This window comes from Podarcis melisellensis (genome assembly GCF_964234715.1).
Source record: "Podarcis melisellensis genome assembly, chromosome: 11".
NCBI lineage: Eukaryota > Metazoa > Chordata > Lepidosauria > Squamata > Lacertidae > Podarcis > Podarcis melisellensis.
This window is the reverse complement of record NC_138543.1, coordinates 47,064,081-47,271,306: the sequence shown is the minus strand read 5'-3', so window position 1 is coordinate 47,271,306 and position 207,226 is coordinate 47,064,081. Positions and strand designations below refer to the sequence as shown.

General features: G+C 44.1%; 5 protein-coding genes and 1 long non-coding RNA gene across 6 annotated transcripts; 2 read left to right on the top strand and 4 right to left on the bottom strand.

Moving 5' to 3' along the window:
• Positions 1 to 3,511: 3,511 nt before the first annotated feature.
• ADAMTS12 (ADAM metallopeptidase with thrombospondin type 1 motif 12) lies at positions 3,512 to 117,345 on the bottom strand. Its single transcript, XM_081929550.1, has 24 exons — positions 117,113 to 117,345; positions 113,918 to 114,279; positions 84,629 to 84,800; positions 65,925 to 66,121; positions 63,014 to 63,097; positions 61,690 to 61,814; positions 54,081 to 54,230; positions 51,581 to 51,724; positions 48,998 to 49,142; positions 44,353 to 44,445; positions 42,527 to 42,672; positions 41,005 to 41,174; positions 36,039 to 36,172; positions 28,470 to 28,590; positions 25,612 to 25,856; positions 24,159 to 24,300; positions 22,658 to 22,784; positions 17,542 to 17,752; positions 13,242 to 14,348; positions 11,738 to 11,890; positions 9,704 to 9,877; positions 7,466 to 7,619; positions 4,599 to 4,984; positions 3,512 to 4,422 (listed from the first exon to the last, which is right to left on the bottom strand). The coding sequence occupies exons 1-23, from the start codon at positions 117,237 to 117,239 to the stop codon at positions 4,824 to 4,826; spliced, it is 4,644 nt and encodes a 1,547-aa protein (XP_081785676.1). The 5' UTR covers positions 117,240 to 117,345; the 3' UTR covers positions 3,512 to 4,422; positions 4,599 to 4,823.
• Positions 91,817 to 100,272, top strand: LOC309380270. Its single transcript, XR_014172790.1, has 3 exons — positions 91,817 to 91,903; positions 93,630 to 93,699; positions 100,193 to 100,272. It is a non-coding gene; the product is annotated as an uncharacterized lncRNA (long non-coding RNA).
• Positions 117,346 to 138,468: 21,123 nt separating the features above from the next.
• RXFP3 (relaxin family peptide receptor 3) lies at positions 138,469 to 141,127 on the top strand. The gene has a single exon (XM_081930266.1). The coding sequence runs from the start codon at positions 139,338 to 139,340 to the stop codon at positions 140,700 to 140,702; it is 1,365 nt and encodes a 454-aa protein (XP_081786392.1). The 5' UTR covers positions 138,469 to 139,337; the 3' UTR covers positions 140,703 to 141,127.
• A 9,191-nt stretch (positions 141,128 to 150,318) lies between these two features.
• On the bottom strand, positions 150,319 to 170,952 carry SLC45A2 (solute carrier family 45 member 2). The gene is made up of 7 exons (XM_081929802.1): positions 170,412 to 170,952; positions 167,227 to 167,403; positions 162,517 to 162,836; positions 157,874 to 158,017; positions 155,774 to 155,897; positions 154,193 to 154,401; positions 150,319 to 150,575 (listed from the first exon to the last, which is right to left on the bottom strand). Exons 1-7 carry the CDS (start codon positions 170,857 to 170,859, stop codon positions 150,345 to 150,347), a joined length of 1,653 nt encoding a protein of 550 aa, XP_081785928.1. The 5' UTR covers positions 170,860 to 170,952; the 3' UTR covers positions 150,319 to 150,344.
• Positions 170,953 to 172,730: 1,778 nt separating this feature from the next.
• Positions 172,731 to 184,954, bottom strand: AMACR (alpha-methylacyl-CoA racemase). Its single transcript, XM_081929936.1, has 5 exons — positions 184,585 to 184,954; positions 183,174 to 183,317; positions 181,545 to 181,705; positions 177,663 to 177,849; positions 172,731 to 174,236 (listed from the first exon to the last, which is right to left on the bottom strand). Exons 1-5 carry the CDS (start codon positions 184,832 to 184,834, stop codon positions 173,827 to 173,829), a joined length of 1,152 nt encoding a protein of 383 aa, XP_081786062.1. The 5' UTR covers positions 184,835 to 184,954; the 3' UTR covers positions 172,731 to 173,826.
• Positions 184,955 to 186,495: 1,541 nt separating this feature from the next.
• C1QTNF3 (C1q and TNF related 3) lies at positions 186,496 to 198,841 on the bottom strand. Its single transcript, XM_081930098.1, has 6 exons — positions 198,065 to 198,841; positions 194,197 to 194,305; positions 191,742 to 191,896; positions 189,907 to 190,029; positions 189,299 to 189,417; positions 186,496 to 188,565 (listed from the first exon to the last, which is right to left on the bottom strand). The coding sequence occupies exons 1-6, from the start codon at positions 198,377 to 198,379 to the stop codon at positions 188,406 to 188,408; spliced, it is 981 nt and encodes a 326-aa protein (XP_081786224.1). The 5' UTR covers positions 198,380 to 198,841; the 3' UTR covers positions 186,496 to 188,405.
• Positions 198,842 to 207,226: the final 8,385 nt, after the last annotated feature.

Genomic DNA, 207,226 nt, shown 5'->3' with positions numbered 1-207,226 from the left:
TTATGAAAAGTGGAGGTGGATGGATGTTTAGAGATGATTCCTGGAGAATAGAGTGAGGGGGTTGAGCCTGACTAGGTGTTGTTTGTTGTTGCTGCTGCTGCTTTTAAATAAAAACACTGGCCACATCCACACCCTACATTGAAAGCTCCATGATGCCACTTAAACAGCCATGGCTTCCACCAAAGAACTCTGGGTGCCGTAGCTTGTTAAGGGTTCCGAGAGTTGCTAGGAGACTCCCTATTCCCCTCCCAGAGCTACAATATCCAGAATTCCATGTGAAGAGGGATTCATGGTTAAACAACTTTGGGAATCAGATAAAACAGGATGGCAAGGGAAGGGTTAGGTCCAGTGCCGGATTTACGTACAAGCTAAACAAGCTATAGCTTAGGGCCCCACTCTCTTGGGGCCCCCCAAAAAATTTAAAGGAAAACAAAACGATGTACATTTCCAAAATATAAGATAAAAAACAAATAAAACCTACATACAGCAACAGTGTTTGGTGTTGTGTAGGCTCCTATGATGTAAGTAATGGGCCCCGCCTGCTAGCCTACTCCCTAAAATATCACTGGTTTGCTCATTTCTATATATAGGGTGCCTGCATTCTGCATGGACTGGTTGCAAGGCAACATGTGCAGATGGCTTTAGATACCTATTAGGTCCATAAATTACCATGTAGCATATATTCAACACAAAAAACAGCGACAATTTGTTGTTGACAAAGGACAGCTGGACATATAAAGGGCCACATTACCTTCAATAGCTTAGGGCCTCATCAAACCTACATCTGGCCCTGGTTAGGTCCTCCCTTCCCCTTTCAAAACACCTTTCCTCCAGCAGGAAAAGGTGCCACGGGGCATCAGGTCTGTAAGTGCAATGTAACAGGCCATTTGCCCATAAGGAAAGATGCTGAGAGGGACCCAATGGGATGCTTGCTTGAGCAAAACATCCTCTTCCAATAGACAGATTTGTCCTAGCCTTGCACTTTGCAAGGGGAGAGAATGAACAATCCTCAATTGGAAAGCAAGGGCGGATAATAATAACAGTTAACATTGCCAGCTGCACCTAAACAATATACCATTTCGAGAAACACCAATTGTTCCTTTTTTGTTCAGCCTGGTGAAGAAGTTCACTCCAGGCAAACGCAGCAGGCTGGATAGTCCGTGTTTATGCTATTGATTCTGCGCACAATAAAAATAGCAGAAGCACTTTGAAGCTCCTTGCAGCGTTCAACGCCCATGAAGTCTTAGAATGGCACACAGCCTGGTAGATAGTGCCGGTCGGCACTCCTGGTGCATGTGAACACCAAGGACGTGGGGATATGTGGCTTTGAGGTCCTGGAGGACAATTTTAGGTTGCTTGGTAGGTTGCTGAGAGCCAGGACCTCCAAGGTAGCATTGTTGGGAAATCTTCCAGTTCCACACTAGACAGGAAAAGCTTTGTACATGCATAGAAAAGAGGATGGTGCCGGGAGGAGAAGTTTAAATTTGTTAGGCACTCACTGAGGAACACTTTGGACATCTGTACAGCTGTCTCTTTTAAAAATCATCTTTTTTTGTCATGGCTGTATTTGCTGCTTTAAAAAAAGCCAAAAAACATTGGCTTACCTTACAGGGTTCTTGGCAGCTAGGCAACACATGCTTTGAACCCTTGAAAGTATTGCATGCCAGACCAGTGGCTGGCAGAACCAGGAGGAAGAGGAACAAGGTGTGTGTGTGTGTGTATGTGTAAATGCAGAATGGGGAGAGGCAGTGGCATAGTGTGGGGGGTGCAGGGGGTGCTGGCCGCACCGGGCGCAACATCTGGGGGTTAGGGGGCGCAAATCCACGGGTTAGGGGCGCAAATCCACGGGTTAGGGGGCACAAATTACTTGCCTTGCCCTGGGTGCTGACAACCCACGCTACGCCACTGGGGAGAGGATGATCCCCAGTGGGTTAGAATCATAGAATCATAGAACTGTAGAAGAAGCTTCATCTAGTCCAACTCATTGCAATTCAGGGATCTCAAATTGTGGGGGCCTGTTGCCAAGGGGAAGAGAATCAGGAAGGGGAGAGGCAGGTACCTGTTCATTCCCTGCCCATGCCTTTCTGTTCAGTGATTTCGCTCAGTGTTTCAGCTCAGTTATTCCACTCAGTGAGTGTCAAAATCTGGCTGTGCTCTGATGTCCGTCCGATCCCACCTTCGATGCCAGTATTAAATAGTGGGTGGACATAGCAGACGACACAGAGATTTCTCCAAGTAGTTCTTTATAAGCTGGAACTGAACTCAACAGCAAACAGCTCAGCCGGCCTGCTTTTATAGGCAGCCGGCTGTCAATATTTTAACAACAATCCAGGGTTTCCCGCCTTAATTAACTGATGTGGACCTGGGTGAAAACTATATACAGTGGTACCTCAGGTTACATACGCTTCAGGTTACAGACTCCGCTCACCCAGAAATATTACCTCAGGTTAAGAACTTTGCTTCAGAATGAGAACAGAAATCATGCGGTGGCAGCAGCAGGAGGCCCCATTCGCTAAAATGGTGCTTCAGGTTAAGAACAGTTTCAGGATAAGAACGGACCTCCGGAACGAATTAAGTACTTAACCCGAGGTATCACTGTACATGATACCCCTGGTGGCCAAGGTGAGAATTTCAATACAGTGGTAATGGGGCCTCCTGGTGCTGCTGCACCGCTACTGCACGATTTCTGTTCTCATCCTGAAGCAAAGTTCTTAACCCGAGGTAATATTTCTGGGTTAGTGGAGTCCGTAACCTGAAGCGTATATAACCTGAAGCGTATGTAACCCGAGGTACCACTGTACACAACAGCCCCCTCTCATCCCACCAGTCCCACCAGCTCCTTCCAAGGAGGACGAAGTGTAAGAGAATCTCTGTGTACTGAGAGGAAAGGAGGGTTGAGAACCCCACAGGGGGAAGGGCGATTCTCAGAGGTGCATCTCCTTGATCCACACAGGCAGCAGAAGGGACAGCAATTGGGAAGGCTGAGAGAGCTCCTGAGAGAACGCCCCTCCCTCAGCCCCCTTGGTATTTAGGGCTGAGACAGACAGAGAGGCACAAGGTCAAGGTCAGTTCAACTTTCCTAAAATTAGAGCATAGCTTGGCATTCAAGTTAGTAGAAGACCTTGCATTTTGCAGCAAAGAACCAAGGCTTAGCTATGTGTATTGTCCAAAGTGCCTTGAGGTGCTAAGGTACCAAAGTTTTATCTTGTTAAAAATGATTGGGAAAAGCCTCACTATCTGCCACTCGATTCCTGGAGGACAGGACACTACATAAATGTGAAATATTATTATACAGATAGCTTTAGGGAACCGGGTCTTCTCAACGCAGGAATGCACAAGGGCTCAACTCCAGCGGCTGGCATCCATGCCACTTTCTGCACAGGGCAGTCTTCACATGACGGTGTCATTTGAAGTGGCCATCTATCTGCATCTTGTTTGAGCACATCTAACCTCAGTCTCACGCACACAGATGCCCTTTCGTGCAGAAACCCAATTACAGCTCTTGCCAGCATCAAAGAAGCAGATATACTTTTTATTCTCACGAGGGGGTTATAAAACATTCTGTACTTTACAAACTGAAGCCGCTTTAGAAAAATACATCACGTAACTCTCAAAAAAGCAATATGGCAGGCATTGCACAGCAACGCCTTGCCCAAAGGATAAGTTCCAGAGCAGGTGTAGATTTAGAAATACATCGTTCAGCCCATTCTACAGAAGTTTTTAGGCACCATGCAAGTTTTAGCACCGTGGTGGTATAATAGCACCATATTTAAAGACCAAAACAAAAATTGCTCAAGTCCCTTAGAGGTATATGTGTCGATTAAGCTGCTGTACAGGTAACAAGAACATGACAAACCTCACCCTGGACAGGATTTCCAATGATCTCCAGGTAAGGCAGGTTTGTTTTGATGCCTTTATTTTCCAAACTTCCCTTTGAGGCTTAATCTCCCCACATGGAACTCCAGAATTAACAAGGTGGCAATTTATGGAAAAATAACTGGGTTCATAGGTGTTCTGTGAGCAAGATTATGATGACAACTCTTTAGCATCTTGGGGCACTTCCAGCATAGCACCAAAAGCATTTTTGGTGTGTTTTTTTAAAGAGAGGTGGGAAAAGCAGAGGGAAGGAGGCTGGAAAGAGGGAAATAAACATGGAAGGTGAAAAGCATATAATTCAGAACAGACAGTACAATAAGTGAACCCGACGTTGCAAATCAGGACAAAGGGTTCAGGCGATCTTTGGATTTGGAGACGGTTCAAATCCACTGCATTATAGCTCCATGGCGGGAGTGGCAGTGTAGCTCTCTAGCAGGAGTGGGGAGGCTGTGGCCCTTCAGGCAGTTGTGGCTCATCTGCTGGGGCAGAGTTGCAGTGCTAGCATCCTGTTGCCTGCACAGCTCTGCCCTCTTTGCTGCCATGTCCCTCTCCCACTCAGTGGCGTAGCGTGGGTTGTCAGCACCCGGGGCAAGGCAAGTAATTTGCACCCCCTAACCCATGGATTTGCGCCCCTTAACCCGTGGATTTGCACCCCCTATCCCTAATCCCCAGATGTTGCGCTCGGTGCGGCCGGCCTCCCCTGCACCCCCACGCTACGCCACTGCTCCCACTTGGTAAGCCACAGCGCCACCACTGCTGGGAAGCTAGCATTGCAGCTCCACCCCACTAGGTTTTGGCTTTTCAGCTTTGGACTACAACTCCCATCAGTCCTGACCTTTGGCCATGCCAACGGCCTCTGGGATGCTACAGCTTCCCTATCCCCTGTTGGATCACGTTCTTCGGTTTCACATTCTGATTTAGCAGTCCTAGTTCTCAGTCATGCAGTTTCAGGCATGGGTCGCTTTTCGAGGTCCTGTTGCGTTAGCATCCCCGGGTATCTTGCAAGTGGCGCAGCACTGATTCCTCACCGATAGCATGGAACATTTCCCAAGATTCCTCACTCTCTCGCAGAAATTCGCCGACACTCTGTCCTTGCCGCAAGGCAAACCTGTAGTGAAGAAACACACCCACACACATTCGTAAAAGGAAACAGCAGTAGCTTTTGGTGCCTACAGAGTTAGGATAACACTATAGGACATCAGAGAGAGGCAGAAGGAAAGAAATTGACAGCACAACCATATGTTTGCTTGCTTGGAAGTAAGCCTCATAGTGTTCACTGGGGCTTCTTGTCCTAGGAAGTGTGCTTAGGGTTGCAGTCTAAGTGTGCTGTTAATTACTGAAAGCACTGGTGGTGAACTTGTGACACTCTATTATTTTTATTTTTTATTGAATTTATATACCGCCCTATACACAGGGGTCTCAGGGCAGTTCACAGAATAAAATCAAGATATAATACCACAAAGTACCTAATAAAAAGAAAAACAGCAACCCAATACCCCCTCCCCCCAAAAAACACATTTTAAAAGGGCATAGGATGTAAATCGGAACAACCAAAGGCCTGGTTAAAGAGGAATGTTTTGTCTGGCACCTAAAGGTGTATAATGAAGGCTCCAGGCGAACTTCCCTGGGGAGATCATTCCACAGATGGGGAGCCACTGCAGAGAAGGCCTGTTCTCATGTTGTCACCCTCCAAACCTCTCTAGAGGTTGTCAGACTCCCATCAGCTCCAGCTAGCACGGCAACAGTTAGGGATGAAGGGATCTGTCATCCAACGTTATTTGGAGAGTTCCAGGCTCCCCATCCCTGCCCTGACCAAAGTTTTAGTCACTGACTATAGTGATTGGGTGGGTCGGGGCTGTAGCTCAGTGGCTGTTGTTTAGTTGTTTAGTCGTGTCCGACTCTTCACGACCCCATGGACCAGAGCTCAGTGGTAGAGCATCTGTTTTGCACAGTTTTGCACACAGAACATCCTAAGTTCAATCCTTGGCTCACCTGTTGCCCCTCTCTTTCCAGGCATAGGTTTGCACTTTAAAGCTCCATGTCCAAGTGCGCTCTCTCTCTCTCTCTCTCTCTCTCTCTCTCTCTCTCTCTCTCTCTGTGTGTGTGTGTGTGTGTGTGCCCCTGAGCTTTCCCTATGGCAACCTGCTCTTTACTGCTCATTCGGAAAGCACATCAATTCATGTTCTTAGTGGATTGCTGTTTGCTCCAATTCAGCTTTAAAGAGTGGATTTTTGTGGGGGAAGCTCTGGAAGGGATGGGGGAAGGATGTGTGGTGTTTTACCAATGTTCACATGTGTTCTACGGGGGGGGGGGACAGGACGAAGCACCCCACCCCCCACAGAATTGTGACACAATTATATGTACTATAGAACCAAACGTGCTTCTTTTTGTAGATTTTACTTTGGTAAGGCATTGCATAAGGAAAAAGAAACAAGAGCCTTAGTCATCAGATGTAGAAAAATGAGGGAGATCAACATATGGACTTATGTATATCCCACATATCTAAAAATACAATAAGTATGGCGCATATATCAGCATTATCTGAGCATTCGTGCATACCATATGTCTATACAAAAATGAGCAATATTTTCCAGAAAGTCATTGTAGAGTTTTTCCCTTCTGCATGTTTGCCCTGATCCAGCTCTAGGAAGCTGCCTCTCACTGATCCTACCTCTACCTCTAGCCTTATCTAAACCGGGGTTTCTCAAACTTGGCTCTCCAGCTATTGTTGGACTACAATTCCCACCATCCCTGACCACTGGTCCTGCAACTAGGGATGATGGCAGCTGTAGTCCAACAATAGCCGGGGACCCCAGTTTGGGAAACCCTGGTCTAAACTGTCCGGCGGTGACTCCAGGGTTTCAGCCAGGAGTCTTTCTCAGCCCTACTGGAAGAAAACAGGGATTGAACCACGGACCTTCTGCATAAAGATCATGTTTTCTGCCGCTCAGCTAAGGCACGCTTCTCCTGGAAGACTTGCATTCCTGTCTGACTAGTTGTATCAGATGGTGGATAGAAGATTCACAGTCATGTTATGCATGCATCCACTGAAAGCATTGGGCTGCAGACAGATAACATTTCCACCCAGTCAAATGTGCTGATGAATACCTGATTCATGCCTGCAGTTTTTTTATCCAGAAAACCATGCATCTGAAGAATCCTGCTTTGGTTCATGAACTGTGATGATCATGCTTTCTAGTCTAATCATGTCTGCATTGTTCGAGCCCCTTAATAGCCAGGTTCAGGAGCATCATTCCACAGCTCTAATTATTATTCCTCATTAGTCTGCAGTATGACCCTAAGAGCCGTGTCAGTGCCACAATAGAGCAATGGCAGGCATTTAAATTTCAAATCAGTTTTGGTCCGGAGACAAGGGGACAGCCCTTCTGCACCCTTCTGAACCTCTCTTGGGAATTGAAACTAATATACGGTCGACGTGCACCTAGCTATTGTTCAGTGGTGTTGACCCAAGTCTTAAGATGTGGTCCTCGAGATATTTGTCAGCTAAACAGGGACTGAGCAAATGAAGCAGCAGCTGGTTGTGCGGAAGGCGGCTCCTTTGTATTTGTTGCTGTTGAGAGACACCCACCTCTGCTACCAACGCATTCTCGAAGGTTGCATTTCCGAGAACCCACAGGCTTGGACTTCTGCTCACAGTGGCTCTGGGCATGAGCGGTGTTGTCTTCCACGTTGACACACTTCACCACTCTTTGCTGAATGCCTCCTCCGCATGAAACAGTACACTGGAAGACATTTTGCATTACTGTGGTGGTTGTTATTTTACCATGAGGTCCCAGGGGTTGCAAACAATAAATGTACCGTTGTTATTTTATTTGTTCAATTTATATTTATCAAAAGATCCCCGGGCAGTGTACATCTTTAAGAACACATCTTATGGAGAGGACTTCCAGTTTTTATATCAGGATCATATTTCCAAAACTCCCTGCTTAGGAAATGCCTTTAGGGCTCAACAACACTGAGAATATCCTTGCTGAGAATGCAGTTAAAAATTTTAAATGGCAGTTTCGGAATTCCAAACTTGGAACTATATCATTATGCTTATTTACTGTCATGTATTAAATACTGGAAACTCACTGTTGATAATAATTTTCTGATGTGGGCACCTTAGAATATTGCCTATACAGCAGCTTTGGTGGGCTGGTCAATACTAGGATCAAAATACTTGAAATCTCAGGTGACTCTAGAAACAACTAAGTCAGTTAGGAAGATATGGAACATATTGTCTAATAAAAATAAACTTGACCCATACTCGCATGCCAAAGTCACCTTGTAGGGAAATCCTATACTGTATTAAAAATTACTGAAAGGATGGTAATATGGAAAAACTGGATGGGAGCACCTGTTTTGACTCTGGACCAACTGAAAGATGAGGAAGATGAGTTTTACAGATATACTGTTTTAAGACAAAAATATCATCTATCAGATGGGGCCCAGTGGCAGTTATGCAACCTTAAAATATCAATGACTTCCCTTCTTCTCTTTCTGTGGTTCATTTTACATAGCATAAATCCCTGCAGCTTTTATATAAACTAAACCATTCAGTAATCCATTATTACTTCCATCAAAACTTATTTATACTGTTGAATTTATCTTAATGCTGCCAGCGTTTTCAAGCGTACAAAATTTCCCACCATATATTCAATAAACATATTCCAATCTTCTTTAAATGAATGTTCTTCTTGTTCTCTTGTTCTACATGTTAGATCTGCAAACTGTGCATATTCCAGCAGTTTAAGTTGCCTACAAAAAATACTGGCATGCAAAAAGAAATTACTGGCCTGCTAAGAGGTTAGTTGTCTGCATTTCTGCATTGGATGTGGTGGAAGGAAGGCGCCTTCTTCATTTGGGAGGGGGGGAAGCTTGCAGGGGAGGGGCAAAATGATGCATCATGCCCCATTCACGGTCATGATCATTTCTTTCTCAGTGTTGGGGTATGAAGTTGTGCATGCTAAATTTCTCTTTTCAAACAGTACAGGCCCTTTTTCATCCGGCCAGCCTTCCAAATCTGGCCGGCTCTTTTCATCTCTCCTGCCTCGTATATAAGCATGGTGGTTTTAAAAGGTTGGTGGCAATACCACTGGTGCCACGCAGGCCTGGGGTTGATGGGTTGTTGAGCTGTTGGGGGTGGCAGCTCTGGAAAACTCAAGCTGTGGCTCAGGCAGCTATAGGTCAAAAATGAGCTGGCTGCCCCAAGAGGAACTGAAGAGCTATTTGGTGATAGCTGTGCACTTTCTGCTGAGATTAAATGCACATAATGTTGCGGCACATCACAGTGGTGGCCCTTGTTGTTGTTGTTTAGTCATGTCTGACTCTTCCTGACCCCATGGACCACACCAGGCACTCCTGTCTTCCACTGCCTCCTGCAGTTTGGTCAAACTCATGCTGGTAGCTTCGAAAACACTATCCAACCATCTCGTCCTCTGTCGTCCCCTTCTCCTTGTGCCCTCCATCTTTCCCAACACCAGGGTCTTTTCCAGGGAGTCTTCTCTTCTCATGATGTGGCCAAAGTATTGGAACCTCAGCTTCAGGATCTGTCCTTCCAGTGAGCACTCAGGGCTGATTTCCTTAAGAATGGATACATTTGATCTTCTTGCAGTCCATGGGACTCTCAAGAGTCTCCTCCAGCACTATAATTCAAAAGCATCAATTCTTCGGCGATCAGCCTTCTTTATGATCCAGCTCTCACTTCCATACATCACTACTGGGAAAACCATAGCTTTAACTCTACGGACCTTTGTTGGCAAGGTGGTGGCCCTAATTAGCAGTTAATAATTCAGCCTAATAGCTTGCCGTAGAGGCAACCTACCTCCTTCCAGGGCTCCGCCCGCCACTCATAGCAGGGCTCTACGTTACAGCTGACGTTCAGCTGTGGCTTGCGTCCTGCAAACTGGCAGTGAAACGGCCTCAGGGTTCTGTTGCTACGAACATCAAGGCAAAGGACACTGCGGGTCTTGAAACCGCCTCCGCAGCTGGAGGAGCACTGAAGAAAAAAGGACAAGAAGGAGATGGTCTCTGCAGTGTCAGAGAGTCCTGGCAGGGATCTGCAGGCAACTGCACTACAGGCCTAGTGTGATGGAGGACGTGCAGGGAAACATAGGTCCAAATCCAGTAGCAATTGTTCTGCTTTCCTGGTTTCCCAATGTTGTGGTCACTGCTGCTTACCAACAGGGTGAGGTAGCAGGGAGGGCAGCGCAGTGCTGGCACAATGGTGGGCACATCTCAATAACAGGCAGTGTTAGGAAGCCAGGTAAGCAGTACAGCCCTTCCAGGAGAAATATTCAAAATCCCTAATTGGCATGAAGTTGCATGACGTTCCCCAAGTGAACTTGGGCCGGTTACCATCTCGCAGGCTGCTTCCGGACAGGCAGCTTCTAGCAATATCCAGCCATTGCTCTTCTACTGTAAGCTAATAGGGAATCTGCAATGGGTTTCCCACACTATCAGGAGTAAAGTAAAAGATAAAGGACCCCTGGACCATTAAGTCCAGTCAAAGACGACTATGGGGTTGCTGTGCTCATCTCGCTTTCAGGCCAAGGGAGCCGGCGTTTGTCTGCAGACAGCTTTCCGGGTTATGTGGCCAGCGTGACTAAACCGCTTCTGGCACAATGGGACACTGTGACGGAAACCAGAGCACACAGAAACGTTGTTTACGTTCCCGCCGCAGTGGTACCTATTTATCTACTTGCACCGGCGATAATAAATGTCAATAAAATAAAACAATAAACGTCCATAAAAATGGCAAAAGTACTGTATTTTTTCATCTATAAGACACCCCCACGTATAGGATGACCTCTATTTTTTGAGCCCCAAATTAAGAAATGAATATTTTAAACATGCTGTATATAAGACGACCCCCAATTTTAAACTTTAAAAAATTGGGGGGGAAACATAGTCTTATACACAGAAAAATACGGTAGTTTCTTTCCCCAATAGGTTTTATCTTAAACAACTCCAGATGCAATAGACTACGATTGCAGTAGTCATTGTATCACCACCCTGTTCATTGTTTTATTATTTCATATGAAAGGCAACTTCCTCTAAAAAATGTTTTGGGCGATATCTCTCTTCCCGTTGGAATTTTATCCAGCCCCCACCTCTGTGAGACTGAAAAAGGAAAATATGATACGGGGCCCAAAACTTAGATCAAGGACCAAGGAAGGGAAGCTTTTCAGTCCTTTCAACAACACTGATCCTGCCTCAGAAAGTAGACTACCAAAGTTTCCACACTTAATATTCCTGGCTTGTCATAATCAGATAGTGCCTTGGACCAGCTTCCTGGAATAATAATAATAAGCAATGTTTTATGATGAGAAAAACAGCTGCAATTTGAATAATCAAGAAAATGGTATTTTATATATATATATATATATATTTGGCTCATTTTATATATATATATATATATATATATATTGCTCATAAGAAAGTGAGTCCATTTAAAAATAATTGGTATGATGGGGGCTGCTGTTACAGAAAAGCATCTTTATCAAAATTGGATTCATGATTCTGACCTGCAATCTTTTTTGATTAAGCCTCCCTTTCCACTTTCTTCCTTAATGATATAAGCATCAGGCACATTGGCCCCGAAAAGCTGGGATTTGTCTGGGATAAAGGAAGGCTGCAATATGGATTTGCACAAAATTACTTGCCGGTTTTTGTTAATGCTTTTAGCAAAGAGCACCATGCAACCAGGAACTTTTCAGCAATTTTGGTTCTCTGAATTCGAGTCGGACAGTTTGCCACCTTGAAGCCCCTTCCAGTTCTAAAAGCCAGATTAGCTAACATCATAATAATTTTCAAAGACCCTGGAAACTGGAAAGACTCCTTTCCAAAGCACCATTACTTTGCTCCAGTCCTCTGCTTTCCACTGGGCACAAGGGCGCACGTAACACCTCCTTGCTGGATCAGGCTTTCTCAGGTGCCGGCAATCAGATTCATTCTTGGTGCTGCATTCCACCACTCTCCAAAAAGCCCCTACACCACACGTGGTGGAGCACTGCAAAAACAAAACAGGAATAAAGGGCTTTTGAGACTTGATGTTTTTAATCGCATTGCTAAGATGCAAATCTAGCAAAATAAAAAAATTCCTTCCAGTAGCACCTTGGAGACCAACTAAGTTTGTTATTGGTATGAGCTTTCGTGTACATGCACACTTCTTCAGATACACTAGAGCAGACCAGGGACATGGGTGGCGCTGTGGGTTAAACCACGGAGCCTAGGACTTGCTGATCAGAAGGTCAGCGGTTCGAATCCCCACGATGGGGTGAGCTCCCGTTGCTCGCTCCCTGCTCCTGCCAACCTAGCAGTTTGAAAGCACGTCAAAGTGCAAGTAGATAAATAGGTACCACTCCAGTGGGAAGGTAAAAGGCGTTTCCGTGTGCTGCTCTGGTTTGCCAGAAGCGGCTTAGTCACGCTGGCCACAAGATCCGGAAGCTGAACGCCAGCTCCCTCGGCCAATAAAGCGAGATGAGCGCCCCAACCCCAGAGTCGGCCACGACTGGACCTAATGGTCAGGGGTCCCTTTACCTTTACCTTTAGAGCACAGCTACCTACCTGTAACTATGCAAATCTAGCACTTCATCTGCAGCCCAGGAAAGCAGAGAGTAAATGGGGAAAGAAGCTCATTTCACCGCACACTCCAGCTGCTTCTGGCATATACCACAAAATAAAATACATAACTAAAAGCTGGCAGCCAAAGAATTGGCTGGCTGGTGCAAACAGTCAATATGAGAAAAATTGCAGGCGAGCGATCATAGCTCCCATCAAGCATGGCCAATGGCTAAGTATCATGGGAGTTGTAGTTCAGCAACATCAGAAGGGGAAAGGTTTCCCCACACCTGAAGCAGAGCAACTCATTTATGTCTTGGGATTTAATTGCTACTGTGTGAAACCACGGCCTCCTCACATTTCTATCAGTTCAACCACATCTTGAATGAATGATAAAATGGGCCTGCAGAAGCCCAAATGATAATGATGATGATGACAGTAATAGAAATAATAATAATTTATTATTTATACCCCACCCATCTGGCTGGGTTTCTCCAGCCACTCTGGGTGGCTTCCAACAAAATATTAAAAATACAATAAAACACCAAACATTAAAAACTTCCCTAAACAGGGCTGCCTTCAGATGTCTTCTAAAAGTCAGATAGTTGATTATTTCCTTGACATCTGATGGGAGGGCGTTCCACAGGGAGGGTGCCACTACCGAGAAGGCCCTCTGCCTTTAAAGGCTGGTTTATAGACACTGTGCAAAGATAATTGCTTTCATTAGGAATGGAGCTGAAATAATGATAAAGGCGGCAGCGAAGTGACTATAGTCAACAGGATGAAATCTCAAGGCTCACCTCACTCCAGTTCCCCACCGACCAGGAGGCATCATTGGGTGAGTTCCTGGACTCCATTGGATGTTCTGGCTCAGAGTCATTCAACAAAATTCTCTTGGAAGCTTCATCCCAGGTCTTTGGCATGTCAGTATCCTGCAGAAATGGACCTTCTGTGGCATAAGTGGGTGCCTCATCCACAGAGGATGTTGGCTTTGTTCTATCTGCAGACTTGTCTCTTGAAGTATCACTTAACACCGCTGGTTGTACTGTGACAGGATCCAATGTTGTATTTGCAGGTGTATTTATTTGAACAATAAGGCCTCCGAGACCTATCGTTGGCATGGAAATTCCTACCTCTGCTACCGGAGTAACAGAAATGTGTCTAAAACTGTCTGCATGATAATCTGTCGGCAAGTTGCTTGATGTATTACCATCAGTGATGGTAGTAGGAGAACTTTTCATTGGCCATTTTCTCTGGGATTTATTTTTTGTTTCTCCATCTGTACCATTAGACACTGTACTAGATTCTTCCATTAAATACGTGGGGGATACAGCCGAAGACTTGGGATTAGTGGTGAAGGAATCCCTGTTTATAAAGCCAATGTCTGAATAATTGTATGGTATTATGGGGGATATGTTCCCCACATTTGTAGAATTCAAAACACCTGAATTATTTGTAACAGGCCCGAAAGTACTATTTTGCAGTAAGCTGCCATCACTAAATACATAGGAATAATTTTTAGGAATGTCTGACCCACTGGAATTACTTTGCAATATTTTTACATCCAAATTTTCTTTTTGGGAAGAGTTTGCAATGCTTAAGGATGTAGGCATCAAAGTAACATTTCTGGGCTCAAGTCCTTTTGTTGTGGTATGGATTCTTGGGCTTGGTTTGGTAGTTGGCCAGTTGACCCCAGGACCTTTTCTGGGATCTGTTCCAGTTCTCCTGATTATCTTTCCACCATGCAGTTTGAAATTAGGTATCAGCAATCTTCTGGAGTATGGACACTGCTGGAGGCCACACAGAGCTTTAGAATGGGGCCTCTTTGAAACATCACATGGTTCTCCATTGTTCTTGGTACAGGTGACGCTACGTGTCCGTATACCTCCACCACAGGTCACCGTACACTGCAAAATAAATAACATTTCTTCAGATATCTCACCCAATTGTACACTTGCATACATGCATACTTGCACAGACCCAGCCAGTCCTGACACCCGTAAGCAGAGTTCAGTGGCTTTATTTGGTCTTGTGTCTACAACCCTTTGAGAAAGTGCCACCATTTTGGACCAGAGAAAGACTATGCTTGACCTTTAGAGAGAGTAACAATCGAAGAGACTTTTTGTGTGGCAAGAAGAATGAAGGAACTTAAGATGCCTGGGATTGAAGAATAATCTTTATTTACATAATTGGTAGATGAAGAACTGGAAGTCCTCCTTATTTCTATCTTCTATCTTTATTCTTGTTCATACTTGATTTGATTTCTAGCTTCCCCCTCTTCTGTTAACTCTACATATACTCACGTTTTGTTCTGTTTTTTGATGTCCTCTTCTCAGTTAATGAGGTTCCACACAGAAGGTAATGGACAGATGATGAAGGACCCTTTGTGAGAGGCAGGGAAAGGAAGATCTCCCAGGGTAGGAGGCTGGGAGAAGAAAGGGAAAGCTGCCCAGTGAGAGCTGGCAAGGTCCACCACCTTTTGTGGGGTGCAAGGGTTAAGATTGTTGTGGTTCTGGACAGTCAAGAGTTAACACTCCAGGAAGCTTTCTGATTCACTGGGTGCATTGCCCACATGACCCGGGCATTTTCCTTTGATCTGTGCTCTGTGGGGGCTGAGCTCTCTCTGGAGAGCAGTCTGTCTGAGAATGTGAGCAAGGTAGTTTCGTTTTTTGTTAGAGGCAGAAAGCTGCAAGTATGCAGCTAGATTCTGTAGGCTTTCTTTTCTGTTTGTTATGCTTCTAAATAAAGAGGGATAGAATAGCAGCACTGGTGTCGAACTGAGTTATTGAAGACACCACAAAGACACAGACAAGCCATTTTACGCTGCGTGTGAACTCTGCTATTATCCAGCAACTGAGAAGAGTGGCAGCGTGTGGAAGTGTGTGGGCACCATTGGAGTTTGTCGGAGTGGCAATAAATCAAATTTATTGCAGGGCTGTTGCAGCAGACTCAGTGGGTCAAAGGATTTACGACCCACAAACTTTAACAAAGATGCACCTTGGATAGAGGACTTTGTTACTTTTTATTCTTCCGCTTTTTCTGTGTTGTCTTTCTTGTGTGTTTGTTATACAGTCATACCTCATGTTACGTTTGCTTCATGTTACGTTTTTTCAGCATGCGTCCCGCGGCAATCCGAAAGTACCGGAAAGGATTACTTCTGGGTTTCGCTGCTCACACATGCACAGTAGTGCTAAATCACGCTTCGCACATGCGCACAAGCACCAAATCACGCTGTGCACCTGCGCAGATATGGCACTTCAGGTTGCGGGCTTTTCATGTTGTGAACAGGCCTCCAGAACGGATCCCATTCGCAACCAGAGGTACCACTGTACGTATTATGTTTTTTCTCACCCCCCCTTTTTATTTAGATTAGTTTGGCTTTTATTTTATTGCATGTTGAAAAGTTTCAATAAAATAAATTTAAAAAGAGAGAAAAAGTGCCACAGTCTCAGACAGCTCCACATGCGGACCGCACTAAGCTTGTGAATAAGCCATTATCTGTCTTTTCATTAGCCACATTGAAAAACAAAACATTGCACAATGAAGCAGGATTTTAACTTGCCCAGCAATCCCTATAAACTTTGGTGTCCATTTTGCTATCTTGTCTATGCTGCTCAATAAAGAAGTTGGAGCATAAAGAAGGCTGGACTATAAAGAAGGCTGATCGCCGAAGAATTGATGCTTTTGAATTCTGGTGCTGGGGGAGACTCTTGAGAGTCCCATGGACTGCAAGAAGATCAAACCTATCCATTCTGAAGGAAATCAGCCCTGAGTACTCACTGGAAGGACAGATCGTGAAGCTGAGGCTCCAATACTTTGGCCACCTCATGAGAAGAGAAGACTCCCTGGAAAAGACCCTGATGCTGGGAAAGATGGAGGGCACGAGGAGAAGGGGATAACAGAGGACGAGATGGTTGGACCGTGTTCTCGAAGCTACCAGCATGAGTTTGACCAAACTGCGGGAGGCAGTGGAAGACAGGAGTGCCTGGCGTGCTCTGGTCCATGGGGTCACGAAGAGTCGGACACAACTAAACGACTAAACAACAAAACAACAACTATGCTGCTCGGGGGGGGGGGGCAGGTTGCACTACTTTTTAGCAGGCACAAACTGTCGCTTCATATGCAGACCTGCTCCACAGACAACTGGGACACAGCTCTGTTGAAAGCAGAGTACAGTAATTCATACAGGCTTTATGCTTCATCAACAAAATTAGCTGAAATCAAACCCATGTTTACGGTAATTCAGTTTACAGTAGCGTCACGTTTTCATTTGTACAGAAAGCAGAGGGAGTTGATGGGGCATACAAAATGGGCAACAGAGGAATTTTGGTACACATATCCAATCTCATCCTTCAGTTAATTCTTTGCAGGAGGGCGGGAGAAAACAGCTTGAAGGAACTGAGGGCAGAAGCAACACACCTGCTATGCACCTGCTAATAACTAATCACAGCAGAATCAAACCCAGATTTTGCAATGATGGGAGCCTGCAAAACCTGACATTCCACAGTCAAGGGGAAGTAAATGGTTCTTATAACCACAGAGTTTTAATTTTACGTACTTATTTATTTATTCTATAGGGCAGGAGGCAACAGAAAGTTTTCCATTAACCATGACTTCCAAGACTTTCTGTGAGTCCGTTCGGAAAGTTACATCTCATCTTAATGAGTCAAAATAATGAACAAGCCTTTTACTCACCACACCCACTTTGTTGGTTTAACAGCAGTTTTCCCATTTCCTCCAAACTGGGAAATTGCAGCTAGCTGCTTTGGAACAAACCAAGATATCAAATCAGCTTCAAAACATGGTGTAATATCTTGGATTGTTCCAGAAAGGATAACCACAGTTTCCTGGTTTAGAGAAAATGGGAAACAATGGTTAATGGAAGACTTTGTGGCTTGTTTGTTCATCCTGCTGTACAAGGGCAAATAGGTCTTTTCATAGGCCATGAGAATGGTCTGGAAGGCACACGATGCATTCCTTTTGCTGAAGCTGCGCCAAGAATGAGGCATCGCTGGGATATGTACGCTGCTCTGAGCTCTTTAAGAAAAGACCGAGGTCTGAGCATGTAACACATACAACTACAGTGTGTTGTGAACATACCTCAGTCCAATTGCTTACTGTCCAGTCTGATGGGCACAGGACATCTCTGTTACATGAAAGGTAAGTCTTTGGTTTCAGCAGATGTTTGCACTTCTCAACAGGCAAAGCTTGCTCATCCAATCCCACTGTCTGGATGCAAAGGACGGTCCGTTTCTTCTCTCCTGCTGGGCCACAGGAGGTTGAACACTTCTGCCATTCTCCTGCCCACCATCTTCAGAGCAAAACAAAAAGAATTGGGGAACATCAAAAAGAGCATGCAGGCTAAACCAGAGAAGGAACGTTAGGAATACAAAGGAAACTTTGAGAAGAGTATATCCCTTAAATGTTACGTTCCAGGCTTGCAACTTTTCCTCCTCTGTGTTATGGGAAACTGCATCAAGGCAAACTCTTATCAGCTCAGCACAAATTGGGATTGCTCAGCAGAAGTAAAGGCAACCCCAATTTGTGCAGGATCACAATTGCACACATATCGGTCACACCTAAAACATTAGTTGCCTGTATTTCATTATTGTCTATCATACACATAGCCTATTTTATTTGTGATGTCCTATCGTGTTCACGATGGGACGTGGTGGCGCTGTGGGTTAAACCTAGGACTTGCCGATCAGAAGGATGGATGGTTGCTATTCAGAATGGAGGTTGTATGCCTCCTCTAACACATTCTGAAAATGGCATGCAAAGCACAACCCAGTGTGTGTGTTTGCACCAATTTGCTAGTGCAAGACTTCAGCACTACTTCAGTTAGCAAGTCAGGCTACAGTCCTCATCCTATATGACAGAAGAGCTGCTTTGAAGAGGACCTGGTGTCTGATTAATTGGGAGCAGGTGCCCAGTTATCTTTTCTGTTTCTGTGCTTCTATTTAAAAAAAAAACCTTCAGAGAAAAGAAAACCAATGTTTAGAAACTTATGTATTAACAAACTCTCTGTCTCACTTGGACAAACAATTTCTGAATGATGGACAGCTGGCGATGGGAAACAAAACGTGGTCCTTTGCATACTTGTTTAATTACTGTAGTCTACACTTTTGACATTTTCTAGGAAGCCTACATAATCCTCCCCATATATTAACTTGGAGCTGGTAAGCCCTTTAATCCCCACTGACTGCGCATCTGCCGTTGCCAATTACATGTCCAGAGGATAGGAGTAGCACTGCTGGAAAACAGTGGCAGTACTGACCTTCGTCTGAAATCTTAGATTTTCACTTATTTGTTCAAAAGCAAACACCTTTGGGAAATTACATATTGATCGCCCCAGCCCACAGCATTGCTAAATATCAATGCACAGCAAAGGAGAAGTAGTAGTTTCTTAATAAATTGATCAAAAAGGACAGAGGCGTCTTAGATTATGTTTTCTGTCAAGCAATCAGGGACACTGGAGAATGCCATTAGAAATGGAAACAGGAGTGGAAATTACCACAATTTCTGTGTTCATCACAGATCAGGAAAGGAAATCAGATTAATAATAGTAGTAGTAGTAAAGGTAAAGGTACCCCGGACTGTTAGGTCCAGTCGCGGATGACTCTGGGGTTGCGGTGCTCATCTCGCTCTATAGGCCAAGGGAGCTGGTGTTTGTCCGCAGACAGCTTCCAGGTCATGTGGCCAGCATGACTAAGCCGCTTCTGGCAAACCAGAGCAGTGCACGGAAACGCTGTTTACTTTCCCGCCATAGCGTTACCTATTTAGCTACTTGCACTTTGACGTGCTTTCGAACTGCTAGGTTGGCAGGAGCAGGGACCGAGCAACGGGAGCTCACCCTGTTGCGGGGATTCAAACCGCCGACCTTCTGATCAGCAAGCCCTAGGCTCTGTGTAGTAGTAGTAGTAGTAGTAGTAATAATAATAATAATAGCAGCAGCAGTATTTGCTATTGTTGGGGGATTTTTAGTCTGTGAATAGTATGTATATAATTACATTACTTTCTTAGTGGGGATAGATGGCAGGAAAGCTCACTGCCTGTTCCATAGGGGTGTCCCCTTAAGGTATATTGGGAAGTGATGCTTCATGTCCAGCTTGGGGGCTGAAGGGTTACAGGACCCCCTGCCACTGGAGTCTGATGGAAGTGGTTTGTTCCATGCGGGACGCCTATGGTCAACCGCAACTGTCTATCAACCAGCAGGTAGGTTGGTTGATTATGGATACATGCCCAATGCCTACGCCAAACCTATTTTGTCTGTAATCCATATGGCTGTGACCCAATTTGAACCCAACGCATCTCTCCTGGGATTCATTTGCTGCCTGTGCATCCCACCATGGGCCCACAAATGTTATACTTCACATCCCAAAGGGAACCAGTGAAAGGGAACTGTGTTGCCACACAAGCCCCATTCACTGAAAATTGAGGGTCAAAAGATCCAGTGGGCTGAGACTTAAGAATGAATCTGATTTAATTTAGTGGGGCTTACTTCTGAGCAAACATGTAGTTTCCTTGGTGACTCTAGCACTCTTTTTAATCTAACCACAAAATTCCTCTGAGCCTCTGGCTTACGCTCAGATATTAAGAGAGGCCATTAGTTATCGGATCGGATTATGCTGTCAGCTGGCTTCCCAGTAATTAGACCTGAGGAATCATTGCATTGTGTGGTTCAGATACGTTACAAAATTATTTCTATGGGGTGTCAAAGACATCGCCCTGCTGAGATGTTACTGCTTATTATTGTCAGCACCCATATATCTCGGGAGAAAATGGAAGCGTGTGCCATTGAGGGTAAAGTCAAGCCATTGGAGAGTTACAGCAACTGCTGTAGAGACCAGTACAGGAGAGACATGTTTTATTGCAGCTGAGGGAGATGAAGGTGTCTGGTTTTGCTGGTACAGATGCAGCGGTGAGTTTTTTCTCTCTACGCTCCTTCCAGCGGTCATTTCTCTTCTGGTCACACTGGTATGCACAACTACTAAGGAGGCATGAAAAGTGGCAATTTCCCTAACTGATGACCAGCGTTTCAACAGTAAAATCAGTGGGATATGTCATATAATCAATTGCTGACAGATGCAAAGCAAGGTTAGTTAGGAGGAATGTTCTCAGCTAGAGAAGCCACTTCTGGGACCAACATTATGCCAAAGTTCAAAACATGCTACCTGCTAGCATGGTTAAATGTTGATTTCTTGGGTGATCTCCAAACCAATAGATTTCAGGTAAAGGTAAAGGTAAAGCGACCCCTGACCATTAGGTCCAGTCGTGACTGACTCTGGGGTTGCGGCGCTCATCTCGCTTTATTGGCCAAGAGAGCCGGCGTACAGCTTCCAGGTCATGTGGCCAGCATGACTAAGCCGCCTCTGGCTAACCAGAGCAGCGCACGGAAACGCCATTTACCTTCCCGCCAGAGCGGCACCTATTTATCTACTTGCACTTTGACGTTCTTTCGAACTGCTAGGGTGGCAGGAGCAGGGACCGAGCAACAGGAGCTCACCCTGTTGCGGGGATTCAAACCGCCGACCTTCTGATCATCAAGTCCTAGGCTCTGTGCTTTAACCCACACACAGCACCACCCGCGTCCCAATGCCACCTGCTAGCATGGTTAAATGTTGATTTCTTGGGTGATCCCCAAACCAATAGATTTCAGGTAGCAATCCTATATTCACTGACCATTGAATTCAGTGGGGTTTGTGAAATGATGCTAAATGCGCCTTTGCTCTTGCAGCTTTTGTTTCATAATTGCTAATAGCAGGGGGCAAGGAGAGGAATTCTCATTTGCACCCACTCATGGAAACCTCCTCTGAGCTCCAGGAGGAAAGTGTTCATTTTGGTTGCAGCTGAGGCTGATAGCACACTGAGACTAAAAGTAGTGATGGAGGTGTGATTTTCATCAAGACCACAGCAGGGGAAGGAGGAGAGTGTTGTTGTTTTAAAGTCCCCATGCACCATTATCCCAATTAAAGTCCCCCCATACCTCCTATGGGCATTTAAAAAGCAAAAGGCAACAGCAAACCACATATTTAGTGTCCCTTCTAATATGGCCCACATTTAGGTAGGTTCGTCACATCAGTCAAGCATTTAAAACAGCTGTCATGCATCTCAGGAGTTGGCCTTTTTGTAAACTCACATATGCCATATCTTTTCTGGAATCGTTATATATTATTGCTATCAAGATGCACACCAAAATGGAAATCTGTGGCATGACTCAATTTGCCTATCACACCCTTCAATGTTCAAACATGCTGTAAATAACAGAGCAGGCGGAGAGGGTTTGTCGAGTGACCAGTGTTGTCAAAACTGCCCATCACTGTGCACTGAAAGACCTTTCCCCCCCTTTACTGTGTTTCCTAAGGGAAAGGGGACCATAGATGCTTCTCTCCTCAGCGAAATAATAATAATAATAATAATAATAATAATAATAATAATAATAATAATAATAATAATAATAATAATAATTTATTTATACCCCGCCCATCTGGCTGAGTTTCCCCAGCCACTCTGGGCGGCTCCCAATTGAGTGTTAAAAACACATCACAGCTTCCCCAAACACAACCTGTTAACCTCTCAGCTGGCTGACGACACCTCTCCTGTCCAGGCTAGTGAGATAGGTCAGGTGTAAGTCAACAGATGTTTCCTTGTAGACACCTGGGGAATTGTGACAGAAAATGGATAATACCAAGCACTTAAATGGTGCCTTTTCTGAGTGTTCACTGACAGCTGCTCCTTAAGGCAGGGTGCATTGCAGAAATGGAACGGGAGCTGAGAGATGGTGGTTTGCTTTACAGCAGAGGCGGGGACCTGTAAGCATCCAGGCATGGTTGGGCTCCAACTTCCATCACCCCACAAGTTAGTATGGCCAATGGTCAGGAATGATGGAGCCCAGTCTCTGGAGAGCCATATGTTCTTCCATCCCTGCCTTAGAGCAGGCCTGTCGCTGAAATGAAATTGGGACAGAGGATGCTGGTTGACGCATTGTTCTCTTATTCACTATGCTATCAGTTTAATGTCATTCATTTCTGAAGCTGTTTTATTAGTTCTTTTTAAAATGTGTCCTTTCTTCTATCATCTGTCTACTTACCATAATGTTGTTTGGCCTACATTTCTTCTGACAGACTGCTGTTCATTGCCATCATTACCCGTGAGTATATTCCCCTAAATCACACACACACACACACACACACACACACACACACACACACACTACCTTGGTGGACAGTCCCTTTCCATGCATTTCTTTTGTTTCCCACTGGGCTGTGTTTCGAGATCACAAAACAGGTTTTTCACCACACCTCTCCCTTTTCTCACACAGTGGGCCGTCTGCTGTTGGAAACCTACGAGAAAGGAAGGAGACACGTGCTGCATTCAGAGGCAATACCTGGATTCGAAGAGAAGAGCCATCACAGAATTTTAGAGCTGGGTTGCTGGTCATCCAGTCTGGCCCCTTTGCTCACTGCGGGATCTACAATGCAGGATGCGACCGCAGCATCTCCAACAGCCTCGGGCTGTTCTCTGATCTGTTCCATGACCCTCAGAAACACCAAGCAATGCCCAATTTTCAGTGTACTCATGAAGCAGGCAAGCAGCTAATCATTTATTCATTAATTTATCTGAGAGCAGAAAACCACAACTTGTCTTAATCAGCTGTGCAACCTAACATGACATTAAGCGATTTCCTTTAGGGTAGTTAAGCAATTATCTTTACGAAATGACTAGGAAGTGGGGGTGAGTACCATGCCTAGGATCTAGCAAGATTAGTGCAGTGGTACATCAATAAAATGGAGCTGAACAGCTCAGGAATTGCAGATCTGAACGATGGCCGCATCCACAGCCCATCCCATCCCGGAACATTTTGACAAATTTGGACATTTGCTACATAGCCTACAGAAGCCTGAAAATCTTAGGTTCAGGGTGTCATTTTTCCTTCTTCCCAAAGTCTCTTCATTTTTAACTATACAACAGACAGAAATTCAACAGGGGGAGCTTTCTAAAGCACCGTGTCAGGAAAAGATGTCCTGGTAGAATTTTGTCCCATCCTGCACAGAGCCTCTGTCAATAAAAAAAGAAGATGTCAACTCTAATGCAGTGCTCACTTCTATCTATCACAGGGGTGGGGAACTGATGGCACTCAGATGTTGTTGGATTTCAACTACAATCAGCATGCATGAGTAATGGTCAGGGATGATGGGAACTGTAGTCCAACATCTGGAAAGGTCTTAAAAATATGGTTTTGGGTGTGAGGAATTGTCGCCGGACAACATTTGGCTTGGTTTGATGAAGAGGCACGTAAACAGCTTTTGGAAAACCAAATAATTTTAATTTTACCCTTTGAAAATGTTAGACAATGCTAAATGGCTGGATGGATGGCTAAATACAAGTACTTGGTAATTATTTTTAATGATTTCTCTGTAATTTTATACACATTTTCCTTACCAAGCCAAACTAAATTAGGTATATTAATTTAACCAAGATGCCTTTTGAATTCCTAAGTCATGTGACAACTAGTTAGCACTCTTTTTTTCTGGAATTTGAAAGTTGAAAAATTCAGCATGTCCCAGGGCACATGGCTCAAAGTAAGCGTTAATAAAACTCAGAAGTTTGCCAGCTTCTGAGGAACCCATTTGTTCCTTGATGAAACACGCTGTTAAGATAATTAACGCCAAAGCAGCCAGCAGAGAGAGGAAGACGGCAGCACTAATGTTGTTTACCTCTCCCACAAGTCACACTGCAACTTGTCCAGCTTCCATATCGCCAAAAATACTCTGGCTCTTCAACATCATTCTCAGAGCTCCAGCCTTTACGGACAGTATACTCATATTTCACTCCAGGGTTATTTTCCTGAAAAAGGAGCTGAGAAGAAACAACTGTCAGTTTTGGTCACAAAATGGTTCCAAGCAAGAAAGCTTAGGTATGTTCTAAAGCACCTTCCAGGTGTTGCTAGAATGCATCTGCCATCATACCTGACTAGGGATGGAAGAAGGCATCATTTTTCGCCATGGACTGGCTGGATGCAGAGGAGTGGCGGGAGGTACCAGCCACGGAAACCCCAAGGGAAGCCTTCAGGGAAGAGGAAAGAAGGCTCTGCACCAGAGGGTTGGGGATGGCATGACAATGAGTGGTCAGAGGGAGAAGGAACAGACTGAGAGGAGGTGATGGCAGCAGGAGAGGTGGCAGGCTTTAATGAACAGGAAGAGGCTGTGGCCGAGAACAGTTCAGACACTGACTCCAGAGGCTGAGGGGAGGGTGGCCAAGAGGCAGAGTGGAGACAGGCTGCTGAAGAAACCAGGGAATCTCCCCCTCCTGCTGTGACCAGCTCCCTTTTCCCCTGGTCTCCTAGAACTCATGGAGAAATGAAATGAGCAAAGCAGAGGGTGGTTGAGTGCAGACGCCGTCTGAGACTGCGTGGGAAAGACCGTGGAGAAGAGGAATCCTAGCAAGAAAAGCTAATGATATTCTAGGCTGCATCAACAGAAAGAAGTCTAGTGCCCAGATCAAGGGAAGTAATAGTATCGCTCTATTCTGTGCTGTGGGTTAAACCACAGAGCCTAGGACTTGCCAATCAGAAGGTCAGCGGTTCGAAACCCCACGACGGGGTGAGCTCGGTCCCTGCTCCTGCCAACCTAGCAGTTCGAAAGCACGTCCAAGTGCAAGTAGATAAATAGGTAATAAATTAATAAATAGGTAATAAATTATCTCCAGTGGGAAGGTAAACGGCGTTTCCATGCGCTGCTCTGGTTCACCAGAAGCAGCTTAGTCATGCTGGCCACATGACCTGGAAGCTGTACGTCGGCTCCCTCGGCCAATAAAGCGAGATGAGCACGCAACCCCAGAGTCGGCCACGACTGGACCTAATGGTCAGGGGTCCCTTTATCTTTTTATTCTGCCTTGATCGGACCACACATGGAGTAGTGTGTCCAATTCTGGGCACCACAATTTAAGAAGGATGTTGGCAAGCTGGAGTGTGTGCAGAGGAGGGCAAGATGATCAAGGGTCTGGAAATCAAGCCTTAGAATTTCTCCTCCCTCCCTGACCCCTGCTGGCTGGGGCTAATGAGCACAGGGGTCCAACAACGTTTAGAGGGCACAGATTCGGAAAAGCCACCCTGTCCAAACCTCCCAGCAATTTCCCAAAGCTACTTGCACATATGACAAGTTCCCCTACCTGTAGCCACAACGATTCATTTGTGGGTCCAGCGGCAGTGAGGTTTTCCAGGTCGCCCTTTCTTCCATACTGAAATATCGTTCCTGCCACTTTGTAGTCTCCATTCCATTGGATAATAAATCCTCCATTTAGGTAATACTTTCCCGGGTCCTCACTCCGTAGCGCAAGGAAATTCCCAGCTTCTGCCACTTCCAGCACCTTGATGTTCCTTGCACCTTTTGGAATTAGGCCAATATCAACATACCCTATGGGGGAAGAAGCAACATTCACCAGTTTTAACAACAGAATATTAATGCACTGTGCCTAGGTCACATCTATGGCATATAGTTAGAGCACATTTAACACACATTGCAAGTTTTCACCCAAAATCCTGGGAACTATTGTTTATCCCTCACAGAGCCACAATTAGCAGCACAGTTAACGAATTACGGTTTTATTCCAAATTACTGCCCTTGGACAAATCTGATGTGAACATTCCATAACAGCACATTAATCACACATGTCCTATTGAGTTTGGTAGGTCTGGTTCCCAGGTACGCAGCTAGAGGTTTGCAGCATAATTGGGTACTTCTTATCTTGCCTAGTCAGGTTTAATATTTTGAACAAATTATTGCTGAAAAGGCCTCCGAAACAATTGAGTCTAATTTTTCTGCTATCACTTGATTTTTTTTTAAAATGTCTTGGTTGATTAATTGCATGAATATCTGTTAATTACTTAATTAAAGCAGCATAAATTTAATCCCACCCACTTTCATTTCCTCCCCCCTCCCTTCCAAGTGCCCCCCCACCTGTCCCCGGCAATCTCTTGCTTGAGATGATGAGCTTCTGGGTATCGACCAGCTAATTTTCTTTTCTGCAAAGCAATGCACTTTTCAGGTGGTTTTTTTATAAATAATGCATGAGTATGAAATCTGCATATGAATGAAGAAAATAGTTCTGAAGGAAAAGACACTCTGCGGTGTGTGTGTGTGTGTGTGTGTGTGTGTGTGTTGGAGGTCTAGAAATGCAACCATGTTGTATTGGGCCCATCCTGAAAGTGGAATTCCTGTGTGAATTCCCCTTCCTCCCAACTCCTTCCTCTGCGTGGCCCCAGGCACTGGCAACCCATGCTACACCACTGATGACCACTACCCAGCTACTGCTGCTACCCCAGAACATTGTGGGAAATAGCTACCTCAGCCAGATCCACTTCACTGCCTCCGCAAGTTGGCTCCTGTCTGTGTCTCACTCCCCATACCAGCCTAGTGTTGAAGTGAGAATCAGTTGCCATTCCTGTACATGAAAGGGCAAGGGCATCTTGTCCTTTGCCTGAGCTGGCAAAATGTCTTGGCTCAGCACTGTTAATCATGGGCTGTACCAGAGGGATTAACTAGGCACAGCTTTTTCGAAACGTTTCTCAATTCCTTCATCCAAGTTATTTATAAAGACGTTGAACAACAATGGACCCAGAACAGAACTCTGCGGCACCCAACTTGTCCAGGATGATGAGGAACCATTAAGTGAGCACTCGTTGGTTTGGGTCAGTCAACCAGCTATAAGAGTTTTTTGCCCAGCCTACATTTTACCAGCATCACCGCAAGAATATCATGGTGCACTTTGTCGAAAGCCTTAGTGAACTCAAGATACACTGTGTCCTCAGCAGAAAACCTTCGCTGCAGGATTCAGTTGATTAGAAAGTAGAGAAGAAGGTGCTCCTCCAGCAGTTTTTTTAAAATGAAAGGATTATCAAAGAGCAGCAGATGTCCTAAATTTTGCAGGCAGCTTTAGATCAATGATTTATCTCCGTTATTACCTTATTATGACATTCCGACAGAATAGCCTTTCAGACCTACATTTGCAATGGGTGGGAGCCTGCACACATACGTTTGGCTCAGAGGTTTATCTTCAATATGGCCAAGGTCTTTAAAGCCTAAGTACAGCCTCTGACTGTGATCGCAACATGGATTCACACAGCAAGGCTGGATCTGCAGAACTTTAAAGCTGCCAGAAACTCACAGATAAAACAAGGTGTCCAACATGATAAAATTGAAATCATTAACATTCGGCTCTCCTTTCCATGTAACCACAGGCAAGAATAAAAGTCTAACATAATCTGAGAAAATTAAACAAAAAGATAGAGATATGCTTCTGGTTTGACGAAAAGCTTTTCCCTATTGCGCCACTTCTCAAAGGTTTCTGCTCTCTCTCTCTCTTCTCCTGCTCCAAGGTCTTGAAAGGAAAAAAAACAACCCTGAAAGTTTTTGTAAAGATACAAAAGAAACTTTTCACAAGGTAAAAAAATTAATAAAACATGGTATTGTAGAGATGAAGAGATTAATCGTGGCATTAGCTATTGCGGACTAGCGTCTACTTCTCAAAATAGTCCGCCAATGCTTATGCCACAATAAATCCGCTTGCAACCCAGTCCAAGGAACACAGGAAGAGGCCTTAATACTAAGTCACAGACTGCTGAGAATTAAGGCACAAGGGGGTGAATTTTCAGGTGAATGGGTATAAGATAGCAGCTTGAGCCTGGTGCCAAAGGCTGCAATTTTCCCTGTAATAGATTGTCATGGCTACCCCTCTGGAAATTGTACCTACGTGCTCAAAGAGGCTGAGTCATGCAGTCCAGTCCTTTGCAACCTAGCAATCATATTTATCGCCCTATTGATCCAAGTGGATTCAATACACCCTCCTTAATAAAGGAGATATTGCATTCAGTATTGCTTCACATTCCCCAATTCCTTCCACAGGTTCGTTTTCTCTCCTTTGGTGACAGAGTGTTAGTGTCTCAGTGTATGTTTTGTCAGCAAGCATCATTGCTCATTGAAATTGCTGCAGAAAAACACTGTGTGGGGGGGGGGGAAGGCATTATTTACCTGCTCCTTCACTTTGGTTGAAGGCTATCTTCACAGTCTGACAAGAGGATCCATCTCCCAGGCAAACTCCACATTGATCTTCTGTGGCATTGGAATCCATCTCATAATCACAACCGATGGTCTGAAGGAAGACATGGGTTTTTTTTTTTCAGAATATAGGTTGCATTCATTACGGGATCAGCACTAACCAATCAGCAAATGCCTGCCAGAGACTATTTTGCTATTTGCATCATTCTGCAGCTCCCATGTCTTAAGGTGTGTCCATGTGAAGGGTATTTTCTGAAGGTCAAAGCCAATTTGAAACATCTTTGGAGTCCAGCTGACCTTCCCAGGCTGCAGAGCAACAAGGCTTCAGTTATAAGGGAAGAAGCCCATTAGTCTAACCTTGACTCCCTCCAGTTTTACTCAAAACATGGCTTCACCTGTAGCCATCTAAAGACAGTAACTCAGGAAGAAATTACACATTATCATGGTCATCTGATTTGCATTTCAGTGCAATATTTTTCTTCCGCATATAGCTGACATGCAGTGGGTGCTGCTGCTCTGGATTGGGACCTTAGCCTGAGGAGAGGAGGGAGGTGTTAGCTCTGGTTGCTCAAAAAGGGTATTGTGCATTGGGAAAAGATTCAGGAGGTAAAGGTAAAGGGACCCCTGACCATTAGGTCCAGTCGTGACCGACTCTGGGGTTGGGGCACTCATCTTGCTTTATTGGCCGAGGGAGCTGGCATACAGCTTCCGGGTCATGTGGCCAGCATGACTAAGCCGCTTCTGGCAAACCAGAGCAGTGCACGGAAATGCCGTTTACCTTCCTGCCGGAGTGGTACCTATTTATCTACTTGCACTTTGACGTGCTTTCGATCTGCTAGGTTGGCAGGAGCAGGGACCGAGCAACAGGAGCTCACCCCGTTGCTGGGATTCAAACCGCCGACCTTCTGATCGGCAAGTCCTAGGCTCTGTGGATTAACCCACAGCTCCACCTGCGTCCCAAAGGATTTAGCAGAGGGTAACCCAAATGATCAAGATGCTGGAGCAACACCTCTAAAAGGATGGGTTGCAGCATTTGGGGCTTTTAAGTCTAGAGAAAAGGCAAAGAAGAGGTGACATGACAGTGTGCAAAATTATGCATATGATGGACAAAAGTCAGAACACTAGAGTTCGTGGACATCCAAAGAAGCTGAATGTTGGAAGATTCAGAACATGCAAAAGAAAGTCCTTCTTCACACAGCAGATAGTTAAACTAAGGAACTTGCTCCTACAGGAGGCAGTGGTGGCTTTAAAAGAAGATTAGACCAGTGTTTCCCAACCGGTGTTCCGCGGCACACTAGTGTGCCGCGAGAGGTTGCCTGGTGTGCCGTGGGAGGGAGGCGGGCGAGTCGGGCGGCACACGCGGGGCGGCGAGCGAGCTCCCTCCCACATCCCATCGCCGGCTCTGCACCAGGCGGTAGAGCTCGGCGAAGTCGCCACGCTGGAAGGCCAGCAGCGCGCGCGCCTTGGCCAGGCTCTCGCCTGCCTGCGCCTCCAGGCACGGCGCCTCGGCATCAGGCGGCAGCGAGCCCAGGAAGCGGCCCAGCCGGCCGGGGTCGCCCGCCTGCAGCAGCGCCTCGCACACGCACGAGACCTGCTCCGCCGAGAAGCGCGGCGACTGCGGAGGATCGGGCGCGGCGGAGGCCAGCCCCGCGCTTGGAGAGGACGCAGCAGCTGTCGCCAAACCCGATCCTCCTCCTCCTGCTCCGCCGCCGTCCTCTGGCTCTCGGCCGGGAGGAGCCTGCGGCGACGGGGCGGGCGCATAGGCGCCGACACCATGGGGCCTGAGGGGGCCTGAGCCCCCTCAAAAATTTTATTGGGGGGGCTCTGCCCCCAATAATTAAAAAAATTATCGCGCGCCTTGGCTCCCTCGTCGCGCGCCTTGGCTCCCGCGGCCGGCGAGGGGAGCCCGGGCCGCGCGCAGCAGCTGCCGCCGCCGCCGCCTCTCCTGGGGGCGCCGCCTCCCCGGGCGGGAACGCTGCGGGTGCGCGAGGGAGGAGGGCGGCCCCCGGGGGCTGGGAGAGCCGGGCTGCCGTGGCCGAGAGGGCTGCTCTGCCGGGCGCCGCTGACATAATTTAAGAAAATTATCGCGCGCCTTGGCTCCCTCGTCGCGCGCCTTGGCTCCCGCGGGCGGCGAGGGGAGCCTGGGCCGCGCGCGGCTGCTGCTGCCGCCGCCGTTTGTGGTCATGGCGGAGCTGCCGCCTAGGGAGGAGGGGAGAGGGGGCTGGCGGGGGGGGCAGGCGGTGAAGGGGGCTTGGCTGCCCCTTGCAGGCTCAGGTGTGCACAGGTGGGTCCCTGGCCACCTGCATCTCTGTGTGTTGATCAACTGGAGGGGGGAAGGCAGGTAGAATTTGCAGCCTCTCAGGCCAGGAAGGGGGAAAGATTTGGGGTCTGGTGAATGTCTGGTGCGGTTCTTGTGACGCTCTGGCCATCCTGGGGTGTCCCCGGAGAAGAACTCAGAAAGGCCTGTGGGAAAGATCTGAGCCCTAAACTGGCTTTTCTGGTTCCTGGAGGGAGGCGAGAGCTGAGCTGCCGGTTCTTAGGAATGTCCTCCTCTCTCTCTCTCTCTCTCTCTCTCTCTCTCTCTGGCTCTTCCCGCCCAGGGCTTGTGGGCATCTGCTCTGAGAGGAAGATGGAGGTGACTTCACTTAAAGGTCATGGAATCATAGAGGTGGAAGGAACCCAAAGGTCATCCAGTCCAACCCCCAGCAATTCAGGACTCACAGCTAAAGCATCCCTGGCAGATGCCCCCCCCGACCTCTCCCTAAAAGCCCCTTCCCCTGTCTGACTGCTCTCACCACCAGAAAGGCCTTCCTAATGTTTTGTGGGAATCTCCTTTCTTGTTTCCTTATATTTTATTGAGAGTATTACAAGGAGTTAAATTGGCGGGGGGGGGGGAGGGGGAATAAAAAGGTTACACACACTAAAAATAAATAGAAGCAGAGTAAACGAGCAATAACAAAATAGCAATGGAATATAATTAAGCCTACAGAGCTATATATGCAAATGGATCTACTTATTCTTTCCCTTGAAGATACATTGATTCGTTTGTTACTGTGGTTTCGATCAATACTTTCCAAAGATCTTTACATTTGTCCATGCATGATCTTTGTCTGAAAGCTCATGGGTTGCAGGAGTTGTCATAGGAGGTTATATTTTTGACCTTCCAACTGTTATGGAAATTACAGGGGGGGCACATATTTAAAGTTGTTAAATGTTGCAAATATTATGCCTGAATGTACCCTTTCAACTTGACAGCTCAGGGAAGTTACCTAGATAAAATCCTGTAACACAATGTATCAGCCTTAATCATTTTGCAGATGTTAAGGGGGGGGGGGCAGAGCCTGCAGCCACCATCCCTTTCCAGTGGGGAGGGGGCAGAGGAAAGACAGGAAGCTTTTCCCTGCAGAGTTAGACCCCTTGGCTGCGTGGCCCTCGGGTCCCTTCAAACTCCTGGGCGTTTTGCTGGTGGGGGGCTGCGTGGGGGCCTGGGCGATGTCAGAAGAGGAAGCTTGCAGGCCTGGTTGTCTGTTGGGGGCAGCCGGGGGGCTCGGCGGGGCCCGCGGGGAAGGGGGCCATGTTCGCGGCGCGCGGGATCGCGGCCCCCCTCGCCCGCCTCCGGCCCGCTCCCCTCCCCCTGCACGCTGCCCTAGCCGTGCGGGTCTCCTCCCCCTGCGCCGCCGTCCCCTTTCCACATCCTAGGAGCCGCGGTCCGCCTACCGCCCCCGGGCTGCGGCGCGGCTCCCAGCCCGGGCTGGCCTCCGCCTCCTGGGACGCGCGCCCACCCCCGCGGCCCCCCAAACTTCGGAGCAACTGAATGCTTTCCCATGTAGAACAGTCCCTGCAAATAAAAACCTAGCATATTTGGAAGAGGGATGCTAGCCTAACCATTACCTTCTATGCTGTTACTATTTTTTTTATTTTTTTTTACATAAGTAAAAAGTGACCTTTCCCCATCTGGCATGGTGGTGTGCCTCGAGATTTTTTTCATGAAACAAGTGTGCCTTTGCCCAAAAAAGGTTGGGAAACACTGGATTAGACCATGGAATATAGGGCTATCCGTGGCTGCCAACCATGATGGCCAGTGCTTTTTTTCTGGGGGGACGCAGTGTTGATATTTTCACCCCCTCCTATCGCAAGAATCTCCTGATCTGATGTTTTGAGAACGGAGGGGAAGGAAACTGCTCTTCTACTCTTCCGCTCCTGCCTGACTCTGTGTGTGGAGAGAGTCTTATCTATGTAGTGACTAGTTGGCTGAGTGGGAGCTGTAACACTCAGGCAAGCCAGTAGTTCTTTAGTTTGTAGTATCTATTAGAAATAAAAGGAGTTATGCTTCACAGCTAGCTTCTGCGGTATTTATCCTCTGCTGAGTCTGGTGCTCATAATGCACAGTTGTGAGTCCAGTGCACTGAGACCTGTTTTCCAGGATTGGAAGGTCTCTGAAAGTGTTCCAGTCGCCTAGCCCAGTTGGGGCAGAACCAGTTATTGAGCCCAGTCACTGACATCGGTTGAAAGGTGTACTGACACATAGGGGTACGCATACCCCTAAACAATTTGCGAATCTAAGTTTGGCCTCACTGAGGGGCAGTATTTCTATATGAGTAGGAAACTGAGAGTACCCCCTAAACATTTTTTTTAGAAAAAAGCACTGATGATGACTATGTTCTCCCTCCACTGTTGGAGGCAGTAAGCTTCTGGATATTATACATATGCCCATACAGTTTTGATAATTTGCGTCTAAATACCAGTGGCTTGAGACTTCAGAGGGAGAGAGTGCTCTGGCACTCAGACCTTGGTTGCAAGCTTCCTGCAGTCCACTGGTTGGTCACTGGGAAAACTAGATAGGCCACTGGCCTGATTCAGCAGGGGGATTCTGGTGTCATTTCCCCTCATTAGAATGGAACTCCTTAAGGCTGCTTTCCCATCTCACCACCAGGGTCCAGATATGGACCCCCCTAACCCCTGTGAAAGAAAAATATTGCATTCAGGAGCGAAACATGTGACAAACACATGACATCTAGTTTGGCCCTGAAGCAACCATCACAAAAGGTAAAGAGGATTTCCTCCCTTCTCAACTTTAACTTATAACAACTGTGTTTTTCTGCCCCAGCTACCTGGATAATGTGAGGGGGTGCAAAAAGAGCCATAAAGAGAAGAAAAGAAAAAGGATGGTAAACTACTGCTCTATGCTATCTCTCCGTATCTCCACCTGTATTCTGAATGCGTTTTCATTTCCAGCTGTAACATTTCCATATCTGTACATCTTGATGCTATCAAACTGCATTTGTGGCAGGTTGAATGACTATCAGTAGGGAACACGTTTATCGTTCCTTTTGACACTTGACAAAACGTCCTTTTGTTCCCTGGAGCTCAGCAACTGGCCCTGCCCATTAAAACGCTGATACTTCTTAATCACCAGTTCTGCAGCAGACACCAAAGGGCAATTTTTATGGACCTCAAAGACACTTGTATAACTACTTGCAATTTCTTAATCAGCTGGCATTGTGTGAGGCAGCCAACAGACGCCATCTTGGAAGACCCTTAAATATATGTGAAAATTAAGAACCACCCTGTGGAACTATAAAAAGGTAAAAGTAAAGGGATCCCTGACCATTAGGTCCAGTCGTGACCGACTCTGGGGTTGGGGCACTCATCTCGCTTTATTGGCCGAGGGAGCCAGCATACAGCTTCCGGGTCATGTGGCCAGCATGACTAAGCCGCTTCTGGCGAACCAGAGCAGCGCACAGAAATGCCGTTTACCTTCCCGCCAGACTGGTACCTATTTATCTACTTGCACTTTGACATGCTTTCGAACTGCTAGGTTGGCAGGAGCAGGGACCGAGCAACGGAAGCTCACCCCGTCATGGGGATTCGAACCACCAACCTTCTGATCGGCAAGTCCTAGGCTCTGTGGTTTAACCCACAGCACCACCCGCATCCCTGTGGAACTATAAATATGGCCAAATTCATGCACACATACTCACAAATCCTTGTTATGGGCTTGTGTGTCCCAAGTGTTTCCATGTGCTTAACAATGCCCCTGATACTGTTGGCTGGCAAACACAAGTGGTTCGTATTTATTGACTAACCGGTTCTTGTAAGAACATAGAACGAGCCTGTTGGATCAAGCCAATGACCCTCTGGTGCAGTATTCTGTTCTCACAGTGGGCAGCCAGATATGTGTGGGAAACCAGGACCAGAGCACAAGAGCATTCTAACTTCCTATGGCTTCCAGCAACTGTTATTCAGAAGCATGACTTTCTCTGACCGTGGAGGCAGAGCGTAGATATCATGTCTAGCAGCCAATGTTAGTGTTATCCTCCATTAATTTGCCTGACCCTCTTTTAAAGCCATCCAGTTTAACTTGGATTAATAGTTTATGTGGCTTATTGACTCAGCGAAATATCAAATTCATTTATTTCAAGGGATCTTGAGCAAGCTGCTATTGAAATTCTATTAGAACAAAAACGCTTTTGGCTTCTTGAACATTTTCCAAAGCACAACGCCCCAGAACGGTGCCAAACAGCACAAAATTAGTGTTGCCCTATGAAGAGCCTTCCAAAGAGATGTGTCAGGGCATCTTCACTGGGGGGGAAAACAGATTGGAACCTTTTCTTCTTGTGACTTGGAGCAGTCATCATCTGCAGCGATGAGTGAATCTTCAAAGGTCATAGTGGCTCAGCAGTGACAATTGATAAAAAGACTCGCTTAGCTGGGCCATTATCAAAGCTGTTGCCTGGGATCATATGAGAATAGCTCTTTTCATGCCCAGCCTAGGAATATTTTGTAACTACCGTTGCTGAAGGCCAATTTCCACCAAATCTAGCCCCTGATGGATTTCCGGGATAAGGAAAAGAGGACTGACCATGCGGTGCTGTTACTGCTCAAGGCAGTTTACACTGAAAACTTGCACACAGACCCAACTGTTTATTACAGTAGTGGTTATTTCTCAAATTCCTGACTAACAGGAAACACATCAATATCATGTTCTCTCGACTTAGCCTTTTGGCTGAGTGGATATTTGTCCTCCTGTTGTGTTGCTGTGCACTGCTGTTTTGTGGTGCCATTTTGTTATGTTGTTATTGGTTGCTTTGTGGTGTTATTTTATTATTTTAATACAAAATTGTACTTGCTTTAATTGTGGCATCTTTGTAACCCACTCTGGGAACATTTGGGGAAGGGCTGGCTATATGTACAAATAGTAAACAAACAAGTAATCTGGGATACGCAGGGTAAACTAATGTAATGCTGCCTTTGTAGATCATTTGGAAACCCCAGTTAATTCAGAATGCACCCCAATATCAACCCCATATCCATAAAACCTCAACCCCTTCCCCATTCTAACCAGCCCCAAACTCCTAGGCCCTCACTGATCTTCTTGCCAACCCTCAAAACAGGGAATATGAGTTTTGAGGATATCTCTTGTTAAAATGATCCCAAACGTAAAGAACAGCACAGGGATTTAAGACTATGACCCTGATGGCCTTTGAGGCCTGAAAATCTGTAGTCCCATGAAGTGTTCAAAGAAGGAAACATACCCAATACCTTACACATGCCATTAACACAGACGTCTCTGCTGTTGTTTCCTTCAAAGCAAGGCGTACCGTCAATGACAGCGTCAAGCATTTTCTCTGAAAAGTGGTTGTTCGTTGGACGGCATTGTAGCTCACAAGGATTAGCTGAAGGGAAACCCCCAAAGTTATATCAGTTACTATAGACACACACGACTGCAAGGTTGTGCAAGTATAAAATGAAAAGTAAAAAGTAAGTAGCTTGGCAACAGGTGACAGTAAGACACTGCCTCCCATTAAGAGACACTTGCGGCAGAAATCTGAGAGCAGCACATTCTAGAGGGATCATTGCTACAATCATCCTGCATGGGGCAGAACACTTGGTTTGCATGCAGAAGGTCGCAAGTTCAATCCCAGGCACATCAAGTGTCATGGACTGGCTTGATGCAGAGGAGTGGTGGAGGCACCAGTGGGGAATCCCCAGGGCGAAAATGCTCAGAGCCTGGGGGTTGGTGGTAAGATGATGTCAAGTACGGGAGTTCCCCTCTCCCTCCTGGTAGCTCACTGATAAGAATGAACAAGTATCTGGTTGATTTTGTTAGCAGCGTCCCCTACTCTTGTGTATGACTTTGGTAGAGACACATGCCTGACTGGCATGCTCTCTCCCTCCTGGTCGATCGTTCGGGAGCTTCAAAAGCTTTCTCCAACCCAAACATCACAGCGACTGATGCCTTGGAGACATCAGCACACTTAGGGATCCACAGAGTATTCGCAGTTTGCATAACAGAACTCAGTAGCTCAGCATTTTGGCTAATCTACATTTATTTACATATAATACACTTGGAGCATTCTGCTTTAGCTCCTTCAACTTTCTCAGCAGACAGCAAAGAGAGAAAGAACAAAGGACAATAATCCCACTTCACGGAACATAGTAATACCAAAACATCCTGTCTCTGTCACTTTCCACACTGTGGAATGAAAACATACCCCGTCATGTGATAGACAACAATCCCATGACTGCAGACACGGGGAATGTATCTCCAACAGATTTATAGTCTTGTTATTACAGTATCATGTTGCGAATACAGTTCAGCATCTCTCTGCAAGGATTGGAGTGGCTCACTCTGATTCCCCCCTCCACTTCTGCAGCAAGAAGCACGCCGATGGGAAGTCCCTCCCCTCTTGCTTCTCCTTTGTTCTCTGACACACTCATACTGTTAGAATTCCTGCTCCGTGATTGCAGTCATGGGATTGTTGTCTTTCACATGATGTTGTATGTTTTGATTCCACAGAGTGGGAAGTGCCGGAGACAGGGTGTTTGTTTTACTGTGTGCCATGAAGTGGGACTATTGTCCTTTGTTCTTTCTCTTTGCTGTCTGATGCTAGAGAGAGAGAGAGTGAGCCATGTTGCAGTGCTTCGTGTGTGTTTATATGTAAATAAAGTAGATTAGCCAAAATGCTGAGTTGCTGAGTTCTGTTACGCAAACTACAAGCACTCTGTGGATCCCTAAGTGTGCCGATGCCTGTTGGGCTGAAGAAAGCTTTTGAAGCTCCTGAACAAACGACCAGAAGGGAAAGAACATGCCAGTCAGGCATTTGTCTCTACCAGGGTCCTACTCGAGTGTAGGACGAGCTCCTGACACATACTTCCTAGTTTGGGGGAAGGAGGGAGCCCCCTCCCCTATTCTCGATTGATGTATCGCCTGGCTGCCTCCCTCCCTCCTGTTGCTTAGCTACTATCTCAAAGCTGGGCAGTTCCCGTCTCAATTGTACAATCTCGGAATCTGCATTTCTCTCTGCTGCGTGGGACTCTGAAAATGGGGGGGGGATATCCCCCCTCCTCTTCTGTTAGAAGCTGATCTTCCTGCCATTGCATACCCCCTCTTCTGATTCAGACCAGCCCCATACTGATTACAATGTGTGGTCAGATGGAGAAGAGGGAGGAGGAGGTGTCAGAAGCAGAAAAAGTGACAGGGCTTCGTGAGCAGGAAGAGGATGTGTCAGAGGGCAGTCCAGACTCAGAGGGAGGTCAGGAGGCAGGGTGGAGGCTGGCTGCTGAAGAATCCAGGGACCCTCCCCCTCCTGCTGCAACCAGCTCCCCTCTCCACTGGTCTCCCAGAACATACAGAGGTATGAAGAAGGCGCAGCAAAGAGAAACAAGACGATGGAGCCTTAGTCTGCTGGGGAAGGAACAGGGGAAGGATCCTTAGAGAAGTGGCAACTGCCTCATTGGGGCAAGACCTACTGGGAAGGGTTGCCATGTTCACTAGGCTCGCACTGCCTTAGTTTCTTTGAATAAAGAATTAACTTCACTGACACTAGTTTTTTTTTAATTGCTGTTCTATTTCTGACTCCAGCTACTGACTTTGGGGTAGGGCTGGGAGAGAACCCTGCCTCTGGAGAGTCACTGCCAGGGCTCACCCATGCTTACCTTTGCTCCACATTTCTAGGAACAGATCTGAGCTTTCCAGGTCTCTGTGTGAGTGCTTTTCTTTTTGCCCTGGCACTTTCCCTGAGAAAACCTGCTCTTTACTGCTGAATCAGAGCAAATGGCAACCCACAGAAAACCTGAATTGCTGTTTGTTTTGATTCGGTGTTGAAGAGCAGGTTTTCCTGGGGAAAGCAGTGGGGCAAAAGAGAAAAGAGAAGAGAAGAAAGTGCTCGGCTACAGGAAGAAATTGTGGATAGGTAAAGTGCAGACCTGTGTGGGGCAAAAGGTAAGTTTGGATGAGCCCCGTGCCAGCCACTTTAGATAAAGAAGGCATTGTGCCAGCTCCCAAAATGGCCATAAGAGCTTGCCATATTTACAGATTTCTGTAAACGCCTTCAGAAACGATATCCTCCTGTTCATTCCCAGCAGTGTACTTATTAAATGAAAATGTGTGGCATTTATAATGCGTATGAGGTTTATTTTTGCGGCAATCAAACATAGAAAAGAAAGTGGTGGGAGGACAATTACTGATGGGAGCAGACTAAACAATTAAAAAACTGCTGGCTGTTTTCCCCGCTTTGAAGAGCAGCGGTGGAAATCACTGAAGAGAGCAGGAAACAAACTAGACTTTTTTGTGTCAACGGGCTGGGCGTGTTTTAGATCAGCCTCAACACTAGTCAATAGACAATTATATGGATTTGGCATGCTGGTATTATGCCCTTGCTTCCTTCAGGAATTGCAGAGAAGGTTACCTGGTACTCCAGGCTTTGACTGGGCTTAGCTTTAATTGTCATGATAATTATCTTTAATTGTCATGATAATTATCTTTAATCATCATGATAATTAGCTTTAATTATCATTCTTTAAACATTGCACATATTTGAATGAATCAACACCTGCAAATGCGCAATGCTTCAACATTCCTCCTGTGAAAGTAGCAAACTTTCAGCTACAAGAACTTCCTCCAAAAAATACTTTTCCCCCCAGTTTCCCCGCAAGGCATTAAATATTTATTTTTTTAAGAAGGGGAGTCTAGGCCTGTAATATAAAATTGTGGGACATTTCTTCTCTGATAAGTAAGTAGTTTTTAAAGTGTTAGCAGTTGCAATACAGAAGTTAGAGCAGCATGACAATATGTGTAATGTAATTAAATCCAGCAATTTCTTGCGCTATCCAGTGCTAGTACAAAGTGAAGCTAATCACTTAATCAGACATTTAAATGTTGGGATGTATGCAAAGTATTCAGTGATCATAGGGCAGGGGTGATCAACCTTTTTTTAGGTGTGTGGACACATTTGGAATTTTGAGTGACTGCTGCAGGCACTATCAACAAGATGCTTGGATCTCAGAATTAACAGAGTAATAGTTTCCCTCTCTTTCTGGCTTCAGAGAACCTTTTCAATTTACTTATTTGCTAAGACAGCATCTTAAAAAGCAGAGACATCAGCTTGCCAACAAAGGTCCGCATAGTTAAAGCTATGGTTTTCCCAGTAGTGATGTATGGAAGTGAGAGCTGGACCATAAAGAAGGCCGATCGCCAAAGAATTGATGCATTTGAATCATGGTGCTGGAGGAGACTCTTGAGTGTCCCATGGACTGCAAGAAGATCAAACCTATCCATTCTTAAGGAAATCAGCCCTTTGTGCTCACTGGAAGGACAGATCGTGAAGCTGAGGCTCCAATACTTTGGCCACATCATGAGAAGACTCCCTGGAAAAGACCCTGATGTTGGGAAAGATGGAGGGCAGAAGGAGAAGGGCACGACAGAGGACGGGATGGTTGGATAGTGTTCTCGAAGCTACCAGCATGAGTTTGACCAAACTGCGGGAGGCAGTGGAAGACAGAAGTGCCTGGCGTGCTCTGGTCCATGGAGTCATGAAGGGTCGGACATGACTAAACGACTAAACAACAACAAAAGGAACGCATGCAAATTCACTGTGGAACCCTGGTGCTTTGCAGAGTACTCTGGAATAAATTCTGGGATGCAGACACTAATAGTGCTTTCAGTGTATAGTGTGGACTTGAGAGACAATACTAATCTCTTTTCATTTAAATGGTGATCTAATGCTACACAGATGCAGATAGCAAGTCTTCCTTATCTGTGCAGATCAGAACCAGATTAACAACTCTTAACAGCAGGAGTCCGAAGAACTCTGTGCAGTTCCCCATTGTGTATCAAACGAAAGAAAAATTAGGCATTGGAACTCTAAGGAAAGAAACAACTACCTGACTTTTAGAAGACATCTCAAGGCAGCCCTGTATAGGGAAGTTTTTAACATTTGACGTTTTACTATCAAAATCCAAATGTTTTACGGTCAAAATCCAAATGTAAAAGCACCAGATGGCATGAAAAATTCATTATCAATAATGAGTATTAAAAAATTATTTTTTTCATTTATTTCCAAAAATTTTGCAGACCGCTTTTTACCACAGGTTTTCACTACACACACTACAATCTGCAAAGCAACCTGTCAATCAAAATAATACAGCGCTTAAAACAAAAGTGAAACCCGCAGGGAAAAAGCAAAAGTTCAATAAACAGGAGTCGTGCAACTTATTTTAACCTTACCTGTGTTGTACACCGGAATCCATGTGTAGAACTTATTTTTGTAGGCAACCGTATCAAATTCACTGCACTGCATTTGACGAAAGTTTGGTGAGGCTCTGGGGCACAGCTTGATGTTACACATGCGATAGCGCTTCCTCTCCCCTGTGCAGTACTTCCCTCCAAACTGTGGCCTGGAAGTGACAAAAGGGGTTTCGAAAACAAGAATTTATTTATTACATTTGTTATGTACTGAAGTTCTCACCCTGGGCCAGCAGGGGGGTACTGTAGATAGTTATGCAAATGAAGGATCAAAAGTGACGTTCAGTGATTGGATAGTTTGTATGCAAATGAAGGATCAAAAGTGACGTTCAGTGATTGGCTAGTTACAGAAAATGGTTACTGCTGCATTCTAGTGGAGCTCTATATAAGCACGCTGACTGAGCTCCTCAGTTCAGTTCTGTTCCAGCTTACAAATCAAGAGCTGCTTTGGAAGAATCGTTGTGTCATCGGATATGTTCGCCCACAACTTAACAACATTTATACCCTGCCTTTCCTTCAAGCAGCTCACAGCGGCATTTGTAGGTTCCCTCCCCATATTTAATCTTCATAACAACCCTGTGAGGTAGATTAAGCTAAGAGGGTTAGTAATGCTGTGTGTGGATCTAAACCTGGGCCTTCCATGTCCGAGTCTGACACTCTAACCCAGGGATGGTAAACCTAGGGCCTTCCAGAAACATTTTCAGAAAAGCCACACATGCCCAAAGTAGATCGTCTTGCAATGTTTGAAGTCTGCCAACCCTTGCAGTAAGAGCTGGACCCTAAAGAAGGCTGATTGCCGAAGAATTGATGCTTTTGAATTATGGTGCTGGAGGAGACTCTTGAGAGTCCCATGGACTGCAAGAAGATCAAACCTCTCCATTCTTAAGGAAATCAGCCCTGAGTGTTCACTGGAAGGACAGATCGTGAAGCTGAGGCTCCAATACTTTGGCCACCTCATGAGAAGAGAAGACTCCCTGGAAAAGACCCTGATGTTGGGAAAGATGGAGGGCACAAGGAGAAGGGGACGACAGAGGACGAGATGGTTGGACAGTGTTCTCGAAGCTACCAGCATAAGTTTGACCAAACTGCGAGAGGCAGTGGAAGACAGGAGTGCCTGGCTTGCTCTGGTCCATGGGGTCACGAAGAGTCGGACACAACTAAACATTTAAACAACAACAACAACAACAACCCTTGCTTTAGATATAATAATAATAATTTTAATATTTTTTTTTATTTATACCCCACTCATCCAGCTGTGTTTTCCCAGCCACTCTTGGCGGCTGCCAACAGAATAAAAACAGAATAAAACACCACACATTAAAAACTTCCCTAAACAGGGCTGCCTTCCGATGTCTTCTAAAAGTCAGTTTATTTCCTTGACATCTGATGGGAGGGCATTCCACAGGGTGGGCGCCACTACTGAGAAGGCCCTACATCCAAGCTGTTTAGGTTTCAAGATTTTGAAACATTGAACGTTAAGCAAAGCGCCAGGCATGAGACTTACTCTGGGCTAGTGCACTGTCTCTCCGCAGTCTGGATTCCCGCCCCACAGGTCCGTGTGCAGTGCGACCATGATGACCACGAACCCCATGCACCGTTCACTGCTTCGGGGCTCTTGCCTACGGTTATGCATTCACCCGTAAAGCACCACTTAACAAGAAAGCAGCAAACACAATGGGTCAAGAAAAAAACCCCAAACACACTATTGACACTGCAACACATTTCTTTCATAGTAGCTTGCTGGAGACTGGTGGAGACGAGAGAGATCACCTTCCTGCTTTTGTGACTTTCAGTTGACATTGTAGACCTTTCTAAGCCAGGGCCAGCTGCATATATGAAGCAAGAGAATCTCTTAAGTCTAGACTTTTACTTTTCTTTTCTGCAAAGCCAGCACAGAGGGGCCCAATTCAGACTGAGGCTGGGTGCAGGGGAAAAGGGTTTAGCTCTGTGCCTCACTACCAAATCCCCAATTTAAATCGCCCTGCCAGAGCTGTTTTGAATTGCACAGGGAACTTGCATTGTGCTTCTAAGTCTCCCCCTCCACAGTTAATAGCGGCTTTGGGGGTGGTGAGTGGAGATTTGCACTTGGGAATTGGCACAAGAGCAAAAGGTTAAACCCTTCCCCTGTGTAGAGGGCTTACCTGTCAACTTTACAAAGAACAGTCCTCTGTCTGGAGAAGTCTTGTATGTGAAATGTTGTCTAGTCCAAATTGGGTTAAAGGAAGTGGGAGCTCATAAAAAGTTCACCCCACAATATCAGACTCAGACAGAATCACCTAGTTATAGTCTTCCTTACTATGGTGGGATGTATTCTATTTCTATTTAAATTACAGCAATTATGTCCAAGTTTGAACTTATACTATACATGTACTTTATTAGCACAAGAAAATTTCATTAAAAAATGAAAAATCCGGAGGTCTTTGATGTCACATGTACCTTCTTCAGACGTTTTCATCAGGCAAAATGGTGTTAAAGACTTTTGCAAAACAAAACAAAATCACATAGTCCTACAGTTCAGGGTAAGACAGAAGTTGCCCCATTTAAAAAAAAATAGTATGCATGTCTTACACAAATTATTATTATTATTAACATTTACATGTACAATGAAAACATAACTAGATCCTGAGAATACTCTGCCACAGTTTAATCCAGGTTTGAGCAAACCACCATTTGCTGGGTTTCAGTGCAACAGCAAACTGTGTTTCTGGTTTGGTGTTATGTCTGAATCACTCCATAGAAATGACATGTCATCAGTCCCGAGCCATAAGCCTGCTTAGAGACACTGAGCAGGCTTGGGTATTCTGAAGAAGCAGGGAGCTTGTTAAGGTAATGAGTCCGTGAATTGGGGAAGGTGATGGGAGCTGCAAATCAAGCACCTGGAAAAACAGGACACATTTCAGAATAATGAACTATCCCAACTACTGGGATGTTGCTTGGTTAGAGACTCAGCTCTGCTTTGCTCAGAGGAAGGTCATCTAGCTGTCAGTGAAATGGAGAAACTCCAAAAGTATATCTTTCATTTGATCTGCGGGAGCTAGGCATGCAAACTCCCTGAAGCTGAAGGAGCTGGCATTGATTTGAAAAGAAGGCAATTTCCTTGCCTTCCAGATTGGGGATATAAATGCAGTTGTAAGATGATAACTTAATGAAAAAACCATCTGATATAGTTAGCTTTTCAGAGTGAAAGGCAACAATATGAATGGGACCGAATGCAAAATGGAGCAAATGAAAGATGTTTTATAAGGATGACACTTTGTTTTGCATTGTGCTCTTGCAGCATAAAGAAAGTCGGGTACCAAAGTCATAATTTCCCATCCTTGTGACAGATACCTTATTTTCACCGCATCTCGTTCCATCTGCCGCAGCATCCAGTTTCGACCGGCAGGAACCTTTCACAAAGCACCACAATGTCTGGCAAATATTCTGCAACGACAACCTCAAATGTTGTAAAGAAAAAACAATTGAGACTTTAGGGAATTGTGGGGTTTTTGGTTTTTTTGAGAGGGCTATTTCAGCTTGGGTTGTCTTTAAGAGGCTTGATTTCATGCTTGCAGGAGTAGCCAATGTGGTGCTCTCCAGATGTTGTGGATGGCAACTCCTATCTGCCCCAGCAAGCATCACCAATAGCCAAGGATGATGGGAGTTGTATGTAGTCCACAACATCTGGAGGACACCAGGCTGGCTACGGCAAGTGGGAAGGATTGAGGAAAATATTGAGATCCAGTGGAATAACCTTGAGTGAGGTTTTACTTACTCATCAACTACCTAACTAAATTCTGCAGAATGCAGCTGAATTTTAACTTCATTATTACCTAGCCTTAGGCTCTCAACCCTCGTTGTCGATCATGCTTCCTAAATCAGTAAAATTATTACTTAAACCGTAGCACTTTACCCTACTCCCAGTAGTCAAAACTCAGCAGTTAGTTCTAGTCATGGAAGACAGGAAATGGCTAAACCTCATTTCCTGTCAAGCACCAGCTACTCTCCCCTGGAACATTGGGGAACCACTTGCATTTCATTGGTATTGAAGGAGAAAGCAAACCTTTCTTGCCCAATTAACCCTCTCAAAAACGAGATGGGATGAGTCAGGAGCCAGTATTAGTGCCCATTAGTTTTTTTGGGAAATGAAAAAAAAGTATCATTTTTGTGAAAGTTAACCAAGAATATGAATTTCCACATTTGGTAGTTTTTGGAGCTGTGAGCTGACACTGCTCTCAACTACTCTTTGTATAAAAAGCACAGTTACGCCAATGGAACTCATGTCTGTTGGGAATGAGGTAAACAGCAAAGAGCTAAAGGACTTATTTTTCTGAAAGGTGTATGTATCGTCAAGGGCTTACAACTACATGATTCTTTCCCTCCTTCCCCCTATGGTATTATGAGTTGTATATTTTTCTTTACCGTAAGTCACTTGGAGACATTCAGGTGACAAGTGACTAATAAATTTAATAAACAACAACAACAATAACTCATCCACTATGCACACAATGCCAGTAAAGGAAATTATTTGCTTTAAAACGTAGGAAATGCAATGGTAGAATAAGAATAAAGAGCAAAAGGAAGCATACAGTATAAGCAGAGTTTTTCAAATTTTCTACCCTCAGGGCATACAGTACTTTTCACACTGACCCATTTGCCACGATGACTCATTCGAGCATCTGCCATGAAACTCACATCCTCTGCACATTGCAGGGGATTCTGGGACTTTGGAGATATGGGAATGCATAAGTTAGACATGTCTATAGTTGGGTTCGCCCCTCCCCCCACGACGCACACTAGAAGCTTTACTGTTTTCCACTTGCTGGTGTGCAGTTTTAATTCACTGCCAGATATTCCTGGAAGCCGAAGAACAGAAATGCAAAACAGATCACGCAGGGGGTCCTTGTCAGATAAATCAATATAGAAAGGGCTCAAAGAGCGTTTGAAAACCAATATTCTAAAGCAACTTTTCTATGCAAGTGATGTTCGTAGACCAGTAAGACAAATACGGAAACATAGACAGAAAAACCCAACTGCACATTGAAGTCTGCCCTCCTAAGTCACAGCTGAAATCCACTGTGACTCTGCAAGGAGCTCCTGTTGGGAGCCATTCTGCAAAGAAACAGTAAAGATGTTTGTACCTTTAAGAACTGTTTCTGTGAGCTTTGGGTACAGCTGGTCATGACTACAAAAGCAAGAAAAGTTGCAGTTTGAACTTTGCCTGCAAGGAAAAACACCCACAAGCTTTGTTGTTTGTTGTTTTGTAATAAAACCTTTATTTGATTTGGTTTTACACCGGTCTTGTGGTGTCATAGCTTCTGTCATCTTCCTCAGTCTTCCACCCCGCTTATGAACAAGGCCAATGCTCCTCTGTACTGTGAGGACGACTAGCAATCAAGGTTCATTGTTAGTGTACAAAGCCCTAAACAACTTGGGATTGTGTTATCTCAGGGACTGCTTTACCCCGTATGTTCCTGCCTGATCACTTCCTAGTGATATCAGGCAAATGCCAACTGGGTTAAGCTTTAGTCACTCACTTAAGGCTTTTTTCCATTTGTACCCTGAAGTGTGACCCTAGCTGCATGCACTATTTATATTGTTTTCATGCCAAATGTAGTTTTATGTTGTACACTGCTCTGACTTCTTTAAAAAAAAGTTAAGCAGTGTATAAACTAGTGTAATAAATAATGATCCATTTCATTTCAGTTTTCGTTATGGGGCATTCATGTTCCTTTTGCTGTCCATTCACTGCATTCAGTTTGGCCCCAGTGCTCATGAGTTTCCCACCTCCCCTCCATTTCATTTTCCTGGTGGTCGCCATTTTCTTTCCCAGATACCCGGAAGCTCTCCCACTCTGGAACGTTCTTGGAGAGCAGGGATGGCAGCCACTACAAGAAACCTTGGTCCCCAAAGAATGCCCTGGGTCAACACACCATTCAGGGCATCTGGGGAAAGAAAAAGATTGAAGTCAGCCGCACTTCCGCGGGGAAAATGAGACCATTTGGTTCAATTCTTCATTTGTTACAGAATTAATGTGTGCCTCTAACAGTGACAAAGTCATTAGACAATTTGAAGAATATACTTTTCACAGTAAGGAGGAGGCAGACAATTTCACCACAATTGGGGCTCAGCTTTGGTAAAGAGTCGACCCCACAGGTCTGCTATGTATATAACCCAACAATTTATCAAGCCTTGAAGAGTCTGGTAAATCGTGTGTCACTCAAATGATGTCATACATGTGGGCATTGATTGAAAGCCCACCTGCCCCACTGCACTTTATCTGACTCAAGATTGTACAAATATAAAAAAACCTCATGCTGGCAGCAATCTTTGTAACCTATGTGGGCATGGGGAATGGGGTGGGAGGAATTACACATATAACTGCAGGCGTCTTTTATGTTTCCACTGCAGGCACATGCATGACAGGATGAGAAAACCATGCGTCAGTTTTACAACACCCCCCAGTTAAGTATTTTCATATCTGCAACAGAAGCATCATTGGCTGTAGAATTACTCCTCCCCTTCCCTCTCAGCTGAGCACATATCTTTCTAGGATTGTACCTGCTGTGCCTTGTGGGTTTAGTAACCATGGAGAAAGCCTGGTAGATGATTTCCTCTAGAATTTTGCTGATCTGACTTCACTGCCAGTTATAACCATCTGACAGATTGCATGTTGCTGTGAGTCTATATCAAATGCGTACACAGTACAAATCTAGTCCCACGATTGAGCTACAGAGACCAAACTTAGGACTAGTTTTGCCTGGGTGGGTTTCCCTTTGGTCTACTGTGCAAGAGAAAGTAAGACTTCTATTAAATGCCCTGTCACTGTCTAAGAGTCTGGCATTTTAAGAGCAAGAGCTCTCACAATCAATGGGAGACAAATACACCCCCCTACATGGTGAAATAGAAAACATAAAGTGCTAGGGCATTGCCTGAAGACACATGGCACAACTCTAATGAAGCAGAGCAGGATGAGGTTTGGTCAAGTGCCTGTGGAAGACCACCTACAAACCCCTGGATGTGTCAGTGCTCAATTCCAGCATGAAGGGAAGGTGGGATATATATGGAATAAAAATAAACAGAGGAAATGGTCCTCTTTCCATTCCATGAAAACAGTGGTGAGGAACCTGTGGCACCTGTCCTAATTTCATGTGGCCCTCTGGATGCTTAGGTCCTGCACTTGCCCTCCAGACCACCTTGTTTGGGAATCACTTCCTCTTCTATTGTGTGTGCGGGAGAGAGAAAGAAAGAAAGAGAGAGAGAGAGAGAGAGAGAGAGAGAGAGAGAGAGAGAGAGAGAGAGAGAGAGATATGAGCAGGAAAAAGAGACAGGGAGTGAGAGATACATGAGGTGGGACTAAGAGAGACAGAGTGCTATGCAATCCTTCAAAGCTAAAAACGCTTTTGTCTCTGGCCCCACTCATTGCCAGCATGTCAACAACAACAACAGGCTCAACCCTGCTACACTGAAGAGACCTAGAAAGCTGCTAGAACCAGTGACATCGTGGGCACCATCAAACAATGGAGATGGTGAATAGAGATGCAACCCAAAAAAAGAACGCATGGTGAGCTTCTTTTTAAGCATCCTTCTATCTGTAGTATACCGGCGAATTGAATTGTGTCTCCCCCTTACAGGTGATTAAGTATAATGGTTTAATTGTACATGGACATGGAAATAACTCTGTATATGCCTGTATGTGTATTGCTAACTGGGAAACACCATTGAAGCATTGTAAAGCTCTCTGAGTGCCTAACGGATTGATAATTAACTGAGAATGCAGCTGCTACACTGTCAAAAGGTGTTTAACTTTAGATCACACGAGTAAGGTATTCAGTTGCAAATCCTATTGCTACAAGCTGCACAATATTTATATCTGCAATACAGGTTGTTGTCACAACCTCCTTCCTCCTCCATTTATCAATTAGGTTCAGATGATTAATGTTGCCATCTTGAAATAAAATGTGGGGTGTTGGGAGAGAATCAACACTGAACTTACATCCACTTGATCGCAGAATGTTGCATTGGGTCCATATTGCAACTGGCATTGGTGGTGCACATCATAAATCACTCCAGGTGCAATGAAAGGGGGCTTTAGATCTTTCTTCTTGGGTACATCATCCAGGCAGAAGCCCCATCCTCGGCTAAATATGAGGTGTGAGATTAAGTATTAGCATTTGTGGAGGTTTTTAAAAACAACAACAATACTGACACCTGCTTCTCATGGTGTGGCAATTGTGGTGAAGCAGCATCTCCTTCACCTCTCCCTTACCCCAGTGGTGGAAGGATGGGTAAACGGGAAAGTGAGTTGAGAGGACTCCCCGCAGACAAGACTGCCAGTGCTGGCTATATTAGGATATTTTCACAGAAGCACTATGTGCAACTGTGTGTAGGAGGCGAAAATACTGTCCTATTCATTGCTGTTCAAGACACCAGCTTGATCACAGTATCCTGTTTTGCTCGCTAAATTTCCAGGAAGAACATGATAAGCTAAACCGCTAACAAGATGATTCAGAAAAATGACGGCAATCAATAGTTTGAGATGAATGGCATATAAAAAAAGAAAGCTGAAGAATATGGGCATATTTTAGCTTGGAGAAAAGGCGATTGGCAGTCTTCATATACCCAGGGAAGAACAAAATGCTGTAAGAAACCTAAGATGGCTGCTGAAAATAGCATCTCCGTATCAAGTTATCCCTCCTCCACTCAAGATTCCATGCAGAGGGACCACAGATCTGTAGTTCCCATGCAGAAGATGAATGTTAGGTCACCATAATCTCCAGTTACACAGTAGAAACAGATGGGTGGGAGTAGAGACACCTGCCTGACACCGCAGTTACTGCTGCTTATCTGGGTGGGGCTAGGGTGGGATACTGGCGAAGCTGGAGCCATGAGGTTGCACCAGTGGAACTGCCACCGCCAATCTTATGCTCCTGGCAGTGTAGATGCACACAAGCCCCAGCTTCCCTGCTCCAGGGCAATGGGGATGTCACAAATGTTGTTTTTCCTTTGGAACCTTTTCTATACATCTTTGAAATACACTAAGATAAAACGGGCTTCCTTGTGTTGCTTTTGCCTTGCATGCTCCCCCAGTAATAATGCATTTAGCAATAAGAAACATTAATGTTACCCCAGGATTCTAACAGAATTTACTTCCAAAGATTTATTATTTTTCTTTATTTTAGAGCTCTGCAAGTACAGGAGCCCATCAGTTAATGGTTTGTTACAGATTTTGGGGGTGTCATATCTTTACCTCATTATTAGGAAGACTCTGAATAAACTTTCTAACTTCATCCTCTGAAACTGGGGGGCTATGTGGTGGCTGGTATCTTTGATCAGGAAAAATTGCTGGTAAACACCTGATCACTGAACCCTCACCAGAATAATTGTATACAGTGGTACCTCGGGTTACATACACTTCAGGTTACATAAGCTTCAGGTTACAGACTCTGCTAACCCAGAAATAGTAACTTGGGTTAAGAACTTTGCTTCAGGATGGGAATAGAAATCATGCTCCGGCGGCGCAGCAACAGCGGGAGGCCCCATTAGCTAGAGTGGTGCTTCAGGTTAAGAACAGTTTCAGGTTAAGAACAGACCTCCAGAACGAATTAAGTACTTAACCAGAGGTACCACTGTATATGGTTAAAATGCTCTTCCCACTATTTCTGGGCATTTTGGCTAATAACAAGTATGGTGTCCAAAGATCCATCTTCATCTGTCAGCAAGTCCTTTACTGCAGGGGGTTGGACTAGATGACCCCTGAGGTATCTTCCAACTCTACAATTCTATGATTCTATAATCTACATCAATTTACCAGTGTAATCAATTGGGGCACCTAGTCAGAAGGTAACCTAGCTCCAGTTATCCCTTGTGCTTGCTTTGCAATCAGCGGTTGTGCTTATGGTGCTTGTCAGATGTCACAATAAACTATGGAAGCAAGGTACAGTGAGTCTCAGGTTGCTGTGCTCTCCTCTCCTTCTCCAGTAGAGCAATGAGGAGGAGTTTGGAAGCTTCTCGCTTCCCCTTTCCATTAACAACAGCTTGTCATGCTATTTGATCCCAAGGCTTACCACAGCTTGTTGTTCTCATGCTAAACTATGGTCTAGCATGATGCCCAAACTCACCCAGTGTAATGGAGTTTAAAAAATAGCTATGGTATAGCATGATGCCCAAACTCACCCAATGTAATGGAGTTAAAAAAAAAATAGCTGCAATACAGTGGTGCCTCGCAAGACGAAATTAATCCGTTCCGCGAGTCTCTTCGTCTTGCGGTTTTTTTGTCTTGCGAAGCACGGCTATTAGCGGCTTAGCGGGTATTAACGGCTTAGCGGCTTAGCGGCTTTAAGAAAAAGGAAACAAACTTGCAAGAACTCGCAAGACATTTCGTCTTGCGAAGCAAGCCCATAGGGAAATTCGTCTTGCGGAACGCCTCAAAAAACGGAAAACTCTTTCGTCTTGCGCGTTTTTCGTCTTGCGAGGCATTCATCTTGTGAGGTACTACTGTATCCTCAAAGGCAATGGCGATAAGGATTTTGTTTAATGCCTTCCATTTCCCTGTAGCAAAACTGTCATATTGACTCACTCTAGGAAGCGTGTGACATATTCCTTGCTGCACCTGGACCAGGTGAGAGGACTGGGGTCGTACTGCAGCTGCCGGGACATAATGTATGGTCTCCTTCCCACTGGCTCACAGTCATTTTCCTTTCCATCGTGCTGAATACCAAAACTGGGAGAGAAACAAATCCAGGTGCAAGATACTGTCAGGGAAGCTTCAAAAAACCAGAATATCTTATCTACAAATAACCTCAAGTACTGCAGAAAATATGTTGGGGAATTGCTTCTGGTTATCAGGTAGTGTAAAGTCTGTTATCTGACTGGCCTGGGCGAAGGTTCATAGCAGAATATTCCAAAAGATGAACAGCGCTGTGAAAGAAGCCAGCATTTTTATGCTATATTTCTGTGCATGCTGAAAAGTTGGTTTCATTAAGACCTGCCTTCCAGTCACCAACTGTGGGTGACATCTAGCCAAAATAAAAGTGGCTAGGATTTGGGGTGAAAGGCACCAATAGGGTGAGCCCGGGACATTTGTCTCACCTCCCCCACTGCTCCCATTAGCTACACTGCAAAATCCGGGGGCTCCAATAAGCCCTGGCAATGTCATAGACATATAATTTTGCTGACTGACAAATGACAAATGTGTCACGTTCCTCCAGGGGTTCATCTCGTGCAATGGGCAATCTTCCTCCTCTGTAGGGGCACCCCACCTTTGTCGCTGTTCCAGCATAGTCCACTTAGATCCATCAAGAAATTCCACATTTAGTCCTGTAGCTCGGAGGATGTTTAGGTGGGCCTCAAATTGCTGCACCTTTCACTTTCAGCAAGGCAACCAGTTTACACTTGCCACAGGTGTACTGCTGCACGTTCTCCAGCAGGAAAACAGAGGTGTTTTTCAGGTCACTGCAGCAGCTCCCTCACCTTCCATGTCTCTTGGTCCTGCACGCTGTGAGAAAGTCTTCTGGGCTTCCCCTCAAACTCTCCCACTAAATGCCCTTGCAAATGTCCCTCTTTACAAGTCCTGGTTACTAGCTCCTGGTCACGAGCTCCCAGAAGCTGCAATCAGCTAAGTATAACTGCTGCTGGCTGCTAACATATCTGTCCCCTAACAGATGAGAATTGGCAGGGGGCTTAAAAGGAATGGCCAAGGAGCTGTCACTGCTGCTCCAAAACATCTACCACTTTGCCTAATGGTAGGTGTTATGTACTGAGTTGAATAGGATCCAAAATGCAGCTGTCTGATTGGTCCTAGAACAATAGGATCCAAAATGCAGCAGTCTGATTGGTCCTAGAACAATAGGATTCAGAATGCAGCAGTCTGATTGGTCCTAGAACAATGCAGCAGTATGATTGGTCCGCAGGAGCCACCCAATCCAGTTCCAGATGGAATTGAATCCACAACCTGATTGGCCTACAGGAGAATCCCGGAATTAGCCAATCATGTGCAGCCCATTGTGTAAATAATGTATATAAAGCAGATACTGTGGGGGAACTTCCATTCCTCCTCACCACTATGAGCTGAATAAAGAGCATGAAATCCACTCTCGACTCCGAGTATATTTCAGTAGGGCTGGCCCTGGTCATAGAGGATGTCAAAAGAGACATCTCTTGGGTTATGCACAGCCACAGGAAACTCAAGAATGATTCCGTATGTAGCCCAGCATACATGCCCAGCATTGCAGGGAATCTTGGGATGAAGCTATCCAACTGCATAGTGCTTTACTGGCACACCTGAAATAAGATTGCCCAAGAGCCTGTTTGGGTTGCTTGTGCAATTGGGCCAGACGTGGATGCCAACCATTGTGGTGACATCCCTCTGCCATCATGGCAAAGGTGGGAAGCCTGCGGCCCTCCAGAGGTTGTTATTGGATTTCAACTCCTATCAGCCCCAGTCAGAGAAAAATGCCCACAAATGCCTTAGTGCCAAAGATAAATATTCACTCAGTTGATGCTGAAAGAAGTTCAAAGTTAGGTTGGAAGTGAATGCAATTATTGGCTGTTAATTTTTGTTTGTTCTTGCTTGCATCTGTACTTGATTTTTTTAAAGTGCATGAATAGAACAGTGCAAGCAACAAATTGCTTATCAATGCTAACAGTTCCATTTCTATGAAGGTATTTTCTAAATCACAAACAGAACATGCAGACATTAGAATGATTCAAGAAACACAAAGAAAAGTTCATCCAAGCATCTTCTGGAAGATTTAAAGCTAGGCAGGTCACTAGCTTTTTTTTTACTTTGAAAGATATACAAAAGTATTGAAGTGTTGGCCAAATCGCACAGGTAGAAGTAAAACATTTTTCTGGCGAAATGTTTATTTTATCAACATAAAAATCTCGAAACATATATGAGTGCCTGCCTTTAGGTTTCTGCTATTCGTATTGACTCATTATCCTGACCTTAGACCTCCTTGCTACAACCATCACAAAGTTCTGATACTTCATCCTCAGAATGTAAGAGCTTTCGAAGCTATTTCAGTTCTGGTTAATCATGTGACTTGACACCCGCTAGACTCCCAGAGTTTTCATACCTGTGTCCAAGTTCATGTGCAACTGTGAATGCCAAAGGCAGACCAGAGTCTTCATTGATGTTGCAGCTGCGATGAGGCTGGCACATTCCAGAGAGATGGGACAAGCCTAAGGTTTCGCATGGGCGATTCATGCCAGCACAGATGTCCTTCCTGAGAGCAAAGCAAAATATGTGAAATAAAAAGAACTTTGTAGCATGATCCTGTGTATGCTCAGTCTTGGAAGCAGGGATGGGTGAATCTGAATGTTTGAGTTCCTCATCTCTCCACTGTTCCGTTCATTTCTCCACATCGGTTTGTGAATATTTTTTAAAGCCCTCATAAAAACTCATCAACATTTTGTGCAACTTTTCCCTTAATGGATGCATTTGTCAGGCAATCTACCCTTCTATAATGCAATTGTCTATGTTATTTTCACTAACATATGCATTCTTACAAAGCGGGTGGCACCGTGGGCTAAACCACAGAGCCTAGGGCTTGCTGATCAGAAGGTCAGAGGTTCGAATCCCCTAGGGCTTCGAACCTAGGGCTTGCTGATCAGAAGGTCAGAGGTTCGAATCCCCGCGGCGGGGTGAGCTCCCGTTGCTCGGTCCCTGCTCCTGCCAACCTAGCAGTTCGAAAGCACGTCAAAGTGCAAGTAGATAAATAGGTACTGCTCTGGCGGGAAGGTAAACAGTGTTTCTGTGCACTGCTCTGGTTTGCCAGAAGCAGCTTAGTCATGCTGGCCACATGGCCCGGAAGCTGTACGCCGGCTCCCTCAGCCAATAAAGCGAGATGAGCGCTGCAACCCCAGAGTCGGTCACAACTGGACCTAATGGTCAGGGGTCCCTTTACCCTTTACCTATGCATTCTTACACACACTTCCCCCTAGCACAAGTACGTAGTACTTGACAGGAGAACTGCAATACAAAATCTGGAGAAGTGCAGACTTTGAAGAACGGTTGTGCTCAGTTCTCATAATGTTTTAGAAATGCAAGCTGAACTGAATTCTTCCCCCATCCCTGCTCGGATGTAAGTTGCACTGTTTTCAGACCCTGAGAAGCAATAAACACTGATGAAGACTGCACAAGAAAGCTTATTACACATCCGAAGCAGAAATATTGTCTCATCTTAAGGGGAGTAACAGACTCCCCTTGCCCATTAAACACATTGCAACAGAGCAAAGCCTGAAACCCCTCTCCCAATGTCCCTTAAACACACACACACACTTCTCTGCCACCAACTCTGTCCTTTCTTCCTGCAAGGCTAGAAAGGCACATAGATTGTTTCTGGGCAAACTTTCATTGAGCATTCATCCTGATTTTTTTGCACAAAGTTGACTATCAATTTGAATATTCATTCTGAGTTGTTTGCAGAGAGGTTATACCAAGCAATTATCCCACACTTTTCAGCACATTTTCCTGTCACTTTGTGTTTGTGCTAAGCTGTGCAAGAGCGCCACATCAGCTTTAACTGTGCAACCTGAATTTGCCAGTATGCGACCGAATCCCTCCCACGAAACTTCAACATAGATCAAGAGCTTTTGTTAGAATACACAAAGCGACATTTCCCCCTCAGTCCTGTCTGACTGTGACCCAGGAAAAGATGATTGCTTCCTTTTTACAATTCTTGTAAGCTATTTCCAGAGGCCAATAATGTGCTACAAAAGACCATCCTTTGTATACTGTATTTTTTGCTCTATAAGACTCACTCCTAAAAAGTAAGGGGAAATGTGTGTGCGTCTTATGGAGCGAATGCAGGCTGCGCAGCTATCACAGAAGCCAGAACAGCAAGAGGGTTTGCTGCTTTCACCTCTTGCTGTTCTGGCTTCTGAGATTCAGAATATATTTTTTTTCTTGTTTTCCTCCTCCAAAAACTAGGTGTGTTTTGTGGTCTGGTGCGTCTTATAGAGCGAAAAATACGGTATATGAAATCTGAGAAAGCCCAACACCCCCATTGATTGATGACATGAAGAAGGATGCTTTGGTTTTGCATGTTATGTCACTGAAATTGATTTTAGGTTCTATATCAAGCATATCAAGCTAGTTGGACAACTTTGCCATTCTTTCATTTATCATGCAACTTCCTATTTATCCATTCACTTATCTAAAGCCTTAAACTCAAAAGCCTGAAGTTGACTTCTGGTTTCTTCCATGTTTGCTAAAGAATGATAAAGAAAGCCATTTGTGTGCACAAATGAACCCAGAACATATAACTGAGTGTATAACTGAGTATATTAAATATACAAATGAAACTAAAACAGCATGGGTGGTCACATATATTCAACATGCAATGAACAAACTCTAAACCAGGGACTCAGCTATACAGCTGCAAATAAAATGTTTTAAGCGTGTTTTAAGTGCAATATACAATGTGATACTAGATAGTCAATGGTGAGCCTTATGGAAAATTCAATGTATTTTTAAAAACGCTTTTTAAAAAAAGCATTTTCAGAATGGTTTTTACATGTGTGTAGATTCCACCCAGGGTTTCCCAAACTTGGGTCTCCAGCAGTTTTTGGACTACAACTCCCATCATCCCTAGCTAGCAGGACCAGTGGTCAGGGATGATGGACATTGTAGTCCAAAAGCTGCTGGAGACCCAGGTTTGGAAACATTGGGTTGGGAACCTGTCTCATTCCAGATGTTGCTGGACTCCAACTTCCATCATTTCTGACCACTGGCTATGCTGACTGGGGATGATGCCCAACAACATCTGGAATGATACAGGTTTCCCATCCCTGATTTAAACACACTTTCTCCTTCTCTTTCTGTGTTTGTTCAAGCTACTTATGTTCCTCCGGCTAGTGCAGTATGTGGTCCAGTTTGATCTTTCTTTTAATTCTGAGCACTGCCACTTTTTACCATAAATTGTGTTCAGATGCTGAATCATAATTCTCTAAATGAGGAATGTGAGCAGCACATGGCACTGTCTAAAAAGTAAAATTAAAACCCGGGCAAACAAGGTCACAGATTTCTGATCATTATGGCAGTATTCACAAGCATGCAATTATCGTTAACGAGCGCTGTTCTTGGGAAAGCAATGAAGGGCTTGCGATTTTTAGCAAGCAGACAATAGCGGTAAGGACCAAAAATATTTGCTTTTGTGTTTTGTTCTGTTTGGAAAGGGCTTTGTGTGTTTCCAAAAGTGTTTGTGCTTCGTTCTGTTTAGTTTCGCTCATAAAAATGCTTCTGAGTACAATTTAGCGTGATTAGCATTATGAGTAGTTTATTACATGAGCAGTTAATTAGAATAAATGGGAATGTTGGGCTTGAATGAAAGCATCAGCATTGTGATTGTACTAGTCAGTGGCTTTAAAAGTGTGTGCTTAGATGGATATAAGGATGGATACCTCAAAAGTCAAGGTTCGAGGACAGAAATCTGGCTGAGTCTGGAATAACCTGGGTGGGGTACAAATAAAAAATAAAATAAAATAAGGATGGCGGTAGGGCGAGGCTGAGGGTGAACAGCTTGCAAAAGGTGAGTTCATAGCAGAGGCAAGATTTACTGGAGGGACCTTTCAGGAGTGAACATGGATCAACAAGATAACAACATAATCCTCCTTGACAGCATCCCAATCAATATGGCTAATTTGACTCCAACCCCGCCCCCAAACAAAACTCACGGCAACCAACCAAATGCAACCAACTAGGCTCCCCAATCTCTCGCACCGCCAATGAAAATAAATAAATGAACAGATAAAGAACCTATCCACGTGATACCGTCACAAAAAATTCTCTGCATATGCACTATGCAAAAGAAGGAAATGTCTCTATCCCCCTTCTCTTCCCCCCACCTCCCACACCACAACCTCACAATGCCTATAATAGCAGAGTCTCAAACCAGATGGAACTGACCTATAGAAAGGACTCTATGAACTGAAAACAGAGACACTACAGTGGTACCTCAGGTTACATATGCTTCAGGTTACAGACTCCGCTAACCCAGAAATAGTGCTTCAGGTTAAGAACTTTGCTTCAGGATGAGAACAGAAATCGTGCTCTGGCGGCACGGCAGCAGTGGGAGGCCCCATTAGCTAAAGTGGTGCTTCAGGTTAAGAACAGTTTCAGGTTAAGAACAGACCTCCGGAACAAATTAAGTTCTTAACCCGAGGTACCATTGTATGTCTACCTTTGTTAGGCATGAAAAACGGTTTTAAAAATAGGGGCTTTTTTCAATACACAGATGAGTCTCTTATTCATTACGCTGCACCAGCTTTCAGATTCAGGGTCCAGTTAAGCAACAGGACACAGGGGCAGTTATATGAGGCGTTGCTAACTGATGATGTCACTAGGCAAGGAAAGGTATCATTTGCGTTTACAACAAGCACCAAAATGTCTTGGATCAGACTTATTAACTGTGGGCCTGAGGCAGTTAATTCCTTTCTACAGAAGAAATTATTTTTCCATGTAAAATGCCCCCACATCAATTTTGCACTCAAATGAGAACAGCCTATTTTCTCCCTCCACTGTCGGAGGCAGTATGCTTCTGAATATGTACCAGTTGCTGGAAACTACAGGAGAGTCCTGCTTGCAGGCTTCTCAAAGGCACCTGGTTGGCCACTGTGAGAAAGCGTGTTCTCCTTCATGGAGAGCACGTGTTGTGGTGGGGGCTAACAAGACACCCCACTGTTGATGGGCGGGTGAAAGAGTGTTGGCCACCATTATGATTGGGCTCTTCTTGTTGGGGAGATTTATATGTTGCCATTTTGTGATAGCCTATATATTCCTTATATATAGCCTATATATTCCCTATAGTAATAGTAAGCTTTTGAATTATGGTGCTGGAGGAGACTCTTGAGAGTCCCATAGACTGCAAGAAGATCAAACCTCTCCATTCTGAAGGAAATCAGCCCTGAGTGCTCACTGGAAGGACAGATCCTGAAGCTGAGGCTCCAATACTTTGGCCACCTCATGAGAAGAGAAGACTCCCTGGAAAAGACCCTGATGTTGGGAAAGATGGAGGGCACAAGGAGAAGGGGATGACAGAGGACGAGATGGTTGGATAGTGTTCTCGGAGCTACCAGCATGAGTTTGACCAAACTGCGGGAAGCAGTGGAAGACAGGAGTGCCTGGTGTGCTCTGGTCCATGGGGTCATGAAGAGTCGGACACGACTAAACGACTAAACAACAACATATATTCCCTGCGCGCAGTGTTGAGCTTCCTCTTTTCTCTGCGCGCATCGGATCACCTGCCCACCTTTCCTATATTCTAGGGTTGTTTGCTTTGACCTTGCTAGGCCTGTCATGGGATCATCTGCTTTTGGGGCAGGGGCCCGGTAGGAATTTTGTCCATTTAGCTGATTGCCTGGTGCCATTTGGTTTTTGCCTACTGCATAGCAAATCGTCACAACTTGTAAGGTTGTGGTTAGGCATTGGTTTTGTGAATTGGTTGGTGGAGGGGTATGGATTGGCTGTGCCTGCCCCTCCAATGCTGCTGCTGCAAGGGTATTCCATTAAAGGAATCCAGGGGCTCGCCATGCTTTTGTCCAAACCCCTGTCAAGGGGCTAGGGCCACGCAAGAGCCCCTGGGAGCATTTGGGGAGAGGTGAGGGCATGGTACCCAGCTCCATCACTCTCCCCAAAATGTTTCCCCTTTCTGACTTTGCGTGCCTGCGAATGTCAGTCTGTCCCCCACGGTGGGGTCAGATAGTCGCAAGCAATGCCTAAGCAACCACTCACATTTTTTGTATTTTAATAAAGTTGTGGCCAAAATTATGCCAAAAACCGTAAACAAAAATTCTGTGTGAATTGTGTTTTATTTGGGATGGCTTGGGGACTTCGACATGCAACAGGATGCTGGTCTTTTAATTCCCACAACAACTCTTGTGAGGAAACATGGGTTGACAGCCAGTGACTGGCCCCAATGGGGCCAAGTGGGGATTTGAATCCTGTCCTCCCAGGTCCTAGTCCAACACTTTAACCACTACTTCACACTGACTCTCATGTGCATTCAAGTCTCTTTTTCACTGGAGAGAAAGGAAGCAAAGGTCAGACAGGAAAGAAACAGAAGACCAAATGAAACTGAACTCCTAACTGGCATAAAGCCGGAAGGACAACAGAATGAAGCGAAGTAACCTGTAGAACTAATAGGACCTTAGATATGTTGTCTTAGATGACCTGTTCCAAACTTGGCACCCTTCAAATGACATGATCTGCACTTCCATCAGTCTCAGCCAGCATGGCCAATGGTCAGAGGTTATGGGAGTTGTAACATTTGGAGAGTGCAAGGTAAGGGGAAGCTGGCTTGCATCCTATGGTGCTCCTCTATTCATGAAAGTGCTTTGATTTCTCTCAACTCTTCCCTCCACCTGGATGCCACGTGTCATATTTCACACCTTTCCCAAAAGTCCCCCAACCCCAGGCACACATCTTCAGGAGGTGCAGGGGGCTACACAGGGACGGAGGAAGCCGATAATCCCTTTCCTGTGGGTGCGAACTCTATTCCCTTAATGGGAGTATAATGAGAATCCAAGCCACTGCTATCTGCTTCCCGCTTCTGGATGGTGAGATAGTCCTGGAGATGAGTAGGGAGAGAGTGGTACCCAGCCCAGTTCCCTAGTCATTCTGGGCCATTTCCCTGTAATTTCCTTAACAAAAGAGATACTTCCTGGGCTATTCATCTCCAAAAGTCACTGGGCCAGCCCAATATATTTTGTGGGCACATGTGCTAAACCCTGTCTTTGGTGCCTACCCCTTCCGCCCAAAGAATGAGACAAGAGACCAGAGTATGGGTTCAGACTGGCCACAACTTTATTGAGCTTCAGAAGTGGGAAACTTGGCACAGGCCTTGGCAGGTAACCCTCTCAGCCCGTCTGGCTGAGGATATGCAGGCAGGTGAGGTGCAGTGAGAGGGGACTGCAATGCACAAACTTACACAGCATGCCCTTCCACTAACCTCAGCCTGGGAGTTTGACCTACATGTCACTGCTCTAGGGCCAGGGACTCCCAGTTTTTGCCCTTTAACAGGCCCTGCAAACGCCGCCGCTTGGGAAGCTTGGTCAAAAGGGTCAGTCTCTTTTCTTTGGCCTTAGCCCTGTCCCCAGCTGGCCATCCATTGTCCTCCCTGGCTGAGGGCGAGTCAAAGGCCAACCAAGCAGGTGGGAGGCACCCATCCAGGTGAGCCCCTGCTTGGTGCCGCAAACCCCACCCACCTGTAGGGAAGGGAGGGTGGATATTGTTGCCCGAGGAGAAGAACAAGATGGTGCCCTCCCATGACATGTGCAGAAGCCAACTGGGTAGATATCATCATCATCATCATCACAATTTATTTAAACCCCGCCCATCTGGCTGGGTTTCCTCTGCTGTAACTAAAAGCAACAGGCTAACAGCTTAGTGGTGAAGGAGATGCTTCATGGCACACACTGTTGTGTCCTCCACCATCTCACCACCACCCCAGCAACTGCCACCTGAGGCAGATTCCTCACTCTACCTAATGATAGGACTGGCCTTTATTAACCCTTGACTCATCTAACTTCCAAGCCTACAAAAATAATAATTCTATGGTGGGCATTTAAGCCTTGCTGAGAATCTTACCCTGTTACTGAAATTTATTTGGTCTCCTCTCTTACTGAAGTAATAAGAGTTTAAAAAACGAAATCAAACATGGTGTCTCTGGCACAGTATCCTCTTACCTGGTAAGAAGGACGGCCACATCATGGTGCAGCGGGTTGGCATCAGTTTTGGGATTGATACTCTTTTGCCATTTACAAAAGCTGGCTAAGGTCTTGTCTGCGTGGTGAACTATTTTCAGCCCTTGCTAAAGAGAGGGAAATAAAAAATATATAATTATACTGCTAGAACACTAATAGCATCTACATTAATTATCAAGCTCAGTAAGGTAATTTAGATGTAACAAATGGTGCTTTTGCATGAAGCGAGAGACGTAATTATGATAGCTGTATACTGAGTCCAGAAAGTTGGGTTAAAACTGTTGTCATTTGGAATACAATGGAAAAAGAATACAAAAAAAATACAAAAAGAGCAAAACAGCAGATTAAGAGGCCTTCACAACTCACACACCAGAAGAACTTAAATAAGTTGTCAAACAAAAATGTTTCCCTTTGTTTTCTGTTTTGAAAAAAACCATTATCCCTAAATCAGAGAAAAATTGAAGCACAATTCTAGGGCCAAGAAAGATGCAACATTCTTAGCAGCTACGCAATCTTGTAGCACAATTTTTCAGAATGCCTTCGAGCATGCTGAGAACAACGTGGAACCAATTTGGAAACATTGTTCCCTAATCAATCCAAATCTTTCCTCTCCAGAGTCAAGCTCTGAGGAAAACAAACACATACATATTTTTAAGCTAAAACTCCAATATTCCCTGACCATTGGCCATGAGGCTAGGGCTGATGGGATTTAGAGTCCAAAAACATCTGGAGGGCCTCAAGTTCTCAATCACGGAATAGGGAATCACCTTGAAAGTCATGTGAAAAGCATTTACTACTACTACTACTACTACTACTACTACTACTACTACTACTAGTATTACCTCATCATCATCATTGAAAGAGAAGCAGTTCACCACACTTAACACAATTACACAACATTTAATATATATACATTTATAATTAAATTATCATCATCACCATTGTCATCATGATCACTGATTTATTAATCATCTTCCAAACAACCATCTCAAGGCAATATACACAAAAGATAATTTTTTAAAAGCCCAATACACAAGAGCAGCAGTACAGTAGACACTCATGGTAAAGACCTATTTGTCCAGCTGTTGGAACATCGATAGAACAATAGAACAACTTTCCACAGCACTGGGGGCATCCTATAATGCTTGCATATCTAGTGGCCTTCTAGAACACCAGTGCCGCCACTGAAAAAGCCTGCTTTTGTCTGGCTTCCTTCCCCTTCTCTGAAGTCTATCAAAAACTTTCTTCCTTAAGAAGAAAGTCAATGCAATGCATAATTGTTAAGTGGGGTGGGGTGGGGTCTTACCTCCTCTTCCTCTAGAAGAATCAGTCGAACCAGCACAATATGAATTGCATTGCCAATGCTTGGATCATGGAACAAGCCAGACACCTGGGCAAAGCCAGAAAAATATAAAGTTGATTAATTCATTTTCTGCAGCAATATCCCCGCCCCCACCACCCCGATGATGATGATCTATTTCCATAGCACCATCAGACATATGTCTGACACTGCACAGAGTAACAAAATATAGGTCTTTGCCTATATATAGTATGATAGCAGACCAGCTTTAAGGTCTTCTTGCTGGTGGTAACCAAGTCCTAAAGAACTTGTGACCAGGTGCTTGAGGGACTGCCTCATTCCATACATACTTGTGGGCAGGGTTCAAAATTAGCAGGGCTCCAGGCACATTTCGTGCCTAAAGATGATCCATCTGCCAGGACATCAAAAAGTCTGGGTGCCATTGTTTGCACCTGGCTCACACTCAAGGATTCCTGAAATGTATTTGCTTTGAAGCCTCGAAGTTAATGTTAAGGATAGGCAATAAGTTAAGGAGTTTAACAATAAAGAGTGGAGTGTTTTGAAAACCAAAGTATGGTACCAATATTTTTAATTGTAAACACCAAATTAAACATGTATTAACGATTTCTACTAAAAATGTGATCTTGACAATGTGTCACATGTGAATTGCATATTAATGCTTGCTTATCAAAATAATAAATAGAAAGTGTTGCTGCCCCCTCAGTGGTGACTAGACATTCTGTTTTGGTGCCCACAACCCAGGTCCCAGAAGCCATTTGGCTCCTAGTTTCTCTACCCCAGTTCCTAACACTGCTTGTGGAATGTACTGTGTTTTTTAGGAGAGGCACTTTTGACCATACTGCATATTACTGAGGTCCACCCAGTGACCACTTGGATCAGATGAACATCTGACAGACTATGCTAGGGGTTGTTCCCCTGTTCCAGAATTAGCCTTTGCAGAAACTGGATGGAACAAACCTTTCCTGGCTCACCGCTGCCCCCAATGCCATCTGGAATATTCGCTTACACTTGATTCAGTCAGAATTACAATACATTCTGGAATCTACTGCAGAGGGCAGTGTAGCTGTATGAATAAGCGTTCTAGCATTATCCGTCTCAATGGCAGAAATGAAGGGGGAGCTTGTAGCAGCTTGTTCTCAATGGTTTAACCCAGGCATGTGGAAACTGTGGCCCTCCTGGTATAGAATCATATTATTGTAGCGTTGGAAGGGACTCTGAGGATAATCTTGTCCTATGCAGGAATATGCAGCTGTCCCATACAGGGATCGAACCTGCAACCTTGGCGTTAACAGCAACATGCTCTAATGGACTCCAGTTCCCATCAGCCCCCAGACAGCACCCAATGGTCAGGGGTGATGGGTGTCGTAGTTCAACCTGGAAGGTCACAGGTCCTCATCCCTGCTTTAATTGCTGCCTTTATTTTAAAAGATTTTTTAATTTTTTAAGGCTGCTTTTTGCCCTCACAAGATAGCCTCCAACACACAATTCATACACAATCAAAATTGAAACATATCAGAACGCCATTAATTATATTTGGAAGTGCCCCTGTGTAGTTGAGTGCCGATTCTGCCTTATTCATTTATTTTATGACAAGGAAGTTCTAACCATGAGTTATGACATTTTGTTAGCATTCATGCATTGCATTGAAAAGGGATTAATTACTAAGGGCTCTTGGCTGCGTTCCTGTCAGAGCTAGTTCAGGCAATCTTCACTTCATGTGAGACAGGGATAGTCAAGGTCAAGTAATCCATTAGACACGTGGGACATTTGTCCATTGAAGGAAAATACCAGTGACAGGACACATTAACAGGGTTTTCACATCTTGCCCACCAACTGGCTCACAACCGGAGATAAAACAAGTTATCAGCCTGGCACTCTTATATCTGAACCAGGCCAGAAATTGGGCTTCAATAATCTTTGTCACGATCCTGTGATGCTTTGAAAGCATATGTTCTACTGCTGAGCTATAGTTCCCTCCCCACAAAAAAGATATGGTGCCAGGAAGAAGGGAGATCATTCCACAGATTTGGGGGCGAGGCATTAGGGAGAGAAAACCCCTCTCCCTTCTGGCAATCCTCCAAATTTCCTTTAGAGGGAGCCCTTCAAGGACAGCCTCCCTCAAGAAGCTGAGGACATGGGTAGATATACATATGGGAAGAAGCATTCTTTTAGCTCAGCTTTTCCCAACCTGATTGGAGCCTCGATGTTGGTTTCTGTGTGTTGCCACTGTGCAGTGCACTTGGAGTCACAAGACTCTGTTTTGCATTCCAGACTGTTGGAAGTCTCATGGAAGACGGGAGATGGATGTGATGTTACTGGTTTCCTGTTCCTTTGTTTTTCAATTGCTCTCTGCTCTCACAGAGAGAGGATGTATTTTTTCTGTCTGCGTAGCTTAGTAATCAAACTCTTAGCATGTAGCTCATATTTCTCGTCCTTCCATGTGCTGGATACTCTGCGTAATGGGGGAACGTGCTTGGAGTCTTATCAGAGGCTCAGGCCATTAAACATCTTGGAGGACTCAACTGGAGGAGTCGCTCGGTCGAACACTCATTGCCCCGGGAAGCCTGCCAGTCCCTAGTTAATTGTCAATAAGGGTGGACTTTGAACTTATAGCCAAAAGCCTACCTTCCCCAGCTGCAACCCCCACCATCCCTGATTGTCAGCTATGAAGGCTGGGGATGATGGGAACTGGAGTCCAACAACATTGGGAACGTAACAGCTGGGGAATTCTGCTTTAGAGATATCATGGTCCCAAGCCATATAATGCTTTATTGTTAAAGCCAGCCCTTTGAGTTGGGTCCAGAAGCCAGCAAATGCAAGAAAGGACCAGGGCTATGTGCTCATACTGTGTGGACCCAGTTAACACTTTCGCTTCCGCATTCTGTACATTACATACCATGTTTATGATAGTGAGGATATAGGATTCCACATTCTCACTTCCGTGGTATTCAATCATCTTGCTGTCAGCAACCACCAACGTCTCCACCCATCGTTCTTTGCTGACAGAACGGCGGGAGATGGCTTTCCCCGTCACCTGGTTCCTCTCCCATTTCTCCCTACGAAGCTCTTGCTGTTGGAAAAAGCTCAACGTTTCTGAAAATGGAAGACAAAAGGCATTGACCTTCTTTCCCATGTAGGCAAACTGTTATGTTACAAAAAGAAATGGGCGCGTTTGCCCTTCTCTTGGAGAAAAAGAGCTCCAAACAATACATGGAGTACTTTCTGGGAATACCTGGCATTTCAGAGCAGACAACTGGCATTTGTGTTTTAGAAAGGACTTTCAAAATGCTGGGGTATCTTTTCATCAACCAGGGATAGGGACTCTTTGGCCCTCCATATATTGTTGGACTCCAGTGCCCATCCATCCCACCCTGCTTGGCCAATCATCAGGAATGATGGGAGTTGTAGTCCAACAACATCTGGAGGGCTACAGGGTTCTCCATCCCTACTATGAATATTTGAGCACAAAACCTGTCCCAAAACAGAAAAACACCAAAATATCATTCCAAAATGTGAAACCGAAGAGCAATCTATCTATTCAGCATCTGCTGGAAACTTGGACAAGATTTCTGTCTTTTCCGTCTGAAAATGCACCAGGAACCATAGGTTGCCTCTCGATTCAATTTAAGAACTACTCAAATCGTGGCTTGAGAGCTGGGAAACTGCATTGTCCCACAGGGCAATGGAGCAATACCTGCTTTAGACAGTGATTGCTCCAGTTATTATCCTGTAAATTATAGCTGTAAATTACCTGTAAATTATAGTTGGAAAGGCCTGTAGACCCCCCCCCCCCAATTCTGAAATCACATGATTAAAATAGCCTCTCTGGTTTCAATAGGGGCTTATTTTTAAAAGCACACATACCAACTTCATCCACAACATTTAGTAATGTAATTGATAGCAATCATATTTTGCATTAGGAACAGCTTTGACTTAGCACGTATAAGCTGTAGAACAAAAAGTCCCTGTGATCAGTCATAATAAGATTTCTACTGGCAACTTGTAACCATGTAATGGTTTAATGATCTTTAATGTCAATTCTGCCCGATCAAATATTTCATTTTGTACCCTTTTTTTCTCATTAGTGTTGCATATTCTTAAAAAGACATAACATCACATAATTTGCAAAGTAACATAAATTGAATCTTTCATTCCAGAGACAATATAATCATGAAGTTACTGCTGGAAAGCAACATTAAGCCACGCTTTTTCATACAATCACAGAATTGGTGTGTGTCCATGTGTCTAATATGTCATCTAGTCTACCCTCTCAATTTGATACAGGAAACCCAGAGCTATATAATCCAAAACAAATAACTGTTTCCCACCGCCTTGGCCCACACCAATAGCTAGTGTTTTGTGGTCACTCCACATTCTCAGTCCTAGGTATTGTGTGTGTGGCCTGTCTCTTTAAGATTAATGCCTGGTCTGCAATTGAAACTCCCCTCCCTGCTTTGGGTGTGGTTCCCTTTACAGCTGAGTGGGAGCTAGTTGGAACCTTAGTCTTGCCCACTGGCTGCTATGCTGAGTTCTTGATCTGTTTTTCACAAATAGATACTACTACTGAAGCTTTCCTGCTTAGTATTATAACAGACCCATTGGAAGGTTTGGGAGTACCCTTCCCAAACCCAAGGGATGCAACATGGTGTCAGAAGTGGGCCTACAGTTTCAGTAAGCCAGAAGTATTTCTAACAGAAAGCCTGCAGCTGCAAGATGAACACCTTCAAGCCTACTTCTGAGCTACACTAGTGTAGAGGTTTTCTACCCTTTATCAGGCATTTTCTAAGATTTTTTCCCCCTATTTCTGCAAACCTTAGAATTCTCCCAAGGCTCCTTTTCAGAAAAGCACCCGGGGGTTCTTTTTTCTTTTACTAAACAAAGGATGGTGTACTTCATGGAGCGAGCTGTAATCAGTAGCATTAGTTCTTTATGAACTTGCTTCCCATCAGAGAGGGAAAGTTTTGCATGTGTGGAGACACGTTATAGCTTACTGACAACTTTTTAAAAGCACAGGCTGTCTCCATTCAAAAATGAGAACTACAGTGGTACCTCGGGTTACAGACGCTTCAGGTTACAGACTCCGCTAACACAGAAATAGTACCTTAGGTTACGAACTTTGCTTCAGGATGAGAACAGAAATCGCACAGCGGTAGTGTGGTGGCAGCGGCAGGCCCCATTAGCTAAAGTGGTGCTTCAGGTTAAGAACAGTTTTAGGTTAAGAACAGACCTCCAGAACGAATTAAGTTCTTAACCCGAGGTATGATTGTACTTTACTCAGACAGCCTTTGTCCCCCAGTTGGAAGAAGGAGAGAAAGAACTTTGTACTTGTTCCGTGGCAATTCAGCTAAAGTAACAAAATGACTGAATTGGACAAGAGGGCCTTGGGGTCTCTTCAAATTAATTACACTGAGGCTGAGTCCAAATCACAGCTGACTCCACCGGTGGTGTTTGAAGATGAGTACATATGACATAAGCCACAATCTGTAGGTATCCTCTAGCTTCTTCAGAAATTCTGTTGGATGCTTTTCCCTCAAACCAGCTTCCTTCTGATTTGAAAAAGGAAGTCACAGTCAGGCTGAGATTTATACATTTCAGGCAGCTGTTGCACATGCCACACACAGAACACTTTCAGTGACTTGGCATTTGATGGTCGGGGGAACAAATCAAGTGATGGGCATTGGGCGAAGACATCCTTGCCCATTGGTCTACACAGCAATGTGAGAATAAGGGAGACGACCTCGCTTTATTTCAAACCACTAATGTGAACATAGACACAGAACCACCTGTGAGACTGAGAGCCAAGCCAATTCTCCCAATTTCTGCTGCTCTTGGCCTACTGAAATTTACTCTCTTACACCCTATTAATCTCAGAACTGGGGCACTGGAATCTTGTGACTTAATTTCCCTAAGGCAAAAGAACCCATGGAAGTTGCAGCCAGTGTGCTTTATTTTCAAAGCGACTTCTTGCTGACAGAGTCATCAGCACTGCCAAGAGGACAGGTCATGCTGTCATAGTAACTCGTAAATAAATGCTTAATAATGAGCATCATTGACTGAGAAATGCAGGAGGTAAATAAACAGGCCTTTTTTTAAAATAGAGTACGCAATAGTGTTTAACTTTTAATATTGTTTTAATAATTAAAAAAGAACTGAGTGCTTTAAACTCACATTAAACTCCATCTAGCATAATTTTGTTCTATTTACTTCCCCAAAACCCTTTGTTAGGGAAGATGGCTATGTGTCTCATTTTACACAGGACTGTTCTCTATTTGGAAATAGTTTAAACTGTCCAATGCCCAATTAAACAATAAATAACCCTAGCAAGGAAAATCAGGGGCCTTCACAGTAACCCAACCACAGCATTTGGACAGGAAACTGAACTGGCGCACAGCCCAACTTGTCACAATCTTCCCCTCACTGTAGTGAAATGTATTCTATTTCTACATTAGCAATCAATTTCTAAATTTGTATCTATACATATCAATTGACATATTCAAGTTTCATGCAAATTGGAGTCCTATTTGGTCCTATTTTCTTCTTGAAGAATTTTATTTTGGAGCGGGGACAATGCATAAGTGCCCACTGTATGTGAAGGGGTGAGGTTTAGTGACCCCATAGCTGGCCAGCCAAAACCATCACAGGGTCTCAGGACTCTGTGCTGCCCAGCCTCTATGTGACATCAGAAGAATATCAGAACAGCTTGCTGGATCAGGCCATGGGTTCATCCAGTCCAGCATTTTGTTCTCACAGTTCCCGACCAGATGCTTGTGTTAAGTTGTGGGTGAATATATCAGACGACACAGCAATTCTTCAAACAGCTCTTGTTTATTCACAGGCCAGGACAGAACTGAACTGAAGGGTTCAGTCAGCCTGCTTATATAGAGCTCCAGTACAACGTAACTGTAACAATTTTCTAAAATTATCCAATCACTGAACGTCACTTTTGATCCCTTATTTGCATAACTATCTACAGTATCCCCCTGCTGGCCCAGGGTGAGAACTTCAGTACATAACACTTGTGAGAAACCTGCAAGTGGGATGTGAGTGCAAAGGCCCTCTGCGCACCCGTGGCTCCCAGAAACTGGTATTCAGATGCACACTGCCTCTGACCGTAGGGGTAGGACATAGCCATGGTAGCAGTTGATAGCCTTGCCTTCCATGAATCTGTCTAACTCTCTTTTCAAGCCATCCAAGATGGCGGCCTTCACTGCCTCCTGGGAGAGTTTAACACTGCACAGTATGGGAAAGTACTTCTTTTTGTCTGTCTGATTCTTCCAACATTCAGTTTGGATCAATGTCCACATAACTCTAACAGCCTTCCCCAACCTGTGGGTCCCCAGTTGTTGTTGAACTACAACTCCCATCACCCCAACTAGCAAGGCCAGAGCTCAAGGATGATGGGAGTTGTAGTCCAACAACATCTGGGGATCCACAGGGAGAAAAACTTCTATTGCCTCTTTTTATGTATCCTCTTCCTCAAATCAAATCAAATTTTTATTGTGGTCATAGACCAGCATAAGGGGGAGGGAAAACTATGTTGAACTATAACTATGTTAAATTCCTTCCACTGTTACCTTACGCCGCCATTAGGTTACTGAGTCTTACTCCCAATCAGGTAGGCGCAGGACCGAAACTTAAATATCCTGAACAACTACCACCAGCTGCTAAGAACTTCTGTGTTCCTGGCAAAATATTTTTTAAAAAATTTGGTCCATGATTGTCAAATCGTTTAGCCTGGAGCAGAGCCTCTGAAGCTCTTGGAAATACTACGTAGGAGGTATCCTGATGACTACAGCCTTTGGCTTCAGGGCTGGGATCATTTGCCAAATGCTAAATGTTAAACCTGGGGGTGTTTTTAAGTCTGCTGAAAGCTTCTAACACTCCAGACGGCCACCTCTTCCCCACATGACCACCCATTTGCCATATTTTGCAGCAGGGGTCACCGGGAGTTATTTAGAATCCAAATCATTTTAACATATTGCCCAATGAGTCAGTGCTCCGAGATCAATTGTCTATAATGGTTTCCAACTGCCACATGGTTTTCCATACAGCATAGAGCTGAACTGAGACTGTGTGGCCAAGGGCCAAATCTGAAAACACAAATTGCACATATCTCAGGGCTTATACAATGCAGTGAGCTGCGCATGTGGTAGCTATTGTATATCAGCATTGCAATTAAGCAGCCATCTGGTGATGAAGGGGAACTGTTCATATTCCTTTAATAATGAAGTTGATTTTTAAAAATAAAAATAAGGGCTCATTAGTTTTATCTGCAAGGTGGCTGCCTTCAGGCCTGCGTGCGAGCACTTTTCCAAATTGGAGGGGGAATCATAGTTTTATGGCAGCGATTTCTACAGATTCCCGCCCTCCCCCAGCCTTTCCCCCTGGTTTCTCACATTTAATAAATTAAGCTGTTAGTGTACTAAAGGGCTGGGGAACCTCAGTGCATTCAGAACCTGAATTCAAGCCTCTGTGTGTCTCTGTTTGGCCCCTGGGACTGGTCTCTGCCTGGTCACACCCCTCCCCAGCCCAGTAGAGCTCCCCTCTTGTGTGCTTTTGACTGCCTTTGTCATTGAACTCTGATAATGCTTTTTGCTTGTCCAGATGGAGAACAGAAAGGGGAATGCAATACCCTCCTCCAACATTTCTGATGAAAATAGGGACATCCTATTCCATAACAACAATAGAAATAATTTTATTATTTAAACGCTGCCCATCTGACTGGGTTTCCCCAGCCACTCTGGGCAGCTTGCAACAAATATAAAAATATAACAAAACATTTTTTAAAAAAATTTCCCTATATACAGGGCTGCCTTCAGATGTCTTTCAAAGGTTGTATAGTTACTTATCTCCTTAGCTTGGAGGTCACATAACTCCATACCCTCCAACATTTCTCCAGTGAAAATAGGGACGTCCTAAGGAAATAGGGACATTCCAGGATCAAAACAGAAACTGGGACGGCTCCTGTAAATCTGGGACTGTCCCTAGAAATTAGGGACACTGCGCTGTGTGTAGGAACTAGCCTACTACAGAAAGGTAAGAGCGCAGCACTGCGTCAGCTGCCGTTTGTTAAGGGCAGTTTGTGTAGTTTGTTAAGGCTGCTGAGTGTTGTTAGGAAACCCTTAATAAACTATACTTCATATCCCAGGATTCTTTGGTGGAAGCCATGACTCTTAAAGTGGTATAAGAGCGCTTTCAAATTTATAATGCTGAAGTGACCAGATGTATCGGCAGGCTTATGAGAACTCCCATAACGGTATGTATAAACAAACAAATAAACAAATGGAGGAAGACAAAGGGGTCAGAGATTACTGACTGGCTATTGGGTTTGGGACACGGGTGGTGCTGTGGGTTAAACCATAGAGCCTAGGACTTGCTGATCAGAAGGTTGGCGGTTCAAATCACCGCGACGGGGTGAGCTCCCGTTGCTCGGTCCCTGCTCCTGCCAACCTAGCAGTTCAAAAGCACGTCAAAGTGCAAGTAGATAAATAGGTACCACTCTGGTGGGAAGGTAAATGGCATTTCCGTGCGCTGCTCTGGTTCGCCAGAAGCAGCTTAGTCATGCTGGCCACACGACCCGGAAGCTGTACGCTGGCTCCCACGGCCAATAAAGCGAGATGAACGCTGCAACCCCAGAGTCGGTCATGACTGGACCTAATGGTTAGGGGTCCCTTTACCTTTATTTGGTTGGGGGTGGGTGGGAAGGACATGGCAAACCAGGGGAAGGAAGGGATGGAGAGGTTGGGATCCCGCCCGCACTGCAACATTTGGTGCCTTTTCTCCTTGTCCCATTGTAATCACAGCGTGCATGAATTTATCTCTGTGTAGCCTGACAAAATTGATGAGGCTTTTCATAGCTTGCAGCCCACTTCCTAAAACGCTTCCATGGCTCCAGATCTGGGCTTTAAAACAAAGAAGCAAGCACACATACATACAAAACGGCAGCACTGCCATGTAGACACATCGCCGACAAAAGGCATTTGGGAAGGAAAACTCTTGAAGTGTTGAGCAGCCTACTGTGGCGAACACAACACTAGGCAGAGAACAGGGCATAGCTGTATTCCAAGCAACCTCAGAGAGTGTGCAACCATCTCCTCTAAAACCTGAAATGTTATTCTGGAAACCAGTTTGGAAGAGAAAACCAGTGGGCAGAAGTGCCCCTGTCTTGGGATACAATGCCATGTGTGCAACATATGGAACGAAGCTGAATCACTGGACTTTGGTGCAGAGATAACAACAGATGGGAGAGAGCGGCCACTGGCTCATTTCCCTCCCCTTTTTGGAACAGGATTCCGGAATGACTGTCTCTTCAGCTGCCACAGAAAAGAAGCCCTTTTTATAATGTAAAAGGTAAAGGTAAAGGGACCGCTGACCATTAAGTCCAGTCGCGGACGACTCTGGGGTTGCGGCGCTCATCTCGCTTTACTGGCCGAGAGTGCTGGTGTTTGTGCACAGACAGCTTCTGGGTCATGTGGCCAGCATGACTAAGCTGCTTCTGGCAAACCAGAGCAGCATGCAGAAATGCCGTTTACCTTCCCACCTGAGTGGTACCTATTTATCTACTTGCACTTGACGTGCTTTCGAACTGCTAGGTGGGAAGGAGCATGGACTGAATAACAGGAGCTCACCCCGTCGCGGGGATTCGAACCACTGACCTTCTGATTGGCAAGCCCTAGGCTCAGTGGTTTAGACCACAGTGCCACCTGCATCCCAGTTTGTAATGTACTCATCTACAAAAGTCATCCCTGCAGCTTTATGGATAACTTCATTAGTTTCCCTCTTCCTTCATTTCTGCAGGAGTTTACAGTTACTCTTGTGTAGGGGGGGGGCGCCCCATTTCTCTGGCTTCTGCTAGTGTGCAATACGTTAGTTGAATCTGGCCTAATATTTTTAGTATCATAGTAGCAGAAGCACATTCCATTTCATTCCTGCAGTCAGGTGGTGTTGTAAGGGAGTTTAAAATGGAAAACGGCACCTGCTCAGATATTTACGATACACACATACACATGGTTTAGCAAACCGCTTATCTTTTGCTCTGATATATCAGGAACATAGGCACAGCTTTAAAGCATGGAATGGCCAGCGAGCAAGGTAAGATTGGAAGAATATGTTGAAGGCAAAACACCACAAAGTTAAATATACCGTATTTTTTGCACCATAACACTCACTTTTTTCCTCCTAAAAAGTAAGGGGAAATGTCTGTGCGTGTTATGGAGGGAATGCCTATGGGTAGCATGCCTACGGATTTTCCTCCTCTAAAAACTACGTGCGTGTTATGGTCGGGTGCGTGTTATAGAGCAAAAAATACGGTATATTTCATGCAGAGGGGACATTCAGCATGCTGTTCTTACAGTGGCTAAGTACATGTCTATGGAAGGCCCCAAAGCAGAACCTAAGAACAAGGGAACTAATGATTCCCACAACTGGAATTCAGAAACATATTGCCTCCAGTAAAGTAATGTATCTTTTAGGGAAGCAAAATGGTTATTTAACTAGCTTCTGCATTCCCCTCCTCCTGTGTTATTATGCAAACCATTCTGCAGAGTTCTTTTATATAAGCCAGCATGGTGTGATATAATAATGATGATTATTACGATCACTTACAATCTGCCCTTCAGTATGAAAGTTCCAGGGTGCTGTGCCATCAATCGTACAATTATTATAAAAAGCTTTAAAAAAAGATAAAAGCACAGAAACAACAGCTATAAACCTGACAAAATCCAGCAGAGTGATACCATGAAACCAAAATAAGTCCTAAAACCTGCAGAGAAATCTGAGGACATTGACAAGCTGGAATGTGTGCAGAGGAGGGCAACCAAAATGATCAAGGGTCTGGAAACCAAGCCTTAAGAGGAACAGTTGAGGGAGGTGGGTATGTTTAGCCTGGAAAAGAAGACACCAAGAGGAGATAAGATAGCTATCTTCAAATATCTCAAGGGTTGTCTCATGGAAGATGGAGCAAGCTTGTTTTCTCCTACTCCAGAGGCTATGACCTGAACCAATGGATTCAGGAAAAACTTTCTGTCAGTAAGAGCTGTTAGACAATGGAACGGGCTTCCTCAGGAGGTTGTGGGTTCTCCTTCCTTGGAGGTTTTTAAGCAGAGGTTGGATGGCACTTGTGGTGTAGTGGTTAAGAGCAGTGGACTCGTAATCTGGTGAACCAGGTTCGCGTCTCCACTCCTCCACATACAGCTGCTGGGTGACCTTTGGCTAGTCATACTTCTTTGAAGTCTCTCAGTCCCACTCACCTCACAGAATGTTTGTTGTGGGGGAGGAAGGGAAAGGAGAATGTTGGCTGCTTTGAGACTCCTTCGGGTAGTGATAAAGCGGGATATCAAATCCATCTGCTTGAGATTCCTGCATTGCAGGTGATTGGACTACAAAATCTTTGGGGGTCCCTTCCAACTCTATGTTTCTTTGAAAGCACTCTTATACCACTTTAAGAGTCATGGCTTCCCCCAAAGAATGCTGGGAACTGAAGTTTGTTAAGGGTTCTGACGTCACAAGTCCACAGTTCCCAGCACCTTGAACAAACTACATTTCCCAGCATTCTCCAGGGTGGTTAAAGTGGTATAAGAGTGGTTTGGATGTATGGTGTGGATGTGACAGGAGTTTGTGGCAAATCTTTCACTCACTGCAACAGGAGTAACAAGCAGTGTCTGTCACATCTGGCTGTCTTAAGTGTGTGGGCTTTGCAAAAACAACAACAACACCCACACCCACACCCACACCACAGAACGCTGTCTTATACAGACACTTTTCTTTTGTCATTTTTCTGACTTTCAAACAGTAAGGGAGAAATGGCGGGGAAAGATAATACTTGCAAGGAAGAATAATTAAAGTCGTTTCAATATTGTTCCAGCGAAAGCTGAAATTGTATAGGGAGCTCATATGCTTATTGTAACAATTTTCATGAAGATGACAGAGCTTCTGCACAGCTAATCAAATTCGTAATCTTGCAAAGAAAACAGCAATGATGAAAATGCATCCCAAATGCCGGCACTCCTAATTTCCAACATGCTATGATCTTCTTAATTTCAAGGAACATCCTGCTTTCTTCTCACAATGTGATAATGAAGGTGGTGATGACTGAATGGAGTAGAAAATATTGCGAGCTGTACACTCTTAATTTCCCAGAGACTTGTAATCAGGTTCCTTTTTAACAACTCGCACAACACCTTCTCCCACTGCCTAGAGTGGGGGAGAAAAACCTTTGGGTTCCTTAGCTCGTTGCAGACATGATTTGGATAGATTGAACATGTGCAGAGGGAACAGCATCATGGTAACAGACTCATACAATGTGTTTCTATGCCTGAAATGAACCATTACACATACCAAACATTCAAATAAGACATCACCACATCCCACACATCCATGCTACCTGAAAAAGCCAGCATAGCATGCCCACTGGTTTTGGGATCCCCCATCCCAGTAGTGATGTATGGAGGTGAGAGCTGGACCATAAAGAAGGCTGATTGCCGAAGAATTGATGCTTTTGAATTATGGTGCTGGAGGAGACTCTTGAGAGTCCCATGGACTACAAGAAGATCAAACCTATCCACTCTGAAGGAAATCAGCCCTGAGTGCTCACTGGAAGGACAGATCCTGCAGCTGAGGCTTCAATACTTTGGCCAACTCATGAGAAGAGAAGACTCCCTGGAAAAGACCCTGATGCTGGGAAGATTGCAAAGAGATCAAACCTATCCATTCTGAAGGAAATCAGCCCTGAGTGCTCACTGGAAGGACAGATCCTGAAGCTGAGGCTCCAATACTTTGGCCACCTCATGAGAGAAGACTCCCTGGAAACAACCCTGATGCTGGGAAAGATGGAGGGCACAAGGAGAAGGGGACGACTGAGGACGAGATGGTTGGATAGTGTTCTCGAAGCTACCAGCATGAGTTTGACCAAACTGCGGGAGGCAGTGGAAGACAGGAGTGCCTGGCATGCTCTGGTCCATGGGGTCATGAAGAGCCGGACATGACTAAATGACAACATGCCTAGCACCTTTTCCTAAAGAGTTTTTGGACTCCTGGCTTACTCCTGAACACTTTCTCTTGGTTCATCCTTTATCTCTGGCTTGTTCCTTGCTCCTGCCTTGGCCCTTTGAGTGCTCGGCTGCTGACTTGTCCCCCCAGCTTCTGGTTCTCAGCCGCTGGCTCACTTCAGTGTGCGGCCAATTGCTCAACCCCGACGCTGCTCTGAGCACAGAAGCTCCTGCAGAAGCACATAGGATGACCTCCCCTAACAATGTGCTTCAGCTATCAGAAATTTAAGAAATATGGATGTTGATGTATTGATACTCTAGGGCAGGAGAGGGGAACCTATTTCAGCCTGAGGACCAGGTTCCCTTCTGGGCAACCTTCCAGGGACCAGGCGCCAAAGTGAATGGCATTCTGCCTGATAGTCACCCCCATGCCCCTTATAAGATGATACGATACAATAACCTTATCATTGTACAATCATGTGATAATAAGGGATAGATTGTACAATTAAGAAGAAGAGTTTGGATTTGATATCCCGCTTTATCACTACCCTAAGGAGTCTCAAAGCTGCTAACATTCTCCTTTCCCTTCCTCCCCCACAACAAACACTCTGTGAGGTGAGTGGGGCTGAGAGACTTCAGGGAAGTGTGACTGGTCCAAGGTCACCCAGCAGTTGCATGTGGAGGAGCAGGGAATCGAACCCAGTTCACCAGATTACGAGTCCACCACTCTTAACCACTACACCACACTGGCTCTTCTGCATGTGATCCCTTTCAGCAAGAGCTACAAATATATGGGCAAATATATTACTTTGGAGTGACTAAGTTGTGTTTTCCATGAAGTTCCCATGACACTCCATTGTACATAACAGAACTTTCCCACCATTCGCTTGAAATGTAAATGTGTTTCAGTTTTCCAACATGTTTAGCTTCGGCTAAGCATGTTTTCCCTTTCATGCTGATTGAGCAACTCTAAGACAGTGGAGATAGGGGCCCTGCAGGGACCCTGCTGCAGAAACAGTCAAATGTCTTTGACCCCAGATCACTTCACCACTAGTTGTAGAGCTCTGGGACTTGACCCCATTCCTGTTGAGTGAAAAGGTTTCTGTAAACAATCCTGAGAATTTGGACTGGGATAAAGATATACAGTTACTGATTATCCTCCTTACAGATGATGACCATCTCTTTTCCTTCCAAGTGAGACTCGGCAGACCAGTTTGCCATTTTTAATGTTTATCTTGGCAAGAGAATTTTTTTAAAAAAAGAAGGAAGTGTAACCCAACTACAGTGAGTGACAAAACTTCCATTCCCCCAGGCAATTAGGGTGAAACAGCTGTCCTTCACTAATTTTGTCCATGACTAATTCAGAAGGAATCTGACCCAAAGGAGCTGGGGAGTCTTAGCTAGGGGAGGGTGGAAATGATTTGAAAAAAGAATTGCGTGTCCTGTCTGCTGCAGATTTGGCCCAGTGCCAATTTCAGGACAACTTGGATGATGAGGGGTTTTTATTAGATCACGTACAAGGAGGAAAATAACAAGAAAGTGTTTCATAAATGGGAGGCAGGATTTGCAGTGGGTTCTCTGAGCCCCCTACGCCTAGGATAGTAGGGTGTGTGAACTGTTGTCCTCATTTGTGAGAGGCCGTGAAGTATCTGCACTACAAATTTAAATCTGTTTCAAACCTGGTTTAAGATATGTGGTGGCGTAATAGCTAAGCATATGAGCCCAGCCCAGAGCTCATCTCCACAGACTTTGGTTCCTTCAAGGCCCGGGAGAGGAGCGCCCCCTCAAAAATCTGCACCTGGTCTCATGGCTCCTCTGGCACTCCCCCATGCTACACCCCTGAACCAAAGCACAACCTTTGCCTTTCCATTACAATTCCAAACCATCTTGCAGAGCAGTGTAACCATTTAAACGGCAGACATGGAACAGGAACCTCTATTAAGGAGGAGGATTGTGGCTTGATTGTTTTCCCCATTCTCTGACAGCCCTCCTTGCTTATTTCTCACAATTACACCCGACAGCCTCAATCCAGCCGATGACATCATTGCTCTTGCTTGTGGGGGGAGGGGGAAATGTCCTAGAGCTGCACTCCTTCTCTACTGTGCCACTTGAGTGTAATGATCTCTGGCAGGCAAGCTAAGCCTGCCTCAATAAGAATTAATGACTCTCCGACAATTTTACGCATGTTTATTTACAAAAAGACACATCCAGAGCCTGGCTTCTCACCTGCTCGCATAAATGCCTGTTGGTCTGTCTGAAGTTTTGCCTTTCCCACAGCAGGAAGGACACCAGACTCCTGCTTTTCCCCTCTTGCCCTTCCGCCCCCCTCTGATTTTATCCAAACACCTAGAATGGGGACTGAGAGGCTGACCTCCCCCCTACTCCCCACTGACTTGACACAGACCCAGATCTCTGCTTATCTGCTGGTTGCCTAGCAATGCTCCGGCTGCCTTCCAACTCCTCCTCTTCTTGAGAGCTAATAGAGTCTTCCCCAGGAAGGAGGGTCGAGCTGCCCTCTCTCAATTCTGTCAGCCAGTTTTCATCTACAGTTCAATCTCTTAGTTCACTTAGTTCAATCTCTGAGTCTAACTCATCCCCTGTGCTCTGGGAGGCCACATTCCTGACATTGAGGTGCTCAAGACCGAGGAAGGAAGCAGGGAGGTAAAGGTCATGTGATCCTACCTGGACCCTGAGATCATCTCAGACACCCCCACTCCATCAATGAGGTACACCCTGGAAAGCTAAGCACTTTCTGAACTGTGTAAATGCATAGGGCATGAACCACTCAAGTGTGAACGCAGTGCCTGCATGCAGATTAAGAGCTATCTCCCACCTTAACTCACCAGCAGACTGCTGAGCCATTAAGTGGGGATCATGGAGTCTGTGCACTCCAAGCCTTCCGTCTCACCAAGAAACCAGGAGATTTGAATTTCAAGGTTGAGCAACCTACTGTATACTGAGTGAAGAGACAAGAGAGGACTGTGCAGGGGCAGAGGGTGAGGATGGAGAAAAATTTTAACCTGCAAGTGATGCTGGTGAATTTTCTGCCTTTGAATTCATTTGTGTAATGAATTCAATAGATAGGTAATCTGGGACATTTAAGAGGCCTGAGATTCACAAGTTTCATTGTTCGATTTTACACATCCCCATCATTAACAAAAACAAACAAACCACAAATATAACTTCTGCTGGCTTCCAGCTCTATACCTGAACTCTTCATTCATTTCCCCATTAAAAAAGAAATTGCATAATGGTTATAGACACCATAATATGGAATGAACCAGAAAACCCAGAATTTTGACACTTTGCCTTACCTAAGCACTCGGCAAAGGGCATGTTGTTGCTCTTCCTACATTGTGTAGGCCTAGTAGTAATTTGTGTAGACAACTCATTTTTGATGGAGGCTAGGTTTGAATCAGGGACACAGGTGGCGCTGTTGGTAAGACCTCAGCGCCTAGGACCTGCCAATCACATGGTCGGTGGTTCGAATCCCCGCGGCGGGGTGAGCTCCCGTCGTTCGGTCCCAGCTCCTGCCCACCTAGCAGTTCGAAAGCACCCTTAAGTGCAAGTAGATAAATAGGTACCACTTTATAGCGGGAAAGTAAACGGCGTTCCATGTGCTGCTCTGGTGCCGGTTCACCGGAGCAGCTTCGTCACGCTGGCCACGTGACCCGGAAGTGTCTGCGGACAGCGCTGGCTCCCAGCCTCTAGAGTGAGATGAGCGCACAACCCTAGAGTCTGTCAAGACTGGCCCGTACGGGCAGGGGTACCTTTACCTTTACCTTTTAGGTTTGAATCACACCAATATGAATCAGCCCACTTAACACATGAAGAATCCTTCTCGATGATAATAACTTCTTTTCTAATAGTTTGTGTAAACTACTCATTTTCGCACACAAGGGTGACTGGAGCTTTGTGATTTTCCCTTCTTCAATGACAAAGTGCCTGCCGTTGAATAAATGACCTCAAATACAGGAGGATAATAGCCTAACAGCACAGACAATATCTAGTGTGTTGAACTGTGCATACCACTCTTCTACTTTCCCCAGCCAAGTTTTTAAGGTTGTGGCTGAGTTTTGTGCTATGAATTCAAGCATGGTAGGATGGGAGGGGGACAGAAAACAGAAGAGCCTCTAGCTCAGCCTTTCTCAACCTGTGGGTCCCCAGATGTTGTTGAACTACAACTCCCATCACCCCTAGCTAGCAAGGCCAGAGCTCAGGGATGATGGGAGTTGTAGTCCAACAACATCTGGGGACCCACAGGTTGAGAACCGCTGCCTAGCTTAAACCATACCACAAATATGCTGGAACAGAGCTCCAAACTCTCCAAAAACACACCACACCATGGATGGTGCCACAGATGACTGCAGGAATGCTTCTGCCATCCTTATTATGGGAAGCAATTGGGATGCCTCTTCGATCCTTCTGCTCTGTCTTCCTTTGATAGAGTGACAGAGGGTGGCCACATGTCCTACTTAAAGTCTGGTTTAACAGGGGTCGCCAAACTTTTGGGACCCATGGGTATACTTGGAATTATACTATTTAATTACTCTTGATTTGTTGTACTTATCTCATGGAATCTCAGAGAGTTGGAAGGGACCCTGGGGATCATCAAGTCCAGCCCCCTGCAGTGCAGGAATATGCAACTGTCCCTTACGGGGATCAAACCTGCAACCTTGACGTTGTCAGCATCATGTTCTAACCAACTGAGGTATCTCAGCTTTTTCTCCAAGGAGCTCAAGGTGGCATTTACAGCTCCCTTCAGGGACAATTTCTGGTGCAGAAGGGAAAGGCTGGTGCACACACTCCACATTCACACAGCCATTGTAGTCTCAGTCTGGCTCACTCTATGGGGACCCTATCTAAAAAGAGAGAGATTGCTGTGTGGAGCACACATTTAACCCAATTCAATATTTCTTAATCCGTAGGCATATTTGTACCACTTGGGCATTTAGCTTTCAAGTAACTGACTCAATTTCTCATGAGCAGGGGAGAAAGCAAACCACAGCCTAGCATATTCTAATGAAGTCACACGGGAGTTTTGGTTTTTTTTTTAAAAAAATATAATAATTTAGGTGACTTTTTGTGAATCTCATTTCCTATGCTTTAGCAATTCCGAAAATGTCCATTCAAAGCATGCCCCAGTAACCACGAAAACTAGATAATTATCTCAGGAAATGCAAGATGAACTTTTCAGAATGTGAGCAAAAGGACATAAAAAGTCAATGGTTCATGAGCTGCCGAGCCCATTCTGCACAGAAAAACCTAGTGTTCCAGACATTGCCTTATGCATGCTTGTTGTTGTTGTTTATCTCCAGTTATTTTAGAAAAAGAAAGAATATCCTCTCATGCATGATCACCTCCTGTTTTTTCCTTTAGCTTGCATACAGACCTACCCCTTTCTTAAATCATTTCCAGGGAGAGGATTTGGGGCACATCAGGCATGCTAATTCAGTATGCTTGGAATTCCCTGAGTTTTAATTCAGAATGTCTGGAACCCCACAAGCAGGTGATTACGATTCTGTTGATATTTATCCAGAGCACAAACAGCATAGCCCACAATGGTCTCATGCAGGGTTGGGGAACCTTTTTGGGACTGCTGACAGCCATTACTACAGTAGAAGGCATTGTTGGGTGGGGCCAGAACCACATACAATCACACAACACCCCCTTGACATATGCACAGACACACAATCCCAGACTCACGGGATTTCAGTAACTCCATGTGTGTGTCACAAAGTGCCGCAGAGTTTATCAAGCAACGACAGCTCTGAAATACGGTACCCTTTACTTGTTCAGGTTGTGCAAAGGTGGGGAGGGAGGACTCAGTAACCTTGCAAAAAAAAGAACCCCAACAGAAAACAGAAGTTCAATATGCACCTCAGCTGCAAGTGACTATCCAAAATCCTCAAACTTCAAAATGTGATGGCACCTTGAAAATGGTATATATGCAACTGCAAGATGCATCAGAGCTTCTTACATATTTTCAAGGAACACATTTGATCCTCTTACAAAGGTAAGAGCTGCCTTTATTTATTTTTCATTTATTGGGTAAAGGTAAAGGGATCCCTGACCATTAGGTCCAGTCGTGACCGATTCTGGGGTTGCGGCGCTCATCTCGCTTTATTGGCCGAGGGAGCCAGCGTACAGCTTCTGGGTCATGTGGCCAGCAGGACTAAGCTGCTTCTGGCAGAGCAACGCACGGAAACGCCGTTTACCTTCCCGCTGGAGCGGTACCTATTTATCTACTTGCACTTTGATGTGCTTTCGAACTGCTAGGTTGGCAGGAGCAGGGACCGAGCAGTGGGACCCCATCGTGGGGATTCGAACTGCCAACCTTCTGATCGTCAAGTCCTAGGCTCTGTGGTTTAACCCACAGCGCCACCCACGTCCCACCTTTTTCATTTATATCCCACCTTTATTCCAAGGCGCTCAAAATGGTGTACTTGGTTTTCCTTCTTCCCATTTGATCCTCACAACAACCTTGTGAGGTAGGTCAGGCTGAGAAACACTGGCTGGCCTTAAGTCACCTATGCTTTGCAGGGCATCAAAGCCCTTCCCCTTCTGCTGTTCCCCACCAATGAGCTCATGGGCAGGAGGGGACCCTGAGGGCCAATCTAACTGTGGTCCTGTTTGGCCTACAATCCAGGGGTATTGCATGCTTTGAAGTGCAGGATCTTATTGTGACAGCTCCCGTAGCCAAGCCCTATACATGCACACCAAAGAGCAGCAGTAAGTAGCTTAATAGTTTATTAGGATCAGCATGGCTGCAACCCTGTGCATAGTTTCCTGGGAGTAAACTCCATTGAACTCAACAGCCCTTAGTTCTGACACAATAGGAACAACTTTTAGAAAATACTGAGCTTTAACGAAAGATTTTCAGCCAGTTAAAAAGCAACCTTTCACTTTGAATTAGAAATGTGAACAGCATTGCAATGAAGTGTTTTCTTTTAAAGGGCTAGTGTGAAGTGGGGACCTCATCAAAGAAAAGGAAAGAAGTATCTAGCCTTGCATAATTTCCCCCCACATTCTCTGACTTTTCATATGCTAATCTGTTACAAGCAAGCACCAAAGGCTTACTATCATCTCACTCACTTCCCACAGACTTTTAATTACCCTGATGTTCCTAGTCTCTAGTCCATTTGCCCCACTATACCACAGAATATGGGACAAAACCATAGGAAGAAACCTGTTGTACTTGGTGACTTTCTTTCAGGCACTCCTCATATCACTTCTGGTGCATTTTATATCTATGTAAGGGATGGGACGACAACTTCCATAATTTCTGAACACTGGCCATTCTGGGCAGGGGCTGATGGGAACTGGAGTCCCTCCATCAGGAAGGCCACAGGGTCCCCAGTCCTGATCTACATTAACTAATCTAAAACCTCCTTAACTGTCAAAATCGCATAAAACTGAACTCTGACTCCTCACAACTGTTGCCAGGATTCTCTGAGGGAAACTATGACTGGTTTCAAAATAGTCCAGATTTTTAGAGTATTTTTGCCGGATGCTTCATGAAACAGCCATGGGGACAGGTTTATCTCCAGATGAGATATTTGGGGTTGGGTTACTGAATGAAAAGGCATTAAAATAAAAAGATTTGAATGTGTACCATTCACTCCACAAGTCTGTTCCTTCTTCAAACAGGTGCTTCGTCGTTTCCGCAAAGCTTTCTGAAAGAGATTTGCCTTGTAGACTATATGGGCATAAGGGCCTTCTCCTGACTGATATTTCTTCACCGGTTCAATGAAGTAATCTCCATCAGGCAGCTGGAAGTATCCAGCCTGAGAAAGGAGAGAGAGAGAGAGAGAGAGAGAGAGAGAGAGAGAGAGAGGAGAGAATACATAGAACCATTACATTACATTATTTATTATCCACCCTTCACCAGAAGCTCCCAACGATGTGAAAATACAATACTGTCTTTTGCGAGTGTCTCTTGATTTTTCCACCTTTTGTTTCACGCAGAAAGGTGGGTGGGAATTTTGGCAACTAGACAGAGGAGAAAGCATAACCTGACATTGTGGAGCAAACTTCACTTGGGTTAAAACAAAAAAAGTTGCCTAGCAACTGGCAAGAGTTTCTGAGGGGTGTGGTGACACGGCCACCTCTGCCCCAAAACACATAGTGCCATCAGTGAAAAAGGTGAGTAAGGCGGTGAGCCCCTGCTCAAGCCCCCACTTTTGGACAAAGAAGTTAATCTGTGAACAAAAAGGAACTTCCATCTTGGCTCTAGGTGGGTTAGCAGGATTTCTGATGTTCACTCTTTGGGGCTGTATTCTCATATAAATATTGCACTTCATTGCAAATCTAAGTTGGAGTGTACCTGTGCGATAGTTTACCCTTTTAGCAAGGATATAACACATATAATTTTCCATACCCTTTATGGCTGGGGTAGCCAGTGTAATGAACTATCACTCCAATCACCCTTAACCATTCACCATGCTAGCTGGGGCTGATAGCAGATGTAGACCAAAAGATCTGTGCTAACCCCAATACATTATGGTGTATTAGTGCTGAGCTGACTTATTAATTACCCTTTTGCTGCCTGAATCATTCACCATGCAATCAAAATTTTGCACACCACCTACAGGAAGACGTATTTGGTGTGAAGGTAAAGTAAGAACAAAAGGTGGATTTTTTTTTTTACAAAAATAGCAGCTTTTTGACGTCTGAAGCAATTCTAACATACCACTGATAGATGTCAAGATGAACCAAATACACTGAACCAACAGCAGTTAAAACACCATGTGTGAACTGTTTCTTATGTCATTTATGTTGAATCATAACTAGTTTTACCTCCCTGCCCCTAGATTTCATCTCACGAATTTCACCTTTTTTACCCATATTTGCATGACTCTAAGATCTAAAAAACCAACAATTGCATTTCTTCCAATCTTATCAACCATTCCTAGGCTAGGATGAGTCACAGCAGTCGGCAAGACTCTCCTGTTCCAGGCCCATGTTGGACCGTTTTCTATAAAAAAAACAGGGAAATCACTTTTCCACTAGTCTGTTGACATGCTACAGTCCCCCTCCCAACCCAACCCAACCCCAACCCTTGAATAAAGACATTAAGACGCAAAAGGGCAATTCAATTCTTCCTAAGCACATTAAAGTAATAAAAATGCATAACACAGCTTTCAAAATGCCAGCTGCTATTGTTGCCCTGATTGTCTAGAGTTCAGCTGGAGTTCTTTTCAGGGGGAGCTGGGCTAGGCTGGGCTTGGGGGCAGTTCCACTCTCCCAGCATGCAGAACATTTCGTGTTTTCATCCTGGCAAAAGTCGCCCAGCTGCAGGGAGAAAATGCGCATCTAGCAAATCACGCCTCTTTATGATCTGGTAAAGCAATGTGGGAAACTGTGTCGCAGAGCACATTAAAATGTGCAGATGCCAATTTACAAAGAATGACAATGATTTAAATGGAGATATTCTGGGATGTGGGTGGTGCTGTGGGTTAAACCACAGAACCTAGGACTTGCCGATCAGAAGGTCGGCGGTTCGAATCCCCACGACGGGGTGAGCTCCCGTTGCTCAGTCCCTGCTCCTGCCAACCTAGCAGTTCAAAAGCACGTCAAAGTACAAGTAGAGAAATAGGTACAGCTCCGGCGGGAAGGTAAATGGCGTTTTCGTGCACTGCTTTGGTTTGCCAGAAGCGGTTTAGTCATGCGGGCCACATGACCCGGAAGCTGTACGCTGGCTCCCTCGGCCAATAAAGCGAGATGAGCGCCACAACCCCAGACTCGGACCTAATGGTCAGGGGTCCCTTTACCTTTATTCTATATCTCAGCATGGTGGGGAAGACTGTGACCAGCTGTGTGTGTGTGTCACTTAGAGGCTAGAAGTGTGTGTCAGGCACAACGCTCGGACACGATGCTGTTGCATGGGGCATCCGGGCATCGCCTGGCAGCTTGGCTCCTGTGGCTGGTGGCGGCTCCTCCTCCTCTTCCTACCACTACCGCAAGCCAAGGGCTGCTTCCCCTCCACGGCAGGAGGAAGAGGAGGAGCTACCACGTTCCCAGCTCTTGCAACCGCAGTGAGCCACTGTGGCCACACTTCTGGAAGCACATTTCTGACACCAGCTTCCTGAAGCACACTGGCATTGGCAGCCTAGCAGGTCTGCCGGCAGCTTGGCAGGCCTGGCACCAGTGGACTGGCAGGCATTGTAGCAGTGGCAACACAAGCTGCCCATCAATTTTAGGGGGGCTGAAGTCACCTCAATCCCTATGAGTTGCGGCCCCTGTGTGTGCGTGTGTCTGGAACCACTGCAAGTGCTTTTTTGTCACTAAAGACTTAACTATGAGGCATGTGTCTTCCTTGGCTGGGGCAGGGTACCCACCCCTATCCCTTGTGGCTGGTTTCCCCCACTTAAATGCTCCACCAGGTTATTACTGTCTTTCCCATTGTTCTCTGAAACCAGAAGCAAATCCATCTGGAGGGTAATGCAGGGGTTTGTTTGCAGAGGAGAATCAGCAGGCACAGAAAAGGTGAATTGCACTCGAAGATACTGCACCCTGTATTTGAACTATTCCTGCACACATGGGATTGTAAACATCTGTTTGCTAAGTTGTTCTGCCCTCTGTTAAGCAGGAAAAAACCACTTACCATATATTCAGTGTTAGCAGCTACCTATCCTTTCCCTTTTTGTGTGCCAATTCCCTACCTCCATCTCCCCGGCTCACCAAAGTTGTTTGTACAATTTGTGCAGACACGTTCCCACTTCACCGAGGCATCTGTTGACTCTGCGTACGGTTCTTATGATGTATTCATTAGCTACTGTACTGTCCTCCAGGATCTCTACAGCCTGAAATGTGAGAGTTGGCATGGAACGGATGAGCATTTTAATTATTTGCCTACTCAAGCATTTACCGTACTTACCCTGCTACTTCAGGGCAGACTGTACTGCAGACATTTCCTTGACTTTACGAAACAACCATCACGTTGCATTTTTACAGGTTGTTATGACTCTGTACAACTTGTCCTCTTATTAAAAATTAAGAACCTCAGAACATAATAAAACTAAAAAAGGAAGAAGTTGCAGGTTTGATTGACATGGCAAGCTTGGCAGAATCCAAAACAGCAAGGGAAAGAAAAGGAGAAACGAAAACAACCACTGATTAATTTTCCAAGCTTTTTTTTTTGAAGTGAAAGAAGTATGCAAGTTACATCATGCAACATGGAGTTAATTCCCATATTTTCAGCTCAAAAGCAGCTGGAACTTCTGGGAGGCTACTGGGAAAGTGGACTCACCATCAATGTCTGGTCCAGCATTTCCCTTTTGCTGCTGCCAGTCTCCTCTTGAGGAGAGGTGGAGGAGCTGATAGTCAATCATCTAGGCTGGTAAGAAGACCCCTCTCCTCTGAACTGTATTTTAAACAGGCAGCTGAGTCTCCATGGGGCCCAGTAAGACCAGCTGAAACCTTGTGGTCTGTAAACTTTCATTTTACTGTGGGCTTACTCATTTAAGCCTATAGATTATTTGTTGCAGTGTTCCATTATGTTCTGTGTTTTGCTTTTCAATAATAACCACTTTGGGTATAGCTCACCATGGGAAAGTGGCTTCTATCAAAGACACAGTCAGGAGGTGCTTCTAGCTAGATCATGGGGGGCAATCAAGGGTCATATTCCTTCAGAGATAATCAATCTGGGGGCTGCTTGCCAGTGATGGATGGAGCCAGAGACAAAAGTGTCCTGCATTAACGCATCTAAACGATCAGATTATAATTTCATTTATCAAATTTATATCCCATCCTTCCTCCCCAAGGAGCCAAGGGTGGCAAGAATAAAGACACATACATGCCCCAGCTCAGTTTTCACCATGTGCCGGGGTGGGAGTCAGGAGAAGCTCAGCAATAAATCACACTGCGTCAGTGAAGTTAACTCCCTCCTCTCCTACTTCCACTTCTAATTCTGGTTCCTGGCTTCTCTCTGCCACACACACACCTTTCTTACTAAACCCCGTTACCTCTTCTGCTTCTGACATCTCCTCCCCACAGTTTGCTCCCTCTTCTCCCTCTGACTGCTCATCATTGTCCCACCACCCTGGGGGTTCCCCACTGGTGCCTCCCTTCACTCCTCTGTATCCTGCCTCCCCATGACATCACAGCCATCTCAGATTAGAATCTCATTTGTTTGTTTACTTTTATTTATTGAGATCATAGAATCATAGAATCATAGAGTTGGAAGAGACCACAAGGGCCATCGAGTCCAACCCCCTGCCAAGCAGGAAACACCATCAGAGCACTCCTGACATATGGTTGTCAAGCCTCTGCTTAAAGACCTCCAAAGAAGGAGACTCCACCACACTCCTTGGCAGCAAATTCCACTGTCAAACAGCTCTTACTGTCAGGAAGTTCTTCCTAATGTTTAGGTGGAATCTTCTTTCTTGTAGTTTGGATCCATTGCTCCGTAGAGATATGGCTGTATGCGATATCATATCATAAAATATCAAGGCCAGGGACCATGTGCAGTCCCCAGGCTGCCCACCTGTGTCCTAGATCCAGCCTTGTTACTAGATACTCAAGTGATGGATGAGCCATTCATCTCCTCATAGAAAGAAGCAGCCTTTGTTTTGCAATGCTTTGATCACCTGTAGACTACTGCAGTGCATTGGGTGTGGGGCTGCCTTTGAAAACAGTCTGGAAACCTCAGTAAGACTTTCTGGGTTTCTTGAGGGGGCCCAATGCACCTAAAGTTAAGTCCCACTGATTTCAACGGGAAAGCAAATACTTAAGTCTCTTTAAGGACTTGACAGCACTTAAAGTTGGCAAAGTCAGGGCCACTGTCCTCTTTTCACCTCTAAGAATATTTATTTTCAAAAAAGGAAAAGGAAAACAACCAAAGTGCCCCATGATTCCATTTGTGTCCCCCTCTCTTACTTTTCCTTTGTGCATGTGTACTGCTAATTAATATGTACAGATGTGCATTTAGAAGTATTTTAAATATAATTGAATTCTCATCCTAGTGGGAAAGATTGTATCTGCTGCCTAGATGTGAACTGCTGATCGGCAACTCCCAGACCCTTGCTCTCCCTTCTTACAACTCTTTATCTTTAAACAGGACTGGGCAGCCCTTCAAACAGAGAACTGTCCTCTGTAAAGTAAGCCATTTTAGCCAGAGTGCCCAGTATGGCTGCAGGGCGGTTTCTGCTTCCTTCTACACTTGCTCGGTCTCAGTTGACATAACTGGTACACTCTTAAGGGATGCAAATTTTGGGGCATTTAATTATATTTCTGCAAAGAAGCACCATTTGCATTTTCTGCCTCAGTTGCCAAAAAAATAGTCTTGGGTGACAAGTAAAGTTAGGGAGGAAGAACTATTTCTCTGTCGCTATCCATCATCCTGCCAGCCACAAATTTAATCGCTGGGCTTGTGAGAAAAGGTATTGTTTCTGACTTTATGATTGCAGTTTGCTCCATTTCCCAGGTGCTGGAAATAAACAGCTGCACAATCTGCTGCGCTTTCCATAAGAATGTTACGGGCACACTGACAGCACAAGGCTGGAGCTACATACAGCTTGCCTCTCCTGATTATCACCAAGGAGGAAAAAAGGAGGCGAGCCGGTATATGAAACCAATAACTTCACAAACTGCCGAGCCTGCTTTTGCCAGAAGGGCCAGCTGCAGAGTTTGAGAAGAGATCACTCAGCATTAAAGGAAACACTGTACAGCAGATTATGTGGTGCACGTTGTACCCTAACACTTAGGGCCATACTAAATGTGATGTTAATTGCATGAATGAAATTAATGAGCATGCTTTTTATTCCATAAATAGCAGCCAGGGAAGGCCTGGTCAGCCCTGGACTCATCGGTGGTGCGGAGGGGACTTGATGATAACCAAAAGTCCTGTAGTTCACTGGTAAAGCATCTGTTTGGCATCCATAAGGTCCTGATCAGTAAAAATATTGAACTGGATGGACCAAAGTTGGTATGAGCACATTCCCAGGTGTCCTATATTCCAGAGCGGTGAGAACTTACAGAGGCAGCATTTACCTGAGATTTCTGAAGGAAGAGATCAGTGAAGGCTTATGGTGTTTCCTCTACAGGTAGAGACACAGCTTTGTTACCACAAAATCCCAGAACCCAGCACAGGTACACTGTTCTAAGCCCACCCAGCCCAAGGAGGACAATAGCTCAGTCAGTCACACCATTGATCCATCTAGCTCAGTATTGTCCACACGGATTGGAAGCAGCTCTCCAGGTGTGATGGCCTGGGAATCCGATTCAGAGGCTGAACCTGAGGAATCCCAGCCTGCACAGGAGTCCCCGCCTCCAGGGCCCTCACCTGTGCCGGATCCTCAGGAGCAGACACCAGCTGAATCCGCTCTGGCTCGGGAGGTGATCGAGGACCCATTGCCTGCAGGTGCTCCTCTCCCGGCACTTCTCAGGGGAAGGTGAGGTGGCCTCTGGGTCCAGTAACCCTCCAACCTCTCCGGAGCTGCAGAGGCTCAGGGCAGAGAGGCAGAGGGAACTGAGTTCTCAGAGGAGGAGTGCTCACCTCCAGGCCAGGAGAGGCGAGTCACCTGTGGGCCGGGACTGCCCTATGCCTCAGAGGAGATAAAGGCCAGTCAGCCCAGTCCCAGGTTGCAGGAGCAACGTCGTTGGAAACCTGTTCCTGCCAGCACCCTGTCCTGCTCTTCCAGAGTTCCTGACCACGCCTGGCTCCTTGCCTTGGACCCCGCTTTGCCCTTGACGGACACCTCCATACCCTTGACCCAGGACCAGACTCAGACCACGCCGCACGGTAAACCCCCCCCCCCAGACCAGCACACCAGGTTTTCAGGCAGTGTTCTCTCCCAGCTGAACTGAACCTGGGACCTTCCACATGCAAGGCGGATGCCCTCCTGCTGGTGCCCTTCCTCCAGGCATCAAAACATCTTGCGCATTTTGGGTGAGCACTTGTGATGTGCTGAGTGGTGAGACCTGTTGGCAGCCATTCCGCATAACGTAGGCATTTCCACGTAGGAGATTGCGCAGTCAGTGCAGAAATCCATTGTGCTCGGAAAGGAAGGTTGACAAAGCACCCTCCTCGCTGTTTGTGCTTCGGGGAAATGTTGTGGATGGCAAGGCCAATGAAATTGTTGGAGACAAGGACAAATGCCAATTTTGGCAAGCTACAGGGGTCGCTAAGGGTTTGACAAATCGGGCAGATTTTTGGAGTTGTATGCAAGTGCCTCAGTGGAATAACCAAACAGCTTTCTAATCAGCGTTGACGCTTACCTGCAGCTGCTGATAGAGGCCATGTAATTCAGGAAAGTGAAGTTATTTCCATAAGAATTACAGCTCTACATGGGCCATCATTTTAACAAAAGCATTTCCCCCATTTTGTAGGAACTCTTGCTCTTTGTTCAGATCTTTATTAGAATCTCCAATAAATCATTGTCAGCCAGAGAATGTCCATTCCCGCCCCCATCCCAATTTTGAGGATATAATTCTGCTGTTCCTTCCGCAGCTCCATGTTTTTTGTCACTCCTAGGCAAGGCAGGTTATCTTAATGTCGCAGACTATTTGGGAGCAATCTTCAGGTTCAACAGAATGCTAGCCTTGCTGGAAGCAGCACACAAATCAAACTGCCCAGGCTGTTTAAGGTAAGACAAGCAGCACCTCCAATGAATGATGCCAATCTAAGGAAACAGGTTGGCTTGGTCTGTTTCTGAGCCACTTCCAAGCTAAAAGCAGGGATGCAAGGAGGGACTGTTGCTTAGGCAAATGTCAAGAAGAGCAAGGAAGGAACATGCTACAGCTGTATAAAATTATGCATAGTGTAATAGAGAAAGTGAAGTTCTCACTCCCTCTGTCATAAACCCAGGACCCAAGCTGTGGTAGACAATTCAGGATAGATAAAAAAAAAAGTACACACAGTTCATGGTTACAATATGACATTTCTGCCCATGGGAGGTCATAATGGCCACCAACCTAGATAACTTTAAAAAGGGTTTAGTCAATTCATGGAGGATAAGGATATCAGTGGCTACACATTACCTCCAGTATCACAGACAGAATTGCTCTGAATTACCAGTTGCTGGGAAATATGTTCAAGAGAGTGCTATTGCACTCTTATTCTCCTTGTAGCCATCCCAAAGGCACCTGGTTGGCCACTAAGAGAATAGAACCTGCACCAGATAAACCTTTGGTCTGGTCCAACAGCATAGTTCTTACATTATGGTGATGGGACCTGAAAGTGTTTATCTTCAGTAGGATCCCCTGGCATAAGAGCAATCATCATCATCATTTATTTATTTATACCCCACCCATCTGGCTGAGTTTCCCCAGCCACTCTGGGCGGCTCCCAATCGAGTGTTAAAAACAATACAGCATTAAATATTAAAAACTTCCCTAAACAGAGCTACCTTCAGATGTCTTTTAAAGAGAAGATAGCTGCTTATTTCCTTCACATCCGATAGGAGGGCGTTCCACAGGATGGGCGCCACTACCGAGAAGGCCCTCTGTCTGGTTCTTTGTAACCTCACTTCTCGCAATGAGGGAACCGCCAGAAGGCCCTCAGCGCTGGATCTCAGTGTCTGGGCTGAATGGTGGGGGTGGAGATGGCCATGAGTAGGGCTGGTCAAATAAGCTTCTGGAGATAAACAGGGCCCTCTTCTGATGTTGACCTACAGCATATCCACAGAGGCTGAGGCTAATGGTTCAAGTCAGACCCACCTAGGGTAGCGCACAGAACCTCCCCAGGTGAACTTACGCTCCATAGTCACTTTTATGATGTTATTTACAGTACATGTCCACAACAGAACAGCAGGAGATGGGGGGAAGGTGTCATGGGACCCTTTGTGTTTTTCCCCCTCTCTCTTTTGCAAATAAGTATTATTAGAAGCAGGGAAAGGACCATATTGCTGACTCCGTCAACATTAAGCACTGTCAAGTCCTGTTGATTTTAATGAGTGTGTTAAGCTTCTACTTTCTCATTGAAATCAGTTGGACCTAAAAGTAACTGACTTCAGCTGAATTGGACCGAAGGTTCCTTGAGATATCTGTCTTGGGACATTTTCTAGAACAAAATCCAAGACTCTACTCAGAGATACATACCACCAAGAATGATGGGTGGAGTTGGACTGTCATAAATATTCTGGCTAATGTCCCAGGAAAAGCAGCTGAAGACATAGGGTGACAGCCAACTTTCAGTCCATTAATCTGAATGGGTCAATTCTGAGTATAACTGATGTTGGATATCACCCGTACAATATAATTGTTCAACTTAACTGCCCTGTGTCTCAAGCCACACAGTAAACCGGATTACAGTACACTGAATTCTTAGCTGCTTACACTTCCAGTTTCTTAAGAGTTCTTGAATTGCAACAGAGGGTTATATTCTCTGCTGCATTTAGAAACAGCTCTAATTTATACATTTTTATCTTTTCAAGGTTGCATCTCATGTAAAAAGATTAGGTGGTTTGCATATTGTGAGATCAATGGTTCCTTTGTCTATTTCTGAAAGGCTTGTGATGAGGAATTTTCCCTCTTGTTTTGTCCTAATCATATTCTAAACATGGGGAATTGGGTGGAGAAACAACCAATCTGAAGTTATGTATATCCATAGAGGGTGGGGAAAGGAATTTTATATGCCCTAGAAGTTGTCCTTGGCTTTGTGAGCAAGTAAATGATCTTTTCCTTTTATGAAAGTCACTTTTGTTCTCCCATGCACTGGGACAAGATTAATCCAGCTAGTATGAAAGGATATACAAGAATTCATTTGGGCTTTAAAATTAGGGGTGTGCATCAGCCACAAAATTGGATTTGTATCTGAATCTGCAGCTTTGGGAAACACCCTGATTTCTTTCAGATCCACTCTGTGCCTTTCTAATTCAACTCTTTGTTTGAGACCAGATTAGGCCTGTTAAAAAACAAAGCCTATCCATCGCTATAATGGAATATTTTGAAATAGCTTCAAATTGTGGTCAGATACACCCAAGGCTTTTTTCCCCCTTTTTTTTTTTGCACAGAGCACCTCTAAAGTTTGATTTTTTTAAAAAACAAAGGAAAAGTCAACAACTTTTTCATTTTCTGAAAGAATTGGTTGAAATTCACAGGCATGATCTGACTTGGAAACATGACAGCTTTCCCCGAATCAGCCCAATTCACCTCCTAAGTTGCAATACGTACATAGCCAATGCACACTCTTAGTAATATTGTTTTCCGGGAGTAATAATGATTTGATGATTTGTGGTGTGCATCTGTCTGTTTCATAAGAGGCACATGATATTTGAAAACATAGTGAGATATCTGTAAAATTAATCATGGGTTTTACAGGGAGAATAAGGATATGCAAGATGGAATATTGCAAGATGATGCAGAATAATAGGCAGGAATATAATCAAAATCAGGTTGCTTGTTTAAGAAAATCTATTAATGGGATTTATTTTTAATTGTTCTCTCTCTCTGTGTGTGTGTGTGTGTGTGTATGGGCTTCTAATGAGGGTGAAAGAGGAGAGCGCAAAATATGGTCTGAAGCTCAACATCAAAAAAATGAAGATCATGCCCACTGTGCCCATCACCTCCTGGCAAATAGAAGGGGAAGAAATCGAGGCAGTGAGAGATCTTACTTTCTTGGGCTTCATGATCACTACAGATGGTGACAGCAGTCACGAAATTAAAAGACACCTGCTTCTTGGGAGAACAGCAATGACAAATCTACACAGCATCTTAAAAAGCAGAGACATCACCTTGCCAACAAAGGTCCATATAGTTAAAGCTCTGGTTTTCCCAGTAGTGATGTATGGAAGTGAGAGCTGGACCATAAAGAAGGCCGATCACCGAAGAATTGATGCTTTTGAATTATGGTCTGGAGGAGATTCTTGAGAGTTCCATGGACTGCAAGAAGATCAAACCTATCCATTCTTAAGGAAATCAGCCCTGAGTGCTCACTGGAAGGATAGATCCTGAAGCTGAGGCTCCAATACTTTGGCCACCTCATGAGAAGAGAAGACTCCCTGGAAAAGACCCTGATGCTGGGAAAGATGGAGGGCACAAGGAGAAGGGGACAACAGAGGACGAGATGGTTGGACAGTGTTCTCGAAGCTACCAGCATGAGTTTGATCAAACTGCGGGAGGCAGTGGAAGACAGGAGTGCCTGGCGTGCTCTGGCCCATGGGGTCACGAAGAGTCGGACACGACTAAACAACTAAACAACAACAACATATTTTTTTGGGGGGGTGTCTCTCAGGAGCTGCATGTACGTAGATGTGGCTCAAGCCAGTGGTGAGTGGGACTAGAGCCAAAGGGGGGGGGGAGTCAAGAGTGGGCACAGCAACCTCCTTTCTCTCTTTCTGCCAACCCAACCCCATTCTCTCTCTCTTTTTCAATGAATGTTTACAGCATGATAGGTCTGACCTTGGAAAATGCAGCAGCTAACCTTTTGGTAGGTACAGGGAACTTTAAGGCTTAGACTTTGTATGTTTCCCTCATCTCCAAGATGCTGAAGCCTGAGGAACTGCAATCTTAATCAACAGAAAGCAGGACCAGTAAGAGACCAGTGAGCTTTGCAAGCTTAAGACACCAGATCTAATCCCTTACCTTCACTTGAGCAAATCAGGTGCCATGTGATGGGAAAGATCTCTGCTGGACTTAGGTGCTGAAGAGCCACCACCAGTCAAAGTAGACAAGAATGGACTAAGTGGACCATTAATCTGACCTAGTATAAAGCAGTTTCTTCTGTTCTTTCATATTTAACTTAATTAGGTTCTATGGCAATGATGACAGCAACAAAAGCCCAAATGACATTTTAGCTATTCGAAAAAGGAAGCTCTTGAAAACCTCGTTTCTTTGCTTACAGAAGCATCTAAACAAGCACCAGAGCCAGCACGGACAATCATGCAGTCAATACCCTCTACAAAAGATGAAATACATGTTTTTTCCTAGAAAATGGAACAGAGTCTCCAATTATCCAGATTACAGTGTTCAACAGGCGGAGAGAGAGAGAGAAGAAACCTCAGTCCTTAACACACACACACCCTTCTCTGATACGGCTGCCTTTGCCACAATGCAACAAAGAACATCTGTCAAAATTACACCATATTCTCATGATAAGAAATTAATACGCAACCGATGTCTGCAAATGCACAGGTAAAATGCCTTCATTTAAATTACATAGCTTTTTTTTTTGTACTGAGCAGTTTAACCTGTGGGGAAAACAATCAGCTTGAGAAGCGATTTTTTATTAGGAAAAGATCATATGGATAATCATAGAATTGTAGAGCTGCGAGGAACCATGCGAGCCATCTAGACCTACCATTTGCAATGCCATCTTTTGGCCCAGTGTGGGGCTTGAATTCATTATTCTGAAATTAAGAGTATCATGCTCTACCAACTGAACTATCCAGTTGAACATCTTCCCAAGGCAGTTTGGTACAAATGGCAAGCTCTCAACACACGCACACACACACACACACACACACACACACACACACACACACACGTTAGATTTCTGTTATGCCACTGTGCAGTTTTTGGAGACACAAGACTTTGTTTACATTCCAGACTGTTGGAAGTCTCACGGGAGACGGATGTTGAAGTTACTGGTTTCTTGTTTCTTTGTTCCAGTTGTTCACTGACTCTCACAGAGAGCAGATGCTTTTCTTTTCTGTCCTGCGTAGTTAAAAATAAACGTAGCGATGCAGCACACATATTTCTCGGCTCTTTCTGCTGTTTGTATACTCTGCGTAATGGGAGCATGCCTAAAGCCTCATCAAAGGCTTAGATCGTTAATCACCGTCGGAGGAGGAAAGCATGATGGATGGCAGGCCTCCTGCACATGTAATTTAATGAATTTCCATCTTCTACACAACTATTAAAGGTCCAGGAGCCCAGTTTTCACATCTGGCCATCCTGGCTGTAGGTGACAATGCACAAGTTACTGGGTGTTTCCAGACTGGGGCTATTTTCAGGTGGGATTCAATCACATGCCAGCAAATTCAGGCTGCACAGCTAAAGCTGATCTGGAGCTCTTGCACAACAAGCCCACTTCCCCCAAAGACCAGAGTTTTTGCTCTAAGGAACGTGATGAAAAAGTGAATGAAGAAGTATAGAAGAACACTCGTTTGACACGGCCTCATCTAACCTCCCTGCAAACAAATCAGAATGAGTGCTTGAGGAATAGCTGGTGTCATCTCACTTCCCTGCAAACCAATCAGGATGAATGCTAAATAAACAGGTCATTTGGAAGCAGCCACTGTATCTCAACCTAACCTGCCTCACTGGTGAGAGGATGAAACAGAATAACCCCATGCAGTTCTTTTTGGGGGAAGGGAAAGGATATAAATTAAAAAGAAAGACAAGACAGTCACTGCAAGGTTGTCATCTACCTGTCCTTTTAAGCCATTTCCTATGGGGAAATCTGACAGGGGAATTCAGACACACTGTGTGATCCTTTGACCCCCTGCAAAGAAAGATGTCAATCAGGAATGCAAAACGACTGTTATTTGTTCTCGCCTACTCCAAGCCTTCCCAAAGATCAGCAGAACAATATCCTCCTGAGCACATCAACAGCACAGTGACTGTGACAGTGACTCCTCATAAATGAAATGATCATTTCCCTTGACTCTTAAAAGGCCATTCCTTCCTAAACTGATGCAGTGATGTAGGTCCAACTGCTGCTGAGTCCGATGGTTTAAATGATGCTGCTGCTAATGATTCAGTTTGCCCAGAGTGTAGCAAAGTTTATTGAGTTTGTTTCTTAAACCGCAGAGTGTGGGTAATGAGTATGTCATATAAAGCAAATTTGTGTGCCACTTTAATAAAAAATAATAATAACAGGAAACTTTTAAATTGAAAATGAAGGTACTTCAGTTCTGTGAAATGTAATACTGTAGGTTCCCGTTTCCTCCCCAAATAGGTTTCATTGCAGCATCAAACAGCTGATTAGGTTCCAAATAGAATTGAAGCAAGATCTTACCGCAAGGTGGAATTACACGTCCGCTTCAGAACATGTCAAGCTCCTATGATTAATGCATCCTAGTAAATTGCTTACAAGATGGTTTGCAGCTTAAACAAGACCGTGATGCTACTCAGTTATGGCCTCTCCTCAGCCTAAACCAAATTAAAAGACACAGTCTTTATGAGCAAGGCACTCTGTGAAGTCTCAAGTATTCTCCATTTAAATCCCTTTCCTGGTAGTCTCCTGCTCTTCTTTTGAAGCATAGATAGGAGGGAACCTGCGGCCCTCCAGTTACTGTTGGACTACAACTTCGCTCACCCCTTTCTGTTGGGCGGTGTTGTGGGATGGCTGAGGCAACACCGGGCCCTGACGAGGGAATCCTGCCATCAGAGCCCCTTCCTGATTGGTCGTGTGGGTGTAAGCCCGTGCCACCTATCAGGAGCTAGGGGGCAAAGCTGATGGACGGAGAAGGCATCCCTTGCATCTGCTCCCTGCCCATTTAAACAGCCCGCACCTGTGGGTATGTCCATGTGCCCAGGTGGGGCCTGGGCTGAAGGCACTCCCCCAGATGGCAGTCCCTGTGGGGGGCACCCTATTTGATATAAGTCTTAGGAACCCCCGCCTGGATTCACCTATGTGTCACTTCCGCTGGGCAGGCCAGAAGTATTTGATTGCCACATGCCCGAGCCAAACCTCTTTCATCTGTATTCAATAAAGTTGCGGTCTTTGTTTATCTGGGGTTGGGGTCTGGGGAGCGCAATACCTTGACTCGCAACTCTGACCATTGCGAATGCTGGCTAATGGGTGTTTGAGTCCAGAGCACACTGAGAACATCAGGTTGGGGAGAGCGACCATATTCTGTCGTTTCCTTTTCGTGTAATAAACCAACATTTCTTTCATTATTTTGTGTGAGAACTCCTTGTGGGCACGAGACCGGGGGTAAACACATATTCATAACGAACACATGTCTAGCAAAAGGTCCTAAACCTCTTGGTAAGGGTGTGTGGAAGTTTTTAATATTTAATGCTGTATTGTTTTTAACATTTGATTGGAAACCGCCCAGAGTGGCTGGGGAAACTCAGTCAGATGGGTGGGGTATAAATAGAAAATTATTATTATTATATGATTATGTGTTACGGATATGCATTTGGGTTCAGACACATGCATTGTAACAGTGTCTGTTGGTTTACACTTAGGCCAATAACCTTTAACATCTAGTTTATTGCACAGCAATTATTTTGTTTGTGAGCTGATGCCACATCCTGTATAACCTTGCCCTCACAAAATGCCTTCCAGGAAGCACAATGGCTGGTAGGGCACAGGGGGAAGCCATGAACAAAACCATCACTGCTGGGCGACTGACTGAGAAAATGAGCCTTGGAAAAATCACAGCCTTCTTAAACCAGAAAAGCATATTTACTGCAAGCAATTCAGTGATTGCCATTCCTGCAGAGTAAGCACTTTGGCCAATCAGCTACAGAGGCATAAGCAACGGGATATGATGCTAGAAGGAGGAAGAGCAATGTTATATACTGAATTGAATAGGATCCAAACTGCAGCAGCCTGATTGGTCCTAGAACAATAGGATCCAAAAGGCAGCAGTCTGATTGGTCCTAGAACAATAGGATTCAGAATGCAGCAGTCTGATTGGTCCTAGAACAATGCAGCAGTATGATTGGTTGGCAGGAACCACCCAATCATGCTCCAGATAGAAGTGAATCCACAACCTGATTGGCTTACAGTAGAATTCTGGAATTAGCCAATCATGTGCAGCCCATTGTGTAAATAATCTATATAAAGCAGATACTTTGAGGGGACTTTCATTCATTCCTCCTCACCACTATGAGCTGAATAAAGAGCATGAAATCACCTTGCGACTCTGAGTATATTTCAAGCAAGATGGAGGGACACACAAAGGCTGCGTCAGAATCCTGAGTGCCAGGAAGCAGAAGACCCGCAATCCTTCCCAGTGGCTCACCAGAGCTTATATAACAACACCAATCCATGTTGTCCCAGAGTGGGCTGCAGCAACTTAAAAATAAAATATTTTAAATGAGTTTAAAACAAATATTGTTCTTCTGTTCATGACAAGTATATAGTGAAGTGGGTCATGTCATGTTACGTTCCAGATATTTATAAATTGTAACTTTTAATCTCTTACAGAACTGCTCCTGCGGTTTAACCAATGCCTAAAACAGGCGTCTACCATCCTAAACCTCCTTCTCAGTTTTCCTAATGTCTGCCCGTTCCCTCTCCTTCCCCAGAGTTCACTTTTATTTACAGGGGAAATAACATATTAACTAACAATAAAGGGCACACTTGGAGATAACTTGTGGATTTGGAAACTAGCTGATGGTGGTTTGTGGTTTTTTTTTTTTTAATGCTTGGTACTTTTAGTTCCAGGGTTGCATTTGTGTTCCCTTTAAATACTATTACTGTTTTATCAGAGTCAGAACATTTTGTTCAGGTGGTCTTGCCCTTAATTTTGGCATTCTAGGATGAGTCTGTTTTAATGAGATCTGCTCTCTGCTGTTTCACTTTGCTGATGGTTTTGCTGTAGCTTGAATGCTGTTAGCCTTCTTGAGCACTACTTTGGTAAGTAGAAAGGCAGGATAAAGGTAAAGGTAAAGGGACCCCTGACCATTAGGTCCAGTCGTGACCGACTCGGGGGTTGCAGCGCTCATCTCACTTTATTGGCCAAGAGAGCGGGCATACAGCTTCCGGGTCATGTGGCTAGCATGACTAAGACTCTTCTGGCGAACCAGAGCAGCACACGGAAACGCAGTTTACCTTCCCGCCAGAGTGGTACCTATTTATCTACTTGCACTTTGACATGCTTTCGAACTGCTAGGTTTGGCAGGAGCAGGGACCGAGCAACGGAAGCTCACCCCGTCGTGGGGATTTGAACCGCCAACCTTCTGATCGGCAAGTCCTAGGTTCTGTGGTTTAACCCACAGCGCCACCCGCGTCCCATAGAAAGGCAGGATAGAAAATAAATAATAAAGATAAAGCTTGAGGCAGACACTAAATTTGCCTAAGATGAAGGCAGGCTGCAGTTACCTTTCACACGCATACTGTGTAAAGCAGGCATTCGCCTCTGCTGCTGGTAAAATGCACTCAGTCACCCAAAGGATGCTGTGTTATCCTGGGACTTAACTCATTGCTGTTCTTTGCCCTAAGCAAGCCTTAGCCTCACTTTGTTTCATGCAGCTTTCCCTTTCCCTTGCCCTCTTTCCTTCACTCCCAACTGGCAAGACACGAGCCAGGTCTGAAAACCTGATAGTAAAGGCAGGAGGGTAAATTTTGTGCAGAATATACATCCCCAAAAGACTGAAGCAGGTTATTGAAGCTATATGTTACTGGAGAAAGCAAGAAACCCCTGAAGATTCTGAAGTTCTTCTGGGATTTCAGGGCAATGCAATTACAGGCTGAATAACTGGCAATCTGCTCTGCAGGACAGCCGTGCTCTAAAGACACAACCTTCACAAGTTATTTTGACATGCAGTCTTCTGAAATGAAGTCCCAGCAGAGCTCAGCTTGACAGCCCATCCTGCTTGGGCAAAGTTAGAGCAATGATATGTTCATGTCTAAACAACACACATACACAAACACCCACACACACACCACCACCACCCCAAAAAGAAAAGATATCCTGGAAAAAATGGCCTTAAATCAGAACTCAGTGACAAGTCTCAGGGTTTAAAATGGGACATTTCAAGATGAGACATACTGAACTGCTCCTGTCCAAAGTCTCTTCACAGGGGTGGAAGTTGTCTCCGAAAAAATTTACACATCACTTGGGAAGACAGGCGAACAAATGCCAGTGTACTGGAATAAGCAAAGATCACCAGTGTCGAAGCAATGATTCTTCAACATCAACTTTGTTGGACCGGTTATGTCGGGCGGATACCTGATTATCATCTTCCAAAGCAACTACTCTATTCTGAACTTAAAAATGGAAAGCATAATGCTGGTGGTCAACAAAAGAGGTTCAAAGACTCAGGGCAAATCTTTAAAAATGTAGTATAAACACTGACAACAGGGAAACACTGGCCTGCAAGCGCTCCAATTGGAGAACAGCCTTTACCAAAGGTGTCATGGGTTCTGAAGACGCTCGAACTCAGGACGAAAGGGAGAAACACACTAAGAGGAAGGCATGTTTGGCAAATGCTCACCATGGAAAATTATGTCCTCACTGTGGAAGGACGTGTGGATCTAGAATTGACCTCCACAGTCACTTACGGACTCACGGTTAAACCGTGTTTATGGAAGACAATCTTACTCGGCTATGAGTGATCGCCAAAGAAGAGGGAGAGAGGTTTGAGGTTTGAGTCTGCACAGTGGTATAAATGGACTTATGATTATGCATTGATTTCCACAGGGAGTTAATTTCCATAGGCAGCTGCCTGTTGAGACTCAGGATAAAACGCAGACAAAAACATGGCCACAGCCTCTCCTAGGCTACATTCTCATTTAAAGAAATTGCAATTTGTTTGTTTGTTTGTTTGTTTTAAAAAAACTTAGGACACAAAGACCTGTCAGGAAATGAAAGGCAACACATGAAATTAAGAGCAAACAAGTTATGCAAATTAGCTGTTCTGCAACGTGATGGTTCCACGTCATTAACAAAAAGTGTTTGATGAAGTGGAGAGCACCCAAAACAAAAAACAAAACAAAAAACCCAGCATGTGATTATACTTGGAAAGAGAGCAATTTGAATTAATGCTTTTATTGTGTGCAAGCTGTTCTTCTCAGCTCTTAAGCATGCTAAGTTATAATACAGTCACAAGTGTATTCATAACTAGGTTCCCCCCCCTCAAAGTTGGTTCAAAACCTACAACAAAGAGCAGGATTACGGTGAGGGAATAATTTTGTCTGATGTCATACAGGCAGAGCACAAGAACAGAAGAGCCCTCCTGGATCATCTATTCCGGTATCCTGTTCTCACAGTAGCCAATGGGATGCCCCAATTGGAAGCAGAACATGAGTTTCATGGCACTCTCCCCTATTTGTGCTCCCCAGAAACTCATATCTTACTTCATCGTTTTTAATCAGAGATGCCAGGAATTGAACTTACGACCTTCTGCACACAAAGCATGCACTTTTGCACTCAGCTATGGCCCTTCCCTTAATTGTCCACTTATAGTCCAAAGTGATCCAGCCCGGCAATGGACGCAGCATCACACAATGGCTAAAGATGATGGCTCGTTCCTGAACTGGTTCTTCCCCAGTGGCTGCTGGGTCAGCGGCTTCCTCCAGTTCCCTTAGCGTGCATTATTTCTGCTCTGACCCTTTTCGTGAACCGTGACTAATGATGCCACTGCATGCGTTGGCTCCTTCATCTGCATAAATGGCTGTGAAAGGCCAGGACCGTGCTTGTAAACAAATGCCTTCCCTTAGCACTGGCGTGGTTTCCAACCTTGCTTTCCCACGGTTCCTGCATTTGGTGTGCTTGACTTGCTGGGCCTCCCAGCGCTTGGTCTTTTTGTCTCCAGCAAAGACGTGCACCGGAAGGGCATTGCTTTGGTTTCACACATGGCAAAACTCTGCTTTCCGTTTCTTCTTAGACTATATTCTTTGTTGCTAATCTCAGCATGCATGTCTTGTTTCCCTTCATTAACTGCAGGTGCACATGGGGGTGTTCTTAGTGGAAACGCACCCACTCAATGTGGGTGGGGGAGACTTGCCTCTTCACTCCCCGACCACCTTCAGAAGAGAAATCAGCCTTCCTGATTTCAAGAAACCGTATTCCCCACCTCTGTTCCAGTTGAATACAGAATCATAGAACTGTAAGCTGGAAGGGACCCAGAGATTCATCTAGTCCAGATCCCACTGCTATCCCTGGGTAGGCTTGAACCACCAGCCTTCTGGTTAACAGCCAGATGCACTAACCCATTGTGCCAGAAACACCGCTTTCCCATGTGATAAAAATTTTAAGGTCTTAGATATACAGTATAATAAATGTACCAACCAAGCACATACATAGATCAGCACAGGAAGACTGACCTGAAAACATTTTTTATTTCCAAACTGACCAAATGTTTTCTCTGCAAGGTCAAGGGAAAATGGAAAAGCCTCCCCATTGTCTTTTCCTTCACAAATCCTGTCTTGAGGGTATGTCTATGTTTGAATAGGGTGAGCCTGTGACCTGGCTCAGGAACTAAGTATTTATCATTACTAAGTATTATCATTACAAAAGACTGGCCAGGCTCCCCAGGGTATCCAATCAAGTAACCTGCCAGACAGGAGATAAACAACGACAGGAGATAAACAACGCACTCAGATTTCTGCTGTAGACCGCCATTTCTGTGATGTAGGTATGATGTGTCTGGGGGTGGTCTTGGGTTACACCCCTCCTGTGATGTATGTATGATGTATGGAGGGGTGGTGTTGAGCTCCAGGGCAGGGAATTTAAAATGTCTATATAAGGGCAGGCACACCTTGGTTCTGGGTTCCTCATCCTTTCCTGCGTGTGAGGGGAGCACCCTATTGCAACAGATCAATAAAGATCAGGCTTACTAGCTGCTTTGCTTCTCAATGTTCTCTGGTTGGCCTCTGTTATTTTCTCCTACCAATATAACCTACATAAGGATTCTATATGGGCTCTTGGATACCCCATAAGGGGAAAAGGGCAGATTTCTTTTTCCAACACCCACATGCTGCCTCCACAGTAAGAATCCATCCCCCAAATGCCTAAAGTCAATTAAGGAGAAACAAGCTACATATCAGTCTAGAGGTGGTGAACCTTTCTTCTGCCAGGGGATGTAATTCCCATAGATATAATCTGTCTAGAGCCATGTGGGTACCAGAAGTGGGTGGAACATCTCTTTTCTCTTTCTTTCTGCTGCCTTCACCTGTCTTTTACCTCTCCCCCTCCCATTTCCCTTCCCTTCATGTTTTAAGCATGCATCTAGTCTCTACTTGGCGGGGGGATGGGTTATGGAGGGAAATGATGAGAAGTTTGGGGCTGGAATTATCAATAGTGGATCAACACAGGAATCCAGCCATTACACTGGCCTAGAAGTGGAGAGGAAACCTCACTGGGTGATCTTTTAAAATGGAGCACCCAGGAGGGCTGGGCGATCTGTGTACCTTCCTGTGTGCGCGCACATGAGAGTGTGTGTGGTTTATGGTCCCCAGTGGGTTTTTCATGACCGAATATGGCCCTTGATAAGATTAGGCACCTCTTGGTTATTTTACAGCAAAGTATCAACGCACCAAACAGAAATCCCAGGCAATAAATAACTCCTATCACCCCCCCCCCAGTCAGATAATCGGTGATCAGGGACGATGGGAATGATAGTCCAAAACATCCACAGGGCACCAGTTTGGGAAGGCTGCAGTCAATCATCCTTTGATAGCCCTGCCTTACACGCTCCTAAAATGTATTTATGTTTCATCTCCATAAGAACACCATGCTCAGTGTTCTTCGCTCATTTAAACATCCAAGACAGCTCAGAATTTATAAGCAAAGGATTCCAGACAGCTGAGCTATCCAGCTGCCCAAAAGGCTATTGGAAAAGGAACCAAGAAGAACACACGGTTCTGTTTCTCTGGGACTTGAGCTTCTCTTATCTCTCCCTCTTTCCTCCCTTTCCATGGGACCTGGATGACTTCCAAAGGTCCATTTGTATAATCCCTTATATTTTTTAATGCAAAAACAAACATAACAGCAGCAATAAAGTATAGACAAGCACATACTTTTCTGCTGTATGGTATCCACTTCTGAACAATGACACTCAAATCACACCCCTGTCCTTACACTACAGAAACATGTTCAGGATTTGATTATTTCATATGCTACCTGTGAGACCATAAAATTTTGTCCTCAGAGCAATTGAGGACACACAGCGACCTATGAATTAACCAAGATAGTTGGCAAGGAGGCCGTGTACATGAAGATAACCAGGAATTTTTTATTGGCGTTGGGAAGGATTGTTTCAGATTCAGAATGAGACCCTGGGCGCCTGCCTTAGAGCTATGTGAGAGTCATAGAAACTGTCAGCATTTACTGTTGCCATAGTCTTCCCTTCCATCAGTGAGAAGCTCAACACACCTGTCATTGCTGAGAGGAAGGCGGGTGTAGAAATGTGACAGGATGATTAGAGACTTCCTCTCTATGAAGGCAGGAAAGGCTTAGAGAGCAACAGATTGACACAAAGATTTCTCAATAAATCAAAAAAGTGGGAGGGGGCTGTACTGAAAACTGTGCTGTTTATCCCATGCTGAGATGGAAACTGCATGCAAATGACTATCACGTTATATTTGCATCGCAAGCTAACCTTCCAGCTCATTCTCTCTGCCCATAATTGAAAACACTCCAGAAGGAATCCTTTTTGTTATGGAATGCTTGGTTGTTCATTTGTTCCCCACATTGCCTTCAAGAAGCTAAAAAAAGGAGGGCATGCATATATATATATATATATATATATATATATATATATATATATACACACACACACACACACACACACACACTGATTGTTGCATACACTTATCCACGCTGTGGTCAAAACCACTGAGTCTCTTGGGCTTGCTGATCAGAAGGTCGCTGGTTCAAATCCCTGCGACAGGGTGAGCTCCTGTTGCTCTGTCCCAGCTCCTGCCAACCTAGCAGTTCGAAAGCACACCAGTACAAGCAGATAAATAGGTTCCACTGTGGCGGGAAAGTAAACGGCGTTTCTGTGTGCTCTGGTTTCTGCCATGGTGTTCTGTTGTGCCAGAAGCGGTTTAGTCATGCTGGCTACATGACCTGGAAAGCTGTCTGTGGACAAACGCCAACTCCCTCGGCCTGAAAGCGAGATGAGCGCCGCAACTCCATAGTCACCTTTGACTGGACTTAGTCATCCAGGGGTACTTTACCTTTACCTTTATATATATTGCAAGGTTTATAAATAGTTACTAGAATTTAAACAGAAATACAACACATCATAGTGAGGGCATCTGTGGTCAGAGGAACTATGTGTCTACTTGTTCAGACTTCTGTTTGACCACTAACTGTTGGTGGGTAACTTCAAGGCCTCTCTCACTCTCCTTTCTTACAGTCCAGAGGGAGTTTTTCAGCGATGATGATAATCAAAAACTGATGTGGAAATGTGGGAAACTGAACGAAAGACCTGAAAAGTGAGAAACTAAAACTGTCAGATTCACCCATCCCTAGTGCCACGTTTATATTATCTTCTTCTCTCTGCCTAACCAGGAACCTGTGTGTTTAGCTTATGGCATGGGGCAGTTCTGAGTAACAACCTGGCTTTATGTTTTCAAAAATGCAGATCAGTCACTGCTCCCTTATTCCAGTATCTGAGATGTGACCTGATACCAGTAGCGCATAGCTGATATTTAGTTAGGCTGCAACCTCCACATTGGAGCTGAGTAAAGAAGCTATCAAAGTAGTGCACAATAAGGGGAGAATTTGATAAGATACAAACTCTAAAAACAATATAAACCACTCGTAAAAATTCTGTAAGCAATAAAACCATTTCTACCATTATACAATTAAGAAGAAGAAGGGTTTGGATTTGGTATCCCGCTTTATCACTACCCAAAGATGTCTCAAAGTGGCTAACATTCTCCTTTCCCTTCCTCCCTCACAACAAACACTCTGTGAGGTGAATGAGGCTGAGAGACTTCAGAGAAGTGTGACTGGCCCAAGGTCACCCAGCAGCTGCATGTGGAGGAGCAGAGACGCAAACCCGGTTCCCCACTGCTCTTAACCACTACACAACACCACAACACACTATGTTCCATAAATTGAGTAGATCACACTTCAGGCAATGCTTTGTCATTGTAAAGTTATTATAGCTAGGCTATTGGGGGGGGCATTCCTCACACACCTGCTTTTTATAAAATATTACCTGAGGGGGAGCTCTCTGAGAAACTTGGAAGCTTTCCATTATTTTGTGAAAATCTGTTTGGTCAAATTAAAGGTATCACCTAAGTGTAGAATTTGGAGTCTACCTTTGTTTTATATGTGTGTGTGTATGTGTGTGTGTTGTGGTACAGACACTTCAGGTTACAGACTCCGCTAACCCAGAAATAGTGCTTCAGGTTAAGAACTTTACTTCAGGATGAGAACAGAAATCGCACGGTGACAGCAGGAGGCCCCATAAGCTAAAGTGGTACCTCAGGTTAAGAACAGTTTCAAGTTAAGAACGGACCTCTGGAACGAATTAAGTTCTTAACCCGAGGTACCACTGTATATATAACACTCTGTCAGTTTGTTTTTATTTTGTACATAGGAGTGAAAATATTAGAATTCCTCTGACTTTAGGTCCAGCATGGGTTGAGACATGTGGACTTCCAAAACTGTTGAACAAGCCAGGAGAGGAATTTGTAGAGTACAGGGAGAAGAGTTTGAGATGTATAGATTTTGAATGTTGGCAGGTATACATCTGGCAACAGAGTTGTGAGAAAGGGAATTGCTGGCAGGAAGTCTGCATTTCTATAGCATGAGGTACAAAGAACTTCAGAATCAGGAATGGGCTACAATGAAAAATAGATCATATTTAGGCCGGGTGGGGGGAGAAGCAAGGGGGGGGGATTTCTCTATATTGTGCTTGCCCTGGCAAGTGTTGAAGGTTTCTGTCATTCCATGCTTTTGGCAGCAATTGAACAGCTTGCTATGCCAAGCATTTTCTTACTGAATTTGTAAACTGATCCTTGATGATAATGTTTCCACTGTACGGCTAATGAAAGGAGAGTTCCTTCTCTATGCAGACAGCAAAATGGGCAACATACAAGTCAGTTATTCATGGCTATCCTTTGGATTATGTTACTCATTCAATTCATTGATACGGGAGCATTTGGGCAGTCCACCATGACTTTGCTCATTTTCTCCACTTAGCCGCCAGTCTCTTCTTACTGTTATTTCATCCATTCAGTTATTCCCACAGTGGATAGATCCTGTACACATGTGAAGGAATGACACGGACCATTAATAGAATCATAGGAATTGCAATTCCCATATAGACAATGGAATCAGGGGTCTACTGGAGAAAAGCCAGTGTGCATTTAGAATGGAGAGATCACAGTTCAAATTCTTGCTCAGTCATAAAGGACTGACCTCGGGTTTCCTCAGCCTAAAGGCCTTGTTGGATTGTTGTTCGGATAAATGGGGAAAGGAGCTATGTACAACCTGCTGAACCAGAAATGGACAAATCTATCAATTTCAGTTTTCTGTGCTTCTCTCTCTTTTTCCCCCCAATGTTAAATGCAGTTCTCCACATTTCCACAGCAATTCATGATTATTATTATTATTATTTTTCAATCCTCATGAACATGAGTCAGCATGTTAGTGAGTGCTTGTTGTTGTTGTTTAGTCGTTTAGTCGTGTCCGACTCTTCGTGACCCCATGGACCAGAGCATGCCAGGCACTCCTGTCTTCCACTGCCTCCCGCAGTTTGGTCAAACTCATGCTGGTAGCTTCCAGAACACTGTCCAACCATCTCGTCCTCTGTCGCCCCCTTCTCCTTGTGCCCTCCATCTTTCCCAACATCAGGGTCTTTTCCAGGGAGTCTTCTCTTCTCATGAGGTGGCCAAAGTATTGGAGCCTCAGCGTCAGGATCTGTCCTTCCAGTGAGCACTCAGGGCTGATTTCCTTCAGAATGGATAGGTTTGATCTTCTTGCAGTCCATGGGACTCTCAAGAGTCTCCTCCAGCACCATAATTCAAAAGCATCAATTCTTCGGCGATCAGCCTTCTTTATGGTCCAGCTCTCACTTCCATACATCACTACTGGGAAAACCATAGCTTTAACTATACGGACCTTTGTTGGCAAGTTAGTGAGTGCTAGAAACCCTGAAAAGCAACACTTCACATTGCAAAAATTTGCTGCAGGTCTCCCTTGTTTTATAATGACAGATTGGTAGCAATATTCCACTAAGATTTCCCTGTTCTCTCTTCCAAATGAAACCGATGTTGCAAAGGCTGCCATAAGCTTTATTTGTTTGATGACTTGCTTGTTTATTAAATTTATATCCCATCCTTCCTCTCAAAGGAGCCCAGGGCAGCTTCCTTCCTCTCTAAGGGTGGGGGGGGGGGACATGAAATGATATTATTTTTGTATTCAGTGGCACTTATGCTTTCCTTATTTTCGTGATTGCCTTTGTATTCTACTAAGCTACATTTCTGTCAGCGACTGAAAGGCGCAATATTCTGAGAGGCGGAGAATGTGACCTTTGCCACAGAGAATGAATCACTTTTCCAGTGTTTATCCATCTGTGAAAATGGAGAGCGATTAGCCTTTAGAAGGCAACATCTCCACCAACAGCATCAGGTTTCACAACAAACTGCCTTTAGAAGAGCTGGAGGTAGCATTCAGTATTTTTATGCAGAAATAAGATGCATCGTGTCAGTGCCAGATTTATGTATAAGCTAAATAATGTATAGCTTAGGGCCCCACTCTCTTGGGGGCCCCCCAAAAAATTATAGGGGGAAAAACCTGGATGTACATTTCCAAAATATAAGATAAAAAGCAAATAAAATAAAACCTACATACAGCAACAGTGTTTTGTGTTGGGTAGGCTCCTATGATGTAAGTAATGGGCCCCGCCTGCTAGCCTGCTCCCTAAAATATCACTGGTTTGCTCATTATGAGTCTTTGTAAATTGTGTTTGTAAAGGAACTTTTGTTATTGCCAAATGCCAATGTGTTTGCATTATTAAGTTTGTTATGAATAAAAAATCATTTTAAGTTAGAACTTAATAACTATTTCACTATTAATATACTTCTTCTTAATTGCATTTCACTATTAATATACTTCTTCTTAACTGTATTTCAGTTCAACAATTACTTTGATAAAATACATATTTTGTTATGTGCAAATGGCTTTAGATAACTATCAGGTCCATAAATTACCATATAGCAAATATTCAACACAAAAAGCAGCGACAATTTGTTGTTGACAAAGGACAGCTGGACATATAAAGGGCCCCATTAACTTCAGTAGCTTAGGGCCTCATCAAACCTAAATCCAGCCCTGATCGTGTTCAGTGGTTTCCTCCCCCTTAAGTGTGTAAGGCTGCAAGTCTAATTGCACAGATAACACACACATACACACTCATTAACATTAAAAATCTTATTGTAAGTGGGTTGTTGTCTGCAATTGTCTGGCAGAGAAGGCAAGTATTACCTTGAAAACAGCCTCACACTGGCTATTTTTCCAAGACACAATTACTGTAGCACTTTGATGTACATTGTTTTGCTAAGTAGAAAAACATTTTGTTTTTGAAAAAATATTGAAACGCTATTTACCAAAGAAATCAAACAAACAAAACAGCAGTTGTTCATTTACTAGAACCATGCATTTGATGAGGTCTCACATCCTCTCTCTGAATTGAATTCTTGGGTACATAAGTTACAGACATATTCATTATATGCCTATGCCACCCCACCTGCATGAGTTCTGTGGGTGGTTTGCAGTCCTTTAGAAATACAAAATACAACGCGGCATGGGACCAACATATAACTAGCAAGGGCAAGCACTAAGGCTTAAATCTCTGCCCCCCTTGACTGTGTAAATATGGCTATAGTCACATTTGCACAGCACATGTAAGGAAATTGTATTTTAAATTCTCCATATAGTTTTCATTATTCTTTCATGTGCTGAAATGAAAGCCTTTCATTTGTATCTATACCAGGCCTGCTGCATGCAATCTACGTTGTTTCTGAACAGTCAAAGGACATTTTGCAGGCCTGTAATGTTTCCAAGGAAGGAATTTTCATTCCGCGCTGATGGGGTGGGAGCAGGGGGCTGTCCCACACATGTTTACATTGGCCTAGCTGGATCTGCAGTTGTAAGGGAGCTGGGAGGATTGAAGACACACTCAGGGCATGTATTCTGCAGACTACAGCAAGCCTGCTAACGCCTTCTCTTTCTTTTTGTGATTAGGGTGCCTGTCCAAAAATCCAATACTTCCTAGGTTCTAGGGATTCTGCTTGGCCAATCCGAGGGAGCTATTCGTGTCCTACATGTGGATTTCCCATAGGCCAGGAGCAGGAGAAACCTTCTGGTCTGGTGGGCCAGACCTTTAGAGATCTTTAGGAGAGCCAGTGTGGTGTAGTGGTTAAGGGCAGTAGATTCGTAATCTGGTGAACTGGGTTTGCGTCTCCGCTCCTCCACATGCAGCTGCTGAGTGACCTTGGGCTAGTCACACTTCTCTGAAGTCTCTCAGCCTCACTCACCTGACAGAGTGTTCATTGTGAGGGAGGAAGGGAAAGGAGATTATTAGCCTCTTTGAGACTCCTTCAGGTAGTGATAAAGCGGGATATCAAATCCAAACTCTTCTACTTCTTTATCTCCCCGCAACCTAGCGGACCAACTTTGATAGGCTGGAAGGACTAACCACCTGTCAATCATCTGATGACAGGTGATGGGTACGATCCCAGTCCTACGTCAAAGTTGGCCCACAGGTGTGGTGGGGAGACGGTGAAGCAACACTGAGCAGGACTGAACTCTCTGCAGGATTCTTAACAGCTGGGGGTAAATCCTTCTGTCTGTATGTGGCTGTTACCTGTGGAGAACTGGCAGACACAGCCAATGCAGAACTGAACCCTCTGCCTGTCAGCTGACATCACTTATCCATCAGCATGATGTCACCTGATTCACAGGTGGGCATGGTTTGGGGAAATGGACATGGATGGAATTGGACCCCAAGGTTCCTTCTTAATTCTAACCATCAAATACGTAATTGTTTATCACATACCATGCAACTCTTATGCAAACATCATTTACTATGCAATTGCTCAAGCCTTGCACAGCTTCTATCATGGCATGTAAGGTGAGTTGTGAACTCCCTTCAGGGTAAATTATTCATATCAGTTTATGGGCAGCTCAAGCCACAGAGGTCCTTAATCCATATTCTTAGCCATGAATTAAAACAATTAACCCGCAAAGAGATCTGAACGTTGATCTTGCCTTCCACACCCTGAAGCATAACTCTTGAATTTGGACTAGAAGCTTTTGGATTGTGAGTACCTGAAATTACCAATATCCATAAATATTTCATGGTAAATGTCACTTACTAGTTCATTGCAAGTGCTGATTGCTGCCTTCCCAGTCCTGAAATCTGGCTGCATGACTGTCCCAGTCAGGTGGCACGAAGTTGCCAAACGCTGAACCATCTTTGCACGGGAATAGTTGCCAGATCGCCTTTCCAGAATATAATTATTGGACAGTAATCCTTGACGGAGGGTTAAGTTAAAGAACAGGTCCTTGTCTTTGTGCTTAATCTTATAATACACTTGACTGTCCTTTATCCTGGTGTCTCTTTTCCTTCTGACTGTGGATGCATGGTGGTGCAAACTGTAAGACAGAAACTGCCCAGCCGCATCGACTTTTGCTGGGCTTACCACTTGGTAGTCTTGCAACGTTTTGATAAAATTATCTAGGGGAGAAAAGGAGCAGAAAAATTAGCTTTTCAATTTAAAAAATTGAATGCTGGATTGAAAATAAGTGGTATTAACGACAAAATTAATAAGAAATGTAAAAATGAATAGATATTAGATAAAATTATAGAGTTATAAATGTTAAGAAATAGAGCGAAGGTAAAGGAAAGAGGGTAAGGATTTGCTGACTTGATTATGTAAATGGGAATACAAAAAGTGGAGGTGTGAGGAGGTCAAAGGAACAAGTTAAGGAGTTCAAAGTTATGAAAAATGGTATTGTTTTTAATTTTTTCTTATTTTTTGTTTTTTTCTATGTAGTTGTTTATTATTATTATTATTATTATTATTATTATTATTATCTTTGTAAGTTGTATTTCTTTATATATTCCTATTTTTTCTTTCTTGATGTATTTTCTTTTCTTTCTTTTTATGTGGTTTTGTACTGATGTTTTTGTAAAACTTAATAAATATTTTACAAAAAAATAAAAAATAAAAATTAGCTTTTCACCTTTGCCCAACCCTCTTTTAAAGCCATCCAAGCTGGTGGCAGTGAGTTCCATAGTTTAACTATGTGCTAAGTGAGGAAGGACTTCTAGTTCCATGAGAGAATGAGGAAAATAGCAGAGATAGGGAACCTGTGGTCATTCAGAGGCTACTGGACTGCAGCTCCCTCCATTCTTAACTGCTGGCTATGCTGGTGGGGCTGATGGGAGCTAGGATGCAACAATATCTGGTGGGCTACACTTTCCACATTCCTGGAATAGACCACTCCCATCACATCAGCTTTGGCTTTAAGTTGCGCATGGTATGTTGTGTGACTTTTCACAATTTTGCACCGGTGGAAAATTATCTACGAATTGGAGAACTGGCAGAGTTCAGCAACTTGAGAGGATCTCAGCTTGCTTCCTTTTTAAAAATCAAGTTTCTAGCCCCTGTGGTTTGTGTCAGGCAGCAGAGGATCCAATTCCCCCCTACCCCCCAGCATGTTGCCAGGAACGAATAAGACAAGGAAAAGTCCTTAGCAGCTGCTTTTTATTCAATATGCACAGAGAGAGGCTTGGAAATGCAGCCTCTTAGAATAATGGTGTTGCCCCAACTGAGTTTCCACCCTCTCCCTCTCTCTCTTCATGCGTCATCACCACAAGTGCTGAGAAGTGCCCTCTGCCTCTAAGCTCTTTGCTCTCTTACTTTCAATGCTCGCCGGGTTCTGGGAGAGGGGGGGCCTGGAATGCTTTCTAAAGACGCTGTGTCTGTCAGCTGTCGCCTCTCTGGTGCATCTTCTTCCTCCTCTCCCATTATTTCCCAGGTTTCCCCCTCATCTTCCTCTGAGCTGTGACCTCCCTCAAACCCGTGTTGTAATTCTGAACTGTCTTCTTCTCCACTGTTCCTCCTCTGCCCAGTCCCTGACAGCTTCCAGGGAACTGCATCCAGGGGTGCCCAAACCTTTTTCAAAGAGGGCCAGATTTGATGAAGTGAACATGTGTGAGGGCTGACCGAAGTTGTTGATTGAAGTTATTGAGCTTTTTTTTTTTTAATTAAACCAACCGGTGGGAGCCGCATTAGGCCCCCAAAACAGACTTTGGACATGCCTGGATAAGCAGTGCCTGTGAAAATGTCAGAAATAAAGTCCAATGTCAGCATAGCTCCACATATTCCAGCAAAAGAAAATGGATTAAGAACAAAAAGCAGAAGACAATGCAAATTTGTTTGATGCACAATAACTCAGGTAATTTTTTCCCCCTTGCAGAGTGGCCCTAAATGACAGGGTCCTTCCATATGAATCCACCCTCCCCAGTCACATGCTGTCTTCTGATGCAGCAATAATAATAATAATAATAATAATAATAATAATAATAATAATAATTTATTATTTATACCCCACCCATCTGGCTGAGTTTCCCCAGCCACTCTGGGCAGCTTCCAGTCGAGTGTTAAAAGCAATACAGCATTAAATATTAAAAACTTCCCTAAACAGGGCTGCCTTCAGATGTCTTTTAAAGATAAGCTAGCTACTTATTTCCATTACATCTGAAGGGAGGGCGTTCCACAGGGCGGGTGCCACTACCAAGAAGGCCCTCTGTCTGGGTCCCTGTAACCTCACCAAATGCCCCTGTAGCTACCAAATGACATTACATTTCTGTCTTTCTTTTGAGTAATAGGAAGGGGAGTGATGGTACAGGCAGAATTAAGGTACTTGATATTTGTTTGAGAGCCCCACCTTGAACAGAAAATTCCTGCATTGCAGGAGGTTGGACTAGATGACCCAAGGGGTCCCATTCCAACACTACAATTCTTTGAACTGTGGACATTAAAAGGGCAGCAATAGCCGGTTCGTTACAGGAGTTTTCAAAACCAGCCACCCTCAGTTACTGCTGGAGGGAGGCAGCATCTCAGGACAAATAATCCACAGTCGCCTGCCACCCGTTTTGTAACTGCTCGGGCAGGGCTAAAGCGTTGCAAGCTGTCTGTTTGCAAGAAATTTTGCCATTGCTCGTCGCTGGTTTTAGTTTGCCAGCCTTGTTCTTTGTGGGGCTGCGAACAGCCGCTCACAGCATGTTCAGAGTGTGCCTGGGAAGATGCTCAGCTTGAGCTGGGAGCGGTTTACAAAACGGCATTAAAGTTTTCTTTTAAAATAAAATAAAATCGTAAAGTCATGAAGATCTGCAGATGTTGAAGTGGCTAAAGCTTATTCGTACAAAAGGTTTGCTTACAGGCGAGGCCCTTCTTTTCTACAACAAGATTAGGAATGTGGAGAGGGGAAGAGAGAGATGCCACGTTGTCAAACGTTAAAAGCAAGAGCCGCTTTAATTAAAAACAAGAGAATCGACTGACCTTGCCTCTTGTCTGGAAAGACAAATCTGCCCGGTGGAGGATTCCTACCATAGCACAACGCCTGGATATTAAGGAAGTGGACCCAGAAGGAAACGTTTGCGAGCCAGTTTCTCTGAATACATGGCATGTTTTATTTGCAGGAAACTGAGCGCCTCTTTCAATGCCTAGTTGAAAGAAAGCGGTCAAGTTGCATGGCCAAGGGCTGTGGAAATTAATGCACAAAGAGAGCGGGGAGAGAAAAGAAAATTCTCTCAGAGAGAAAGGCAGAGAGGCTTTTCCTGAAAAGGGGAGTGCTTAGGAGTCTTGGTGTCTGGTTTCTGGAGAGAGCGGGAAGGAGGGTGGTGGTGGAGCGAGGAAGCGGTTTCTAGGGAATCCCGCTTTTGCACAGAGATGAGGCATAAGAAAACCTTCTCTGCTTGTCTATCTATCTGCTGGCTCCTGAGTTACTTGGGTTTGGAGGAATCCGAAGAGAATAAAATAGGCGGGTTCCTCTTCCCCACAAAACACTAAGCATATGTACCCAGAAGGAAGTGCCACGGAGTTGCGCAAATCTTACTCCTGGGAAAGTGGGCACAGGATTTCAGCCATCGGGCGCTTTCTGCATTGCCCAGAATGTTTTAACGTGGGCTGGAAAATAGAAAGGCATTTGCACAAAGAGCATGAGCGAGGGAGGTGCGGGTTTCAGTGCCCAAGTGAAAAATACCATTTATATGATAACGGCATGTTCTGACTCCAGAACAATTCACAACCGAGCGAAGTGATCCACTATTCTGATGTCCAGCTGTGTACCCAAGCAACAACAACCAGGGTTTAATTTTAGCCAGGATTTAGACAATGCGAAGACTCAGTGGAACACAATGATTCTACATAAGAGAAAATGCCTTTGAGCATGTGCAGAGTGCAGTTTTCTCACAACGAAAGAACCACAGCTGGTATTAAAGAATGCTGCTTCCAGATCATGCCTTGTGGCGCTCATTCCAGGGACAAGGTCTGCTGCCATGAGATGTAATAGAGGACATCATTTATAGAATATATACATACATATATATATATATTGCCACATGATTGAAAACAAATCCTTCTTTGTTTGCCTTTTACTAAACCATGAATTTTCAGATAAATTTTCAGCAATAGCAATGGACCAGACTTGTCTGTACGATGAATTCTTATTTAACCCCTCTGAATATTTGCCTTTTCTTACATTAACCATTCTGGCTCCTAAAAATAAACATTGAGCCAATCCTTTATCCAATGTGTTGTTCATATCCCCAGTAATGTTAGCGAGGGGACTGGTATCAGTTATTTTTTGTTTTGTTTTGTTATTAAATTAATTTCTATGAACGCCGCCTCCCCAAAAGCTGACACAACACTTCATTCTTCATATATATTTTCATGGTGAATGGATAGTTTGAACAGGGTAGGGTGAAAGGGCATGGGAGACAATGAAGGTTTCGAATGATCTGGAACATGTTTATTACCAAAAGCACCCAATCTATCCCAAGAGACCAGACCCTACCCAAAACTGCACCTGGAACATCCCAACTCTCAGGAGAAGTAAAAGGCACTGCAGACGATAAGGACATCTTTCCAAGAACATCTTGCCAGAAGCTTATTATCAGTCCCCAATTTCTCTAATAACTATTTAAGGGCTTAAGCGAAACACTCTGACAAATGGTATTATAAGCAAGATGTCGGGGTTGAGAAAGAGGAATTTCTCAAGGGCTAAGAAAATCATTTTACCTCATATTGACCTATTCTCATTAGCAAGCTGCTGGAGACTACTTTAAACGTGAAAACTGGCGATGAAGCAGCTCTTGGCTAGATGCTTCCGAACTGCTGCTTTCTACTTCTCTCCTTGTGGTTTCCTACCAACCCTGCGATACCATTAATTCTTCCGCTCTTGATCCTCTGTATACCAGCCAGGAGGCACATCCATCGCACCCACGTGCCAGTTACCTTCAGTGCTGAAGCAAAAAAGCTCCACCTTTTGTTCATGCTGATGGGAGCTGGTGTGAGTTACAATTTGCATCATTTGGAGGGAACCTTTTAAGCCACCCTTCCATTAGGCAACTACACCAACTACAATCAATGGAGTGCAATATGAAAATGATTGAACCCCATTGAACTCAGACATAGGCTAGGACATTTTAAAACCAGCATTGGGCACACGGCCCAATCGTTGGACACATGGCCCAACTGTCCTAACCCAACAGCTCATATTTTAATGTCTAAACGCCACTCTGAAGAAAAGTATGTCTTTAGAGCTTGTTCCACAGAAGGCAGCAATGTAGCTCACCCTGGAACTAAATCCCATAAATATTGAAAATTAGGAAAGGGGTGGATGAAAGGGGGTGGATGCAGTGCCGGAGATGAAAAAGGGAAGCAAGAGGGTGGGGAGGAAAGAGAGGGGGAAGGGAGAAAACACATACAGTCGTACCTTGGAAGTCAAACGGAATCCATTCTGGAAGTCCGTTCAACTTCCAAAATGTTCAAAAACCAAAGCACGGCTTCTGATTGACTGCAGGAAGCAGGAAAAGCTGCACTTGGTTGCTGTTGGCCTGTCATACAGCTGTAAAAAAGGAAAGTGCCAAGGCTCTATCACTAGTTGGATTTCTGCCTGTTCTGGAACAGGCACAACTTTCTGTGGCACAGAGATTTGGTGATATAGGGAAAACTGAACTTGTTTAATTCCTACCTGTTGGAAGATCTGCATGCTGGGAGGAAAGTCAAGAGGTGCCTCCCCCCCCCCCAGTGCAGTGATGGGTGTGGGGGAGGTACCCAGAGAGTTTCACGGTAAATGGAAAGGTGAGGTACAATATAATTAAAAAAAACAAAATAGGAACTCCACCTGTTGAGTTTCCTCCAGTGAGGCAACACATTTGTCCATTTCTCTGTTGTTTTATCGTCACAAGAAGTCTGCAAGGTAGCCTGTTGTTGTTTAGACGTTTAGTCGTGTCCCACTCTTCGTGACCCCATGGACCAGAGCACGCCAGGCACTCCTGTCTTCCACTGCCTCCCGGAGTTTGGTCAAATTCCTGCTAGTAGCTTCGAGAACACTATCCAACCATCTCGTCCTCTGTCGTGCCCTTCTCCTTGTGCCCTCCATCTTTCCCAACATCAGGGTCTTTTCCAGGGAGTCTTCTCTTCTCATGAGGTGGCCAAAGTATTGGAGCCTCAGCTTCAGGATATGTCCTTCCAGTGAGCACTCAGGGCTGATTTCCTTAAGAATGGATAGGTTTGATCTTCTTGCAGTCCATGGGACTCTCAAGAGTCTCCTCCAGCACCAGAATTCAAAAGCATCAATTCTTCGGTGATCAGCCTTCTTTATGGTCCAGCTCTCACTTCCATACATCACTACTGGGAAAACCATAGCTTTTACTATACGGACCTTTGTTGGGAAGGTGATGTCTCTGCTTTTTAAGATGCTGTCTGGGTTTGTCATTGCTTTTCTCCCAAGAAGCAGGCGTCATTTAATTTTGTGGCTTGTGTCACCATCTGCAGTGATCATGGAGCCCAAGAAAGTAAAATCTATCACTGCCTCCATTTCTTCCCCTTCTATTTGCCGGGAGGTGATGGGACCAGTGGCCATGATCTTCGTGTTTTTTTGTTTTTTTGTTTTTTTTATGTTGAGCTTCAGACCATAGGCTCTTATTAAAATGCTTCGGATTGACGTGTTACAGTGACTTACAGTTATATCCTTCAACTCACCTTCAAGGCCCAGATCTTCGCGATCCCTAGATAGAACACACAAAGTCTGAAACCCCTGGAGAGGAGCTGCCAGTAAACAATACTAAACTAGATGGACGAAAGGATTTAAGACAGCCTTCTGTGTTAGGGTCATTGTACCTTAATGGTCTTTGCAGATGGTGTGGCCATATGGCAAGGGAATGAAGCTGCCCAAGGGTGACATGAAACAAGTTTTCAGTCAGGGATGAGCATTATTTTGGACAAGTCTTCTTCTTTTTTTGACAAGCAGTGAGAAGTCCCTGCTCAATATCTCGTTAAGCCTTTGAACCTTTCAGGGCACTGCCAGAGGATCCCACGGGAATCTTGGACATGCTCCATTTTTCCAAGCTGAGAAACAGCAGAAACCATCAGTTCCAGGGAAATCTAATTAGCAGCCCTGCCTGCTTTTAGTTTACAGGACTGAAAGCTAAAGTGGACACATGGGGAAAAGTGCCCTCTTTTCGTGCTCCCAATGCTCCTGCTGCATGATAAAGAGATCTGTGCAAGCGGCAAGCTTGCAGCCCCTTTGAATGCGGTTGGTCCCATAGAAGCTAGCATAAGACGATTCCTTATACCAAATCAAGCCATTGCTCTACCTAGCTCACTATTGCCTCTCTGTCTTCGTCAACCTCCTGCCCTCATTTGGTTTTGGAGGACAGCTCCCACCTGAGTTGCTGCCTGGGGCTGTTGGAAGTTGTGGTCCAAAGTATCTAGAGGTCACCAGGGTGGTGAAGGATGGTGTAAACTGGCAGGTGGCAGCTCTCTAGAGTGAGGACAAAAAACATTTCCAGTTCAGTTGGTTAGAGCGTGGTGCTGATCATGCCAAGGTTGCAGGTTTGATTCCTGTATGGGATAGTTGCATATTCCTGCATTGCAGGGAGTTGGGCTCAAGGTCCCTTCCAATTCTACAATTCTATGATATCAAATATCACATTATTTTTTTAAAAAACCCCTCACTTTTTAGGGGGTGACCCTTGCTTTGTCGGGAGCCAAAGTGCAGGTTTAGCTTTCCTGCTGGGTAATTGTTATGTACTGAGTTGAGTAGGATCCAAAATGCAGCAGTCTGATTGGTCCTAGAACAATAGGATCCAAAATGCAGTAGTCTAATTGGTCCTAGAACAATAGGATCCAAATTGCAGCAGTCTGATTGGTCCTAGAACAATAGGAACCAAAATGCAGCAGTCTGATTGGTCCTAGAACAATAGGATCCAAAATGCAGCAGTCTCATTGGTCCTAGAACAATAGGATCCAAAATGCAGCAGTCTCATTGGTCCTAGAACAATAGGATTCAGAATGCAGCAGTCCTAGAACAATAGGATTCAGAATGCAGCAGTCTCATTGGTCCTAGAACAATGCAGCAGTATGATTGGTCCGCAGGAGCCACCCAATCCAGCTCCAGGTGGAAGTGAATCCACACTCTGATTGGCCTACAGGAGAATCCTGGAATTAACCAATGACGTGCAGCCCATTGTGTAAATAATGTATATAAAGCAGATATTGTGGGGGAACTTCCATTCCTCCTCACCACTATGAGCTGAATAAAGAGCATGAAATCCACTCTTGACTCCAAGTATATTTCAGTAATCCTGCATGGAGCCAATTCCTAGGGTCCACAGTCCCTTTGCCCCCAATAAAATATTTGAGGGGGCTGTCCCCCTCCCCAAAGTTGATAGGCACTGCCATTCAAATGGTGTGTGTGTGTTGTGTCTTGTGACTGAGTATGCATGGTGGGACTTACCTGCCCCCCTCCCAAAATATTTTATTCAGGTTGGCACCCCTGCTCCCCGACAAGCAGGCATAGCAGTGCAGCCTCATTCTCTAAATAGAAGAGGTTTGGGGCAAGTAACGAAGTGGCAAGATTGAGAGAAATGCAGAATTTAACCAGCTTGAACATTGCTGAGGGATATTCATGCCTTCTAAGGAATGATCTCAAAATCCTCATCAGGAGCTATAGAAGCTTTTGCCTAGTTTGTGCCAAGCTACAGCTCTGGCTCCAGCTGGCTGAAAGAGGGGGTGTAAAACAAAATCCTCTGCAGGAGCCACATGCCAAGGAGCGGTTTTTTAATTGTGTATTTCACGTGCACAAAGCGAGCACTGTGAGGTCATGCATTCCCTCTAATAGTGAACCTGAGGGGGTGAGTACCTGTCCGCTGGGAAGCAAAATGGAGCCACCCAAAGTAAATTTGAAATTTACAGATTGCTCTCTTTTGAAAGAAAATGATATGAAAATGGTGTATAGATGGTATATTACACCAGTACAGATAGCAAAAATGTATAAAACATTTGTCAAATGTAAAGAAAAAGAAGGGACTTTTTATCATATGTTGTGGGAATGTAGAGAAGTTTAAAAAAAATGGGAAATGATATACAATGAATTGAAAAAAATGTTTAAAATGACATTTGTAAAAAAAAAACCTAGAAGCATTTTTGTTAGGGATTGTAGGACAAGACCTGCCAAGAAAAACAAAGAATTTATTTATGTATGCTACAAGAGGGCAAGAATCTAGATAGCACAAGGATGGAAGAATGAAGAAATCCCAACGAAAGAATAGTGGCAAGAAAAAATTGAGGAGCTATGCAGAGTTGGCTAAATTGACATATAAACTGCCGGACAAGGACAACTGTGACTTTAAAAAGACAGCAAAATGAACTGGACTCCTTGGCAGGGTTTGAATAAACATACACAAATTTCTTGCTTGATAATATGATAGATAGATAAGGTAAGGAAATGTATAACTTTATAACATGCAGAGAATAATATGTGTAAAGAAATCAGAGGAGCTGAGGAAAGTCCCTGGTGGGAGGGGGGGAGGGATGGAAGGGGGGAGGGGGAAAATAATGTATATGATTATACTGTTTGATAATTTGTTATGTTGCATTTGATTAATAAAAATACTTTTTAAAACAACAACAACAACAACAAAATGGAGCCACCCAAAAATAAATGTGGAGGTTTCTACGTACAATACTTGTGGGAATCCCTAGACACACAGATATATACGAATTTGTGACAGCAACAATAAAAGATTTACAAGAATAGCCTGACCAGGGACCTGTGAGCCTCCAGAGCATTTGTGGTGTCAGCTAAGGAGGTGGAGGTGGAAAAGATGGTGGGGCTGGGGCTGGGGGGTGGGGAGCGGGGGGCGAGTCAAGGACAAAGGAATGGGGCAGTTCCAGCTCCTAATACCTTGACATCCTGGTATGGAATGTGTGCCATGAAGCGAAAAGGGAAGCAAAGGAATACGACACCTTTGCCCTTCCCCACTCATGAGAAAATCTCTCTCACCGCCTGCTATCTGATCTTTCTAGCCGGAACCAGGGAGAAGTCTCGGGGAAGGAGATGGTGAACAAAACTGCACGACTTCTGTTCCAAGCTGGCTGGAACCTGAACAAATCCAGTCTTCTCAGTGAATCTGCAAGTGGGCATGCATCTAACAGATGATACCCTGTAAAAGCTGTAGGAAGGTTGTGCTGAAGCAAACTGTGATGTCAATGTCAAGGCTTTGCATCTGTGCAGACTGGAAGGTTCATAGCATTTACACTCCAATGGATCTTGTTCTCCATCAGATTGGGGAGGGTGGGGCAGGGGGAGCAGGAACACCCAAGCCATATTTTTGAATTCTTCCAGAAAGCAAGTCAGGTCTCTTTCTGTTTCCATCCCAGTTCCAAGGCTGCTGGTATGCTTTGCAGTCCCTTTCTCTCTCTACCGCATGCACACAGCTCACTTTCAGTCTGGGGAGGTGGGGAGAGAGAGAGAGAGAGAGAGACCCACTTCCAAAAGGATCTCCACCTATCAAAGGCTCATCTACACTGTTATTTAATGGGGATAGTAAGTTTCCTGCAACTCCATTAATTCTCCATTGTCCATATGACATTCACCTCTAAAGCACTGCCTTCCCACACTTCCCCCTGCATTCTGGATTTTCTCATACCCCCTCTCTTTTGGACTATCCCTGCCCCCCCCAATGCATCACGGTGGCTTATTCTATCCGCATTCATTCATTAATTCATTCATTCATTCATTCATTCAAAAGTCACAAAACAGCTTTGTCCACTGCCATAATATCACAGAATGATCACTCCAGTCCTCAATTCCTCATCACTGTCATGTTGGCTGGCCAAATACCCTCAGTTAGGAACCCAGCTACCAATCCGGATTTACTAGACATTTTCAGTTCATATATTCCCCCCACAGACACCTCACTGGTTATGATGGCATTAAAACATCCAGTTCTTCCTCAATATATGAGGGGGGGAAAGGAGACCAAATTATGTCAAAAAGGTATCCTTTTTTGGAGATGCCTTTGATTAGTCGTTGATGGTATGTGAGGCGTTCGGATAGAGCAATGCTCCAGATGTTATTGCATTCTTAAGTAAGTGAAGAAATTCACATTACCATCTAAGGAGAGGGGTCTCTGTAAGATCATTAACTCCAGAATCTAAAGCTGCATAACTACATTGCTGTTGTTAACTAATCTACAGCAGCCTTGAACTCCTTAAGCCAAACTTAGTAGATTCCACAATGACTTCACTAATCTTCCTTCCCTCCACCCTCTGCTACAGATCCCTGCTGGGCAGATTTTTCCTGAATCTGCTTGCAGTAACCCAGACATTTCAGAAAAATCTGTTTCCCATATGACTTCTCCTTCTGTTGCTTTAATAGTGTGGAAAGAGGCTTCACAATAAGAATTTGAGATGCATTTGACGCTCTGCAGCCTTTTAAGGTACATTATGCTTCCCCCTTGCAGATGCCAGGATTCAGTATTTTGAGTCCTGCTAAAACAATTGACTTTTTTTCCATGGTGGGCAATGGAAAATAAATAATCCAGCACCAATGACCTTAAAAATACAGTGGTACCTTGGTTCTCGAAAGGCTTAGTTGTTTTGAGGTTTGTACCAACACATGTTTACTCAGAAGTAAATCCCACTGTGTTCAGTTACCCTTACTCCTCGGTTAGCATGCTTAGGATAGCAGCCTTGAATACTGGAAACAATATTTCATCATTATGCTCCGAAACAGCTCTCAAATTCTCCCTATTTTGCATTTGCTGAATGTTGTGGTCTATTGACTTGAATAAGATGTCCCAGGGAATCAAATTCCATTTTCTATCTCCACCTCCACTCCACTCACCCCAATTAATTTTTCAAAATGTTTCTGACAAATGTGTATGGAAAATGATAGTTTTTCATTCTGTTCACCCTGAAGGATTCCTGCTGTTTCTCATTTCTTTTCTAAGCTTCCTTTTAATGAAGAAAGCTGTTTATTATGGTTATTATCATAGTAGCTGAAGCAGATGTTGTCTACATAAATACTTTGGGGGAGGGGGAGTTCTGAATCATTGTGCTTTCCGTATAATTGATTTCTTTCTCTGAGAATGAAACATTTAAAAAAGAGTAAAGACATGCACGTCCTTACCTGTATTGGGCTTACCTTGGTAAAGAAAATCTATCAGAACCTCAAACCTTCCATTTCTGACATGTATTATTTTAAAGAATTCCTTAAAGACAAGAGGTTATATTTGATTAAGTCATAATTGATATTTTTGAGTCATGTGCCAAAGAGGACAGGGGGCTTCTGCATCTTTAATTATTGCATCTTTAATTCCCTTGTAGTACACAACTATTAAAGGTGCAGAAGCCCCTTAGAAGCAGCACTGCTTTTAACTGCTGATTTCAAAATTGCACTGGGTTTTATTGGTGGGTGGGGGTTAAAAATTCCTGAGAAACATGGGGTGCGAGGCAGCTAGTTATATTGAATGAATGGATTTATTAATACGGTCACAGACCAGCGTCAACACACACAATATCACAGATCATAAAAATATCAGAAATACAAGGGACAATATGAATATAGCAAGGATTTAAATATAAAAATTAAAATTAATTGTTAGCATGCCCCCTGTAATTAGCAATTAGGGGTTTATGCATTATGGGATACCACTTGCTTCCTGCGATTGATTGCAGACGCACAGAATTTAGCTACATTTAGTGTAGTCTTGGGATTCTTGTCCTCTAGCAGTAGTTTTAAACTATGGTATTCCGGTTCTTTCCTGGACTTTTGCAAAACAGGTGTAATAAAAGTCAAACGTATACCCTCATAAAGACAGCAACGTAATAGAACATGTGAAGCAGTTTCAACTTACAATGAGCCACAAGGACAGACCCGTGCTGTATATGGTTTGCCCTCAAATCTGCCCTGAAGTAAGGCAGAGGGGAGAACGTTAAATCTGGCGAGGGTAAAGCTAGTTATATTCATTTTGCTTTTTATATATGATTTCCCTGTTTGCGGCCATAGCTACATAGCTGTCAACTCTTCCCTTTTCTTGCGAGGAATCCTATTCGGAATAAGGGAATTTCCCTTTTAAAAAGGGAAACGTTGACAGCTATGCATAGGTAGTGTGTGCCCAGGCAGCCACCCATTGACCAGACCTAGAGCTGCTCAGCTTCAGCAAGGCAGTGGCTTCATGAGCCTTCAACCATTTGAATAACTCTGAAGTTACTCCCGGACTCCCCATTTGCTTATCTGCTTGTATTTCTTCCCATTTCCTATTCCCTAGTTTGTAGAGTTTTGAGCTTCCTGCTGCACTTTGGACTAGCCTACTGCCTAAAACTAACAAGGTAAGCGGTCAGATCATGTGGAAACGAGATACAAGGGGGTTGTTAAATCTTTCATTGTATAATTGGATGGGGGGGGGAGGATGCAGCAGGTTCAGCTTTTCTCACCCTCAGAACGCAAGCAACGTCTGATGAAATTTCCTCCAAGATACAGGACATCAAGTCTCCTTTGGTCCTTTCTAGGTTTCACTGGAGCGCAGTCAGTTTGAGGACTTGAGATTTCGCTTGGATAGGGCTGGGACAAGTTGTCCAGGAATCATGACCAGTAGGAGCCAACCATCACATAGGAGGAATGATTTGAGACAACAACACCCACTTATTAGGACTTAAACTTTGCAATGTTTTATTTTGAATTTTTTAAGATAATATTTTAGTTTTCTGTTACGTTGCTTTGACTGTATACTCTATATTTGACTTTCTTCAGATTGTTTTATTTACCGTATTTTTTGCTCTATAAGACTCACTTTTTCCCTCCTAAAAGGTAAGGGGAAATGTGTGTGCGTCTGATGGAGTGAATGCAGGCTGCGCAGCTATCCCAGAAGCCAGAACAGCAAGAGGGATTGCTGCTTTCACTGCGCAGAGATCCCTCTTGCTGTTCTGGCTTCTGAGATTCAGAATAATTTTTTTCTTGTTTTCCTCCTCCAAAAACTAGGTGCGTCTTATGGTCTGGCGCGTCTTATAGAGTGAAAAATACGGTATGTTTTATTGATTTAATATGCTGTAAACTGCTTTGAGATTTTTCTTAAAAATATACAGTGGTACCTTGGGTTACATACGCTTCAGGTTACATACGCTTCAGGTTACAGACTCCGCTAACCCAGAAATAGTGCTTCAGGTTAAGAACTTTGCTTCAGGATGAGAACAGAAATTGTACTCTGGCGGCGTGGCACAGGCATGAGGCCCCATTAGCTAAAGTGGTGCTTCAGGTTAAGAACAGTTTCAGGTCAAGAACTGACCTCCAGAATGAATTAAGTACCACTGTATAGCGGTATAGAAAAGAAAGAAAGAAAGAAAGAAAGAAAGAAAGAAAGAAAGAAAGAAAGAAAGAAAGAAAGAAAGAAACCAGGGGTGAGGAATCTTTGGTCTTCCAGACATTGTTGGACTCCAATTCCCATCAGCCCCAGCTAGCATGCCCAAAAATCAGGGTGGTGGGTGCTAGACTCCAACACCACCTCAGGGGGCAACTTCGTTTCCCCATACCTGGTTATAATCAAAGTATTCATCCAGAAGTGCTGTATACTGTACAGGCAATATAGAAGCCACTGTCAGGGCAATATGCTGGAAACTGAAAGCACAAACTGAGTCTGGGGGAACCAATAAGCTGCTTGGAGCGGGGAAATCACACTGAACCCTGCTGTATTCCTGGCCGTTCTGCAGCTTTGTGGCTCACTATCAGGGCTTTTTTCAGCTGGTGAGTTCCAGGACCATTTTTTCCTAGAAAAACAGCACAGCTCACTATAATTAGCAAAGTGATGATTAGAAGGTTCCTGGCTAACTTCTCATGGTGCCCTCATGATTTACCCTCTGATCCTTGTAGTACAAGATTTGTTAACTGTGAAACAGCACTCGAAAAGCAAGAACCATTGAATTAAGTTTACATCCAGCAGCTAGATGAATCCATTAGGCTTTTATTATTTTCAAAACAGCTTGATTTATTTAATTAATTTGAAATTATACATGTTTATATGTTTTGTTTGTCTATGTATTGTGTGTTGTTTTGTTTTTAATTTGTGTTGGAAAATCTATAAAAAATTAAAAAAACGATTTATATCTTTATCTTGGGGGAAATGAAATGAGTACTTCTGGGACGAGTGCTCTCAAACCATTTGTGCATACGTTTAGCAACATGATGATGATTTTCAAAAAATTATTCACTTGTGAAATCATGAAAAGAAAAGAAAAGAAAAGAAAAGAAAAGAAGGAGCATTTTGGGAATTATCTAATTAAATACATCCAAGATAGCTTCTTTGTAATTAATGAAATTATAGCACTCACATTCATGGAAGGCAAAAGGAAATTTTATCTTCAGGAATGCTCTGTAAAGCAGCACCCACAACAAACACACAAGTGAGGCTAAGCAAATTACAATCCTTTGGTCTGTTGCAAACTCAGCCTTGCATTTAACTACTAGCCTGGTTGCCACCATCTCCTTGCCTGCAAGTGAGTGAATGGAATTCCCTTCAGACTGGTTGCCCTGTTCCTCCTCCACCAGCCTGCCTGGCTTCCATATCTGCAGAGAGAGACGCCAGTGTTGGAACCAAGCAGACTAGTGATGGGTGAATGATGGAAAAATGAAAGATCCATCCCTCATCCACCAGCCCAGGCCACTGTATTTCTGTTCTGGCTGCGAAAGAAAGCAAGACATCCACTGGCAGTATGGAAACAATGCATATTTTGTAGATGGATGAGAAAATCCACCCCACTTTTACCAACCAACTTTTAAAAGGCTTTTTTTTTAAAAAAAATTCTTTTTGCTAGCCTGTAATAACTTTTCTGGCTGGTCTACTTCATTGTGTAATGTGATAATAAAGGTTTTCTTTTCCATTTTAACAGAGAAAGCCTTTGAAAAGAAGTATATTAAGGAGGAAACAGGACAAGAAGCTACAAGCACTCAAGTTCCCTGTTATGAAGGCACAATTCTCAGTCGTAATAATGCTTTAATTTTATTGCAAGTGGCTGGAGAGTCCTCAGACTGTCATGCTAAGCTGTAATCACCGCCTCTTGCTTATTCAGTGCACTATAGACTTGATAATTACTTCAGTTATTACCCAAGAATCATTGACATTGCTACCCCCCATAATGCATATTAACATTCTACGCTAATGATACTTTTTCATTTGTAAAGATTGCAACTCTCTCCTCCAACTCATACAGGAGAGGGTGCTCTGTTTGCAAAGCTTGGAAAGTATTCAGCTGTGTGATAATACTAGCAGATGGAAGACCAACGAAGTACACCAGGTAGAGCACATCTGTTCACAGCTAGTGCGCGGTTTGGAACAGGACTGTAAATCTGATTCACTTTCCAAGCAATTAAATCCATTCATTCAAATATGAATCCTAAGTTTCTGGGCAGGCTAATTGATCTAGAGCAGGCCTGCTTTGTCCGCTGCAGAAATATGGCTAATCCAATATGCAAATTATTAAATATTGATCTTAGCAAAAGATCAGGCTCTCCTCTGGCAATCATTAGTTCTAGATATATTGAAGGCCTTTGACTGCCTAGGGTGGGGGCTATCTTAATCAGAGTATTGATGAAAATGAAATTTGACCCCAAAATTATTTATTTTAGTGAAGCATTCATCTTCAAAAGCAAGATTAGAGTTAACAGTCTCAATGTGGAACAAATCCTGATTTTGCGTGGGACAGAACAGGTCTTATCCCTTTTCTGTTTATATTACCACTTGAACCTAAGACCAGCCTGCTGGATCAGGCCAGTGGTCCATCTAGTCTAGTATCCTGCTCTCACAGTGGCCAAGCAGATGCCTGTGGGATGCCTGCAAGTTGGACATGAGTGCAGTAGCACCCTGCTCACCTGTAATCCCCGGCAACACTGTCTCAGACGGTGTAGGTAGAACATAGCCATTGTGGCTCATAGCGATTGATATCCTTAGCTATTCATCCTTGGCTGATCCCAAATATTAATGGAAGGCCCTTTGTGCCAACAGCATTATGATGACCAGCCACCCGTTGTCCTCTGGACACAGCTGCAGCCTTGCAAGGAGAACTGACTGGTTTTGCTAAACTGCCCAGACTTAAATGGAATTTCCAGTTGTGTATTGTGCTCTAGGTGGCTTAGTTTGGTCAGAATCGAGTAGCCATTCTAAAGTTGACACAAGGAACTGCAGAGAGGGAGACACTGGATATTACAAACCTATCGTTTGGATTGAACCCAGCACCGACTGACGAGGAACAAGAACTTGGAGCAGTGGGTGGGAAAAATACCCAATAACAAAAATGTCTCTGCAACTTCTGAGTTGGAACTGCAATGGTCTAAACCATCCCCGAAAAAGAGACCAAGTTTTCCACACACTAAAGAAAGAACAGCTAGATATAATTTGCTTGCAAGAAACCCATATTGCCAGGATACACAGGAAACTTTTGATAAATAAGAGATTAGGTCTGGAATTTGTTTCCTCAGACAAAGTTAAGAAAAGAGGGGTGGTGATTTATGCCAAGGAAAAGTGGGAACCAAAAATGATCTTTAAAGATGAGGAAGGAAGATACCTGGCAGTAGAAATTCAAATTCAAGGAGAAAAGATCTTAATTGTTGGAGTTTATGCACCAAATGAGGGGAAGGCAGAGTTCTTCAAGAAGTTGCATGAGACCTTAATGGACTTTATGGACTTTAAAATTATAATGATGGGAGATTTTAACGGAGTTGTCTCCACAAACATGGACAAGGCACAAAGACAAGTAATATCCAAGGATGGGAGACTACCAAAGACCTTTTTCGAACTCACTGACACCATGGACTTGATCGACATCTGGAGAACTAGGAACCCTCTGGAAAGAGAGGGAACCTTCTTCTCGGAAGCAAAAATGACCTGGACTAGAATTGATCAAATTTGGATTTCTAGCAGTCTGGCACCAAGAGTGAAAAAAACAGAAATCTGCACAAAAACCTGCTCCGACCATAATGCAGTCAAGATGGAAATGAAATTAACAACGGCTGGAACCTTCAGATGGAGAATGAATGACACCCTATTTAGAGATGAAGAAATTTATCATAAGGCCCAAAAAATATTGAAGGATTACTTTGAGATAAACTTGAGAACTGAGGTGGAAAAAAGAATAGTATGGGACGCAAGTAAGGCCGTGATGCGTGGATTCCTAATTCAGCAAAATTCTATAAAAAGGAAGAAACAAAATGAGAAGAAGGAAAAGATTTTGAACCAGATAAAGGAAGGAGAAAAGAAACTGAGATCTAAGCCGAAGTCTCATGAGATTTTAAGAGAAATAAAGTACCATCAGACGCAATACATGGAATTGATGAATCAGGAAATAGAATGGAAGATAAAGCAAATGAGACAAAGGACATTTGAATCGGCAGATAAATGTGGGAAACTGCTGTCATGGCAACTGAAAAAGAGGCAAAAGTTAAATACGGTGACATCCCTGGAAATAGATGGGAAAATTATCAACAAACCAAATGAAATAAGCAATTGTTTTCAAAGTTTCTTCAAAAAACTTTACGCACAAGGGCCTACAAATGAACAAGAAATAGAAGAATTCGTTAAAAAATATGGACTATCAAAGATTTCAGAACAAAATAAAAGGATTTTGAATGAAAAAATTACAGAACAAGAAATAGAGGGTGCCATCCAGAATACGAAATTGGGGAAATCACCAGGACCAGATGGTTTGACTGCAAAATACTACAAAGATCTTAAAGAATGGCTAATACAGCCATTGAAGAAAGTATGCAACGAGATATTAGAGGGGAAAAAGGCTCCTGAATCGTGGAAAGACGCATTTATCTCACTTATACCGAAGACAGAAACTGAGAAACATCAAGTTAAAAACTACCGCCCTATATCACTCTTGAATGTGGATTATAAAATTTTTGCAGATGTTTTAGCAAAAAGATTTAAGAGGGTTTTGATGGAGGAGATTCATAAGAACCAAACAGGCTTTCTCCCAGGGAGACATATGTCAGAAAATGTGAGGAACATTATAGACATTTTGGAGATGCTAGAGGTGGACATAAATAGGAAGGCAGTTCTGATCTTTGTGGACGCGGAGAAGGCCTTTGACAACATTTCTTGGAAATTTATGAAGAAGAATCTCCATGGGATGGGGGTAGGCCAAGGGTTTGAAAACGGTATAGGTGCAATATATTCTGAACAAAGAGCGAAATTAATTGTGAACAATGTGGTAATGGATGAGATACCAATAGAGAAAGGTACACGACAGGAATGCCCTATATCCCCTTTACTGTTTATATCGGTCCTGGAGGTTTTATTAAACATGATTAGGAAGGACCAGCTGGTAAAAGGAATACAGGTCGGATCCAAACAATATAAGTTAAGGGCATTTGCAGACGATTTAGTGCTAACTTTGCAACAGCCAGAAGCTAGTACCAAAAGAGTTTTAGAATTAATGGAGATATTTGGCCAGGTCGCAGGATTTAAATTGAACAAACAGAAAACAAAGGTGCTGGAAAAAAATCTAACAAAAGAGGAGAAAGATAGGTTTCAAAGTGAAACTGGGCTGGAAATAGAAAAAAAGGTAAAGTACCTGGGGGTAAATCTGACATCAAAAAATGTGAACCTATTTAAAGACAACTATGAAAAATGTTGGACAGAAGTTAAGAAAGATTTAGACATATGGTCTAGGCTGAAACTTTCCTTGTTAGGCCGAATTGCTGTTATCAAGATGAATGTATTGCCAAGAATGTTGTTTTTATTTCAGACGTTACAAATTCTAGACAAAATGGACTGTTTCAAGAGGTGGCAGAAAGATATATCTAAATTTGTCTGGCAGGGCAAAAAGCCCAGAATAAAATTTAAGATCTTAACCGATGCAAAAGATAGAGGGGGCTTTGCCCTGCCAGACTTAAGACTTTATTATGAATCAGCAGCTTTCTGCTGGTTAAAGCAATGGCTACTTCTTGAAGACACAGACATTCTTGATCTGGAAGGATATGACAATAGTTTTGGTTGGCATGCATATTTGTGGTATGACAAGGTAAAGGTGTATAAAAGTTTTAAGAACCATATTGTCAGGAAAGCATTGTATAATGTTTGGAATAGATATAAGGATTTATTGGAAAGTAAAACCCCTAGGTGGTTGTCACCAATGGAAGCGAAAGCAGTGAAAAAAATTAACATGGACTCTAATTGGCCTAAGTATTGTGAAATTTTAGAATATGATGGCGAAAGACTGAAGCTACAAAGTTTTGAGAAGCTAAAGCATAAAGTTCGAGACTGGTTACACTACCGTCAGATAAATGAGATGTTTAAGCAGGACAGGAAACTTGGTTTTCAGAAGGAGAGGTCAAAGTTAGAAACAGAACTGTTAGAATCCAATACTAAAAACTTATCTAAAATGTATAATTTGCTGCTGAAATGGAATACACAGGATGAAACAGTGAAATCAGCTATGATTAAATGGGCACAGGATATTGGTCATGACATTATGTTTGACGACTGGGAACAGTTATGGACCACCGGTGTTAAATTTACGGCATGTAATGCCCTGAAAGAGAATATAATGAAAATGATCTATAGGTGGTACATGACCCCAGTCAAACTAGCAAAGATTTACCATCTGCCCAATAACAAATGTTGGAAATGTAATGAGGCTGAAGGTACCTTTTACCATCTTTGGTGGACCTGCCCAAAGATTAAGGCCTACTGGGAAATGATCTATAATGAAATTAAGAAAGTCCTTAAGTGGACATTTGTAAAGAAACCAGAGGCTTTTCTCTTGGGCATGGTCGGCCAATTGGTATCAAAGAAGGATAAGACATTCTTTATGTATGCAACCACGGCAGCAAGAATCCTGTTGGCAAAGTATTGGAAGATGCAAGAATTACCTACTCTGGAAGAATGGCAATCGAAGGTGATGGAATATATGGGACTGGCAGAGATGACCGGCAGAATCCGTGACCAGAGGAAAGAGACAGTGGAAGAGGACTGGGGGAAATTTAAAACATATCTAAAAAATTACTGTAAAATTGTGGACTGATAAGATGTTGAGGGGTAGGAAACAAAGAACTACAGCTGTAAATCTTAAACTTTAAGGAAATTCAAAAGGGACTTAACTAAAGACTGATTGATGAGTTGCTCGAAAAATGGTAAAACAAGGATGTGGCGAAGGGAAGGCATGGGGAAGTCAATTTTTGTTGTTTGTTTTTCGATGTTTGTGTTTGTCTTGTATTGTCATTAATATGTGTAAAAACTAATAAAAATATTTTAAAAAAAAAACAAAATACATTACTTCTGGTAAATGAGCCACCATAGCTGTTAGAGGGTCATGAAAATTTGTGTCCTGGGCTTTTTAGACCCATGTACCCATGTACTAGGGACGCAGGTGGCGCCGTGGGTTAAACCACAGAGCCTAGGACTTGCCAATCAGAAGGTCAGCAGTTCGAATCCCCGTGACGGAGTGAGCTCCCGTTGCTCGGTCCCTGCTCCTGCCAATCTAGCAGTTCGAAAGCACGTCAAAGTGCAAGTAGATAAAGTGCAAGTAGATAGGTACCGCTCTGGCGGGAAGGTAAACGGCATTCCCGTGCACTGCTCTGGTTTGCCAGAAGCGGCTTAGTCATGCTGGCCATATGACCCGGAAGCTGTACACCAACTCCCTCGGCCAATAAAGCGAGATGAGCGCCGAAACCCCAGAGTCGGCCATGGCTGGACCTAATGGTCAGGGGTCCCTTTACCTTTACCTTTATCCATCTACTATCTGAAACCAAAGGGGCTCGCTCATTGGTTGCCAGATGTGAATTCCCCCCCGGCTCTCCTACCCCACTATTTAAACTGTGTTTTTGTTTTTTATTACAGCATCTATTTTTGTGTTTTTATATTGTAAGCTTCACCGTGGTCTTTGGATGAAGGGCAGTATATAAAATTAATAAATGAATGAAATACATATAAGTCAATGGGCTGTTTATTTTTATTGTGCAAAGAAATCTATGACCAGCTGGAAGACTCTTTGGGAAAGTTGGATAAAGACTTGATGCCGAACACCCGCTGTTCACAACCTTCCTTGTACTTTCAAGTGTACCAGCAATGAATTGTGTATATCAGGGCTTTCCAACTCAGCAGCAGTGGCAAAACTGTAACCTTCTTATCAGTCTCTGGTGCTATGGGAAGGAAGAATGTGGTGGATTTGCTTCCCTTTACTCCTGTGACCTCTAGTGGGTCATGCTGAAACAACAGCCAGAGTTCCCTTTTGAAGATCTGACTGCTGTAGAAAAGAGACTATTGGGTTGATGCTTTTAACTTCAGCGAGCCCTCCTAACAGTCCTTAAGCATGCCAGAATGCCCAGCCTGCTGCTCTTGAGGTCTATAATCGTTAAAGCACTATCCATCACCATCACATTGTTCCGCTGATAATAGTTATGATCATTACCATTTTATTAATCTCCCCATTCTTGAATAGTGTCATTAGCCAGGACTGAATGTAGTTGCTTAGATGCTTGATCATCATCACTGCCATCATCAACGAGTAGGGAGAAGAACATTTCTGAGTTTTTATTGCTCACTGGGAAATGGGTCAGGATGGAGACAGTCAGTGAGCAAAACACAGCGCCATAGCCCTCGGCAGCAAGGGCAAAAAGTGTTTGCCTAACTCCTTAGACATATTAGGAGGTGTGAATATTGTCTTCTCTGCTCCATCATCCATACCAACGGCCAGTCGGCTTCTGGTCCCAGTTACTGGCTTTTATATATTTATATATTCGATTTTATATTTATACAGTGGTACCTCGGGTTACATATCCTTCAGGTTACAGATGCTTCAGGTTACAGACTCCGCTAACACAGAAATAGTACCTCGGGTTAAGAACTTTGCTTCAGGATGAGAACAGAAATTGTGTGATGGCGGCGTGGCGGCAGCGCAAGGCCCCATTAGCTAAAGTGGTACCTCAGGTTAAGACCAGTTTCAGGTTAAGAACAGTTTCAGGTTAAGAATGGACCTCCAGAACGAATTAAGTTCTTAACCCGAAGTACCACTGTATATTCAATTTTATATTGTTCGAACCATGTCTTACCCCTTCGCCACCATTAGTGTCCATGGAGGGTTATATATAATGCTTAAAAGCCTGATAAAACAAGTGCAGTACAAATATCAATTGACAAAGGTTAATAAATAGCAGCACTGATAAAAAACAATCTGATCATCCAAACCCTAATCATAGTGCAGCGGGCCTGAAGCCTGATAAAACAGGCATGACTTCACTTAAACTATAATAATGTTGGTCACCAAAGAGAATTATAGAATCATATAACTGTAGAGCTGGAAGGGACCACAAGGGTCATCTAGTCCAACCCCCTGCAATGCATCTGTTCCATACAGGGCTCGAACCTGCAACCTTGGCATTATCAGCACCATGCTCTAACCAACTGAGCTATCCCTTGTAGACATCTGCTTTAACCCTGGAGACAGGGGAGAGAGCAAAGCCTCTGTGGAAGACATGAGACCTACTCTCAGGAAGATCTGGGACCACTGTTTCAGCAAGGGACTCCATGGAACCTGCATGGGATCCTCTATATAGAACTGCCTTCAGAAAAGGTTGCAAGGCACCTTTTGCTGGTTTTGGATTTGGCTGGTTATATGTTGTATAGGTTGGATTCTGAGAGCCATAGTTAGCCATCCTTAGAGCAGACTCCTTGAAATCCATGGAATTAACTCAAGCCACGCTGGTTTCAGCGGTCTACTCCAAGCACAGCTAACAGTGCAATCCTAACCATGTCTACACAGAAGTCCTACTGAATTCAATGGGCTTACTCCTTGGTAAAAGGGTTTAGGATTGCAGCCTTAGTCTGGATTCAACCTATTGCTTTTATATTGTCTTTGAGGGGGGTGGGCTATTGGGTAGGGTGGATTTTTTTTGTTATCTTAAAACTTTAAAAGGTAATACACTTAAGGGCTCTGACCAGTTTTTAAACATATTTTTTAAAATACTGAATGTAAGTAAAATGTACCAGGGTTCAAGCTGTCATACCTGCTGCCTGATCAAAGTGTCCCGAGGGCCGCTTGTGATTACCTAGTGGCCGTGGTAAAGCCGTGCCTAGATGAAAACCCCAGTTTTCCCTGTTTCTCTTTAATTTTGCAGAGTCCTTTGTCACTCCATGTTAAAATCCGGGGTAAATCATATTGCATGCACATGAAGTTGCAAAATAGGAGACATAATAAAAAAGCGATATTGGAAGACACGTGTCTACAATAGGCAAACACGGGAGAAGTTGATTGTTTCTCTCTCTCCCCCTCCCCATTTGCAGCATGAGGAAACGGGCCCCACCCCACAAGTATGGAAAAGATTTTCTCAGAGCAGGAACACGCGCTCTGTTGAAAACAAGAACCCGTGGAGGTTTCTATATCAAATTTACAGTTTAAAATACAAACACTGCCTTTGTTTGAGCGCAAGGATCTGTGCGTTGCCCATGATGGTGAAGGTTTTCATGCAGAAAACCAGTGAAAAGGAAAGGTGGAAGAAAAGCACACTGTTGGCATGCTGGCGTCAAAAATAAAACCATTGGTGAAGTTCTGTCAATCAGATATTTCAGCAGTGCCACTTAATTTGGCTGCAGCGGGGCAAGAAGCGGGACAGAGGCGGGCGCAACTGGCGCTCCCTTTTCGGCACCTTGGAGAGCTCCCCGGGCGCGTAGCTGCGCGCGCACTCTGAAGCGCAAGCAGCGGGGGCAGAAAGGCAGCGCTGTATATGAATGACTGCACCGGAGCGGAAGGCAGCACTCGGGCGGCAGTTGCGGCCAGATCAGAAGGATCCGGAGAGGCTCCGCTTCCAAAGACCAGCGAGACGCCGTGCCCAATCCGAAACCCGATTCCTATCCCAGCTCCTTCTGTGCAGCCGGCAAGAGGGGTTGCTTTCTGGAGATCACCCAACAAAGTCAGAGCAGCGACTGGGTCACTTCCCAGCGAATGCATTTTTGGGGGGGTCTGTCTGCCCGCCGCCTTTGGATCTGAAAAGCTCCTTTTGCAACCGCCTTTGGATCGGTGCTAGTCGTTTGGCAACGCGATCCCTCCTGCCACCTCGTCCATGTGAGTTTAGCAGAAGGGAGACCCGGCTGGCAGCGCCCCTTCCTCCTTGTGAAAAGTTCTCTGCAGGATCCTCGCCCGGGACTTTTGTAGGAGCCGCCCTCGCTGCCTTCCAGCTCGGTCGGTGGGGCAGAGACGGGCCGAAGCTCCCGTCTGCCATGGGATGATGGATGCCCCGTGTGACTACAGCTACTGCTCCCTGGCCGCCAGCATGAAGGACGTGGAGCCCGGAGACTCGCTGGGCTCCTTCTTCTCCAGCTTCCTCGAGGAGAGGCTGTCGAGCAACCGGAGCAACGCGTCCCTGCAGGAGCTCTGGAGGAGCCTCGTCCACCTGGAGCGAGCCGATGGGCCGCAAGGCAGCGGCTCGCTTGTCCTGAGGGTCTTCATCTCCACCATCTACTCCGTGGTGTGTGCCCTGGGGCTAGTGGGGAACCTCCTCGTGCTCTACCTGATGAAAAGCAAGCAAGGCTGGAACAAGTCCTCCATCAACCTCTTTGTGACCTGCCTGGCCGCCACGGACTTCCAGTTTGTGCTGACTCTGCCCTTCTGGGCGGTGGAGAACGCCCTGGACTTCACCTGGCTCTTTGGCAACGCCATGTGCAAGATCCTCTCCTACGTGACCACGGTGAGCATGTACGCCAGCGTCTTCTTCCTCACAGCCATGAGCGTGGCCCGCTACCACTCAGTGGCCTCCGCCCTGAAGAGCAAAAGGCCCGGCGGACTTTGTGGGGGATGCACTTCGGCCAAGTGGCTGTGCGTCCTCATTTGGCTGGTGGCCATCCTGGCTTCCCTGCCCACTGGCATCTACTCCACCACCTCCACCATCTACACGGAGGAGGAGTTCTGCCTGGTCAAGTTCCCCGACAGCCAAGGCAACAATACCCCCTTCTGGCTGGGGCTGTACCATGCCCAGAAGGTGCTGCTGGGCTTCCTCTTGCCCCTGGGCATCATCACCCTCTGCTACTTGTTGCTGGTGCGCTTCATCAGCGACAGGCACATGGGCACCAGCTCCTGCGGTCCCAGCACCAAGCGCCGGTCCAAGGTGACGAAATCGGTGACCATTGTGGTGCTCTCCTTTTTCCTTTGCTGGCTTCCCAACCAGGCGCTCACCATCTGGGGCATTTTCATCAAGCTCAACGTGCTGCCCTTCAGCAACGCCTACTTCTTCTCCCAGACCTACCTGTTCCCCGTCACCATCTGCCTGGCCTACTCCAACAGCTGCCTCAACCCCATCTTCTACTGCCTGATGCGCAGGGAGTTCCGCAAGGCCCTCAAGAAGTTGCTGTGGAGGATCACTTCACCTTCGCTCACGGCCATGCGCCCCTTCACTGCCACCACCAAGCCCGAGCATGAGGAGCAAGCCTTGCACACCTTGATGCCCATTGACCCCAGAGCTGTTTCTGCTGCTCCAGCTGCTCCTGCAGCAGTCAGCTTGCCTGACATCATCTCATATCCCCCCGGGGTGGTGGTCTACAGTAGCCGCTCTGACTTCTTGCCCACCACCACCTCGGCCGAACTGCATTTATAAGCTTAAGGGGCTGAGTGAGGCTGTGATGTTTCCAATCTCCAGAGTCAACAAGTCAGGGTCTGTTTTGGAGCGCACCCCATCTTGGTGGGGTGGGGGAGCCAAGCAATGTGCTCCTTGGATTCTTCCATTCCCAAAGGGGGGAGGGAAATGTGTAAAAAAGTATGGTTCAGTCTAGAAAGGCGACTATGGGGTTGCGGCGCTCATCTCGCTTTCAGGCTGAGGGAGCCAGCATTTGTCCACAGACAGCTTTCTAGGTCATGTGGCCAGCAGGACTAAACTGCTTCTGGTGCAACGGAACACCGTGATGGAAACCAGAGTGCACGGAAACACCGTTTACCTTCCTGCTGCAGTGGTACCTATTTATCTACTTGCACTGGCGTGCTTTTGAACTGCTAGGTTGGCAGGAGCTGGGACAGAGCAATGGGAACTCACTCCGTCATGCAGATTCGAACAGCTGAGCCAAGAGGCTCCATGGTTTAGACCACATGGTTTAGCGCCACTCACATCCCATAGGAAATGTGTGTAGGGCTGTTCCATAGTTCAGGGAAGGGGACCATAGGGAGCTGAGTCAGACCAGTGGTCCATCTGTCTCAGTACTGTCTCTGCTGATGGGCAGCATTTGTCCAGGGCTGCAGACGACATTCCCCTGCCCTGCCTGGAGACTGAACCAGGGACTTTCTATATGCAAGGCAGATGCTCTCCCACCCTTTCCCCAAACGCTGGTGATGATGGGATAGTGGTCTTCACCACAGTAGAGGGCAGTAGACTAGCTAGCTTAAGAGGTGCACTCTTCTGTCCTCCAGCATCCACACCTGAGACAGCTGCTTCACTCTGCCTAATGGAAGAGCCGGCTCTGTAGTAGTGCTTCTCCATGACAGCAGAAGGAGTTGTTTTAGGGTAGTGAGTTTCTGGACTGGTCCAGGGGAAGCAAGGTATGTAAATCCATTCCTGGGGACTTTCTGGTTTTACAGGAATCAGGAAGATGGAGTTCCTGCACCTTATGGGAGGGGGATTTGGCTGGCTATTACATCTTGTTGGGGGTGAGAGACTTGCCTATAGAGGAAGGGTCCTCAGAGGGTTCAGTTCCTGTGGAGATAAAGCAAGGTTTCTCAGGGACTTCTCCAGGGGTGTGGAACTGATGTTCAAAGTATGTTCCATGTTCTGAGTGCCCATATTGGGATCTGTGTTCTTCTTAAGGTAGAAGGTGAGAGGGAAAGAGATAACAGGTCTGTGGCATATCTTGCTCTAATCCTGGTGTGAACCTTTGATTCAAAGGGAGAGGGAACAAGAGGAAGCAGGGTTGTAGTTTCAGATGCATCTGATGAATGAGCCTTAGTCCATTCATATGCTTAACCAGTGCAGTTGTGTTGAAGGTGCCACAAGTTTCTTTCCTGGTGTGTATTTGTTCTGGTTTTTTTTTGCTGCAACAGACTAATATGGCTGTTCTCCTGGAAATGGCTCCTCCTGGAAATATAGCACAAACATACCCTTTTTTCTGAGAGATGATTCAGTTTGCGAACTAGCAGAGGATATCTGGGATTTCAAAAGAGCATGATAAAAAAATTAAAGCTGTGCTACCAAGGTGGGTGGTTGAGACCAGATGGTGGTGCAAACTCATTTTGTGAGGAAGGTTGTAAAAGATCCAGGAGCTGACATACAACAGGCTTTTCCTGCCAAGTCTGGATTCCAGAACAGGAAAAAGCTCCTTTGAGGGCAGCATCCTGGTTCCAACAGTGGCAAGGAACATGTCCCATAAGAGGCAAAACCCCTTTCCTGCTGTTTGCTACCAGTGTTTGGTATTTGGTGGTACACTGCCACTGCACATGGAAGTTCTATTTGGCTGTAATGACTAATCATGTTGGTTGATCTGCCCTTCATGGAAATATTTAACATTTGAAGTAATTGCCCTTTTCTTGACCAGCTTCTGGAAAGATTCTCTCTCCAGTATACCTGGTGGCAAAATTTCTACCCAAGACTCATTCACTACCTAAAAGTCTTGGACTTCACACCTGAACCACAGGTGACCAGATTTCCTCCTTCTCCTGACTCCCTGTTTTCAAAACCTCAGCTCTTACATTCTTTGCCACGATTTACCCCCATGCAGAGAAATAATTCTCTCCAATTTTGATTTCTATGGAGTGCTCCATTCTCCATGGCTACTACTGTAGCAACACCATGTTCACACACAAGGGCTGGGATTGCACCAAAGACTGCTTGTTGCAATGTGGGAGCATGCGATTCCTGGAAATTAATGTGAACTAAAAACCTGGGGTGATGTTCTGGGTCTGGATAAAAAGGATGTTTCAAGGCAAAATGTTTTGTATTAAAAAAATTCTGTATCGAAAGTATGAACCTTGTTATCTGTAGATTATTAAACCACCATATGCATATTACATGGAGCAGTCTTATTACTTCGTAAAGCCTGGTCTGCAGCCAAGCATTGCCTGGAAAGAATCAATCCCTCTGCTCAGCGGAAAGACACTTAAACTTCAAGTATTTCTCTTGTGTTGATGTGTGTGTGCCTTTGTGCACATAACTGACTGTTCTAGAATTAGGGCACTTCTCAGATGCTTGTGTTGTCCATTTGAATTTCAAAAACCAAACACACGAACCTGGCAAGCATTCTCCTACTGCAAACATCTAACATTTCATTAACTCTGCTTAGTTGCAAAGCTGGGCATGCCTCTTTGGTTTCACGAGTACACATCGACTTTCTTAAACAAGAAAAAAATAGAAAATGGGGAGAGGTGAATGGTTGGTTCTCCTTTTGCTCCCCAGCAACAGAGGTATTATGTGTGTGGCAGGCAAATTTCTCTCCTCCGCTGTCCACTGCATTCATACTAGATCTATGCTACCATCACATTAGCACAAAGAGAAGAGTCTACGGCTCTTTCAGTCACCTGCCTTCAAGTGTCATAACTGCAAAGAACACTTCTACCCCATTGGCAAATACGATGCAAGCATTGTTACTGTATTTTTTGCTTCATAAAACGCACCTGACTATAAGACGCACCTAGTTTTTAGAGGAGGAAAACAAGAAAAAAATATTCTGAATGAAACAGTGGATGTATGATTTTTGTGGTTTATGCTGTGGCCAGAGACATGTGATTTGACAGTGAGTTTGGGGTAGCCCAATGCAAAAATCCTGAGAATCCATGTGGATCCGTGCTTTGTAACCACGTTTTTGCGCCATTGCGGCCCCACGCAACAGTGGGTGCGTGATTTTTTGGGTGCAGGCTGTAGCCATGGACATGCTATGTGATCTGATGGTGAATTTGGGGTGACCCAATGCAAAAATCCTGAGCATCCATGTGGATCCATGCTTTGTAACCACATTTTTGCGCCATTGCGGCCCCAGGCAACAGTGGGTACTTTGGGCTGCAGACCAAAGCAAACCTTTTGAAATGAATGAAGGATCCTGTCTTGTAACAAAGTCCATCTAGCACAGGATTCCCTCCACTTGCTGGCCACAGCTCTTCGGGGTTTCAGATGGGATGTTTTTGCAACCCTACCTTGAAATGCCCAGGGATTGAAATGGGAACCCTTTGCATCCAATGTATGTGCTGTACCACTGAGTTATGGCTCTGGTAACCTAGCTTCTGCCATAGATGCATTAGATGGCCATAAGCAAGCCATTTTCTTTCCTTCTCCCACATTGCATGCAATATGAATGGGTGGTATTCCACTAACGAGTCCCATTGGTGCAAGGATTTCCACGTGTGCAATGGGACTTTTCTCTCTCTCATAGAATCTTAGAATTGGAAGTGTCATCTAGTCCAGACCCCTACAATGCAGGAATCTTTTGCCCAACGTGGGGCTCAAACCCACAACCCTGAGAGTAAGCGTCTCATGCTCTACCAAGTGAACAATCCCAGCTCTGTTCTCCTTCGCCTGCATGCATCCTTCTCAAATCTGAGGCAGCCCCTTGAATAGATTTTGGGGGGCATGTTGCCCAGGGGAAAGAGAAGGGGAGACGATTCTGTTGCCCAAGCAGAAATGCTTGCACTGTGGAATAATTGCCTTAGCAATTTGATCCCCCACCCCCAATATGTCCCAACTTACAGGGTTGTAGCAAGGATCACAATGTATAGGAAGTGCTTGAAACAATTCCAAGCACTAAATACATGCTATGTAATTTGGGGGGAAATATTCACCTAGCAACAGAGTTGAATTGCTATGGATGTGTCTATTGCTCACCCACTGACTCAGCTGACATCGACCAGTTATTGTAAAAGTTAGATTCTGGGCTTAATTATATCATGTGGAAGTGGGTGGGTGGGCTCCAGACTAAGTAGTCTTTTGGAGGGTAATGTATATGTTTTCATTTGCTTCAAAATGTGGTAAGACAGATGTGCTCTTTAGGGGGGGCTCCTACTCAAGGACCCTTGCACATCTGCCCCAAAGTCCTGCCCTGATAGCACTTCCATTCAAAGTCATAACAAAATTCTATCATTCTTCATTTCCCACCTCATTCAAACTCCTCTATCTCCCTCCCTAACCCTACCACAGGGACGCGGGTGGCGCTGTGGGTTAAACCACAGAGCCTAGGACTTGCCGATCAGAATGTCGGCGGTTCGAATCCCCATGACAGGGTGACCTCCCGTTGCTCGGTCCCTGCTCCTGCCAACCTAGCAGTTTGAAAGCACGTCAAAGTAGAAGTAGATAAATAGGTACCGCTCCAGCGAGAAGGTAAACGGTGTTTCTGTGCACCGCTCTGGTTCGCCAGAAGCGGCTTAGTCATGATATCAACTACTTGGCTGTGTCAGGTACATTGTGTGACTCACCGGTAATTTCTTTTTTAAAAAGCAGCAACCTTATATTAAATAATAATTAACTTGAAAGAGATTTGTGGTTAATATAGTTAGCATTGATTAGGAGGCTGTAGGGCACAAATTTTGTTGCTCGGTCCCTGCTCCTGCCAACAGTGGCATAGCGTGGGGGGTGCAGGGGGGGCCGGCCTCACCGGGCACAACATCTGGGGGGCGCGCGCTCGCACTCGCAGTGCTAAAATCAGTGCTAAGATCCACAGGTTAGGGGGCGCAAATTACTTGCCTTGCCCCGGGTGCTGACAACCCACACTACGCCACTGCCTGCCAACCTAGCAGTTGGAAAGCACGTCAAAGTGCAAGTAGATAAGTAGGTACCGCTCCGACGGGAAGGTAAATGGTGTTTCCATGTGCTGCTCTGGTTCGCCAGAAGCGGCTTAGTCATGCTGGCCACATGACGCAGAAGCTGTACGCCGGCTCCCTCGGCCAGTAAAGTGAGATGAGTGCCGCAACCCCAGAGTCGGTCACGACTGGACCTAATGGTCACAGGTCCCTTTACCTTTACCTTTAACCCTACCACCTTCCTGCTTCCTGTCCTCTTTTCCCCCGCTCCTCTTTTCTGCCCCTGCTCTCTTTCCCCCACCATCCACTTCCTTCAAGCCCCTTGGCATTCTGACACCCCCAGTCCTCACAGTTGCCCTTCTCTTGACTTGCTACCTCCAGAAGTCCCTTCTTCTGCCACTCCCAGGTCCACTAGGTTGGGAAAAGGCTGTAGCTCAGTGGTAGAGCATCTGCTTTGCACACAGGTGGTCCCAGGTTCAGTCCCCAGCATCTCCAGGTAGGGCTGAGACAGACTCTTGCCTGAGACCCTGGAGAGCTGCTTCCAGCCAGTGAAGACAGTTCTGAACAAGATGGTCTGGCTTGCGATAAGGCAGCTTCCTGCTCACACCCCTCAGAGTGGTTTAGCTGGTGGCAGGCAAAGGAAGATACTTCTCTGTACTGGAAGATATATATTATATAGTATAATATGTGGGGTGCCTCAGGGTTCCGTCTTCTCCCCCATGCTTTTTAACATCTACATACAGCCACTGGGAGAGATCATCAGGGGGTTTGGGTTGGGTGTTCATCAATATGCGAATGATACCCAGCTCTACCTCTCTTTCAAATCAGAACCATTGAAGGTGGTGAAGGTCCTGTGTGAGTGTCTGGAGGTGGTTGGAGGATGGGTGGTGGCTAACGGATTGAGGTTGAATCCTGACAAGACAGAAGTACTGTTCTTGGGGGACAGGACTCCCTGATCCTGAATGGGGTAACTGTGCCCCTGAAGGACCAGGTGTGCAGCCTGGACTCACAGCTGTCCATGGAGGCACAGGTTAATTCTGTGGCCAGGGCAGCTGTTTACCAGCTCCATCTGGTATGCAGGCTGAGACCCTACCTGCCCACAGACTGCCTTGCCAGAGTGGTGCATACTCTAGTTATCTCCTGCTTGGACTACTGCAATGCGCTCTATGTGGGGCTACCTTTGAAGGTGACCCAGAAACTGCAATTAATCCAGAATGCGGCAGCTAGACAGGTGACTAGGAGTGGCCGCTGAGACCATATAACACCAGTCCTGAAAGATCTTCATTGGCTCCCAGTATGTTTCCAAGCACAATTCAAAGTGTTGGTGCTGATCTTTGAAGCCCTAAACAGCCTCAGTCCTGTATACCTGAAGGAGCGTCTCCACCCTCATCATCCAGCCACACTGAGATCCAGGACCGAGGGCCTTCTGGTGGTTCCTTCGCTGGAAGAAGTGAGATTACAGGGAACCAGGCAGAGGGGCTTCTCTGTAGTGGCGCCTGCCCTGTGGAACGCCCTCCCAGCAGATGTCAAGGCAATAAACAACTATTTTACTTTTAAAAGACAACTGATGGTGGCCCTGTTTAGGGAAGTTTTTAATGTTTGATGCTGTATTGTTTTTAATATTCAGTTGGAAGCCACCCAGAGTGGCTGGGGAAACCAGACAGAAGGGCGGGGTATAAATAAATTATTAGTATTAGTATTAGTAGTTGTTGCTTGAGTGACAGATAATCTAAACTGGGGGTGGGGAAAACCTGTGGCCCTCCAGATGTGATTGGACTCCAGATGTCATCAACCCCAGCCAGCATGGCCAGTGGTCAGAGATAATATCTGGAGGGCCATGGCAAAGCCACTCTTCGTCTAAAGCAGTGTTTTTGGACTACAGTTCCCCTCCTCTCTGACCACTAGTCTTGCTAGCTAGGGATGATGGAAGTTGTAGACCAAAAACATCTGGATACCTAAGTTTAGGAAAATCCTGGTCTAATATACAGCCAGAATCTAGATATAGGTTGACTGCACCAAGCACACTTTGCTGTTAGATATAATCACCAGCCCTTTTTTCATTTCTGCTTTTCTACAGCAGTAGGTGCTGAAATGGGAGCTGAATTATACCGTTCCTGGAAGGCTTAAAATAATTGTCACTTGAGTGCAGTTGCTGAATGCCTATCATTTTTCAAAAGCTGAAGGGTGGCGGGGGTGGGGGCGAGTTTGTATGTATGGACAAAAATAAAATGAAATAAAAATCCTGTCGCAGTAGATTGATTTTGGTGGGAGGACTGGCATTTAATTTAGTAGTAGGCATTTTTACATTTTAGGTCATGTTTTTTTCAGAAGGGAAGCCTGTGTGTTTTGGGATAGACTGTCAAGAACATTTCTAAAGAGAAACTTTTTTTCAAAGATGTTGAAAGGAGTGCGAGGTTTCTAGCATTAGGGAGTAATTCTGAATGTGCAGGAAAGCAACTGAAACCAATTCAGTTCCCACTAGGGAGTCAGGATTCAGACTCCGTGCCTTGGATCTGTTCTTATACTATCTGTGGTTTAATACATCCTGACAGAGGTTCATTTGTATCCAGAGAGCTACCAAGTTTGTCTGGAAACCCTGCCCTAATCTTAAGGGTGTATGAGGCAACTGTACTGACCTAATGATGAAGGTATGCTCTCTGCACATGGTCAGAAACATTCTACGTTATTTCTGCATTCTCTCGAGAGGCTGAGTCCTAACAGCCAAAACAGTTTTCAGGCCAAAAGTCCAGACAGTCCTATCTTGATGGAAGCCCTGTCACTTTGTGTGTGTGTTATGGTATGTGTCAAAAATTTGATCAATATAGGCATCTTCCAAGACATCACCAAGAGACTGTTTATATGTATTGGTCAATGTGCGACATTCACCGGTAAATGTCTAATCTGACTGAATGCCTTCAGCAAATGTCCAAATATAATACCTTTTTTATACCACAGATGTAAATGTGCCCCATTTACATCTCCCTCCACCCCAGGAAAACCCTCATGACAATTTTTTTCTGATATTTTCCACTTGGTCTTTAAAATGAATTCTTTAAAATGGCTAGAAAACCTCAACATTCACAAGATTTTTCCACACTTCCCTTTCACTGTGGTGATTTCAAAGCTTGACTTGGACTGGAGACTTCCAGGGTTACACTTTTTAAGGCAAAGACAGAAATGATATGGGTAGCTCATGACTGAAGTTTTAAAAATAAATACATTAAAATTAAAGCAGGCATGGTGGGGATGTTCTACTTTTTATCAGAGCAGTTGTGCTAAGGGAGAGGGTGTTTAACTCTTTCTGATATAAGTTATCATCCATTGTGCCTGTATTTTTTTCCTAGGAGGGCAAATAGCGATAGCTGGGGAGTGGTGCATGGAAAGAATGACAAAACCCTTTCTCACCATTGCTGCTCAAGTGAAAACAAGGGCCCCGGCTTTATAAAATACTAAATAAATAAATAAATAAATAAATAAATAAATAAATAAATAAATTGGAAGATCCATTCAGAGATCTCTAGCATCAGAACTGTTTTAGCCCTTTGTTGTCACCACACTAGACCAGTAACCCACACCCCAAGTGTGGAATCAGCGCAACCATTTTCCAGGGTCCACATGGCATTGTTGGCATCAAAATGCCAGCCCAGTGGTTCCCAAACCCCCCCCACCCCCCAAAAAAACCACTTTAAAATGGCTGAGGATTTTGGCGAACCATTTAATGATTTTTCTGTCTGTTGTAGCAACAGCAACGTGCTGTGCTAGATGCTGCGTGATTTTTAATTGTATCGTCGTTGCTTCCTTTATTTCTTATCTATTGTCTTTTATTGAATTCCATAGAACTCAAATTGTATTACACAAGAAAATGCGATATAAGAAATAAGAAGCAAGTAAAATTCGATTAAAAACCCCTTATGGATATGTAACACGATGGATGTGCCAACGCACATGTTCAACCACAAATCCACAGATATGCCACGGGCCACAGGTTGGGACGCCCCTCTGCTAGTCCACATTCCTCCCTGTTTGTGAAATCTGAAGACAGTTGTCAACTTTTCCCTATTCTTGCGAGGAATCCTATTCGGAATAAGGGAATTACCCTTAAAAAAAAGGGAAACGTTGACAGCTATGAATCTGAACAACCCATTTGAATTATTAAGCCCCCTTTCGGATGCTGCCTAAGAGAGCCTGGATATGCACTCTGATTCGGAAAAGTGAAAAACACAATAGCTGAACTCTATGAATTTTTGTTTGCTTAAAAAGAAGAAGACTATGCATGGAGGGAATTAGTTTGAGGTCTACAGTCCTCACCACAAAAATAGCACACGTGATTCGCTGAGAAGGGATGCCCTTTAAACCAGTTTAAGTCCACAGTGTAGACCTGCCTGAACTGTGTGGGAGAACTAGTGGCCTCAAATATTCCCAGAAAACACACAAAGCGAAAACTTGCTACAGAAATAACTAGTGTGCGAACAGCAACAAGAGAACCACCGTGTTTCTCCCTTTGTCAAAGACAGCAGCTTCTCCCAAGCTTCGACTATTTATTGTTCTCTTCCACGTACCGAACAAAGAACGCTACAAAGCAGCAGCCCAGTAAAGCGATTGCAGAGGCAGAGATCACCACTACCACCACGCTCCCAGCAGCGCTGACCAGGAAGCCCAGGCCCACCCCAACAATGATCTGCGCCAGCTGGACCATGCAAGTGAGGGCAGCACAGTCCACACCTTTTCCTCGTTTGTGCTCTCCGGCTTGTCCTCCGGTCTGGCCCTGAAAGCAAGCAGATAAAAGAACTCCATCAAACAAGGCACAGCCGACCATACAATCCTGCGCTGATCGTTTCACTGCATAAATCTCAGCTGTTCAAATACTACACAGTCTTGATGAGCAAGCAAGGCAAGACTTTGTTCTTGTGCCCACGATAAGTGGCATGATTTAAAGCTCTGGTGTCCTCCTCCCAGTTTTGTGAAACAGCCTCTGGGATGCTGGAAACACACAGACTAGGGAACAGTCGCACGGACCATATGACTGGCAGGGAACTCTGCACATACTCTGAAACCCTACTCAAGCTGGTAGAATGTACCTAGCCTTTCCCGGAATCAACTTCCTTTACAGAAATTGGCAATTGGCTTCATTGGTTTTGAAAGGAGATTTCTCTTGAAGTTCCTGCTAAAACTTCCCCCCACTTGCTAGACTGCATGGCTGTTAAACTCTGCCTTGTGTTCCATGGACAGTTCATATAAAGGTAAAGGTACCCCTGCCCGTACGGGCCAGTCTTGCCAGACTCTGGGGTTGTGTGCCCATCTCACTTAAGAGGCCAGGGGCCAGCGCTGTCCGGAGACACTTCCGGGTCACATGGCCAGTGTGACATCGCTGCTCTGGCGAGCCAGAGCTGCACACGGAAACGCCGTTTACCTTCCCGCTGGTAAGCGGTCCCTATTTATCTACTTGCACCCGGAGGTGCTTTCGAACTGCTAGGTTGGCAGGCGCTGGGACCGAGCAGCGGGAGCGCACCCCGCAGCAGGGATTCGAACCGCCGACCTTTCGATCAGCAAGTCCTAGGCACTGAGGCTTTAACCCACAGCGCCACCTGTGTCCCTGGACAGTTCATAAGGTTCTGTTAAATGATATGTCCTCCAGGCTTTGGGGGAGTAAATCGAAAACTCCTTTGAAGTATGATGTTTCCCTACTAGCTTACATTGAAATCCAGGGCACTTGACTGAAGAGTCATCCAATTCACACTTAACAGGGAACAAGGGTGCTTTCTGAATGATAAATTAAAAGCATTGCAAGGTCAATGTGAAGTGCATTTTTCATAAATAATTAAATAAAATGGGTTTGTGATGGTCTGGCCTTGTCATGAATGATACACTATCTTATTTGCTGAACCATAATTACCCTTAGAAAGTTGGAGATGAAAACTCTTTGGTTAAGAGAGCATGCAATTGAACTACCTTTCTAGTGCCATCATATCAAATACATCTTTTAAAAAATATTTTTTACAATTATATCCTGCCTTTCCTCTAGGGAAATAAAGGAACGTGTGTGTAATGGTTATATGGGGTTGCTCGTGCGTAAGTTGCCGCCACTCCTGGCTAGGTAGCCTGGTTAAACCTTTTCTGGCTGGACAGCCCTTCACTTCGTGGCTGTTCTGTCGCTAGCAGAATCCGTCAGTGGGAGTTTCCTGAACTTCTTCCAGCAAAGAAGTTCTTTGACGCCAAGTCTACGCCTACTTTCCCTGCACAGAAGTCTTCTGCGCAGGGTGGGTGTGGGTAGCGGAGGACCCGTGCTCTCCCCGCTGGTCTCCGGTGAGGAGTCCTGGAGCCCTTTCTCCGATTCCCCCATCTGCCCCCCTTTATCCCTGGTGTTATGCTGATTTCCTTCCCCAGCCGATGAGCTCCTTCTCTCCCTGCTGGGCCCTTCTCCAGCATTGCTTGGGAGCCTTGCCTCCACCTCTGGCTCTGATGTCAGTTCCCTGACAGAGTGTGTGTGTGTGTGTGTGTGTGTGTGTGTGTGTGTGTGAGAGAGAGAGAGAGAGAGAGAGAGAGAGAGAGAGAGAGAGAGAGAGAGAGAGAGATATTTCTAGGAATAAAATTAAACATATACAGTTCCCCGCCCCACTCTTCATTTTATCCCACAACAACCCTGTGAAGTAGATTAGATTGAGAGATGGCGACTGGTCCGGGATCAACCAGTGAATTTCATAGCTCAGTGGAAATGTGAGTCCAGATCTCCCCAGTTTTCTGACCACTGTGTTGCCTTATGTTAACAGGAGGACGTAAAGTTCAGCAAATAAGTTAGTTATCAAATGTCTGCAAATGTATCGTGACAAGCTAAGGTTACCAAGACTTTTTTCTACGAAAAATGAATTTCACTAGTATGTGGGAGGAAAGTATGAGCCCCATGTAGGTAATTAACTACGAGCCCCGTGTAGGTAATTCACACAAAAAATCGGCTGGGTGCCCTCTCCAGCGGGAGAGAGACCCTGATAGAGTTAAAAACACTCTCAGAGTTAAGCAGCATTATAACATGGAATACAGGTTGTTAGACCCTTTTCATATCCTGTTTAGTTTGCTTACAGTGCTTGCCCCCTCTCTCTACCCTTCTTGCAATGATCAGACCACATACGGTTAAGTAAGTTTTAAAAAAATTACCTACTAAGTCCAAAAGTCTGGTTCATGCGTTGTTCTATGCAGCAGCAAAGAGAACACAGGTGCAATATACAGAATGTAATGCATCCTGGTCTGTTACATGGCACGGAAAGAGTGAGGAAAGGAAATCAAATAAGTTTCACTTTCTCCCTCATGAAGGTTGTGGGGGGGGGGATGACCCAGCTGAGTTTAGGAACAGTCCTCTCTTGTCTTAACCCCGTCATGCACTAACTAGCACATTATTTTGACTGCAATTTCCCACAACTAAAGTATGAAACATTGGGCTTGCATTGCTTTCCACTTGATGAACTCTCAAGTCCTCTAAACCACACAAAATCTGACATCCTTGAAAAAGTTCAGCCTCCGCAGCTTCTTCTGATCATGAAGCTAACTCAAGAGGCTGAGTTGTGTTCAGCCTTGACTTCTATAATGAAGCTCTGCTCCTTGAGCATCCTGCCTTGCCTTCAGAACATTTGCTGATCCAGGCTGTCATAGCCAATAAAATGTAATTCTTGGTGGGATTATTTTCATCCCATTCCGTGGATGACGCTGCAACAAAATATTGTGAGCAAAGAATACTGTGTGCAAAACACTGGCCTAAATCAGTGTGTGCAGATTTAATCCCTACACGGGTGGCGCTGTGGGTTAAACCACAGAGCCTAGGACTTGCCGATCAGAAGGTCGGCAGTTCGAATCCCCGCAACGGAGTGAGCTCCTGGTGCTTGGTCCCTGCTCCTGCCAACCTAGCAGTTCGAAAGCACATCAAAGCGCAAGTAGATAAATAGGTACCGCTCTGGCGGGAAGGTAAACGGCGTTTCCATGCGCTGCTCTGGTTCACCAGAAGTGGCTTAGTCATGCTGGCCACATGACCCGGAAGCTGTAAGCCGGCTCCCTCGGCCAATAAAGCGAGATGAGCGCCACAACCCCAGAGTCGGCCACGACCGGACCTAATGGTCAGGGGTCCCTTTACCTTTTACTAAGGCCTACTCCACTGGTTTTTAGCACTATTTATTTCTCCCTAGGATTTTAAGCAGAACGTCTATCTAGAAAAGCAGGGCTCAGGTGCCGTCAGCTGACTTTCAAGGTGTGAGCAATAAAGAGAGGCAACCTGGCTGTAGACTTCTGCCCTCACTTCTTGCATAGCATCCAGAAAAGGAGTGGGGAGGGAAAGGCACGGGCGTTGTAAGAAGGATGCTATAGGAAAGGATCTGACAACAACCATCCCTTCTAACTTACCTCCTCCTCCTCCTTGTGATAATCAGCAATGAGGTTGAATGGCACCGTGTATAACGTGCTGGACATTACGCCGAAGAGGGAACAGAGGGCCAAAGTCGAATACACCTTGGGAAAGAGCCCAATGAAGCCAGTGCCCAGCCCAAAAAGCAGGTATCCAATGAAGTAAAGTCCCTTTAATCCAATGTAAGGCAGAAGCGCTTTCTGCAAATCTGTTGGAAGAAAAAGATTGGGAAAGGGGTGGGGGATTTCTGTCTAAAAGGAATCCATTGGAAACATTGCTGAACATTATTTTATTTCGCAAGATTTATGTATTGTTTAATGTAGATCAAACTGGAGTGTGAAACATCTGCAATATCTTTGAAAATAATATTACCTTCCTTCAAAGTGAAGCTGTTGACAGAATCTTACTAACTGTACCTCGCTTCCTCCAAGGAGCTTGCATATGAAATCTGTTGGGTTTCAGCAGCTAAAAAATTTATTTACCACCTCCAGACTACTCTTTGGGTCTTACCATGCATATCAATGAAGGAAGCTTGAACCTTATACTCCTACCATTCCTGTTCATGGAACATTTATTTGCTGTCTGCTGCTGTGCTTGGAGCACCCTACTGTGATGTTTCTCATCATCTCACATTTTTAGGATATTGACTGTGGAAAGGCATTCTGCCTCCATTTCAGAGACTTACCACTCCTACCATTCCTGTTCATGGAAAATATATCTGATTCTTATTAAGTTGTGACTCCATGCACATATTATATGTCTTCTGTTTATGAATTTTGAAACAGTACAGTGGTACCTCAGGTTACATACGCTTCAGGTTACATACGCTTCAGGTTACAGACTCCACTAACCCAGAAATAGTACCTCAGGTTAAGAACTTTGCTTCAGGATGAGAACAGAAATCACGCGGCGGCAGCGGGAGGCCCCATTAGCCAAAATGGTGCTTCAGGTTAAGAACAGTTTCAGGTTAAGAACGTACCTCCGGAAAGAATTAAGTACGTAACCAGAGGTACCACTGTACAGTGTTATAAAAATATTGTCAGTATATTATTCTCCTGCCAACCTAGCAGTTCGAAAGCACGGCAAAGTGCAAGTAGATAAATAGGTACCGCTCTGTCGGGAAGGTAAACGGCATTTCCGTGCACTGCTTTGGTTCGCCAGAAGCAGCTTAGTCATGCTGACCACATGAGCCGGAAGCTGTCTGTGGACAAACGCCGGCTCCCTCGGCCAATAAAGCGAGATGAGCACCGCAACCCCAGAGTCAGCCACGACTGGACCTAATGGTCAGGGGTCCCTTTACCTTTATATTATTTGCTGACATGGTTGTAGAGCATGAGCTCTACCATAAAGCCCTGTTTCTGAACCTTGCTTCTGTCATGGCATCACCAGGAAGCCTTGGCACAAACCACCATTCTCACACCCCCAACTTTGCTTCTGTAATGTGGGCATAAATAGTATCGATCAACCTTACAAAGTTGTTGTATGGCCACATAGAGAATGTAGGCAAAATGCCCTGCCTGTATGAATGCACTTTATATTTTGGTCAGATCGCAAGTGATCCATTTGTTGGTAGTACTTACAGGAATAAAGCGAGGAAGAGATGGCGTTGATACACATCCCCCAGCACCCGATCTCTACTCCCCTTTCGTAGGTTAGGTATGCTGTGGAGTTATGAGGTGCGTAAGGATCACCATTGAATACAATCTGCAGTGTGCCGAAATAGAAAAGAATAAGAACAAGCTGTGCTGGTAATCATGCCTCTGAATAAAACAGGATACAAGATACTGGCTTCCAAGCAAATGTGCACAGGGCTGCATCTGTGTTTATTTGATGTTGGTGACTTTAATTATGATGGTGATATGTATTGTCAGCCAATTTTCTGCCAATAGCGCAGGGCCAATAATTGATAGTATTGCAGTCTGGCTTCTGTTTCAGACAGGCTTTCCAGCAGCACAATGCCACTCTATGTCTTTTCACACCAAACCATGGCTTGGCATTACAATAACTAACCTGGAGCTCATGAATTTCCTTTTCCCTCTTTCCCCCCTCACAAAAGAAACATGCGGTCCCAGTTCCTGCTAAGTCATAGGGCTGTATCCAACTAAGATATACCGGTACTCATAGCAAACCTATTGAAATTAATGGACCTATGTTAGACATGCCCAGTCATTTCAATGGGTTGATTTTGAGTAGGACTAATGTGGGATAGTGGCACTGTGGGTTAAACCACAGAGCCTAGGACTTGCCGATCAGAAGGTCAGCGGTTCGAATTCCCCCCGATGGGGTGAGCTCCCGTTGCTTGGTCCCTGCTCCTGCCAACCTAGCAGTTCGAAAGCACATCAAAGTGCAAGTAGATCAATAGGTACCACTCCGGCAGGAAGGTAAACGGCATTTCCGTGCACTGTTCTGGTTCGCCAGAAGCGGCTTAGTCATGCTGGCCACATGACCTGGAAGCTGACAAACGCCGGCTCCCTCAGCCTATAGAGCAAGATGAGCGTGCAACCCCAGAGTTGGTCACAACTGGACCTAATGGTCAGGGGTCCCTTTACCTTTAATGTGGGATACAATTCACTGCTTACTCTCTTGCCTGAAAACCAGGATTGTAAACTTCAGCTTGAACATGGTTTCCAATCCTCGCTTGTGGGGCAGCCTATGTTTGACTTTGCTCAAGGCAGCTTACAACATGTACAAAATTACACCACTACAGACATAGCAAAAGCAGTCAAACAATCAACAAGACATCAAAAAAAAAAAAGAAAGAAATTGAACAATTTCCACATAAATCATAGGATCCAAAATAAACATAAGGAAAATTAACAGCAACAACCCAGGTGGCAAAAGGCCTGCAAGGCAGGGAGCAGGTCTTCCAGGACTCACATCCAAGATGGTTTCAGTGGTTTTCCTGTCCTTAGTAGCGCCAGTGCAGTGACAACCTCCACTAGCAAGTGGGAAGGATCAGACTTGGAAAACCCACATACAAGTCTGAATAGCATCAAACAGAGAGCCTGAAATGTCAGGTTTATTTCTGTTGCAAATGCCGCATACATTAATGTGGTAAACAAAAGAATTAACTGCTAGTTTCTAATTTATTAATTTTAAAAAAACACATTTTTATTAATTTTCCAATAGCAAACAGCCAATTAACATATCCATCAAATCATAATCATAATCCAATTATAATCCAATTAAAAACAATAAACTAAAATAAAAAACAACCAAATTATTAATTATTACTTTTTTTCAGGCTTCTCATAGTCTGGACCTCTGAAGTATATCTCCAATATCTTTGTTCTTGCCTTCTTGTCTCTAATTTTAAAATATATGGTATGATTGTCAGTTCTACAGAATTCAAGAGTGAGATGAAGGGGAATCAAACATTTAGAACACAAATGGAAACCTTTGTGTTTTTATGACTGCTATTTTCATATTTTGGAGACTGCAGTAGATTCAACAGCAGAAACCTTTTTCGAAAAGTAAAAGATGAAAAATCCAGCTACCCAATGGACCCAGTTCTATGAAGATACTTGGAGGGATCCATTTTTTGTTCTTGGAAATCTGATTTCCCTGTTCTTGATGTTGACAACTGTTGAAATCTGCCATCAGGCTGCATAAGCAAGCGAATGAAAGTTAAATCCTAAAAATTGAATTTGCCCAGAGGAAAGATGGTTACTTTTCCGTACCTGCCCCATGAAATCGGTGAAGAAGAGCATGTTGGAAAGGAAAGCTGTCCATCCCATCAGATGGCTCACACACAAGCAGCGGTAGTGGGAAGGCATGCTTAGGAGTGCTTTTAGGAGGGACTTAATGGTCATCTGCTTCTGAACCTGAAAGGAAGGATATTCCAACGTTTCATTGAAAAGGCTCCCAACAGACTGGAGGATTTCCCCCCCTGCCTCTCCACTCTTCAGTTTCTCAGCTCTCTTGCCCCCCTTCTCTTCCTCTCTCATAACACTAGAACTTGTGCACACCCAATTGTTAAGTTGTGGGTGAACATATCAGACGACACAGCGATTCTTCAAACAGCTCTTGTTTATTCAGAGGCCAGAACAGAACTGAGCTGAAGGGCTCAGTCAGCCTGCTTATATAGAGCTCCAGTACAACGTTACTGTAGCAACTTTCTAAAACTATCCAATCACTGAACGTCACTTTCGATCCTTCATTTGCATAACTATCTACAGTATCCCCCTGCTGGCCCAGGGTGAGAACTTCAGTACATAACACCAATGAAACTAAATGTTGGAAGATTCAGTACAGATAAAACACAGAACTTCATGCAGCACCTAGTTAAAGTATGGAAATTGCTCCCACAGGAGACAGTGATGGCCACCAGCTTGGATGACTTTAAAAGAGGATTAGACAAATTCATGAAGATCTAGGCTATGTTCTAACTGCCTGTGTCAGAAGCAGTATGTCTCTGAATACTGTATGGTGGGAATCACAGGTGGGCAGAGTGCTGTTGTGCTCATGTCCAGCTTACAGGCTACCCCTAAGCATCTGGTAAGCGACTGCGTGAAAAGGATACTGGGTTAGATGGGCCGATGGGCCATATTCTTCAAAGAGGACTATTCTCAGGGCATGGTCTGTGGGTAGATGGTGCAGCCGAAGCTAAGGAGGTCTAGGTCAGGTCTTGTGCCTGGATAGGAGACCACCTGGGAGCCCTACCTGCCTCAAGGTAGATGCTACTGGAATATAAATTTATTAGATGAATTATTAATAAAAAGTAACACCATTGTCTCTCAAGATACTGATGGATGATGCAGAAGTTTGTGGGAGTGGATGCCTTGCATGAAAATAAACCAGCACATGAAAGCAACTTTCAGAAGACTGTTTTGAATGGTTGGCAAGGTGAAACAAGACATCTCACCCCACAGGAATTGCCTCTGGCTGACAGCTAAAAAGCTAAAGAAACAAGGAATGCACTTTCTCTAGAAATATCAGATATCTGGGGTTTTAGCTAAACCAACAACTCAAGGCTCACTTCTATCTGAATTATCAGATCCAGCTGGTGTGCATTTGGATATCAAGTCTTCCTTATTCAATTTTGGGCTACTTTCTTCACACTGGTTGCTCGCAACGCTATTGCTCCTTATGCGCCTATCTGTCCTCATCCAGCAAATCTGTTTTTTAACAACTTTTTGCAGTTAGGAAAGTGACAGGGAAATGCACTGAAGCATGAGGGCTGAACACATGATTAACAGGAAGACATGCAAACACCCCACAAGGATATCATGTTGACTGCTCATTGTCATATAACTGCCCCATAAACAAATGAGAACAAATGTTCAAGGAAGTCTGGGCATAGTCTAACCAATGCATAAACTTTGTGCATATAAATCAAGATGAAGGCTGGATAAATAGATTGTCTGGAGGAGCCCTGAATCACTCTGGAAGCATTTTCACCTAAATAGCAGGGTAAACAGGCTTGAAATAAACAAATGCCAAAAAATAAATAAATCAATTTCACTTAATTTCCTTGAATGCACTTTTGTTTGAATGTGAAACTGATTAGCAGACACAAGAGCAACAGTGTCAGACCATTGATCCATCCAGCTTAGTACTTTGAATTCTGATTAGCAGTGGCTCACCATGGTATATATTGCCAGTGATGTAAAACACATCTACAGATCCCAGAACAAGATTGGCACAATCCTAAGAAAAAAATTCCTTGTTGGCACAAGGTTGGCACAACACAGCTGTGATCAATGGAGCAGAATGTAAGCCCCACTGGCTTCAAAATATATCAACTTGCTACCAAATATTCATGCAGATCAACTTCACTTGAAAATAAATACTTCGGAAGATTCTGGCCAAAGTTGTGTCAGTTTTTACATGGGTGACTCATGGCCATTTTCAGCTCTAGATGCAAAATTAGCTGCTTATCAGACTCTTCATATATCTTTAGGAAACAAGGTGCATGTTAACGTTTCATTTTCCCCAGACTCTGGCTACAATCCTGTGCACATTTATCTGGGAGTAAGTGGGTGGCGCGGGACACAGGTGGCGCTGTGGGTTAAAGCCTCAGCGCCTAGGACTTGCTGATCGAAAGGTCGGCAGTTCGAATCCCTGCTGCGGGGTGCGCTCCCAGCGCCTGCCAACCTAGCAGTTCGAAAGCACCTCCGGGTGCAAGTAGATAAATAGGGACCGCTTACCAGCGGGAAGGTAAACGGCGTTTCCGTGTGCAGCTCTGGCTCGCCAGAGCAGCGATGTCACACTGGCCATGTGACCCGGAAGTGTCTCCGGACAGCGCTGGCCCCTGGCCTCTTAAGTGAGATGGGCTCACAACCCCAGAGTCTGTCAAGACTGGCCCGTACGGGCAGGGGTACCTTTACCTTTTTTAAGTGGGTGGCGCTGTGGGTTAAACCACAAAGCCTAGGGCTTGCTGATCAGAAGGTCGGCAGTTGGAATCCCCACAACGGGGTGAGCTCCCGTTGCTCGGTCCCTGTTCCTGCCAACCTAGAAGTTCGAAAGCACATTAAAGTGCAAGTAGATAAATAGGTACCACTCTGGCGGGAAGGTAAACGGTGTTTCCGTGCACTGCTCTGGTTCACCAGAAGCGGCTTAGTCGTGCTGGCCACATGACCCGGAAGCTGTACACTGGCTCCCTCGGCCAGTAAAGCGAGATGAGCACCACAACCCCAGAGTCAGTCACGACTAGACCTAATGGTCAGAAGTCCTTTACCTTTACCTTTTTAAGCCTCACCAAACAAAGTGGGACGTACCTCTAAATAAGCATGCATAGGACCATTTCCAGGTCTTTTTTCAAAGAGCTGGGTTTTTTTTAAGTGTTTCTGTAGAATGCACCAGATGCTTAATGCAATTCAGAATCCTGTGTTGTTAGACCAAGAACCATGCAAAAGCTGTTGACATCTGTAATGAATGCAGCATGTACTGACCGACTGACTCCTTTTCACTAAACGCATTTACTTGAGGACCTGGCTTAGGGAAACTGAACATAGTGATGCGTTGCCAAGATCCAAGATCCTTCTTGGCTAAGTGCAAGACATGGAATCTGAGCAAAGTTAATCAAGATCAATGAACTCAGAAAGCTGGGCACACATATTGCTCTCTGGGATTGCAGCCAACGACTTATCTTTAAAAATGTAAAGCTAAATGTAAAGCTATTAGAAGAAGGAGCCCGCAGACTGTGGGTTTCATTCACAGGGGACCACAGAATATTAATTTCTGTGACACAATAGGTCTTATTTCACGAAGAGCCTGTCAGATAACAGTCACACAGAGATCGATGTTTGGAATGCAATATTGCACTCTTGTAATCGTTCCATCAGTGCAGGCATTCCAGCTTCTCCTTGCATGCTGCTCTGGGAGTCCTCCTGACCTTCAAGCCAATTTTGGGAGGTGCAGAGGGAGTGGGAGCCCAACTGCACAAGTGAAAGTCCTTTCACAAAAATGGCTGATCAGGTGAATCCCAACCAATATTTGTTATTTCTGCACCAAGTCAGAAGGGAGGAACCACCATACAAGATACTTAGTATCTCGGTGTAATCTGGGGTAATTTAATGATTATATCCAAGGGGAACAGTCCAGTGAAAGTGTGTTGCAGTTAAGTTCCACTAAAAGTAATGTGATGTTTGTCCATTCAAATTCACTGCCTTTAACAGAGCCTACAATGCATTCCTGGGCTTGTGTACTCATAAATCCCACTGAGTTCAGTGGGGCTTATTCCCAGATCAGTGAGTACTGTATAAGATTGTAGCCTCCGTCATAACTAACTTTTTAAGATCATGCCCAAAGTATAGGAAATAGGCCATTCATAAATATTATGTGTTAGAACCAGACTAGGTTAGTTGAACTTAGATCCCATTGAAATAGATAGGGCAAGTTAGTCATGACTTAACTGAAGTTCTTTTGATTTCAATGGGAACTAGGCACAACTTACTTAGTCAGGACCCAGCCCCATGTTCTGGCCTCCATTTTTATTTTGGATAACCTCATCCTCCAAATTGATTACCATATTTTTCACTCTATAAGACGCACCAGACCATAACACACTCCTAGTTTTTGGAGGAGGAAAACAAGAAAAAAAATATTCTGAATCTCAGAAGCCAGAACAGCAAGAGGGATCGCTGTGCAGAGAAAGCAGCGATCCCTCTTGCTGTTCTGGCTTCTGGGATAGCTGCGTAGCCTGCATTCGCTCAATAAGACGCACGCACATTTTCCCTTACTTTTGAGGAGGGAAAAAGTGAGTCTTATAGAGCAAAAAATACGGTACTTCACTTCCCACTTCATGGGAGGGTCCAGGGTTACCATGTCAAATATATTAGAATTAAAGGCAGAGATGGCAATCTAAAAAAGGCACAATTACCTGAATGTCTTCTTTGAGGGTGGGCTTCCCTTGCCGAGATAAAACCCGTATTTCATTATATCCGCTGTTAAAATAACCATTCTTGACTTTTCCTATGGAACCATATGGATAGGGCTCAGCTGTTTTCAGCAGGGCTTCGGATTCTACCTTGTCAGCGAGTGAAGTTTCGGGAATACTGCACAAGTGTACAGTCAAGCAGATCAGGAAGACAAGAGCAGCATAAAAGAACATCACCTGGAATTCTGATCCCAAATATTTTCCCAAGACGGTATGCCCCCAGTCGATGGCACCTGTAAGGTAGCCAAGGGCCCCTCCTAGACCTAAAAAAGAACAGAAAAACAAAGACAGTAGAATCGTATTTAACATCAACATGGCAGGTTATTTGTGTGCCCCTTCCAAGAGAGGTCCAGAGAGTGGCAACATGAGAACGGGCCTTTTCTGTGGTGGCTTCCCAATTGTGGGTTGCTTTTCCCAGAGAGCCTAGAATCATAGAATCATAGAGTTGGAAGAGACCACAAGGGCCATCGAGTCCAACCCCCTGCCAAGCAGGAAACACCATCAGAGCACTCCTGACATATGGTTGTCAAGCCTCTGCTTAAAGACCTCCAAAGAAGAAGACTCCACCACACTCCTTGGCAGCAAATTCCACTGTCGAACAGCTCTTACTGTCAGGAAGTTCTTCCTAATGTTTAGGTGGAATCTTCTTTCTTGTAGTTTGGATCCATTGCTCCGTGTCCGCTTCTCTGGAGCAGCAGAAAACAACTTTTCTCCCTCCTCTATGTGACATCCTTTTATATATTTGAACATGGCTATCATATCACCCCTTAACCTCCTCTTCTCCAGGCTAAACATGCCCAGGTCCCTTAGCCATTCCTCATAAGGCATCGTTTCCAGGCCTCACCTGGCACCTTCACTATAAATCTTTAGGTGCCAGGCAGAAGCATTTTTCTGTAACCAAGCCTTTGCTGAATGAACAGTGTATGGCCCTTTAAAAGTGTTTGTGGGAGGGGAGCTATTTGTTGTTGGTTGTTGATAGGGGTGGGACAAAGATGAATGATCAGAGGAAGAAGAGGGAGCTGACTGGGAGGAAGTGGTGTTGGAAGCTGAATAGGTAACAAGGTTTAGTGAGCAGGAAGAGGCTGTGGCAGAGAGCAGTCCAGAAGCAGAGGCTGGAGAGGAAGAGGGCCAAGAGGCAGAGATGAGGCAGGTTGCTGAAGAAGCCGGGCATGTCCCCATCCTACTGCAACCAGCACCCAGAACCAGAAGAGGTACGGAGAGGGAGGAGCAAAGGCAGACAAGGCGAATAAGTCTCTGCTTGCGAAGAACCTGGGGGAGGAGGAAATGTAGTGAACTTTGGGGAAGCGGGGACCTTCAGTCCTTATAACTGCCTCATAGGAGCAAGATCTACTGTGCTCACTAGGCCTGACCCCCTGAGTCAACCTGCTTCCTTGAATTAAGAGTTAACGTCACGGACAAGTGTGATTTATTGCTGACAGCATGAGAGTGAGTGTAGTCTGTTGTACAAAAGTAAAATATACACTCATTGCCCTGCCCACCACTAGGACGTGGCCCCTGGGAAGCTACCCAGTAAGGAATGTGGCCCTAGGACTGGAAAAGGACCCTTGCTACGTTAGCGTTATGACGCTACAGATTCTAGTAACAGCTTGCTTCATGGGAAATTGTCAGTGTAATGTTTGCCATGCATTTGCAAGTGCTTCTAAAATGCACCCAAAAATGCTATGGTTAGCAGGATATGCAATAATATAAAGGTCAAATCTATGTATATAACCCACAATTTAAGTAACTGCTGACATCACTCAGACTGCAAGGCAACACAACCTTCTCTTTGTTTAGTGGCGGTGTGGTCGGCAGGCATTTGAATCACATGGAACTTCCTTCCATCTCTCACCACCATCCAGTGTCACTCTGGATGTGACCTCGTAAGAGACGCTGGATTTGAGGAAATAAAAACTCTCATTTATGGTGGGGAGAAAGTTTCTGGGAAAATATTCCAAGCTTGGGGGGAAGAATGCCTTTTCTTTCATGACCTTCCCCACCCCATCCCCAAATCATGAAAATACTGCTGACCCTGGAGGGAAAGAAGTAAAGAGCATGCAGCCAGGCCAGACCATGGAGAATCCAAGAGGTAACAAGCAGAAGAGTGAGATGGGATGGCAGGTGAGGAGAGCAGCAGCCATAATGAGTCAATAAGGACTGGGCTTTGTGGGGAGAACCTCCTAGCCCAGAGCAAGGCTATATAATAGAGGGAACAGAATGATGGAGGTGATGGGCGTTACAGCCCAACATCTAAAGGACCACAGATTCTCCCTCTGTGGGTTAGAAGGAGCCCATACGCTTTGGTGGGGAGCCTGTGACCTTCCAGATCATAGCTGTTAACCTTCCCCTTTTTTGCGGGAATTTCCCTTATTCCAGCGCCGTTACCCGCTGCTATCCTGGATTGTTAGATATGCCGTAGACTGTCCCTGGGACAGGTGAGGCTGCTGATCCCTTATTTTCGAGGCTGCTGATCCCTTATTTTCAAATCTGAAAGTTGACAGCTATGTTCCAGATGTTGTTGAGTTTAGACGCCCATCATCTCCAGCCAGTAGGGACAATGGTCAAGGACTAGGATGGATGAATTTGTCTCTTTTGGTTCCACTCAGTTTCTTGTATCTCCCGTCTTAAGTTCAGATCTCCACATTTCCGCAACAATTTGCGAACTGTTATTTGTTAACTCCTCATGAAAATTCACCAGCATTTCAGTGCAAAGTTCTCCCAACAAACACATTTTTGTATGCAGTTTGGACTAACATACACACTTTGCAAGCAAATTCCTATGTGTTTGCTTGGATAATTAGTACAAATTAGATAAGGGACGCAGGTGGCGCTGTGGGTTAAACCACTGAGCCTAGGACTTGCCGATCAGAAGGTCGGCGGTTTAAATCGCCGCAACAGGGTGAATCCCGTTGCTTGGTCCCTGCTCCTGCCAACCTAGCAGTTCGAAAGCACGTCAAAGTGCAAGTAGATAAATAGGTACCACTCCGGTGGGAAGGTAAACGGCGTTTCCGTGCGCTGCTCTGGTTCACCAGAAGTGGCTTAGTCATGCTGGCCACATGACCCGGAAACTGTACGCCGGCTCCCTCGGCCAATAAAGCGAGATGAGCGCCACAACCCCAGAGTCGGTCACTACTGGACCTAATGGTCAGGGGTCCCTTTACCTTTTTTATGCACGCAAAATCAACCCCCCCCCCATCCCTAGTCAAGTATGATAGAAATATAGAAACACAGACTTATAGTTGGAAGGGACCACAGTAGTGATCTAGTCCAGCCCCAGCAATGCAGGAATCTTTAAGCCCAGAATTATTTATCTATTTAAAATACACACTGTTGTTTTTAAAAATATCAAGATGGTGTCCAACATATAATAATAAAATCAACAACAGTATCCATAGAAGCACCAACAAAACTGATGGGTTAAAAAGAGAAAATTCATACTTATTATGGGTCCAACATCTTGAGGACCACAGGTTCCCTAATATAATCGTATTTATTCTTCTTTGAAGGGCTAAAGATACTAAACCAAAGAAGCTATATACCCAGCACCGTATATTCTTTAAGCACATAACTTTCCCTATAGAGTTCTGGGAACTGTAGCTTGTTAAGAGCGCTGGGAATTGCAGCTCTGTGAGGGGTAAGCTACAGTTGCCAGGATTCTTGGGCAGGTATTCTGTGCTTTAAATGTACAATGTGCACACCGTCCCAAACTTCTTGGCATCTCTTTTGTATGTCTTGAGGATTTGCATGGCATAATAAGCAGATTTGTAACATCTAAATGCAAAATAAACTCTGCATAGCATGTGGTAGCAGCACTATCAAAAGGCATGACAGGCAAATTTATTTCCCACCAGACACTGGGGGTGAGTGGGGAGAGGATGGGACAACTGCACTCTTCTAAACAGTATTTAAATATGCAGCAGAGTCCACATCTAGTTTCCTGAGGTGTAAGTTTTACTAAGCCCATTGGGACTTACTTTCTACAGTCAATGTGGCTAGGAGTTGACAATCCAGGTTTAAAAAGCTTGTGCTGTTGTATCTTCTCTGGCCCTTTGCTGGGTTTCAGTTCCCATTGTGGAAAATACAGTGGTACCTCGGGTTACATACGCTTCAGGTTACATACACTTCAGGTTATAGACTCCGCTAACCCAGAAATAATGCTTCAGGTTAAGAACTTTGCTTCAGGATGAGAATAGAAATCGTGCTCCGGCGGCACAGCGGTAGCAGGAGGCCCCATTAGCTAAAGTGGTGCTTCAGGTTAAGAACAGTTTCAGGTTAAGTACAGACCTCCGGAGCGAATTAAGTACTTAACCCAAGGTACCACTGTACAAATATGCAAAAACAGAACAGTATAACAACCCAAAAGCAGGAGGAAATTCTTGCTCGTTTGGCTTCAATTTTAATTGTAGGATGTTACTTCTTTCAAAAGAAGCTGTTCCTCCGGATCCTCTCTGTAGCAGCTACAGCGGTCACAAGATGACCTGTTAAACAATGCTTGTTACTGAAGCACTGCATCAGATGACCAACTTGTTCAAGAAGCTTAAGCATGGGAAGACAGGAAGGAACTCCAGGCAGCTGCCACCTTTCTCTCTCCCTCATCGCGCTGTATGATTAAAGGGAGGGGAAAGAGAACCGTTCAGATGCTATGGGTTTTACCTGTCAGGAGGGCATGATAATGAAGCCCTTTCTCCTTGTCCTGGTGAGAGCAGACGTCAAATAAATAGGCCTTGATGGGACCATCAATGAAGTCAGCAGCAAAATCAAAGAGCACCACTCCCAGCATGGTGATAACTATAGCCCAAGTCCTCTGGGTGCCTCTGTCTGCAACCAAAGCTGCAAAAGAAGAAATTGGTTCACTTTACAGCTGTTTCCTAGACACCATGGAGTACTGAGGGCCAATGCGGCTGCAATTTTCTGTTGCTTTCTTCGCTCACAAGAGCCATCGCTTGCACAGGAAATCTCTAAAGCTGGGGACTTCTCAATCTGTGGTTGTTCTAAGATTGCAGCAATTGTCACCTTTTTATTTTTTGTGCATTAGATGTGTCAGCAGATTCCAAAATGGACCCCCACGCACTCGTACCTGACCTCCTTGCAGCTGGCTGTGCCAGTCTCTTTCAGAAGGGATCTAGGAACAGAGATGTATGGCTGGAGCAACTGACTGGGAGAAGGTAAGGTGCAGGAGAGGGAAAATTCACTCCTCTTACACAGCACTGTCAGAGGCAGTATGCCTCTGAGTACCAGTTTCATACCCTCCAACATTCCTCAGACGAAAATAGGGACATTTTCATTTGAGAAATGTTGGAGTGTAGGCTGCTTCTTCGGCATCTGTGTTTCTGCCTCTGCCCTCCAGGAGTTTTCACTCCCCCCCAAAAATAATAATAATATAATAATAATAATAATTTGTTATTTATACCTCGCCCATCTGTCTGGGTTTCCCCAGCCACTCTGGGCAGCTTCCAACAGAATATTAAAATACAATAGTCTATTAAACATTAAAAGCTTCCCTAAACAGTGCTGCCTTCAGATGTCTTCTAAAAGTCTGGTAGTTGTTTTTCTCTTTGGCATCTGGTGGGAAGGTGTTCCACAGAGCAGGTGCCACTACCGAGAAGGCCCTCTGCCTGGTTCCCTGTAAAACGACCCTCCTCAATGCCCCCCGCCCAATTTGTCATCCTAAATCATCCCAAGTCATTATATGTACCAGCTCATGAATGATGTGCATCAGCCCTACTCCATAGCTGGCCCCTGAAACCATTGCAGTATCTCCAGTATTCGGTTGCATGAATGGGGATGCTGGGTTCCACTTAGGGCAACTATATCACTGTTCTTATGGCCAACAAAGCTGGGGACTCAACCATTGCAGCTTTTCTTTCCCAAACGTATTCCACCCCTCTGGTCTGGTCCTTTTACCCACCACTCCCTCGCTCCACTTTCTGTGTGATACACCTGGATGAGAAAGGGAAATAACAAAAGGACAAAGGGAAGGTGTCTAGAGCAGTGGAGGCCATTAAGTCTTCTGCTTCATTGGGTAATGCAGAAGTCGCAATCTCGGGGCGGCAAGCTGGCAGACGAAATCACACAGTCAAAGCTGATTTATGTGTTGAGTCAGAACACACCAAAGGCTTCATTGGGTACCTGATTATATTTTATTTTCCACAACAGACTCTTATCGCACACTGGAAGGGAATAGCTGGCTTTGAACCACTTTAGTTGGTATTAATGCTCTTGGTAAAAATCCATTTAACTCAATTGATTGCAATGGAACAAAGGCAATTTAAATGCAAGACCCAAGCACTTTGGAAATTGTATTGCAACACCTCCATTCTTGAATTCCCTGTTGTTTCTGCAGGTTGACTACTGAGTCAGTGGCTAGGGATGTAGGGTTAACAGCATCAAAAATCTATTGGACTTCTGATCTACCAGAGCACTTTCAAAGAAGTTTCAAAGCCCGTTATAACAGCCCAGTTATCTTGACTGCTGAACCTCACAAGGTTATTGCAGGAAGTTCCTCATTTCGAAAGCCTCTAAAGAATGTGTCATGAATTGGTCCTTAATTGTGGTAAAATAAGCACCCACAGCTGCTTGTTTTATTTACATGGGCACTGCAGTGTGAGAAGGCTATTGAGTAACTAGAGTGTCTCCATAGAGGAAGGGGACAAAGATGGGAAGGGTTCAAAAGACCAAGTCCTATGAAGGTAGGTTGATGGAGCTGGGCATGGAGAAGAGATTAATTAAGAGACAATATGAAAGCAAGCTTTATATATCTGAGGGGATGCCACACAGATGGTGGAGCAAATTTGCTTTATTTTCCTTCAGAAGGCAAGACCACAGTTAATGGACTCAAATTACAAGAAAGGGGTTTCTGACTAAACATTAGGAAGAGCTTCCTGAGAATGGAGCAGACTAGTTCAAAAGTGGTGGTCATCCAGCTACCACATCAGGGATATATTGGCAAGGGTTGGACTGGATGACCTTGAGATCCCTTCCTGCTCTATGATTCTAATAAAACCAGTTACCTGTTAAGCCCCTTAAATTTAGGGATCCTAAAAGATGTTGTAGGGATTACTGATGTTTATTTATTGCATTTTTATCCCACCTTTCCCCCAAGGAGTTCAAGGTGGCCTACACATTTCTCTTCCTTCTAATGTTATCTTCACAAGAACCCTGTGAGGTAGGCTGGGCCAAGATTGACTGGCCCAAGGTCACCCAATGAGCTTCATAGCTGCATTGGGGTTTGAACCCTGGTCTCCCAGGTCCTAGTCCAACACTATAACCACTACGCCATACTGGTGTATGTGAAGTACTTGAACAATCAATACGAGCATTTGTGTTTTATTAATTGGGAGATTGAAGTGCTTCACAGACACTGTCCAATATTATTATTATAGTTGTTGTTGTAACTTACAGTGAGTTTAGCCTCTGCATCATGGAATCACAGCATAGTTCAACTTTTTCATGAAATAAACAATGATTAAAATGATTAGTCTCAAAATGAAATTAGCTCTTTGCCTATTTTCTTTACTCCTGGAACCTGTCTGTGACTGGAAAGAGGCGACTGTGGCAGCAACAGTCGTATCAAACATGCATGGAGAATACAGACAGCATTTGCGTCCAAGCCTCCTTCAAACACAAGCTTCAATCCCCTAGTGCGAGAGGTCTTTTATTTCACACATTAGTTAATTTTCACGGTGCTAGCTAGTCCTTCACAGACACATAACCAAATATGCACGCTTCAAACTTGTTGAGAAAACTTGCACTTTCTCCACTGTTCCACCCACCCACCCTTATATTCGGATTCACAAAGGTACATGTTGCAGGGCTCAACAAAGTGTTCAGTTACTCACCTGAGACAACTGTCTCTCCATTGAGGTACAGAGCCATCCCTACCAACATCATAATGCCCAGGACCAGGATGTAAGGTCTCCGCTTGCCCCAAGCTGAATTGCAGTGGTCACTGGCCGAGCCAACCACAGGCTGCAGCACAAAGCCAAGGATGGGGCTTATGAGCCAGACGAGGCTATAAAGGCTTTTGGGGAGCCCCACACTGAGCAGCACAGGTGTGACGAAGGCCGCCTCCACGGCGTAGCAGAATTCTCGGCCAAACATGGCCATGCTGTGCATCACCAACCTCCCCGTTGCCTTCTTCGGGGGCTCCACGGGCCTGAAGGGCTCTCCAGCTGCCAAGGACTGCAGCATGGTTTCCTCTTTGCTGCTACTGCATTCCATGCTGGCGATGCCCAACTCACAGGGGCGCGGAAGCGTCCCACCGAAATCCTGCCTGGTTAGAGTCATCGGGCTGCTTTCTGGGAGCGTGCTCTGCCAGGCATGGATCTCGGGTCAGCCGGTAGGAAAAGGAGCTGGAGGAGGGGCAGGCACATACTTTTCAGGGCTCTCTGGAATCACAAGTTGTACGAGGGGGGAGTGGCGGGGGGAGTGTGCGTCTTGTGTGTGTCTGCGGCGGAAGATTAGCACAATTAGAGCGCCTGGCTCGCTGGGGAGTTCTCAGCTATGACTGGAGGATTATCTCAGAGAAGGGAGGGAATGTGGATCATGTGTGTATACTATGCTCACATGCCCAAAGCCAAAGTTAGTCGGAAGGCAAAAGTTAATAGTCGGAAGACACTGGTGCATCAGCCACTTTTTTTGCATGTTGCAAGGAAGGGTATCCTTTCCATGGTTTCATTTCAGGCAACAAGTTGTTTGCAGAGCAGAACTGCTTTTAAGATAGTCTGGAGGAAGAAATGGCAGGCGGCTGGCAATCCTTCCTTGTGGTATTTAATCCTGTGTGCTTTGAAGTTTGGCTTTCATGCTTCCTGGAGCCTGTGTTCCCAAGGAATGTTCAGGCTCTCTCCCCCTCCCCTCCAGATCTCGTGTAAAGCAGTGAAAGTCTATGTCTTCCGCACAAGAAAATAAAAGTAAAATGTACAGGCAGCATTCCCACCCTGTGTCACTTAGCATTCCGGCCAACGAATGCATTTCTTTCCAAATTATCTTATCCAGCTTTGTGATTCCACTTTTGTGCTGATGAGACTCTAAAAATTTCACTAATTACTACTGTTTTAGCATTTACCAAGGAATAAGAAGAAGCCAACGGCCAAACAAAGCACAGAAGTAATATGAACTCTGGCTAGAGGGCTGACTCACCACTTAAGTAAGATGGGCAGACCAAAGATCAAGACAAGGATGTCTTGGATATGGGATACCCGAGATCAGATCCCATCTCTACCAAGTACTTATTGTGGGCTTTAACCAAGCCACCATTATGCAACTTGGAAGTATAAAGTAGAAGAGTTGCTTGCTTTGCAGAGTAATGGTAGGCACTCCGCAGGGCAAAACTGCAGTCCTACGCACAACTGCTCAGAAGTATGAACTCAGGCTTACTCCACAGTAAATGGGTAGAGAAACAGACTTCCAATGTGCTACACTACTGAGTAATGTAATAGTCATTGAAGGTGACAGGAGAGCATGTGACTTTTTGGTAATTGCTTGCAGGCACGCGGGTGGCGCTGTGGGTTAAACCACTGAGCCTAGGACTTGCCAATCAGGTCGGCGGTTCGAATCCCCGCGACGGGGTGATCTCCCGTTGCTCGGTCCCTGCTCCTGCCAACCTAGCAGTTCGAAAGCACGTCGAAGTGCAAGTAGATAAATAGGTACCGCTCTGGTGGGAAGGTAAACGGCGTTTCCATGCACTGCTCTGGTTCGCCAGAAGCAGCTTAGTCATGCTGGCCACATGACCCAGAAGCTGTACGCCAGCGCCCTCGGCCAATAAAGTGAGATGAGCGCTGCAACCCCAGAGTCAGCCACAACTGGACCTCATGGTCAGGGGTCCCTTTAACTTTGCTTGCTGCATTCCATCTAAGCCCATAGATTTTTATATAAACAGTCACTAAAAGGCATCATAAGCCTCTGCCATAATGAACCAGCACCTACCACAGTATCAGCAAACAGTATCAAAGAGTTTTTCAAGGCACTCCCCACGCCCTCGTTTTCTATGGGAGATATCTAATATTAGTCAGTGTGGACCAACTGAAGCTAAATGACTTAAGTAACTCCAAGTATGACTTACCTGGGATATCACCCTTGGAATTCTTCTGAAATAATGGTCAAGCTTTAAATGCAAGCATCTCATATTCTGAAATAATAATAAAATCCAGTTTCCTTGCTGGGGATTAATTTTACATTTTTATTTGTAAGAAAAGGCATTTGCACATCTTATGAAAAACACTTGTCTTTAGATAATTACAGTATATTAAAAAGAGACTAAAGGATTGCAACATCCTGATAGTTAACTTACAGAACATTCAATTAATTTTAATATGCTTGTTTTGACATTCAACCACAACAAAATGACTCAGCAAACTGAGTAAAATCAAAGAGGTAAAACAAGATTAGCATAACTCCAATCCTTCACTTGCATCATTAATTAAAATAATAAAATTACTTAACCACATTAATTCAATCATATTCTTATAGCAAATGCTAACATAAAGGAAGCTACTTTTTGTGTGCTCCATTTGTCATTCTTTGTAAGCATAAAATCTCGAGGAGGTAAAAACTGATGAATGCCCACATCCCTTAAACACCCAAGGCTCTCCTGTATGGAGAGAATAATGTCCTCTTTTTCCTCTACTCCACAGGCACATCGTTTTGAAAATAACAGTACCTGCTTTCTGGAATAAGCTTACTGAAGAAAGCAATGGAGATTTTTAATCCTTGCATTGTGAGTAAAAACCTTTAAGGCATTTCTGAAAATACTTTCAGGGTGTAATTTTTAAGGAAGCACAGTTCTGTCCCCCCCCCCAAAAGAAGTCTATTTATTCTTTACACAGCTGGAAAATCTGCCTCAACTTGGCATTAATAATTTCTTCATGCAATCAATACACAGACCAACATACCCCCCCCCCCCACTTTGCAGGACATTGGGACAAGCAGATCCTTTATTTGCAATAGTGTGATTCTCAGTGCCAGCACTGCATGAAGATCCACATGGATCAGTGTACATCTTTTCTGGCTAGTGCTTCATTTCTCACAGCTTAAATGTATGGCTCTCAAGGGGCATTGGCAGGAAGGGAGGAAACGAGCTTCTTCCAAGCCTAGCTAGCTGCACGATACTGTGAATTTCACTATCGTTCAAAGCATCCTCTTGAAAAGAAAACGAAAAGGATAATTTGAAACAAGTCTCCCTGCTAAGAATACTGCACAAACTGGGATAAAAATATAACCTGCCAGTGTGTGGGACTCTTTTGATTTGTTAAGTTACTATAAGTTGGATTTTGGCTTATTGAATTCAATTACTTTAAGAGAATGGAGCTGTGAAATTTCTTCCTTGGAAAAGCCATAGTCCAGGAGGATATCTTCAGTGTGCTCTCCTATAAACGGATCCCTTTTGGAAGAAGGAGTAGCTGGGGTCCGAGAAAGAAGTGGAGCCGGTCGAGGACTTATCTCCTCCTGGTCATTTTTAAGAAAAGAACCACGTTCTTTGTTGTGCGGATGTGAGGCAGCAGCATCAAAAGCCAAGACTGGTGTCACACAAGCATCCACGTCATCGAAGATTTCACACCATTCTGCTTGGGTCTTCTTTGAAAATAAATCTGCAAACATGTTCTTCATTGTAGGCCAGTCAGAGAAACTCATCTGACCAGGAAGATTAGAATCATCTAACCCCAGACCTGAAGAGGTAAAAATAAAATAAAATGGGTCAATTTAATTCCCAGAGATTTGCCAAAAGTTGTATTTATTACTAACAACCAGGAACAGTATAAAGGTCAGAGGTTAAAGAAATGGCTACAGGATATGTCTAAAACAGGTTATAGCTACACACCTTATGTTTACAGTTAAACACGCATATCCCCAGGGTTGTGCCAATGCACAAACTTACTTAAGCACCATTATCTTGACAGTGCGTCTCAAACCAGAGAAGGAACACTAGGCTAGCCACACAGTCTACCTGAACATCTTGGTTCATCCACCTATCACTGTGTTCCTCTGGGAAATTGCAGATGCTATCCACCAGAAATGAGCTCTGCTGTTTCAAAAGTGTAACCGTGCGAGTCTACAGCAGCAGAAACAGAGAGCCTTGTGGCATCTTAGAAATGAATTCATTAATTGTGTCATGAATGCTTGTAGGCCAAATTCAATGTTATTAGCTTCAAGATAATACAGTAGATAAATCTGACTCTGGCCAATGAATGCTTATGCCACAAGAATTCTGATACTGTCCATGAGATCACTTATTTAGGGATGTAGCTGCTGCTCTGCACGCAGAAGGTCCTAGGTTCATTACTCAGCAACTCCATTAAAAAGGATCAGGTAGGAAAAGATTGGGAAGACCTGTCTTAGAGACTGTAGAGAGCTGCTACCAGAAAGAACAGGCAAGACAGAATAGGCAAAGCTAGATGGGCCATTGATTTGACTCAGCAGAAAGCAACTTATTCTATTCTACACATACTACTATATCCAAGGATAAAAGGCAAAGCAAGAGACCCTAACTTGGCAGTGTTTGTTGACTTTCTTTTAACCTTCGTACTCCAATTCAACCCTTGGAACGTGTTAACAAATCAATTTAGGGACTCAGTTATACGGCTGCAAATAAAACATTTAAAATGTGTTGTAAAGTGCAATATACAAATGTGATATTAGATGGCGACAGCGAGCTATGCAAAATTCAATGTATTTTTCAAAATGTTTTTTTAAAAAAGCATATTCACAGCAGTTTTTATATGTGTGCAGATTTCACCTAGGAGTTCTTTATCTCAAACATAACTAGTTGGAAGAGTACAGGAAATGTTTTACAGTAGCTGTATCGAATCAGCAGCAGTATATATATATTTTTAACATCCCCAAGAAAAGAATTCATTAGGATCCCATTCTGAATTTTCCCTTACTGAAATGAGAACACAACATCAATAGCTAAAAGATATATATGATAGAGAGAGAACTATAGTAGCAAGAGAAGAGGGTTAGAGAAAACAGGCACTTATTGGGATTCAAACTTTGGCTTTTGCCTCTGCAAATTTCAAACATGCCCTATTGGTTCTTATTTTTCAGGCTTGGTGTTGCAACAATCCATATTGTTAATAGAAGGGTATGCTATGGGTTTTGCACAGCTGTCCTACTACAGCAAGTATGGGGTCTCTGGAAGGAAAAGGAACCTAGTCTATAATAAAACTTCAGGATACATTTCCATACCATTCAATTTTACTGCTTTACTGAACAGAAAACAAGCCATTAACAGGAAATGATATCCATGGATGTATATTATAGCCCAGGAAATTACTGAAACACAGGGCACTAGTTTTTTATATGTGGATATTAAAGTTGAGAGCTTTAATGTTCTAAATTCATTTTATTAGCTTTGAATAGGATAACATGCCCTACAGGAAGCTATATAAATACGATTATTCAATTATTCCATTATACAGTTATTGACTATGTAATCTTCAGCAGCTATTGTTTTACTGTTGCTGGAGCCATGATTGCATTGTTATGTTACTATGCTTTTATACTGATTTGATACCACATTGGAAATGTTTTTTCAATGGAAAGGTGAGACATAACATTTTAAGTAAGTAAATCAAATATTAGTGATCATGTCTCTTCCCACCCTTGCCTTCAACTTGTAGACAACAGCAACTTCATATTTATTTAAAGATTCCAACACTTCTGTGCAATCCAAAAATATTACAAAGGAAAATATTGTGTTATGCCAAGTCTCTTGGCTTCAGATTAAAACAATTATTAGAAAAGTTTGTCCTATGCCTACTATACTGAGTAATATATCCAGTTACTAAAAGGAACAGCAGCCTCATTCAAGACTAAAAATACAAAACAGTTCCATGATAAAAGGAATTATGTATGAAAGTTGAGTGTCAAAGGGACAAGACAAATGAGATGGGGTGAACCAAGCATTCCAATTTAGCATCAGATTTGGGAGAGAGAGGAAATGGGGCACCAGACGCTGGAATACTGATGTAAACTATCAGTTTTCGTTATGAAAGCAAACATCCTGGAGTAATGCTAGCCCCAGATCTAAACGTGTATTTTAGTAAGACTCAATGCCAATTTGTAAGAGATGGAACTTGCATTAGATCTACATTGTTTCCTTTTAAGAGCATTTTTCATCTGTATGGTACGGTGCGCTGGATATTAATATCTGTAATAGAAATCCTCAAACTGAGTCACTGTGACTGCGTACTCTAGTAGAAATCTGGTATTGTTTCCTTCCAGAGGAGTGTGCATGCAGATGAACTCATTTCAGTTTGGTGTATTGGGCTTCTCCCAGTCCATATTCTCTGCTCAGCTGCCAATCCTGCCAATCCATATTCTCTGCTCAGCTGCCAAATTCACAAAAAAAGCTTAGGCTTTTATGAAGATAGAAACCAATTGAGAACTTCAATGTAAGGGTTGTACCCATTAGCAAATATTCTCTGTGCGCACAGTGTAGCAAATGACTTGTCACTTTGCTCTGTCAGCAAATCTGGTTTTGCAGGACGGTTGAACATTTGCTGATCTGATGCAACAAATAGGTAAAACACTGATGAAATAAAGCTAGATAAAGCTCTCACCTGAAAAACTAGAAACTTAACCAAAGTAGTTCAACAGATTAAAAAAAAACATTCCAGGGCTTGAAGCTGAACTAACAGCGCTGCAATAAATTCTCTAGGTAGCTTTTGGAAAATCTTAAGTCTTTCAAGCCCCAAGTAGTTCCATTAGCACAAGGACTTCTAGCTGCACAATGGAACTTGCTCTCCCTCTCCTATCACCTCACCCACCCCAAAATCTGTGCTGGATTTCCCTTTAACTTCCCAGAGCAGATTTGGGGAGGGTGTGGAGGCGCAAAGGGAGAGGAGATGGAGGCAAAGATATGATGCAGAAACAGAAATCCTTGTGCTAACAGAGCTACTTCATTGGCTATAATGCTTGGTTCTTCCATCTGTAAAATGGGAATATTTGTCGTACAGACAATGGAGATAAATCTTCAAATTACTTTGCATCTTTAAGTGCTACAGTACTACTAATTTTTGCATATTTGCTCAAAACAGATGGTACCCCAAAACTTCCTCCTTTAAAACCACACCTCTTGTAGATTAACTTACCACTGATGAACTGCTTATAGAATTGTGGTTCAAGAGCACCAACAGCCATGAATTTCCCATCTTTAGTCTTATAGGTTTCATAAAAAGGGGCACCACTGTCCAGGAGGTTCTCCCCACGAGATCTGTTCCAAAGGCCAATGCTCTGTGATTTCCACAGAAAAGAGCTCAGGTACGCTGTGCCTTCTACCTTAAAGACAAAAAAAAAATTTAAAAAATATTTTAACGTTTTGTGGGGAAAAATATTAGTAAGAGTGAAAATATTTTTTCTGCTATGTATTCTGACTTATGTAATAACACCCCAAGCTGACAAAAAACCAAAACACCTCTCATTAGTTTTTACATTGCTGCCCACTGTTTGGTAATATTAATTCTAGTCTCGCTAGATAGTCTAAAACTATGTTTCCTACTTTGGATGTCACTAAATCCTTGGCCTTGGCAAATGCTTCAATGCAGGGGTGGGGTGAGGAACCTGTGGTCCTCTGGGCGTGGTTGGCCTACAACTCCCATCATTCCTGACTGTTGGCCATGCTGGCTAGGGGTTGTGGGAATTTGAGTCCAGCAACACTGGCAGAGCCACAGGTTTCCCATCCATGTAGTTTACAACTGCAGAAAGCAGAGTCTCTCCCCCCACCCCCCATTTTTATTAAACTTCCAATTTTACATTTTAAAATAAACATTTTCAAAAGCAGAGTCTTGTTCTTGGAACTTTGCTGAGCACAGGGCTGGGACAGCCCCTTGCACTACAGTTCCCAGGTGCTCAATAACCAGCTGTCCGGTGCTTGGGAAGCACTACACAAGGAACTTTGACAAGAGGGTAGTCCCATTCATTTATCAGATTTGGTTTATGGGGTGAGACCAGATAATGATTTGGTCCACTAACCCAAAAAGGTTCCATAGCCCTGATTTAAGGCATTATTTGAAGTTTTTTCCCAGATTAGCTTTGATTGGTTTTTTAATTGTTTAACAATTTGCTCGTTTTAACATTATATTGTTTTGCAATGCTAGCAGTACATTTATTGTTTTTATCTTTCAGCTGATTTGGTCCAGTTTTGATATTTACAAATAAAGAAAATAAAATCAGCCCAAGTTTATGTTACAGACACAAAGTGATGTCTTATTTCCTTCAGAGCAGAATCCCTGTGAATATTCTGTTCTACCTGTTTCATTCTCCCAGTTCTTAGAATGTCTTGGATGGTCTACAATCTACAGCATCATCTGGAACCAGAAGCTTTATCATCACTACCCAAACTTCCTTAGTGTGGGTTCAGACTGGACAGCCAATAAGATTCAGACTCAGTTGTCAGTCAAACAGGACATCTATTAAAGGATCACAATGTGTTCCAACTTATGAGGAATGGGGTATGTTTAAAGAGGAGACTGAGAGGAGATATGATAGGCAACTTCAAAAATCTAAAGGGCTGTCACATGGAAGATGAAACAAGCTTGTTTTCTATTGCTCCAGAACAGAGCTTTCCAAACTTTTCATGTTGGTAACACGCTTTTTAGACATACAGCATTTTGTGACACAGTAATTCAGTTTTACTAGCAAACCAAAGGTTAAACTAACCCCTTTCCAGCCTTGGGAGGAGCACAGAGAGTGTTTGCATGACACACCTACACACTGCAGCCAACACACTAACGTGTCCCGGCACACAGTTTGGAAAGCTCTGCAGTCTGGAGAGTAGGACCCAAACCAATGGATTCAAGTTAGTAGAAAGGAGACTCTGACTAAACATCAGGAAGAACTTTCTGGTCGGTCGTAAGAGCTGTTCAGCAGTAAAACAAACTTCCTTAGAAGGTGGTGGACTCTCCTTCACTTGAATTTTTGGATGGATCTATCACGGATGCTTTAGTTGATATCCTTTCATTGCAGGAGGTTGGATTAGATGACCCTAAGAACCCCTCCCAATTCTATGATTCTGTGACTTACTCTCACCATGTGGATGAAGCAAGTGGAACCCTGATAGCTAAAAATACACCTCTATTTCTACCCAAAAAACATAGTGATGTAGCACAGAAATACAAGATGGTGAGAGTAGGGATTTTTTGAAATAGCAAAGTTGCAAAACAGGATCATCTGCTCTTCCTTTCCCCTCTCCCCCCTTCTGCTCATTGTATGTGCAACAGCCTTCTTAGGCGATAGGAATGTCGTAAGCATGTGGGAGGTGAACTGCTAGAGGTTATATAATCTTGTCAAGGACGCCTGATGATCATCTTATGCAGATCCCACATTCCAACCAGTCCAGAGCTGCTCACAAAAGCATTTCTGATTCTGAAATTCATTAATAACTTCATAGTTTCAATTCTCCCCTCCCCACCCACACAAGTACATTACAATGTACTTGTTTCTTTTTAATATGTAAAATATTTGAAACTAAATTATTGTACAGTCATACTTGGTGCTGGAGGAGACTCTTCAGAGTCCCATGGACTGCAAGAAGATCAAGCCTATCCATTCTTAAGGAAATCAGCCTTGAGTGCTCACTGGAAGGAAAGATCGTGAAGCTGAGGCTCCAATACTTTGGCCACCTCATGAGAAGAGAAGACTCCCTGGAAAAGACCCTGATGTTGGGAAAGATGGAGGGCACAAGGAGAAGGGGCCGACAGAGGACGAGATGGTTGGACAGTGTTCTCGAAGCTACCAGCATGAGTCTGACCAAACTGCGGGAGGCAGTGGAAGACAGAAGTGCCTGGCGTGCTCTGGTCCATGGGTCACGAAGAGTCGGACACGACTAAATGACAACAACAGTCATACTTCTCCTTACATATCCCTCTGGATACGGAATCTTCAGCTTACGGCCACGGCAAACCCAGAAGTGTATACTTTCGGGTTTTGTCGTGCGCGCAAGGGCAGAAGCGCTCAATCGCGCCACGCATGTGGACAGAAGCACGCCTCTATTTACGTAATTTCTGGGGTGCGGACGGACCCCCGGAACAAATTAAGTTCATATCCAGAGGGTCCACTGCAGTTCCAATTTTAAAAATCTGTTTTGGATAATTATTGACCAACTCTGTTCATGGATGAACATGCCTGCCATTCCTCTCATTACTTCTTTTCCTCCTCTACCTTGAAATCATCTGCATGAATTATAGGGCTGAACCCCATATATCCAGCCATAGCTATATAATATGATGTGTTTATTTATTATTTAATGTAAAACATTTCAAGGCTGCTGTTCTGGGTAATTCTTGTCTAAAGCTGCATACAGCAATAAACCAAAAGAAAAGAAAGATCAACAATACAAATAACATAAAATCCAAACTCCTCAGGATCACATATCTAATGGCAGGGCAGCTTGCGTAGATACAGAAATGTTTGCAGCTGCCAAAATATATGCAATATGATAATGTGTTAAAGCAGATACGAACATCAGCACCCGGGATTATTCACTATTTCTACAGTTGTGGAAGCTTCCATACCCTTTGCCCCATTGAGAAGTTAGCAAACAAAGATTAATGTTGAGCAAGTGCCAGAAAGAGCATTTCAGATGGAATTAGAACTGCTAGTTTCTATCCACAGCACACTATTGTAGTTATGTTACCTACAGAAGTACCTGTAATGAAAGCATGAGCAGAGACCCAGCTGTTGAATAAATATGAATTAATCTGATGCTAAAATGATAAATCAAGAGAAGAGATAACCAAGTAATTAGCTGGGTTTAACAAAGGAAATCCCCATATCCAGCTGATCTAGGTCTGCTTATCTCACCCAGAGAATCTGACAGCTGTGTTCAAAGGGGGTGCAAGTCATACACACAACAGAGCAATAAGAACTGGATCAAAAACGGGTTTTGTGGACTGATGTGTTGGTCTTAAAGTACATACAGTTCCACATGCCCTATCTTTAACAGTCTGTAACTTGTTTTGTTTTCTTTAACTTACCATACTTGCATCAATGACTTGCCCTTTGCCGGATTTTGTACGTTCATAGAGTGCCATAATGATGCCCATTGCACACATAACACCGCCACCAGCAAAATCAGCCAAAAGATTGATAGGAGCATAAGGATTTTCATCTTTTCTGCCAAGTTTTGACAAAACACCTATATACAATAATAGATATACACAAAATAATAATGAAATCAGTTTCCCCAGTTATGAAAGCCATATGAATGTCTTCTAAACACAGATATGTATAGTCATCAATTTTCTAACAATCTCCAATTATGTTCTTAAGCTGTTGAATGCATTGTACTGGGGTGGAGGCTTTGCAAAGAGACATCTGGGGAAAATGCTTGCCAGGTCTTCAAGATGTTTTTTAGCAACAAACACCTGTATAAGCCTTTCAGTGAAAAGAGGTGGGAATTATAACTAAGTCCCTTGCATTGAAAGACCCACTGAGGAATTCCTAATATAGAAATGTTTTCTCTGATTGATAAATAACTATGGTTTGCTTTCTAATCAATAAGTTTCAAGTATTTTTTCAGTAAATAATATTATTTCCATGATAGCATTATTATATTTCACATAATCTACTGAAATATACCATTGCTGTTCAGCAGTGCAATCCAATGAAAGTTACTTGGGAATAAGTCCCCCTGTGTTCAATAGGATATATTCCCAGGTAAGTGTGGATTGGAGCCCAAACCATCTTCAGGTCAGGAAGAGTTAACAACCATTTCATTCATTTATTAACTTAGGTAATTTATATACCACTTATTATTTCAAAGAAATATCTAAGTATCACAAGTATCACATTATAAAAGTATCACAAGTAAACATGCACAGAAATTACTGTGAATCTCAAAACAGTTGGACTCTGCAGCATAGTCTATAGGCATGCTCTTCCCAGCAAAACAAAAGTAAAACACCCTAAAGGCTGATGTTGAACTGTAGCCTTGGTTTAATATCCAAATAAAAATAAATGATTGACCAAATGCAAAAAAATGAACATTAATGAATTACAACCAGGCACGTCTGCATAATAATAATTTTATTTGTACCCCAACCACCCATTTGTACCCTAGGTAAAGGGTAAAGGGACCCCTGACCATTAGGTCCAGTCGTAGCCGACTCTGGGGTTGCGGTGCTCATCTCGCTTTATTGGGTGAGGGAGCCGGCGTACAGTTTCCGGGTCATGTGGCCAGCATGACTAAGCCGCTTCTGGCGAACCAGAGCAGCACATGGAAACACCATTTACCTTCCCGTCGGAGCGGTACCTATTTATCTACTTGCACTTTGACGTGCTTTCCAACTGCTAGGTTGGCAGGCAGTGGCGTAGCGTGGGTTGTCAGCACCCAGGGCAAGGCAAGTAATTTGCGCCCCCTAACCTGTGGATTTTAGCACGGATTTTAGCACTGCGAGTGCGAGCGAGCGCCCCCCAGATGTTGTGCCTGGTGCGGCCGGCCCACCCTGCACCCCCCACGCTACGCCACTGTTGGCAGGAGCAGGGACCGAGAATCCTAATCAATGCTAACTATATTGACCACAAATCTCTTTCAAGTTAATTATTATTTAATATAAGGTTGCTGTTTTTTAAAAAAGAAATTACCGGTAAGTCACACAATGTACCTGACACAGCCAAGTAGTTGATATCATGACCTGCCAACTTGGCATATTTTCCCAACTGTCCAAATCCCGTCAGCCTAGCATAGATGAGTTTGGGATTGTCCTGGAGGACGATGTCTGGGCCAAGACCAAGTTTTTCCATGACACCTGAACAAGAAGATAAAATAAGTCAACTCTACTTAAAAAAATAAGCAGATCAACATATGTGGATGTATAAATAGTATTATACAGAGTGTGAAGGTATACACATATTGAATATGAAGGCAGAATTGTTACATGATAATTTTTGAGTAGCCTGTTCCATTTTCTGATCTCTCTTTAATGGAATATTCTGTATGGCTAGTTTGTGTTTTCAATTTTTGGGGAAAATGGGAATTTTTGGGAATGGTGCCTCCTCCCCACCTGGGTAGAAGAGGTGAGTCTACATCAGGAACAAGTGGGGGATAAAGATCTACATTGGGATCCACTGCCCCTTGGATCCTGCCACCTGCGGTAGTCACCTCACCTTGCTTTATGGGTGGGCCAGCTCTACTCCAGTGAGCAACCCGTGTGGGTGCAGATAAAAATGCAGTATTTAATTAACACCTGAAACACAAACACAGAAGATTCACCTCTGTGAATGGGGGGTGGGAGGGAGGAAAATGCACCATGACATTTTCCATTTGTGAAAGTAGTTGCTTGTGATTGTTCAAATGTGTCTGTGTTAAGTATTACACTGCTCCTGTGAGCAAAACCACACACATCCTGCAGCTGAATCTCAAATCCAAACTGTGGGCGCAGTTAATAAAATTAACTTGAGCTGCTACTTTTTTTAAAAAGCACATATTCTTTTTTCATGGGTTTAATATTTTTTTTTAACTACCTTCCACGTATTGAACTGCAAACAGGTACAAAAATGCCCACGTCGCACTTTACACAGCTATTTATTCTGTCTGCTTGTTGTTGTTTTTTATCTACAAACCATATCGATAAACATCTGGATTTAGGGGGGGACGTATGAAATTTTGCCGTGGGAAGGCAGAGAAGTGTCGCCACACAAACTGAAGGCGGGGATGTGTGTGAGGGGGGCGGGAAGAGGCAAAAGGCAACAACTATTTGCGAATAGCTTTCAGGACAAAAACACCTCCGCTTGCCCTTTCCCCCCCTACGACAAGGAAGAGTAACTGCGGCCCCGCCAGAAGGTCGCTGGACTACAACTCCCACAATCCTTGAGCGTCGGCCACGCTTAGCTGGGGCTGCTGGGAGATGAAGTCCAACCGGCGCCCACCCAGTTTTTGGGGCGCACCCTCTTGAGGCTGCCTCATCCCCACCCCGCTAAAGACACTTCACGTCCTACTTCGCCCTACTGCGAGGGGAGACACCAACACCCTCCCGCCCCCCCCCATTTCCCCGCTGGCCCTTCGCGGTTCGGCACCTGGTCTGAAGGGCTCGATGAGCACATCCGCCTTCTGGCAGAGCCGCCTCAGCGTCTCGGCGCCCCGGGGCTGCTTCAGGTCGAGCGCCAGGGAGCGCTTGCCGCGGCCCTGCACGTCGGACGACACGGCCGCGCGGGGAGAGCGGTCCACCCGCACCACCTCCGCCCCGAAGTCGGCCAGGATGAGGCCGCAGAGAGGCGCCGGCGCCAGGCCCGCCATTTCCAGCACCCTGACTCCGCGCAGCGCCATGGCCGAGAGAAAAGGAGGCAGGCAGCCTCTCCCTCAGCTCAGGCCCCAGCCGAGTCGCATTTGGCGCCTCCTCCTCCTCCTCCTCGCCCTCCGGAGGGCTGAGCTCCAGGCGGCGGTTCCGAAGGTTAATCAGGAAGCCGAGGATACGATCCTGCGCGGCGGCCTTGCCAAGAAGCAAGCCCCGTTCAGCTCAGTGGGGATTCCTGTCAGAGTAGGGCCCAGTCCATGGCACTAAAGAAGTGAGCGTGACTGAAAGGCATTGCCCTGTGTGTACCATTAAGAGGAAAGCCCCATGGAGTAAAGCGAGGCCTTATTATTGCTACATATTTATTTATATAGCCCCACCTTTTCCCGTCAAGGTGGCTTTCACAGAAAAACAAAACAGCTAAAAACCTAAGGTGGGGAAACCTCACTAAAAACCAATTAAGCATGGATAGAAGTAAAGCTATACAGTGGTACCTTGGGTTACATACGCTTCAGGTAATAATAATAATAATTTATTATTTATACCCCGCCCATCTGGCTGGGCTTCCCCAGCCACTCTGGGCGGCTTCCAAAAAAATATTAAAATACTGCAATACATCAAACATTAAAAGCTTCCCTAAACAGGGCTGCCTTTAGATGTCTTCTAAAAGTTTGGTGGTAATTTTCCTCCTTGACATCTGTTGGGAGGGCGTTCCACAGGGCGGGCGCCACCACCGAGAAGGCCCTCTGCCTCCTTCCCTGTAACTTAGCTTCTCACACTGAGAGAACTGCCAGAAGGCCCTCAGAGCTGGACCTCAGTATCCGGGTAGAATGATGAGGGTGGAGATGCTCCTTCAGATATACTGGACTGAGGTTACAGACGCTTCAGGTTACAGACTCTGCTAACCCAGAAATAGTACCTCAGGTTAAGAACTTTGCTTCAGGATGAGAACAGAAATCGTGCTCTGGCGGCGCAGCAGCAGGAGGCCCCATTAGCTAAAGTGGTGCTTCAAGTTAAGAATGGACCTCCGGAACGAATTAAGTACTTAACCCGAGGTACCACTGTACATGGTACATAACATCTGTTAAGACCATATGAAGAACTGCAATAAAAACTGCATGGCGGCAGCCCTTTCAGTAAAAGCCAGTTCTCCGAAGCCTGTTGGAACAAGTCTTCCCTTGCTAGAGGAAGGAAAGCAAGGAAGGAGCCAGTCTAGCTTCTCTAGGGAGGGAGCTTCTCCAGAATCTGGGAGCAGCCACTGAGAAGGCCCTGTCCCATGTCCCCCACCCAGCGCACCCAGGGCCAAGCTGTGAGGGTGCAATCCTAAATAAAGCTTACTAGGGAATAAGGTAAGCTTCATTGAGCTCCTTGGGACTTACTTCCAAGGAAGCATGCACTGGATGGAGTGGTGTTCCTTGGAAATGTTATTACAGGCAACTCCCCATTTACTGGGTTGTGTGGGTACATTCCAGACCTCAGCGAAATGTGTGGAAATGGGGAACACCCTTGTGGTTTGCAAGTCAAAGCCCAAAGCAGCTGTCCTTGTGAGTCAGAGAAGCAATGGGGCTTTGTTGAGGCTGCTCAGCCTCCCGCCTAACAGATGACCTACTAGATCTCTTCATCCAACGGCCCATTGGGTCCAATCAATATTTTGAAGTATTGGCATTAGACCCAGCTTTATAGTACAGTATGCCTGCTGAAGAATATTTACAGTGCTGAAGCTGCCTTTTATGTTTCTAGACAATGAATAATCAAAGGAAGAGACCAGAGCATTTGCATTTCTGGTTCTTCATTAGATTGCTATTTTATTTGGAGGTTCTCTCCTGCAGATGGCAGATAAGCATATAATTTCTTTGAAGCAGGCGTAATTGTGTTAGATTTTTTTCCTTCCTTTCCCCCATCTTCCTTGACATTCAAAATGTTGTTCAAATTATTTCGAAAAACAAGCTGTGATAACAGGGAATACATTCTGCAAGGCAGCTTAAGCAAAATTACCAGCTTTGTCTTGGGAGCATTTCATGTGAAATAAACAAAAAAAACCTGGTTTCTATAAAAGCTCACACTACTACAACAAAAGATACACCTGTATGAGAATGGCCAGTGTATATTCACATCATGCCATTGTACACACCACGACACTTCTTAAGATCCTGCTGGTAGAAATATAGGTAATAATAACATGGAACAAACTGTATTAACTTTTCTTTTAAGGTTATGTTGCACTGACAATGTATTTTTTGTGCTTCAGTTCTTCCCCAGAGCTCAGCAGGAGTATATCTTTCTGAATACAATCCTGGCTCTTCCTATCTTGCAACCACTCCTAAAGAGTTCTGAAAAATCCAATATGGGTTATTCATTCGGCCTTCTCGATTTTCAGTGTACTGAGGAATCAGTGTGGTATACTGGTTAGAGTGTTGGACCTGGAAAGACCAGGGTTCAAGTCCCCACTCAGCCATGAAATCCACTGGGTGACCTTGGTTCAGTCACCATCTCTCAGCCTAACCTACCTCAAAAAGCTGCCCTGATGATAATATGAGTTGGGGGAGAACAAAGTATGTCGCCTTAAGCTCCTAAAATCTATATCTCACCTTATAAGAGAAAATAATTTTAATGTTGCATGCAAGAGATTTGTCCAAAGTGGTCTTTAATTAGTAAGTGATCAGTTTACAAAATAAGCAAATAAACACATTCATGACAAAAAATTCAAACTTGTTTCATTCTACTGAGCTAGGGTCAAAATACTTTAATAAGAACTAATGACAAATTGATTCTGTTTTTTAAAGCATGCAGAAAAATTGCTGATATACTTTAAAACATGAAGATTTTCATTCGTGCAAACTAAACAAGCCTACATAGTAAAAAATAGTATATTCTCCATTCTACAAACTCCATTAAGTAAAAGTACTTGAATTTAGCCAACATACCTAACCATTCATACAGGATGAGTAAATCCCTTTATAGACAATTCAGTTTAATTTAGTTGTAGATCACCCAAAGCATACAAATCAAGATTTGAGCATTTATAAGGACAAAGAAGGCAAAAATTCTAAATTATTATTCTTCATAAAGTGGATGCACCAGTTAGCAACTAATTTTAACAATTCAGAGGTCATGTTGTTATAAATTTATTATGGAACAGCTATGCATATGCACTTCCATATCTGTATTTCCATACTGGATGTGGTGCAGTGCACAGACTAGGTGTGCTTCTGATTTTTTGTTACGGATGAAGGAGCTCAGAAGCACACATGAAGTTCCCAATAACTTCTGAATCAATTTGAAAGAAGAAAGTAGACCCTGTATGCTGAACAAATCCATACAAGTGTGAAGCCACATTGATTGGGGCCAAAGGCTGTAATCATCACAGCATTCAGCTATCTGGAATAGGATTTCAGATTTCAGTGGCATCAGGGCCATAGCAAGGTAGTGTGGTAAAACAACAACAACAACAACAAACCCATAAGGAAGCAGGCCTAACCCGTCTCATACCGCTTCATAGATTTACACCCCAGCATACTGGTTTCAAAAAGGGCCCTGAAGTACGTTACCATGTTGTTCCAAAGGATAGAGAAAGCAAAGAGCAAAATCTGTCTTAAAATGTTAAGTCTATTTGGTTTCAAAAAGAAGAAACCCTGCAAAAGTGGAAAAGCGTTGATGATCCCCATGGAGTGCTCCATTGCCCATCCGCAGCCAAACTTCATCTCCCTTGGCAAGTTTAAGCACTGCGCTATTGCTTGATGAGTCAGTTTTACCTTTTGATTCATAGCTAAGAATAAAGAGAAGACAACAGGTCAACTTTCTATCTGCACATTATTATTTTGAACCAATCCTCCACTGTGGAAATAGGAGTCATGTTTATTGATTTTACTGATTCTGTTATTTTAATCAAGCCGTTTGTTTCATTTGTAACATACCCTAGGAACTTATGAAAGGTGGGAGAAAAATTAAAAAAAATATTGGGGGTGTTCAGGACCCAGTATCCCACTAAGTCTCACTGCTCATCTGTAATCCCCCTTTCCTAGCATTGCTTTGCAGCACTGAAGCAGCAGGTTAGGTGTTTAGGAGCATTAATTGCCTAGTAATGTAAAGTTCCAGCTGCAATCTTATTCAAATAGAATATAAGCAAGTTGATTTAAGGCAAGCATCCCCAAACTCAGTCCTCCAGATGTTTTGGGACTACATTTCCCATCATCCCTGACCACTTGTCCTGTTAGCTAGGGATGATGGGAGTTGTAGTCCCAAAACATCTGGAGGGCCAAATTTGGGGGTGCCTGATTTAAGGGCAAACCTGCCATTTTCCAAAATAGGCAGCCATACACCAGGTTATATTGTCAATTTAGCCCATGGCTGGGTGTTCTTTGTGGCCTCAGCTCTCCTACCAAGGTCTTGTACATCGCCTGCAACCTGACTGAATGTGGGACTTTGAAAGCCAAGTATGTGCTATCCCACTGGACAAAAATTTGGAAGTGTACGAAGTCCAGAAGTGCCAGTCAACTCACCTGTATAAGCTGAAAACTGTATTGCCATTGTGCATTAAATAAACATACACTTCCTCTACATCCTCATGCTTCATCATGTTGAAGGTGAAGAAATACACCCCTGAAAAACGATAATACAACTGATTAAATTCTTTATACAAAATAGTTCAGATGAGACAATTCTTACACAAGTTACTGCCCTGGCAAAGAATGTAACATACAAAGTGTTTCTGCACATGTCCACTTCCAAGAAAACATGGGTACTAACTACTAAGAAACTGGTTTTGATTCCTTGCATACCAATCCCTCTCTGAAACCTGTATCCTTGCCTAATTTTCTGAATTCTGTGAAGCCACAATGACTTCAATCAAAATAAAAAAATGGAATATTGGGTGAATCAGTGATCCATAATATATTGTTAGAGGTGTAAATTGCATTTGCTCTACTTTCCTCAGAAAATAACACACCTCATGCCAATTCCAATTGTATGCATAATTACTCAGAAGACCCTCTTAGTTCAATAAGATCAATTTCCATGGTATGTACAATTCTGGCCGTAATCAAGCCAGTATTAAGAAGTCTAGCTGATATTTCTATAGAATCTTCTATTCTTTATACTTGCCATTCACGGGTGCTCCAAATCGACCAGTCATCACGTCAAAAAAATTTCCAACGTTGGTTTCAACACTAGAGAAGATTATTCCACTGTTCTGGTTACTGAAATGGGTTGCCATTGAAGCCATAAACGCAACCTATACAAATACAGCTTATGTTTAAGCAGTAGTTACCAAGTAGGACAAAGACAAATTGGAAGGCATGGTTGGCTCAATCCGTTCCTTATGGGCATCTTCCCCACTTTGGTTTGAGACATATTTGCTTTAATTTCCTAAATGTACATTTAGGACCTAGGCCAGCTCTCAGCAAACTGTAGTGATAAAAGTCTCATTGGTTTATGTAAGAACAGAACTATTCATGTGCAGAAAATGAGACATGTAGACACATGACTGCAGGGTAAACAGCTTGGTTTGAAATTTCACTTTAACACAAAAATCACTGTAGTGACTGGGTCCCCGGGGGGCGGGGGGAAATTTCTGCATCAAGTGCCATCTCAGCCACTGAACAGTTATGAGGAAGGAGGAAGAAATGAAGACCTGAGTTGTCTTCAGTTTTGTGCAAGAACTGAAAAATTGCAGAATACATCTGTTGAGCATAAAATTGACTTTCTCATTTTTAAGGACTAGGAATTACAGAGGCAATGCCTGGGGGCATCTTAGGTGCCTAATGAAGGCTACAGTTCTAGATAAACTTACCTGAGCATATGTAAGACTTCTAAGACAACATTGTAGAAGACTGGCCTGCCCTGGAAGTGGGGCTTCAGCACATAATAAATTGTGCAAGTCTACCTAATAAGCTTGGTTTGTTTGTTTTTTAAAGTTGCAGCATTCAGCTTTTTGGGGGGGGGGTTGCAGACTTTTAAAAAAATGCTTTTAGTGCAGAGCATCCTCACAAAATGTGGCTTTTGTCTACATAACAGCATTTTGGCATAAGCCATTAAAATAAAACCTTAACATTAATTATGGAGGGACTTGAAAAATATGCTAAAATGTCTAAAATTTTAACTTTTACAAATTAGTTAAGCAAAATACAACTGAATCCATTTAATTTATCGGCATTATTTAAGTTGGCTATTGGAATGACAGAGGAGGGCTCAGTGAATTCTGCAAAATCTTTTTGCAGTATAGAAACTTTTAAAAAAGGACCTCAAAGAGCAATATTTCCCATTTTCATCGCATAGATTTCTCTAGTACCGTCCATTCTGAATTACTAAAAACTGAATTCCTTTTTTGTTCCTACTATGGCTGCTTTCAGACTGTTATGTTTTGGCTTAATAAGATAAGAAATGAACAAACCTTATGGCCATTTAAACAGTCTGTTCATGCAAGCCGGGGGGGGGGGGGGACAGGATTCCCCAGCTGTTTATAGTTTCCTGTCTTATCAGAATCAAGAAACTGGTTAACAGATTCAAAACAAACCAGAATATTAAACCAACTTCAAACGATGACTTACTGGCTTGTTCCAAAGTGTTAACAATAGTTTGTTGGTTCTTTCAACTTAGGAAACTATAGTTAACTGGAAACTTCTAGGTTGGTTGTCATCATTTCTCTCAGAAAGGAGGAGATCATATCTCAGCTCATTAAGCAAATATATGATCCGTGAAGTGTGGACTGCCAGTATTGGTGAAAGGATACTATTTGTGGAGACTTTTTCCACTCTCCAGAAAAGATTGCCGCTAGACAGAATGGTATGGATCCAGTTCATGTCCTTTCACACATATTGTTAAGTGGTGGCACCTAACCCTGTGGACTAGCCTCCTCTCAAAAATTAGGCATACACCAACTATATTGGAGTTTTGGCAAATGACCACTCTGGATGCAACCCCATTGATGTTTCTAAGGAAGTTTACCTGAAGTTCTGGAGGGATGCCAGGGTAACCCTTTTCTCCCTTCGGTCCATGATGGCCCCGCTCTCCTCTCAGTCCAATGTCTCCCTTGTCACCTTTGTCACCTTTTGCTCCTTCAGTGCCAGGTGCACCATTATTTCCATTGTTTCCATGGTTTCCTTAAAACAAATAAAGGGATTTTGTGTGTGTTTCTTAGTTAAAAGCACCACCCCTCCCAATTTCATTTTCTACTCTTTTGTCCAGAACAAATGATTTAACAGTAATCCACCTCAAGACACTTGTTCAAGTGTTCAATTTTCTATTTCTGATTTCTAAGAAGCAGAAAAGCAGGTTGGGCACTGAGAAGAAACTGCATGGCTGGAAGAGCGTGTTTTATTAGGGTCTGTGTGGGAGGAAATGTAGAGCAGCAACAGAAACCAGCATGAAGCATGAGAGCAACACCCATTTAGCCATCCATTCCAACAACATCTGGGGGCCTCAGGTTCCTAATCCCTTCACTCATGATATTACAAGAAAGTAAACATTTTCTCGACCACATATAAAACAGCAATGATTGAAGCTCTCCTTGTTTGGCAATGGGTGAATTCCCTGGAAACAAACCATATCTTCATGATTACCGTATATCTCATATGTTAGTAAGCCTCAAGGCCTAGCATACTGTGGGCTGATAACATCATTGGCCACCATTGGCGCAATAGGCCTAAGCCTGGGTATAGTGAGAGAGAGAACATGGAGCAGGGGCCTTTCTGGACTTGTTCCAGAGACCTGATGGTTCCACAGAAGTCTGCATGAGAGAGACTAAAAAATAACACTGTTGAGATTCAGACAGTTCCAACTTTCAGCATCAGTCCCATATGTGGGATACAATTTCTGGGATAAATTTAATCAGTCAGTTGCTTCTGAAAAGACTGTAACAATGGCTAGAGGAAGAATGGGGAATCTTTTTGACCTAGAGGGCCATATCTCTCAAAGTTGCCCTGAAGGGGTAGGGGAAACAGCAGCCAACCATGATTTAACTCCAAACATCATCTGATGTGCAGGTGATGCTCCTGGAGTTTAATCCTGCTTTCTGAAGGGATCTGCTGCGCTTCAACCGACCCCATACTTCATATTACATATAGCATCAGGTGTGGGGCAGGAGGTTGTGGTTTTGAGGGAAATGACTTTGTGAGTCAAATGAAGAGGCCCAGAGGACCAAATTTGGACCACAAGCCAAAGGTTCCTCACCCCTTGGCTACAGTAATGATCAGGTAGACAACTTGAACCAAATTGATAGTCTTTAAATTAAATAACATGAAAAATGTTTAGAACTTGCATGTGGAACTGAAAATAAAGGGTTATAGGAAATGGTATCCCTTGTGCTGTTGGGAGATACTTCTATCAGCTTAACAGGAAGGGAGACAATTTTCATCAATTTCCCCTTCCCGCTATAGTCCCATCACCACCTTCCATGATGTTCTTCCAAAGTTCATCTAGAGCCGAAGGTGGGAGCACATGGAGAAAAGGAATAAGAGAAAATCACTTCCTTCCACCGATGAGGACCTCTCTGGAATCAAAGAAACTTCGACTAATACAAGGGACACCACTGGATACAACCCATATCCTTTTTAGTTGCATGTTCTTTGAAGTTCATGATTAATTACATTAAGATGCACATCATTTTCTATGTTGAGATACCAGATTGAAGGGATTGTATGTACTGCTTTTTAAGTTAATGCATTGTATAATCTAAAAAAATTACACCATCCTTTATTAGGTTGCCAAATCCCATGCCACTTCAGTCATCATTGGACATTTCTGTGCTTATGACTGAAATCATATACCACACTTTTATGGAATGAAAAGTTGGTGGCTGGTTCACATAATAAGCTCTATTCATCACTGTTGGTTTATACCAAAGGAACCACGCAATTTGTACTTCTTCTTTTTTTGCCATCCAAAGCTGCTTATAGAAGCACTTTTATGCAACTATGTCATACTTTTATTACTGGAAATTCTTATTGCTAAAGTACCAACAAAGAGCTAAAGAAAGTCTGCTGCACTATATGGCCAGGATGTCAGACCTACTGCTGCTGCCAATGGCTTGTGGTGTGGGCGGGGGAGAGGGACAGAATAACAGTCTGGTTGCTACTTGCATGTTGTGCAAACACTCGCTGTTGCATAAACTGAGCTTTTAGGGCCAGAGCTGCATGGTTGTTCGCAAGACAATGCAAACAAAAACTCCCGACCCACTTTCCCAAGCATGCATCTGGCATAGGGACTGCGGGAATGAGCTGAGAAGGTGGATAAGGAAAAGAACAAGGCAAGGTTTATCACTGTACCAGACCTTCCAGCTCCATAGGAGCCTAGGAGTTTGGTAGGAGCATAGTGCAGCACAGTATGCCTGCTGTTACCTTAGCAGCCCTCCAACAACCTGAAGCACTAATGTTTATGCAACTTAAACTCTAATTTCCTTTACCTGGCATTCCAGCAGGCCCAGGGGGCCCTGGTGGGCCTTGATAACCCCGAAATCCAAAATCCCCTCGGCAGCCACATTCTGGTGGGCTTTGAGGTCCACTGTGTATCGTCTGCCAATACAAAATTCAGGAACAAAAACATTTTATAGAATATATCCACTGCTGCACATAGAGGCACACATACAACAAGGTACTAATCTCCTGCATGTATATTGCTACAGCCATGCTGTTTTGTGTGTGCCAAATAGATAGAGCTGCCTTTCTCAGTTCTTCTGTTGTAAGCTGTTTCCTTTCAGGCCATCAGTGATTGGCCTGTCAGGTCCTTTGTCAATTCTCTACAGTGGAAATCCACATCTCAGCAAAAATATATGTGCAGCAGAAGTGCTAGAGAATTTAAGAATTGGCCCAAAGAGATGAAGTTGGTTGGGAACATTTACAAATAAGTTTCTAGTCAGTGGAAGCAGCTTAATGGACTGATTGATACTGTTTTGAAACTGGACCTTTTTGCATCCATGCTCACTATTTTCTGCCTGCTCATTGTGTGTGTGTGTGTGTGTGTACATACATTTTTTATTTAACAGGATTTGTAAACTGCTTAATTATAAAAATATAAAATATACATAAAATACATTAAAGTTACTTATAAAAAGTCAGAAATGGAAGACGAGTTGGCCTATTTCTTTTTCAAAATACAAGTAAGATCAGCAGTTATAAATTACATTATAAAAATATATTAAAATGCTTGTCAACTTTACATATCTGTAAATAAATGTTTAGAAAATTATAGTGCTGCAACCTAATCGAAGAAATTGTAATTAATCATTTGAGCTTAAGTTTATTAATCAATGGATCTATCGATTAAATTTCCATAAATCTGTATATAACCCCCCTTTTAAAGCAAGAAGTGTGCTTTCTTTGTTTTTACATGATAAATATGTTGTAACAGGCATCATCTTGGAAGAAGCATTGCCTCCTGTGTGTCAGAAAGAAGATGGAATCGTTTTTTAAAAACCTGAAACCCCACCTTCTTTTAGTCACAAAAGTTTGATATCTGGTGGTATCTTATAGTAATAAATAAAAATGCATTCTTGCATGTAATAGCACAGTCGGTAGAGCATGAGACTCTTAACCTTAATCTCTTAATCTTAGGGTTGTGAGCTCCGCATTGTGCAAAAGAGCACTGTGCTGTAGACGGTTTCGGCTAGGTGACTCTTGCAGTCCCTTCCAACTCTACCATTCTATGATACAGACACTGCTAAATGCTCAAGGGAGGTGTGTATTTGTGTGTAGGAAATACAGGTAATAACGGGGATCTGCTGGAACCCAATATAAATTTCATGAGCATGCATTCCTTGAACAATTTTTCTGTGTTCAATCAGAGCAGATGTGGACACCGTTGCACCAGATGGAACAGCCATGAAATTTGAACTTAAGCTTGGATTTTAAATTGACAGTTTGCACTTGGGTAGAGATAGTCAAGCGCTATGCATGGTAACCAGAACTGAAGGGTGAAAGTACATTTAAATTGCCTTTTCTTTTCTTTTTAGCAAAATACATGGGAACAGCTGTTGGGAAGGGATTGGTTCCCTGCTTTTGCTGAGAAAAGCACATTCGAGACTGATGCAAGGCGTGTGTGTTTTCTAATCTGCTTGCCTTGTTGCACTTATCTGAACTAATCTCCATGTGTTGAACAACAGCTTCCTTTGTTAATTACTTGTCTGTATTTGCTATCTGAAAATCCTTCAGTTGGTCATTAATATTTACGCAGGCAGTTCCACTAATCAGTACAGATACAAACATGTCAGGAGGCATGAGAACAACCAGTCATTAGCTTCTTGCCTTATAAGTTAGCCTGATGAGCCAAGGGCAGAATCTGGAAGAATTAGAATATTTGCTGCCATGTCTTTCTTACCATCTATATTAGGGCCATAGAACATAATACATGCAAGTGCAGCCCAAAAGTCCTTTTTGCAGAGAAGTGCATGGGGTGCTTAACCCTTTCCCTGCCCTTCCTCTGAATATTTCCTTCCTCTTAATATTCGATCACATGTGGCTCTTCTCCCATAGAGGTTTTCCCAAAACATATCTCAATCCACAATCCAATTAAGTCAAAGTATTTGGATTTAAGACATTTCAGTACCATTGACATCAATGGAGCTAAAGTCAGTTTTACTTTAGATAGCTCTTTTGCTTCAGTTAAATCCAGTTGTGAAGTATCCAGATTTTTACCCTCTTGGTTGACTTCACAGTCCATACAAACTGATGTTATAGCTCTTGCAAGTACTATTCCAAATGTGGCAAAAGCGTTCAGACCTCCTTGCCTCTAACTTGGTTGCAGATATCACTTCCATTAGAGGCTGGACTGGCTTCAAGAGTTAATAGAATGTTTTGAGTACAGGTAGTGGTTCCGCATTTACGGAGGTCTGAGATCAACTAAATTCATGAGGTCAGTCCTTAAATATGTGTTGTTAATTTTTCCTTTAAAAATGCATTAAAAATGCTAAGAAGTCTATGGTGGTATACTTTAATCCAGGGATAGGGGTTGATGCTGTTGGGCTCCAACTCCCATCAGCACCAGTGACTATTTTCAATTGTTAGGGGTGATAGGAGCTGAGGTCCAGAAGACTGCAGGAACCTTATCCCTGTTTTAATTTCTCCTGCTGGATGAAATAAACGTTTCTGATTATTGTGTCACTGTGCAGCCTTCATTGTTATAATTTTTAAAACAATATGTATGTCTTACTGTTCACCACTTTTAGGATTCCCCCCCCCATTTGATAAATAAGCAAGTTTCTCAGTAATTAAATAACACTTAAAAGAAAATAATCAGTATGTATCTATATAAATAAAGTATATTTATATGTGCACAGTGTTAAACTGTCTAACCTACTGCTCACTTGAACTAGAGGTCATATTTTAAAGCCAATTTTAGTTGCATTGGTCATCTTAAATGAAAGTCAGGTGAATCATAATAGCAATTAATAATAGTGAAACATAGAAAATATATCTCTAATGCAAGGCTGACTGAGTTGAGGATGGAGTCAAGAACATGTTAAATAATCTCATGCTAACTGAACAATTTTCTCTGTGTTATAAATTCACCGGTCCATCAGCCTTTTGGTTTTCCTTCACCACTCTTACACAGCAATCCTATAAAGGGCTACTCAGGATCAAGCTCCATTTTCAACAGGGCTTACTTTCTATTAAGTGTGTATAGGATTACAGCCTTAATTATATAACATATAAAATGCATTGCAAACTCCTGAAGAATATATTTACCCCCCAGAATTATACAATATTTCATTTAAGTCTGACATGGTTGATAAAGAATTCAAATGTTTGCACATTGTACAGAATTTGCATATTGAATGAATAGGAACTTTTATACCCTGGGTTTCCAATAAAACTGTAGTTTGATATAGCCAAAGTTATGCAAGCCTTATTCATTTCAGTGGGAATTAGGAGCACTTAATTTTGACTGGATTGCAGCCTTAGGCTGCAGTCACACTAGGCTGGGGAGTAAGATCCATTGAACTCAGTAGGACCAGCCTCTGAATAAACATGCATAGGATGGGACTGTTAGCATGTTCAAAATACCCTGATACAATGAATGAGAAAATTAATGTAAAGGCATTTGGTTGCATGCAAAAGACAAAGTTTACTCTGAATGAAAAACTGCTGGAAATCCTCTGTAACTATCCTGTCTTACGCTTGCTTGCTTAATTAAACAAATTTGCACAAATAGTCACAGTTTGAGTATGCATTTTCAATAAACCACTTCTTTAAAAAGTAGCGCTGGTTGTCTCATATAGCAAAACAAAATCCCATTCATTAACTTTCTAAACGTCGTAGAATATTAATTCAGAGTACCTGGACTCTGTTTGAGGTAGTCTGTGCTACATCATCTACCTCTGGTTTCAAGGCATTTTGGTCAGGAGAAGGGCTATTACCATCATCATTCTCAACCGTCCACTCAACAAGTCGACTCCGCTGTCTGAACAATTCCCTGCTGCTGGAACCTTTTTGACCAGTCTGGTGGTGACTTTGCAAGACTTTGGCCACTGGGTTATTATATCTTCTGCTCACCTCCGTGTCTTCATCTTGGCACAGGCAAAAGCGAAGCAACAGAAGCAAAGCCAGGAGACTCCAATTGAGGAAATCCTTGGATGCCATACTATTCAACATAGCAAGGTCTCAGGAGTTCAAGTGCCTTTTAACAAGGGAAAGATCTGCCGTTGCCGTGATGTGGTCTTTCAGGCTATTCCCCACTATTAAGCCTGGCAAGAAGACTTGGTTACCGCAGCTTTATATGCTGTGTGCAATAAATTATACTATGAAAATGTCAGAGTGGCAGGAACCTTCATCCCAAATCGGTCATGCTTCCTTAAACAACCCAGTCATTATTCACCGCATCCCACCACTGCAGGGAAAATTGATTTGTATGCTGGAAATGGCCACTGTATAAAATGGGCAGCTGTGGTTCCTATTTGGGGGCACTGACAAATGTTGCTCCTTTTTGGCATGTTTTCACTTTAGTGTGATGAAATGAGATGGAAATGAAGAACATGTGGCAAATGTTTTAAGCCCCTTGATTAGACATGGAAAAGCTGGGAATTCAGACTTTTAAAAGGTCTTCTGGACTTTGGATAGAGTCTTCCAGCCTTTTGCCAGAAACACACACACATGAACAAAACACTATCTGTTCATTCTGGAAAAAAATATATTAATGTACTGGCAATTAGGAAACAAAAGCACAAAGGGAGATTTTTGCCCATGATTATGACTTGCTGGTTGAATCTTTCTACACTTACTCCCTTTAGAGCAGTCAAATGTTTGCTTGTGTGCTAGTTGCGGATGGAGACTGGGAAACTGGAGGCTGAAAACAGACAGTTGAATTCAGGCTCATATTGAGTCCCAGTTCCCAGAGCAAAGCTTGAGCTTTCCGCTTAAACATCTCCCCCCGCCTCTAATTTCTGAAGTTTTTCTAGAGGCTGTTGCCAAACCAAATTCAATTTTCCTGCCAAGAAAAGATAGATGAACATGAACTTAAGAAGCATGTTTCAGGCTTATAAATGATCATGTCCCTATAAAATTACCCCGTGATTGTAATCTGTACTTACATTGAACCACATTTTGTCCATTTATTCAATTTAGAGAGATGCTTTTGGAGCACTTCACAACCTCATTTTAATGTTCCTTTGAACTTACCCACAAATAAACATCTAGGATACTGTACTAAAAATACAAGAGACCCTCCAGAAAATATTTCCAACTTCAAGTCATTTTACGAAATAGAGGGTTTTCATTGGAGAACAACATACCTATAGATTAGAGATGTCATCTGCCTTGATCTTCTCTGGAGCTGGATGACCAAGAAACCATGTCCAAAGTCAAATGTCATATATACAGAGCGGGTGAGAGACAGAAGGGAATACACAGTGGCTCAGCTCTTTAGAAATATCTTGTGTAATGCCATATAGCAGAGACGTCCAACTCCCAATGGACTGCAATCTACTCACAGTATAATAAACTGGCAGTGATCTATCCATTGTCACTTTTTTTAAAGCAGCCACAGTTGTTGAGCTCTTTTGGGAAAGGCAAAGTTGTTGAGCTTTGTTGGGGAGGGGGGGAGATATCTGAGGGTCCAGAGATCTACCAGGATCATCATCATTGTTTTTAATTTGTATACCGTCTTTCTATCTTACACTACTCAACACAGTTCGCAAGTTGAAGAAACAAAAAATGTACATCTTAAAACAATCTAATGCAATACAAAAATGTGATAGTAAAACAAAACTTTAAAATAAGAAACCTACATCAAAAAGTTACATTCAACAATGATTAGAATAGTATAAAATAATAATATCAACATATAAAAGTTAAACAGAAATCCACGCAACAGTTACAATAAATAATTTCTAAACTATAATTAATAAAACAACGGCAAACCACAGTACATAAAAGAATACAATACAAATTGAGTAGCAGAGACTAGAGGGTGGGGCAAGGCAGGTAGAAGGAGGCCTTGCCTGATGGAGTCTCTTCCCTCACCTGTTGGACATACCTGCCATATGGCATAGAACCTACCACTGAATAAACATGCATAGGATCGAGCTGTTAGCATGCCCCTAACACACTGATACAATAACTGAGAAAATTAATGTAAAAGCATTTGATTGCATGCAAAAAACCAAGTTTACTCAATGAAAAGCTGCTGCTGTTCCTCTGTAACTATCCTGTCTTGTGTTTTCTTGGTTAATTAAATGAATTTGCATATAGTCACAATATCAATATGCATTTTCAATAAGCTATTTTTCTTTTAAAAGTACAGTGGTGCCTCGCAAGACGAAAATAATCCGTTCTGAGAGTCTCTTCGTCTAGCGGTTTTTTCGTCTTGCGAAGCATCCCTATTAGCGGCTTAGCGGATTAGCGCTATTGGCAGTTTAGCGGCTTAGCGGCTATTAAAGGCTTAGCGGCTAAAAGGCTATTAGCGGCTTAGCGGTTTAGAAAAAGGGGGGGAGCAAAAAAAATTGCAAGACTCACAAGACGTTTTCGTCTTGCGAAGCAAGCCCATAGGGAAATTTGTCTTGCGAAGCGCATCGAAAAACAGAAAACCCTTTCGTCTAGCGGGTTTTTCGTCTTGCGAGGCATTCGTCTTGCGGGGCACTACTGTAGTGCTTTATATTATGTAATCTGAACTGGTGGCAACTGACCAGGATAGGGATCTTGGAGTCATGTTGGACAGCTCAGTGAAAATGAAATTAATAAAAGGCAACTAAAAGAAGTGAAAGCTACCTAGCTGGCTGGTTTGCCTATCGTTCATGAAGTTGCAAGAGAAATTGATTTTGGGGAGATAATTTGCAATGAAAAAGGCCAGGGAGAAAAGTGGTTTAAAGGGAATTGCTGTTTTTGTAAAATGTCTGCAGCCATGCAGATCCATTCGAAGCTGAGTTCTGGGAGATTCAGGACAGATAAAGGAAGCCCTTCTTCACACAGCACAGTCAAAACTACTGTAGAGAATTCACTACCACGAGACGTGAAAGCCACCAACTTAAATGGCTTTCAAAGGTAATTAGACAAATTCATGGAGAATAAGGCTGCCATGGGGGAGCAACAGCAGGAGAGAGCTATTGCCTTCTTCTGGGCTTCTTGGCATAGCTGTCACCTTACAGATTTGAAAATAAGGGATCAGCAGCCAAAATATGGGATTTTCAGAGCACAGGTATGTTCAACTTCTGAGCCCCTCCGAGCCAAAGGCAGAAAGCCCAGCCAGCAGCCAAACGAAGCCTCAAGCGCTGGTTCCCACAGTGCAGCAACCCGGCAAAGCAAGGAAAAAAACAGTCACCTCTCTGCTGGGAAGCGCTGAGCAAAGGCGAGTCCCCAGGCAATGCAGCCGATTTGATCGGCACAAGGCATGCAAGCTCCACCCCCCAGTCGTTCTTAGACTCCTTATTGGGTGAGCAACGCAGCCAAGCACCACAGTTGGAGCCTCCCTCCTCCCTGGCTGGCAGGGAGGGAGGGAGGGAGAGGAGCTGCTTCCTTTGAAACCTGGGAAATTTAAGGGACATCATCAATAAGGGACAGCAGCGGAACACAGGGCTGGGATAAGGGACTTTCCCGCCAAATAAGGGACGGTTGACAGCTATGCTTCTTGGAGGCATCTGGTTGAACATTGTGGGAAACAGGATGTTAGGCAAGAGAGATGTCTTGGTTTGATACAGCAGGGCTCTATGTTAAATTCTTAAGTTGCAATTCTCTGTAAATAGCAGTATGAAGTACTAGTTACAAAGAAATTCAGATTTTAGGAGCTATGACCATCTCATTATTCTCCTCCCCCCATTTCTTAGTAGGAACTGGATGTTCTTGGTAGCCAATAGTTAAACCCCAGGAGTTCATAGACATATGGATGAGTCAGAGAAAACATGAATCCTCTTGGCACTTAACAATTTGATTCAGCAAACACAGGGACAGCACTGCTGTTTTCAGCTGGTGATAGCAATTTAACAGCTTGCCAAATGCTGTTCTGGAGTTTCCTGTGGCATTAAAGTGCAAAACGTTTCCAGATGAGTAATGCCCATTCATAGCACACATAAACGGGGAAGGGGGAGACGAAATCAAAGAAGGTATGGTTTCATGGAATGCTTGCTTGAGCAGAATCTGAAATAAGCATGATTTTGACACAAAGGCTGGGATGTTCCTTGCACCCTAATTATTGTTACATGCCACTCCAATCTCTGCCGAGCAGCAGCAAAATTCCAGGGGTTTCCAGCACTCATTCAGGGTTGTGTTTCCTCTAGGAGTTTATTTATATGGGGTACTTTGGGAAGTTAAAATGGCAGCTCACTGGCACCCAGCACTGCTACTGTCCGGTGCTATTGCCAGGTGAGCATGTCACAGTCCACCAATATATGGGGTGGTTCACCAGAAGATACATTGCTCTGTACAGCTTCAACCTGAAGCCAGCTCTCTTCTCTCTACTGCACCAAAATCTGCCAAATCCTAATTCCCTACCCACCCTAAATTACCAGGTCCCAACCTTGACCCAGCCAACGGGATGACCAACCAAAACAACCCCTTGAGTCTCCCAAGTGATTAAGAGAAAAACCCAAACAAATTGACTAACAGAAAGGAAGCTATCAGGCAGTAGAGTGACATTTTAATTTTGAGTTCTGTTTTTGTTTAAAACATATGGGATTGTGACTCTTAAACTATTGCCTTTATAAGAAATAGGCTGCAGAAGGAAGAGGGAATTCTAGGACACACAGAAAGACAGACATTATTTTAGCCACAAAGATAGAAAAGTTTGGATGAAACTTCCAGATTGGATAGATGTTGGTTAAATTTCCCCATTTATTTCTGTGGGTAATTGTGACTTCTGCCCTGGGATAGATTTAAAATTGACTTCCTTCCAGTGAAATTCTCTATCCATATACAGTGGTACCTCAGGTTACATATGCTTCAGGTTACATACACTTCAGGTTACAGACTCTGCTAACCCAGAAATAATACTTCAGGTTAAGAACTTTGCTTCAGGATGAGAACAGAAATTGTGCAGCGCCGGCTCAGTGGCAGCAGGAGGCCCCATTAGCTAAAGTGGTGCTTCAGGTTAAGAACAGTTTCAGGTTAAGTACGGACCTCCGGAACGAATTAAGTACTTAACCCGAGGTACCACAGTAATGAAATGAGCCATTCTTGGCTTTTTCTTTTTTTAAAAAATGTGTTTTTATCAATAAATACATTATTGATAACAAATTAATTATGTGAACCTGGAGAGGGGAGCATAAAAGCATTGGCTAGGCTGTTTAGGCTTTCGCACAGCTCAGCAATATTATAATTATTATTATTAATTTTATACTTCCTGAACATTTATCTGTACCATCTTCAAAATGTGGTTAGCCTTCCCATAAACATGTGTTCGGTTGTTTCTGATCTTTAGAAATGTAATTGTGGGAAAGGGAACTATAAAATTTTAAACCTCCTGATCAAATTGTACCAGATGTTTACAGCAATCTGGACCCAAGACCAGAAAAATTATTAGTTTCTACCTCTTTAGTAGGGAAACAATGACTTTTCAGGTTTTTATGTGTGTGTGCAAATCTAATATACTGTAGTTTGATCAATAGGTGTCAGTGCTTTAGTTTTCTCTCTCACCACTCCTGTCACCAGAGGTCAACAGATTTTCAAACCTAAGGTTGCTGCTTCTGCTGCTGATTACATTTATCAGCTGTTGTCTAATATAAAAATTATCAGAGCGCCTTGTCAGGTTGCAGCTTTTTAAGTAGTTCTGGTCCTTTGCCTTTTGCATCAGTCTGATATGCACCAGTTGATCAAGTGAAATATTCTCTGTCATTCTAGCTTCATACCTGGAAAATCTTTGTCTGCTAAATTTAATGTGTCAAACTGCTGTGAAGGAAATGGGAGCAGGACCTGGAAAGAAAGGCAGACGGATAGCAAACCTGTTCAAATCCAGCAGTTCTGCAATCTATAATCATGACATTTCCAAAATACAGAGCCTTGGAGATTCCTGGTTAATAGGAGGCTGTTGGGCAGACACCTGGTTTCCCAAACAGCAAATTTCCTCAGTTCCTTCCTGAAACGATCCAAGCCACAGATTATGGGACAAAATCCAATGAGTAACACCAGAGCTCCTTCTCAGAAAGTTGCCTGAAATGCCTCAAAAAGCCAAAGCAAACAAGGCTGCATGCTGGTAAATTAACTTTTTCTATTGCATCAGATATAGCTCAATGGAACTGCCAATCAAGAAAAAGTTGGCCGTATTTTGCTAAGCTGGCTGCTTGGTCAAGGATGATTGGTTGATTTATTAGGAGACATTTCCTGAATGGGCAGTCTACCTGCGGGTTGGGCTCTGAGACCAGTTTCTGCCTATACGTGTGGTAGAACAGAAAGCAGTTGCAGTCTGATTTTGAACAAGGAGTGAGTCAGACAGCTGGGATGTCCCCCCCCCCGCCCCGGTGTTAGTAGTGGTGGTGCAGATGCAAGATACTGTTGTTCTTGGTTATGCTGCCTTCTTTAGAAGTCTGCTTGCTTCCAATATGTTTCACAAGTATATTTGCAAATAAAAAAATATTAAGAAGAGACGCCAATCCTTCAGTGGTTTCTCTTATAGGCAACACACAATGATAAACCATAGTTCATAATCAATGATGATTAATGCTCCTAACTGTGTCATCCAGGGAAGGAAACAAGCTAGAATCTGGCTCATCATGACATGCAAAACTCAAAATGTAAGCCAAAAAGAAACTTTGGCTTCCACTGGTGGTTTATTTGGAGATAACGAAGCCACAACGATGTGTTCACACATCACAATGACCCAAACTCTGTGTTGTTTCCTCCCAAATATGGCATGGAAAGGAGCAGGGAAGGTTCAACCAGTGTGGTGTAGTGGTTAAGAGTGGTAAACTTGTAATCTGGTGAACCATGTTCACTTCCCCGCTCCTCCACATGCAGCTGCTGGGTGACCTTGGGCTAGCATACTTCTTTGAAGTCTCTCAGCCCCACTCACCTCACAGAGTGTTTGTTGTGGGGGAGGAAGGGAAAGGAGAATGTTAGCCGCTTTGAGACTACTTCGGGTAGTGATAAAGCGGGATATCAAATCCAAATTCTTCTTGAACCACAGTTTATTTTAAATTATGGTTTAAGGTTGATGCTTGCATGGAAAGATGCTAGGTCACTTATCTCACTCTCAAAGGTTCTCCATATGCATTGTTGGAGTGTTGTGGCACCAAGCAACAGGGAAGGGGCTCCCAAGCGGTTGTGTAAATGAATCAGGCCTTCAACTTTGGCTTAAAAGAGCATGTCACGGTGATTTACTGATATTTTGTGGGCTGCTCCAAGGGACTTTTTGTATAATAATTCTTGTCCATATTACTAACTTGACAAAAAAAATACCACATACTAAACACACACACACACACACACACACACACCCTTCTTCCCTAGCTGTTCTTTGCTGATGTTGGAACTTCAAAGATTTAGCCAATTAGGCTCCCTAGTCATGACCTCCTGTAACTTAAACCGGGCATGTCTCTTCTTGAGTTATAGGTGACTGGCATCTTCCTACGCCTGAAATATTTTCCCAGGAAACTCCTACCAGAAAAAAAAAGACTGCCCTATCCTTTCCACCCCCACTACAGCTAAGCAATGGTGCTTGAGTCAGAAGTCAGTTTAGTAAGGACCGTGGGAGAAACAGCCATGCAGGCACCATCATCAAAGGGCTGGGAAAGCATCTAAGCACTAAGCAAAGGGATAGACTTGTCTCCTTCAAACCACAGCTACAGCATTGCATTGTGTGCACCCAGGGCTGGATTAAGACCTTTAGAGGCCCTAAGCACTTAAAAGGCTTTGGTGCCCCCATATATATGTGATTCAAAATATAAACAATAGTAAACCATAAAATGCGGGACGCGGGTGGCGCTGTGGGTAAAACCTCAGCGCCTAGGACTTGCCGATCGCGTGGTCGGCGGTTCGAATCCCCGCGGCGGGGTGCGCTCCCGTCGTTCGGTCCCAGCGCCTGCCAACCTAACAGTTCGAAAGCACCCCCGGGTGCAAGTAGATAAATAGGGACCGCTTATCTAGCGGGAAGGTAAACGGCGTTCCACGTGCTGCGCTGGCTCGCCAGATGCAGCTTGTCACGCTGGCCACATGACCTGGAAGTGTCTGCGGACAGCGCTGGCTCCCAGCCTATAGAGTGAGATGAGCGCTAGAGTCTGGCAAGACTGGCCCGTACCTTTACCTTTAAACCATAAAATAATTTTTTATTTTTTGAAATGAAACAAAATCTACTGTAAGATGGAAAGTAATGTTTATTTTTGTATACTTCCACTTTATTACTTGAATTTTTTTCTCCTACTGGCAAAGTCTTATATCAGATACTCAAAACTAACCTTATGTAATACACCAGATTCTATACTTAGAAGATATAAAGCACCCAGCCTGCCTTGTTGCATAGTTATTCTGTTGGGATTTTTAATATACCTCAGCCAAGAAAACGAATACTCAGCAGAGCAATTTGTGACCATTAATATTAAAAATCTGGCAATGGAAAATTTCTGTGGTGCTCCCTTGCCTTGATGTCCTAAGCGTGCTTGTTGTGCTTAATGGTTAATCCAGGCCTCGGTGCACCACTTCAACAGTGTAGCAACTCCTAGAATCAGACCATATGCCTGCAGAATTTGTCCCTTTTCTCATTAAAACATCGCTTCTGCATGAAAACTATTTGTCACAAGTCTCAAACAGGCAGCAGCTGTGGAATGTCCACCTTGTGTCAGCTTTTTTGGTTGCCATCTGTTTGCTGAGCGAGTCTGTTTAAATTGTTTCCTGGGAAAAGAACTGATTTGAAATAGGATTCTTGCCAGGTCACGGCCATGAGGGCAATTCAAGTGTTAGGTTGAAGAAATCCGGACTTGTGTGCATTCCTTTCTAGTCATGTAGTTCAGCAACAGTTTTGCGTGGTGCACATTACAGTGGTATACCAAAAAAAAAAGGCAGACTTTGCAGTGTGCCACTAAATGC

Coding starts and splice junctions, on each gene's coding strand:
- C1QTNF3 (XM_081930098.1), bottom strand. CDS start 198,379: ATGTTGAATAGTATGGCATCCAAGGATTTCCTCAATTGGAGTCTCCTG. Junction 190,030..191,741: donor GCATCCCTCCAGAACTTCAG/GTAAACTTCCTT, acceptor GTATTTGTATAG/GTTGCGTTTATGGCTTCAAT. Junction 189,418..189,906: donor CTGGTCGATTTGGAGCACCC/GTGAATGGCAAG, acceptor GAATTTAATCAG/TTGTATTATCGTTTTTCAGG.
- ADAMTS12 (XM_081929550.1), bottom strand. CDS start 117,239: ATGCCATGTATTCAGAGAAACTGGCTCGCAAACGTTTCCTTCTGGGTC. Junction 54,231..61,689: donor GTGGCCGTCCTTCTTACCAG/GTAAGAGGATAC, acceptor CTTTGCTCTCAG/GAAGGACATCTGTGCTGGCA. Junction 36,173..41,004: donor GATTCCGGTGTACAACACAG/GTAAGGTTAAAA, acceptor GTTTCCCTTCAG/CTAATCCTTGTGAGCTACAA.
- RXFP3 (XM_081930266.1), top strand. CDS start 139,338: ATGATGGATGCCCCGTGTGACTACAGCTACTGCTCCCTGGCCGCCAGC.
- AMACR (XM_081929936.1), bottom strand. CDS start 184,834: ATGGCGCTGCGCGGAGTCAGGGTGCTGGAAATGGCGGGCCTGGCGCCG. Junction 181,706..183,173: donor CAACTACTTGGCTGTGTCAG/GTACATTGTGTG, acceptor TATTGTATATAG/GTGTTTTGTCAAAACTTGGC. Junction 177,850..181,544: donor AAGTCATTGATGCAAGTATG/GTAAGTTAAAGA, acceptor TTTGTCTTTAAG/GTAGAAGGCACAGCGTACCT.
- SLC45A2 (XM_081929802.1), bottom strand. CDS start 170,859: ATGACTCTAACCAGGCAGGATTTCGGTGGGACGCTTCCGCGCCCCTGT. Junction 162,837..167,226: donor TTATCATGCCCTCCTGACAG/GTAAAACCCATA, acceptor GTTCTTTTTTAG/GTCTAGGAGGGGCCCTTGGC. Junction 155,898..157,873: donor TCACCGATTTCATGGGGCAG/GTACGGAAAAGT, acceptor GGCACACTGCAG/ATTGTATTCAATGGTGATCC.